This window comes from Zootermopsis nevadensis, unplaced genomic scaffold (assembly GCF_977971745.1).
Source record: "Zootermopsis nevadensis isolate Lab colony 2312 unplaced genomic scaffold, Znev_1.0 Znev_ptg000004l, whole genome shotgun sequence".
In the NCBI taxonomy this organism is placed as follows: domain Eukaryota; kingdom Metazoa; phylum Arthropoda; class Insecta; order Blattodea; family Termopsidae; genus Zootermopsis; species Zootermopsis nevadensis.
Window position 1 is genome coordinate 7,840,392 of NW_028259136.1, and position 283,996 is coordinate 8,124,387.

A 283,996-nucleotide genomic window follows, 5' to 3' on the forward strand; every position below is an offset into this window, starting at 1 on the left:
ACGTGGGAAATCGTCCAAAACGCGCACAAAACTAAGAATTTTTGAAAAATTTCAACTTTTAATTTTTTTCCGAATTTTCCGAAAATTTTTGGTTTTGTGCGCATTTCAGAAGTTTTGCAGCGTTTTAAGATTTTTCGAAAAATTTGAAATTTTTTCCTTCTAAATTTGACCTGTCCCATCCCAATCAGGGCTAGACTCCGCCGCACTGTCTACTTCACACAGTCTCAGCCGTACTCAGAATGAGAGGCAGCCGGTATCCGCTGTACACGGTGTGTGATTCACCAGGTCTGTGCTTGACTCCGTCTCTGGTTAACAAGGTCTCTGCGTCTCTCGTCATGCGCCTCACAGGTCTCTGCTTGATGCGGTGTGTGCATCAGCCTGTACATGCTTGACTCGGTGTCTGCCTCACCCGATCTCTGCTTCCCATTTTCTGTGACTCACCACGTCTTCGCCTCACTCTCTCTGTCTCACACTTCTCTGCTTGTTTAGGGCTGTGCCTCACCCGTCTCTGCTGAATTCAAAATTTTTGTCGAAAATTTCGAAAATTCTTAGTTTTCTTCGCGTTTCACGCCATTTGCAGCCATTTTTAATTTTTTTTAAATTTCGAATTTTTTTGAAAAAACTCAAAGGGGTACCCCTTTGAGAAATTTCAATTTTTTCGAAAAATTTCGAAAAACCGAAAAACGTGGGAAATCGTCCAAAACGCGCACAAAACTAAGAATTTTTGAAAAATTTCAACTTTTAATTTTTTTCCGAATTTTCCGAAAATTTTTGGTTTTGTGCGCATTTCAGAAGGTTTGCAGCGTTTTTTGATTTTTCGAAAAATTTGAAATTTTTTCCTTCTAAATTTGACCTGTCCCATCCCAATCAGGGCTAGACTCCGCCGCACTGTCTACTTCACACAGTCTCAGCCGTACTCAGAATGAGAGGCAGCCGGTATCCGCTGTACACGGTGTGTGATTCACCAGGTCTGTGCTTGACTCCGTCTCTGGTTAACAAGGTCTCTGCGTCTCTCGTCATGCGCCTCACAGGTCTCTGCTTGATGCGGTGTGTGCATCAGCCTGTACATGCTTGACTCGGTGTCTGCCTCACCCGATCTCTGCTTCCCATTTTCTGTGACTCACCACGTCTTCGCCTCACTCTCTCTGTCTCACACTTCTCTGCTTGTTTAGGGCTGTGCCTCACCCGTCTCTGCTGAATTCAAAATTTTTGTCGAAAATTTCGAAAATTCTTAGTTTTCTTCGCGTTTCACGCCATTTGCAGCCATTTTTAATTTTTTTTAAATTTCGAATTTTTTTGAAAAAACTCAAAGGGGTACCCCTTTGAGAAATTTCAATTTTTTCGAAAAATTTCGAAAAACCGAAAAACGTGGGAAATCGTCCAAAACGCGCACAAAACTAAGAATTTTTGAAAAATTTCAACTTTTAATTTTTTTCCGAATTTTCCGAAAATTTTTGGTTTTGTGCGCATTTCAGAAGGTTTGCAGCGTTTTAAGATTTTTCGAAAAATTTGAAATTTTTTCCTTCTAAATTTGACCTGTCCCATCCCAATCAGGGCTAGACTCCGCCGCACTGTCTACTTCACACAGTCTCAGCCGTACTCAGAATGAGAGGCAGCCGGTATCCGCTGTACACGGTGTGTGATTCACCAGGTCTGTGCTTGACTCCGTCTCTGGTTAACAAGGTCTCTGCGTCTCTCGTCATGCGCCTCACAGGTCTCTGCTTGATGCGGTGTGTGCATCAGCCTGTACATGCTTGACTCGGTGTCTGCCTCACCCGATCTCTGCTTCCCATTTTCTGTGACTCACCACGTCTTCGCCTCACTCTCTCTGTCTCACACTTCTCTGCTTGTTTAGGGCTGTGCCTCACCCGTCTCTGCTGAATTCAAAATTTTTGTCGAAAATTTCGAAAATTCTTAGTTTTCTTCGCGTTTCACGCCATTTGCAGCCATTTTTAATTTTTTTTAAATTTCGAATTTTTTTGAAAAAACTCAAAGGGGTACCCCTTTGAGAAATTTCAATTTTTTCGAAAAATTTCGAAAAACCGAAAAACGTGGGAAATCGTCCAAAACGCGCACAAAACTAAGAATTTTTGAAAAATTTCAACTTTTAATTTTTTTCCGAATTTTCCGAAAATTTTTGGTTTTGTGCGCATTTCAGAAGTTTTGCAGCGTTTTAAGATTTTTCGAAAAATTTGAAATTTTTTCCTTCTAAATTTGACCTGTCCCATCCCAATCAGGGCTAGACTCCGCCGCACTGTCTACTTCACACAGTCTCAGCCGTACTCAGAATGAGAGGCAGCCGGTATCCGCTGTACACGGTGTGTGATTCACCAGGTCTGTGCTTGACTCCGTCTCTGGTTAACAAGGTCTCTGCGTCTCTCGTCATGCGCCTCACAGGTCTCTGCTTGATGCGGTGTGTGCATCAGCCTGTACATGCTTGACTCGGTGTCTGCCTCACCCGATCTCTGCTTCCCATTTTCTGTGACTCACCACGTCTTCGCCTCACTCTCTCTGTCTCACACTTCTCTGCTTGTTTAGGGCTGTGCCTCACCCGTCTCTGCTGAATTCAAAATTTTTGTCGAAAATTTCGAAAATTCTTAGTTTTCTTCGCGTTTCACGCCATTTGCAGCCATTTTTAATTTTTTTTAAATTTCGAATTTTTTTGAAAAAACTCAAAGGGGTACCCCTTTGAGAAATTTCAATTTTTTCGAAAAATTTCGAAAAACCGAAAAACGTGGGAAATCGTCCAAAACGCGCACAAAACTAAGAATTTTTGAAAAATTTCAACTTTTAATTTTTTTCCGAATTTTCCGAAAATTTTTGGTTTTGTGCGCATTTCAGAAGGTTTGCAGCGTTTTAAGATTTTTCGAAAAATTTGAAATTTTTTCCTTCTAAATTTGACCTGTCCCATCCCAATCAGGGCTAGACTCCGCCGCACTGTCTACTTCACACAGTCTCAGCCGTACTCAGAATGAGAGGCAGCCGGTATCCGCTGTACACGGTGTGTGATTCACCAGGTCTGTGCTTGACTCCGTCTCTGGTTAACAAGGTCTCTGCGTCTCTCGTCATGCGCCTCACAGGTCTCTGCTTGATGCGGTGTGTGCATCAGCCTGTACATGCTTGACTCGGTGTCTGCCTCACCCGATCTCTGCTTCCCATTTTCTGTGACTCACCACGTCTTCGCCTCACTCTCTCTGTCTCACACTTCTCTGCTTGTTTAGGGCTGTGCCTCACCCGTCTCTGCTGAATTCAAAATTTTTGTCGAAAATTTCGAAAATTCTTAGTTTTCTTCGCGTTTCACGCCATTTGCAGCCATTTTTAATTTTTTTTAAATTTCGAATTTTTTTGAAAAAACTCAAAGGGGTACCCCTTTGAGAAATTTCAATTTTTTCGAAAAATTTCGAAAAACCGAAAAACGTGGGAAATCGTCCAAAACGCGCACAAAACTAAGAATTTTTGAAAAATTTCAACTTTTAATTTTTTTCCGAATTTTCCGAAAATTTTTGGTTTTGTGCGCATTTCAGAAGTTTTGCAGCGTTTTAAGATTTTTCGAAAAATTTGAAATTTTTTCCTTCTAAATTTGACCTGTCCCATCCCAATCAGGACTAGACTCCGCCGCACTGTCTACTTCACACAGTCTCAGCCGTACTCAGAATGAGAGGCAGCCGGTATCCGCTGTACACGGTGTGTGATTCACCAGGTCTGTGCTTGACTCCGTCTCTGGTTACCAAGGTCTCTGCGTCTCTCGTCATGCGCCTCACAGGTCTCTGCTTGATGCGGTGTGTGCATCAGCCTGTACATGCTTGACTCGGTGTCTGCCTCACCCGATCTCTGCTTCCCATTTTCTGTGACTCACCACGTCTTCGCCTCACTCTCTCTGTCTCACACTTCTCTGCTTGTTTAGGGCTGTGCCTCACCCGTCTCTGCTGAATTCAAAATTTTTGTCGAAAATTTCGAAAATTCTTAGTTTTCTTCGCGTTTCACGCCATTTGCAGCCATTTTTAATTTTTTTTAAATTTCGAATTTTTTTGAAAAAACTCAAAGGGGTACCCCTTTGAGAAATTTCAATTTTTTCGAAAAATTTCGAAAAACCGAAAAACGTGGGAAATCGTCCAAAACGCGCACAAAACTAAGAATTTTTGAAAAATTTCAACTTTTAATTTTTTTCCGAATTTTTCGAAAATTTTTGGTTTTGTGCGCATTTCAGAAGTTTTGCAGCGTTTTTTGATTTTTCGAAAAATTTGAAATTTTTTCCTTCTAAATTTGACCTGTCCCATCCCAATCAGGGCTAGACTCCGCCGCACTGTCTACTTCACACAGTCTCAGCCGTACTCAGAATGAGAGGCAGCCGGTATCCGCTGTACACGGTGTGTGATTCACCAGGTCTGTGCTTGACTCCGTCTCTGGTTAACAAGGTCTCTGCGTCTCTCGTCATGCGCCTCACAGGTCTCTGCTTGATGCGGTGTGTGCATCAGCCTGTACATGCTTGACTCGGTGTCTGCCTCACCCGATCTCTGCTTCCCATTTTCTGTGACTCACCACGTCTTCGCCTCACTCTCTCTGTCTCACACTTCTCTGCTTGTTTAGGGCTGTGCCTCACCCGTCTCTGCTGAATTCAAAATTTTTGTCGAAAATTTCGAAAATTCTTAGTTTTCTTCGCGTTTCACGCCATTTGCAGCCATTTTTAATTTTTTTTAAATTTCGAATTTTTTTGAAAAAACTCAAAGGGGTACCCCTTTGAGAAATTTCAATTTTTTCGAAAAATTTCGAAAAACCGAAAAACGTGGGAAATCGTCCAAAACGCGCACAAAACTAAGAATTTTTGAAAAATTTCAACTTTTAATTTTTTTCCGAATTTTCCGAAAATTTTTGGTTTTGTGCGCATTTCAGAAGTTTTGCAGCGTTTTAAGATTTTTCGAAAAATTTGAAATTTTTTCCTTCTAAATTTGACCTGTCCCATCCCAATCAGGGCTAGACTCCGCCGCACTGTCTACTTCACACAGTCTCAGCCGTACTCAGAATGAGAGGCAGCCGGTATCCGCTGTACACGGTGTGTGATTCACCAGGTCTGTGCTTGACTCCGTCTCTGGTTAACAAGGTCTCTGCGTCTCTCGTCATGCGCCTCACAGGTCTCTGCTTGATGCGGTGTGTGCATCAGCCTGTACATGCTTGACTCGGTGTCTGCCTCACCCGATCTCTGCTTCCCATTTTCTGTGACTCACCACGTCTTCGCCTCACTCTCTCTGTCTCACACTTCTCTGCTTGTTTAGGGCTGTGCCTCACCCGTCTCTGCTGAATTCAAAATTTTTGTCGAAAATTTCGAAAATTCTTAGTTTTCTTCGCGTTTCACGCCATTTGCAGCCATTTTTAATTTTTTTTAAATTTCGAATTTTTTTGAAAAAACTCAAAGGGGTACCCCTTTGAGAAATTTCAATTTTTTCGAAAAATTTCGAAAAACCGAAAAACGTGGGAAATCGTCCAAAACGCGCACAAAACTAAGAATTTTTGAAAAATTTCAACTTTTAATTTTTTTCCGAATTTTCCGAAAATTTTTGGTTTTGTGCGCATTTCAGAAGGTTTGCAGCGTTTTAAGATTTTTCGAAAAATTTGAAATTTTTTCCTTCTAAATTTGACCTGTCCCATCCCAATCAGGGCTAGACTCCGCCGCACTGTCTACTTCACACAGTCTCAGCCGTACTCAGAATGAGAGGCAGCCGGTATCCGCTGTACACGGTGTGTGATTCACCAGGTCTGTGCTTGACTCCGTCTCTGGTTAACAAGGTCTCTGCGTCTCTCGTCATGCGCCTCACAGGTCTCTGCTTGATGCGGTGTGTGCATCAGCCTGTACATGCTTGACTCGGTGTCTGCCTCACCCGATCTCTGCTTCCCATTTTCTGTGACTCACCACGTCTTCGCCTCACTCTCTCTGTCTCACACTTCTCTGCTTGTTTAGGGCTGTGCCTCACCCGTCTCTGCTGAATTCAAAATTTTTGTCGAAAATTTCGAAAATTCTTAGTTTTCTTCGCGTTTCACGCCATTTGCAGCCATTTTTAATTTTTTTTAAATTTCGAATTTTTTTGAAAAAACTCAAAGGGGTACCCCTTTGAGAAATTTCAATTTTTTCGAAAAATTTCGAAAAACCGAAAAACGTGGGAAATCGTCCAAAACGCGCACAAAACTAAGAATTTTTGAAAAATTTCAACTTTTAATTTTTTTCCGAATTTTCCGAAAATTTTTGGTTTTGTGCGCATTTCAGAAGTTTTGCAGCGTTTTAAGATTTTTCGAAAAATTGGAAATTTTTTCCTTCTAAATTTGACCTGTCCCATCCCAATCAGGACTAGACTCCGCCGCACTGTCTACTTCACACAGTCTCAGCCGTACTCAGAATGAGAGGCAGCCGGTATCCGCTGTACACGGTGTGTGATTCACCAGGTCTGTGCTTGACTCCGTCTCTGGTTAACAAGGTCTCTGCGTCTCTCGTCATGCGCCTCACAGGTCTCTGCTTGATGCGGTGTGTGCATCAGCCTGTACATGCTTGACTCGGTGTCTGCCTCACCCGATCTCTGCTTCCCATTTTCTGTGACTCACCACGTCTTCGCCTCACTCTCTCTGTCTCACACTTCTCTGCTTGTTTAGGGCTGTGCCTCACCCGTCTCTGCTGAATTCAAAATTTTTGTCGAAAATTTCGAAAATTCTTAGTTTTCTTCGCGTTTCACGCCATTTGCAGCCATTTTTAATTTTTTTTAAATTTCGAATTTTTTTGAAAAAACTCAAAGGGGTACCCCTTTGAGAAATTTCAATTTTTTCGAAAAATTTCGAAAAACCGAAAAACGTGGGAAATCGTCCAAAACGCGCACAAAACTAAAAATTTTTGAAAAATTTCAACTTTTAATTTTTTTCCGAATTTTTCGAAAATTTTTGGTTTTGTGCGCATTTCAGAAGTTTTGCAGCGTTTTTTGATTTTTCGAAAAATTTGAAATTTTTTCCTTCTAAATTTGACCTGTCCCATCCCAATCAGGACTAGACTCCGCCGCACTGTCTACTTCACACAGTCTCAGCCGTACTCAGAATGAGAGGCAGCCGGTATCCGCTGTACACGGTGTGTGATTCACCAGGTCTGTGCTTGACTCCGTCTCTGGTTAACAAGGTCTCTGCGTCTCTCGTCATGCGCCTCACAGGTCTCTGCTTGATGCGGTGTGTGCATCAGCCTGTACATGCTTGACTCGGTGTCTGCCTCACCCGATCTCTGCTTCCCATTTTCTGTGACTCACCACGTCTTCGCCTCACTCTCTCTGTCTCACACTTCTCTGCTTGTTTAGGGCTGTGCCTCACCCGGCTCTGCTGAATTCAAAATTTTTGTCGAAAATTTCGAAAATTCTTAGTTTTCTTCGCGTTTCACGCCATTTGCAGCCATTTTTAATTTTTTTAAATTTCGAATTTTTTTGAAAAAACTCAAAGGGGTACCCCTTTGAGAAATTTCAATTTTTTCGAAAAATTTCGAAAAACCGAAAAACGTGGGAAATCGTCCAAAACGCGCACAAAACTAAGAATTTTTGAAAAATTTCAACTTTTAATTTTTTTCCGAAAATTTTTGGTTTTGTGCGCATTTCAGAAGGTTTGCAGCGTTTTTTGATTTTTCGAAAAATTTGAAATTCTTTCCTTCTAAATTTGACCTGTCCCATCCCAATCAGGACTAGACTCCGCCGCACTGTCTACTTCACACAGTCTCAGCCGTACTCAGAATGAGAGGCAGCCGGTATCCGCTGTACACGGTGTGTGATTCACCAGGTCTGTGCTTGACTCCGTCTCTGGTTAACAAGGTCTCTGCGTCTCTCGTCATGCGCCTCACAGGTCTCTGCTTGATGCGGTGTGTGCATCAGCCTGTACATGCTTGACTCGGTGTCTGCCTCACCCGATCTCTGCTTCCCATTTTCTGTGACTCACCACGTCTTCGCCTCACTCTCTCTGTCTCACACTTCTCTGCTTGTTTAGGGCTGTGCCTCACCCGTCTCTGCTGAATTCAAAATTTTTGTCGAAAATTTCGAAAATTCTTAGTTTTCTTCGCGTTTCACGCCATTTGCAGCCATTTTTAATTTTTTTTAAATTTCGAATTTTTTTGAAAAAACTCAAAGGGGTACCCCTTTGAGAAATTTCAATTTTTTCGAAAAATTTCGAAAAACCGAAAAACGTGGGAAATCGTCCAAAACGCGCACAAAACTAAGAATTTTTGAAAAATTTCAACTTTTAATTTTTTTCCGAATTTTCCGAAAATTTTTGGTTTTGTGCGCATTTCAGAAGGTTTGCAGCGTTTTTTGATTTTTCGAAAAATTTGAAATTTTTTCCTTCTAAATTTGACCTGTCCCATCCCAATCAGGACTAGACTCCGCCGCACTGTCTACTTCACACAGTCTCAGCCGTACTCAGAATGAGAGGCAGCCGGTATCCGCTGTACACGGTGTGTGATTCACCAGGTCTGTGCTTGACTTCGTCTCTGGTTAACAAGGTCTCTGCGTCTCTCGTCATGCGCCTCACAGGTCTCTGCTTGATGCGGTGTGTGCATCAGCCTGTACATGCTTGACTCGGTGTCTGCCTCACCCGATCTCTGCTTCCCATTTTCTGTGACTCACCACGTCTTCGCCTCACTCTCTCTGTCTCACACTTCTCTGCTTGTTTAGGGCTGTGCCTCACCCGTCTCTGCTGAATTCAAAATTTTTGTCGAAAATTTCGAAAATTCTTAGTTTTCTTCGCGTTTCACGCCATTTGCAGCCATTTTTAATTTTTTTTAAATTTCGAATTTTTTTGAAAAAACTCAAAGGGGTACCCCTTTGAGAAATTTCAATTTTTTCGAAAAATTTCGAAAAACCGAAAAACGTGGGAAATCGTCCAAAACGCGCACAAAACTAAGAATTTTTGAAAAATTTCAACTTTTAATTTTTTTCCGAATTTTCCGAAAATTTTTGGTTTTGTGCGCATTTCAGAAGTTTTGCAGCGTTTTAAGATTTTTCGAAAAATTTGAAATTTTTTCCTTCTAAATTTGACCTGTCCCATCCCAATCAGGACTAGACTCCGCCGCACTGTCTACTTCACACAGTCTCAGCCGTACTCAGAATGAGAGGCAGCCGGTATCCGCTGTACACGGTGTGTGATTCACCAGGTCTGTGCTTGACTCCGTCTCTGGTTAACAAGGTCTCTGCGTCTCTCGTCATGCGCCTCACAGGTCTCTGCTTGATGCGGTGTGAGCATCAGCCTGTACATGCTTGACTCGGTGTCTGCCTCACCCGATCTCTGCTTCCCATTTTCTGTGACTCACCACGTCTTCGCCTCACTCTCTCTGTCTCACACTTCTCTGCTTGTTTAGGGCTGTGCCTCACCCGTCTCTGCTGAATTCAAAATTTTTGTCGAAAATTTCGAAAATTCTTAGTTTTCTTCGCGTTTCACGCCATTTGCAGCCATTTTTAATTTTTTTTAAATTTCGAATTTTTTTGAAAAAACTCAAAGGGGTACCCCTTTGAGAAATTTCAATTTTTTCGAAAAATTTCGAAAAACCGAAAAACGTGGGAAATCGTCCAAAACGCGCACAAAACTAAGAATTTTTGAAAAATTTCAACTTTTAATTTTTTTCCGAATTTTCCGAAAATTTTTGGTTTTGTGCGCATTTCAGAAGTTTTGCAGCGTTTTAAGATTTTTCGAAAAATTGGAAATTTTTTCCTTCTAAATTTGACCTGTCCCATCCCAATCAGGACTAGACTCCGCCGCACTGTCTACTTCACACAGTCTCAGCCGTACTCAGAATGAGAGGCAGCCGGTATCCGCTGTACACGGTGTGTGATTCACCAGGTCTGTGCTTGACTCCGTCTCTGGTTAACAAGGTCTCTGCGTCTCTCGTCATGCGCCTCACAGGTCTCTGCTTGATGCGGTGTGTGCATCAGCCTGTACATGCTTGACTCGGTGTCTGCCTCACCCGATCTCTGCTTCCCATTTTCTGTGACTCACCACGTCTTCGCCTCACTCTCTCTGTCTCACACTTCTCTGCTTGTTTAGGGCTGTGCCTCACCCGTCTCTGCTGAATTCAAAATTTTTGTCGAAAATTTCGAAAATTCTTAGTTTTCTTCGCGTTTCACGCCATTTGCAGCCATTTTTAATTTTTTTTAAATTTCGAATTTTTTTGAAAAAACTCAAAGGGGTACCCCTTTGAGAAATTTCAATTTTTTCGAAAAATTTCGAAAAACCGAAAAACGTGGGAAATCGTCCAAAACGCGCACAAAACTAAGAATTTTTGAAAAATTTCAACTTTTAATTTTTTTCCGAATTTTTCGAAAATTTTTGGTTTTGTGCGCATTTCAGAAGTTTTGCAGCGTTTTTTGATTTTTCGAAAAATTTGAAATTTTTTCCTTCTAAATTTGACCTGTCCCATCCCAATCAGGACTAGACTCCGCCGCACTGTCTACTTCACACAGTCTCAGCCGTACTCAGAATGAGAGGCAGCCGGTATCCGCTGTACACGGTGTGTGATTCACCAGGTCTGTGCTTGACTCCGTCTCTGGTTAACAAGGTCTCTGCGTCTCTCGTCATGCGCCTCACAGGTCTCTGCTTGATGCGGTGTGTGCATCAGCCTGTACATGCTTGACTCGGTGTCTGCCTCACCCGATCTCTGCTTCCCATTTTCTGTGACTCACCACGTCTTCGCCTCACTCTCTCTGTCTCACACTTCTCTGCTTGTTTAGGGCTGTGCCTCACCCGTCTCTGCTGAATTCAAAATTTTTGTCGAAAATTTCGAAAATTCTTAGTTTTCTTCGCGTTTCACGCCATTTGCAGCCATTTTTAATTTTTTTTAAATTTCGAATTTTTTTGAAAAAACTCAAAGGGGTACCCCTTTGAGAAATTTCAATTTTTTCGAAAAATTTCGAAAAACCGAAAAACGTGGGAAATCGTCCAAAACGCGCACAAAACTAAGAATTTTTGAAAAATTTCAACTTTTAATTTTTTTCCGAAAATTTTTGGTTTTGTGCGCATTTCAGAAGGTTTGCAGCGTTTTTTGATTTTTCGAAAAATTTGAAATTCTTTCCTTCTAAATTTGACCTGTCCCATCCCAATCAGGACTAGACTCCGCCGCACTGTCTACTTCACACAGTCTCAGCCGTACTCAGAATGAGAGGCAGCCGGTATCCGCTGTACACGGTGTGTGATTCACCAGGTCTGTGCTTGACTCCGTCTCTGGTTAACAAGGTCTCTGCGTCTCTCGTCATGCGCCTCACAGGTCTCTGCTTGATGCGGTGTGTGCATCAGCCTGTACATGCTTGACTCGGTGTCTGCCTCACCCGATCTCTGCTTCCCATTTTCTGTGACTCACCACGTCTTCGCCTCACTCTCTCTGTCTCACACTTCTCTGCTTGTTTAGGGCTGTGCCTCACCCGTCTCTGCTGAATTCAAAATTTTTGTCGAAAATTTCGAAAATTCTTAGTTTTCTTCGCGTTTCACGCCATTTGCAGCCATTTTTAATTTTTTTTAAATTTCGAATTTTTTTGAAAAAACTCAAAGGGGTACCCCTTTGAGAAATTTCAATTTTTTCGAAAAATTTCGAAAAACCGAAAAACGTGGGAAATCGTCCAAAACGCGCACAAAACTAAGAATTTTTGAAAAATTTCAACTTTTAATTTTTTTCCGAATTTTCCGAAAATTTTTGGTTTTGTGCGCATTTCAGAAGGTTTGCAGCGTTTTTTGATTTTTCGAAAAATTTGAAATTTTTTCCTTCTAAATTTGACCTGTCCCATCCCAATCAGGACTAGACTCCGCCGCACTGTCTACTTCACACAGTCTCAGCCGTACTCAGAATGAGAGGCAGCCGGTATCCGCTGTACACGGTGTGTGATTCACCAGGTCTGTGCTTGACTCCGTCTCTGGTTAACAAGGTCTCTGCGTCTCTCGTCATGCGCCTCACAGGTCTCTGCTTGATGCGGTGTGTGCATCAGCCTGTACATGCTTGACTCGGTGTCTGCCTCACCCGATCTCTGCTTCCCATTTTCTGTGACTCACCACGTCTTCGCCTCACTCTCTCTGTCTCACACTTCTCTGCTTGTTTAGGGCTGTGCCTCACCCGTCTCTGCTGAATTCAAAATTTTTGTCGAAAATTTCGAAAATTCTTAGTTTTCTTCGCGTTTCACGCCATTTGCAGCCATTTTTAATTTTTTTTAAATTTCGAATTTTTTTGAAAAAACTCAAAGGGGTACCCCTTTGAGAAATTTCAATTTTTTCGAAAAATTTCGAAAAACCGAAAAACGTGGGAAATCGTCCAAAACGCGCACAAAACTAAGAATTTTTGAAAAATTTCAACTTTTAATTTTTTTCCGAAAATTTTTGGTTTTGTGCGCATTTCAGAAGGTTTGCAGCGTTTTTTGATTTTTCGAAAAATTTGAAATTCTTTCCTTCTAAATTTGACCTGTCCCATCCCAATCAGGACTAGACTCCGCCGCACTGTCTACTTCACACAGTCTCAGCCGTACTCAGAATGAGAGGCAGCCGGTATCCGCTGTACACGGTGTGTGATTCACCAGGTCTGTGCTTGACTCCGTCTCTGGTTAACAAGGTCTCTGCGTCTCTCGTCATGCGCCTCACAGGTCTCTGCTTGATGCGGTGTGTGCATCAGCCTGTACATGCTTGACTCGGTGTCTGCCTCACCCGATCTCTGCTTCCCATTTTCTGTGACTCACCACGTCTTCGCCTCACTCTCTCTGTCTCACACTTCTCTGCTTGTTTAGGGCTGTGCCTCACCCGTCTCTGCTGAATTCAAAATTTTTGTCGAAAATTTCGAAAATTCTTAGTTTTCTTCGCGTTTCACGCCATTTGCAGCCATTTTTAATTTTTTTTAAATTTCGAATTTTTTTGAAAAAACTCAAAGGGGTACCCCTTTGAGAAATTTCAATTTTTTCGAAAAATTTCGAAAAACCGAAAAACGTGGGAAATCGTCCAAAACGCGCACAAAACTAAGAATTTTTGAAAAATTTCAACTTTTAATTTTTTTCCGAATTTTCCGAAAATTTTTGGTTTTGTGCGCATTTCAGAAGGTTTGCAGCGTTTTTTGATTTTTCGAAAAATTTGAAATTTTTTCCTTCTAAATTTGACCTGTCCCATCCCAATCAGGACTAGACTCCGCCGCACTGTCTACTTCACACAGTCTCAGCCGTACTCAGAATGAGAGGCAGCCGGTATCCGCTGTACACGGTGTGTGATTCACCAGGTCTGTGCTTGACTCCGTCTCTGGTTAACAAGGTCTCTGCGTCTCTCGTCATGCGCCTCACAGGTCTCTGCTTGATGCGGTGTGTGCATCAGCCTGTACATGCTTGACTCGGTGTCTGCCTCACCCGATCTCTGCTTCCCATTTTCTGTGACTCACCACGTCTTCGCCTCACTCTCTCTGTCTCACACTTCTCTGCTTGTTTAGGGCTGTGCCTCACCCGTCTCTGCTGAATTCAAAATTTTTGTCGAAAATTTCGAAAATTCTTAGTTTTCTTCGCGTTTCACGCCATTTGCAGCCATTTTTAATTTTTTTTAAATTTCGAATTTTTTTGAAAAAACTCAAAGGGGTACCCCTTTGAGAAATTTCAATTTTTTCGAAAAATTTCGAAAAACCGAAAAACGTGGGAAATCGTCCAAAACGCGCACAAAACTAAGAATTTTTGAAAAATTTCAACTTTTAATTTTTTTCCGAATTTTCCGAAAATTTTTGGTTTTGTGCGCATTTCAGAAGTTTTGCAGCGTTTTAAGATTTTTCGAAAAATTTGAAATTTTTTCCTTCTAAATTTGACCTGTCCCATCCCAATCAGGACTAGACTCCGCCGCACTGTCTACTTCACACAGTCTCAGCCGTACTCAGAATGAGAGGCAGCCGGTATCCGCTGTACACGGTGTGTGATTCACCAGGTCTGTGCTTGACTCCGTCTCTGGTTAACAAGGTCTCTGCGTCTCTCGTCATGCGCCTCACAGGTCTCTGCTTGATGCGGTGTGAGCATCAGCCTGTACATGCTTGACTCGGTGTCTGCCTCACCCGATCTCTGCTTCCCATTTTCTGTGACTCACCACGTCTTCGCCTCACTCTCTCTGTCTCACACTTCTCTGCTTGTTTAGGGCTGTGCCTCACCCGTCTCTGCTGAATTCAAAATTTTTGTCGAAAATTTCGAAAATTCTTAGTTTTCTTCGCGTTTCACGCCATTTGCAGCCATTTTTAATTTTTTTTAAATTTCGAATTTTTTTGAAAAAACTCAAAGGGGTACCCCTTGAGAAATTTCAATTTTTTCGAAAAATTTCGAAAAACCGAAAAACGTGGGAAATCGTCCAAAACGCGCACAAAACTATGAATTTTTGAAAAATTTCAACTTTTAATTTTTTTCCGAATTTTCCGAAAATTTTTGGTTTTGTGCGCATTTCAGAAGGTTTGCAGCGTTTTAAGATTTTTCGAAAAATTTGAAATTTTTTCCTTCTAAATTTGACCTGTCCCATCCCAATCAGGACTAGACTCCGCCGCACTGTCTACTTCACACAGTCTCAGCCGTACTCAGAATGAGAGGCAGCCGGTATCCGCTGTACACGGTGTGTGATTCACCAGGTCTGTGCTTGACTCCGTCTCTGGTTAACAAGGTCTCTGCGTCTCTCGTCATGCGCCTCACAGGTCTCTGCTTGATGCGGTGTGAGCATCAGCCTGTACATGCTTGACTCGGTGTCTGCCTCACCCGATCTCTGCTTCCCATTTTCTGTGACTCACCACGTCTTCGCCTCACTCTCTCTGTCTCACACTTCTCTGCTTGTTTAGGGCTGTGCCTCACCCGTCTCTGCTGAATTCAAAATTTTTGTCGAAAATTTCGAAAATTCTTAGTTTTCTTCGCGTTTCACGCCATTTGCAGCCATTTTTAATTTTTTTTAAATTTCGAATTTTTTTGAAAAAACTCAAAGGGGTACCCCTTTGAGAAATTTCAATTTTTTCGAAAAATTTCGAAAAACCGAAAAACGTGGGAAATCGTCCAAAACGCGCACAAAACTATGAATTTTTGAAAAATTTCAACTTTTAATTTTTTTCCGAATTTTCCGAAAATTTTTGGTTTTGTGCGCATTTCAGAAGGTTTGCAGCGTTTTAAGATTTTTCGAAAAATTTGAATTTTTTTCCTTCTAAATTTGACCTGTCCCATCCCAATCAGGACTAGACTCCGCCGCACTGTCTACTTCACACAGTCTCAGCCGTACTCAGAATGAGAGGCAGCCGGTATCCGCTGTACACGGTGTGTGATTCACCAGGTCTGTGCTTGACTCCGTCTCTGGTTAACAAGGTCTCTGCGTCTCTCGTCATGCGCCTCACAGGTCTCTGCTTGATGCGGTGTGTGCATCAGCCTGTACATGCTTGACTCGGTGTCTGCCTCACCCGATCTCTGCTTCCCATTTTCTGTGACTCACCACGTCTTCGACTCAATCTCTCTGTCTCACACTTCTCTGCTTGTTTATTGCTGTGCCTCACCCGTCTCTGCTGAATTCAAAATTTTTGTCGAAAATTTCGAAAATTCTTAGTTTTCTTCGCGTTTCACGCCATTTGCAGCCATTTTTAATTTTTTTTAAATTTCGAATTTTTTTGAAAAAACCCAAAGGGGTACCCCTTTTAGAAATTTCAATTTTTTCGAAAAATTTCGAAAAACCGAAAAACGTGGGAAATCGTCCAAAACGCGCACAAAACTAAGAATTTTTGAAAAATTTCAACTTTTAATTTTTTTCCGAATTTTCCGAAAATTTTTGGTTTTGTGCGCATTTCAGAAGGTTTGCAGCGTTTTTTGATTTTTCGAAAAATTTGAAATTTTTTCCTTCTAAATTTGACCTGTCCCATCCCAATCAGGACTAGACTCCGCCGCACTGTCTACTTCACACAGTCTCAGCCGTACTCAGAATGAGAGGCAGCCGGTATCCGCTGTACACGGTGTGTGATTCACCAGGTCTGTGCTTGACTCCGTCTCTGGTTAACAAGGTCTCTGCGTCTCTCGTCATGCGCCTCACAGGTCTCTGCTTGATGCGGTGTGTGCATCAGCCTGTACATGCTTGACTCGGTGTCTGCCTCACCCGATCTCTGCTTCCCATTTTCTGTGACTCACCACGTCTTCGCCTCACTCTCTCTGTCTCACACTTCTCTGCTTGTTTAGGGCTGTGCCTCACCCGTCTCTGCTGAATTCAAAATTTTTGTCGAAAATTTCGAAAATTCTTAGTTTTCTTCGCGTTTCACGCCATTTGCAGCCATTTTTAATTTTTTTTAAATTTCGAATTTTTTTGAAAAAACTCAAAGGGGTACCCCTTTGAGAAATTTCAATTTTTTCGAAAAATTTCGAAAAACCGAAAAACGTGGGAAATCGTCCAAAACGCGCACAAAACTAAGAATTTTTGAAAAATTTCAACTTTTAATTTTTTTCCGAATTTTCCGAAAATTTTTGGTTTTGTGCGCATTTCAGAAGGTTTGCAGCGTTTTTTGATTTTTCGAAAAATTTGAAATTTTTTCCTTCTAAATTTGACCTGTCCCATCCCAATCAGGACTAGACTCCGCCGCACTGTCTACTTCACACAGTCTCAGCCGTACTCAGAATGAGAGGCAGCCGGTATCCGCTGTACACGGTGTGTGATTCACCAGGTCTGTGCTTGACTCCGTCTCTGGTTAACAAGGTCTCTGCGTCTCTCGTCATGCGCCTCACAGGTCTCTGCTTGATGCGGTGTGTGCATCAGCCTGTACATGCTTGACTCGGTGTCTGCCTCACCCGATCTCTGCTTCCCATTTTCTGTGACTCACCACGTCTTCGCCTCACTCTCTCTGTCTCACACTTCTCTGCTTGTTTAGGGCTGTGCCTCACCCGTCTCTGCTGAATTCAAAATTTTTGTCGAAAATTTCGAAAATTCTTAGTTTTCTTCGCGTTTCACGCCATTTGCAGCCATTTTTAATTTTTTTAAAATTTCGATTTTTTTTTAAAAAACTCAAAGGGGTACCCCTTTGAGAAATTTCAATTTTTTCGAAAAATTTCGAAAAACCGAAAAACGTGGGAAATCGTCCAAAACGCGCACAAAACTAAGAATTTTTGAAAAATTTCAACTTTTAATTTTTTTCCGAATTTTCCGAAAATTTTTGGTTTTGTGCGCATTTCAGAAGGTTTGCAGCGTTTTTTGATTTTTCGAAAAATTTGAAATTTTTTCCTTCTAAATTTGACCTGTCCCATCCCAATCAGGACTAGACTCCGCCGCACTGTCTACTTCACACAGTCTCAGCCGTACTCAGAATGAGAGGCAGCCGGTATCCGCTGTACACGGTGTGTGATTCACCAGGTCTGTGCTTGACTCCGTCTCTGGTTAACAAGGTCTCTGCGTCTCTCGTCATGCGCCTCACAGGTCTCTGCTTGATGCGGTGTGTGCATCAGCCTGTACATGCTTGACTCGGTGTCTGCCTCACCCGATCTCTGCTTCCCATTTTCTGTGACTCACCACGTCTTCGCCTCACTCTCTCTGTCTCACACTTCTCTGCTTGTTTAGGGCTGTGCCTCACCCGTCTCTGCTGAATTCAAAATTTTTGTCGAAAATTTCGAAAATTCTTAGTTTTCTTCGCGTTTCACGCCATTTGCAGCCATTTTTAATTTTTTTTAAATTTCGAATTTTTTTGAAAAAACTCAACTTTGAGAAATTTCAATTTTTTCGAAAAATTTCGAAAAACCGAAAAACGTGGGAAATCGTCCAAAACGCGCACAAAACTAAGAATTTTTGAAAAATTTCAAATTTTAATTTTTTTCCGAATTTTCCGAAAATTTTTGGTTTTGTGCGCATTTCAGAAGGTTTGCAGCGTTTTTTGATTTTTCGAAAAATTTGAAATTTTTTCCTTCTAAATTTGACCTGTCCCATCCCAATCAGGACTAGACTCCGCCGCACTGTCTACTTCACACAGTCTCAGCCGTACTCAGAATGAGAGGCAGCCGGTATCCGCTGTACACGGTGTGTGATTCACCAGGTCTGTGCTTGACTCCGTCTCTGGTTAACAAGGTCTCTGCGTCTCTCGTCATGCGCCTCACAGGTCTGCTTGATGCGGTGTGTGCATCAGCCTGTACATGCTTGACTCGGTGTCTGCCTCACCCGATCTCTGCTTCCCATTTTCTGTGACTCACCACGTCTTCGACTCAATCTCTCTGTCTCACACTTCTCTGCTTGTTTATGGCTGTGCCTCACCCGTCTCTGCTGAATTCAAAATTTTTGTCGAAAATTTCGAAAATTCTTAGTTTTCTTCGCGTTTCACGCCATTTTTAATTTTTTTTAAATTTCGAAATTTTTTGAAAATTCTCAAAGGGCTACCCCTTTGAGAAATTTATTTTAGTTTTGGTGAGTATTCTGGACAATTTCTAGCATTTTTTAGAAATTTTTAAAAACCTTAATTTTTTTTCAATATTATACCCACCCAACCCCTGGCAGAACTGATCTCTTCCGGAACCAGTCTATGTCGCACCTTGACTCTGAATCACATTGTCTCTGCACGACCCGATCTCTGACGGGCCGTCTCTGCAAAGACATGGTTAGGCAGAGACCGAGTCGTATAGAGCCCGGGTTAGGCAGACACCATGCCGAGCACAGACCGGGGGAGGCACAGACCGAGTCGGGGTGAGCCAGAGACTGAGTCCAGCAGAGACCTAGTGAGGCAAAGACGTATTCAGGTGTAGACCAAGTCAGGCAGAGACCGAATGTGGGGAAAATTTTGAAAATATTTTTAAATTTTTCAAAATTTTCGAAAAATCAAAAAATGCTGCAAATTGCCTAAAAGTGCAACAATCCAACGGCTTCAGATTAAAAAAAGGTAGGAAATGTACACACAACACAAATCTGGCGCATTTACTGAAATCTGAACTCTGTGAATGGCTGATAATTTCCCAGCTAGGGATTCTCCACACACACAGAAAAAACACATGCAGGCATTTATGTAATTTATAATTAATGATCTCTGACCTTGAACTAAACTGGAATGTATCTTCAAAGTCCACAAAAATCCATGTGGTTGTTCTTGAGTTTTGTGTCTACAGATTGATGGTCAGTTTAATTCTAGCAGGTGCTCCACTACAATGTGAATGCACCTAACAAAGTTGAATGCAGTTTCTATTTATGGACATCACCTGCACACATAAATATTAGTCACATTTAAATTCCATGAAGCAGAGGCTGCAATAGGCATGTACTTCTATGACAAACAAAAACTGTCATATGCATTGAATGGTCAACCTAACCTCACACACACATAACTGAGCAAAAATTCAACAAACCAACAAAAGACAAACAATATTCTGTTATGAATCTTGGTTCTTGGCTTTGAGTCATCTTAATGCCAAGAACGAAGACTCCATTAATTATATCAGGATTTGATCACTGATCAGTTACACAGTTTCTACAACACTTAATATATTACAAAATAAATACTTCACATCTTTATTACATTAACATGAATAAAGAAGTAGCAGCTATGCATAAGGCTGTTTTCTGGTGTGTAGCACCATGCAGTCTGGTAGAACACTGGCAGCTAAAACCTCTGAAACAACAGTAAATATCTACCTGACTGCATAGCGCTACACACCAGAAAACAGCTGTATGCATATTTGTTGCTGTGAGAACCTTAAACTAATTAATTTATACAGCTATGAATATAAGGCATACAACAAGGAGGGAAGCCACAATTAGATATTCAAGATACTTAAAATTTCAATATTTGTAACATGTGGTGAATAAAATGACTTTAGAACAGTCAATTCCATGGACGAGGTGCAACTGAGGAAACTACTTAATATAATTTGCTTGTAGGCAATGTTAAAAGATATTCTGGCTACTAAGTAACCATTGCACCTACAATTTTCACTGTGGTGGGCAGTACTTTGTAGAGTTGTGTTCTAAAGTGTGTGCATATTTACGTATAAACAATTGAAAAGTTGATGGCTTAATAGATCCACTCCAAAGACAGAGCTGAATGTGTGTTATCATGAACACAAAGCTCCAAACACATGTATTACATACTGGAAATGATATATATATATATAATACTGAAGTCAAAGACATGAATATTCACAGGTACATTCTGTCACAGCATGAAAATTCGGCAAAAAAAAATTCTGATTTAAAACAATTAATTAAAAACAATATATTTCCAAACTTATTTCTTGTTTCATTGGCTTCCAATTTTAGACTTGGAAGTCCAGTCCTATAGAAAATTAGCCACGACCTATTTATATATGTTCATATACATAAAAAGGGCATGAATTGGACCTTTCACCACTAATCTGAGCCAAGATTAAGAATGTGTGGTGTTAAACCTCCACTCCTCATACATCTTCATGGCATGCTGCTTAATTAAGCACCACAGGCATCTTTCACAAACCACAAATATAAACTGGGATACTGGGAACGACCCGTTCTTCAAGTGCCTGAGCGCTGCGGGTCCCAAATTTTCGTTGGCTTGATCTATCGACATTTGGTAGGACTCCTTGGACGAGGGATCGGCCCGTCGCAAGGCCTCTACCAGCACACAGGACAGCACAACACAGAAAAACGTGGACAAACATCCATGGCTTCAGTGGGATTCGAACCCACAGTCCCAGCGACCGAGAGGCACAAGGCCCACGCCTCAGACCGCACGGCCACTGCGGACCCCATACAGATATAAACACTGTATGCAAATTTCATACAGATCCAAGAGTGCCTAAAGAACACAAATGTATTCATGCACCACATAATTATTTCCTGTCAATATGAGAGCAAGTCTACAACAGACACTGAAAACATTCGTAATACTGATAGGAGATTGAGACATAAATTTAAAAAAATACAGACATTTCAGAAATGACTACCTGACCATAACATTCAACCACTGAAAACTCAGGGCATTAATTGGAGGTGTCAAGGACGAAAACAGCCGCACTGGTAGTTTGCAGACACCATTACATGACTGCTTCTTGCAGCCAATCTGAGACAAGTGAAACAAAGCACCAGCAACGATTCTTACTTACCCTGACCAGATTAAAACATAATGGAGCACACACATTTCTTAATACTTACATTCAATCAGAAGTGGGTTTATGAACTAATCCACAGTGTCCTATTATTGAGCTTGACTTGCAATCATAGTGAGAGGACAAAGATTACTCCAGGAGTTTGACTTGTTCCAGGTCTATGACAATTTAAGTATGGGCCATGCAGGATATTTGACCCTCACGTAAAAATTCCAATTAGACCTGGCAATTTAGCATATGATCAATATTAAATATGAGTCTATTATGAGAAAGAATGAACTTTTAATTTGTTCAAAAGCACTGACATACGTAGTGATATTTAGTGTGATTTCTCTATAATTAAATACATAAAAAGCACAATTTAAACACACAGGTTTTGTAATCACACAGTAACATGATATTAATAAAAAGTCACATTTGTACATAATTTACTGATACACTGTTCTGTGACATGTGGACTGCCAAACTTATCTTTTAAAAAAGATTTTATGCACTGATTTTAAAGGAAGGAACAAACAAAATTTAGTATTTCCACAGATAAGTAGCGTACATAACCTGCAAAATTCAGACTCTATAATATTCTACATTACTAATAATAGAAACATAAGTCAATGTGCATGGAAAACCAGGGACCTGAAAATCTAACGCAAAGGAGCAAGTACCCTACAAAAACGTAAGAGATGTCACAGTTCATTGACAATCATGCACCTCATGGTATGATACAGTGGGGGCAGGAGATGCAAATAGTTGTGGACAAACATTTGGTTCAATATAAAATCTTGTTATTATACCCAATCATGATTCACTGCAAGAAATTCTAACTAAACTCTTAAGTTTCTTACTTTCAGACCAGTCCTTCCATACTGAAACTAGAACCTCAGGCCTTCCATAGGAACTTCACTGCATTTCTTCCGTATCACCATACCTCGGACTAGACTCAGACTAAGTAAACATGAACGCCCTGTTAAGTACAGGTTTGTACATTAGTATAATCTCATGCTGTTCTCTCCTTCATTCATCGTCCCAGTTTCCACTCCCATCATCTAATATTATAGTCCGTCTGTCCCATTCCTTCTGTTCTAATGCTGGAAACTCTGTCATATATTCTTTAGTAGCCCACAGAAACAGATCAAGCGTTCGCTCTGTGCACTCTGCAATAAACCGTACGAAAGGACGAACGTCTCCCTCATTCGCAATCTCTAGGTACTCATAATACTTCAATCTGTCCTGTTTGAGAATGATAACAGGTGGGAAACCAGCCTGCATCAGTATGGTGTTCATTAGCAACCGGGCGGTGCGTCCATTCCCATCTGTGAAAGGATGGATGTGCACAAGCTTGTAATGTGCCAAGGCTGCATATCTGATTGGATGTAGATGCATGACTCGCTCAGAATTCAGCCACTTCTCAAACTCTTCCATAAGGACTGTGATTTCAAGTGGGGCAGGTGGAATATGCCCACCGACATAAACCTGGGTGCGGCGGAACATTCCGCTCTCCAGTGGGTCTACAAAACCCATCACTCGCTTGTGGATCTCCAAGATGTCTTTTACAGAAACAGCCCCTAACCTGCAACAGGGGACATCTTGTTCAGATATCAAATGTATTAAGCAAGGCATAACAGTTGCAGAGTACTGACATTTGATAAACTTCCACTAGACTACATGGCACAACAACCCAGAAGACAGCCAAGACACCATGAAAACCTCAAATCCTAATTAAAAATTAAACTCATCTAAAAAAATACCTGGGAAGTGCCATAACACTGAATGAAAATTGTACAGAAGAGATAAAGAGCAGGATAGCACAGGGAAAAGCTGCATATGGAAAAGTGGAGGAAATTCTAACGGCGAGGAATAAGACTAAGGAAAAGATTTGCAAAATGCTTCGTATGGAGTGTTGTTTTATATGGTGCGGAAACATGGATGTTAAGAAAGAAGGAATAGGAGTATTTGGAGAGCTTCGAGATGTGGCTGTGGCGAAGAATGAAGAGGATAAAATGGACAGATAAGATCAGGAACGAAGAGATACTGAGGAGGGTTAAAGAAGAAAGAAATATATTGAAGACAATAAGAAAGAGGAAAGCTAGCTGGATAGGCCACATATTGAGAAGGAACTGCCTACAGAAAACAATTACAGAGGGAATGATCGATGGGACGAGAGGAAGAGGAAGGAGATTTGTAATGTTGACAGATCTGAAGAGAGGATAGAAATGCTTGGAAGGTGCAGTTCCGCTGATACCTGTCTGCGGACAGACACGCGATGATGAAAACCTTGCAGTGTACACAAACAATACTAAGTTCAATCTAAGTCAATTAAATAGTTCTGAAGGTAAAACAAGCAGAGACAACATCTGCATTATGCACTCACTGTATGATTTTTGTGCAAGGAATACATAACAGAAGCGTCAACTCAATTTACTTTATTTTTCTCACTATAAATCTTATCCCACAAACACTAGTAACATTTATGTGAGCAGACTTGTCAATTTAACTTGTCAGCTGGTAACAGATTACCTGTTCACAAGAGTAGCATTTATATACTTCATGGCAGCATCCAAACCCAGAATCTCATTATGCTCCATGATGCTCTTGCCTGCAACAGCCATCTGTGTCTCCACGATGGAGCGTGTCTGAGACAGCGTCATCGTGTTTCCCTCGATGCCGACAGTATGGTAGATGTGCTGGAAGGACACAAATTACAATCAATATCCAAAATAATTCTTACTGGTTTTCGTAACTAATGTCATTCCATTTTAAGTTAATATAATGTAACGGGTGTACAGAACTGACACGAACAAATCTAATTCACTTGATATCTGTAACCGCACACTTGCAAATGCTGAATTATTTTCAGGTCTCTGATTTCAGACACAAATTATGAAGACTTTCAAGTAGTTTTCACCTTTATGCATTGATCAGATTCCCTTTGTGCAAACAGAACAATAAAGTTATAAAATAAAATATATACATGACTGTACCCGCGCCATAGCCGCTCGGTCTGAGGCATCATGCTTCGGACCGGTGATACGCTGGTTCGCATCTCGGGGTAAGAAATTTCTCATGAGATTTTCGACCGGTGTATGGGACCTTTACCAACCCAGCATCGTGAAGAAATTGGGGAGCTACAATGGGTAGCGTAATCCAGTCATGAAAACTAGCAATAGTTGGGGGTTCGTCGTGCTGACCACACGTCACCCTATATCTGGTTGGATGATCGTTCACCTCTGATTAGGCATGTGGACGTGAGGCCAGCAGTCACGCTAGTCGGCTTTGGCTCTCAGAGGGCTGTTACACCAAGGATTATTATTATTATTATCCCATCTATTCACCACTTTATGGGGTATGTACTCCAATGTACCCGAGACAGACCTTGTCCCTAAGGTACATAGGGCAGCAGCTATTTCCGGGATACATTTTGTTTTTAATATCTATTACATGTATTATATAATTTTATTTTACGACAGCGTCTTTCGAATGATGTATTATTATTATTATTATTATTATTATTACCTGAAAATATGCCTCTTTCTTGGCTCGACGAAAAGATGAACTGGAGTCTGGAATATTTGACAGTGTGTCCCGTTTATCATCAATCCTGTGCAGGTTACTCCTGTCCATCTCTTCAACAATTTGTGCTGTCCTCCCACGGTTACTGAGGGCACCCAAATGATCAGGAGAGTACGTCAAGGCTTGAAAGTACAGCTGGTCTGCCGTAATGACATCATTTTGTCTTTCTTCGAGGAATTCTCCATAATGGTTGAGAATGTCAGGGTGTCTAGGAGCGAGAGCTACAGCATGCTGGAAAAGTTTCAATGCCTTGTCATGCTTCCCAGCCTTCTCCATCTCCAGAGCTGCATACAACGAACTCAAAGCCTCAGATTCTGAAACTGGTAAATGAACAAACATTAATATTAAACACATAATCAAAAAGTAAAGAAGCCCAAGTTCCTGCCCCATATTAAAGAAAATCTTGTTCCTCAGTCCATATGTGGCACATTAATTTCTTACTTTCTGCAGTGAATGTGATGTTTCATTTCTTAGGTGTGTCTTCACAACACACTGACCTGTTGCATTATTTATGTTGAAAATTTGTAACTAGAATAAAACCCAAATTTACTTTTGATCTAATTGTATGAAAACCTCAAATTCTGGAAACAGACATACATAATCACAGTATCACAAAGCTATTTAATTTCTTGGTTTATGTAATGACACTATGTTAACTGTTCTGATTAAGAGAGACCAATGGCAAGCTTAGTACGGTGACTTGGGAACATCGTCAAACAGGACTGCATGTCTCCTATACAAGATTCGAACTGATGAATATAAAGCATTAAGAATAACCATAACATTATGATTGAATCCTGAACACACAGTCTGTTCCATTTTGTTCTGGAAGTGAAATTTTAATTTCTTCAATTTATTCCTCATTTAGTACATGATGTACTAATTTAGAACTATAATACCCATTAATTCAGTGTCAGTCATTCAGATTTCACTCACTCATCTACGACATTCCACATTTATTCAATGATCAAGCTGAGGTTATGGCAACGTATAACAAAAATTGAGGTTAAGATAACCTAGAACTAGTTTTGCTCAGGGAAGTCGATGTTAAATGATAGAAATACTGTGTTGAACAGACAAACTGGGACACGATAATTATTTTATTTTAAGTAATACACCTTACCTGAATTCTTCTTCGGTTTTTCCGAAATGTCAGTCTTGCGCAATACCAAACCCAACGTTCCTTCATCTGGAACATGAAGCTGGCTGTCATCTGGCAAAGGTGAAAATGCTTTCTGTTGGGGCCTTGGAATTGAATACTGTTTCACATCACAGCACTGTGCCTTGAAATACTCCGACAGAAATGTAAATGATACTGCAAATACTACACCAGACAGGAATATGGCAGACAGTGTAAATCTGTTCATTTCGTCTTTAGAAGCCCATGTGTAACACAGAACATTAAATATTAAGCTTTTCGCGGCTCTTCCCCGTTCAATACACCAACCTGCACTCATCTTGTCAGTAAGTCAAAGAATTTGTATACCTGTCATAACACCTGCCTAATTGTAACAGCTTCCATATTGAAAACAAATGACAATTCACAGTTATGGAATTACTTGTTTCATACTCATTGGTAGATTCATAAACGTCACAGTTCACAGGAGTGGGTAACTTAACAAAATTAATTATCCTTCCCTTGTTTGAATTGTTCTACACACGAAAATGGAAAACGTAGTATGTGTATTTCTAGGAAAGAACAATGTAGGGTAAATTAGTATACCATACTTTTGTATACTGGTTTTACAGAACGAAATATAACTTCAGAACTAGTATAGGACCCGAGCAAAATCATTTCTCGGCGACTGCAGAACCGACGTATATGACAATGAACTTTCCCTTCGTAACGAGTATTTAGTTACGAATGTGTGTGTTCTGATTCATCTTTTCATACACACTTGTCATGGTGTTTATGCATAGGAACAAAGAAACTTAGATCATTATCTTCATGGCCGTCCCTTGATGGGAGCATGGCTCAGGGCGACGGGCCCTTGTGAACACAGTAATGAACATTAAGGTTACGTAAAATGTGGGAAATTTATTGACTAATTTATTGCGCTACAGGCTTCTAATTCTGCTCCATAAATATATTTCAATCTAAAATACTTAAGATCTACTCCTAATGATATTCATGTTATATAATCCAGTCTTTTGTTCTGAGATAAGCGAACCAAATTTCATGATCTGTTAATTATGTAAGATTTGAGGTTTTCACAGCGGTGAGTATGAAGATTGCTGTCTTCTGGGTTGTTGCGCTGTGTAGTCTGGTCGATGTTAACCAACGTTTCAGAGGTCATACTGCCTCCGTCATCAGGGCGATGAGTATGAAGATTTCTGTCTTCTGGATTGTTGCGCTGTGTAGTCTGGTCGATGTTAACCAACGTTTCAGAGGTCATACTGCCTCCGTCATCAGGTAAAATGTGGGAGACGACATATACGCTGTCTGCTTCAAACCTTAGTTGACCAAGCCTCAGACCTCTATCAGACGCTTGTACCTTCAGCTACCTTAGGTAACGTCGGCTTTCGACGTTGAACCGAGTCGCGCGCTGAAGCTGTAACAACATTTCGATCAAGACTGTAGTTTCCATCTTCAGGGTAAGTATTCAGTGACGAGAACGTTAAACTCAACCAACGGAAACCAAAGAGCAGGAAGTAATCTGCATTGCAGTGAAATCTCAGAGTACTTAAAAGTATTATACTGTCATGACTCGGTTTTCACAGCCTCGATTACACAAATGGGCGTCATATAACAAATCCTACCCCCACAGCCCCTAACCTACAGAGGTCTTTTTTCTTTTTTGTGAAATTTGACAAGAAATGATTTAAACCACTTTTATTTATGCACTTACAAAAAAACAGACATGACCAGTCAGTCGATCAATTAATTACTCAGTCTCTGAATTCAGTTAATTTGTCCACGCGTCCAGGTGTCATGCGCCGAGCATCCAGACTCAACCGCATGACAGATACCGAACATTAGTCTCCATATGACAGAAATTTACTAGAAAATTGAAACTAGCGTCTCCGAGGCTCTCGTTGCGAAACGTTTGGTTGCAAGCCCAACAGAAGACGCGACGTCTTCGTAGGATGCAAATTTTACAGCATACGACGCTCCGCGTGCTTATGGAAGCTACGAAACCGTAAGTGGCGACTTTCATAATCGGGACCACGCCGAAAGACTTTATATTTAGCGTGCGTGAGCCTCGAGGTGCCTTTGAAAATGATGTTTGAGAACGGAAGCTGACCAAAAAATGTAACTGAAGCGAACAGCAGACTGGTAACCTATGAGACATGGCTCCGGCAGGTTAGGTTAGGTTGGGTTGGATTAGGTTAGGTTAGGTTAGGTTGGGTTGGGTTGGATTGGGTTGGGTTGGGTTGGGTTGGGTTAGGTTAGGTTAGGTTAGGTTGGGTTGGGTTAGGTTAGGTTGTTGGTTTATAGGTTCGCGTCTTCGGTAAAATTTCGTCTTTCAAGATCGTCGCTACGCACGGCGTCGATTTTCTATCATCGTGGGGTATGCTTCATCTGGCGTGACGGCGGATGGCGTCGCGACGCTGGGCGTCGGTTTTCTAGTTTCGTCAGCAATGATATTTAAATTTATCTGCGGTAACGTTGGCGCCTTTATAGGGCGTCGAATTGTTCGGCGTCGCGACGCCAGGCGTCGGTTTTCTAAAGTCGCAACCAAATCGTTCGTGTCACATTCCTGGGTCTTGTCATGGTGTTGCGACTATAGGCGTCGCGACGCCGGGCGTCGGTTTTCTACTTTTGTCTTCAGTGATGTCTAAATACATCTGCGGTATCTTTTGCGTCATTATATGGTGTCGTGATGCTCGGCGTCGCGACGCCTAGCGTCGATGTTCGAACTTTGTCGAAACTTTTATTTCAAGTGCTTCACATTTCTTGCGTGGTGTAATGACGCATTTAAGTGCATGTCATTGGTCACAATGTTGTGAAATCGACGCCAGCATTCGCCACGCTGAGCGTCTCTATGCCAACATTTGCGATGACTCAGACGCGCCAAATTTACTGCAAACAAGTCTTCGCATGACTGTGGACGTGATACTATAACACCGAATCCTAGCGTCGACATATCTCTCGCGACGCCATGACAAGACACCAGAAATGTAACCAAAACGCATGAGAGGTAATTTGGACCGTTGTCACAATGTCGCCGCTTGTCTTCGCAACGCCTAAAATAGAGCCGTCTCGAAACGACGACAGATACCGAACATTAGTCTCCATATGACAGAAATTTACTAGAAAATTGAAACTAGCGTCTCCGAGGCTCTCGTTGCGAAACGTTTGGTTGCAAGCCCAACAGAAGACGCGACGTCTTCGTAGGATGCAAATTTTACAGCATACGACGCTCCGCGTGCTTATGGAAGCTACGAAACCGTAAGTGGCGACTTTCATAATCGGGACCACGCCGAAAGACTTTATATTTAGCGTGCGTGAGCCTCGAGGTGCCTTTGAAAATGATGTTTGAGAACGGAAGCTGACCAAAAAATGTAACTGAAGCGAACAGCAGACTGGTAACTTATAAGACATGGTTCCGGCAGGTTAGGTTAGGCTGGGATAAGTTAGGTTGGGTTGGGTTGGGTTGGGTTAGGTTAGGTTAGGTTGGGTTAGGTTAGGTTAAGTTAGGTTGGGTTGTGTTGGGTTAGGTTAGGTTAGGTTAGGTTTGGTTGGGTTAGGTTAGGTTAGGTTAGGTTAAGTTAGGTTAGGTTAGGTTAGGTTACGTTAGGTTAGGATAGGTTGGGTTGGGTTAGGATAGGTTAGGTTAGGTTGGGTTGGGTTAGGTTAGGTTAGGTTGTTGGTTTATAGGTTCGCGTCTTGGGTAAAATTTCGTCCCTCAAGATCGTCGTTACGCACGGCGTCGATTTTCTATCATCAATGCCAACGTTATACCAAGAGGGTATGCTTCATCTGGCGTGACGGCGGATGGCGTCGCGACGCTGGGCGTCGGTTTTCTAGTGTCGTCAGCAATGATATTTAAATTCATCTGCGGTAACTTTGGCGCCATTGTAGGGCGTCGCATTGTTCGGCGTCGCGACGCCAGGCGTCGGTTTTCTAAAGTCGCAACCAAAGTTATCAAAATCGTCGAGTCACATTCCTGGGTCTTGTCATGGGGTCGCGACGATAGGCGTCGCGACGCCGGGCGTCGGTTTTATACTTTTGTCTTCAGTGATGTCTAAATACATCTGCGGTATCTTTTGCGTCATTATATGGTGTCGTGATGCTCGGCGTCGCGACGCCTAGCGTCGATGTTCGAACTTTGTCGAAACTTTTATTTCAAGTGCTTCACATTTCTTGCGTGGTGTAATGACACATTTAAGTGCATGTCATTGGTCACAATGTTGTGAAATCGACGCCAGCATTCGCCACGCTGAGCGTCTCTATGCCAACCTTTGCGATAACTCAGATGCGCCAAATTTACCGCAAACAAGTCATCGCATGACAGTGGACGCGATACTATAATACCAACTCCTAGCTTCGACATATCTCTCGCGATGCCATGACAAGACACCAGAAATGTAACCAAAACGCATGAGAGGTAATTTGGACCGTTGTCACAATGTCGCCGCTTGTCTTCGCAACGCCTAAGGGCGGCCGCACACCAACTGCGTCAAGACAATCATCAAGACCTGAGACAAAAGACGCAGTTTTGCTTCATTCGTGATTCAGACTCGAGTCCGCACACCGAAGTAGCAAGTGTCTGCGTCTTATCACATCTTCTCCAGTTGATTCTTGGAACGGCTATAGCGTGAAACCTAATAAAACAGACAATATAATACGGGTAATCTGTGTCCTCCATAACTTCATCAGGTTAAAGGACGGCTTATTTAGCGAGCAGAGTCTAGGTGAAGATGATGGTGGCCATGACAAAGGCAGTTGTGAATCTATATTCCAGCCCTGCTGCAGAAGAGCAACTACTGAGGCCGTTGAAATGAGGAACCATTTGTGTTCTTACTTTTTGAAACCAAATGTGACTCTTCATTGGCAGAACAAGTACACTTTAACATAAATCTTTTCGTTTTATGTGTGAATGAGAGCAGACTTGTACGAAACGAGCTTAAGCTCAATGTGTATAATAGTTAATTCAGTCATTAGCTCGTTAAAATAAAATTAATCAGTGCATTTACTATCTATGTTTACTTCTTTTGAAACAGAATGCCAAGATTTATCAACCTCGTCCTTGTTTGAGCGGCCCGGGGTCGAATAATCGTATATTACCGGGAATTTCTCAACCATCTGCACTATCTTAATATTTGTTTGCTTTCACTCATGTCGATAACGTACACTGGTGCTTTTCCTTGAGTACTGATGTCTCAGTCCTGACGCACAGAAAAGGAACATGCCCGAGTCTTGCTGCACGTGTCTGCAGCATGAAGCTGACGTCAGCATCATGACTCAGACCGGTGTGCGGCGTTCATAATCTCATTCGTTTCAACTATGCTCCTTTCTTTGCGTCATGTCGCAGACATCGTGTCTTGACTGTTACATGCCTTGACGCATGCCGGTGTGCGTCCAACCTTAGTCACCCCTGCCATATACATGTTGCAAGCGTCGCTGTGTGTCGTGCGGGTTGCCTGGCACTCCGTTTCCAGATGTCCCGTGTGCTGCATGTCCTGGTACTCTCCCTCGTGGCTTCGCGGTGCGCCGCGACGCTCGGCGTCCTGCTGGCCTTGCAGACGCACTTTCACGCGGGCTGCGTTTACCTCCTGCAATCTCAGAACACAACAGGTAAGGAAACTTATTATTATTCTTATTACCATAGCGTTGTCGGGAAAGATCTTTCTTGCGTGGAACTGTAATACAATTTACTGCAGAATTTTCTTTGCAAATCGCAAGGAAATTGCACTATTTACATAAAAATTTCAAAAAATATCTTCATGGCGACTTCAGTACCAACACGAAGCAGACCCCCCTGACTTCAGATTACTAATAGTCTCTCAGCTGATCGAAAAGTGTCCGTATTTTATGAAACCGAAGGTTCATTATTCTTCACACACATCTGGCCATCCCTAATATTCTTCTAACACCCCCCTTTACCATTACTTTTTCCGTATACGCGCACATTTTAAAAAAAAAAATCCTTCAAATGAAATTTTCTGACAAAAGAACTGTGTTAATGTTAATTTATCCTGTGAGCGCTACATGATCAAGTCCACCTTAAATTTCCTGATTTAATTACTCTAACAATTTTTAGCGAAGAGTACGAATTATGAAGTTCTTCGTTACGTATTTTTTTTTCTACAGTCTGTTGCTGAGCCTACGCTAGTTTCTACAGGTTCGTATTTTATAAACACCCTGTCTTCATACGCCCTGAAATAACTCAATATGAATAACGATGTATTACTAATCACAGAAAATTATGTGTGGAAACAAAAAACTGCATTTTGTTCGACATTGAACGTAGCCAATAAAATACGAAACGCAGACAATCAATTTCCACGCCGGTTCAAATGTCCTACCACGTATTTAACAGCTTTCACTATCTTTCATCAAACACGGTTAAAAGCTGGGGCCATAAATTACGCATTCATAATATCGCTTATCATCCAGCGCAATAGGACAAGATTAATTGCAGGCACAAAACTGTTACGAAGCCAACTAAGAACTCAAAAGGCTTCCTTCACGCCCACTTCGACCAAATGGAATATTATATACATCGAGGCCTTCGGATTCTGAGTAATTTTTTTTTAAAAAAAGAAATTTCGATGGGATGAATATTTGGCGAAAGAACCACAAGATTATTTACGTGAAGTGACAACGTAAGAATATAGCAACACTCGTAAATATTATCCCACGTGTATCAAAATTCCTTAATAGCATTTCCATGGCAACCGTTATAACAACACACATATATACCGCGAGGTCCAAAGTCCCTTAAAGGAAAACGATGACCAATCAGCCAAGCAAACTACCAGCATTTGCTTGTTATATAGATAGATAAAGTTCTTAAAAACTTCTCAGCTTGTTCTTATTTCCTGTGTTTTTCTTCTGGGTCGGGACGCCACGTTGTCTTGCCACAAAATATCGGCACAAAGTTGGTAGAACAAAGACCCAAGGAACTATACTACGAGGCGCGTCCACAAAGTAAGTTTCCCACTCGTCCCACAGCTAGCAAACCTTATATTGCGCGAAGCGACTGTGCGTACGTGATAGAGCAATGACGTAGCATGGCGCATGCACTAACGGTACTTCCCGCGTTCTCACAGTAGCATCGTTGCAGCTGTTGAAGATGGAGGTTCTTATTCCAGCTCCCGCCGACTGTGAAGTGCGGTCAGTGATAACGCTAGGCCGCACAAGGCTCGACGGACAGCAAGTCTCCTGCAGGAGTTCAGCTGGGAGGTGTTTAATCATTCACCCTACAGCCTGGACCTCGCTCCCAGTGATTTCCATCTTTTCCTACACCTCAAGAAATTCCTGTCCGGTCAGCGTCAGCGTTTTGAGAATGACAGAGAGGCGGAGATGGTTGTCACACAGTGGTTCCAATCCCAGGCGGCAGACTTCTACGACACAGGTATTCAAAAGTTGGTCCCACGGTATGACAAATGTCTCAATTCCGGTGGCGAATATGTTGAAAAATAGCTGGACACTTGCTGTATCTGTTGCAATAAATATTCCCATGAAATTGTGTTTTGTTTCTGTAAACGGCCCCAGGGAAACTTACTTTGTGGACGAGCCTCGTACATTTGCAGTTGATGGACATTAAAGCTGTACCAGATCACAAATACCTCTGTAAAATGAACGCAAACCTTCCTAATCCTCTCCCACGAGGCAATAAAAATGAGATACATTTATAAATATTTGTGTATGTATTGCGTGCGACATGCAAAGTTCCCTTGCTTTGGAATATTGTCCTGTAGCACGAGAAGGTGAAAGCAACAGAATTGGTAATTGCATTTAACACACGCGTCTGCGAGATGTGAACAGCCCATTCTGTAGCTGTGGTTTACAGGGTGGCTGCCTCAACAACCACCATAACCCACAATGCCACGTGACACTTCCATTTAAATTTGCCCTCGACCCCTGTTCGTTTATAATTCTAATACTTGAACATTTTAAAATCAGTCAATGAAATATGGATATTCCAGCAGTCAGAACATAATCCCCTTGAAGCCGAAACTCGTCTTGGCGTTATTTAGAAATTCTGTCCGTACCGCAAAGAAAACGCAACACTTCACCATTACAACGATCAGCTGGTTAATGCTGTATAAGGATATAATCGATATTTACTCTGGGAATAATATGAAATCGATATATACACATCACGGCTAAAACTCAAGAATTATTTATTGTTAAAGCAGATGGTACATATAGTTACCACTACACTTTAAACTGTTAAACATAAGCTGACGTTTATTATACGCAAGACACTAAAACGCCTTCAACGTAATGATTAGGCTAAACGCAGCACAAGAGTGTCGGAGAAGTTGCCGCATCACCACGGCGAACTGTAAATTCCTATGAGTGTGAGCATGAACTACAACATACAAGTGGCGAAGGGGGGGGCGTGGGAGGTAAAGTGCCACAGAAACTGTTTCATAAAAAGAGTTAAAGACCACAATGGGATCTTTTTCATATCATGTACTACGCTTTCATCAGAAATTTGATGGAGTGTAATTTCAGCTTCGTAAATTCAGATAAAAAATAAATCATGTCCCATTGCGAGAAAATTGCATGGGTAAATGTAACAAAAACCCGACAGCTGTTTCTTCAATTCAGAATCGAACCCGGTACCTAAAAATACGGACATGTTAACAATTACTTGCTACGTAAAATCTATTTTGATCAGCGTATTTTGTTACGCTGGGGTCTCGGGTTCGATTCCCGGCGGTGCCCGAATTTATAACTTGTGTTGGGCAAGGCCGTGGTCTAGGCAACACGGAATTTTCCTCCGTGGCATCCCAACAATTACTCCATTCACACACAGAAGAAGGAAATGGCAAACCACTTCTGGATCATCTGCCAAGAACGTATATGAACAGGTCCCAGTCCGAGAAAAGGATGGAAGGATCCTGTTCATATGGACCTGTCGTCAGACAGAACACTAAATAAATAAAATATTAACAGCTTTTCTTCCAGATGTAGAACAGATGCGGATTTTGCAAAAATTAATGTCAACAAATGGCCGTCAAATAGCAGCGTATACCTTCTACGATCCAAATCAACTGAAGCCTCGAACCTGTTCCTTCAACAAGCCACTTCACGTGCTGCTATCTAGCGACAAGAGTACCAAATTAGCCCTAGCAGAGGTCAGTAAGAAATACTTTATTCGTACTAATAACACACCCAATTTACTACGTGGTAATTAATCCTTGCTAAGAAGGGAATATAGACTTATATATTAGGTCCGTGTGTTAAGTACGCATTCGTAAACTTTCTAAACAATTGATGGATTTTCATGCAATTTTTATCATCAAGATTGTGTTACAGGGGCAGTTTACAATTTCTGTCATCAATAATACCGAAATATGGTCCATACGAATTTTTGGGGACAACAACATTAGTGCCAGAACAATAGTTGTATAATCAAATCTAAAACTTCTTGACGATGGTGAAGAGTCAATTGAAAAAAAAAAATTTTTGAATATTATCCATCGTATAGTAGATATAAAACGTAAAAACGACGTTTCGGAGATGGGACTCTATCTCCGTCTTCAGGTTCCTACACAGTTGGGCCCACTTTCACTTTTTACTTTGTCCGGAGATAGGGATTAGCTCTATCTAGTGGGCCCAACTGAGTAGGAACCTGAAGACGCAGATAGAGAGTCCCATCTCCGAAACGTCGTTTTTACGTTTTATATTTACTAGACGATGGATAATATCCAAGAGGTCCGGAGATAGGGATTAGCTCTATCTAGTGGGCCCAACTGAGTAGGAACCTGAAGACGCAGATAGAGAGTCCCATCTCCGAAACGTCGTTTTTTACGTTTTATATTTACTAGACGATGGAAGGTCCGGAGATAGGGATTAGCTCTATCTAGTGGGCCCAACTGAGTAGGAACCTGAAGACGGAGATAGAGTCCCATCTCCGAAACGTCGTTTTTACGTTTTATATTTACTAGACGATGGATAATATCCAAAAAAAATTCAATAGTTGTATAATGTTGAACCCCATTTCACGTAATATTTATTGAATAATTAACGTTAGTGACATGAAATTTCATAAACACGTATTCTCTATTATACATTAGCATTGGTAACATGGCGTCGTGTGTAGATTTGATGTTGTATATCTTGTAAATTTAAATATGTGAAATGAGATATTGGTTGATATTACACAAAGAAATGGATTATTATTTGTAGTTCTTGATAGTCTGAGCATCTGAATGAAAGTTATCGTCATAAACGTCTTTCAAACTAATATTTTAATATTTTACGTCAAATCACAATTTTTAATAAGATGATAAAATATAAAATATTTATATATATATATATATATATATATATATATACTACCTTATGTCTTTCAAACTCTTAAAAGTCAACATGAAAAGTCATAGAAATTGTAACATAACTCAACGTAATAGTAATGATCATAATTTTTAGGTGCAATTATTTTTATTTTAAAGCTTAAATGTAAATAGCATGTCATTGCTACTGATTCTTTCATTGATGATTAAATACCTGGTAATTAATCGATTAAGTAATGGCTGGAATTCGACAATGATGACCATCTACAAACGACTGTTTATATTTTCAGCTGTCCTCAGAACGAGGCGTCATGGCGAAAGCTGTTTGGCTTTTGTTTCTTGATACGTTGCTCGAGCAATTCTTAGAAGACGTTTACATTCCCGTGGACTGTGAGTTTATAGTGGCTCAACGTAGCGGTGAAAATGCGGTAAGACTTACTGAAGTCTACAGAATGGCCAAGGAATTCCCCCTACATCGTCGCCATTTTGGAATTTGGAGCCAAGACAGATTGCACGTGATTACTGAAAGTTTGTTCCGCCGCAGATCCGATTTTCACGGCTTTACGATCACAGCTACATCTATGAACGTGAGTAGCAACCAAACACACAAAATTAAAAGAGGTATTTCAAATTTTATTCTGATACGTAATTTGTAAGGTTAGGGAAACATACACACCTTGCAGTTAAAAAATTAGAAAATTGGGTTAGGTTAGGTTTAAGACTGTGATTTTGAAACAGGGTTGAAATTTCCACATTCACTTTCAAAATAATCATGTCACAGATTATCGTATTTAATCAAAATTGTTTAAGCATAATAATAATAATACGTGAAACAAAGATAGTTTTTATCCCAAGGATAAATACGAAGGGACATACACACATGAAGAAAATATATGCCAGATCATTGTGTAAACTAAGAATTTGCGTGTCATAATACATCAAATTTATCGCAGAGTCCGCCACTGGTGATCTTGGACGAGGAGAAAATGAAAATGAGAGGGGGGCTGTTCGGATCCGTCTGGTTCAGTCTCGAGGAGCGCCTAAACTTTACGTGAGTGTCCACCCCCCATTGGTTTTCCACCTTCAAAAGATGTTTACTGAACAGCTGCACCCCCGCTGGGACACAACTAAAAATTTCTTTAATATAGCGAGGTTTCACTTGCCAGGAAGTCACTCCAAGTACCCAACCCAGCTGGAACAAAACTGAGTAAAAACACGTCAACGAGGTGAGATTTCACATTCTCGTGGCGACGAGTATAAATATTGCTCTCTCCCGCATTATTTAAACAGCCGTTGAAATTTAACGGGTAATGACGTATTTCATCTTTATTCCTTCCTTCATCCTTAAAAAATAACCAGCCGGTACTGCGACTGAGCGTAAAAGTGTTACAAGGAACGTGTGTCAGCAGGACGCGGTACGTGGTCCCCAGTTTGAGGTCTTGGGGAACGGTGTACGCGAACAACACGACTACAGGAGTCGTAGGCGTTCTTGCGGACGGTCAGGCTGAGGTCGGCGTCTTCAGCATGCTAATGACGTCACGACGGATGGACGTCATGGATTTCACTACGCCGATACTGAGCCCCAAGTAAGTAATCCATTTAACGGCCTAGTATCAGGAGTTGCCAGCAAACTTAAATGGCTACCCCCTGAACTCTTACGTGATGTTCTGTTTGAGAAACTTCTACATGCCCAGCCCATCTAGGTAACCCGTGTGACACTCGGTACATGTATGGAATAATTTATTTGTACTCTGACTACAAGCCACGGTGGTCCAGCGGATAGAACGCTGGGGTCTCGGGTTCGATTCCCGGCGGTGCCCGAATTTATAACTTGTGTTGGGCAAGGCCGTGGTCTAGGCAACACGGAGTTTTCCTCCGTGGCATCCCAACAATTACTCCATTCACACACAGAAGAAGGCAATGGCAAACCACTTCTGGATCATCTGCCAAGAACGTATATGAACAGGTCCCAGTCCGAGAAGAGAAAAGGATGGAAGGATCCTGTTCATATGGACCTGTCGTCAGACAGAACACTAAAAAAAACCTCTGACAATCTCATTTCCTCTGTATAAAGCACTCGTGCTACACCCTGTATATTCGCGTAGGTTCCACGTGTTCGTCCGCCAACCTGACGGCCTTCAGTTGGAGTGGGACACGTACCTGGCGCCTTTCAGCGTCAGACTGTGGCTCACCGTCGTCCTCCTGGTCCTGTTAATCGCCCTGCTCCTGCCAAATCTCTATAGCCTCGGACGACGTCACGGGATCGCTGAGGCGACCCAGGTGCCCTTCAAGTTCAAGGACTCTCTGTTCTACGTGTTCGGCGCGTTCTGCCAACAAGGTGAGTGCCTTTTTTTTGGGGGGGGGGGGTCAGACCGGTTGGTTTCCTACACGGCAGTTTCGAGTATTATATTGATAAAGCTCGAGACCAGTGAAACCCAATTCCTGTGTCATTATGCTCTCTTCAGGTATGGAGCCAAGCTGTCCGCAGCTGAGCGCTTGTCGAGTGCTGTACCTGACCACGTACTTGACAGCAGTGATCCTCCTGGCCGCCTACTCGGCCACCCTGATCTCCTTCCTCTCTGTGAAAAATGCCGAACTTCCATTCAGTACCCTCGAGGAGCTCCTTAAAGCCGGAACTCACAAGCTCGGATGTCTGGAGCAGTCCACAGTACTCAGCCACTTCATGGTAAGCACCTTGACGGCAATAAACTGACTGAATGACTGACGTGAGAGTCAAACCAAGTACCATACTGACAAACCGTATGAAAAAGGAACCAATTATTTAAAATACTATGTTACGATGTAACTGAGTGGAAAGCAAGGACTAATTATGACGATATTCTAGACGTTGCACCGTGTAGTCTTACAAAACTTAACCGACGTTTCAGAGACGCTTAATGCCTCCGTCATAAACGAGATGATATTTTCACTTGTGAATTCGAGGCACTTAACAATATAATATTAAAACTGGTGTTTGGCGCAGGACGCGAAGCTGCCGTTGTACCAGCAGATATACCAACGGTTCCTGCACCGGATTCACGGTACGCTGGTGCCTGACATCGGGGTCGGCCTCTACCGGGTGTGCAGCTCCAACTACGCGTTCATCGCCTTGTACACGGACGTGATACAACACCCGCCGTCAGAGAGCGGGTGTCAGCTAGCGACCCTCCCCGCAAGCTACTTCCAGTCCAGTCTGTCTTTGGGACTGACCCTCAACTGCCCCTACAAGGCCTTCCTCAACTACCAGTAAGACAGCCTCCAGCTTTTGTAAACCGGGCATTGAAACATGAGTTTGGCTGAACTGGCACTAGACTAGGACAACATTCAGCCATTAACTTACGCTATTTAATAAATGGACTATACCCAGCCACTTAACTGGATCGTCAAATTTGGGCTAATAAGTCATTCAATCTGCTGGTCAGCCAGCACAATAGTCATGCAGTCAGCGAGTCATTCAATTTGTTCTCACACTTATTTCTGTCGATCTGTAGGTGTCTGAGTTACCATACTGATGCCAATTTTAGATCACGGATGGGTCAAGGCCATGTATTGGTCACGACAAAATTAGCCCCAAGTGTTTGCCGAATAGAGGTATTAAAATGTCTCAAGGTCATTTTAATATCATTCACACAATATGTAATTTCCTTAAATTTGCAGTCATTCAATTTGCTAGTCCGTTAGTCATGCAGTCAGCCATTAAGGCTGACATCCTATCAGCAGTTAAATTTGTCATTCCTTTGGTCATGAAGTCAATCATTCACTGAATCTGTGTTTGTCAGTCATTCAATCGGCCAGCCTGTTACTCGTTCCGTCAACTATATGTCATGTCATGCCCACAGCCTTCTGACGCTGTATGACGACGGAGTTCTACACAGACTCAAGGACGGCCTGTTCGCGTCCCTGAACCTGCAGGAGGCTGAGCACAGGGCGATGGTGGGCGGCTGGCTCAGCGTGGAGATGCAGCATCTGCTGCCTATCCTCATGGCGCTGGGGACCGGCATGGTGCTTGGCGCCACCTGCCTCCTGCTGGAGCTCGGGTCAGGGCGCCGGAGTGTCGGCAAGTGGACTGTCTGACAGCTGCGATCAGCGTCATACAAAGAGGACTGGAATAAACTATGATGACGAGATAAACAGACGCAGAAGAAGTGATGCTACCAGCCGGAAGGCAGAACAGGGTTTGGCCGATCACTTCACTGTCCCACGTGACTCGAGACTACATTGCTTCAATGTTTATTTACCGACAATGCATCAAACACGGAGAATGATACAGGGTAGTATGTAGCACGACTAGAAAAATTGCAAAATGCCTGCAGAATTTTGGTCGAGGAACCAATAAATGTTTTCTTACGCACGTTTTGCTTTCTATATTTGGGATGTTTCACTTTAATTTATTTTGCGTTCTCTTCGTCAATAATTATGTCGCTTATTCAGTTTCTTGTAAATTAATTCTTTCAACCACATCATGAATCCCACTGCCGTAAGACGTCATAAACGTCGATCTTAACAACGAGCATGTACGAGCCATTCTTCTGGGGTTTTACTACCGAGGGGGGGGCGTTGAGGTCAAGATCCATTCATTTTAGACTTTGGAACTGCGTGGAAGAAAGGACTTGAAGATATCCGCTGAGAGACAGCCATATCCGGTCTTGATTGGAGGGGGGATAAAGTACCCGCCCTTCCGGGGGTTTCGAACTCCGATCGTCCAGCCCCATGGCCAGAGCGATTCAGATGGGTAGAACATGCAGACAGGTAAAGAAGTATCACACCCATTCCTATTTATAATTCAGAATTATCTCGCCGTGTAACAAATGCATATAAAGAAGTGTTATTAAAAAGTAAAGCCATAAACAAATAGTGAGGTTGATGAAAACAAGACAGCATCCCAGAGCCATTTATATTTACAGGACTCATCTTTACAAATACTTTATATTAATATTAATTTTATATTTAGTAATGACAAATATTATTTATAAAATTCTCCCTTCCTAAATGCAATAATAAAACACTTTCCTATTAGATTTTACAGCAATATTATTGCACAGTACACGATAAGTCATTTGTTAATAAACCCAAACCCTGAGAAACTCGCACTGTTCAGGATTAAAACTCCAGTGCCTCCTGCAACTGGCAATAAAAGAGGAGAATGATAACCCACGATCGTAACGACACATGAAAACAATCTGAACAAACGTTACGCTGTAATCATCAGTGTTACAGCGACTAAAGACAGGCAGACGTGAAAAATGCACAGAATTTTACTTGTTAAAACAGTCGCAGATAATTCGTTTAGAAAATATCTTAATTTTAAACTGAACTAAAGAAGAACACTAAGCTCTCTAACATTTAACAAGGAATATCATTCCAACTTTATTTTGTCTCGACATTGCGCGTGTCCGAACGATCGCCGTCTTATGATTCTCCTGTAGGTTCATTGGCACAAAATGAGTATTGCCTAAAACATTCTGATAAATAATCAGATGTTTTTCATACCAAAAACTTTATGCCTATAACTGTAAGTACAAATATTACAATAGAATAAAATATAAAAATAACAAATATACATTAATATCCTCTAACGTACAAATTGATGATACAGATCACCAAACTTTCATCGAAACCAATGGAAATGTATAGCAGTTTCTTTTTCGGGAATGAACTTAAATGTGTCAAAATAAACGAACCTTTTCTTGGCAAATACCTCAGAGTGTCCATCCTGCGAGACGAAGAAATTAATTTTCATACGACATCCACCCGTCCGTTCCCGCCATGCCCAGTAATGGATTAATGATGAAAGTGACGGTGCCACACACGGACAGACGGATAAAGTACAAGCTGCGTCACATGGACAATAAATGTTAATTGCAATAAATACTATGTAATAAGGGCTGCCAACAGTTAAAATGCCTATAAACACATATCCTTCATAAATTATAAGAGACGTATTTCTCCAATTTCTAAAAATACAATAATTTCAAGTCTAGTGTAATAAGGGAATGCAATTCAATATACAAATTTCCAAAATAAGAGAACACAAGGGGGGCATCGTAACTTATACCAGTGACCGAACATTTTTGAGATTATGCACGGAATCTTGTAAACAAGATGAACAGCTACCAATTGCCTGGTAACAAAAAACGTATACTGTAATCAATCAACGGTTGGCAACTCCGTACACAACACACAATTTAAGAATCCTGTTGATTTCTGGTGCACTCAAACACCCGAACGTGGCGACGTGGAAGACGGAAGGCGCCGCACTCTCATTCCACTCACGCTGACACTCGCATGTTCTTTAAAACTTAAGTGATAGTCCGTTGTCCTAGCTAACAGTTTGAGCAACATTCTGGAGCAAGACAGCCCCAGGGGTGAACACAATGGGTCGGTAACCCTTGTTATTTCGGGCGAATGGCTGAAGAGTTGAGAGGCTGGGTCGGCTCAGTGGCAACGCCTGCAACAATTACCACATGACGCCAAATGATGATCACGGTTGCACATTTCTCGTGGTTATGTTTTGTTTATAGGTAATTTAGAAGTATCTCGACAATTATATCAGAAGTACTTTATATTCATTTCAGTAACTACAAGAAGCTTAAGTCCTTCTTGAGAAGCAAATAATAACTCAGTCGAGAAATTCCATGCCATTATCGGAACGCAAATGTTCACTGCCACATCTACAAGAGCCCGCTATGGGTCTCTACCCTGAGCATCATGAATCCAGTTCACATCCTCCCAACCTGTTACTCTAAATTCATTTTAATAATATCTTCCAAACTATGCCCTGGTCTTCTTGTTTTTATAGCTACCCCAGAATATGTACACAGACACAAGCATGCACGCCCTTCTTTCAAGAAAAAAGTCAAATACTTTAATGCGGTAAGGACCATATTGTGAATTTCAGCTCCAAATATTTTTCTACCTGTACTGGCTGAGGTTGAGCCGTTCTGCCATCTTCGCATGATATTTCATCAGTTCCAGCAATCTCTTCCAGACTCGAATGAGTGCTCTGGCCACCGGAAACAGGACTAGCCAATCTGTGGGGAAACATCACTCTTCAAGAAAGGAGTTCAAACCGGTAGGTTCCGATCATCAAGTAAAATCATCATAATCAAAGAAGTTACATTAATTTATTTAATTCACTAACAGTCGACCCTTGTACTGAGGGGAAAACCCACAATAAGAAAAGTCACATTCTTTCTCACTTCTCACTTACACGGGTCTTTTCAAGGGAGTTAAACAAAGTGTTAAAAGTCTTGGAAACGTCCCGTTCATTTACATGCCCCTCGAAAGGTGTCAAAGCAATCAATACATTTCAAAGTGAAAGAATTTTAATTTTAGCTCTCGCAGAAAATGTCTTCACCACTCACATATCTTTGAATTTCTTTCATGCACACAAATAGAACAGCCATCTATACCACAACTTGCAGCGGAACGCTCGCCAAAACTGGTTCTGTGGAAGCAAGAGACGTTTTTGAGCCCAGTGAAAAGGCTTGTGTACACAGACACTTACGAAGACGACTCTTTTGGGATTTGCACAGCGCAACATCCCAAAAGACGGTCATCTTCATACTCACTGCCATTAGAACCTGCAATCTCACCTCAGAACTTGTAAATGTTCATAACATTTGCAAAAAGAGTGCAGATATATTTTACAAATGCTTCTCTGTTATTCTGCAAATCACAGCAGACCTGATGTTATTTATTGGAAATAAAAATCTACTGTTGCAAAAGTTATTCACATTACAGATTTCACACTGCCATGACCTCCCTTAATGCATTCCTTTAATGAAATTTGTACAAAGACGCATACAGATTAATATATAAGCCTCGCCACTTATGACCGAGATGGGTTGCATTACTCATGCACAGAAAACAATATTTCACATCATTGAACAAACCTGTGTATGTCGCAAGCCCATGTGTTGATGTTAATATTGTGATGACTAGATTAGGTTAGGCAGCTTCTGACACCACTGTTATACCCTGTGACAATACAAGGTTAGGTTATTTGGCCTGCGTATGTACAAATGAGGTTATGTTCACACCAACAAATTGTAAAACAAAAACAAAAAAGAACATATGCTGTTACGTAATGAACCACTGATAAAACCATGCAGTATTTAACGGAAAATATTAATGCTCTAACAAGACGGTTCTACGAAAACAGAGCATCCGCATTTAACATTTACGTCAGCAAATCATTTTCACATAAACAATATCAATGCCTATTAAACATTCTAATGTATAAACGTTGCGCCATCATTTTTATGAATGTCAAGGGAAAAAGTAAAACTGAATAATTCGTGTCACTAAAAACTCCATCATGCAGGATAATTCTTAAAAGTTTATACCCACTCACTTTGAAATTCTCCACTTTTAAGAAACCTAAAGGTTCATCACAATGTTCACAAAACCTGACAATTATCAGCCCTAACTGATGCTAGCAGAGATTCCATGCACAGTGTTTTTTTTAAAGGCAGGGGGCCAGTTCTTAATTATTATTTTAAAAGACTTCATCTTATATTCTCAAACACGATAGGCATACAGAGCTCAACTTTACCATTTTGTATTTATAAAATATAAATTCCTCTATAATGTGGCTGGTCAATTCTCAGTCCTCTTGGGCAACAAATGTAATATAAAGAATGTAAATGGATGTGTCGATGTTAACCAACGTTTCAGAGGTCATACTGCCTCCGTCATCAGGGCGATGACGGAGGCAGTATGGCCTCTGAAACGTTGGTTAACATCGATCAGACTACACAGCGCAAAACCCAGAAGACAGAAATCTTCATACTCACCGCTGTGAAAACCAAAAATTTTACATATATACATTATGGCTTACATTACTTCATATACAGTACAAGTACATGTGAAAAACAGGATCTTATCTTTCAAACATAAAATGCAAAAATTCGTTAAGTGAACACATGTGAAATGAAGCATTAGTGCGTGAATGAAGAATGTTCAACACACCTCAGGCACCTCTTACTTCATACCTGCTAAGATGCTGGTGTCGAGACGCTGGCCTCGCGGCAGGCTGGGAGAGCTCCGAGTCGGAACTAGCCAGGGAACGTCCCGGTCGAGCGCCGTGGGCAAAGTCCCTGCGGTAGTTGTCAGATGAGGAGGAGCAAGGAGTAGACACCTCTGTGTCGCCATGGTGATGAGGTGCCACGTACACCTGCGTGCTCTTTGGCATGTCATACACCACCTCTGGGTGATGCACAGTGTTGCGCTTTGAGTCTACATGTGGCATGAACAACTCAGACCCCGAGTCAACATACCTGACAGTCAAAAATGTCAGTTTTACCACACCAAACTATACATATTTCAAGTGGCATGACGATAAACATTTAACCAGCAGAATAATATGCTTCATAGTTTAGAGCAGTTACTTCCATAAGCTTTAAATGGCTTTTCTCAGTCTCTGCAGAAATATAATGGGGAAGAACTTTAAAGAACATCAATAACTTCCTTCCTACACCCATTAAAAATTTATCAATCATTATAATCCTTTTATTCAACACATAACTGCCATCAAACAAAGAAGTAATGATTCAGAACACAACCATTTTATGAAGACGCTGCTCCAAACCCACCTGCACTGCCGATAATCCCTGTATTCTCTGCTAGGCTGATGGAACTCTGAGAGCACCTGCGTGGAAGCAGCCTGTCTTGATGCCTTGCCTGCTCTTGAAGGTCCAGATGATGCCCCAGATGCTGGTGACGGCGTTGATGAAGGAGCTCCATCCGGATCGACTCTCATATCCCCCCAACCCGCTGGCAGTGAAGAGTACATGTTCTCATCCAGGCTAAAGAGGCGGAGTTGCTGGCGGATACTGGCTTTTTCACGTGCTCTCTTCCTCTGGAATTCTTCTTCCACTCTGCGCATTGCCTCTAACTCTCCCAAACGTTGTCTCTCCTTAAGTTCAGCCTCCCTGGAAAGCTTCTCGGCCAGTCTACGGCGCTCGATTTGTCTCACTGTGCTCTGGAAAGTGAAACGCTTGCCCTTGCTTTTCTTGTCGGGCAGAGGCGCTGTTGGCGGTACCTCCACTTCGTTATTTCGGTCAGGAGAAGGAGTCCGACCAAGCTGTCGCATCTCTGAAGCTGCAGATATATTGTCACATGACTTTGACAGTGGAACTGTCATCCTGAGGTTCCTAGCAGTCACACCCGCACTGTACGACCTCCCTCTGCCAAATGACATCAGCTCTTCAGGAGCAGTCTGGCACTGGCTTTCATACTCAGGAAGGTACATGACATGGCCTCCTGATGCAAGGTATGAGAAAGAGGGCCGAACGTCCTGGTCAGGAGATGAAGGGCTGCTAGTACGACCCCCCCAAGTGGTTTCTAGATGCAGAGAGTTGGGGACACTGCGGCTTAGAAGCCAGTTTTCATCAAGAGGCTCTCCCCTTGTGGGGCTCTCTGCAGTGATGCCACCCAGTGCTGACCCAAGGACTCCAGATACTGAGTGACGCAGCTTCTGAAGGCTGTTGAAGGAGGGTTGGACATCCCGCTGATCTCGCAGCTGAAAATTTAGCAACAGAACAGGAACAATACACTTAATCCAAAATAAGAGGTGCATTATATGTCTGTGAAAAATGTATGAAGAAATCCACCAATCATTATGAAATTCATTATGATGTCATATCACTGAAGGTTTCGAAGATACAGTATCCCAGAAACACCACAGCTTCCTTTAATTTCAAAACTGCCTGACTCCATCTTACATCGTACTGGAATGTCAGACAGAAGGAAGGTCCCTGTACATAAACACGCAAGAAACCGAGAGGGAACACTCAAGTTTAATTTATAATGTGATCAGTGAATGTCAACAAGTCAGGTATTGAACTGGAAACAATTTCCATGACTGTCAGGATGATGTCGGTGCTGGTCTTCAGCCATGTGGACTTTTGGATTGACACACTGCCTTCATCTTCAGAGCTTCAGCATGTTCCTCTAAAATGGTGGTATCTACCTACAAGTTCACACATTGCTACAACGCAGAATACCAACGCTGACATCATCACTGCTTTGAGAACCTCAAATTTTAATAATGGATTGAGTTCGAGGGAGGACATAAAATGGCGAAATAAAGATTAAATAAACACTAACACACCCCCTGATTACCTTGGGAGAAATAACATCAACACCATCAGCATACAGTGACAAACAGAGCCTGTCATCTCGGGGCAGAGACAGGGAGAAAACATGAGACCGTGGGGAGAACTTGGGTTGCACAACACCAGAGCTAGTGGCAGGGGGCACCTCCACCCCCCCATCGGAACTGGATTCATCTTCTTCCTCCAGGTCCTGCTGTGGAGTCCAAGCCATCACGAGGGGCCGTGCGGGCCCGGCCTGGGGCACTGGCTTCCTGCCTAATGGTACAGGTGCTTCAGAGGAGTCCTCATGGATGCCACCCGGACTTGCATCCCCAGAAATACCGGAGTCTCCGGACTTGTCGTGGCTACTTCGTGGAGCCTGCTGCTGCAAAACCTTAAATGTTAAAAGCAAACTTCACCCCTGTGTACAAACACACAGATATGAAGGCACACACATGCTTGGAGGGAAGAGTCAATGACTGCTCCATCCACACTGCCCTTTATATCAAAATGATTTGGTTGCCAACTCATAATACGTGCTTTTGTTCATATGTGGATGCTTTTTACTAACTTTTATTAGTGTATTACTGAATTAAACGCTTTATGCAATACTTACTTCGTCATTTCTTCACCCATGCATTGTTCATTTCTCCTCTTACTCTTACCTGCTGTGGGGGCAATGGAGCTACTGGGCGGGACAGCCTCTGAATACGCTCCTCCAACAAGATGGATCCTTCCTCTGTGTGGGCTGGCGATGCAGTGCCAAGCTGGTTGGCATCCAGTGCAGACAGCAGACGCCAAGCAGCCGTCGGGGAGAATCTGGGTATCTCGAGCTGTTTCTTTGGCAGTGTCGGCCTCAGCTGTAGCGCAATACCGCTGCTGGGCTCCTCTTCGGGCTCTTCGCTGGATAAACTGCAGGGCACAGGCGGCACCCGCAAGCTCGCCGCAAACCGGTCCACTGCCTCGTGCTCACCCTGCTCCATGCCGAAGTAAAATGTCTTAACGGGCACACCATGGCACCTTTCTTGCTGTGAGGTGGCCACTGGCGGAATGCTGAAAAATGGGTGCAATGAGAAATCTGTTCATCACTCACATGGAAAACAACTGACTGGTCATGAAACATTTTCTAGCAGAAAACAATTTAAGTTCGAGATTGGGGTTTGTTCCCTTGTAGGTTATCCAGCAATAATTTTAATTACTGCACATGTTATTTGTAGAAACATCCTGGGATTCGTCGGTTATTTTATGACATATCAATCGATTACAAAGGTTGTTCGCAAAATGCTAGACTATCAAGTGGATGCCTATTTAACAAAAAACTTTATCAAATACACAGGCCATTTGCAGAAAGAACCACTTGTCTTCTTGGGCGAATGGTTATTTAATGAAACTCGTCAATTTCGGAGCTTATTTGGCGCTGAATGAAATGAAAAGATGACAATGAATGACAAATGTGTTGGAGTCGCAGCAATAACGCACTGTTTCAATATACTTACCGCAGCAGTTACATGTAGTGACTGAAGAAACTCATGAAGAATAGTAGTCAGGATACCCAGTGTACTGCCTCAGAGTCCACAAATGGGTATGGGAGGTAAAACATGCAAATACGCAGATAACAACCTCTCAATATGCACACAGAGGGCACATTAACACACACAGCTGAGATATATATTTATTCCTTTGCTTCGCAAACTGTTTACAGGGAAAATGTTGTCCATTCCTAAGTACTCACATTTCCCAGTGCGCTCTATGGTTCTTCCTAGGTTCCTGTTTTTTGCGGGGTGGCAACCGAGGGGCAGCGTCCGCATTCCGACGCGGCAGGGGTGGCTCTGGCCGTATGAGGGACTCTCTGCTTGAGCATTCTCCTCTCACAGCAGCCTCTCCAACAGGTGCTTCCCGTAACGCTACCGCAGGTGGCCCTGAACGCAGCCTCCGTGTAGCTTGAAGCAATTCTGCCTGAATTTCACAGATGGTAAAAATATATGCGACGAAACTTGTCAGAATATTCCCTCAAGGTAGCAGTAAAGGAACCTGGAAAGATCAGGCACTTACCTGAAACTCAGGGGATGACAGGCTCCGCTGGATAGATGGAGGCAGCGATAGTGGCGAGGCAGCGGTGCTACCAACATGCTCTTGTTCAAGCATACGTCTATTAGCAGCATTGGCAGTCTTCTTTGTCTCAGCACGAGTCTTGAATAGTCTGGCACGCCTGGCAGGTGGATCAAGCGTGTCCCAATGGCATGAATCTGGTGAGGAGCTGTCTGGACCATGTGACTCTGGAGGTGGTGCCGGAGCCTTGTACTTCTTCCGGGACCTATCGCCAAGGGATGGCTTGTTAGTAAGAGACTGCAGAAGTAATAACGATTACCTTGAAACAGGTCATAAACGATTGCGTCCAAAACTTCAAAATCACTGATGACTCATGAAAAATACGGCCTCAGCTTATTCCATATGAAATAACCCCAACTAATAACACAGGATAATTCGTGTGCTTCAGTTGACATTACATAACCTCAACAGTTCACAGAGTATCGTTATCACAAACTCATTAGTGTGCCACATCAATCTATCTCACATCTTCAGAAACCAAAATCCACTCATTGCCCTGATCATGGAGGCAGCAAGGACCTCTAAATCGAAGGTATATTTCTACCGGTCTACACAACGCTACAGCCCAGAAGACACCCATCTTAGAAGCCATTACAGAATTTACTTTCAGATGAGATATCTCTAAAAACTCCCTACAACGTGCTGCCATCTATGAACGGTACCTGGAGATACGCTGCTTGGCGGGACTGTCGATATGGTTCGAGTGCGGGAACCTCAAGTCTGGTTCGCTCCCAAATCGTTTTCCCAGTATATCGCCGTTCCCGTTGGGATGTGACTGGCGAGGGTGCTGATGCGTAGACGTGCTACGCGTCCGGTACACACGTCCCGCGCCATCTTGTGTACTCTGTAACAACAACATGGCCGCGTTCACAAATCTGAATCCCCGAACAACCCTCGAGACAATATGCTGATCTGTAGAGACAACAAAATCGAGTGACAGTGCCGACTTCGCCTCGGTTAAACTTGAATTTCCCCACCAAATCTTCCCTCTGGCTTTCATTGCTGTTTATGTGAACCAAATACGAGTGCCAAAACTGCACCAAAGGCTACAGACCTCTTTCGCGGATATAAAACCTGTCAAATGCCATGCCAAGTGTCTCACTCCCGTGCACACGACTAAAAGAAATGGGAAGACGTCTTACATATATTACTTTCACGTTTATCTGAAACACGTTCGGCTCCAAAGGTGCAGTTTATATTTGAATGTCAATTGCACTTGGACTATTACGGAGTGACGAGATGACCTACATTGAACACTAATAGTAAACAGAAAGACACAGATCTTGAATGTCTCTGGCACAAATAAGTAAATACATGCCAAGACATTTATTTCGTAATTAAACAATCCACATCGTCTACGCGGCTGGCCTTGTAATCCTGGGGTCTCGGGTTCGAATTTATAACTTGTGTTGGGCAAGGCCGTGGTCTAGGCAACACGGAGTTTTCCTCCGTGGCATCCCAACAATTACTCCACTCACACACAGAAGAAGGCAATGGCAAACCACTTCTGGATCATCTGCCAAGAACGTATATGAACAGGTCCCAGTCCGAGAAAAGGATGGAAGGATCCTGTTCATATGGACCTGTCCTCAGACAGAACACTAAATAATAATAAGATGAGGTGGTCTAGCGGTTAGAACGCTGGCCTTGTAATCCTGGGGTCTCGGGTTCGATTCAAGGCGGTGCCCGAATTTATAACTTGTGTTGGGCAAGGCCGTGGTCTAGGCAACACGGAGTTTTCCTCCGTGACATCCCAACAATTACTCCATTCACACACAGAAGAAGGCAATGGCAAACCACTTCTGGACCATCTGCCAAGAACGTATATGAACAGGTCCCAGTCCGAGAAAAGGATGGAAGGATCCTGTTCATATGGACCTGTCGTCACACAGAACACTAAAATAAATAAAACAAAATGGCACGTGGCAGCCACACTCGCCTTCGGATAGCACAGAACCAGTGCGTACCTGACCATGTTTGCTGAAGGTTTCTCCGAGAGAAATGGTTTGACGCCGACCGCTGATTGTGCCACCGTTCTGGAGGATGGCTCCATTGTCAGTGACCCGGAGCCGTTGGCCCGGAATACGCTCCGGGAGGACCTTATTCTGGGGCGCCTTCACGCTCCGGACGGCCCGAGAGTCTCGCGGGTAAGAGTTGGTCCAGGACTGTTGGTTCTCAGCGCGCCTGTGAAGAGCCTGCGAGGTGGAATTGCCCATTCTACTGTCAGCCGGTCCAAGCCCCTCATACCTACGGAAACAAGGCACACAGATGTGTAATCTGCCCGATAACCGATGATTAAGGCAGCAAGCACCTCTGAAACGATAGTAAACTTCTACCAGAAAATGCGTCACAATTGATCCTTTCCGAGGTCAGTGGTACGAAAAATATTAATAACCACATCTGATACTTGGCGATTCAATCTTACGAATGCAATTCACGGCCGGACGAGCACAGCAGAGCTCAATACGGATTCTAGGATCTCATTCGAGTTGTCACAGAAAAGAATTGAAGCCACGATAAGTCTCAGAAACAAAACAAGTGCCAAGCGAGAAGCGACGATTCAACTCAACGCTCTCGAAACCTACATAAAAACAGTGCAATGAGGGCAATTTTCAGATTTTGCTTAGCAATAAACTGCCCTACTCGAGCTGCAGAATAAGGATCTCGTGACGAGGGTTAGACAACACAAAATCTGTTTTTATTGTGATCGACTGTGTAAAATTAAGGTGGGTGAAATAGACGGGGGCATTCAGAAAATTCGAGATTTCACGTTTTACTCCAAAGACATGGGGAACTTTGGACAACAAAATGGAAAACTGCTTCTGTGTGCAGACACGTAAGAAACTAACTCTGGGATTTGTAAGCAAGGCCTGTCATACTTCCCACATTTGTTAGTTATCCAGCTTGTAAAATTCCTGCAGGGATAACTGAATGCATTCCATTGTTTACCGGCTTTGTGCTCCTTCAAAAAAGAAAGCTCTCGCTTAATTATTCTGAGTGGTTTCGCTACGTGCGTAAAAACGGCTTACCTAAACCTGTATATCCCCTGCAGGCATCGGTTTTAGTTAGGACTCACGTATCGGATAAACTTCTGATCAAAACAAGTTCGTTTTATGACACACAACAATACCCAATTCAAGATTACACAATCGTTTCCATCATAATTTTTTCACCAAAAATTCCGTCATGACTTTACGCGTATTCACTGTGTCTTACAAACAACTTCCATTTTTAAAACGTCTTAAAAAACACAGCGAGACATAGGAAGACAATTAACATTTTCATCGACGTTATTAAACAGTAGGTTTAGATATCTTTTTAGCAACATATTTCCAATATGTTGGCTCATAAGTGCTCACCGCATTCCTAATACCAGAATGCGGATTAAGGAAACAAGAAACACTAGCGGTATTCCTCGCCACATGTGAAAGAGTTCAATTTCACTCGTTTCCTCACACGGGCCCGCCATTGTACTGAGAACAATGCGTGTAGAAAGTACACAGATAAGAGATGCAAACAAATGAACGCCGTCTCGCCGATCGCGTGACCTACTTCACATATCGGTCTCTTTCATTAACAACGACCAAAGATCATAGCCTTACGTCTGCGCGTGCGTTTGAAAAAGAGGCTTCATTTAAGAACAACTGCTTCACGCTTGTAAATAAACTACGATGTTTGGAGAGAACACTCTTCGAAGCTGACGTACACAGTGACACAAATGCTTTCAGATCGAAAAGAAAGGAATTACAAGCCTGAATAGGTCTTTAGGTAATATGAATATCAGAAAATTGTGTAATAACTATTTAGTATACCTGTGTTTAATTTATAACCTACGAGAGGTGATAACAAAAAATGGCGGATGAGGAAAGTCGTGAAGTGGACGCTGGGGGTTCTGCTATCTGGTGGCGAAAGTGGGAACTATCGAACAAGGCGCAAAGAACGTATGGGGCATATTACGTGTATTCCGGTACGGAACAAACTTTCCGAGCTAGTTTTATTTATTCAGGAGTCAACCATATTGTATTAGCAACTAAACAAACTGTTACGTCATTAAACATAATTAAATAAAATAACACATACGATAATGAACGGAGTTTACATAATTTCCGAGCTCTGTGAAAACTACTTCCGCATTTTATGAATATTATTTCCTCCTTCGTGTCTGAGAATCTCTTTAAACATAATTGTAAAAGAAAGTGAAGTGCGTACATTTGGGGAGAGCGTTTTATAAGGGAGCACGTAACTACTTTAGTCTAAGGTACATCGCAGTGCTGGGAACAATACAGCCTTCATGAAGAATCTTCAGCAAGAACTGCGTGTCTCGACCAAGATTACGTATACAGGAAAGAGAACATTGAACTGTAGAATGCACCACGCCCCACGCGGAAAAAATTGTAACCTATGGCATTAAACATGGTGTCCGTAAGGTATTCTTGTATATACCAGTGGCTCGATTAAAACGTGAAAAAAAATGTTCTCGAATGTCAATCAAATTAATAAAGACAGAAAATATTCATTTTTAATCCTTTACTTGGTAAAATGTTCAGCAAATATTTTGTTGTTTATTATCATAGCAACCTATAAATATGTTTCACGCTTAAAATGATTACCTTGAAGTGTCAAAAGGTGGCAGGACAGATCTATTTTCCCTCATATTGTCACAGACGAAGACTCACAGAGGAAAGAATATACAGTTTCAACTACATAGCATGGAAAGTCTAAAAGTAATTTCTTTCTAAATGTCTATCGTACCATTAGTTAATAAATTATATATTCGATAGATCGATAAATCGGTCATTGGTCAGATGGAGCCACGTGCTGCCATCTACTTCTATTAAGACTTCCGCCGAGCCGACGGCGAAACTACCCCCCCCCCCTTTTACCCCGAGAAAATTTTTAATCAAATATGAGGCTTATAATTGATACCAAAAATAACAATAAAATACTCTTCCCGTCATCATCAACATCTTGTTCTTAACCTATTTTCTTATTTTGACTTTCGTCTGCTTTATTTTGTTGAAACACTCGTAACATCATTAAAAACCATCATAAATGTCAAGACAGATGAGACTTGTTACATCGTCTTGGAAACCTGGCAACTGTAAATGAGGGCAGAACAAAACAAGCTTCAACAATCTTTCGTTTACGCAACTGTGACGTATGTAACCCCCTCTCTCTCTCTCTCTTTGCATTCCTGACAGAGAATGGCACTCCTTTTGGCAAAGGAGATAAAACAATGGCCTTCGGATGCCCTTCGAAAACCTCCTTTCGTCACGGCCCCTTAAATCATTGCAACTGGCGCTGCGAGCACTATCGATTACATTTAGTCGATTCCCTGAATACGTAGCGATTGTTTCCTTAAACATTAACGGACTGATTCTGGTAACCGAGATATGAATCTGAAACATGGAGGGAAAAATATTGCGTTCATGACCAGATGATGTGACGTAAAGCCTATGAGGACGCTGAATGTCTCTGGATAATAATGTTTCGGTAGCAAGGAAAATGGCCACGGTGGTCTAGCGGTTAGAACGCTGGCCTTGTAATCCTGGGGTCTCGGGTTCGATTTCCGGCGGTGCCCGAATTTATAACTTGTGTTGGGCAAGGCCGTGGTCTAGGCAACACGGAGTTTTCCTCCGTGGCATCCCAACAATTACTCCATTCACACACAGAAGAAGGCAATGGCAAACCACTTCTGAATCATCTGCCAAGAACGTATATGAACAGGTCCCAGTCCGAGAAAAGGATGGAAGGATCCTGTTCATATGGACCTGTCGTCAGACAGAACACTAAATAAATAAATAAATAGCAAGGAAAACCTCCAAAATGTATCCATTTTGATACAACATTCAACATACCTGAAAAGTGAGAAAATCTGCCTTCTTCAGTGCGTTCCAATATCAATAATCAGGACGCGGGCTCAGAGTCCAAACTTGGCATCGCTCTGACCTGAAACAGAAGACAATCGGTAAGGTTCCATAATGCAACAGTACACAGAATAGCTCTGAAATGTCACCGCCAAGCTTGGAAAACTGCAGAATTTTCCATTTTCCTCTAACTGCAAACATTAATTTACTCACAACGTATTTACCTGTGTATTTCTTTAATCAGGTATTTATAAAACCACATCTCCGTGGAGCAGTGTGTTCTAGAAGCTGACAGTTGTTCAGTCACCAATCGCTTTTTTTTAAAACGTTCATTACCGTGTTAACAACAGCCAGCCACCACTCCCGATGAAATCACTTTCCACACTCAAACACTCGTTCTTAATTTATTTATTTTTTACTAAGTTTCGTCTTCACACGCGTCCGCCTTTCATTCGTTCTTAATCAAGACCAGGTCACTTCCTTTCAAATCCTTTCCCGTTCATCATCCATCCTCCTTACCGACGCTACAAGCTGGCTTAACCAATACAGACGGAAAAACGATGTTAAATAAACACTTTTCAGAACTCAACTTTCTTGTAACTTCCTGATGTGCCAAATCTCTGAGCTAGGGGTTTCAACCTGAGGCCCGCGGATATATAATTCGTGCTGTTTACGTTTCTCGTGCGTGAACAAATCCCTCGTTCTTCCTTCGGGAACAGGGTCCAGTGTTTTAGCACCGCGAGGAATCAAACACTAACACACTAATGAGCAGAAGATGAGGCAGACGGAAGTTAAAACAATGCTTTTACCAATATGGCCGTGTTGCGTCACTTCTCATTACGTATAATTGTTTTGTGTTTCCTCTCTGTTATCATTCTGGCCACATATCATCAGAATATTATTACCAGCCACCCTGTTGAGCGGATAAGAGTCCTAAGTCACATCAAAACTGCGACGTATTAACCCTTTGAAAAGACAATCAAAACAATATTAACAATTCAGTTCCTACCTCAAAGAAAACGCTACACGTGTCCGTGAAAACGATAAGTTGGTAAATTCTATTCTGAGAATAATACGAAATAAAATGCAGTCACCGAATGTTAAACAGACGGAACACAGTCTTTAAAAGGTCACGAAAGTGCACTCAGAAAGATTAAGTAAATCACAGAGTCAGGCAGCAGACATGACAATATTAAAAAGTTATTTTGGTGCGTTATTAAACACGTAGCACAGTGTAACACAAGCGTGAGACAGAACACACAACATCGCTTTTAACTGGCCCTGCATTCTGCAGTAGAATCGAGGTAGATCCATCTTCTTTTTCTTTCCTTTTTTATTATTATTATTATTATTTAGTGTTCTGTCTGACGACAGGTCCATATGAACAGGATCCTTCCATCCTTTTCTCTTCTCGGACTGGGACCTGTTCATATACGTTCTTGGCAGATGATCCAGAAGTGGTTTGCCGTTGCCTTCTTCTGTGTGTGAATGGAGTAATTGTTGGGATGCCACGGAGGAAAACTCCGTGTTGCCTAGACCACGGCCTTGCCCAACACAAGTTATAAATTCGGGCACCGCCGGGAATCGACCCCGAGACCCCCAGGATTACAAGGCCAGCGTTCTAACCGCTAGTCCACCGTGGCTTATATCCATCTGTTATCGAATACTAAAGCTGATCCCCCATCCAAGGATCGAATCCTCGTCTGGCTAAGACTCAGGCCTACAGAGGAAAAACACGTGCTTAGACTCACACAAGGTCAATTGCAGAAAGCGGCAGCTTTGATTAAAATGCCCTAATTGTCGTGGCCTACTGTTACGTCACTTGATTCGATTCAGGTCGTAGAAGTGATTGCCAAAATGGCCGCACGTCCATTTGGCAGCAGGGTCCACAACAGTGGCTTATAACACTAGTGAAAGTGTTCCATGCTGCCGTGTTGTAATGTCTGATTATTATTCTGGGCGTAATATTACACGGCAAAGACGGGTATCAATTGTTTCCATGGAGATTTCACCTACTGTCGGCATCCTTCGTGTTGACCGCAACAGCGGCGTAAGTCCTGAAGTTGCGGTGTCCATGGGAAGACACATACTTTGACCCAAAGTCTCGTGGGGAGACAGCTGAGTCGAGCTGCAGTAACTGCTTATAATATAGACGGATGGAATGACATTTAACATTACTTTTCATTCTTGACATCATCGTCAGTTTCTGGCTTAGTTCCCAGGTACTAAAAATTCTGTGCGTGGCCCCCTCTGAAGGCAACATTTCACGAGTTTCAGTGGCGGATCTGGCATGTCCTGAGCTGAGTAACTGTCCTGTTAAAGATCTCTTTTCCATTCCCACTTAGAAATAGCAACTGTTAGCTTATCAACAAGAATTCTATGTCACAGTAGAGTGGTTGGCACTCGTGTTTCATACTCGAGAGGTCCTGCATTCAAATCTCGACCCAGATACCGGTTTCCCTCAGTTCGTCCCAAACAGAGGTGTTAAAAATTTTGCGATTCGCCATTCAGTTACTTTGGTTAGGATTACAGATCGATTCCTAGGCCGTGACCGATGGGTTATTGGTGTGGTAAAGGTATTGTAGATGTAATGTTATTCTGGTTTGGGTACAATATTACACTTGTATTAAGACTACAGTGGTAATAAGAAAGAATATCCAATGCAAATAATCTTTCGAAGTCCCCTACGATCAACCCACAAAACTCTCAAAATTTATATTCTGTTACTGAATCCGAGTAACTTCACTGCGCATTCAAATGACGCCGGCCACGTCAGAATAACATGACTGTATCTAAGCACGTTAAAATGAATTATGGATGAACTGAGTTAACAATGCTGATATAATTTGGTTGCAGACCAATCACTCGTCCAAAACTATGGCAGGTTAGTCATTATAACACGTGTAAGTGGAACGAGCCGCGCGGCGTAACACAAGATCTGACATAAATAAGGTCAGTGGGGCTGCTAGGAATGCCGCCAGGTATCTCTTCCATTCAGGACCACCATCTCGTACGACGTGGTGACAGTGGCGGATTTAGTGCCAAGCGCCGTCTAATACCCTAGTTTGAAGTGTAATGGATTCCGCCACAAGTCCTGATTTAAATATGACCCACAGACGTTAATAAGACGGAAAATATATAAATATGTTACATAAATAACAGAATCTCTATTAGACGCGGGTAACGTAGTTTGCTGGTGAAAACGTAAACACAAACAATTTTCGTCACCAGACAACAGGACAAAATCAATCTAGCGGTTAGAACGCTGGACTTGTAATCCTGGGGGTCTCGGGTTCGATTCCCGGCGGTGCCCGAATTTATAACTTGTGTTGGGCAAGGCCGTGGTCTAGGCAACACGGAGTTTTCCTCCGTGGCATCCCAACAATTACTCCATTCACACACAGAAGAAGGCAATGGCAAACCACTTCTGGATCATCTGCCAAGAACGTATATGAACAGGTCCCAGTCCGAGAAAAGGATGGAAGGATCCTGTTCATATGGACCTGTCGTCAGACAGAACACTAAATAAATAAAAGGCAGCTAATATATTTTTTAAATGCGGCGAAGTCAAAATATTTGGGGACTACTATAACAAAGCAGAATTGCATTCACGGGGAAATTAAGATTGGACCAAAGACAGGGAATGCTTGCTACCTAATAACGTAAAGATTAAAATACAAAAGGCTACTATTTTACCTGTGGTTTTATATCTGCGTAAAATTTGGCCTTCTACTTTGAGGCAGGAACACATCGAGGGCGTATGAGAATAGGGTGATGAGACTATTTGGACCTAAAAGGGATTAAATTATAGGAGGGTGGGATAAATCTGCATAATGAGGAGCTCCATAATTTGTGTTTCTTACCAAATATTATTAGGATGGCAAAGTCAGAGAGCATGAGAGGAGTGGGAAATGTAAAGCGAATGGGGGAGAATTGCGTACAAAATTTTTGGTTGAAAATCCTGAAGAAATGTTGTTAACTGGAAGATTTAGCCTCAAATGAAAGGATAATATTAAAACGGATAAACTAAATCAGAGTCCGTCGAATAACTTCCTGCACACCACATGTAATGGTTACGCCGCCATGCTTCGCTCCTCAGAACTCGTTTGTGTACACATGAAACACAAATTTTCGCTGACCGACTTCTCCGAGCAGATTAGAGCAGCGGTAACCCTTTTAAATTGCATTTTAGAGGTACTCATATCGATTCTTTGTCGGGATACTGGTCTCCTGACAGAATATTTCGTAGTTTTCCCCAAAGGCTAAGACATTCTTTATAATTGGCCACGACCAACTCCTCCAGTGCTCTTTTAATATGCCTACATACAATTCACTATAATTTTCCCATCTAATTTAATTTATGCGTAACCTCGTAAGCTGAAACACTGTCGCTGAATAACACAACAATCTAGCAGAATTAAATCCGCCACTGCCGTGGAAGAACGCGTCTTCAAAAGAAATCGGAGAGCAACTCCAGACAAACAGATTTCCCCTCACATCGCTTCAACTTATTTAGTGTAGGTCACGCAGAATTCGAGGAAGTTCGCCAAGGGACATCAATGCTTCTCGGTTTGTGTGGCTTCCAGTGTTGACTCAACGTAACATTCAACAGGGCCGTGTTTGTAGAAATCGGGTCCATCGTTCGAGGTCGGTCAACAGCTTCCCATTCATTCTCGTCGCTTTCAAATAAACCTGCTTTTGTTATTTCCCAAGACAGAGGGCGCTTGGATCAGCGGACTCTGAAGAAGGGCGCATGCGTAGTTTTTCGATTTACAATCCAACTAACTAACTAACTAACTAGATGGCTTACCGAACCCGAAGGTTCATCACCGAATTTATTATTATTATTATTTAGTGTTCTGTCTGACGACAGGTCCATATGAACAGGATCCTTCCATCCTTTTCTCGGACTGGGACCTGTTCATATACGTTCTTGGCAGATGATCCAGAAGTGGTTTGCCATTGCCTTCTTCTGTGTGTGAATGGAGTAATTGTTGGGATGCCACGGAGGAAAACTCCGTGTTGCCTAGACCACGGCCTTGCCCAACACAAGTTATGAATTCGGGCACCGCCGGGAATCGAACCCGAGACCCCCAGGATTACAAGGTCAGCGTTCTGACCGCTAGACCACCGAATTAACCAAAGATATCTACATTTTATATCTATCATCTTCTTTAACACTTCGAAACCCTAAACTAATCTAAACAATGAAACATTACACATCTCCACGCCTACAATCAAATTGGTTACAGGAGTTCGCTGAAGTAATCGTTGTTCATTATCAGAATCGCACGAAACACAAGGATACAAAATGCGGAATTGCTAATTGTCAAAGCAGATGGCAAACTGAACTTTGAGTTTAAGACAACTGTTTCCACTCCTAATCTGACCACGTGACAACAAAAATCAAAATACTGAGATAGTTTTGTCAATCTCCCTAATTTCATAAACACAATTTAAATATTATCCCCTCACTTGCTTTTTTCAAAATTCAGCTTTCCAACAATATTCTCGGCCAAAAATTTTCGAACATCTCTTGTCTTATCCACCTAAGGTACACGTGCCCCCAAGATTTATTTTAATATTGTCCTTTTATCTATGCCTTGATATTCTAAACGGTCTCTTCATTTCAGGCTTCCCAATCAAAATTCTGTACACATTTCTCATCTCCTCCATGCGCGCTACGTGCCCTACAATCTCACTATCCTCCCTCTGATCACCCTAATAATATCTGGAACTCCTAATTATGTAGTTTTCTCTACTGTCCTACCAGTTCATCCCACTTGTGCCCAAATATTCCCCTCAGCATCCAATTTTCAAACACCCTAAATCTGTATTCGTCCATTACCGTCAGACAAAGTTCCACAAAACAACAGGTACTGTTGTATATATCACACCAATCGAAACGAAAATCGAATATTTACCGTGTTGAAACGCACTGTATTATATTTAAAATAATTCTATGACAGACTTCATGTTTTGAAAATCTTTAAATTCTTTCTCTCCATATTTTTTTGGGCATAAAAAAGTCACTGGATAACGACTTAAACTTTGCTGGAAACAGGCTAATTGTGTCCCGCTGGCGACAAGGTGATTTCGAGGAATCGAGACTTTCGATGTTTCGACCTACATCGCTCGATCAACTTTCTTTCTGACCTACGCAGGCAGGCAGCAAACGATCCAATCAGCCTTCCGCCTGGGTCACTACACGACTCTCTCTCCAAACGATTCCAATCGACACCGCAACGCAGAGCCACAGTCGTCGCTTCAAATAAACTATTCTTTCTAGTTGGGTAATATTCAGTGTCCGTTTGCTCAAACACCTCTTGGATCTGCGCAAAGGGCAGTGAATTTGGCCACACCACATTACAACCAACGTCCTTGTAGCGGAATCCAAAGGTTCTACACCGCTATTACAGAAGCTTACGAAACAGATTAGAGCACTCGTTATATATCGATCGAGATTATCGTTACTATGTATTCTTGGTTCCCATCTTTCTCTGTACGAATAGCGGATTCAAACACGTCTCATTCTCGACACTGTACTGCAAGTCTACGTAGGAGTATCTACAGAACATCTCAATTCCGTATTATTATGTGTATACATTTTTGGGACATCTGGTATTATATATTTTTGGGATATTTACTAACTATCCAATAAGACTACAAATTTCTGAACAGCATTGCCATGGCAACGGCTACAACATTCACATTTATAAATATTATCCGATAAGGTCCTTTTGAAAGATCGAAGCTCGTCTAAATGATATTTAAGAATTCAGTCCGTACCGCAAAGAAAACATCACACTTCACCATTACAAAGACCAACGGGTATAAGGTGGCGGTCGCGACAAATTTCAAGGTCATATCCCAACATTTGTCTTTCTTCTATTTATTAATTATTCGTTTATTTAACGATGCTTTCAACAGCTAAAACTGTGTCGAATGAAGGCATTATTAATGGGTACTGAACGAGAAATAATGTAAAATGAAGCGGTCTTGGACGAATTTAAGGTGAAATCCTCGTATATGCATGAAAGGACTTAGAGAAACCACGAAGATTACCAGAATATCCGGTCAATTGAACAAAATTCGAACTCGGGATCTTCCGAATACAAAGAAGTGCTGACCACTCTTGAGTCGACGTTTTGTCAATCTCTCTGATGACACTACGAACAAGCACGAAAACCTTCAGTAGCTTGGCCGAGATTTGAACCCGGCACCGTCTGAATACAAATCCAGAATGTGAGGCTGCACCTTTATGCTCGGTGTATGTCCGTCTGTTTATTGCAAGATAAAATCCCGCACGCATCTCGATTCAGGTTTGCATCACGAGAACTGGCTTGGTGGAAGCGTGAAGGAATGCCGAAGGCCGTGTCCTAATGTTTTCACTGAAGCAAAAAGTTCACATTCCTGTACTCCACACCGGAGCTGCCTTTCAACGTGGCAAGGCTTATTAAACAGTGTTTTGAGATAAGAATGTGGACAGCGTAGTTTGAGACGAAAACAAAGTTTAGTTTTTGTCATCGTTAGTACGGGAGGGGAAGGGGATTGTGTTGTAAAATACAAGTCGTCTATTCTCGTAACCTCGCCGTTCTTTATACCTTGTATTTCTAAAAGCATAGAACCTAACCTAACTTAACTTAACCTAACCTTACTTAACCTAACTTAACCTAACCTAACTTAAGCTAACCGAACTTAACCCAACCTATCCTAACCCAACCTAACTTAACCTAACCTAACCCAACCTACCTAACCTAACTTAACATAACCTAACCTAACTTAACCTAACCTAACTTAACCTAACCTAACTTAACCTAACCCAACCTAACCTAACCGAACCTAACCTAACTTAACCTAACTTAATCTAACTTAACCTAACCTAACCTAACTTAACCTAACCTAACTTAACCTAACTTAACCTAACTTAACCTAACCTAACTTAACCTAACCTAACCTAACCTAACCTAACCTAACCTAACCGCGATCAAAAGTTTTTGGTATGTGAAAAGATTATCTCCTTCGTCATAACGGTTGCAAAGAGGTGTTAAGGAAATGGCGGTACAACAATGAGCCAAACACCATTCATCAATAAACAACAGAAAACGTCATGATTACACAACCTGTTGGTGCGTTATTGTAATAACAATGCAAGAAAACGCCAACAGATGGCAGAACGAGGAAGGGTGGGTTTATAACCGGCGGCATTCCCAATCCGAATCGCCCGGTTTTCCATTTCAGTCAGCTCATAAAATCTCAGAATTCTTTAGGCAAGTTTTGTCATTCTCTCCGTAACACTGGCTACAAAACAGTTGTATTACATGCCGAATCTAAAAATGGCTGAGAGAATTTCCAGAATGCGGAAACAGGTCTGTCGTCTCCCTCTCAACAAGTACGTCTCGGCCAGACTGCAGTTTTTGCTACAGACTGAACAGGCAGAGAGATCTAGGAGACCTACATCGCAACAGACTGTTGAGAATTACAATTCTCATTCTTAGTCTAGACCCTTCATTACAAAATGGCGCCTAAATCGGTTCTGTACACGTCCCGATTACGCGAATAATAACTCTCACAGAAATCCAATATGGAGTCCAAAAAACTTCCAAATGCGTCTCCAAATTTGCATACGTCCTTTGATTCACATTTTCAAACCTTGCTACAAAAGCAACTGTATTCCGTCAACATGACAAATGACACTTTGCGTTAATGGAATGCTCACAGCTTGTACAATAAGAAATGACAACCGTTGCCTCGGACACAGCAAAACTTAATTTACAACCAACGGTTCTGTTACATCATCGATTAAGTTTTATGAAAAAGAGAGAGAGAGAGACACTTCGATTTCAGGGGGGGGGGGGGGGGGAAGAGCATCTTATAGTTAGAAGGTCCCCAGGCAATGCCCGCTCGTCCTTCTGTTAAGGATAAAGTAAACATGTATCAGGCATGTGCTTAACAACGGGTCACGTGGTATTTTCAACAGTCCACATATATGAAAGAGAAGTTTTATGAAGCCCGTCTATATAATATTTAAGAATTCGGTCCGTACCGCGAAGAAAACACAAAACTTCACCATAAAAGAGACCGACTGGTTAACGCTGTTTAGGGAAATAATCATTGTTTGCATTGAGACTGAAACAAAACACATAAACACACAAAGTGGACAAAATGGAGAGTCACTGGATGTTAAAGCAGGCGGTACATATAGTTACCATTGACTTTTTAGAGACAAATCTGTAGTTAGACTGAGAAGGTAATTCACGAACTTGGAGTAAGCTAACACATCAACAATTTCTTTATGCCAAAAAAGAAATTGAGTCGGCCATAAAAATCGAATACTTTCACAACGTACAAAGTCCTTTCTGTTAAGTTTATATGCAACAAAGACATATAAATGAAGTGTCATTTGTTTCCACGTTACGAAATCATTACGTAAATTTTACGTCAATCGTAAAATGAAAACTAATTCTTCAAAACGGTTTGCAATAGTTCTGATTCACTGGTAAGCACAAATCGGTTCCACTTTTAATAAAAATTTGGTTGCAGAACGGTGGTGGGTCCAACTTGGTTACGAATGGGATGATACGTTTTTGAAACGCCATGTATTTCCGATTAAAATAGTGACTTCTATATCAATTTTGAAAAATTTCCGAAACAGACGAGAAGTTTCTAACCAATCCTGTCTTATCTATGTGAACTCACACCCAGCGTTTCAGAGAGGACCGCCCAGAAAACTTTTTCATCCACTGTCTGACCACTTAGTAAACTTTTACATCTTCGATAACTTCAGTCACATAATCGAATTCTGAGTCAACACAGAAAATTTGAAGTAGTTTAAGTTGCTCCCGTAGGAGCTTTCAAAAATTGCCTAAATCGACGATATTTCACGTCGATTTGGCGGGGTATTGGTATAAGTTTTCAACTAGCAATAATCGCACCTCGGAAAAACCTCATTGGTTACAATATTGCCACTGCGCAAAGCTAACTAACCACTCACAAAACGATCCCATAAGCACGCAACTACGCACATTTCCATCAGTCGATAGAAGTATTTTCCGATCAGAACAAATTTTACTGTGAGAAATACTGAAAAAGCTAATTTGTTTCCAATAAATCATTAAAACTACGATTGAATCAAGTGCATATTTAAATTTTTGTTACATTCCACAGTGAAATAATTATAAAAATATTCGTTCACTTTATATTTTAACCTTTACTGCCATCTGGTGGTGAAGAGATGAACAGTAGGTGAAAGATAGAATGGCGTGTCGGGACTTCAGGTAGACTCATCGTCACAGAAGCTTTGTAAATGAGTCGGAGTCTCTGAAGAACGGAACGTCTTTCAGAAGGGCGTGTGTACAAGGACCATCATCGTTAAATATGGCATCGCCCGAGCAAATGAAGGCGACGATGCTTTGTACAAACTAACTTCACGGAAATAAAACCTTTTATGGAAGCTGGAGGTTCATTATCGTGTTCACAAGAGGCCGCAACTAGTCCCTATCATAAGCAAGACGGAGCAATTTTAATATTATCCTCTAATATACAATTGGGTCTTCGAAGATTTTCTTCCAGGATGTCCAACCAAAATTATGCAGATTTTCCCACCCTCCAGTCATGTGATCCCTTTTTGGTACAAGGTGCATATTTTAAACCTTTAAAGTCAAGTGGTAATTATATGTACCACCCTCTTCAACAAACATGACTCTGCATTTTACCCGCGTTGTGTGCCGAACCGAATGTGTCGGCTTCTAAGTGTTAATCTGTATGTGTGAAATTATTAATATGACATGGGAGTTCTTTTGGACGCTGAGCCGTGCAGACAGAGTCACGGCCTGCTCGCCCTGAATCGCTTCACTGCCCCTTCCTCCTGCGGACTGGAACACGAGGAAACACTTCCCACACTTCTCAGAGTGAGCCGCCAAGGTCAACAGGTCACACAAGAATACGTCTTCAGAAGGACCATCCACATCTCACTCGCCTCTTTGTTCCACGCTCACCTGGACCGCAGAGGACTTTGCGTTCATCTCCTTGTGTCAAACGTTTGCGACCCGCGAAATATTTCTGTCGATCGGAATTGTAACTGGTAAAACTTCGGAACACTAAAAATGCACCCCTCGCCTACCTGGATGTTTGTTCTTGAGATCTTGACTGTAGCTTACAATTCTGAAGCACGAAGCTTATCTGGATTTTTTTTTTTAGTGTTCTGTCTGACGACAGGTCCATATGAACAGGATCCTTCCATCCTTTTCTCGGACTGGGACCTGTTCATATACGTTCTTGGCAGATGATCCAGAAGTGGTTTGCCATTGCCTTCTTCTGTGTGTGAATGGAGTAATTGTTGGGATGCCACGGAGGAAAACTCCGTGTTGCCTAGACCACGGCCTTGCCCAACACGAGTTATAAATTCGGGCACCGCCGGGAATCGAACCCGAGACCCCAGGATTACAAGACCAGCGTTCTAACCGCTAGACCACCGTGGCGGTTTATCTGGATAATAATTTACAAATTTCGTCCTTACCCGAAAGAAAACACGTCTACATGACAACGCAAATAATCACTGTTTATTCAGAGAACCATGGGAAACACATATTTACACTCAGTGGATAAAATTTGAAGTTATTTAACGTTAAAGAAATGTATCTGTGACTTGGTTAATACTGCAATGGCGTCATTTTTGTATGAAGGACCACAAAACATTTCTTTCAACACGTCGGGTGTCTCCAAACGTAGCTCGTTTTATTCTAACTGCAGCTTTACTTTTCATGGTTATTCACTTCACGGCCTCCTTAATCGTCTCCGCAGACCCGACAGGTGAAAACCTAACCTAAAACTTTCCAATGGTATAAAGAAACAAATTCATTTCATCAGTGGAGAGAAACATTTGAAAATTAAGAAATGAAGCGAACATTAACCAATAAAAAGTAGATTGTAACTGCATTGTTGCGTGATGTTGTAAGACGTATAAAACATTCTTTTGTTCTTTTTCTCCTCACGGCCTGTTGGATGGACGACTGCTTGTTTAACATATCAGAGAACTGAAAGTGTTTTTAAAATTAGCTCCTGGTGGGAAAGTGAGGCGCGCAGTGGGATGGCGTCAGGCGTCAGTCGTGTCGACCATGACAGAATTTCTTCGTTTCGGGGCCAATGAGTTTATGGTCGGAAGCTTTCTAGAGCTTCCACTTTTCACATATAACAACCTTCGTTCGTCAGAACTGTTAACAACGGAAGTACCTATATTGTTTCACATCAATGCAGGGGTACCAAAAAAGTAACTTCAACGATCATTCTAAACCTCTAAAATCAAATCGAAATGTTCAGTACCGTTAACACAAAATCCAGTCATTACACACAATCCTCAGTTCAATCCACCTCCAATTAAAAATTATCAATTATTTATTTTAATCCGTCTGATCACAATATATTTTTTATTTAAAATTTCTTATAATTTAGATAATAAAATATCATTCATGTTCCATATCGATTGATCGATTTACATTTCGGAACATTTACACAACATGTTTCGGTTTTTATAAAACCATCATCAGGTGTAAAATATATCTAAGAGCTTAAAACTCAATTATGATTTCTGTAGTTTTTTTGGTGATGTTTCATTACGTTTGTTTTTTCCATTTTTGGGCGAAGGTGTTGTTTTTCTTAAATGTTATTAGATGTACATATCGGCCAAAGATGTAGGAGTGAGTGTCCCGATATGTCATATTGACCCACACCTATTCACAATATGACGCAAATTACACTATCTTAAAAATTATCTTAATGTTATCATGCCATCTCCCTCTTGGTCTTCCAAAAGGCATCCTTCCAAGAGATATTCCAACCAAAATTCCGTTTCTCTTAATATGTTCTCATCACTTCTTTTACAAATTTATAAAAATTTACTGAGAATTTCGAAGCCATATCCATCAATCACGTATATGACACGTTTTGGAGTGTTTGTATTTAACGTACAAGTTTTGTTGTTTTGTAAACACGGCCCCTTACAAGTATTCTAACAAGACAAACCTACAACAATGACACGTTCATAGAGGCTACATAGGAGGTCATGGAATTCGGCCATTACCATCAGCCCACGCAGCCAGAGTGTCGTGTATATTGTTAAAATACGACAAGACACAATCTGACAGCGGAAAAATAAAGTTTGTTACAAACAGGCAAATACGCAAACAGAGGCAATTATTTAAAAAACGCGGCATAATATGAGAACTTTAATAACTCCACTTTTTACAGCCTATATTATATATCTGTGTAAATATCGTTATGTCAAGAGGTAACAAGAGTTTACACACGTGTTCAGTTTCAGAATAGAAGTTGTTTGTATTCTGACGAGGTTCGCGGAAATCCAACTCTTCAAAAGCTGAATTATTACGACTACGAATAACTCCTGCTTTTATCACCAAACATTAAACTCACATACAACTATTCAATGTTCCTTGATTTTATTCACGTTGGCGAGAAGTAAAAATTATATACTGAATGAACAAACAAGCATTACTAAGTCTTCCCTGTTGACTGTCATTAAACACACCGACAGAAAATTAAATGTACTCAACTTATAAAACTCTTTAAAACCGAGGCTCATATTACAATATTTAAGAATCCAGCCCGTACCGCCAAGAAAACACGACACTTCACCATTAAAAAGATCGACTGGTTAACCTCTGAAGCCGGAGCTCATCTAAATATTATTTAAGAATTCAGTCCGTACCGCAAAGAAAACACCACATTTCACCATTAAAAAGATCGACTGGTTAACCTCTGAAGCCGGAGCTCGTCTAAATAGTATTTAAGAATTCAGTCCGTACCGCCAAGAAAACACGACACTTCACCATTAAAAAGATCGACTGGTTAACCTCTGAAGCCGGAGCTCATCTAAATATTATTTAAGAATTCAGTCCGTACCGCAAAGAAAACACCACATTTCACCATTAAAAAGATCGACTGGTTAACCTCTGAAGCCGGAGCTCGTCTAAATATTATTTAAGAATTCAGTCCGTACCGCCAAGAAAACACGACAATTCACCATTAAAAAGATCGACTGGTTACCCTCTGAAGCCGGAGCTCATCTAAATATTATTTAAGAATTCAGTCCGTACCGCAAAGAAAACACCACACTTCACGATCACAAAGGCCAACTGGTTAACTCGTGGATGGGAAGATAATATTTACATCGGTGCCGGATGAATAAGAATGAATGGTGTGGATTGGATTCATCTGGCTCAGTATAAAGACTGGTGGTGGGCTCTTATGTGGGTTCCATAAAAGTCAGCAAATCTGACTATCTGAACGCACTGTTAGCTTCTGAAAGAAAAACTACGGTCCATGGAGTCAATAATTATCGTTCTGCATTTCGACGTCGACACCACAAGAGGCTTCTATGGTGCTATGGGTTTCTTTTTTCAGAGAAAAATAAAGAAAGTGGTGTAAGAGTGACCTGGAGGTCATAAGATCGAGTGACAACTTTCACTGCTACGCGTTCCCACAGCCATTAAGATAGAGCCACCTACCTGTACAACATCTCGTAAATTCTCAGAGAGGACTGGATGGGAAGGGAAACAAACCAGCGGATGAGACCTGAGGTTTTCACTGCGGTCTTCTGGGTTTAAACACTCTGTGGGCGTTTCGGATGAAAACACTGCCTCCATCTTCAGGACCCATTTCCCACTTTTCTTCACGATGCTTTCAGTACCTTCCATATCCTTTAATTCATTATTCATTAATTATACTGTCACTGTACGGTTCTATATATTTTTTTTTCCTGAACTAATGATAAGTTAAGTAAACATAAATCTTCTTGGCTTGGGTCACGCGTCACAGTCCGTTAGGGGGAGGCCAACCTTCTCTTGGCTAGCAGGTGTTTGACCCTTCCGTAACATGAAAGCCCCCCAGAAATGTTCAGGCAACTTTCCCATTCTACGAGGTGAGCGAGCCTGCTGCCTTGCTCCATGTGTTTGAACGTTCAATCAATCTTAACCGGTTCTTTTAAAACACGTCTCAGACCGCCGTTTTCAGATTCGGCGTTTCTGAAACCCAGGCCAGAGGTCAGGGGTCAGGGGCTGAAGGCACAGCGTGCATTAGCACTTCGAGGCTTCGTGATCCTTCGGAATCTCAGAAACAAGATCGTACAGCTTTCTGAACACGAATATGGTGTTCAGTTAGCGCCTGTGTGATTCAGTAATTTCAGGTACGAACAGTCATCAACTCTCCATTTTGTATTTATGTGTTTCGTATGATTCTCAGAATAAACGGCGATTATTTCCTTAAACAGCGTTAACCAGTTGATCTTCCTAATGGTGAAGTGCGGTGTTTTCTTCGCGGTACGGACTGATTTATTAAATACTACACAGACGAGTTTTCCTTGGTTTTCCTCTGTCTTCAAGCAAATGCTGAGATGGTTCCCAAGTTCCAAGTTGCCACTTCAAGCTTCTCATGCAGCCCTCCCGATTTAAATTAATCAAAATTTACCACCCCTTAACGCCGTCAAAATTTACCCCCCTCCCCTCAGTAGGAACTTCTAAATTATGTCCTAAACCTCCAAATTAATAGCCTCAGCTTTCGCTAATACAAAATTTCAAAATTCCGTCTTTTATGCCAATCATCACACTAACGCCTTCACTCTTACTTTATCCTTAACAGAAGGACGAGCGGGCATTGCCTGGGGACCTTCTAGCTATAAGATGCTCTTTCTCCCCCCCAGATATCGAAGTGTCTCTCACTTCTCCCCCCACCAATTTCCTCTTTCTCTCTCTCTCTCTTCAAAGGGTTAAGTAAACATCCTACCACCATTTACAATTCGTCCCATCAACTAATTATAAAAAAAGCCTCACATTCAATTATACTCGCGAGGTTTTAAAAAGTCTGGTCAGTTTCGGGAACGCACATAAATGCAGTGTACAAGCATCGAGGTCCTATACTCTGCCCCCTGAACTAAACTGTCACGTCACAAACAAAGATGGTCACGACATTAGTAAAAGTAGTTTTCACATATCAAGAAAAGCATCACTCCTACAACGGTGAAAAGAATTAAGGGTAAGGTTTTGCAGGAAACGTCTTAATTGTACGAAATGAACAATCACAAGACGCTTTCTCGGAGAGCTGGAAGGCAGAACATACGAGGCGCGTCCCAAAAGTAAGTTTCCCACTCGTCCCACAGCTAGCAAACCTTATATTGCGCGAAGCGACTGTGCGTACGTGATAGAGCAATGACGTAGCATGGCGCATGCACTAACGGCACCTCCCGCGTTCTCACAGTAGCATCGTTGCAGCTGTTGAAGATGGAGGTTCTTATTCCAGCTCCCGCCGACTGTGAAGTGCGGTCAGTGATAACGCTAGGCCGCACAAGGCTCGACGGACAGCAAGTCTCCTGCAGGAGTTCAGCTGGGAGGTGTTTAATCATTCACCCTACAGCCCGGACCTCGCTCCCAGTGATTTCCATCTTTTCCTACACCTCAAGAAATTCCTGTCCGGTCAGCGTCAGCGTTTTGAGAATGACAGAGGGGCGGAGATGGTTGTCACACAGTGGTTCCAATCCCAGGCGGCAGACTTCTACGACACAGGTATTCAAAAGTTGGTCCCACGGTATGACCAATGTCTCAATTCCGGTGGCGAATATGTTGAAAAATAGCTGGACACTTGCTGTATCTGTTGCAATAAATATTTCCATGAAATTGTGTTTTGTTTCTGTAAACGGCCCCAGGGAAACTTACTTTGAGGACGCGCCTCGTATATAAAATAGCATTCAAACCAATGCGAGCAAAAACTTGACGTTACATCGCGAGTAAATTAACATTTATATCACTTTTAAGCTGTTTTTGCAGCCAAAAGTCTCGTCAAATCTTGTTCTGGAAACAAATTATCCTGACTGAGGTCTCTCGTGATTGTACTCAGTCGAGCCATGCAACCGCCAGTATGTACCTTAAATTAAGACACGACGTCTTCCGTCCATATATTTTCCAATTCATCTTTCATTAGTCATCCTACTATCCGACGTTAATATAATAGAATTACTGATAGCGTCGTTAAAATATCCTCAAATAGAATAAAAGCCTGGCAACGCATCGGAACATTCTGTAGACTTCCTCCTTCACAGCATCGGAATTAATTACAACTTTAAAAACAAGAAAGATTCACGTTTGGTCACGCTTTGAAAATCTTCGTTACCTTTCGACACATTTGGTGATCCCTTGTCACGACGTGAACGTATGTCACGCTTGGGCAGGCGTGGTCACTAAGTCACGTTTCAACACGCTTACGTTATGTTACGTACGGCTCGGTTAATATTTGCTACTTTGCAATACGTTAGATGAAGTTACGACAGGTTAGGTTAGGATAGGTTCGGTTGGGTTAGGTTAAGTTAGGTTAGGTTGGGTTGGGTTGGGTTAGGTTAAGTTAGGTTGGGTTAGGTTGGGTTGGGTTAGGTTAGGTTTGGTTGGGTTTGGTTAGGTTGAGTTAGGTTGGGTTAGGTTAGGTTGGGTTAGGTTGGGTTAGGTTAAGTTAGGTTAGGTTGGGTTAGGTTAAGTTAGGTTGGGTTAGGTTAGGTTGGGTTAGGTTAGGTTGGGTTAGGTTAGGTTAGGTTTGGTTGGGTTTGGTTAGGTTGAGTTAGGTTGAGTTAGGTTAGGTTAGGTTGAGTTAGGTTGGGTTAGGTTGGGTTAGGTTAGGTTAGGTTTGTTTGGGTTAGGTAGGTAACGTTTTGAAAATATTCATCACGTTTGGCTAAATCTCGTCACGCCGTTACTGTACGTCACGCGTAGTCACTCTTTGTCACTAATATATTTATCATATATAATTAAAGATTATGGATTGGACAGCAGCAATGATGGTGATGAATCGAGTGATATCAGAAGGAGATTGTCTGTGAGGAGTAGAAGAGGACTAAAGAGTTTTGAAGAAGATAACATTTTCTAATACTCTCTGCAGTGTTAATTTTGTAGTGATGTGTAGTGTAGTGAAATCGACTTTCCTGTGTGATATTTTATTTGGAGTGTACTGTACGCGGCCTGCTGCCATCCCTTCCGTCAAACTTCTGGTAAGTGACTCGCTCCGAGGTTCCAATTCACAAAGTTCAGCGGCCTAAAACGCTGGAACGCAGGTTTACTTGCACACAGATGCGTGGCCTACCGTTACCATGCCAACACGAGTCTGATGCAATAATGGTACAAGAGACCACTACAGGCAACGTCATTTACCGGTTCCACTTCCGTCCACGGTTTGTCATAAAACGTTCTAGAATGTTTGCAGGTTGAGTTAGAAACAAAAGAGTGTTGGAAAATAACACCACTTATAAAAAAAATATCCACATATCATATAGCTTGAAGCCCGAAGCACGCTTAAGTAACTGACTATACAATTTTTCTATTATTATTAAAAACAAGGAATTTTCCACAGACTGGATGTGTGAGCTTATTGAGACAAAACAAGCAAAGCATACAGAATTTTGGTGGGATTATTTTTTAAGGCTATTTGCAAAACAAGACAGATCGGGCGGTAAGATTAAACTTGGAAAGATTTTGTGAACGAAATGGATGGAACTGACTCAGCATCATCGAGGAATTCTCACATCCATACAAAACAAAATCAAAACTATAATATTTTATACTCAAATCTTAACGATTTTTTTGACAGAAGACTGGATGATAAAATATTCTGAAATCTTCCCGAATTTAATATCCTGAAGCGTCTTCAATAAAACATTCAATTACGTTTTTACATGAACAACTAAATCTAATAACAATTTCTGTCAACTTAACGACATTAAATTAAATTAAAACATTCTGCAAATTTCGCATCACAAATTTACATTTCTATACCCAGGCTAAGAAGCATACTCAAAATCCTGAAAACCTTCTTAAAACTACTAAGCAGTTTCAGCCACCATCTTTAGAATTCTTACATTGTTTAGTATACTCTATGGCGGATGTAGTGAGAAAGCTGGTGTCCCCTAAGCCAATTTTACTCTGAAATGTTAACGCATCTGTGGTATAAAAGCGTTACAGAGTTTTCTCGCTATTAAAATAATTATCTCGAAAAACATCTGCCATTCAGGATAAGACAATGGAGTTACTTGCACTCAGCAGTTTCACCTCGTAATGTGCGGACAGAGATCGGCTGCATTCAAAGTCAAAAAAAAAAAAAAAAAAAAAAAATACAGCTATCCTCAAGAGGTATGGATTCTGCAGATCATCAATGAACAGACTGTTCCACCTCTGATATCAAATAATTATGAGGAGTTGTGGATTTCAAAAGTCCTGAAATCATCTCTCTATATCAGTGGTATTCAACCTTTTTTGTTCGCGTACCCCCAGATATAATTTCTTTTCGACTTTGTACCCCCAAAGTTGTTGGTGTATAATTCAAGTTATACGTAGTATATAATCTACATCTAAAATAAATTAAATAAATTACTTTACTGATTATTCAGTGTTTATCATAAAATAACATATATTTTTTTAAATTTCACGTATCCCCTAAGATGTCTTCGCGTACCCCCAGGGGTACGCTTACCTCAGGTTGAATACCACTGCTCTAGATCAGGGGTGCGTAAACCACGGTCCAAAAGTCACAAACACAATAATATTGTTGCATTTTAAATTGTCCAAGGAAACATCGAAGTTTCAGAACAAAATTTCATCCGTGTTAAACCATAAACACATCCACTTAGACATCGATCTGATCTATCTCCGTGATCTAACGCGGTCTGCTTCTCTGGACCACTGAATTACGTAATTATTAACCATTTGAAGCACGAAGCTCATATAAATAACACTTAAAAATGTATTTCTACTCCAAAACACAACCCGTCTCCATGACAACGCTCAGTTGGTTAACAACGTTTATTCTGAGAAGCACACGAAAACACATAAGTGCACTCTATGGGCAAATTGCAGTGTTACTGACTATTAAAGCAGATAGTTACCACTGGGTAATAAATGTTTTAATTTATAGCCATTCCAGGTCTCACAACATAAGGGTTTATGTGTCATAAGTTCTTACCAGAACTGCCTGTTAAATCGTAGGAATAGTCACATGGAAATCCAAGTAGGGAGAAATTCCTGTTGCCGCTGTCATTAACAGGTTGAAACACGTCTCAGCAGTGAACAGGGTGCACTAGTATCGTGCTGGAAAACTAACAGCCCGTTCCATAGATTTTGTTAACGATTCAATCAAATCTCTCGAAGAAGATAATTCACAGTTGTACATCGGAGTTCATCAACAGTGGAGCTGTGACGACTGAGTAAGCTCCTGGGTAATTTCGTGACAGGCCCAAAACGGGGTACGGGGCCTCCATGATAAGTAAGCGTGTTAGGCAGCCAACGACTGTGATAAGTTATTTTTTATTTTTAGTGTTCTGTCTGACGACAGGTCCATCCTTTTCTCGGACTGGGACCTGTTCATATACGTTCTTGGCAGATGATCCAGAAGTGGTTTGCCATTGCCTTCTTCTGTGTGTGAATGGAGTAATTGTTGGGATGCCACGGAGGAAAACTCCGTGTTGCCTAGACCACGGCCTTGCCCAACACAAGTTATAAATTCGGGCACCGCCGGGAATCGAACCCGAGACCCCAGGATTACAAGGCCAGCGTTCTAACCGCTAGACCACCTCATCTTATTATTATTTAGTGTTCTGTCTGACGACAGGTCCATATGAACAGGATCCTTCCATCCTCTTCTCGGACTGGGACCTGTTCATATACGTTCTTGGCAGATGATCCAGAAGTGGTTTGCCATTGCCTTCTTCTGTGTGTGAATGGAGTAATTGTTGGGATGCCACGGAGGAAAACTCCGTGTTGCCTAGACCACGGCCTTGCCCAACACAAGTTATAAATTCGGGCACCGCCGGGAATCGAACCCGAGACCCCAGGATTACAAGGCCAGCGTTCTAACCGCTAGACCACCTCATCTTATTATTATTTAGTGTTCTGTCTGACGACAGGTCCATATGAACAGGATCCTTCCATCCTCTTCTCGGACTGGGACCTGTTCATATACGTTCTTGGCAGATGATCCAGAAGTGGTTTGCCATTGCCTTCTTCTGTGTGTGAATGGAGTAATTGTTGGGATGCCACGGAGGAAAACTCCGTGTTGCCTAGACCACGGCCTTGCCCAACACAAGTTATAAATTCGGGCACCGCCGGGAATCGAACCCGAGACCCCAGGATTACAAGGCCAGCGTTCTAACCGCTAGACCACCGTAGCGGTTGTGATCAGTAAGGAAGGTAAATTTCATTTGAAGAAGCGGAGATACTTTCTTGTGTGGCTTTGGACAGCCGAAAAGGGGCTTAGAACCTCCAAAATGTGCCGCATTCGACGTTCATAAGAGTACACGGAACAGCCAGCGGTCTGACCCGTCAATATGACGTCCCTAAGCCAGGTCAAAGACAACATATTTACTAACGGACACGATAAGATAATCTCGGGAAGATTTACAAATTTGTAAATGATGACTAGGCATTCGAAGACCGGACTGGATACGAATGGGGCCTGGAATTTTCAACTCAGACAATCGACGGAGGTTTCCACAGCAACAGCCAGTCCGTCCAGCTTTCTCTGACACGGTTTCGGCGTTCCCCGCTCCCTTTTCGAGGCGCGTTCTCGATTTGGAAAACGATCAGTCGACAAGATTCAAAGTCGACAGTAGACTATGTCATTCAGGGCACTGACACGTATAAGACTGAGTTGAAACATCAATGACAACGAGACGAGCAGGGCACACAGCAGGAGACACCAGAAATGCATATAAAATTTTAACCGGAAAAGCTGTAAAGAAGGGAACACTTGCGAAATCTATGACGTAGATACACGAAAACGGATATTGGACAAGTAGTGTCTGAGAATGTGAACTGGATTTTTTACTGGTACGATTTAAGATCAAACTGCGTGGTTTTATGAAGACAGTAATCAATATTCTGGTTCATAAAAGACGGGGACTTTCTTAACCAGTTGAATGATTGTCAGATATTCATAGTAGGAATAAAAATATGAGAAAATCCAGTATCAACTTTTATTAGTTTTTTTCACTGATCTTAATTATACAAATCTAGGCCACAAAGGTCAGTGACTCTACGTCAGATAACTCGTGTGTAACACTGAAAGCGATAAAAGCTGGTGTCAGAAAGAAAGGGGTACGTTGCCACACAATTCAACAAAACCAAGTTCAAAATTTGAAATACTCCTACTGGAGACTTACTTAATTAACGCGGTACAAGTGGGGTTTGAGGTATTCTAGGGGTTGAGTACATAGATGACTGTTTTCGGAGCTTCCGTCTTCGAACTCGATATAAATTACCACAACGGATTCATTAACATCACAGTGTGCACATACGAACACACGTGGTATCGAAAATACTCGAACAACTAAAGTCGAGACCTGACAGAGTCGAAGTCATAAAACAAACACTCCGATGATTGTCTGGTCTGCACCTCCAGAAACATCCAGCCCCGGGATACTCGAGGACAAAATTAAACTTCTCCACATCACTACATTTTAATAATATTAAAATGAAAATTAATAACCCCCAACACTAAGTTCAATAACAATTCTCTGTGTAATTTTAAAGATGAAACATGTAGACAAATGAGCAGATGGGAGTGACGTTCCCATTATGTGTGCAAGGAACATGTAACAAATGTAAGAGACCTGCAGATTACAACCAACATATGGCAGGTGGCCTTGGAATCTGCTGTATCATGAACACTGGTCTTTCTCTATCTGCTGTAGATTCCTGAACTTTTTAATGAGCTTCGCAACATGCCTGTATTACTAAAGCACAGTTAAGTCACTTAAATAACCGTGTGTTAATCTAAAAATGTATTTACTGTTTTCATTTGAATTAAAATCGGAATGCTGAGGAAGAGTTGACAAATATTTACAATTTTCTCGCGGGCCAGAACTCCGCGCAGCGCGAAACTCGTTTGTTTCCAGTCACGACAATGCTCGATTCTTTTCCTGTCCAATTCCTGGCTTCAGGAAACAGTACACTGAAGTCCATAAGCTTTCTAAATAATTAAGATGTCGGAAAGAGACTTCCCTTTATTCTAAACCATATAATTTGGTGAGAATTTCAAGTGAATGGAGTAATGTTAACTTGCGTGAATTTTGCAAACTGTCAGCGCAAGATATAATCGTATGTAGACTAATCACCAGCGCACACAGACATCATAAATTGCGAAATGTTTACTTTCTGGGATTGAACTCGTGTGTAATACGAAGACAAATAATAAATAAACATATTAATGAATAAATAAATAAATAAATCAGCCAACTCGATAGCGAAATTAATATCAATGGCGTGTACATATTTAATAATTCTTTCTCAACTACATGGTCTATAAAATGTGGGTTAAAATGATGGGATCTCTAAAAGACAGAGAATCGAACTGATAACCTCCTGAATACTAAGCAGTGGTATGATAGTAATTGTACGAAATAATTAAGCTGCTCTGAAACCATTTCTTCTGTCACTCTGCCAGCACCGAATCAGTCCTTGTACTGTTCTCCAAAATGCAAATTTTGTCGATATTAAGCTTCTCGTACGTTGAGCCAGTTAAAATTCATGATAAAATGTCAGAGAAATTGTGATGGACACGCTCAACTTTCGCTGGCAAACTCCACACAGGAACACAAGACGGTTTCGTGTATACTTCCCTCAACCTTCCATCTGAATACTAACTAATCAGCCAAATAGCCCTCTGGCAATAACGAGAAGTTCCATCACCGTTAACAGCAGAACTTAATTAAAATTGTAGCCAAGAGCGGAACAGAGCATTCCAGTTATGGAGTAGCAAATTAAAGAAACTTTAAAAAAAAAACAGCATCGTAGAGATGAGTAAAATTGGGTTTACTCCTTTAAAGCAGGATTGTAATTATTGTGGCCAACCTGCTTAAGAAAATAAACTCTTCAGTTTGTATTTATGTATTTTGTATGATTCTCACTGTAAAAATCGATTACTTCATTAAACAGGGTTAACCTGTTGATCTTTTGAATGGCAGAGTTTTGTGTTTACTTTGCGGTACGAACTGGATTCTTAAATATTACTTAACTTTCAAAATCTATTTTTTTTATTTAGTGTTCTGTCTGACGACAGGTCCATATGAACAGGATCCTTCCATCCTTTTCTCGGACTGGGACCTGTTCATATACGTTCTTGGCAGATGATCCAGAAGTGGTTTGCCATTGCCTTCTTCTGTGTGTGAATGGAGTAATTGTTGGGATGCCACGGAGGAAAACTCCGTGTTGCCTAGACCACGGCCTTGCCCAACACAAGTTATAAATTCGGGCACCGCCGGGAATCGAACCCGAGACCCCAGGATTACAAGGCCAGCGTTCTAACCGCTAGACCACCGTGGCTGTTCAAAGTCTATTACTCGGTACTAATTATTCGAAACTGATAATGCATTAAGCGAAAGCAAAACTCAAACTTAAATTTCTTCAAGCCATGACTCGGTCTTCAGAGCCTTGTTTAAATTAAGAATCAAATAAAGACGCATACAACATTGATAAGGAATTAATATTCCCTCATTCACTTACAAAAGACGTCTAAGAAGCTAATAACTAGGCAAGATAATTATTTACAAGATCAAAATTCAAGACCCCACAACATGAATAGACCATGATCATCAGAGGATGGCAGATTAAGAAAGATAACTCGTAAGACACCCGCACTGTAATTTAACACGGCTCATTGTGACCGGTTTACTGTTATTTTTCTATACCAGCGTTGAAATCTCCGCACGAGTAATGCTTTGTGTCTACCCACTGCAGAACTCATTCACTAAGGACGGCGGAATTTTGAAATAACTTAGATGGAAGGATAAGATGGCTGTGTTCAGGGTTGTAGCGCCGTGTACTCTGGTAGAAGTTTCAGAGGTCCTTGCTGTCTCAGACCTCTCAGACGCTGGCAAATCTGCGGATTCACCTCCGTGAAAACCTCAAATCCCTCTTTGTTAGGAGGATAATTTCAAGATTAACCCCAGAGAAGCATCTGGAGGGTGTGTATTAAATTAATCTGGTTCAGAATCGGAACCAGTTGCGGCAATGAACCTTCGGCCTCCATAAAAGACGGTGAATATCTTAACGAGCTGAGCATACTTTAAGCTTCTCAAGAACGACTAAAACACAGCTCTTATCTGCCCCGTTATTTTGTTTCTGTCCAAATTTCAGATTAGGAAGAAAAAGAACAATCTTAAATATTATATTTCAAGCTCCTGCACTAATATACTACATTTTAATATTATCCTCTGTTATAGGTCGATTCCCGGCGGTGCCCGAATTTATAACTTGTGTTGGGCAAGGCCGTGGTCTAGGCAACACGGAGTTTTCCTCCGTGGCATCCCAACAATTACTCCATTCACACACAGAAGAAGGCAATGGCAAACCACTTCTGGATCATCTGCCAAGAACGTATATGAACAGGTCCCAGTCCGAGAAAAGGATGGAAGGATCCTGTTCATATGGACCTGTCGTCAGACAGAACACTAATAATAATAATAATAGGTCTCATATGGCTATGAGAAGGCAAAGTAGACCGCATGCAACAGGTACAACTCCTCGGGTGGCCTTCGGTGCGAATGAAAAAAGAATGTATCGCGGAAGGATACATGGCAAACACTCGTCAAGACGATGTGAAAAAGAAACTGGATATTTAGAGAGATCGGACCATGTTCTTACACGACACGTTGAATAACACCCGATCAACTGATACAAGTCATTATGAGCAAGGTTTTAGTGGGTCAGCTGATGAGAACAGGTTGAACAGTGTGTTTCAAAAGTATGTCGTACAAGGAAGAAAGTATCATTCGAACAATTCCTTGCATTGTTTTCACAAGGAGAAAACTGTTTCGTTGCTGTAGACAGACTCGTTTTAACAGACCCGACTAATTCCTTTCATTTTGCTACAACACAAGATGTTCTGCTATTACCAGAGAGGAAGGTGCTTTCAAAAAAGGTGTTCACCTACATTTCGATTAAGTGTACATCATCAGAAATGAGAATTTTTACCACAAATTATTCGTTTCCCGTTACCATTCCCAAGCGAAAATTCAAACTGTCAAGCCAGTAGTCACAACAGACATTTGACTCCTTTAAAGACCAGTGGTAACTATATGTACCACGTAATTCAACAGTAAATAACTCTTAATTTTGTACTTACACCCTTGACATCATTACTATTATTACAATTAATTCCTTAAACAGCGTTAACCAGTTGATCTTTGTAATGGTGAAGTGTGGTGTTTTCTTCGCGGTACGGACCGAATTCTTATATGTTATTTAGACGAGGTTCGGCTTCAGGGGTTAACCAGTTGATCTTTGTAATGGTGAAGAGTTGTGTTTTCTTCGCGGTACGGACCGCATTCTTAAATATTTGGACAATATTCGTCGTTAATGGGTTGAACTATGTGTAAGTTATCCTACTTCTTGGATTCTATAGGGTTCCTATTCAAACAATCGGTTGGCATCTTTAGATGGGAGATCAGCATCTCGGGTTGTTTGCAAGTAAGAACACTCACGACTCAATAATAAGAACATGTTTCGAATTCTCTACGTCCTAGGTTCATCGCTTCTCGCAGACCCCTTATTCAGATGTTCATGGCCAACTCCAGGCACATGCCGAGACATAACCTTAAAATAAGCCACACCCCGACCTACACCTTCTCCACGTTTACGTATAACTTGTATAGCTAACTCAGCATCGTTAAATTTACTACGAAACTAGCAAACAGTTTACTAGATATATAGACCCAGTGCACTTACTGCCTAATTTCTTTCACAAATCAAATAACTGTTTTGTATTTCGATAATTCTCTTACGGTCTTAAGGAGGAGACGTGTATATTGATAAGTAAACGCAGAGAAATGGTACTAATTGATTCTGAATGAGAAAACAAACATGCCCAGTTGTATGTACTTAAATGTAACGGTGCAACGTACACTGATATGAGCTTATTCCAGGCTTCCACCAGTAATTTCATTTGCCATTTTTTGGGGCACACCTCTGGTTCTGACGCAAAGAAAATTCGTATAAAAATTTTAATGTCTGTCGGAGGAAATAAGCGAAAAGAATACTTTCGAGAAATTTATGTTAAAAACGATTAGATTCGCATTATTCTTACAGAGTTTCATCGCGGTTTGGTTTGCTGAATAAAGCGGTAAGCATATTTACATTTTAGTGAAGTAATTTATAATATAAATTAAAGAATTACAATGCATACTTCGACCCCATGTAATTAACATTCACCTCTGGCGGGATCAGAATAATGTAATGCATCGTAATTTATTAGGAAGTCCTGAACAGAAGAGAACATTTTGACTAACTGGACTTGGATGGGAGGATAATTTTAAAATGTATCTTAAAAACGACAGATTAAGTCGGTGTAGATTGGATTTATCTGGCTAAGGATAAGGGCAGATGTCGGGCTTATATTAACACGGTAATAAATAATCTGGTTCCATAAAAGGCGGGGAATTTCTTTACTGTATGAGCCACTATTAGCTTCTGAAGAAGGACTTCTTTAAGCAGTTAGCTGGAAGACGTCTGTCATCAGGCGACGAGTAGGTGATCGTGTTTATCGCCCTGATAACAGCCATCTTCTGGAGGCAGCAAGGACCTCTGAACGTCGGTAAACATCTACCAGAGTTCTACAACCCAGAAGACAGAAATCTTCGTAGTCACCGCCGTGAAAACCTCACATCGTAATGAGTTAGTTAAGAAATCTACAGGATATTGAACGCAGGTCCTTATCCAAGCAATAAAGTCAATATGGTAATTTCCTTCTCGCTGACAAATGGAATATATTATTCAACTTTAAAATTAATCTGAAGGTAGCAAGTAACAGATAAACTTGATGGCTTTCAAAAAAAAAATCAAATTCTAGTGACGAGAAGCCGAAGTGTTCAAGCAACCTTCTACGGAAGAAGATCCAACTCCCTCCGTGACGCTTCGCTGTGGCCATAACAGCGTGACCACGCGGCCAGCAATGCAAACAACCACGGATATTAACCCCGCAAAAGTGGAACAACGAACTCTCCTTAGCATGTGCTAATTGTTTCGTTAAGACTTTATACCAAGACTCCTCAAGGCCCTTATTATTATTCTCTAAACCACAAACAATACGCAAAGCTTACGAGAGCGGGCGCAAATCGTGTGGGGGGGAGGGAAATATTTTTAAATAAAAATAATAAACATCCCTCGACCTCCCGCATGTGTACCAACTGTTGTGACATTACACCAGTGTCTGTCTTTGTACGTATCCTTGACAACTCAGCACTTTAAAATACCACAGACAATAATAAAATAAGCAAAACTATAGACTATCCTGTTTGGTGTGATATGAAACGGCCTTGCTCCTTGGCAAACGCACCGAGGACGTTTGAGAACAAAAAAGAATATCTTGGAAATGAGAAGTGCGTACAAAATAGTGGTCTGGAAACATGAGGGAAAGAGGTAACGTTGGAGATCGAGGTATTGACGGAAGGATGATATTAAAATGGATTTAAATAAAATATTTTTAAAGTCTGAAATGGATTCTACAGGCTCAGGCTACAGGGAGATTGTGTCGCCTTGTGAGAACGGTACATAGCATTCTGGTCCCACGAAAGAATGGAATTTGTTGACCAACCATGTGACTTATCAAGTTTTCTAGAAAGACCTTCAACCGTGTGGGGTTAGATAAATCGTGGAGATAAGTAGTAAACACTACTCAAAACAAGGGTTTATCAGGTTTTGGTAACACGACGTTTTTAAATCGGGGGAAAAAAAACAATTCGTGTGACCTGTAAAATGCATTAGCTGATTGTTACATATGGACACGCAAGCTTGTCAAGGCACGAAACTTGGTAGCACTGCACATCATTTTAAAATCACAAACAATAAATCAAAAAAAAAAATTTAAACATGGGGGTTGCGAAATGTAAATTTGCAAATGCACATTGGCTTTCCTTGAAAGCAGCTGTTACTTTAATCATCGTTTCGTGTAAGCAAACTTAGCTATTAGATTCGCCATTTTCGTTCGCATGCTGACAGATTCGTTCCATACCGTTAAACGAGGTACATATGACTTTCTTTTAAATTGTTCTAACAATTTTACAGCATTTGTAGCAAGAATCGATTTCTCTACTGTGTCCAAAAGTGGAGGTACACACACACACAGATGATTTTCAGGACTGACGATGGAGGCAGTATGCTCACACAGACAAAATACTACACGGCCCAACAACTCAGAATGTTTTCACTCTGCTACGAAAACCTCAAATTCTGTATATTTCTTCGGTAATAAAATTTATTTACTTCATCCTGTAAAGACCTCCTGAAGAATCTTGTCCACGTTATAAACCTGTTATGCTTCTAACAGAGCTCAACGCGAGCGAATTTGTTAAATTTTCGGGTACAACTTTGACGGAAAAGAAGTTCACATTACATTCAGCCAAATGCAGTAATGTATTTTAATACGAGAAATAACATTAACATAAATTTCAGACGTACATTCTGTGTGGATGTAAAGTCTCTCAGGATCGTGTCCAAGCGTGTTTTCATGAATCAGAACAATTAATAAACGCTGTCAGCTCTAAAAAAAAAGGTTGCCGAAATCAGATTATAACAAACAATGAAGAATAGCTAACTTTTTCAGATACAACGTCGTCAAATCAATAAATAAATAAATAATCAGAATTTTAGGTTATCACTGCGATGTAGATTACACGGCGCTACAATCCTAGAAGACAGCCATCTTAAACCAAAAAATACACAAACATAAACAATGGACCTGAATAAATCAGTTTCGACCCTCGATAGAGCCAGAAATTGTTATATTTGCCACTAAGTCCAGACCATCTCCATTAATTTGTCTTCTGTTCTGTATTTATGCAAAAAAAAGGGGCACCAATATGGCATACCATCGCGTACCAACAGAAGAAAAACATATTGGTTGCGCCTTGAACAGTATTTTGATGTTTGAATTAAGCCTCGTGCGGAAACAAAGGTCGCTGACATACCATTGTTTTTAAATGATCTGACTGTAGAGTCTTCTTACTAAGATTTCTTCAGCTTGATAAAAATTAGCCGGAGAGAAGACGTGAAACTCGTTCATATACGTGATAGGTACTAAGAGTCAAGTCTGTAGGCATAATTTGAAATGTACTCGGTTTCTGAACGTTAATAACATAAACACATTTAAAATAACAGCCTTGCGTTACAAATACGGGATTTCCTTTTCATGATTTCAACATATGAAAAACCGATATCTGACAGACTAGAGGTTGGAATAAATAAGACCCCGATAAGACATTTTCTGGCATATTAAAAATGTAAAAATTGTACATTCAACTTTAATCATTTGGTACGTCACTTTACTGGAAGTAACGGAAACCAGCATTAAGTTGTCACAAGTAACAGAAAGGATACGTGTAACAAACATTCCTGAGAGAAGAGACACAAGATTATCACTTCACTCCCCTATCGCGATATTAGGCCTGAGTTCAACAGACTATATAGAATTTAAAGTAATTAAGACATTAGATTCACTAACTAATTACCGACGTAAATAAATGCTTATTAACTCGTACTAAACACTGCTTGGTGATATTTCATAACCCTAATGACTTAGGCGGCAAGCATCTCTTAAAGGTCGGTAAATTTAACCAGATAAGGCGCAACATACAATCCAACCTTAAACCATGTTTTAATACGTCGCTTAGGAAATGTTTCTTTGCGTCATTCCATAACCCCATTAAAGTCAATCTGTGTACACGATCCTATCCAAGTTAAAATAGTTACAAAGAATGTTAAAAATATTCGGAACACCTGTTGCTTTTCACCCATGGCGGGTCTGGTTACAAACTGCTTTCTCGTACAAAATGATCATAATGCGACACTGTCAACAAAAATATTGTTACGTTTACATGTTTATTCACCTTTCATAAACCGTGATACCGAGTTGCTGAACTCTCGCAATACACCTGCCTAAACTGCATGCAGCGTCAGATGGTGTACGAAAATTCTTCCTTGCTAACTGTTCTTATACACAGACACACACACACATAGTATACTACTTGAATTGGACTCACCTACTGCAGATACCACGGATATTTGAAGGTTAATCCCATATAAAACATGTTACAGAATACACAAACTAATTTATCATTTGCTAATTGTACTATTTTTATTTAAAGCAGCTCACTTGACAGGCGTTCTTACACTGAACACAAACGCAACACACATAACCACAACGCTTGACAGCAGGATTCTGAATGACAAGGCCTCTGGCCCGTAGCTCCATAGAGAAAAGAACGGTAAACAGGTGAACTTCATGGCCACGGCGGAAATTTCAACATGGCTTACTGCAAGCAGGTCGGACATAGAGAATGCAGAAGATGAACGCCATTTTAATGCACGAACAACAATCTTTAACAGTCCTACTTAACCTATTATTTTATTAAGCTCCAGCATATTGTGAAAGAGTATTTTCTTTCTTAACACAATATCCAATGAAAAAAGCCCTGTGATTAAAAACGGTAACTTGTACAACAGCAGTCAAGTTCCACTTGCCATTATTAAAATTGTTAAAATCTTCCAGGCAAAGAACAAGTAAAAAAACAAAGTATCCAAATTCTCATTTTAAAAAATTATCACTAATCTACATATCCCATCTGCAAAAAATGAGTTGACTGTATCCTTAAATTTTCAATACTGTAGTATAACATGTCACAGTATCCTTGCATAATCCGACTTGTCAATATGCAAGGTTTCAAAGAATTATCTGAGCTTCAGTCTTACAACCACCTAACTCAATGGAGCAGCATGCCTCCTGAAAAACCTTCACCATTAGGGCAATGATCAAGGCAGTAAGCCCCTCTGATATGTCAGTACCAAACCTTCTATAGATTGCAATATCCCAGAAGGCAGCCACCTTCATATTCAACACTTGAGAACTTCAAATCTCAACCAATGTTTTTTTAAATTCCTCCACGGAAAAGACAAGGGCAAGACCTTAAAATTGGCAAAAAAAATTCCATATCCCTCATAAACCACCATTAGGTTTCTGCAACATTAAGGCTAGGAACAAAAGCTGAATTAAGTGCATTTTTAAGCAATTGGATCAGGAGGGCAAAAGCACGAACTGCATATGTGCACCAAGCGGAATATTTCAACTTGAGAGACAGGAAGGAGAGAATTACATTAAAAGGAGATTTGTAACTTTACTCATTAAATTTTATTAGGGTAATCAAATCAAGAAGTGAGATGGCTTGATATGTAGCATCCATCAGAAAAATGAGAAATGCATACAAAATTTTAAGACAATAAGATTTGGGCAGTGTTTGCTAAACTAAGTCAACTCAACCCAATTCATTTCTTATTATTATTATTTTTTTTATTTTTACCTATCAAAACGCACAGAACAGAATCTTTATTTAGAAGCTGATAACTGTTCAGCTAGTTAATAAATTACCTGCTTCCTACGAAACCAAAAGGTTCATTATCATGTTCACAACAGGCGACAACTGGACACTATTGATCACCACAACCATCCAATCCACATATTTACAGCCTATTGCTTTAAGATTCATTGTAATACTATTCCCCATCTTGGCACTGAATAACCATAGCCGTTGAATGTCCAACAAAATACTGAAACACAAATACCGTAAAACAGAACATTGTAATACCAACACTGCAACAACATACTGTAATACTGATATGTCATTACCAAACATACCAAATTTCATTTGTACGCATTCTGGTCCGTCAAAGTAAAGAGTTCCGTCACTGAAAGTGCAAAACAAAAGCTGGAAAAAAGAGGGAAATCGTGTTGTTGATAATATCGGTATCAATTCCCTCACTTCACTTCATCAACCAACTGGTCCACATTTTTATTATTTTAAATGTAATAATAATAGTAATAATAAATCACCACTTTGAACAGTTCAAAACATTGTCTTATTCATACTTCCATCATCCACTCTTATTTTTTTTAAATAAAATGAACAATATTGTGCAAGATACATGCCAACAACATAGCCAAGCCATTTCTGATACAATCAATTCATCAGTCAACCAAATGTCATTTTATGCTGCTAATATAAACACTGACCAACAAGTAATAACATGTTTCTCACTGGGGTGACAGTCGTTAAACAAGGCCGAATACATTTGCAAATGGCAGTTTCAGAGTTCACAGTTCCAGGGGTGCAAAAATCGTATATTCATTTACTTTAAACATACAGACACACCCTAATAAAAGCTGCAAGGTTCGCCATTTGCTTCACACAGCATTATTTACAGACCCTCCACATACGACCTTTTAACATGACATGCAGTCCAGCCACAAAAAAGGGGAAAATTAAGGCAAATATACCCTACATAGACGGCTGTCTTCTGGGTTGTAGAAGTTTGCCATTTCTGAGGTCCTTCCTGCTTCCACCATCGAGGCGACGAACAAATACGTGGGCAGCAAAAAAACTCCAAAACAATGGTAGACTTCTACCAGACTATATGGACCCTCAACCAAGAAGACAGCCATCTTTGTACTCACTATCATGAAAACTTCAAATCCTACACCCTTCATAATACAGGATATGAACAGATATTTCTTTTCTGTAGAGCTATACCTCCGCTCCTCCACTCGTCCGCATGGCATGGTTAAACACGAGGACTTTACTGTTACCATTTCACCTTGATTTTGGCGACTGTAAACCAGAACTAATTTTCACATATTTTTAGCAGGTTTCAAGCTTCTGGATTTCATCTGCTTTTATCACTGTGCCAGACTTGATAGCATGCAGATAATTTATTTCTTGATAAATGTCACAGATTAGTGGCTGACATGTTAGGTACCACAAAAAAAAAACCCATCATTTCAACAGAAAATTGAGAAAGGAAATTTAATGAAAGAAAGTTTCATAATTTTTTAGTGCTATGGGGAGCTGGTTTGTCTACACACGCGAGAACATTTCACAATATCATGATGATAAGTTTCTCAATTTATTAAACTCCACTAGGCCCGTTGTAACAAAAAGTACGATATTTTGCTCTAAGCACCATCCGCTTTAATGTTCAACACCCTGACAATTCACACAGTGTATCGTGCAATTGCCGATATTCCCCCGACAAAATTTTGAAGAAGTTAGTGGAGCTTAAATAAGAAATTAAACTGTTAAGGAAAACAGATGATGCCATGCAGTTAATACAAAAGCAGGAAACTTGGTTTCTGGCTGAAAGACCAGTGTTCAATTCATGGCAGGGGCCAGAAAATTTTCCTTGTCCACACCAGTTCTGGGACCCTCCTACCACCTGGCACTAGGGGCTTTTTTCCCCCAAGGAGCAGAGCAGCCAGAACATGAAGCTGACCACTCAGCTCTATCTATGACAAGGCTAAGAATGTATGGAGTTATATACCCACTGCCCCATACATCTTCATGGTGTGGTGCTTAGTTAAGCACAAACCTTAAGAATTTCTTGTCAAATGCGGTTATAAAAAGGTCATTTTGTAACCTACGAATACAAAGTCATAGGGGTAGGCGAGTTATTTGTTGTTTACACAAAACAATTTTTTGTACGTAAATAGCTTCATTATTATTCCAAGTTATCTTGGGCTCTACTTACATGATCTTTATTGTTTGGTACACCTAAATTTTTTTACTTCACTGTCAACAGAACTGCGTGGATCCCAGCCTATAACATCTACTTCTGACATAAAAGGATCACTTTTGGACTCGTGAACAAAAATGTCTTATACTTCATTATCATAAATATTACAGCTGCTTTTGTATTCCACAATAAAACAATAGTAAGCGTGGAACACCTGCAAAAAACCACGAAGTTAGGTATAATATGGAACACCACGATAAAGACAAAAAAGTAAAATAGAAATCCATACTTGTAGTACCTGTCAGTGAACTAGTGACCACTGATTCCACCTGCCAAGAAGCAGCGTAATTTTAAATCAGAGTTAATTTGGAGTAACAAGAGATGTGGTTATATACAGCGACTTTTTTTTTGATTACATGAGCATTACATAAAATATTTACAGAATTATTATAAAATACCGAAATTTTAAAATAGTTATTAACTTTGGTAAATAATTTAATGTTATATATGAAAAATTTAAAGCATAGCAGTTCAAAAAAAAAACTGTCCTGTTCTTCCAAATACTGGTATCTTCAGACAGGAAACGAAAATCACAATTGCTGGCCACCAGTGGCAACCATATAAATTTCAGCTGGTACCCAGGGGGTCGGCTTTTGGAGATGCGGACGCAGTTTCATTAACTGAGATTCGCTCACTACCACATGCTACTGATCAGATCAGTGGTGTCGGAATTTTCTTTCAGCTCATCAAAGTGGCCACCATTTTGAACTTTCTGAATGCAGGAATATCTTACAATTTGGGGCGGGGGGGGGGGGGGGGGGGATAATAATATTTATCTGGCTACCAGACTTTCAAGACACGCTGTCAGGTAATGTGTCAGCGAGATTCACAACTTCTCAGTTGCTTTTGCATTATTACATCATCATCGCACAAACCGTGGGCACGTACCACTGTTTTCACTCCGGTATTTAACTGAACATAAATCATGTTAAATGTGAATACACAATAAAAGTAAAGAATATCTACATTTTAATGCACGGTGAATCAACAACAGTCCAACAGTGTTAAAATATATAATTACTGCAAGAAATACTAAACATTCACAAGAAGACATGAGGCTTTCAGCAGCAGCAGCAGCAAAAGTTGGCTTCCACCTACATAACTATGCAATAAGATCAACTCAAGATTTCTACATGTTAAGGAACTACTCCCACCTGCTTCAAATTGTAGCGTGCCATTTAAGATCATATTTTATTTGAATGAATACTGTGCATTTGCCCAACATAATTTCATCTCAAAATGTAAACAGGAGTCAATTCCTTTAGTGCCCAATTAGTTTGCAACCGACTACCGCAAAGTACAACATATTCAGCCACTTCTTAACCAGAACTGGCCATAGATTCATCATTAATTTCATACGCAGTTTCCAAAGTTTGTTACAATTTTTGCACCCCTGTTCTCTGATATCTTATTTCAATAAAGCAGATCACATTATATTAAACATTACAACGAAATGGAGAGAGGAATGATAAAATGTTTAAATATAAATATTCTCAAAAGGGTGTGTGACGGTTTCAAAGTGTGTGTGAGATCCTCTAATTAAAATTAATAATACGGAGTCATGTACACACATTCCGAAACAACTAGGTTAGTCTGTGTTTCAATCTGCACTACAATATTAACATACTGGGTAACAAAAACAAAGGCTGGCCACAGCTGAAATTAACAAACACATCACATAAAAAAATATTGTTAAGGTTGAACAAAAACAAATTATACCAATTACTTATGTGGGTCAAGGATATGAGGTTAGTCAGCTAACAGTTTTTGCCTATAAACAGAAAGTAAGTCTGAGATTTTATTGCAAGCATTTGTACGCATAAGACCAAAAATTAAAAAAAAGGGGGGGGGGGGGGGGGGAAAGAAAAGCATCGTTAAATTACACTACAACAGCCGCGTTAACTTCTTATTCCATGAGCACAATATGTACTGCTCACTGTCTATGGAATCTACCTGCCACGTGGTGGAAATCAAAAGAAAATTAACTACCCTTCTTGCCTATACTTACGAAAATCTTTGTTCACAATTTTCACTGTATATTCAATTTTCAAATCTTTTGATTCTTGTTTGGCTCTTTCACAATTCCCTTCTATAACTTTATTACTACAAATCTGTACGAACTTTAAAAATAATTTTACAACAGACATAACAGAGCGGTGAGCATCGCTGTCCACCGGGAAATACGGAGGTCCCAACATATTCCCAATCCCATAAGGAATTTGTAATCCTGTTGGGTCCAACCACACTGTCACTTCACTTCACAGGCTTGCCACCAGACTGCATTGCATCACAACATACGCGTCTCTTGCAATTTCATGTGTATCGCGGGTGGCAAGCCACTGCTGGAAGGTTCATAACTTGTGATTGGACGTGAGCCAGGTCAGTCCCTCATATAGGCCATCGCCCGTTGTTGCACACGAAGGCTGGACATGCCAATTGCGGTCACGTATCCGTGTGAGCCCCAACTTCTCCTGGATCTCATGAGGCTTCATTGCTACCAACAGAACAATAAATCTGAGTCACAGATCCTGTATATGTCTTCAAGACTGCTACAAGTATTTATACAACCAACATGGGAGAGAAGCGGTGATGTCATCAACTGCAAAATTACATCTCGTATGACAACAGCGAAAATCATCTTTGATCTTAATAAAAAAAGTATACACATACTTACACTGAAAAGCTTCTGCTTTACAAAGCTACAAACAGTGAACATCTTGACATCCATGGAGTTGATCAAAACATCGGGAAAAAAATCACGTGGAATTTCAGATTCTCGCAATAGCAAGTAAGAAGTTGAAATTGTAGTCTCGTAGAAGTTGACCAACGTTTCAGAGGTGCTTACTGCCTCCATCATCGTCACCCTGATTGAGGCAGAAAGCGCCTCAGAAACATAAGTCAACTTCTACGGGACCATACAGCGCAACAACCCGCAAGACAGTCATCTTCATATTTTGCAGGCCCGAGAGTTTGAAATCTCGCCTAAAACATACGAACTCTCTCAAAGTTCATGGTCAAGTTCACACACTTCACTCACCATCAGGCAAGTCCTGCTTGTTGGCAAAAATGAGTATGATGGCGTCCCTCATCTCCCGGTCGTTGATTATCCTGTGAAGTTCTTGCCTTGCCTCATCAATACGATCCCTGTCTGCACAGTCCACAACAAAGATGAGGCCCTGCGTACCTGTATAATAGTGTCGCCACAGAGGCCGGATCTTGTCTTGTCCTCCTACATCCTGCAATAAAATCACATCATTAATTTTGTCACGTTAAAGTAAATTTTTTCTAAACAACTATAAACCTTATATTTATAGAATTTGGTACACATTTAGTTAAGGGCTTTCTGTATCTACTGAATCTTTCTCACAGCAATATACATGCAAACCAATTTTTTTATAATTATTTTCTAGAAGACTAATTCAACAAACTTGACAGAAAAATATTTAATAAATTCATGGCTACATCAGAGATGTAAAACAAGTCAGTTACTTCACAAACAGTATATTTATTGGTACAAATTTCAGAGTTCTGAGAAAAATGTCAACTGTAAACTTCTCAAGAAGGACTCTCCCTCATTGAGTTTGAGTTACGCTACAGACAATAACCCGTACCACAACATAATTCTCTAGCTACAAGGGACTTGCGACTTCTAAATGACATACCGTAGTAAAATAATAAAAATGTGTCATACTTACCCAAACATTAAATTTAACATTCTTATATGTAACTGTTTCTACATTAAACCCTACGGTTGGTATCGTTGTTACAGATTGACCTAATTTCAGTTTGTACAAAATTGCTGAGTAGTCTGTTAAGGGAAACAATACTCCAATGATAAAACATGTTTATTACTTTTTGTACTTTACTGGACTTGAAGCCATTTTATTTACATGTCAATGCATCGTCAAGCTGCAGATGGAGGAAAATGCCCTCAGATATAGGCAGTACTTGTAAACACATTGTGATTTTATTAAAGAAGCAATTAGGATATACTTGCCATTTTGATGTTCTTAAGAGCATTTGTTACAATAAAACACTAACCCCTACCTTCTTTGTTCGTAACTCTTACCTAATAGGTTTTCAACTGCAAGAATCATCCTTTTATGCGTGAGAAGCGCAAAAGTGTACGTGTCATAGTTCAGTTTTATCACATGTGGGAAATTCTGAGCAGAGTAAAATCTCCATCTCAGCTCTATGGAGCACAGCCCTTGACGAACTAATGGTGCGCTCAACTAGTCATGAAATTAACCACCTTCTATGAAACCTGAAGGCTCATTACCACATACACAAGAGTAGCCCCACTCTGAAGGACAATCCACTTTAATGTCAAAAAATTTCTCAAGCAGCAGGGTTTGATGTCAACAATTCAGATGTAGGATTCTGTACTATTTTCTACATCAATCTATATAATTTCCTTATTATCTTTGTTTGTTACTTATCTATTTATTAATGATTCATCAACTTCACAGCATTAAAAGTCACAATCATTATGAATAATGATCAGGCAAGTGTGTGACGAGAAATTCATGCGGACTTCTTTAAAACGTATTATCAGAACATCTGCGTTGGGAAACTGAAGAAAACAATGAAAATCATAATCAAAAACCTCCAAATTTGAAAAGAGGTCGGCAGAAGGAGGAAACAATAAAGAAAAACACCACCACCTCAAAGAAGGATATTCATTCACTGTACACAATCCTCTGCTATTAACTCTCGGCAGAGCAACAGAAGAAACTACCGTCTCTGTGACTGCAAGTAACATCATCAAACTGACAAAATTGTAAAGGATACTTGTTTTCCCTGCGGCATCCAGCCCCAACATGAGTATCCTCATCTCCTTATTACCGAAAATCTTCGACAGCAGCTTGCCCATCTCGACCCGGTCAACTGTGCAGGCCCTGCAACAAAGAAATCAAAACATTACCAATCAACTGCAAAGGTTAACAACACCAAGTGAAACAGACGTGTCGTGAACCGGAAATGCCCGAAACAGAACTGGTTACTCACAACACAAGTACGAACAGGCGCCATAACACCAACTCACTGTCACCACGGTTACAGACCAAAATACAGCTACAGTGTTATGCCATTATTCACATTTTGTTAACCTTAACTGTGTACGCAGTTTTCATTCTCACGCATAAAATAATGATTCTTACAGTTGAAGGTAATGAATCTTTGGGTTCCCAAAAAGGTGCAGAATTTCTAGACTAGGGAGCAACCATTAGCTTGTCAAGAAGGACTCTGATCCATGGAGTTAATTAACATTTGGCAAGAAGTAAAAATTATGAAGCTACTCATTATTTTCTCCATCCACCCATCAATTCATCCCTCTTACATCTAAATCTTCTCCTCAACACCCTGTTCTCAAACACACTCAATTAAGTTCTTCCCTTATGGCAAGAGACCAACACAACCTTCCTTAGCATACTGAAACCATCACCAGCTTAATCTAATCCATGCAGGGTAAAATCCAACTGATGGATGTTATTACGTTATTTGCCGTGAGGCAGAAACAGTTAATGGCCATGATCAAGTAATGGGAGAAAAGGGGAATTGCTAATGAGTCACAAATCTACGCGCCACTCTAATTACATTAAACACTGTGGTCTTGTCTCGCTGATTCCAGATTCGCTTTGGGCGGTAAATGACAGGGCTGAAAAGGTGGTATACATGTACGCCAATCAGAACTCAAATTAACATCCAAATGACAACCAAAAATGCCACGAATACTGTGTACCAATTCCCTTTGCAATGTTCAGATAATCTTCTTGATACATTTCATTTATATCACCTAATTGTAGCGTGACTAAAAATGGAAAATCAAGCTTCATAAATTAAAGGCATGGAGACATTTGGAGATAAAGGAGGTATAGCTCTTACTCATTCTTAGATCTCAGCATTAGTCAGTAATTTTCTTTAACAAAATCAGTCATTAGCAAAATACCCAACACTGTTTTAACTTAATTATAATCTTTCAATACCAGGTTTAACGTCTGTCGCCATGATTCACACACATCCCTTCAAATGCCCGTCAGTAAGAGCGGTCATATTTCTTCATTAAGCTGAACAGCTGTTTGCCACGATACTTACTGTAAAGTACTGATGCCACTAAGAAGACATGTTTTCTTACATCGGATATGTATTTTATATTACACAGGGCAAAATATTTTTACAAAAAATATGATGGACCAAACAAAACACATTGGCATGCCGTGTAACATCTCCATCTAGAGTGTTACCGCTACACTACTCTGTTTGGCAGTGAGTCTAACGCAACTGAAGGAAATGGTGGGCCTACGTCGGAGCAGACAGTAGACAATTTAGAAACAAATGCCCTAACATATACTCTACATACGTAACGACTAAAACTGAGACTCTTGGCAATTAGTCCAAATGCTACACAATTAGTCATTACAGTTGCAAAATACAGTCACATTCAAAACTGATGTCACATACAGTCTGCAACACAACGAACCTCCTCACTGGTAATGATCGTCGCACGGCTGAGCAGGCAGAAGGTGAGAGGCTTATCTCCCATTAATGAGTATCACAAATACAGTCATCCCCATAAAGTATAACACCCAAACCACCAGAAGCCGTGTTTCAAAATTTAAAAACAGGGGCTTAAACGTAAGTAAGATATCAACAAGGCTATTTAAATAATTCAAAAAAACAGCAGACACATGGAAACTTGCATTCTGGAGATAACCATTTCAATCTTGGACAAGTTATCAGCTGTTTTGGTGGCTTCAATATCTCACAGCGTTTAGATTAAATTGTATATCAGAACGACGAATTTCATTTCAAGCTTCCTGTATAGATATTTGGCAGATGCTTCCTGCATCGTTATGTGAAGATAATTGTGTTCTTGCAATGCAAAGATCCCACATCCAAAGCTTGCATCGAACAATTAAATACAATTCGGAAAACCTGTGCAATACAAGGGGCCATGGATTGAATTCAGAAGCGTCAATGGAGAGAGAGAGAAGTCCAAACTTACTGAATGACTGTACGTTTAATCTGAAAAAAAAAGCGATTACACGATTTATCTTATCTGTCACATATTCGATCTTCCAGCAAAACTACCAAGACTCAAATTCAAACCAATGACTGATGTTGAGATTTCTAACTTGAATTTTTATCTTAAAAATAATGAGATGAAAGTACTTCTTAGCCGTAACATTTCTACTGAGTTGTGTTCGGAAGTCAAATAAATGATTTACACGTTTCAAAATGTCCACGGTAAACGCCCCCATTATCGCAAAAAATGTCCTTATTGACAGTAAATTTTCAGGTGCACACGGCAAATCAGATAGCGTGGTTCCTTATCTGGATGGGGGGGGTTTATATCATGGATTTAACTAATTAAAAATCGTTAATTTAAAAGATCCGAGGTTTGCACAAGCAGAAAAGATTAATGTTGAGTATAAATATACATGTGCAGTAGAGTTAGTGAAAATTATTCATCTACCTTAAAAAATGTGTGAAAATAAAAATGTTTGATTTTGTTTATGAATGCTTGCAATTTACAATATTCCTTCGGGGTAGATCAAACAAAAAAGTGGAACATACAAATATTTAACAGTAAATTTTCTTTTAAATAAATGACAAGTATTTTCTAAATTTATTACTCACTCACTTTAAACAAGAACCAAACTTTTTATTAATCAGAAAAATAATGTCAGCAACAAATAACTATCAATGCCAATGTGGTATATAATACAGCAAAGATTTCATTCAGAAAATGTCTGTACTCTAAAGCAGTGGTATTCATCCTGGGGTACGCGAAGACATCTTAGGGGGTACGTGAAATTTAAAAAAAAATATATATTATTTTATGATAAACACTGAATAATCAGTAATGTAATTAATTTAATTTATTTTAGATGTAGATTATATACTACGTATAACTTGAATTATACACCAACAACTTTGGGGGGTACAAAGTTGAAGAGAAATTATATGTGGGGGTACGCGAAGACATCTTAGGGGGCACGTGAAATTTAAAATAATATATATTATTTTATGATAAACACTGAATAATCAGTAATGTAATTTATTTAATTTATTTTACATGTAGATTATATACTACGTATAACTTGAATTATACACCAACAACTTTGGGGGGTACAAAGTTGAAGAGAAATTATATCTGGGGGTACGCGAAGACATCTTAGGGGTTACGTGAAATTTTAAAAAAATATATATTATTTTATGATAAACACTGAATAATCAGTAATGTAATTTATTTAATTTATTTCAGATGTAGATTATATACTATGTATAACTTGAATTATACACCAACAACTTTGGGGGGTACAAAGTTGAAGAGAAATTATATCTGGGGGTACGCGAACAAAAAAAGGTTGAATACCACTGCTCCAAAGCCTTCTGTTGGACACACCAAACACCCTACAATAACAGACTATGTTAACCGATGAAGTAAACAACTCAACCCATTTCGTAACACTCAACTTACACGAAAATTTCACAGCAACTCAACTGATTGATAAGTTCCTAACCTTCATAGGATCCAAACCTTAAGCCGCCATGTTCAAAAGAGCTCATCAGAAAGCAGTTCAATCAACACCTTCACATCCTGTTTCTCAAAGACCCAATTTATTACGCCATCATTAGATCTCTAGAGTCGTCTTATACATCTCTTTGCACCGAAATAGAATCTGCATCTTTATTCGATCACGCGTGAAACACATCTCATCCATTTCATACTCTTCGACTCAATAACCTCCCTAATATCTGGTACACGGTACAAATTATGAAGCTTCCAATTAAATAAATCTCTCATTCCTCCTGCTATCTATCCGATGATCAAATATCTTCCAAGAAAACTTTGTTCTCTCTTGTGAAGTTCAAATGTCCCTAGAAGACCCTCCTCTGACTGAAACTTAAGACACGGCTTCTGGCTGTAAGAGGGCGGGGTAAAAGCTTCTGCGAAAGTCAACTGTGAGGGTCGCGTACTGACGTTACCCCCGACGTCATAACGAGAGACAGAATGGGTTCAATAACACTAGATTTCTCCATCACATCCCAAAGAGCTCCACGTGCCTTGCGATAAGAGACGGGCAACCACACTTAACCATTCAACTCACGAATCAACACCGGACGGTCAGGCACTCCTGTTTCATGTTCCGGGGGGTCCCGCATCACCGTCAGCGTTTTCTAAGTTGTTCCTACCTTCTGGCTTCACGAACAAAATGTGACGTGTATCTCCCGTCTCCGATAAGCGTGCTACATTCCCCCTATCATCTCACCCTCAAAGAAATATCCCGTGAAAAGTGTTACTCGATTTTCAGTTTCGTCTAACCCTTCGAGGTTCAGCACCTTCAATCAATCAAGATTACCTCTTTCATTTTAATACCAGGCCGGATGATCCAGAGTCCTGATAAATTTAAAGCGCAAAGCGGAAATCTCTAACGAGCCCTTTTCCCGGAAATAGTAGTACCACGAACATCGCCGCTTGCATTCTCTCTCGATGAACGAACAAGCGAGCTACCAGACGCATTTTATACGAAAATACGTGGAATCCCCGACAATTAATTTAACCACGAAAAACACCGCCAATATTCAACATCGATTACGATTAAACTTTGGCATAATTTCTTATTTATGCTTCAGAATGGTCGTCCCGTAGCGGTCTCTGCGTGGGAACACGACGACGAAACTCGCGTAGTCCACAAATGAGCAGAAGTGACTTTCATAGTTGCCTCCCACCCCAACTGTGGCAGAATCTTGAGAAAGCGAGAATGTCTTGACATGTTCTTCGTGAAATTTCGTCGGACGTCCTTCGACATCCCTCCCAATTCGTGTGTCTTCAAACCTAACCGACAACGTCCCTGAATAAACCACAAACAAACACGAACAGTCCTTTAATGGATTTTAATTATAAACTCCAAATACGACACGTCTATTACAAGTTTCATTTAGTGCAGTGCACTTAAGGTCCACACCAGGGCTGGAAACATTATTTTTAGTACATCTTGCAGCTTTAATACGAGAGTACACAGCGAACGCCACCAAAAGTGTTCTCCGAATCTGCCTTAGACTCGAACGACTTACACAGATGAGTAATCAAAACTCACATTTTAATGCCACCCCGAGGTTGCGTGTTGATGTTCAACATCAACACAATAACAATCCCACATATATACATCATAGAAATTCGTCATAACACAAACATCCTGTAGATTTAAGAGAACAGTTTTTTTTTGCGCGTCATGACCTCACGGATAACGGGCGTAGCGTTTAGGAAGAACCAACTACAGTTCTATCCGAAAACACGACCACAGCAAGGTCGCCCAAGAGGCAAATGTCGTCATTCTACGTTTGGCTGTTTCTATTGGGTACACAAAGCAAGAACCACGCGCGGTCTAATCAGGGACGCTCTGAGCGCCATGCTCACGAGGTCCAGACGTGTCCCAGTCGGGAGGTCCACTGTTCAAACCTGTAAATTGGATTCGTCTTTTTTTGGAAAACTCATGATAAAAGCCCGTTCCTTCATACCGCACTCATATCTGCCTTTCCTTTCCTTTCCTGGTCTAGCGGTTAGAACGCTGGCCTTGTAATCCTGGGGTCTCGGCTTCGATTCCCGGCGGTGCCCGAATTTATAACGTGTGTTGGGCAAGGCCGTGGTCTAGGCAACACGGAGTTTTTATCCGTGGCATCCCAACAATTACTCCATTCACACACAGAAGAAGGCAATGGCAAACCACTTCTGGATCATCTGCCAAGAACGTATATGAACAGGTCCCAGTCCGAGAAAAGGATGCAAGGATCCTGTTCATATGGACCTGTCGTCAGACAGAACACTAAATAATAATAATTATAACCCCCCCCCATTTCTCCACCTTTTACCACCCCTTTCAATTCAGAAAACTTAAAAAAAAAATATCAAACTGGGTTTTCATGTTTGCAGATTCCTCCGATCCGAGGATTGTACAAAGAAAAACACGTAATATAACTACAAAAATGATTTAAAGGCCCACTGGCAGGAAATAATCAAACTAATAAAATTTATAAACAATTAGGGGATGATAAAAATTACATTAAGGGAAACAAAACACGAGAGAGAAAGACAGAAAAATACACGACCGTCACCTTCCGCCTCTATTACGAGTAGTGCCAGCATCATCGGTAGAGTTCGCCGTGGTACGACGGCGTAAAACTTGGGGTAACCGCTCGTGCCTCTGCATTCGAGAGCGCCCAAATGATGTCGTCACCCCAACTCCGAGCCTTCTAATTCTAGCAGAAGTGACCTTGACCTAAATCCGCACGACATTTCAGCTCGCTGCAATCACACCGTTACACAACAGAAACATGGAGCACATTATAGTCTCGGATGACGGGACGAAGGACGTGGAAGGCCGTGGCAGGAGACACTGAAGAAAACCATGACAATAGCTGGTCTCTGAACCTGGGCCTCCTGAAAACGAAGAAATGCTAACCACTACCTACGTTCGGTACTAAGTGAATTACAAATCCATGTTGAACTTCACAGGGAAGGATTTCAGTCCACTTAACTGACCCCTTGAAGATTAAGAACGTTTAAATAATTCTTAAAGCTTCGATTCGTACCTCAAAGAGAACACGTCTCGATGACAACGATCACTTGGTTAACGCCGTTAATTCTGAGAACCATACGAAACCCAGACAAACGCAGTGTGGGCAAAATTCTAAAGCAGATGGTACATACAGTTACCACTGACCTTTAAAAGAGTTAAAATGAGCAGACGCTGGAAAGAATCTCGTATCTGCGGTAAAAAGAGATGCGATCATGAAGATGATAATTCTACAAGTGTACACATTTTACGTAAAAAATTATATATGAAATTTCTCAGCTGTATCAAACGTTCGCAATAGCAAAAATACAAAGTACGACCTGATCATGACACATTGATGACGAAACGTGTTGCCATATTAGCAGATATCAAAACCCAACTAATAACCAAGATCTAACTTTTTGTGTGTACGGTAATATTACAAATAAATCCACTGTACTACACAACGCCTGTATTTCGCCGTGCTTTGCCCGTTAAATAACGGTGCTCTTCAATGTCCGCCATTTGAAAAACGTCGACAAATACAGGTCTTGAGGCTGCTTGGGGTCAAACTCACCATCTCTCAACCATTCAACACAAAGGCGAATTTTGTGTCGGGGGGGGGGGGGGGGGGGGGAAAGCTGCATCCGGATGCAAATCGTCCGGATAAAAAATGTAATGACGACATTTCCTGTGAAGCCAGACGCTATGTCCACGTGGGATACCGTGACGTCACTAAAGTGATTCTCTCTCTCTCTCTCCAAGGACATGATGAGATGGCACGCATCCTTATCTGCCTAATCCCAATAAACAAGGCTCAGAGGAGACATTCAATAAAACTATTCATCAAAGACTAATTTAACGACGTGGTTTGGCCTCTGAGTCACAGAATTTCAACAAAAGAAAGAATTTCAAAATGTCCTCTCTGTACTTTCTGTAGGACGACACTAAAGTGGAGTACAAGATGGATGAGGCAGGCAGAACACACGACACACGTGCGAGAGTAAATTCCCAAACCCACGATTTTAGCCGCAAAAACCTGAAAAAAAAATTACAGCACTTGGAGTAAAGACGGAATACGTGGGTACCATCATCCTCTGTACTTATTAAGCACGTATTGGGTGGAGGTAAAACTCCACTCATTCCTGACCTGGTCAGCTACACACACACACACGCTGTCTGCTTTAAGCTGTGCACTATTTCAGCAGGAAAATAGTAATATTTAAATGGATGTTAAGTACCGTGTGACAATTTTGACTGGATTCAACCGGCTCATGACGGGGTCCAGTAGTGGATTCTTGTGGACGACAAAATGAACCTCTGGGCTCTTAATACTAGCCGCTGAGATAACCTGAAATCTCAACTGTTTTATTATTGGTTTTTTATATTTTTTATTTATTTAGTGTTCTGTCTGACGACAGGTCCATATGAACAGGATCCTTCCATCCTTTTCTCGGACTGGGACCTGTTCATATACGTTCTTGGCAAATGATCCAGAAGTGGTTTGCCATTGCCTTCTTCTGTGTGTGAATGGAGTAATTGAAACCGGGGAAGCCCCCGGAAGAAAACTCCGTGTTGCCTAGACCACGGCCTTGCCCAACACAAGTTATAAATTCGGGCACCGCCGGGAATCGAACCCGAGACCCCAGGATTACAAGGCCAGCGTCCTAACCGCTGGACCACCGTGGCTATATTATTGGTTTACGTAACACTAACTTCTGAAACTGTCCACGATTATCAACCACAGTATTATGATATGTAAACAGTGAAAGAAATTCCCGTGGTCTATTTTAAGGCAATGCTAAATACAACGATTTTTCGGAGTATAAAGTTCCGTTCAAATCCATTCGGTACTTTCCGTATCCATTTTATTACCTTCGTATGAGGTACACATACAAATGTTAAGTCATACACGGATTATCGCATTTCTCCTAGTGTAAGCATTAATTCCGCTGACTGAAAAATAAACAAAAACGCTCTTCGACGACGTCACACGTAAACAAGCCGACACTTCGCCTTCATGACGCCTGGCTGGCACTCCTTGGACATAGGCCTTTTGCCAAACGCAACTTTTCCCAAACCGAGCCAACATTTCACTTGCACAACGCTACTTCTACAGACACGTAAGTGCTTCAAAAATTACGCCAGGGTCCCCTTGGCCAAACGAGAGCCTGCGTAATCAGACAACAGTTAAGGGTTCGACTCCCGGCACTGTGTCCTGGGACCGGCTCTGGGGTACATCCGACGGATATACTCGGTTTATTTCCGAGGGCCTTCGAAATATTACATATTTCGCTACCGTGATAACATGAAATCTCAACATTTCATGAATTTAACCGATGTTGTACTATAAATAACCACATTTAAGCACCAGCAGGCGTATTTTTAGACTCTATCCGTTCTTTGTGGAAAAAAAAATTGCCACGTGATGACGGCGAGGGGTCGGGGGTCATCGGGGAAAATCAGATCCGCCCATTTAAATGTCACACAAACGAACTACTTCATGGAGACACGACTGGAGCGCCTCCTGTGACGACAATCTTGAAGGGGGGGGGGTCCATAATTGACAGATCGATCGCCTTACGTCAAGTCTCGCCTGTCTATAGCCCGAAATTAAACCTTAAATTTCCCCACCCCCAAGACGCGGAGGAGAGCCGATTGCACCAGCCGGACCATCTCCTCTCATCCATCACGCGAGCATGTGTCAAGATTCCGCAAAAATTTTACGAAACTCGTATGTAACATACGAACTTCATCACATACTTTCCATCGTATCAGACACGTTTCTTCTCTCTCGTCACGGGCAGACAGACAGACAGACAGACTCGCATTTATCTGCCAATTGCATACGTCACACTCAGATAATGCGAATCAAGATTTTACCTTCCTACACACACACACAAAATCTTCCACGTAAATTCTACAAAGAACAGTCTACGTCGAGAATCAAACTCCAAAATAAAAATTTCTGAACACCCCACAAAATAAATCTATACGAGTTACTCGATTAGGACAGCTGACCTCGTTCCCCTTCAGTCTGCTTGTCGAAAGGCGCGCCGCCTCTTGCAAACCAAGACAATCGTGACAGAAGGAAACCTCCTGTCAGCATAAAAGACCGTGTAACATAATCAGAGAGTTGAACGGTCGGATTTTACGTGGCACTAGAACAAACAAATGAGCTCTCCGGCAGAATTATCGACAGCAAATGCTTAATATGACTAATGCATCACGCGCATTTCCCCTAAAGATCAGCGGATTCCATTCAGTCCGTACCGCGAAGAAAACACCACACTTCACCATTACAAAGATCAACTGGTTAACCCCTGAAGCCGAAGCTCGTCTAAATAATATTTAAGATTCAGTCCGTACCGCGAAGAAAACACAGCGCCTCACCATTACGAATATCAACTGGTTAACGCTGATTAAGAAAATAATCGCTGATTACTATAAAAACCACACGAAACACAGATATAAAATGAAGTGTTTTATCGATTCTTAAAGAACACGGTGCATATGGTTATCACAGGGCTTGGAAGTGTTATCGAACATTACTTGGAGCATAATCCCTGTTCACTCTTCCACAAAATCTCCGACGTAACTACGAACACAGAAATATCGCCATGAAACAGTCTACCTTAACAATCTAAAAGTCGTTTGGCTCGTCAATAAATTCTCAAATTTTTAACCCCAAGGTTCATTACTATACTCACACTACGCCACATCAATCCAGTTAACATTCTCACACTATTTCTATATGATCAATTTTAATATTATCCTCTCATCTACGATTGCCCTCCCTTCAGGCTTTCCGACCAAAGCTTCGTGTGCATTTCTCATCCCTTCAATGAGCAAAATATGCCACGCCCACCTTATTCTACTTGGTTCGATTATTTTAATATCTACAGTACATATTATGGAGCTCGTCATTAAGTAAATATCTCCAGTCTCCCACCATTTCCTCCCTCTTAGGTCAAAAATCCCCCTCAACTCCCTTACGGTAAAATGAAGTGCCACGCCCACACAAAACAACAGGTAAACTTATAATTTTACGAATCAAGGCTTATAAATCCATGAAAAGGAGTCAAACTTCTGAAGTCTATACGAATAATTACGTGCTGAGCTTTAAAAGGTCAAGGAATTGCAAATGAATACAAAGATTCGCCGCGATCGTGCAGCAACTTCTCTTACTCGAGTGCATTGCGTGCAGTCTATACAAACTTCTGCAGGTAGTTCATTAAATCGAGATTCGAGCAGACCCCTTCATCGCACGCAGATTTGTGAACTATCGGCGACAACCAATGGGAAGTGAGGATGACTGTCAAGTGAACTGGGTCGGATTAAAGAGGAGGCGACAATGGCTGGTCTTTCTCAGTTAACTCTTCTTGGTACGGCAGTCACATGTAACCTGACCTGCCCGAAATCTTAGCCAGTCCTCAGAACGATTTGAAAACGGACGTATAATAATGTCCAACAAATGTAAACTACACAACGCGGTAACAACAATAAAGAATAATAAAAATCTTCCGCTTCAATATTTAAAACTTTCTATATAAGAAAAACATTATCGTTTCTTACCGTAAACCCCCCCCCCCTCCCGAATTTATGAGAAGATTTTTGATCGAATCGTAATTATATAACAAACGATCAAGCCACATACACGTACAATTTTCAACATATATATACTGCCTGAACGCTTTAAAGTCAGTGGTATATACCATCAGCTTTAACACTCATAACTCTATATTCTGTTCAGAGCCCTTCGTGTGTTTCGTACGATTCTCATAACACACCGCGGGTATAACCCCCCCCCCCAAAAAAAAAAACAGCATTTACCACCTGATCTTTGCGATAAGCACTAAATTCTTAAAAGTTATTTAGACCAGATTTGAGGTTGGCCCAGAAAAAGGGAGGTCAGAGCTGCAGGGTGGCTGCCCCTAACACTGACGAGCGTACAGCAACGCGAGCAGTACACAGTCACATCCTGTGTCAGTGTCCTGGACGTTTTCCGACGGACTGCTGACTTCAGCGATTTCTGAGTGGCGTTCAGCGCTTATTATATTTCAAAACGAGACTGATCCGAGATTTTTTTTTCCTGCAATGGCGTGGATAATCGCACTGAACAATAGGACAAATGCCTCAACAGGCAAGGCGATGATGTTGAAATACAGAACACGTCCTTTCATTACACTGTACAATCATAACGGTTCGATTAAAAGACTTTTCACAAAATAAAAATGGTTACCTCTTCTGACACTTCGTAGACAAAGTCTGTACAATGTCGGAAGGCCTGGAGGAAGGAGACAGTTCAGAAGATCTAGGCGTAGGTGTGAGGATAATATTAAAATGTATCGTAGGGAAATATGGTTTAGAGGCTTTGACTGGATTATCTTACTCAGGCTAGGGCTCTTGTTAACACGGTAATGAACCTTTGGGTTTCATAAAGTCAAGTAATTTATTTTGCAGCTGAGTAACTATTTTCTTCTTAAGGAAAAGTCCGCTGATTCCGTTCTGAATTGTATGTTCAAACGCCCACTTCCCGATGAGAGTGGGCGTTGTCTCTTTATTTTATTTAGTTAAATATACAGGGGAATAAACGTAGTATTAGCTTTGGGCAGCAAAATGTATGTTACGATCGGATGCTCACGAAGTTCAGATAAAAGATCTGTAGTAAAAACGTTTCTGTCGTACCATTCGATGTCGCCGGTGCGGTCTACATAATGTAACACGTGCTTGAACGCAGCGATGTAACTACACGTAACTCGGTGGCGACAGCCAGTGCCCGCGGTATTTCGTAAATCTTTGTGGCACCACTATAAATACAATCCCGTCAGAAACAAGCAACGCCTTCATTTCCGTCCGGCCGACAATTTCCTATCAACACCACATCTTCCCAGTCAAATTTACATCAAGAAACGGCTGTTCACAGAAGAACGGGCCGCATACTTATTATTTAACAACGCTTTTGTGGGCTATACAGCGTCAAATGACACGATGGTTTATGAATAATGAACATGATAAAATTTAAGGTACTGTCCTGCCATCTGCCTGGAGGAGCCTTGGGAAACAAAAATCGCCATATAGACGGTATACACCAAGATTTGAACACGGGTCCTCCCACATAGTGCTAACCTCTACATTGCAATATATCATTATATTGTCGTCAGGAATATGCACAGCAAAATTCTCATTGGTTTCCCTTCTTGTCATCATCTTCCAACAGACTTGCAGACTACCTGATTTTCTTCAGAAAAAATTTGAAAAACATTTTGTTAGCATGCAGTCCCACACTTGTATCTACTCTGTCTTGATTTAAAAAAAGTAGGCCTGACAACAACGTGATAGGTACACTAATTTATAACACAGCTTATCTTAAGCAAACAAATGAGCCACAAAATACAGGACGATATAAAATTCAGGTTACAGCATAGCCAAACTTATAAGCACTGAAACCAGAGAACACGTATGTTTTGTCATACTACCTTTCACAAAAATGCATTAATATAAATAGCGAAATAATTTAAAAACTTTATGATTTGAATGACTTAGAATATCAAACAGCATATTTAAAAACCACGTCTATGGAGAACACATAAATCAAAATTCATAAAACTTCTCACACTACCCAAATTAAAACTGTGTAAGACAATAGCAAAACCTGTTTCTCTACACATATCAGAAATAAGTACTTGTAATTAAAGATGAGTTAAGATACCAGATAATAAAGAAGACAGAATTTCAGATTGCAGAAATAGTGATAACATGTTGAAAGGATCGAGAAAAAAATCGCATTTACAGATTTTGAGTCATAACCCACAAGGAAAACAAAAATGCCACAGTGACACATTAAATATGATAGGAGCACAGTCAAGTCACAACTTACATGTTCTGCTCCAGGAACCTTGAACGTAATGACAGTTGCGCATAACAAATATCTGCACCTCATGATGTCACAAGAATCCCTTCTGTGCAATTCTTAACGCTTACAGAGGCCATGAGCAAAAACACGTAAATATAGATTGAATCTCACAAGTGAAATGTATGGTATCATGGGAATTTCGTTTATAGATCAACAAGCACCTTTATATTTCTGTCACGCTGCAAAGCTCAACATATTTTGTCACTTTGTACCACTTGCTGCATAAAAGAATGCCATCATAATATTACATCAAATTATATAGCTTAAAATTATAGAATTATTAATAAAGATGCTGTGGCCTAATTAAAAGTTCTATCCTGCCATTTATCTGCAGAGACTACAAAAAACCATGAAAAATCTCTGTCAGGTCTGTGAGCCAAGATTTGAACCTAAGACCTCATATTTGCAGATTGTTAAGAACAACATTTTGGAGGAAAACAGTGGTAATTTCTTGCTCCAAAATGTTCATAACCATCTACAAGATCATAATCCAAATATTCCACAACTTTACAACCTCAAATCAAAAAGGTTCCTGACCACTAACACAATATATAATTCAATCTGTAACATGGACATTAGTGATTATAACATGGCTCTCTTTCTCAAACCCTGCATAAAAATAAAAAAAAACTGATATTTGAACCATGTCAAGAGCTGTTCCTAAATTAATTTTAGTGATATAAAATTATATTACTTGTAAGATGACATTTTTCCAAAGACAACTTGAAATATACATGAGAACATACCTATTCGTTGAAAACAAGTCAAATCCATATTCGAAGAATCCACAAATCTACAATCCAATCAACTGACACATGTTCAAAGATAACAAATGTGACATCAAATGACTCTTCAGGTTATGTATGTCCTTTGTTATTATATTTGTAAAAGCAGGCACTTCTTATGACTCAATACGATCAAATCATATTATCTTAGAGACCAATAAATATTCAAAACTTCTTCCAATCCTCAAACACACGAATGACAACTTCAGCACTGACAACTCCAATGATATCGATGTTTTTAAACATCGATTATCACACATTTGCTCAGTTGTAAATTGAGCATTCTGAATAATCATCCGTGACTTTTGCAATGCATCTATGAGAACCTACATTTAAAGTTTGCATGCACGAACTTTCACAAATACTTGAGCAGCACCCACCTGGTCCTAACACTTTTAATCGCCCAGTAAACTTTGTGATTGGCGTCCGCGGATCACATTCATGGTTCACGTCGGTAGCAAAATATTACGAGTATGTATATAATAAATTAAAACGTCCCACCCTTGCATTATACTCGGAATATTCCAAGATACCGCTATTAGTCATTCACACATTCCCGATCATGGCGGTCACCTAACGGAAAATGAATCAATGGGAATAAGCACACGATACACTTTTCTCAGAAAACTTGTACAAATATAACAACGTTTCATGCAACGTACAGCAAGCATATTAATTACAAGGTAAAATATAAATTCTTACCTTTAAACATCTAAGGAATTCAAGAAAATTACATCCTAAACGCCCTCACACTACACACCATTCCTGCCATTCCTGCTGAATACATACCTGCCTCCAACAGGGAGAATTTTTAAATACCAGTTTCAAATATCACCGATAGATGCTGCTACTGCCAGCTTAACGTACGAGTGACACGTTGTCTCAATTATTGCTTTATTTTTTGATATTAGAAAAATAAATTTACCGGTATGTATCCATAAAACTTACTAATAAATATGAACTGGGTCAATGAATTCAAGAGTCTCTGTTTTATTAGAAGACGAGTACAACGAAGAAAATGCCTAATTCTATATCTAATATGGAGACAGGCGCAAGGAGTACAGTCGGTGCACAACACAATTGGCACACGACTAATAATGCGGAAACGGCATTTTTAAAGAGCAAATAACTTTGTCCTTGATGATGCCAATATATGATCACCATATAATTATCACATCATTCTTCTCTTAATAAGTCAAATGATCTCTGATTCTTACATGTAGAGGGGATTTTATTCATTGAACTTTATTAATATGATTTATTTGGTCATAACAGCCTGTAAAATTGTGACATGGCATGCAATCCCACTATTTCTGTAGAAAGACCACATTTGTCCTCAAGAAGGAAACAATAACATTGAAATTTATTACAGTGTTTGTGCATTTTATAGCATTGCTGCTGAAATGTACATTGCTTGATATCATTGCCTGAGAAGACCAGCTGTTCCAAAATATAAAGTTACAGAAGGATACCATCCTGGAAATATAAATGTTAATGTGAATAAATTACATCCATAGTCATGTGAGGTGAAGTTATATGAATTAAAAACATTTTTGCAACCAGGATCTGTGTTAAAACATTAAGGTCCACACAGTTTCTCCCAGTGTAGTGGAAATGATTATTTTTCACAGCTGAAAGGAGTAAAGCATGAAATGTGAATAGCAATATTGAAAATACTTTTTGCAATAGTTAATCCATGGAATGTATAACAACATAGCATACCTTTTTCCTATCTTGATTTTTGAGAACACAACCATCAATTATATCTTGAAATAATAAGGTATGAACTTTGTTGCATGAAATTAAATAATAAATGATAAACAAAATTGTAAAGTTTTGAATGAAAAAAAAACATAATTTGGGGTATTATTCATGGTCATATGCAAGTTTAAAACATTTAATATTTCTTTTTAAATTTTCCTTCCTGTTAACTTTTATGAGCCTCTGAAATTTAACACAACTTATGTTTGTAGCATGTGTAAGCCCAGTCCAGGAGTCAACTGTAATTAATTAATTCATAGCATGGTACAGACATACTGGTAATCTCTTTATTAACTTACAAGATGTGAAACATGCTTGTGCAATAGACTTTAATAAATAATCATTTAATAACTGATATTTAATCTCAAACTGTCCTGTAGAGGTTAATCTTTGCATTATCTCGTTTGTTGTAAAGTACTTCATTGCTAACCTTTAGGTGACTATGTTCTGTAATGGAATCTGACACATTTTGAGAACTGTCTTATCAACAGAGATTACTATTCTGATGTCTGTCATTACATAACATATATTACTAGGAGATGCTTTCACAAATACACAACTCATCTTTGAGTAAACAGTTGTGCCTGTGTGGAACGTGATATTTTATCAGAGGTAAACTTTTCAATCCATGACATATCTGTATTTAAGAATTTGTGTTTGAAAATAAAATAAATTAAATAAAAGTTTTGGAGAAAATTATATGATGCTTAATTTGAACATGCACTATTTGGAAATATGGTGCTAAGGATATGTTTAGATCCAAGAGAATTAAATTACTGAATACTGCAGAAAAAATTCACAAGGAGTTTCAGTCAGTGAGCTTGGCAGCTACTGTTGATAGGTAATTAAATCATATAGTATGAAACGGAATCACACATAAAACTAATTAAGGCTTCTTTTGTTTTATTTGTAGGGGAATCTTATTTCAAGAAAAGACTTTGGAGAACTAGTTAAAGATGATGATAATATATCAAGGAAGTCAAATATATTAATGTGAACTGGATCAGGGGAGTTTCTATTGGTTATTCTTGTAGTGGCAGTAATAAACAGGGTATTTTTTGAGCATTCAAACAAATAACATGTTCAGGGAAGTCCCTGTATAAAAGAAAATTAGTTGGTCAGTTCATTAGTCAGTTGCTTGGTTGATTAGCTTAAGAAAATTTATATATCTTATTCTCTTTTTTCTTCCACTTTATTCTCTTTCTTGTTCCTTATCTATCTTTTTCTCTTATGCTGTTGATTTGTTTATTTATTTGTTTCTTCCCCCCTTAGTACTCTGACTGACATAATCATGTGATCAGTGTGTTAAAGCATTGTAATAAATGGTAGTATTTTTTTCTAGATGGCTACTCGCTGGGGCATAGCTTCTGCAGGCAAAATAAGTCATGATTTTGTGACAGCACTGAACACCCTGCCATCTGAGGAACATCGTGTGATAGCTGTTGCTGCTCAACAGCTTGATCGTGCTAAGACGTTTGCAACCGAGCACAATATCCCAAATGCATATGGTTCATACGAAGAACTTGCAAAAGATCCTGATGTAGGTGAGTACAGTACAATGTTCTGAATTGCATATTTATATTTGGTATAGCTAGCCAATCAATAGGTACATTTAAGTACTACAGTTGTTTCTTAGTAATGTATTCCTTAATTACTTTGTTAGAAACCTCACAAATTTTTCAGCTTTTAAAAATGTACTGGATGTGACACAGAGGTGGTGTACATCGGGGCAATCAACACGCTGCACCTTGACATCGGCAAATTGATGTTGGACAATGGGAAGCACGTTCTCTGTGAGAAACCGCTCACAGTGAACCTCAAGCAAACCACGGAGCTCATCAATTATGCCAAGGAGAAGAAACTGTTCCTCATGGAGGCTATATGGTCACGTTGCTTTCCAGCTTACGAGGCTGTCAAGAAGGAACTTGAAGCTGGCACAATGGGGGAAGTGCTCCAGGTGATTGCCAACTTTGGCGTTGTCGTAGCAGACGTCGATAGGGTCAAGTATGTTTCACATATCCTTTGTCACTTTCATAGTCTTCATGAAAAGTTGTGAGTAGTGGCCCACACATTCCACAAGAAGTAAGTCTGTGAGAGTGGACTTTCCTGAATGTCTACAGGACAATTAAATCAATTTATCATTTCACATTCAAGCACTGTAAAATAACAGTACCCTCATATTCAGTGGATATCAGTGTCTTTTCCCCGAGTAAAGCAGCCACAGTATAAAGCTGACATTTACCTTCACCCATTGCTGTGGTCAGGATTTTATGGAACTTTACCTCCACTCCCCCATACATCTTCATGGCATGGTGTTTAGTCACAGAGATAGTTTTAATCTTTTATTCAAATGACCTTTGGACACTGTACATCTGGATTGGTTGTCATGGTCTATTGTCAGGACAATACCTTGGCTACTTCCTCCAAAATCCTTCCAAATTCATCATTAATAACCATCCTGCCTCATCTAATTTGACACTACATAAGTATCTAATTTCTTGTAGACTGAAGGAGTTAGGTGGAGGCACCATCCTGGATCTGGGTGTATATGTTCTTCAGCTTGCTCAGTTTGTATTCGGTCCATCGCCACCGGAGCGCGTCGTGGCACAAGGCGAATTAAACGAGAATGGTGTCGACACAAGTACAAGTATAACTCTAAAATACAAGGGAGGGAGGACTGCCACTCTCTGTACCCATGCGAGAGTCAAACTGCCAAATGAAGCATTCATTGTTGGAACAAAGGGCATCGTTAAGGTACGTGGAGTGTAACACCTTGAAGGACTTTGCTTCATCCCGACTCAAAAGTATCCTGAAATTATGCTTCCTAAATTGAACAGGGCGATAATGTCACTAGAGATCCCGGACTTTCAGCAGTAAAACCCCTATTTATAAACCGATGACGATCAGAAGTTGCAGGCACAATACTCAGTCCTTGTGAAGCTACATCCCATCGCATAACGGAAATCAGCACTGCCAAATAACCTCTGTACTTGATATAGTGTCACTGAGTACACCATGTACAAAATAAGCCAGCAATACATTTGAGCACTAAACTGAGGGAAATCATAAATAGGTTAAAATATCTTGGATATAATTGGAGTATAACCATAGATATTTCTGAACATCACAGTCAAGTGGTTAACACCCCTAATTCATATTCTGAAGGTCATGTTTTCGAATCTCAGTCTACAAACATGCTGTCCTGACTTCAGATTTTTCATGGATGCTGTGGTAACTCCTTTTACCGCTTCCATCCTTTGAATTTTCGTTTCATCATTCACACTCAGCCTAGATTTTACATGCAGGCCTATAACCTATAAAGCTGAAACAATGTTGTCACAATAACAAAGGAATAAGTCAACAACATTTGGTTATAACTGATGGCTGAACAGTGAAGCTGAAAAAGATTCAGTGATTTCACTTACATTTGAGTCATCAAACCAATGAACTAAAACTAGTAGTTTGATGTAATACCAAGATGTAAACCACACAGCACTTCAAATTGTTTCAGATACTCGAGCCGTTCTGGTGCCCAACAAGTATAACTACCCCAGAGAAGACAAAAGAATTCATCCTGCCAAATGCACCCAAGCCATTCAACTTTACCAACAGTGCTGGTCTCCGCTATGAGGCAACAGAAGTGCGACGCTGCCTCAAACAAGGTTTCTCACTTATCAATAAAATCCGCAGTGTTTTGCCCTTGTGCGCATCTGAAGCCAGAATCAGCTTTGAAATTATGTATCGACATTTTTTAGTCTGACAGAATGAAATGTCGAACAAGTCAGAATGTAAGACTTGAGGTTCTCACAGCGGTGAGTATGAAGATATCAGTCTTCTGGGTTATTGCGCTGTGTAGTCTGGTCGATCGCCCTGATGACGGAGGCAGTATATGACCTCTGAAACGTTGGTTAACATCGACCAGACTACACAGCGCAAAAACCCAGAAGACGGATATCTTCAAGTCAGAATGTAACCAAACAAAGTTTGTGTAACAGTAATGCACTGGATCTGTATTCTGCAGGATCCTGTTTCAAATTTCAGTGGGACTACCAGCTGTCCTGACAGACTGTTCCTAGTTTTCCTCAAATAACCCAAGAATAAATCGATCAGTATACCTGGTCAGTAATGATGATAATGCAATCGGATTTTCCCACACTTATCATTGTTTGTCAGGGAATAAAAAGGACTATCATCATTTCAAAGATGGATACATTGGTGGTATTTCTTTTCTCAAATGTTCTGCCGTGTCCAGAATACAACAACGTGTTAAATTTATTACTTTGTTCACAGGTCTGTTGGAAAGTCCAAAGGTGAGTCATGAGGAAAGCCTGATTCTGGCCCAACTTGAAGATGAGATCCGTAAGCAACTTGGTGTTAAATACGATCAGGACTAGCGGTGGAAAGCTATGCTGAAACGTCGGTAGAGAGTTTATGTTAATACAAAATAGATTTCATTTAAATTTAGTCACACTATAAGGAGGAAATGAAACATAAAGAGTTTTTACTGGTTAAAACTGTGTAATTAAAATTCTTATATCTATGTTCGTACTTGTATATATATATATGTGTGATATACGGGGAAACTACACGGCATTTGTTTACCACATTCACTCGTTACTGTAACCAATCTTATCACCGAAATGTAATTTCTATTTTGAGTGGCTGTAGAATGCAGCAAAGTTTCAAACCATGAATGGCAAGAAGAGTTGATGCATCGATGACTGTTTTAAAAGTCATCTAAATATTACCACAGGTTTGATTACTGTGTCTTATTCTGGCACTTTTTCCACTGAGTGCAGGTTAAATAATAAAATGTCCATAAATATCTTTGTTGTCCCACATTTTTTCATGTTGTACCTCAGTTCATATATTTCCTCAATCACAGTAAGCCATCTCAATCTGCATTTTTCATGCATTTTATCCCTATTTCACGGGCTATTCTTAGTGTTTAACCTATATAAATTATTTTAAAATGCCTAACACTGTGATATTTTCATACCTACCTAATGTGAGTGTCTCAAGTCTTCTGACTGCCTCATTCCTAATGGTTTCTTCCTTCTTCGGCGAAGATACTTCATACAGGTACCGTGTATGTACCACCAGAAGAAAAATCCTTTACCTTTTATTGCACCCAAAGGCACAGTCCTCACACTAGACCCTATCCTAAGCCACCTAAATCCAATCTATGCTCAAATTCTAATTAACCTTTATCTTGTACTGTGGCTGCCAGCCAGACTTTAGCTCCAGGATTAATGTTTTAGCAGTATGCAAGTGTTACACACAGTCAGCCAGATCAAGCATCACAACAATAAAGGTTAAGATCATTTTCCTAAGATAATGCCAAACAATTTGTTCAAGTTCAAAGTCCTCTGTAATGCCAATCAGGATAACAGGCCACTGGCCAAACCCACAAGCTGCATAATCACATCTTATCTCCTGTCCACAACTGGTTCTACATATTCACGATCAGCGTCTGTAATTGAAAGACATCAACCCCTATCAAAAAATGTGGATGTTATTAACCTCCATTTAACATGTCTGCAAACCAAATGTCATCATGACTCCTGATTCACACATGTGAGATCCCCCAAGTTCACATCTTGGCCCAAGGACCATGTGCTCACTTACTTTCTTAATAATTTTCCTCAGACCCTCCTGGCAAAAGCCAGGACAGTACCTAAAATAAGGCCTAATATACTTCTTTTCATGTACTCTCCAATTCAATTAAACCTTTAATATGATGATGTTAAAAGTGGCATTAAATACTACTACTTCTACTACTGAAATATATGATTCTAGGCAGTGAATTAATTTTCTAATTTGGCAAGTAAGATCGGGCATATTTCCAAACCCTGAAATTGTTAATGCTATATTTATTTTAATAAGGAAAGGAGGAAAAACGTGACTAGGTTCTTGGAGAAGGCACAAAAAAACCATTCCATTGTGTATATATGTAATGCTTCTTTTCACGGAATTCAACAACTGTTTACGCGTGTTCTCAACTAAACACAACAATAAAACACAAAATGTGAATATACATATGTGGGATTACACTACTACCATTCCAGTTCCCAAATTAATGTTAAATATTATCATTTCATATATCTTGACAAAATTGAGACTTCTCCAATAATTCCATAATATACACATTATTACAAAGAAATAGCTAATTTCAACACATAATTTCATGTAATAAGTTAAAAAGCAATAAACTATCAATATAAATGGCTATCTACAGTTATAACTTACCAGGTATTAACTAAAATATAAAGCTCAAAATTAGAAGTAGATGGGCCATTAATCACTATTTGAGTAAAGCTCTGCAAAATTATCATTAAAGTTTTAACAACTAACTCACTTTCAAAAAATTAAATAAATAAAAATTCTACTTTAAATTCTTAACTCCATTAATAAAGACACTGACAAGAAATATAATGTAACTTGTGTAGTGACATCAGGATGCCAACCCATCAACTGAAAATTTCCTCACAAAAGAGTAGACACATCTGTTTGTGAAAACATGCTAACCCAACTCACTCCCAGCTGTAAGAAACACATACAGCAAACTTCTGTTCAGTTTAATGTTAGTTAAACAAACAATGAAACCTAACAATTCCAGCAACAGAAACAAATGAACTAGCACAATATTATAAGATATTGTAGATGCGTCATATTGTGATTTATATAGTATTAATAGCACAATATTGCAAGCTAAGATGGTATCACTGAATTCCACTGATGTTAGTTTAAAAAGAAGCAAGAATTATAATTCACTATTTATACACTTAAAAATAAGGCAATTTTTAAAAATACATAACAGAAAAAAACTGCAAGCATTTACCCAAGTGGTCCAATTTGTTTTGGATCAATAACTTGCACACTACAGTATGATGTTTGGTACAAGCAAGAAAAAAATCCCAATCATCTTGGATGAGAACTAAACTTAAGTGTGCAAGGACTTTAGATGACAACGTACCTCACTCTAGTGTCTCATGACATTGACATACTAAAAATGGCTCGATGAATCTGTGTAAATAAACAGCATCATCTCCAATGTAGCTCTTCCAAATCCAGCGGAGGATATTGCATGAAACTGATTTACCGCACCCTGAACACCCACAATGACCAAATTACGGTCATTCATTTTGGGTTGGCAACAACCAATTAAATTAGTATCCTAACACAGGTCAGACAATTTCAGTGGGTTATATTATGTACATTAACTATATAAAAACCTAAATTTAATGACCAGTACATAAGGCCATTCTTGTACAAAGCTATTTTTGAAACCTGAAATGTACCATGTACATTAAATCTACGTTCAAAACGGCAGATCTAGGTTAAACTCCCTATAATGACTGTAGAAACAATAAACATAATCAAATCACTTCACAAGGTCAGAAAGAAAGTCAGTGGAATGCAGACTGTTTTAGAATAGAAAAATGCTACACTGAAGTCTGTTACATTAATAAAGCAAGATTTCTTTTGTATCCAGAATTACTGGCAAATATGAAAAAGGTTTCAGTTAGAGTCAAGAAGAGGAAATTTGCCAAACTGTTGAAAGACAATCCACTTGTATAAAATTTGAAGCTTTCAACATTACTCACTCCACACTAACATGGCTGATAACTAAAGTATTATCGAGTGCATGTTATCTTCTATAAAATGAAGTTACAAGAAACATCTTTCCGATGGTAAGAGACAGCATTTTGACAGTAATAGGTCCCAAAACATTTTATTTTGTTAACATATTAAGTATATTTTCAGCAGAACTACAGGAAAGAAAAAAAAACTGTACAGTTCAAATGCCTAACCCCCAAAAGTAACCTCTCATCCATCATAGTAATGAAGAATCACATGTAAGGTCACTGACTCTGGAAATGTCTTCATATCTATCACTATTATAACAATTAATATTGCTATATATCATATTAGAAAGTTCCTAGATTTATATAAAAAGATTTAGGAAACACACAACACATTCAGTATTCTACATAACGAAATATACAAGGTAATCTTGATCCCTCCATAAATGCACCATTTCAGTATGGCAATATCAACTTCAGCCTTTCACTGTCTGATCATTTCAAAGTAAAAATTATGGTGTAAGTCCCCTCATCACCACATTAACATTTTGATGTCACAAAAATGCCTGTGAGGGCATCCTAATGGCCATACTCACCCTCCATCAAAACTCTTAAGAAATGTTGCTAATAATCTGACATTATGTTAGGTCATATTAATTTAGCCTTTTAGTAGTTACTTTAGTTTTAAGTTGCACACATATCAACATTCTTCACAAACATGAAATGGCTTTGTGGAAGAATGGAAAATGAACTTTACTTCAACTCTAGAAACTCAAAACTTTCTCTTCAATGTTTCAACATGCCAAATTCAATATTTACGGAAAGTCAAAAGTTACCTGTATTATAATTTTTTCTTAAAACTGTTGTAAAAGATGTACAAAGTATGTCAGCATATTAATAGGTCTACAGATACTTCACATTACGTATTGTTACTTCAGTTCAACATTCTAATATCCATGCATATAAAATAATTATTCACAGATTTACTTTAAGCCACAAAGTTTTCATTCAAAATAAAACTGCTGTTGTTAAAGCTGGGCAACATAATACGAAGGCATCATGGAAATCGAAAATTATACCAAACTAATAAAATCAGATTTTAAATTGCAGTCACCAAATTATAGTATTTTCTGTTGGTACCTGTTTCTTGCCGCAAACATTACAAAGTTGACGAAATTCCGTTATGTTAACCACAAATATTAATTAGTAACTGTTTCTAGCTACGTCATAATCATGGGAACCTTACTTCTTCCAAAACGTTTAGTTAGCAATTTATTTTAGACTAGCAATAAGTACAGTTGGTATCAGAGACAAATTGAACAGCCTTCAAACTGAATAAACTAACTGTAACATGTATGAGCACATTATCTTATTATCATTAAACATAATGAGCCACTTCTGATGTCCAGATAGACTGTAATCTACTAAATGCAGGGCCTTTAGAATCACTGCCCTTACAAAGGAGTTACAGATGATCTCATGCAATAAAAAGCACCTTTTTTAGGTTCCCTCACCCTCACATCCGACTTGCATTAAAACAGCCTACATCGGCTATTCTTCTTCTTCTTCACTTGAAGAGCAGCTCTTGTTGCTGTTTCGAATACTTCGCGGACTCCTTCCTTACTCTTTGCTGAACACTCCAAGTATGCAAAAGCATTAATTTTTTCTGCCATTGCTCTACCTTCTGCTGGTTTCACAGGTTCCTGCTTCATTTTCCCCAATTCCTTGATGGTGTTGGGATCATTTCGCAAATCCTTCTTGTTTCCAACCAAAATTATTGGAACGTTGGGGCAAAAATGCTTAACTTCAGGCGTCCATTTTTCGGGAATGTTTTCCAAGGAATCTGGAGAGTCGATTGAGAAACACATTAGGATAACATCGGTGTCTGGGTAGGAGAGTGGCCGTAATCTATCGTAATCTTCTTGGCCTGCGGTGTCCCACAAAGCCAATTCAACCTGTTTTCCATCTACTTCTATGTCTGCCACATAGTTTTCGAAAACAGTAGGTACGTAAACTTCTGGAAACTGATCCTTGCTGAATACTATCAAAAGACACGTTTTACCACAAGCACCATCACCCACGATAACAAGCTTCTTCCTTATTGCAGCCATCGTTTTCCTACGCAAGTTAGTACTAAAACAAAAACAGAGCCTCTAAAAACTGCTTACGCACTATACACACTCAGCTTTCTTAAGCTACTTTTGGCCTTGACAATACACCCAACACTGAAATCATAAAATATCAAAGATATAATTTTAACTAATTCATTTCATTCAAAAGCAAGAACTCACGACACAAAGGTTTCTGTTAATTGTTGGCTGTTTCCAGTGTGTACTGAATGCTCAACACTGAATGTCCTACAAAATAACAGAAAATTCATATAATTCACGTTGGGAACAATGAAGATGATTAATTCATTATGTGGTAGTCCTTTCAAAGGTGAGCCACACCTACCGAATTACATCATTACCAAAGATATTTCTGTTCGGCCAGAGGACTTATGATTCACATACAGAACAATGCGGCATAGTGTTTTTTGATTACGGTGGTTGGTTGTACTGTGAGAATACGAAAAACGGTTTAATGTCAAGGGGGAAGGGCATAAATAAAATAATATTTGTGCAAGTTCTTCGTGTCGGTTTTTAGGTGACAAAACTGTGGAATGGCCCTTTTGCAAGCAAGTAAAGCTTTCATGCTTCTGGGCAGGTGTGTACCGTCAGTAAAACAAAATGCATCAAAAATTCAAGTTAAACGACTGGTATTAGATGAAAACTTACATATGGTAAGTTTAAATCAACATATATGTAATATATCCGAATCCATCTTAATAAGCTGTGGGCACCTTTAAGAATACAAAAATTCAGCCTCTTGCGCCGCTTTTCTGCCGAGCGTCAGGGATTTATTGAACTTTATTCTGAGACTCCTATTGGTGATGTGTGGTATATTGGTAGGAAAGTGTAGGGGGCATAATAAGATATGGCTGCGCGAAATTCGAATCGACCTGTTCGTAGTTTTTATTTGAAGATATTTGCCTTGATTAGACCATGACAAATCATGGTCTAATCAAGGCAAATATCTTCAAATGCTTACAACCCCCCACCAAAAAAACCGATTGGCTTATCAACACTGTACAGCTAACTAGTTTAAAAAAATAACAGTGACTTACATTTTGCCTCTTTTACTACTATCCATTGAAATTAACCTGTCTTAAAAAATTCTCTCTTTATTTCAGTACTTTGGAGAATTTGAGTACTATTATGCTCATGATCCTGGGAAAATCTGCAAAACTGGAGATGTGGTTTTGATACAACAGCTCCCAGAGAAAGTGACAAGGCTCATAACACATCAAGTTCTGGAAGTGGTATACCCATTAGGAGATGTGACAGATCCCATCACTGGCAAGAAAGTTGTAGTTGGTAAATACAGGTATGCGACACCTATCCAATACATCTGTTAATAAAACAATTTCATATTTGACATCTTTTTATATCATTTTTATTTTTAAATAAATGTGTTATGTTCAGAATTTTTTGTCTTAAACAACTTTATCTTTAATTCTGATAAAATAATATCATAATGATATGCAACTTCATAAACTGATGTCATTAATTGCATGTTTCAGGGATGAAATTGAAGAGGCCAACAAATTGTTTGGAGAGTCGGCAGGTAGATTCATGTATGATAAGGCCCCAAAGAGAGGCTGGCAAGAAGACAAGAAGGATTTTACAAACAGAGAAACTTATATCAAATACCATGTATTTGAAAATGATGACCAACCATATGCTGTGTGATTGTACTTATTACATGTAGAATAAATTTATGTTAATTTCACTAAGAAATACTTTCATTACATCTTGTGGGATACCAGCACATGGCCCCTGGTACAACTCAAAAGACCATATGCATTCAGTTAAAATCAGTGACAGATTTGTTTTGTTTCTGGGATTTAGATTTGATGTCATATTCAATATATTCTAAACACTGAGTTGCATCTTAAAGACTGCATACACGAATGTTGACCTTGGTCTTCTGGGTTGTAATGCCACGTGAAACTGTAGGTAGATTCCAATGTTTCAGAGTAACAGGATATCACTGTTGCCCTCATGCAAACGACCAATCCCAAGAACTATTATTCAGTTTATTTAATAATACATAAGAGTTAAAATTGTATAGCACTTAATGACAGAATGATTAAAGAAGTGCAGAATATATGGAAGGAAGTGGTCTTGGCCTAATTTAAGGTACTATCCTGGCATTTGCCTGGGGAGAGTGAGGGAAACCATGAAAAATCTCAGTCAGGATTGCTGGTCTACAGGCCAAGATTTAAATCCAGGACCTACAAAAACAAAGGTACACACTAGGCCAAGAGAGTCTGAGCCACACTACAGCGAAAAGGATACAGTACACTGACATTTAAATATATAAATTTTATTTATGTATACTGCTTAAAATGTACAATAATAATTCTATGGCAGGCAACAATACTTTTGTTTCAAATTAATATAACAGTCTTGAACCCTTTGGCTATGAAGCAATGTCTCAACATTCAATCATTTCTCTGGTATCAAAATGGAACCTAAAACACAAAACACATTTTTACAGATACATCAGCTATTATTCCTCAAAAATATCCATCATTAAACAAAGGTTGAGAAGTGTTGGACATGTAACATGCATATGAGAAACAAGAAATCACTATAGAATTTCAATCAACAACTTCAACAGACACAGGGATTTGAGGTGTTGTGTTAGTCTTCTGGGTTTAACAATGTGAACATGTAGCTACATACCAACATTTTAGTGCTACATGCTGCTTCCATCTTCAGAGTTATTGTTCTTAAGATTTTCATGAATAGAGTCTAATGTATATTTTGCATGGTCAAGGCCTAATTTAAGGTACTATTGAAACATCTACCTTCAAATGAGAAAAAGATTAAAGAACCTGTCAAAACAGTTGATCACTGAAACATGTGCTAACCACGTGGCTGCTAATTTTCTGAAATTACATGCATTTCAGATGTAATGATTATAATTCATAAATTGGTGTCTACCTACTTCATCTTAATCTCACCCAACTTATTACAGTGAATTCAAAACCCAGGTAAACAATAGCTGTGGATATAATAATGAAAAGTACTAGACTAGAAGGATTAATTATATGAAATACTGCAAATAATACCTATACTTACTTCTGAATAAAATTCCATATTGTTTCCAAAAGATGATGCAGGCAAATACCAAACAATTGGAAACATAGATCCATCTTGAAGATCTAAAAATCCTTTGGCACTTTGCAGAAACACATGCTGCATGTTGCAACTCTTACGTTTCCTTTGGCAATAATGGACGCCCTTGGTGTATCTAACGAGAACTGGAAGCACTCAAATGCTGCCATCTTAACTTTTGTAAAAAAGATACTGAATCTTCATTCTTGCTACTATTTTCAGTATTACCTCATTAATTCACGTACTAAAATTTGGACAGGCCGACTGGAATTGTTGAGATGAATTCATTCACATTTATTAACCTGTCTTGAAAAGACAAACTGACGTTAACCTCCTCATCATTAACATAGCTTGAAATGTTAATGGGACCTAGGTTGAAGGAAAATATGTTGCAACGTGAAGTGCACAATATACGAACCAACACTCAATACAGAACACATAAAGTTGGAGTCATGCTGTAAACCCCAACTAAAAATGATGGACCACTTGGTGCTTTTTTGAGCCACAAATTTTTACTCCATTACAAAAAACCACAGCAACCCTTCTTTTTCTTGTTATTCATCTGTAGGGCAGCCCTCGTTGCAGTTTCAAAAACCTCACGAATACCTTCCATGTTCTTTGCTGAACATTCTAAGAAACTATATGCCTCTATCTTATCTGCCATTGCTTTACCATCTACCGTATTCACTGGACTTTGCTTCATTTTACCCAATTCTGATATAATAATTGGATCATTTCTCAGATCCTTTTTATTACCGACTAAAATTATGGGTACATTAGGACAGAAATGTTTAACCTCTGGGGTCCACTTTCTATGAATATTATGAAGAGAATCTGGGGAGTCTATGGAAAAGCACATTATAATAACGTCAGTATCCGGATAAGACAAAGGCCGTAACCTGTCATAATCTTCTTGACCTGCAGTATCCCACAAAGCTAGCTCAACACGATTTCCATCCACTTCTATATCGGCAACAGTACTCTCAAATATTGTAGGAATATAAAAATCTGGAAATTTGTCCCTGCTAAAAACTGTCAGCAGACACGTTTTGCCACACGCACCATCGCCAACAATAACCAGTTTTTTCCGAATAGCAGACATTGTACGTTCACAGCCAGCGCCTTCCTTCTTCCTTGAAGTATACATTACTTCCCGTGTATTGATCGGTGCCAAGAAACCCACAGCCCCTATTTACAGGTCATCTTTGCTTGCTTTCGCTAGGCTCTTCAGCAGGAATGCCAAATTTACAGCAACAAATAGAGCAGAATTATGTTGCTAGATTATAACAATGGTTCAAGTGTTATTAAAATGTCACAAATTAATAAGTACGGTTTGAAAGTTAAGTTCAGAAGGAAACAATATAATCTGTTAACCAAAAGACAGGGAATTTCGGGTATAATTTATAAAACCTAACGATGGCTATCTTCTGGGTTCTTGCGCCGTGCAGCGTGGTAGAAGTTTACCAACGTTTAAGAGGTCCTTGCTACCTTCAACAACAGGCGATGCTAGATAAAGTTAAAATTTTTGGGGCAATTTATTCTCATAAAATTTTATACAGAGGTCCTCATCATGGTCGTTGCCCCTCTGGTGTAACTCATGGTGCAAATATCGTACAATTACTCAGGGTCAATGGCTTTTCGTCATTAATAATGCCATCAAAAGTAACAAAGTTGTTAATCTGCCTACACGAGTCAGGATTGTTAGTGAAAAGTTAACAGTCAATCCGCTGGTCAACAAATTCCCTGCTTGTATGAAGCCAGTATTGTCATTATTGTGTACACAATATCGTATCACTGCACTGGACTACATCCTGAGTTCATTTAACAGCCTACAGTCTAGTCTTGCAGTCAATTTTGAGATTCATGTTAATATCCTCCCATCTATGCCTTTGTCTCCCAAATCATTTTCCTAAAGATTCTTCAAATCAGTACTGCTTACACTTCTCATGCAAGCTTTATGAGTTGTCCATATAACCTCCCTTAACTTAATCCCCTAACATTATTTGAAGGTTGCTAATTATAAAGATTTCTCATCATGTACATTTCTTCTACCTTCCTCCCTATCACCCTAGTCCACATAAATCTCATCACATTGTTTTTATACACCCTGATTAAATGTTCTTCCTTCAAAGTAAGAAACCAAGTTTTACACCCATATAAATAACAAATCTATATAATTAAATTATTTTAATCATAGTATTAAAAGAAATATTACATCTGGCATATAATTACAATGAGATCTACTCAAAATATGGAACAGGGTTGACTTGTTGGAATATTTGATGAACAACACAATCAAACAAAATGTAAAAGAGCTATGTACAACATACTTCAGGAGAATGAATATACTGTCACTGTTTTTAATTCATCAACTCTGAGAAAAGTTTGTGTGTAAAATATGTTGCTACAACTTCACAAATATGTAAAGTCATAATAATCAAATGTTAGCAGTTTCACAAAGAAAGTACACTGTAACACTAAAACCACAAAACTATCTTTCTATTGCATAAGTCCACCTTTAGAGGAAAATTTATTCAACCAATGTACTTACATATCCTGATTCTAGTCTGTCTATCATAATTCGCTAAGTCTTGCAGGTACAATGATTTGTAAAGTTTGCATTAAAAGCAAAACGTAAGTTGGACTCAAATTCAGCAGTTGAATTAACCGTAAAGTTTGGTTTATGAATGTCACTTCAAAAAAGAACCATCAGATACCAATACGCAAAGTTGATTTCTTACAATGAACTTGAGCTCAAGATCTACATTCTGATCATGATTGATCATACATAACTCATACATTGCAGTGTTACTGACTGAATGCCTTGTGATGTGCCACGCATGTGTAATTTACATGTTCCTGCATCAGAAACAAATTATATTTCTAGTGAGAATATCTCTGCAATTTTTGAATACAGAAAAATTTGTCTAAAATGGAATATGCCTTTCTTAGAACACTTCTCTAGTACTGATATATGTGAAAAACTGAAATAAAAAAAATTTCGTCTTATAGATGGAAACTGTTTAGCGCAGTAATGGAAAAGCAAGGCTTTAACAGAAAACAATCTGCTGTAATCATTACCTGTTCAAATAATTTTGTCCCAGACTGAGAAGGAACAAGGTAAAGGCAAAGTTGTCCCTTGTGCTTAACTACAACATATTCTCCCAATACATGAATGGTATTATAAAACAGCCCTTTCAGCGCTGATGACCATGCTGTGGTGTAACCCCAGTGTATGTATCAGCAAGGACACTGATGAAAAAGATAAATTAAATAATAAAACAAAACTGTAATGGAGCAAAATCTACTGCCCAACACAGAAATTAAACCAAAAGGAAAGCAACACGTGGCAAGACCAAGAACACGGTAGATGGACGTGTAGAAGAGAGACAAAGCATGGGCAGAAGTGACGGACCAAACACTACAGCAGGAAAAAAATGTTTCATCTTGCCAGAGGACATAGGAGAGGAAGTATAAACTGACACAGGAATATTAAATACAAATTACTCAATCACTTGTGAACATTCATGGCATGATATAGATGAACTGTTATAACCGTAATATAACAAGGTATTTTCTAGTCTCAGAACATTTTACAGTAACATTATTTGATAGCAATGATTTCCAGAATTTGATTCATATTAATCACACATCCAACCTCCAATAATCTGCATTGCATTTCCATTCTAAAAACAGTGTCTGCAACTTCTAGTGGATAGTGTCCATGGCCCACTTTATATTTCTAAAATATTTTATTCTAGGACGCAGTCTGTTTGACCAATCAGAAAAGATCGCTTCTCAGGGGCTTGGTAAGAGGTTCAGTGAATGTGGTAGGTAGTGAAAAATAGGCAATAAATACATACAATTCAATGTACATAATTCATTATATACAAATAAATATCACACTTTCTTTGTTTAAACACAATAGGTTCAGGAAAATAAGGTGGGGAAGACCCACTGAGAAGCTTTGGTCTCCTTCTTTTAGATCTATATTGTCAAAGATCCATCTATGTCAAGTGCAGAAAAATGCCACCACCTATGACCAATCCTAGCATTATTACGAGTACCAAGTATTGCAACCGTAATGGATGTTCAGCTAACACATTTACTCAGCAAGAATGATAATTACACAAATAACATATCCGTGGTGCATGTTCAATCGCTGCGACCTTACTGAGTGACTAGGCCCCACTTAAGACAGTAAGATCAAATTTATGTAATTTTCACATGAGATTTAGTAAACATAGATGTTATTAGCTTAACCCACCACCTTACAAGATTGTCTCACAGCCTTGCCAACACTGGACTTACAATTTGTTTCCTTGATTCTCTAAAGAAAAAAAAAAATGTCAAGCTTTACAATACCGCAGAAAGTTACTGTCAAAAATATAACTGCTAACAGATCATAAACCAGTGACAATAACATTTCTCAGGATTTTTCTCCTCAAAACAGACAAAGTTCAATAGATTTGTTTTTGACGTTCCCGTCAACATTTCACTTTAACTCCCAATATCATACTGAACTTGTATCCATTTATTATTGACAAGTCGAAACAACGCATAATACAAAAAATAAAATATCAATATAAATTACCACCACACTTTAAATTTACAGCTCATGCATTGGCAATACTGTGTAAACCATCAAAAAGTGTATGTGACTTGGTGTTTTTATAGTAGCACAAGTTAGGTTGAGGTCTTCTGGATTGTCACACCATGTAGTCTTGAACAGCGCACTAACATTACAGAGGAATCAACTGCCTAGATCCTCAGAGAATAACAATGCAAAAGAACATGCCTCCTCTACCTTCAGAATAACCTGGTGCCTTCACATTCAGGACATAAGAGTTCTACCATGTACACGGAAGCAGGAGGCTCCGCCAAACCATTAGCAACAACATACAAGGCTACACATCGTCACAATCCCAGAAGACCGCAATCTACCGAAAAACCTACTGAGAGCATTTACCATCAAATATCTCGTAACAAGATATAAAACTACAAGTGAAAAGCACTGGGAGAACATTTTAATGATGTTCAACATCACACAGCATAACATTCACTGGCTTAATATACCTTTTTCCCTGCCATTTCCATCAGCTTTTCTATTTATCTGAAGAGCAGATACAACTTATGTTTGACATGTAGTATGAGATCAGATTTTATTCAATCTTGCTTCTTGCTGAGTCATACATGTTATATGAGCCATGTCGATAACCACTCAATTGTCTGACATCTCTCAAACATCAGGCACTCTGCAACCAAATAAAATCTGCATAAACATATATCATAATATAAGCCATCTGCGACTCAAAGTTGAGTAAATTCTCCATCCAGACAATACATCACTGTAATATTGTGAACAGCTACTTCCTGTTTTTATCGCTAGAGTCCGTATGGTAAGGGATTGCTTGGTCCATTTAAAACCATTTTATTTAATGATGCTGTCAGCAGCTCAGGCCATGCAGTGTTGAACGACGGTCATTAATGAGTAATAAACAGGAAAGGCTGTGGAAGGAAGTGGTCGCGACCTAATTTTAGGTAACATCCCAGCAGCTGAAGTCCAACTGGCAACAGAGGATTTAAATCATGTATAGTTGTATGATAAAGGTTAAAAAATAATTGTATTTTTTGTTAACAGTACATCAGGTACTCAGAGCTGGTGTCTCCCGAACAGACTTGAAGAGTTCTAGCCACAGCAGATGACGTGTACAAATATCAGATATGGCTCAGCTTGGAAGGTGGACACCAGAAACACATTTAACATACCTGTGGTAGAACGAAGGAACTCAGTTACCATCACCTGACAGAAACTCTCTTTCAAGCGCAGCACCCATCATGTTCCAGTCGCCATCATCAATCTCATCTGCGGGCTCATCACTACCACAACTATCATCATCTCCAAACTCAAGGTCACTCGGTAGCACCTCCCCACGACGAAACTTTGTACTGGGCATGTCGTCTTCCTCGTCATCCTCCTCGTTGTCGGATTCAGAGCCTGTCCCAGATGTCGGTCGCTTGCGCTTTGTTGGGCCTGACTCTCCCCATCCATGTGGATGTTCCCCTATTGAATCATGTTCCTTCATGAGATTTGAGGTTTTCTTGGCAGTGAAAATTTAGATTGTGGTGTTATGGGTGTGAACACCCTAAAGTCTTGTGAGTCATTACTAATATCTAGAAGGAATACACTGCCTACATCTACAGGGTACAGGGGCAACATGTTCCTCTGAAACATCAGTAACCACAGTAACATATCCAAAAGACAGTATATTAGACGAGTGAGCTCTCTACCAGCATGTACAAAATGTAAGTAACAAAAGAGAACAATTTATGATCCATCTGTCGTTTACAATGCTCACAGAAAACTATAAAACAACAAAGAAAATGCACAAGTAAAAGCATAATCACCAGGGAAACAGACATTCATAATTTCGTGGCAAAGAGCTCAGAAGTTAATACCGCATCTGAACATTACAATGTTAAATTCTCAGCATTACTTTTCACGTGCGTCAGATTCTCACCTGACAAAGTATCAGCAGAACTACTACTGGACTCATCAGCTGATTCTTGCACATTCCAGACTTGAATTTTCTGCACTTCATCCAGCTGAGCCACCGTCTTGTCCGGTTCTCCTTCGCTCTCTGACTCGTTGAAGATGTCTTCCACTTCTCGATCCATGTTGGCAATATCTTCAGAGGAGAAAGACATCAGAGGGTTGATGGTGTCCATGAACCTTCCACTGGGTGTGCGTCGTCTGACACCTGGCTGCTGGTGCGTGGGGATGTGCTCAGGACTGCCACAGTGAGGGGGCGGGTGTCTGTTTGCAGCTCCGCCTCGCAATAAAGGGAAAAGTCTGCAATATTCAGGTCAGAAATGAACTATGTGAGTCTATGTGGAGTACTAAACAGTATCCTGGATCAAACAAAAGGAACATTGCACCACAACAGAAAATAATAAACAACAAAACAGAGCTCTTCTTAAGTTAACAGAATTAATACTTCCTTACTTACAAAGATCCTTGTTTGAGTTTATTTTTAAGATTTTTGAGATACTATCAGAGATCATTTTTCCATTCTACTTGGATACACAAAACTGCATAAAACTGATATTTGTGAAAGTACATAATTTTTATTTGATTTGACCAAAACAGATATAATCTGCCGCATGTCATAGCATTAAATTCTCTCATCAGACTCCTTTATAAGATGTGTGCTGATGAAAACAATGACAGTACAGGAAGTGTTTTATAAATGTGGTTTCGTGTTACATTCTGAGAACGCATTTTGCTACATTCACATTTATTTTTGCATTTTTTACGGATTATCAGGGGTTTCAATTATCGAGGAAAATATATTTCCAAGCCAACCCAGATAATCAAGAGTCTACTTATTTCTTATTGTTGTAAATGGATTATTTCAAATATTACCTTTTTCCAGTAATTTGTGAATAAAATTTTTACTTTTGATCCTTTTATTTTCCCTATACCAAATGTACAATTTCTATTGAAAAAAAACAAAAACAAAATGTTCACTATATATTCAGTTCTTTACTCATTCGTTCATTTCTAGAGGGCAACGACATCCATTTTTGGGTCAGATCAATCTGAATGCAATTCACAAAAATATAAGGTAACTCACCGTTCATCAACTTTCTCCCACCGTTCCCCACAACACCACAACCAATCAGGTGTAACAATAATGGCATTACGCGCCACTCGACGAGCAGAGTTCACTTTCGCAGTCCCAGGCCTAACTGCAACCAAATGCGTAGTTTCTGGCGTCAAGTCTTGCATCACAAGAGCTCCCATCGATCGAGCCACGAGGTACGCCCTGCTCTTCTCAAGAGGAGTGTGCGTGGGAACGAGCCCACTAAACACAAGGCTGGTGCCTGATAGCACCTTACGTCGGACATATGGGATCACTGACTTGAGGTCTGGCACATCACCATTCATCTCGTCGTAGAGATCGTAAAAGGCTTTATGCACGGTCTTCAGAATCTCTTCCAGGTACATGAGGTAATCATCTCCATCTTCCACTTCTACCAAATCATCATCCCCTCCCCCCTTACCATCCCCACCACTCGCATCTGTCACCACTACACCGTTACCTTCCCCACAATTTTGAGCCTTCACCCCACTCTCCACAACCTGTTCATACTTCTCTGTCTCTTCTGAACCTATTTTTGCAACAACGCCAACTTCTTTGGTTTCACCTGCATCTTCGAGTGATGTAGGTTTGGTCTGAGAAGCATCCCCTTCATCTGACAACTCCAGACCACATGTCAAGTCACTTGAAACCAATGTGTCCCCCTCCTGACTATTAACAGCTACTTCACTGTCCCTACTTACATCGTCCTTTAACAAATCCCTCACGAACCTTGTCTCCTGCTCAGCGTCTCCACAGTTCTTCGTCTCTTTCTCCCCCTTCTTTGAGTCACTTTCTGTACTGGACTTAAACATATCTGTCTTCTTCTTGACACAACTGTTCGAGCTATCCCCAGACCCCAATCGACTGTCTTCACTTAGTTCACCCTCCTCCCTTTCACTTTCACCACCGTGTGTTCGACACATCCCATCGTATGCCTTTAGTTCACCATTTTCCTTTACCTCACTTTGTACTGAATTCTGCTCAATAGAGTCTGCAAATGTAACAAGATTTCATGAGCAACACAGCTTAAAATTTAAAAAATACAACAGCTAAGTATTAAATTATTAAAATTACTATAGTGAAATTCTCATTCAAACGACCAACTTCCACTTAATTGCCAGATTATGATGCTATCTGCACTTTATACATTATGTTTTAGTATTAATGTAGAGGCAAGAGACTTTTAAGTCTATTACAAACTTCGTGATAAAGAGATATCAATTCTTAAAATTTAAGGTTCCCTACAATTATGTCTGATGCGTTACCCAGCCCCCCTCCAAGAATCCCTAGAAACTATGCAATGTAAAACCCGGTACCGTAATTCGCTTTGACTTAATAAAAAAATAACAGTTCAATAGCCTGTCTCCACCACCCATCAATTGATTATAAACAGTACAAATTATTACGCTTGCACATCTTTCAACTCATATACTGCATTATCTGCAGTTTTATTTCAGTATCACGAGGAATATAAATATTCTAACCGTGGCCATGGTAGAAGCAGCAGGGAAGGCTGAGTGATTTGCGTGCACAATTTCACTGGCCTGCCCCATCATTTTGAACTCCAGGAACTACAAATTAAGGCTCTCATGGTGTATCACTAAAAAATCCATGAGAATGTTATACATTCCCAATTTAACTCACTTTATCAGTCATGTATCGTGCTTGTGGGACTGTAGCGTTCATCTACTGATCTACAGTTACTATTGTCCGTGAGCCACGAGAATAGACCCGACATCTTTGAGGGAGCTGGGGGTAGAATTCTGTGCTACTAGCGGATCGAAAAACACCTGCAGCTTATACAGGCCATACGTTGTGAGTTGATGTACTGACTGACTGATAGCATGATGTTCTTAGGTAAGGAATACATCACCAGCGCATGCGCAGAACCCACTTTCCTCCTGCCACACAAGCAACAGCTGACAAGACCACGTCTTCTCTCGTGGCTCGCAGAAAATACCTATCATAAGGTCCCAATCGGGAGATTACTGCAGTTTATTAAAGGTACAGAGTTACTGATGAAATAAATGGCAGGGACTTAGCAGACCTTCATTGGTCACGGTACAAGAACAGTGTCACGCCCACAACCTGTTGTTATACTCTATTCTAGTCACATGACCAAGACATTCTCTGCTGTCACAGACGAAATATCATCTGGACTGTATCACACTGGAGGAAGAAATCTTCAGCAGAATACAAAGGAGAACTGGTCACCTGATATTTTGGTGAAGTCAAACCCTTCCTTTTCATCATTCTCGCACTTGGCGAGACCAGGCGGAGCATTGATATCACCAGTATGCTGGAAGAAATGGTATGGCTTCACATGGACCAAGTTGGGAGCAAAGTTCCACACATCTTCTCTGTCATCGATGATACACACCAAATTATCCCCACAGGGGAAAAGGGCCCTGTCAAGAGCAGAGAAGAAACACTTAGACCCTGCACTGAATCTCTCTGAAGTTGAACGCAAAGCAAAGTTAAGAGCAAATAAAAATAACCTTTTGACAATATGCTAAAACAAAGATATATCTGTGAATTTCCTATCATTGTTGCCTTTCACGAGCACTTACTGCGGACACGCACCTACCACAGCATGTTCTGTGTAACTTACAATGCCTATGAAGACTGTGAAGTACAACAAATTACTTAATTTAAAATCACACCATGTAACAGAACACTGCCTGTCATTCTACTATTAGAGACACTGATTTCACTACTGTGTTCTACAAGTGGTTACATTTACATACGTAAGATTAGCAGTCTTCGAGTTTGAGTTGAAACATTCGTCTCGAGAGAGGATACGATGAGAGAAGAACTTGCCATCCGGATCTAGGAACATAGCAATCATGTGCGCGTAGTTACGAGCCCCAAACGTGCAGATATGGAGCTCATAATACTGGCTAATCTGGCTTAAGAAGTGCTGTGTGCCCGGCCGTAGCCGAGTGTGGTACCATGGAGATCCTGTACCATAGAGTTGGAAGTGATACACATCCTGCCAACATAACACAAGAAGCACTTAAAAACTGAGACTCATATCAGCAACATACTGTAAACTATCAAAACAAACAGGAGAGAATGTGGAAGATGTGTTTGTGCACAATTAGATCTGCACGAACAATCTTAACCACAACGTAAACCATTACCTTACCTTCAAGTTTGCTGGTATGTTGTCATTTGTTGTATGGATCAATGTTTGGTCAAGATCCACCAACAGCACAAGTTTCCTGTCTCTGAGTAAGCGTTCTTCATCTGCCTTCCCCAGAATCTGAGCTTGCTAAGTTAACAAAAAAAAAAAATACATATTAACTATGAAATTCAGCCACAATGAAACTTACTGGAAACCATTATTTTACATAAAACTTCTTGTATAGCTGATTTTCTCTGATAATGGTTTCACTAATTTAAATGCATATCAGGGAAAATGCACTGTGGTGTCCAACATTAGCTTTGGTATTCATTTTAAACTGAAAGCGCAAATGTGTGTACAAAGATACTATCCATTCCTCATAGCGCCATAACAATCCGGCGTCCGAGTACCCATGTTACCGTCAACATCTGAAACGTCAACAATAAGCTGGAGGGGTAGGGAAATATGATGAATAGTACAGAGGAGGAAGATGAGGGTAAGATGCAGGAAAATAAGAATCATGGAAAGGAAAGGAAAAATATGATGTCATATGCCTTTTATATCACATTTATAATATAACAGATTATCAGTGATTACTCTGTGGGCTCTTAAAAATGAATAACACATTTATTCTATTTACTTTTACAATAAATTATTTTTTTGTACCATTCCAGTTGTTTATTGGATGGTTTTGCCAGAATAGACTATTGCATGCTCGTCCAATGATGCAAAATCATGAGATTAGTAACTGACAGGCACTGTGGCTTTCTCCACAGAGCAGAAATCAGGGCCAGAACATATCAACGACTACAGTGGCCACATAAAGCCAGAACCAAGGCAAAGAAATGGTAGAGGAGAATTATTCTATCTCCTATACATATGTGAGGCAGTGCTAAGGGTTACCTCCTTGCTGACTTTCAGTTCTGGAATGCTGTGGACCATCGGGATAGATGCATTCCGCAGAGTATGGTCCTCTTTCCGAAGATCGGCACCACACTCGGCACACATGTCCTTCATCACTGTTGGATGTGTGCATTCTTCTAGCTGCAGGAGGACATCTCTGTGTAAACACAACGCATATATAATAAATAGTCATTGTAATTCTTAAAATATGTAAACTGCATGGCTAATTTTAAATCTTCCTCATTTATTGTAACATTTGTAAATGTTTTAACCAATTTTAATTCAATTTTGTGTGTCTCAACAATTATATTGGGGTATTTCCTAAAACAAATTTCTGATGTCATAGGTTATGTGATAGGGCCTTATTTTCAGTCAAAGTTACTCCACTTCTGAATCTCATTGAAGCTTTTACATCATAAAATAATAACGGTATTGTTAATTAAATCATAATTTATTGATTCGGACGGCTGTCTTCACATTTTCCTTCAGATAAGAAACAACTACCATTACAATGGTAAGCCACTACAAACATAAAAAACTGATAATCCTTGAGTGACGTAATGCGCACATAACCAACGCATCTCTGCTACGTACCCTGGATGCACAATTTCACCTTCCTTGGCAAGCAGCTTGCGCACTGTTCCCACTTGATTTGCCTTTAATTTCTTCTGTTCTTCTTCCCCGTTGTTGTGATTTATATCGTACAGCAATATTACACGTCCAACAGACACAACAGTTCCTTCCTTGACTTTCCACTTTAATATCTTTGCCGATTTTCCCGTAGGAAGAACAATTTCTACAGCTTTTGCGCCCATATTGACCGGAAGTGGACACATGGCTGCCAATATTTTCATATTCCTTAACCATAGAAATTTCCCCTTTACAACAAATTTTATAGTAAATAAGAAAGATCTGTGTTAGAAGCATATTATGAACGTATGTACTAATGTGGTTGCATTGTTTATATAAAATTAAAAAGCATGAATTTTGTTAAAGTTGCTAAGAAAAAAATCTTTAGTTAATGTGTGAAAAATGTCCCTTCTGACGGAGAATTGTTTTGTATTGGTTGTGCTGAAATGACTTCTAACAGGCTTGTTAACTGTTTTGTCATTGGGTTTCCACTGAGCAGTCGCACAAGTAACCAATCATGAATTTTGTTATGTTTGAAGGCATAAACGTTATTTGTTTTAAATGGTGTGTCGTTTTAACCAGTGTTATGTATTTTATTTGATTTAAAGTTATTAATGATTCTTTTGTATATTTTATACTGTGAATGGGTGTTCTTTAATGTTATGTTTATTTTCCACTACTGCTTTACATAACTGTGCTGGTTTGTTTGGAAAATGGCCAAGAATAGAGTAAGTCTAATAGGTTAGCTGCTGTTCTTTAAATTGCAGTATTCTAATACTCATCTCATAAATGTAACAAATATTTAAAAAGATTATATATGTTTATTGTACAAGCTTGTCATGTTATTTTCGCTGGTAAATATAATGTTTGGTTAAATTTATGCATGGACCCACAATCTAGCATTAGGCAAACAATCTAATACAAGTTACTTTGATTTTATAACTGTTCCCTCACGCTGTTTTTTCTTGTTGCACTTAAATAGCTTGTATTGTAAGTTTGTGTTTTCATATAGAGAAGAAGGCTAATTAATTTTCACCATTTTTAACAAATTTCTGTGATCTTGATCACTTGCAAATGAAAACAAGACTGTGCAGTATTTTACATTATTGATTTTTGTATATACTACAACAAACATTTTGGAAGTTTGTGTAGTCTGATTTATGTGTTTTATGGTACTTCTGCTTGGGGAAAACTTAACTTTCAGTTTGATATATTAAGATCCTGATTTCCATTCAATATACAAAATGTGCCTGTATAAATCCTTATTGTGACTGTTGGTCTAGGTTATGTGTTGTTTTTATATTTGTCCTGTTTTTCCTATGAAGGAAGATTTTAACATTATTTATTTGTTACCCCTCAAAGATATTGAGGTGGAAATACAACTAAACATTAGTACAACATACTGACTAAATCATAAAATAATGAGCTGACCACAGGAAGAAATCTCTCTGAGATAAATAAGAGTAAAAGAATATGAGGTGCATTACTCATGATATATGACCTTATATGTAATAAGATAAACATAATTTTTACAGATTTACAATCTGTTACCTATCACACACAATGTCATTAGTGTCTGATTAAATACCAGAGGTAAAATTTAAACTTTTACAATAACGTTTTGAAAGAGTTACCCTAACACTCCCTTCTTAAAGGTGGGTTAACACCATCAGTGATGAAGGAGAACGGTTAGTTGTATTTGGATTGTGATGTCGACGCCACATTCATCAACAAAACGTCAGCGACTGTCTGAAAAACTCCACACACCGAGATCAGTATTTGGAATCAGAAATAAAAAAAAGGAAGAAACAGAGCCAGGAAATGATTTACAAGTTCAGTATACAATTCAACCAGAGAGACTTTATTCTAATTTCCATGATAGCGATTCAGATGACGAAGATTACGATGGACTTGAAGGTATGTACAAATTAAGACGTAAGATTCAGGAATCTGTGTTTGGTATTTGTGAACGTAAGTGACAGTTGTGTGTTGGCTGTGGCAGCCAACAGCATGGGTGTTCAGTCATTTAGAATTGTGATGACCCACTAATGCTGCCAGGTGCACTTCAAGATAAATGGGACTTCCCATAGTTTAAGAACAAAATAGAAACTGTTAATCTGAGAAGTGACACAAATGCTTTTAATTCATACAGTACTTTCAGCAGAGCTGCTGGGCTTGTCATATTCTCTTCTTAGGTGTACAGTGTGTGTGACTGGCCTGAACTTGTAAAATTCTTGACAGGGACCAAGGTGAAAGTCTAAGACGTTTCTGTTAGTGACTAAGTCTGATGAGAGATGCAGTTATAATCCAACTTTGTAATTTTTCATGTTTTATAACATGTAAATGGAATGTGTACTTCTTTGTAGACCTCACTGGCAAAACATGGAAGGTCTTCAGGGTATCACCATTGCACAATTTTGAATATACGACTGTCCGAATGAAGCAGTACAGTCTGCGGCTGCGAGAAGGACTTACTACTTTACTAATGGATTCCACAAATGATGCCCATTATGATGTTAATTTCTCTGTGGCTGAAGGACTTGCTCAAACACAGAATGACAATGAAGCTGTAAAGGTTGGTACCACACATAGATGCTGTAGTAGTTTCAGTACGAACCTAGAATTTTATTAAACATTTGTGGCATAACATAATACTTCATGCAAAGTTCCTATTATTCTTGTCTGATTTTAACCAAAACTGGAGTTTCCCTGATGATGGAGGCAGCAAACACCTCTGAAATGTCGATAAAATTCCACCAGACTGCATGACACAACATCCCAAGAGACAGTCCACCTTCAAATTTTAATACAACTTACCAGTATTAAATTTTATTAAAATCTTTCGCTGTTCTCGAGTTGTTACGTGCAGACAGACAGGGCAAAGCTAACGGGCATATGTTTGCAACTTGTGATTGTTAACGTACCTAAAATACATTCCATGAAACACTGTCTTTATTCACTCACCTAGTCAAGAAAATTCCTACCTTTTATGGAACCTGAAGGTTCATTACTATGCAAAATATCAGATTCTTACATTGACAACTATGAAGATGGATATTGCCCCACATACTCTGGTAGGAATTGAAGGACATTTCAGAGGAGCTTGCTGCCTTCACCATTAGGGCAATGAGTTCTTGTTTGCATATGTATTTAGTTTTAGTGGGAAAGAAGTCTTTAGTTAATATTAAAACCAGTTATAATAGGAAAGTAGTATATTATTTTCTCCTTATTACTCTCATTGATTGTAGATAACGGTTAATATGAAGAAAAATAATGGGGAAAATGTACGAAGCAAACATTACATTGGCTTCCTGGTGTGTCGAGGTGCGTCAAAAGCATTAGGAGAAGAAGCAACAATTCATCTACCATTGCTACTGTGTAGTGGGACAGTGAGAACTACTAAATCAATTCATCACCTTCTTCGAAAGTTCTTTGACTGCTCCATTGATGCATATCAGATAACGCAGGAGGATCTGGCGTGGTTGTGTGCATTACAGGCAGATGAAAAGGACACGCGCAAGGGGGCTTCTCAAGTCGAAATGACGTTCTCATTCCCACAGTTGTCTGTAAGGAACAGGATTCAATTTAAAATTCCACTTACAAGTGTAAAATATTTGTGGAAAAGGTATGTACATTGCAGGGTGTGTTTTGCATTTGGAATGATATTAAATTGGGGTGTCTGAGAAAACATGTTTTAACCCCTGAATTAAAAAAACTCCCCCCCCCCCCCTCCACTGAAGGATAAATGTTGAAGATAATTTCACAACATATGTTTCTCCTGCATTTATTTAACTTTGTAATGAAGGAGTTGGTCATATAGTTCTTAAGAGAGCAAATTAACTATGCAGCTGACATGCATGTTTGTATCCAATGTCACTGAACCTACAAAATTATGTACTGAGCATTGGGTTGGTACTCCTGTTTCATATGCGCTAGGTTCCAGGTCAAATCTCAGCCCAGAGGTTTGATGACTGAGGAGAGTTTTCATGTTTATCCTCAGTCCCCTCCATGCAATTCCAGAAAAGTACCTTAAATTAGGTTATGATTACTTCCTTCTATATCCTTTCCAATTAATTAATCATTAATCCCATCATTTGACATTAGTCTGAGCTGCTAAGAGCACTGTTAACCTCTTTGAAGCCGGAGCTCATCCAAATAATATTTAAAAATCCTGTCTGTACTGCAAAGAAAACATGACACTTCACAATAAAGTTCGGCTGGTTAATGCTGTTTAAGGAAATAATTGCTGTTTGCTGAAGTAGGTGGGGGCATATATCGTTATAAACATATACAAACTTAGTCCAAATATGTGACTTATTTCTAGTTGTCATGACTGACTGAGTTGGCCCAATGAAAACACACTGGGGAGATGCCCGATTTGAAACCCAGCCGAGTACCAGTTATAGTGCCCGATATAAATATATATACAGTATTAAGTACGAGGCTCTTCATTTTATAATTTTCTCTTATTGATTCAACTTTCTGAGGTTCAAATATTCCATGCACTTCCTACATTTTAAAATAATTTAATAACAACCAACGAGTTTGGTTTCTCTTCATTTTTGTTTAAGTGAAATGTTTTTATATTACAGCATCCATGACTACAACTCAGAATATGCTTCGTTTGAAGAAGTGAGCAGGTTTTATGAAGCACTGCAACAACAATTGGCCCGTGTGTATGAGTTCAATATTGAGAAAGGGCAGCTCATGCGAATCAAAACTCCAACATTAACCATTAGTAATGAAACCAAACTAATGGCTAAGACAGGAAGGGTATTGAACTATGTGCTCAAGTTTCTCTACGAGGGATCAGCAGTGATCGACACCTGTGCCCCGACACTGAGTGTCGAGCCAGACTGACATAGCTGTTTTATATATTTTAGCAGCGCAAAGACAAGTTTTTCAGTCTGTATCAAAGCAAACTTGTTAAAGTGTCGAGACAACTTTGCAAGTTATCAAACGCGTTTGGTTGAGCGAGTCGTAAGAGTTCATAAATTTTAAATATCTGATGTAACAGTTAATTTTGCCAGTGTCTTACTATGGGACAGTATATTGGGACAGTGATATGTTAATAATATTTTGTCATACTGGCATAACATAATTTTTTAGAAATAATTATTTTTAATGGCTGGCTGGCACAACTTAACTGTAAATAGGTCTTATATAGTTACATTTTTTATAGTTATGGATAACTCGAGAGTTGTGTCAGGGGTTTTATATAAATAACATTTTAAGGACAAGGTGTCACGCATTCTTTCTACATGCAAAAGAATCTTTCATAAATGTGATCATCATATAAATGCTTTCTGTACATTGCGTGACATTTGTATGATGACCCCTTTTGTTACACATGAACTGCTTCCTCAGCATGGATGTACATGCACCTGAAGTTAAAATTTCCATGCCAATCTGTTGACCTTCCCTCCTAAAGAAGACCAACAACCAGACCGCTCCCCCCCCCCCCCCAAAAAAAAAAAAATCTGTGTTGTGTGAAGTGCAGTTCAAAGGTCAACTGCAGCTGTGTACACTGGATTCTTTTAAAGTAAAATAATGTGGCTTTAAGACTGTCTCAGAATATTTGTATCCTGGGGGTAAATACAGGAGATAATGCAATGTGAGCTGTAATTAATTTCCTTTGAAATGGAACTCTCCAAAATGTGAACATTCTTAATGACAGCTATAGACGAGACACTCATATAAAAGCATGATCATATGCGACACATGTACGTGATACTGGTGTTTACAGTTTTTCTTAAAGTCAGCTCCCATCAACAGTACCCTATCTAAGCACCTAATAGACATTCACATGTTCATGAAAGGAGATGACCAATTCATCAAACAAAATCCTGCCCCAACTCATATCCTTACATTGTATTTACCTATGATCCACTCCACAGTATCTACGTGTAGCGTACGGCATCTCATCAATCCGAGCAAACACCCCCCGGGACACCAACAACACGAAGTGAGTAGTGCAAATAAGATGAAGTTTTCATAGCAACTACAAGTGATTAAAGTGTTTGCAATATAATAAAAAATTCTTGTTCAACTATGATAATATTGTATGACCAGCACATTAATCCAGCTCAATAAACTCTCTGCTGAATTATAAATATGGCTACAGGAAAATACATTCCAGGAATATTACTTTTTGTGTCTGCCCTCTGAAACTCTGAGGTACAGGGAGAGAGAAGCTGTCAGTTGTGGACAGGTTTCATTTGAATACCCTCATAAAAGCAGAGTCCATTATTGTGCCAGAAAATCTCTCTTGGTCAGTATTTCCATTCACTTTAGTAGGTACGTCCTTTTTTTTACCACAACACACATACCACAGTCCTGGTGTTTAGAGCTGATATGTAATCAGTCCCTTTTACTCCATGTTATTCTACTATATTTTATAACAATATGCTCATCATATTTCCATGTGTCTGCACCCCCTCCCCCAAAATACATTGAAACAACAGATTAAACTTTTGAGTATGGAGGCTGTGTGAAATACACATTTCCATGTATAATGGCAGAAACAAATGAACCAGTTCGCCTCAACAAGTAACATTTGGCAGGCAAAACATACGAACGCATTTTATATGAAACAATTTTTTATTAACTTAGAAGTTACAAACAAAAAAATTAATATTGTGTTTTAGAATGAGTTTAATGTTTAACTGTAATCATACCACAATATTTTAAAATATATTTCTATTTGTTGCATGCTAACAGTTACAAACTTGAAGGTGCAAGCAAATCTATTATGTCGTAGCCCAAATCTGTACTAGTGGAAATTACGCAAAGAAACATGACTAGGTTGAATTATTATTCATTTATAGTGCCACTAGTTTCAATACATATCTTAAAACATTTAAAGGAACAAACATCACAAATTCCTGTAATGTTATCCAAGAACATTCTCTACGAAATGATCAGAACACTTCTTATAATATGTGCGCTGTCAATCTCCACACCTTGTTATTAAATTTTTATGAAACAGCCTCCCAATCCTTAAATAGTCCCTAGTATTACAACTGACTAAGGGAATACATAGTGAAAGGACTTTAATGTGGAGTCTTGCGAGTACCACACTGTGTCAAACTAGTAAACACTACTGATGGTTCAAATGACAAAAAAAGTAGTGCCAGAGGTTTTATGATATACTCATTATGAATGGTTAATATAACAATTGTGGTATGTGGTGATCCTGAAGAACCACCCAGGCATTTCAGCCCATAACTATGATTGGATCAATTGTGTGATATTCTATTTGTTGCTGGTAAGCCTGTGCTCCTTTTTCTACCAATGACACACTTTATACTTTGTTGTCATCAGTTCATCTACAGCTGAAAGGAGACAGACTCAGTGACTCATGTTGCTTCTTGTACAGCCTCATAAAGAGAACAGCTGCCTTCAAATTCTCAGCAAAATTCATGCCTCTTATAGGAACCTGCAGAATGACCACTATGTCATTCAGCTGTAGAACACATACTTACACAGACACATCAAGTGAAGAAGATATCTTTACTTTTAACTTGAAATTAAGTTGGCAGTTCAATAACCTTAAAATCAAAAATAATACATTTCCCTCTTTAAAAGAACCTGTAGTCTATATTTTTGTATTACCATCTTACACCAACAAAAGATCCTGTGATTCACATACAATTAAATAAAAATATATATGAAAGCATACTATACTAAAACATTAAATTAATAATTACAGTTTAAGAATATTTTAAGATTTCACTACAGATATTTACAAATGAGGGAAGGTGGTGGTTAGGGAGGCAGCCAGTAGGAGGCCAAATAACCGATCGTCACACTTGATTGGATTTGCGAATGTCTGTCCAGGCCAGTTAAATAAACTGCCATCAGAGAAATCTTTCTTAAATAAAAAAAAAACACCCTTGATAAAATTTTATACAAAGTAAATTTACCAAGCACTTCTTTAACCCCTTTGAACCCAAAATAAGTCGAAATTGGTTGCTCTTCGCTGGAACAGAAAAATTACTACTATAATAAAAGATCAAACAGCATCAGTTTGAGAACACTCATCTCTGCTGCAACAAAAATTATTACTCCCGCAAACAACGCGGTTCCATTCTTTCTTTTTTTTTAGAAAAATTGTATTTTTATAGTCTGAACCAACTGGATGAAGAGATGCATCTACATTCCTTTACTTTCTGAAGGTAAATAAACTGTGAAACGCTGTACAAAGCTGATATGTACGGGCATGAGCCTAGTTAATTAAGTATATGAAATAAGCCTGGAAATGTATGCATAGCATAACCGTAGCATTTTTGCCAGAATATGACTTCTGACACCAGATGTCTGGTCAGTGACCTCTGCAAGGGCAGTATGTCTGATCCCTGGCTGGGTGATGATGTAATTGCAGTGGATTACCCATGTGTGATTCCACAGTAAGCAAACATTAACAAAGTTAGTCAGGGGATTCCCTACCTAGTCATTCCACGAGCAGGCCTTCACGATATATGCCAATTATTATTCGATCTGAATTAAAACTGGCAGGTGTTCTCAGGTTTTAATAAAATATCATGAAAATCTGTTCTCAAGTTCTAATATACAGATGGACAAACATAGAATAGGTGCATTTTTGTAATGTCTAGTTGCATATATGTTTAAAAACTGTCACATGGGTCAACAATCCTCCTCTGAAACCTCTTGCAATCTATGGCACATATTTGGGGCTTCGAGTATGCCACTAATAGTTGCAGAACCTGGTATTTTAAAACTGGTTGAACTATACAAACATTTTTAAAAATTTTCTAAAAATGCTCCTCACATTTTGAAGACAGATCTGTTCATGTCTTCAGGTGAGGGAAGTGTCTCTGCACTGTGGGATCCGTTGCAATGAAGACAAGGACAGATCCAGACCTCGAAATACTGCTTAATTTTATAACATCAGGTGATGGACAGATCCAAAAAACAACAATCCACACTTTACTGAGGCCAGAGACCACAGATGATGGGGATGATGATAATAAATACCTTCCTTCCCCTCTCTGTCTAATACTGCCAGGCCCCCACAAGACTATGTCAGCCAGTCAAAAGTATTTGTTGCCAATTACACTTACCACCATCAACATTCCTGCTAACAGAATGGTTAAACTGCTGAAGAGGATTGTAGGGGAGTATTCTGGAGGGGGAAGCATATCTGATGGGAGATGTTGAGGAGGCTGAGCTATGAAACATCTTTCCACAGCTACTAGGTGGGGAATCCCCAGCGATGCCAACACCAAAGGTTACTGACCCCAGACAACTCTGACATCACTAGTGCCATTTGCAAAGATCAAATTCTGGCAAACATACCAGAACTGTTACACTATGAGCATGTTTTGTAACTAATTGTTTATTTAATGTTCCTGTGTCAACTACAAAATTTATAAAACATCCTTGAGAAATTATAGGGTGATTATGAAGAATACAAATGTTGGAGGAGGCAGTCATGGCATATTTTAGTAATATCTTGGGGACCCTTATAAAACCACAATCAGGAGAGACAGTCTCATAGCCACGATTCAATTTGGTGTAATCATTTATAACATCACTCAATTTAACTTAATATAAAAGAAAATTATGCCTCAAGAAATGTAGGATCATGCACATGCCTTCTTCAGAAATCCAGCAGAATGACATATTTCAGAAACTTTGCACTAAAGCACATACAAAGTGTTTATAATGAATGTTGTACAGAAAAAAGTTACAAATGATCACGGTAGTACTGCAGTTAAGATAAACATTACACAGAATGACACAGGAATGTAAAACCATACGACTTGTCACAAGTTTTACGACTCATACCACATTTTCATCTTTCTGCTCACGGAAACCACGTATGGCAGGCCGGTTTACAGGTATCGGCACAAACCACTCCACAGAAAAATGGTTTTGACTGTGAGAAAATAACACAAGTCTCAACAGTAACTGGCAACCACACTACATGATTACCCAGACGAACACATCTAAAGCATTATATTCTTTCCACAATATTTTATAATCATTTGCCTTTGCTCAAGTGTGAAAAATGATGTTACAATTAAATATACAAGAACATTATTTTTTCAGAATAAGATAAAACTGAACATACACATACTGGCATTTAGAACACACCATCTGATCAGATCTGACGTACGTTCCTACGATCCTCAAACACCCGACACTTTGTGTGCAGTGGTAATAACTTCAAAACCATTACACTGTCAGTATTCACAGCATTAATGAATGTCCCTTTCATACACAGGAAAGCGTACCCTCAGGGTGACTGAGCCACCTCTCTGTGTTCAGCAAATTTACAACTTCTCAGAATAGATCTCCAATACCAACAGATACCCTGCACTCAGGTTGCTTGTCAAATCAGGCAAACACACCTCCACAATGCTCACCAAACTTGGAGTGCTCAAAAAAAAAAAAAAAGAATCTGCTTTGCACAATTTGTAACTTGGTACAGGATGCATCTGTAATTATAACATCTTAAAATAAGATATACAAAAGACTTCAAGAATTTAAACTTGGTGCCTTCTGAAGTGGAAAATAACTGTACTACATACTTTACAAATGTTTCCAACACATGAATACCATTTAACAGGATTCCAGAAATATGTTTGCCCATTTGTCTCGGGACTGGGAACGCAGTATGTACTCGTAAGAAGTTTACTGATAAATAGCTACTACACTGAAGTAGTTCCATATATTTCTGGAATTCTGCCACGTAATATGGAACTGGATAATATATCACAAGTTTCATCAAGTGGTGACTGCTGTTCTAAGTCAGAGACAGGCCTATAATAAATACTACTTCAGAGCGCAACATAAATATACACACAAGTTGTCTATTAAAGCTAGAGCTCTGAGCATGTACGTACAGTTTGATCGTTTTGGGAACACTAGCCCTTAGTATCTGACTTAGATGATTACTGCAGTAAGATGTAACCATCCCTAAACTGACATTCAGTAATCATTTGCCTACATGAAAAATGTAACAGAATCCTACACTTCATATCAGTCATCTTGGTGTCTGAAAGAATGGGCAATCTCTTCTCAGTATTACCAATCAAAACATAAATTCTTTGGTTTACAAACAGTATCGGAAGGGTACATGTGTAATAATGGAGTAAAGAGGTGAGAATGTTGCACCTTGTAGTCTGGTAGATAATGACTGATGTTTCAGAGGTCCATGTTGGTCAAACTGCCCTGATGATGGTGGCAGTAAACATCTCTGAAACGTCAGTCAGCATCCACCAAACTACACAGTGCAACATCCAAGTAGAGAGGCATCTTCAATGGAGTGAGCATTTGATAAAGATGGGAAAAAAATTTTTTTCCAGGAAAAGTATAAAATTACTTTGCCAAAATTCAACCCAAGGACTGTTATTATTGTGAACAACGCCCAAACCACAGTGTCAGACTGGTTCAATATTAAAAAGTTGTCAGTGGAACCACGGTTCCGGAGAATTTGACGTAAATACGTCTATAAGGAAAGGAAGTTGCTTATTTAACTTAAATTGGTAAGGCTTCAGATGGGTCTGTGGTAGATGAATGTAATGTAAGGTAAGGTAACTATGTAGGTAACCATTGTTGTTTATTTGTTGATAAACAGATGACGTTTCCAAGGTAACATAACAATGAAGTTACACTTTTTCATTTCCCAGGTAACATAACAATGAAGTTTGACGTTTCCTAGGTAACATAACAATGAAGTTACACTTTTTCATTTCCCAGGTAACATAACAATGAAGTTTGACGTTTCCTAGGTAACATAACAATGAAGTTACACTTTTTCATTTCCCAGGTAACATAACAATGAAGTTTGACGTTTCCTAGGTAACATAACAATGAAGTTACACTTTTTCATTTCCCAGGTAACATAACAATGAAGTTTGACGTTTCCTAGGTAACATAACAATGAAGTTACACTTTTTCGTAACATTTTTGCCGAATGACACTGACCCTAAAATATAGACGTATTTATGTCAAAAAGTCTTGATTAAAGTAACATTAACGCTTTAGAGCCCATTGGTAACTATATACACCACCACCTTTGACAGTTTATAACTTTGCATTTTGCCCAGAGAATGTATTAATGGGTTTCATGTGGTTTTTAAAGTAAACATTTTTGTTGTTGTTATTATTATTAATGTATTTGTTAAAACTGAACTCATATTTGTGTTATTATAATTTCCTGTCCATTTCTATAAATCCTTTTTATCCAGTTAAAGTGACAAACAAACAACACTCAATATTCCTCATTATCATTAGCCGAATCTTCTGTAAGTCTGGAATTTTTCTCCGATTCACAAGGAAGCTTAAAAGGGGAATGCTCTCAGTGGATTCATGCTTCGCTGTGCCATTACATTGAAAAACACTGCAAAAAACTGAGTCTAGGTCACTATTAAGCAGTTCAGATGCCAAGATAACTGATTTGTACAACACATAAGCTATATACCTATATAAGCTACTGTCAATTTTATATCATACCATACAACGGTTGACACAAGAGCACATTACAACACGGTTCTTAATAAATGTCACTAATGCAGCAAGTGAACCTTACGCATAAGCTACCACATAACAGTGCTGCCTAAAATGTCAATACAAGACCCCTCAGTAAACGTGTGACATTTGTTAAACGTTGTTCATACGAACTTCTTGCTTTAGATCACTGAAATATGTTTAGCTTACATTCCTTTGGAGCTAAATTCTCAATCGCCAGCTTTCAGGATGTAGTATACAGTGACCCAAAAAGCAACCAACAGGTTAAGCAATGACGGAGCCAGGAAAGGCATTTGGACTAATGCTTGAAGAAGAAGAACAAGATGGAAAAAAAAAAAAAAAATTATAAAAACTTCTAAATGACTTATGAAAAATTTCCTAGAACTAAGTGCAATTAAATCTTCTGAAATTATCACAATTAAGGATTAACGTTAACACGCCGGCACATTTCTAAATGTTCCTTGCAATGAATATATAGAAAACACACACAAAACCAAATACTAGCATCATTACTTCAGATACTCATTTAATTACAACTATTTCAAATTTAAATATATTATGTTTTGAATATAATCATAGCTTCCTACAATATATATATATATATATATTTATAAATGTATGACAGTCCATCAAGTGAACGATCAGTTTTTACCTTAAGGTACAGTTTTACATCCAGATCTGATCCATCTTGGCATGAGAGGGGGAGGGCAGGCAAGGGGGAAGCGGTCGGACGACGGTCGGTCACCGAGGCCTCACTCAGAGCCCTGGGCAATAGGAGCAAGGGGCGAGGCGGGCCAGCTCCTAACAGCAGCCACCCCCCTGCATCGAGCCCTGGCTACCTGATGGAAGACTTGGGTTGGTGGGCGAATGTTGAGGACCAATCTTGATTCCATTTGCCTGGAAACATACAAAGATGCGAGACAACTGAAACCAAGTGCCAAAGGATGAAACAGCAGGTGGAAAAATTCAAAATCAAACACGCGGCCTCCAACTTAACCTTTAATCCCACATAACAGATACAAATATTTTATAATATAAGTTAAGAGAAATAAAATGTCTGCGTCATAAGACTTCATAGGAAATTATAATGACGAAGATAATCTTTATATGACGGGCCACACAGAGTAAGTACGTTCTTACGTCTTACTTAGAATTATACAAATATAAAAATTAATATTCTAAGGTTTACTGTGTTTTTGAGCCTGGCTCTGTCTCCACTGCATACTGTAATGCATGCAGTTGAGGAATATGATTTGTATGAGATATTATCTGAAATCAGTAAGGGTTTTAAAGCTGTCCTGCTACATGCCACGGAGGCGCCTCAGAGAACAGGTGATATGAGCTCCTACTCATCCTTGATCTCAGTCCTAGATGGGGATGAGTGGTCAGAGTCAGGCCCAGGCAATACTTTAACTCCTGGGAAAGTACCTACAGTATCCACTGGACAGAAGGCTGGGTTGGCCCCAGAGTGAGTCTGCACAAAGAAACTAAAAGAAAGATCCTTTGTCCCACCAGGGATCAAAGCCCAGTCTAGTCAGGCACTGATTGCGCTACTCTAGCTCCTCTAAACTCAGCTAACAGAATGTATTTCTCCAGCTTCCCAGTCTTGAGGCTTCTGAGCAATGTTCAACAAACCTCATTGTTAATGTCAAAAACTCCTTCCTGAATCTTCTCATAGATCTCTTTCGCCGTGTTGATAAACGCTTCCTCGACATTGGCAGCCGTCTTGGCCGATGTCTCCATAAAGATGAGGCCATGTTCACGAGCAAATGCTTCACCCTCTTCCTTCTTTACTTCCCTCCGTGACTCAAGATCACTGAGAGGAGAAAAAACACATTTATGACCTTTGATTCAAACTGAACACACGGAAATAAAAAAAAAATCCCTGAAGATACCAAGTGATTTCTTTTTAGGGGTAAAAGTTCACTACACCTCTTGTTTCCAATAAGCATGATGACCATGTTAGAATTGGAATGTTGTCGTGCATCTTCCAACCATGTTGTCAGATGATTGAATGTCTCCCTCCTCGTGATGTCATACACCAGCAGTGCCCCAGCTGCCCCTCGGTAGTATGACCGGGTAATGGACCTGAACGCTTCTTGGCCAGCCTGTGTCATTATGGATTGATTACTAGGATATAATTATATGGGTCCTTAAATTTGGTTTCCTTCATTAAGAATGACTACAACTGATGTTAGTACCATACAAGTAAAGGTAAAATTTGCCTGTGTCAACACATTACATCAGGAATCCACAACTTGTGGCCCACAGGCTATGTGTTTTGTGTGACCAACATCCTACTTTGGTAATAGTGTGTCCCGCGTGTAATAATTAATTGATATCAGAAAGAATTTGGCAGTACCTATCCTCCGGTAAGCAACTGTTCACGTTTATAAAGATTTACAAATCAAGAGCATACTTTAATGATGAGCAATCCATGCAAACTGCAGCAACAGAACTATATTTTCTAAGCTCAGGTACACTTAACGCTACTTCAGTACTTACTGTATCCCAAATTTGCAATTTAATCTGTTTTCCATCAATCGTGATCATACGAGCTCCAAATTCAACACCTGCAACAAAAAAGACATGTTAAACAACAAATTAAAGATTTGTTTTCACATTCATATACATAACAATAATTTTGCCACTTGTTTTCCATGTCTATTTTTGAAAGCACTGTGAAAGTAGATGCAGACAAGGAAGAACAAGAAGGCAGCTGTTTTCCAGGAAGTTGTAGTCCTGTAGGAATTGACTAACATTCCAGATATGCCCTTCTCCGAATGTTGTCAATGATGCTTCATACCTGTGCTCAGGCCTTTATGGGGAATTTATGACAGCCTACAATTTCTGAGAGAGCAACTGGATAGTTTAAATCATTCAAATTTTCTTTAATTTCTGCCCAAGCTCCTGATTTTTAACATGGCACATCTACATACTGAGGTCTGCAATATACATACCTATAGTCAAGTCATGAACAGGCTGAAATCTCTTATCTGTAAACTGCAGCAGTAGACAAGACTTTCCTACACCTGTAAAAGAATTATGATGTTAATGACTAATGTAATTACTGCTCCTGGTTCATAATATATAAATCAACACACAAGCAGTGGTGGTAAGAGTTTATTTTAAATGTCTCAGATCATGAAAATGTTAAACAGTGCCCATTTCAGGGCCACTTTGCCACTTTCTTCCCTTTAACATTCTTCCCGCTGTAGGATTGAGGTTATCATGAAGATTAGTAAGAAGATGGCTACATGCTTGGTTGTAGCACCGTGTAGCATTGTAGTAGTTAACCAACATTTCAGAGGTCCTTGCTGCCTTTATCAACAGGGCCTCCATCATCATCACCCTGATGATGGTAGCAGCAAATACCTCTGAAATGTTGCGAAATTTCTATCAGACGACACGGCGCTACAACCCTGCAGGCAGCCATATTCAGTCTTCCCTTTGTATGTACTTCTCCTATACAAAGTCCAGTGACTTTATATTCATCCTGGGGGTTTTCTCCCCCTCAGCCCCTCCAGGTTAATGCCGGGAATAGTACCTCATATTGGGCCACGACCGCTTCCTTCCACATCCTTTCCAATTTGCTATCATCCCCTCATTTGATGTCATACAGTCTGAGCTACTGAAAGAGTGTTGTTAAATAAACTACAAATAAATAAATTGATTTCAGTCTTTCGGGATATTATTCCAGACGCCACTGCCACTTAAATAAATGTCACAGGTCCAATCCTCCATGGTTACAGAGTTTTTAAGTTATTAGTATAAACATGTACCAATGAGGTTAGGTTCCACTTACTGGCTCTAGTCCAAACAGAAACTATTGCAAACAAAAACAAATGATGAAACAGTATATGTCCCCAGCTCCCTACCAAGAATTCAAACATATTGCACTGTTAGCAACTTGAGCAAGAAGAGTGTAATGGCAATATATACAGAAAATGACTCTTTAAATATGGCAAAATACAGAAGACGTAGGAGAGTCAACCTTTGGGATTAAATCTGGAGATTCCAAATACTCATACCTGAAAAAGTATTAACTTTGGTAACCCCAAAAGCACACATTCTAGTATTAAAGTCGTGTGTAGCACTGGGAGGATATGGTAGGATTCCTGAAGGGGCTAGCATGTCAACATGAAATCAAAGAGGTATTTGCATGGTCTAAATACTGACGAAAGTAACTAGTATTTGAGCTAGTATATGTTACGGGCGCAAAACACAAATTGTAAACACAATGAACCAATATTCAACGAGAAATGGTAAAATATAAAACAATGGGCACAGACTAGGAAAACCTACCAACAACAAAGGCCACCTTCAACAATTGTTAAAAATAAGTCAACAAAGCCGGCTCCAGGAAACTGACAACATCATTATGATGCACACACATTTAGTTTAAGAACCACTGCATAAATTTATCAAAACTCAAAATGAACAGTAAATCACTGATCTTGGAGTCTACACTACTGACTGGGAATATACGTATAAATCAGTGTCAGTTTCAGCCGCCTTCATACCGTTATACGTTAAATAATATTGTTCTAGGCTCTCATAAAGAAAGTTCTTTATTCTTATAAGGTATGCAACAAAATGAGTCATGATTTCTGCTGACAAATGTCGATGAGTATACACCCTACCTTCATTCAATAAGCACTGGATAGGCTACATTTGTTTTAATGTACAAATTACATTCTCACCTGTATCGCCTATGATTATGTACTTAAATAAATAGGCGTAAGACATCTTATCAACTTATATATTTACAATGACAAGAAACTTCAATATTTAACGAAAACCAGACAATTATACTGCTCTTGCGTCACAAAATAAATACGCAACTACCTACAACCACTGCCCATAATACCACTGGAGTAGAAACAAATGAAACGACTCAGCGCATGAGCTACTATAGGTCAACAAAAATACATTTCACTATGGTACGAAGGTATAGGTTCAAAAGAGTAAATAATACATAAGAAATAGAAGAGCATTCTTGTGGTTTAAGATTCGGATTTCGTTTCTGAGATAGCAATTACGGGGTTTCTCCGGAAATTTCTAAATATAAATTAATAATTTACTAAACTAAACCATAACATTGTGGAGGGAGTCCGAAAACGGTAGTTTTCGTGAAGTGGTGCATTTGACGACGTTATTAAAAATATCTATTGTCTTCAAAATGCAGATATGTATTATTTTATGCATTATTAACAGGATTCTAAATGATTGTCTTATTTGATAGTTCTAATAAAGAACTGTCTCAGTCTTGAAACTTTACTAATTTAATGTGATGTACAGAAAACCAGAAGATAAATTCCATGGCCATACAAGAAAACATGTGGCTCTTGGCTATTCTTTGATATGTTACCTCATAACTCGAGAGAGGCGCAGAATTCATCAAGTAAGCCCTATTTCATTAGAGGAACACGACTACCACACACTATTTTGAGTGAAAGGTAACATACAACATTTGTTAATACTCTACAAGTATTAACAAATGTTGTACATGTAAATGACATGTATGGGCAAAGTAAAAAGTCAAACAAAAATGTAGACAAATGCTCAACAAAAAATAACTAAAAGGAATACCAACAAAACAAGGTACTTTTCTTTAGCAGAATTATGAAACAGCTCCTAACTCTGCCAAAATGGGAAAGCAGTCATAAAACACTGCTTATAACAAGAGGAAAGAAAGAGTACTTGAACACAAATTATGGATTTAGATCTGTCTGTGTAGGTTGGATCACAATCACAAAAATAAAGCTCTGTTGCTGCCCAATGTTCTCAATTCTGAAGACACTGCTCAGTGTCTGTACTCTGCAGGTTATTTGAGCAGACTGACTACATGGCAACTATATGGGTGCTGGTATATCACATCATCAATAGTTCAGTTTTAGTCTTCTGCATTACAGAAATATTATTTGGTGTGTATATTATCAGTTACAAATTGTACCTCACAGAGGGCACTTTATTTTAACAGCATTTCTTAATTACTTCCAATGTTTCCTCTTAACGGCTATTATTAACAACGAAGTGTTCTTGGAAATTCAGTATGAAAACTCAAGATAATTTCACCATAAATAAACAATGATGAATATTGAAGAATAGTTTATGCACAAAAGTATTTTACCGTATGTACATGAAATGGCTCTAGTATCTTGCACTTCCTAATTAAATAATTGTTGAACTGCATGCAAAAGGTTCCAAGCATACAAAACTGAATACATAATATTCAAGATAAGAAAGCAAATGTAAATAATGAAATTAGAACTAGAAATGAATAATTTGCATTTCTTCTGAGGTTTACACACAAGAAAATGGGAGTCAGAACATACATTTTTCCTGGGTTCTAGTTGATAATTAAAAAACTAAGTATCCAATTTGATTCATTTACATTTTGTTGTATTCAAAAGTACTGAAGCAATAAAAAAATCATATGGGAACATCTTCATACCATATAACCTTATTAATTTAAAATCATGGGAGGAAAAGATTAATGACTACACTGAATTTAAAAAATCCTCTTGTTTTTTTACAAACTCAACAAATTTAGGATTTGAGGTTCTCACGGTGGTCAATATGAAGATGGCTGTCTTCTGGGTTGTAGCACCATGCAGTCTAATACTAGTTTATAAATGTTTTAGAGGCACCAAGGACCTATGATGCATTGGCAGACTTCTACCAGATTATATGGCGCTTCAAACTAGAAGACAGCCATCTTCATGAATTTTACTTTACATATTTCTTCTTTGCTACTTAAGTCTCAAATGTAGCTGACACAGATTGTATGATTAACCTAACCTTAAATGTAAATGTTACTGTAAAAGCAATGCAGGTGAATGTAGATACATTACAAACAACCTTCAAGAACTTCAATTTCCTAATTACAAATTTCATTACACTTCATACATCTACCGAGACTGGTTCAAGTCAAAACATGTGTAGAAGAAACCATAGAAGAACAAATATCTTTATTTTCTCCAAAAATAATTTTATTCTAATCAAGACACACAGAGTCAAATTAATAAGGCTTTACAGTAATGGAAACCCTGTATTTATTAATATTGTAATATCAACGAAGACAGAATAACAATTTACAAGGTACAAAATATCTGCAGAACCAAGCCATCATCTTAACTATTTTTCAGTATGGAACTCAACCCAACCTAACTTACATGTATGACTTGAAATACACTTTAAGGTATTTGTTTCCAGAACACACACAGTTATGAGCCATTAACCCCAGATCCAATACCCTAAGTTCAAAACATAAGTGGTTTCCTGTGGTCACATTTAGTTTAACAGAACCTATAGTGATTTTGAAGAATACATAAATTTGCATCACACTGGCCACAATACAAAAAATTATTGAACATGCTGCAGTGAATTCCTGACCTAGTTTCTGCATAAAGTGTCACAACAAAAAAACACTGCTGTTGATAAAAAGCAAGTGAATGTCTCAACTGCCCACAAAAAATACATAAAAATTAGTTAACTTTATTGCTATATTCTCAACATTTAAGAATCAAACAAATACAGGACAAAAGATAATATATATAAAGGTCACGCTCAAAATAACTTTCCCATTTCTTAAAAAGAAGACACAAATGGGACAATAACTGTCCTTTGATAAGGTCAACAATCCCACAGTTTTGATGCATTTCAATAGGCAGGATGACGGTACACAGAGTGAAACTGTTCAGCACGATGAAAAAATAGACAAGGGACTGAATTTTGTAGCGTAACACACAACGGCAATACAGTCCCAACAATAAAACCAGATGGGCCCACCAGTGCTTCTGCTCATCTTATCCTGCGCAGATATTTTCAAGCTGTTCTTCACTGCATCTGCCACTGGATGTCCCTTCTAGAAATAAGCAGTGCTGACATGTGCGAAGACATTACATTTATAAATTAAAGTGTTGAATCTTGCTGGACACAAACTACGGCTGTGGCTCAGCAGATTCTACGTACTGGTTTGCCAACGAGCTTAGCATTTTCTGGACAATTAGTTCTGCGCCTTTTCTCTGTTCACATAAAAGGAAATTTATGGCTTAACTCTGTTACAAAGACGTAAATATCATTTGAAAGTGAAACAAAGTGCATTTTCAATTATACCCTGTCATCAAGTAGCAAAAATGATGTGATTACTGTAAAGTAGTGGTTTGAAATCATCTGCTCCCTTGATGACAGACTACTGTAAATGTGAACTCATATACAAATTCATAATGTCACTTAACACATGACTGTGCATACGTGACAGCCTACAGCAATATATATATATATATATATATATATATCTTTCCAATACAAACCTCTCATAATGCATACCTTACTTATAATAAGCTTACCAGATTTTCTGCTCATTTTCCTTTTGTTCACTTAGCAAATAACACCAACACCTGACAAATTACATTATCAACACTGCAACATTTTATTTGTTTAATAAACGTTTTCACACTGAAAATGCATATTCAAGATTTCACTGCAGTCTGTCCAATAATTATTAGATCAGTGCCAAATGAAAGCTTAAGAGTGACAAAGAATTCTCAACACAGATTTCAGTTTTTAATACAGAATTAGGTTACAAGTCTTGAGCACTGTCAAAATAAACATAAAACTCTGCTTCATTGTTTTTTGGTGTATATTAAATCACAAGTAGGAAAAAGTAAGTATTAGTAAAAGACCCAGAAAAATACAGGACCATCTTAAGTTTGTCCTGTGAGCATGTCAGCAGTAGGTCCCTTGATCAATAAATGGCCACTCTTCTTTTACCTTATCAGGCCCCATTCTACATATTTATGTCAGAGTTATTATATTGCTTACCCTGCTTTCTTCCCTGCGCTCATGTTCCAGGGCATAATATCCGCAATCTTGACTCGATTACAGGCATCCATCACATGGAAGAGAAAAAGGTCGAACGTATCAACTGACAGCTACAATTCTGGTACATACCACGTATTGAGATCCAAGTGACCGAAATTAATTATGCAAACACAATGAAGAGTACATACTTTACGGAAGATTTATTAAGACTTGCTATTATTTTTGCAGATGACCATATTATCTGAACAGAACTTCAGAAAGAGTAAAGGCACAAGAACATAAATGGAAACTTCCTATTGACAAAAGCATGTTAACTGATCCAAAAACTGGGTGAATACGGAAAAAATTATAAAACCAAGAGAGAAAATATAAACGACGAAATAGGCCTGGAATCTCCCACTTAGCTTCGATGTTGATGTGCAAAGATATGGATGGAGGGGCAGTTATAAGACAGCTTGCTACAAGGGGGCAACTAACGCTGCTGTTGTAGGTGCAGCAACTCAGGCGCATTTCTCAGTTCCTCATAGCCCGGAGATTCTCGCCTTATCACCAGTGTGATGCCTGAACTGTATGCTGCTGGAATAGTCACATGTTGTGTCACTACCCAACCCTGCGTTTGCACACATGTGCATGTAGATTCCCGTATAATGTTCACCACCTGACCTGCAAAGTACAGATTTCATTATGTTATTACTCTTGTTGCTAAGCACAGTACAACTGGCTGAGAGATAATTATGTTCATAAAGATTTAATAACATCTGACACATCTGTGCACAAGGTAAGAAAGCTTCAAATCATATACAGTCCAACCTTTAATGCTCTCATCAACTGTTAGTATATTTTCCAACATACCAAGCACATTCATTTTCTTCCAACGATGGTCGGGATGTGACATTAGAGGCAGCAAATTGGTGTGGCAATTCCACCTCGCGAGAACATCACTGCGGCGCACCATCAGTACCGAAGGGCTGCAAAGCTGAGGCCAGAGGGCTGCTTCACTCACGCATTCCACAGGGTTTGTAAGATAGACCCCTCGAGGACCAACACCAAAGACCATCTGGTGATGCCAAGCATCAGGCACTGGGTTTCCTGGTGCAATGCCATTCTGAAGATTCAGTGTTGCAATGGGAACTGCACCTACAATAATCTTCAGCGTCTTCAAACCAATCACTTTTGTGCATTTTAAAAATACTAGATGTATCCACACAATTGCGGGCTCATGCAACATTATTTAAAATTGAAGACTGAGTAAATTTTCACCAGTGTGAAATATGCTGCTTTAATTTATTTTTAGGTGTTTCAAAGTATGAATATAAAAATCTGACACCAACTTTCTGAGCACAGAATGGATTCAGTTTTCTTAATTTACTTTCTAGCATCATATTGTTCATTACAAAATAAAAAATGTACTTTTTATACATATAAAAAATGGACATACGTAAACATTTTCCTCTTTATGACATGATTTAGAAAAACAAAATCCTCACACAGGCATGTAAAGAAATGGACATAAACAGAACAATCTCAGAAGAGGCAGGCATTTCAAATGAAGACGTCCAAAGGACGGTGCAGTCAAGAAAGCTGACCTAGCAATCAATATTAATAACAGTATGAGAAATATGTGAAATAAGGCAGAAGACGAAAAACATGATGATGGAGAAAAGTGGAGGCTTTTCATCCAACCACTTATTGTGAACGTACCTTTCTTCATCCAGTATGAAAGCCAGCGTGTCAGAGAGATGACACAGTCAGGGTGCATGCTGAAGAACCGGCCATACAGAGAACCTTCAGAGGCACGCTCAAGGCCACGAATAATATCCACATGAGACGCACCAGCAACAGATCTAGAGAACAGGTACTCGGGTAGAGGAGCTGACTCAGCTCTTAACCGAGTATTCACGCCCTCCTTTACTCGATCCAGACAGAACGGGATGTTGCATGCTAACTGCAATCAACAAGATTAAGTCACAGAGGTTAAGAATGAAATGTGCCAGTTTAAGGCCTTAATTCCTTGACTGAAGCTTAAATATGCATTATACATAAATGTATGGGTGGTGAAGGTATAGTTCCACATATTCTCAACCTTTGTACTAAATGGGGGTGACCGGTATGCTTCATTCATCGGCTCTTTACTGCAAGGAAGATTCCCTGGTAGCCACTAAAAAGGAGTTGGGTAAGCCCCAAGGCAAGTTTGGAAAAATCATAACCACTGCTGAGAATTAAATGTTCATCACCCAGCAGATGCAATAAAATGGTAGAAAGAGTATTAGGGGCTGTTACTCCAAATCAAGTCTTTGGTTTCTGTTTTCTCACATTGGATATAATGTGGTTACATTTCATCTACAAAACAGGCAGTGACAAATTTCATACTTTGATAATTAAGAAATACAAAACAATTATACCAGAACGTTAACAACGGCTGTGGCCCCACAAGCTGACGTGGAGATTTGGGTCACCTGCTTCACACAGGCTTCCTGCTCTGACCAGATCATGGTCCTCTCCAGGGAACACTGCGCCTGCTCTGGACCATCATCAAGCCGCCCCTCCTGGAACCACAATGTGCATACAATATAGTCTGGTTCCCCAAATAGATCCAATAACATATTTAGTTTCTGTTAAGGATTATGTCACTCAGGTATTTTATATGTTAAAATCAATTAGGAGAATGCAAACCTTATTTCAGCATAGAGAGTCTAGCACTCACCGTATTGGATTCGTCTCCATCGGACAAGGACGCCTGCTTGTCAAGGACCAGTCTCTTGGCCATAATGCAGTGGTACAGAGCCGAGTGCAGGGTGTGCTTCCGGGTGTCCACCAGTGTCCCCTCATTCAGCACCCTAGCATTGCTAGAATTCCACATCATCAGTGTCTCTCCCCATGTCTCATTCTCCAGATCACTAGCCTCGCCTGGTGAACAGAGATCACCACTAGTACAGTGATGACCCCACGAGTCACGACGCGGCCAGAACCCAGCAGAGCGCTGGACAATCGTGGACGAGCTCCCTGCCACAACATTTACCCATGGTTGTTGTTGCGGGGGTGATGACTGAGCCACAGGCTGCTCTTCCGGGGAGCTACAGGCACTGACCACGGAGGCAGATATATTCCTGTGGTCATCGTGTGAAGTGACACCGACATCATTATGACCACGGCTATCTGCCTGACAGTCCATCTCAAGCTTCGGCTCAGGAGCATGTCCAGGGTACACTTCTGTCACCTCCTCATCCCTAATTTCACAGCAGTCTGAATCTTCTTCGGAGTCCTGCTCACACGAAGGGCCTGGATCAAAATCCATCTCCAGAAAATCCATCTCTGGTGATGAACTCCCACCATTTCCATCACCATTCCCAACCTCAACATCACCATCTTCCCTCCTAGGACCCTCTCCCTGTTCCCCACCCCGTGTTAACACATCCAGTGTAAAGAAAGAACTTGGAAGATCAGCCAGCTGGTCTCCCTTGTAGGTGTAAATACAACACTCATCAGATGAAAGACCATCTTCACCCTCATTGCCAGTATCACTGGAACTATCGTCTGTTTCATCCCACCTTCTGGTAACACTGTGCTGCAGTTCTGGATGGTAACAGCTGTTAGATTTGGTCAAGTGATCTAAATTATTGCTCCTATTAGAGCAGTTTCTCACTTTTAATGGGCACTTATCCACTGCTGCATGATAATTCACATTGTTATGTATGCCATTTGTATTTTCCACACCATTTGCACAATTCATGTTTATCCCATTGTGAAGCTTATTTATTCCTGAGCTTGAAGCATTAGTATCATCTAATTGTAATTCCAAATTCTCTATTGGTAACACATTGTTATTCACTTTTGCTGAATCATCTGCCAGATGGGGCCTGATACCATTGGGAATATTACACACTAAATTCCTCACTTTTGGTCGTGCACCACCAACAGCCAAGCTACAGTGTTTTCCACAGTCACTGTGCTTGGGGCTGTTATTTAAGCCCTCTCTACTCTGCCCCACTTTACTGGGACTAGACTCCCCATTCATACCATCATCTGCATTCATGTCTCATGAATGAAGTCTGCAATAACATTATGAGAACGATACTCACAAGAAGTAGATTTGGTTCCTAACTATAACTCGGGTATTCTAGAGTAGTCCTATATACTTCATCTCAAATCCTTCTTCTTCAGATTCCAATTAAGACTATGAACTGGGTGAATGGCGAAGAATGTACGTACCAGTTACTTTGTTTTAGTGTATTTCGAACTGTCTTATATACGCGCTCTACTTCAGAAATTCTATCAACCTTGTCACATTCTCACGCAAACACTAAATCACATTTTCGATACATTTATTTTATAAATCTGAAAAACCCAATGTCACGCCTCTTATCCCACTACCAAGACCGGAGGGATTAGATGCAAGTTCTGATGTTCTTTGGTACTACGCAAAGAGTACCGACACCACAGATAATATAAGCAAACGACAGCAACACGTGAATTCTTATTGATATCCTTACATTTTAAAACTAGTGAAAGTTATTAGGCTGCTTGTTTACCATAAAACGAGTATCTTATTTCCTCTCTTATTAATTAAATTTAAAATTTTCTATTGATTATTTTATCTTGATTCTCCACGCATCATTATGCATTGAGAATGCTGCCAACTACGCAGATTGCGTTTTAAACTACGGTTCTTCGTTTATTCTGTTAAATTAAAAAAATATATGAACTTGGCTAGAGTTCAATTAAATGTTGTGACTCTTCATGACAAAGAAAAATTGCAGGTTTCATTGACTGGCACTCTTCCTTTCCCATACTATAACATAGCTGAAGTAGACAAAATTGTGCCAGGTTCACATTAAGGTTATTTTAACAATGTTGTAAATGCAAAGACCATTTTTCTTAGAATATGAAATGGCTATAATGTATGAATAGGAAACGATGTGGATATGGTCTACAATTCTCTGGTTACTAAGAATCCATTCACTTATACATAATAAACATCCATTACACACCACCTAACTAGCATGCACATCTATTAACACAATAAAAGTATGTGAACAAACAGCACCCTGAAACAAATTTATAGTCTTCTCTTGGCATGATGGTTTCTGTCCAAGATCTGATATGATAGGTCGGATGAAGCTCTAGTACACGACCAAACTCAGGAGCAGTTGTGTTAAGGATCACATGGACTCTGGGTGTAAGGAAGTGGACTGGATTCAACAGCTGGCTACAGCTCAGCGGTGGGCTTTGCTGAACATGGAAATAAAGCTTTTACTTTTTCATTAACTAAAAAAAAACTATACACTTCAAAAGAAAATCCTTGCACCACAAAGTACTTTAGTTATTTTCTGTATTTATATTATACAATACAATATTTTTGGCATTCCTTTTACGTGCGAATGCCCCAACCTCATTTTCACACGGTTCTTTCTGATGGTATCAATTACATTGGTTCAAGCATCAACAGTGGACTGCTGAAACAGTCTTAAGGTAGCTATGGCTGGAATATCTGAATACATTTCCCATCATTTATTCCTCCACAATGCTGGATGCCTGTCTGATTCACTATGAGCAGAGATGTATATTCTGTGTGAATTTCTCATCAACGGATAATTTCTTCAACAGAAAATGGTTACAGACAGTGATTTGTTGTACTTGTAAACAGACAGCATATAAAGTATACCAGGAGAATCTGGCAAACTCAAGACCCTTAACATAAATACTCATATTATCATATATGGCAACACAAGAACATTATTTGGCAACTTGCCTTTTGTACACATACTTCCTTCAGTGTAATGTGGACATTATGCCACTTCTGTATTAAGGCTAAAAACACGAGATCGGGGTGGAAAAATACCAAGTGTCGCTCTTCCACGGTAGTGACGAAACCTGCGCAATGGTCGGCGTGCAACAAAGTGACTCCTCCATCGAGCATGAATGTCTGTTGCTATTGCAATGCTGTCACCTGAGAAATAAATATAAACACTACAACCACACCAATACGTGCTTTTCAGTTTAAAGCCAATGCTATCAATCAACAATTTCACAAAAACCATTACCTTACCTTCCTTTTCACATGTGAATTTAAGCCAACCATGACGGTGTACAGAGAGATAATGAAAGAATGTAGGGAGCAGAGAAACAGAGAAATAAAGAGTTTGTGATGTCTCGTTACCTTGTGGGCTTGTTGGGAATACTGTAGTATCAAGAGTGAAGGGTTCCTCCACTTCTTTGAAAATCTGCTCAGCAGTATGAGATTGATTGAATGGAATACCAGTAGCTAGAGAATTGTTGAGAGCACTCAGAAAGAGACTCCAACGAGGGAGGAAGTAATGGGACACCACACCTGAACAGCAAATTCAACATCATGAAAAGAACATTAGATATTACAGGTAAGTAAAACATCAGCAAAATTCCTTTAGGCACTGTAGTTACCGGTAAATGGACAATGGAAGGAGCAAACATATGAAGTGGTCCAAAATGTTCACAGATGCCTAACACTAACCAAGATACCAACCACAGCAAGCAACAGCTTAATTTACCTACAATAATTCCCATAAGATTTTCAATAATCAATTAACAAAATATAATGATAACACAAGGATAAAAATACTCATGACTGACAACAGTAAGAAGCTAAATGTTTTTTAGAAAGGTCTCAGGTTTAAAACTAGCCCTGATCAAGTAAGATCCTCTCTGTTGACCAACATCTTACAGCATCAAAGATGGAGGCAGTATGATCCCTAAAACATTGGCACCTACTCTAAGCCCTCACAGCATTACAACTGAGGAGACCAACAATAACATCATCGCTGTAAGGACCTCAAATGTCATTCTACCACTAGGTACAGTGGATTCTGGCTGGAAGAGGTTAAAATATTTACAAAACCATAACTGAAGGCATTATCCATAATAATGATGTACCTGCCCACTGTTTATTGGCGTAGTCAACAATCTCACCATGAGGTCCCCATAATGTGATCTGGTTACGAGCGTTGTACTCATACAATTGCTTCTCCTAAAAAAGATCATGATACAATACAAAATTTATCATTCCGCAACATTTGTTTATGATTTTTCAAATATACACTTACATTACTAGTTTTCATATGCATTTGTTGCTGATGTTCATTTGTTACTTATATAAATCTGATGTTTTAATATCACACAACAGATACAAAACTGCACACAATAAAATATTCTGCCTTACATTTATTTAAAGATTCAATAAATTGAAAAGTGTTTCAAATATAAGCGTTAGATCTCAATGAAATCTGTACTTTATGTTATGTATGTAATGAAATGTCAACTGCTAGGTGTCAATGTTGAACTGCGTATGTGGTTACAACATATTTTAATGTACCTTGGAGCATTTTCCTTAGAAACTGTGGGAAACAAAACTCCCTGGGTCAAGATGTGAACCAGCAACTTCTGAATGCAAAGGGATGCTAAGAATCTGTTACCTCAAAGCACTAATAAAGTACACTGAGCAATAAACAAAATTGACTGCAAAAACAAGTCACCAGACAATACACACATTGCGACATAATAATGGACTTACCGATGCGGTGGTGCCAAGAGCTTTAGCGGCTTCCAGCCAATGTCCCAAGAGAAAATCTTTGTTTGAACCTAGCAACACATCCAGATCATTCAACAGGTTTTGAAACAGCTGAGTATTCTGCCTGTAACAAGACACAACCTCAAAACTATTTGGGACTAAATTAACTAGAAAAGGGATGTGATTTATAAAACATGGCATCGATATTACTTCAGTACTTATCTTTGAAATGAACACTTTTTTTGTTAACAGCAAAAAATATGGCAACCCAGCAAATTCAATATAATAAAAATTTATAATAAAGGAAATTATCCTCAGAGAAGGGGTATTAAACTGTATCACAATAAATTTGTATATTACTGAGCGGACTGAGGTGTGGGCTTTGTGCCGCTTGATAACTGGGACCATGAGTTCGAATCCCACTCAAGCCATGGATGTTTGTCCGCGTTTTTCTGTGTCGTGCTGTCCTGTGTACAGGTAGAGGCCTTGCGACGGGCCGATCAATCGTCCAAGGAGTCCTACCATCTGTCTAATAGATCAAAGCCAACAAAAGTTGAGACTTGCAGTGCTCAGGCACTTGAAGAACTGGTCGTTCCCAGTATCCAGTATTACAAGCCCCACAATAAATAGGATAATAGTTGTTGCAAGCTATTTTCAGAACTTCATGCAGTGTTTAAGTCTTTTATTTTGAAAAGACAGACCCAATACCATGGGCGGACATTTCCTTCCTCATGCTTGTATAATCTGAGCATACCGGAAGTTTGTCAAGTTGCCCTTCCTGAAAGCAGATACGATGATGTTGTGGAGGTCTCCGCCTAACACCTGCAAGGCCTGTCTCGTTACATCAACCAGGTCATGTCTATAGTTGGCAGCACTGTGAAACTGAGATGAAGCACTCAGCAGCTCATCCCAAGCAACGGCCAGTTCTGTAGTGTTGTACCACACCTGATGGGGAACACATCTTCTATTAGATTTACATCCTACAAGATTAACGCAGGAATACAAGCATCTATATGTTAGCAGTTCTCATATAGAAAGAAACACCAGTATTACCCACTGACGAAGCTCAAGGCTCGGCCGACGACAGATCACGTACTTCCCTCGTACTTTTCTCAATCCAGTGAAATTGTACACGCCAGACTGCAGACATAATATCATTTGTATCTGAATATGACTGTACTATATACATTTGGAAAAAATTGTACTTCAATTAAAAATCAGAAAACATTACTTAATAAGTTTACTTTCACATAATCACTATTAAATTAAAAACTACATCTATATCTGTGTCCAAGCATGATGTCATGAAATCATAAAGATAATATGGAGGTACAACTCCATGCATTTTTAACTTTCACAATGTATGAGTGTGAATGGTCGCTTTGCACTTCCCAGGAAAAACCACCCAGTACACATTAAGCAGGAGACTTGGTGGGTCCCAAAGATAGGACAGGCATTGTGAACAGAAAAATCCTGACATCTAATGGAAATGATCCAGCCCACAGTCAGTCTTTTCTTTGTATGCAACATTTCTTTTAGTGTTAAACAGTTGCAGACCTGACAAGAATGAAAAACTTCAAAGTCACAACCGACAGCATTCTGGTATTCGAAATATAGTTTAAAATATGAACATATCTAAACCACTAAATCGTTTGACCATTAACTTATAATTTCTGCTAATTTCTGTATACAAACAAATGACTTTACAGGAAAGTATGCATCACAAGGTCTTCCCAGACTTTCTTGCTGGTTATACTATTTAATATACAAAGCAGAAAGCTACCTTCAACAGCTGCCATGCCTTGTTTACATGATCATCTGCTGTACCGTATCGTCTCCTGACGTAGGCTGAGAACCTGAAACAGACACAATTATTCTGAAATAAACAATCACAAAAAGTTCATTTGTATTCCAAGAAAAAAACAAATCCTTAAACACAGAGGGCAGTGACCATGAACTAAAGGTAACACCAGCGTTTGGGAGACATAAGTGTGAAATCCTGTGGATTACTTTGGTGAGAAAATGGCAACTTGTAAGACCAGAAAGTAGATTAGAAAATGACAATAAGAAGACAGGAAAACAGACATACAGGTTTAGAGATGGATTGAACTGGGCAAAGATCATGTACAATAGCAGAATTAAATGTTGGGTATTAGAACCTTCAGGCCATTTTACTGAATAGATACAAACACAAACTATATTGTCCAGAGGAGTTCTATGAGCAGAGGCTTACCATTCTGTGAGGTTCGCAGGCTCTGCCCTCCATGCCATCTCATTCATCAGGTCATACACCACATAGTTCTGATTGATGCCTTCAGGTGTCAGACCAGTGCCTATCATTGTGCCATTCTCCAAACTTCGGCCATCAAACACACCCTGGGAGAAAGAATATTAACGGAAGTCAAACCCCTGTCATAATTTTGTCCAAGAGCAAAATAACAACAACAGGAACATCAGAAAAAACAATAACAATGTTTAAAGCCCACGTTATTCTCACTTAAATGTGGTCCAACAGATGTTCCAAAAACCCAAAGGCAGACATCAGCAGGCAACAGAGATGAGACTTTTAAAAAGTACAGGACAAACAAATGCGAAGAGAATAATACATTAAACAAATAAAGATGCCTTGAAAAGTAAATTAAAAATAAAAGAAGAAAACAATACAAAGAATCTTATAAATGCAAAAGTAAAAGGAACATTAACGCTGATATTTTGTCACCAAGTTTTTTTTTTTTTTGTAACAGTATTCAACACAAAATTCTATCTAAATTCTGGACAGATATCAGAACATAAATATTTATCAGATACCCCGCAAGCCCTTACTGTACACTTGTAGATAATTTTAGCTCTGTGCGGACAATATCTACTTCTTCTTCCTGGGACTTAAACCTATTCTTCCATTCCCTGTTCCCATACTCTGCCAAATTTCGTCTGCTTCATAAATCCCTTTAATCACCGTACTTTTGGCGACAAAACCACAAACAACCATTTCAGAAGCAACAATATTTACCATGTTAATATTTTCTACTGATCCGTACAGACCAAGGGTACCACCAAAATTATGCAGCATGCACCAGATAAAAGGCTGTCCATAGTATGAGTGTAGTCTCTTGTACTGTGGGTACAATTCTGATTGCAGATCGAGGATGATCATCCGGCCCTGCAAGCACAGATTGTACTGAGATAATTATTCATTTGTGTAACAACGTTTTATTTTCTGTACTGGTTAAGTAGTGCTGATAGTAGGATGATCTGGGACTGAAGTATTGGAAAAGACAAAATGACCATGGCCTATTTTAAGTCATTCACAAAAATTTTCCTGAAAGCAACTAAGGAAAAACTACAATGAAACCTCAGCCATGATAGCCTGTCTTCATATCAAGTTTTGAACCCAGATCATCCCAGATATTACTGAACTGCAAAATTTGGTACCACATGTATGGGGAACAGCACCATTCACTCCTAACCTTCACCACAATGTGTAATCAGAAAGTAAAGTAAGCATTCTTCCTGAAGCAACCCACATAATCTTGAATAAGAAAAATTCATCATAAAATGACTTTCATCCCAATTACATTCGCATGTAACTAACTAACTAACTAAACCAACTAGCTGGCTTACCGAACACAAAGGTTCATCACCGAATTAACCAAAGCCTTCCACCGGACCCTGTCCTGGGCCAGCAAAATCCAGTCTCCCTCGACTCCTACCTCCCATAGATCCTGCCTGAGATTATCCTCCCATCTACGTCTAGGTCTCTCCAGAGGTCTCTTCCCCTCAGGCTTCCCAAATAGTGGACCCAACCAAACAGATAGCTTACCGAACTCGAAGATTCATCACTGAATTAACCAAAGCCTTCCACCGGACCCTGTCCTGGGCCAACAAAATCCAGTTTCCTTCGACTCCTATCTCCCATAGATCCCGCCTGAGATTATCCTCCCATCTACATCTAGGTCTCCCCAGCGGTCTCTTCCCCTCAGGCTACCCGGAGCACACTTCTTGTCCCATCCATGCGATTACATTCGCATGTAACAAGATAAAAATATCTGTCTGGTCCTTAATCTGATTAGTCCCATAACAAATGATCAGATGATGTACTCACAATCGGGACGGCTGAGATGAATGCCTTAACCTTGTCTGTTGTCCAAAAGATCACGTCATGAACGAACACCCAGTTCTGCTTCAGCCTTCAACAAACAGTCGTGAACCACTTATCAACTTCCACAAAAATGTCCGTGTCTCGTACAATCAAACTAAACATGTTTATTGCCAGAACACTTTTACATACACAACACCATATCCAGCAGCTTGGGGATCTGCTACTCTAGGGTTTAGGGGCCTTCTGTATCAGACTTATCGCTAGATTCTAACAGCACACACTATGCAAAACTGCATGCAAGAATGACTGTGATAATTTCAAAAGATGAAGAAGGAAGTAGTCACAGCCTATTTTAACCTTTCAGCGTCGAATGCTGCACAGTGAATGTTACACTGCTGCCATCTAATGTAGCACAGAAACATCCAGTGCATGCACACAAGAATACCCCTTTACGCGTCAGTCATGTAAATAGGCTTTAATTTATTTATACATATACTATTTACATAGCAATCAAGATGGCAGTCCAGACAACTGTTTGGCATTTGTATCAACTAGACCTATTGAATTTTTCTGAATAAATTAAAATTTGTCAATTTTAAATTGTGTCGACTAATAAAATGGATGCACTACCAGCAATTTGGGGCCTCAGATTTAAATATCCATGCAAAGAATTGGTGAAGTAACGACACAACATTTGCTTGGAGAGACTGAAGAAAAGTATAAAAATGAGGTCAGATGGTCCGTGAACTGTATTTTGAACTGGGGATTTCCTGAAAATGAAACAACGCCACGAAACTTCACTGACAGACAACTAGATACTAGATGCATCCTTCCTTGTAAAGATTTACTTACCACACTGCACTGGGGTCCACATCAGTCATAGCTGAGAAGACAGCACTGCTAACCGCAGAGAGGTACGTCACATTCGAAGTGTGCGGTGTCATTTCATTGAAAGTGTCACAGCTGTAAACATGATTTGTACCAAACTCTGCAACCAGCTGTAATCAGAACAGGTAAACAATCAGACAACAAACTCTGTGTTACTGAATGATTCACGGACACTTGACAGTAATACACACGATGAAGACAGTACCGTGCAGCAGCCAACAGATCTAAAACCCATGACAAAATGTGAACTATGAGTGTACCTGCTCCTGAGAACAATCCCTTCCTTATGCTAAGTCACACTTTCTCCCCGCTGCTGTCAAATCATGACTGAGTGATTTGTATGGAGGATAACACATTAACATGTTGAACAAATTTGTTCACGGTGGGAAAATAAAACAAATTTGCAAAAGTGTGAACTGTAAAACTATCATAAGATCCAATATAAGTACAACGTGGCCACCCTATTAACCTGGCGATACCGACATTTATTTACTAGAGAAGGTGGGGGAGTGACTCCCTAATCCATGAAAACAAACACAGCGCTCTAATCCATACCATGATTATTGCTCCTATATCATATGCATTTATGGAATACAAAAGTATATCACACTGCATAAGACTGGAGGCTTTCAACTCGTTCGTCCGAAGAAAAAAGAATAAAGTATTAATTCTGCACTCACTTCTGATATAAACATGTTGCCAACTGTCTTAAACATAGGGTCAGTGGGCTCAAGAAGGTAGGGACTGAAACACAAAACATACAGACGTAAGAACAGACAGATCTTCACCAGCAACACGATGGTCTATCAATTAAACCCTGCTTAAGAACGTATCTTCCCTGACCTACTTAACAACTTAAACATTTAAAATATACGAGTGTACAGTTTTAACCATTCTTTAAATCATATTTCAATATTATTCTGTCCTAAAAACCAAGAGGGAATCTTGAAACTGGGTACAGAGGAGTATAAAACATATTTGATGATCCATATTGTAATCTCACATGTACAGAATATAATATTCAAGAAACCTGACTTACTCCTCAGAATATTAAACTGAATCACTCACTGGACCCCAGCAAACTAAAAACTATGCAAACAAACAAATTAATAAATACATACCAGCAGTATTCATCAGAGAAATGGTTCCAGTCTGCCATGAGGGTCAACGAAGTGTTCGGGTACACACTATAACATTGAATAAAACCACTGTATAATAATAAAACACTAAACTTCCACTCAGAATTTTCCTGGATTGTTTTCAAATAACAGTAAAAATCACATACCCGCAAACAAAGAAAGAAGACAGCAGAGAATGAATAAGTAAGAAAACAGTAAGAAATACAGTTTATGTTAAGCAGCTAAAAGAAACAATGAAAAAGGCTATTCATGTTGTTCGGCATGTACTGGGTGGCACAAATACATGAACTGACTAAAGATATTGCAAAACTGAATGGCCCTACAGATTTGACAAAACTCTTGTAAACTGTCCAGAACATATCTAAGTGTGTGTGCACAAAACATTTATCCAGACAGGTTGCCTCAATAAATGGACAAATATTTTCCATCTTTAATGTTAAGAACAGATATTAATTTAATAACAGGTTTTACCTTCATCAATGTTGGACAATGCCACAGTTTATGAGACAAAAGAAGGTAGTTTCCATCAGCCAATCAACTAGTGGTGTTGTTGCCTCTCACACACATTTAACACAAATATAAAAATACCTATTTTTAATTCGTTTTTTTAATATCACTTTTGCTCCGCCTGGCACATGGACAGAACATGGAAGTATACCATACAGGAGAACAGGAAATGAAACCTAGAGGAGGAAGAGACCCACACAAATTTGAGACGAAGGGTATTCAGAACATGCTGAAAATAAACAGCATGAATAGGGTAAATATCCAAGAAAAAGAATAGAAAAGGCAAAAGCTCTTTGTAACATCTCCGAACCATTCAACAGAAGAAGATAATATAAGGAAATAGAAATAAATTAGTTAGTACTGTAATGAAATTTAGAAGAAACTAACTAGCAAACTAATTAAAATATAAGATATGATTGTGAGTTACCGTTTAAATGCTTGCGGCACATGACCAGCAAATGCGGGAAGAACAGGTACGATTCCCAACTCTCTCATGCGCGCCAGAATCCTGTGCTGCAGAGCCAATGACTGACTGTGCCATGAGTTGGGGAGCGGACCACCAAAACCTCGCATATTACCCATCCGCAACCTGCAGAAGACATAACCAGTGAATGGTTTATTTATATAGTTCCCATTGATCTGAATGGTAGTCCTCTGGGATGTGATGCCTTGCGGATATGTAGGTGGGTACAAAGGTTTCAGAGGAACATACTGCCTGCATCTTCAAAGCCAAAGCCCCGAGGCATCTCCCATGAAAGCAACTTCTTGTCCAACAAATCAGCTATCAATTTCCATTAAATACTACGGAATAAGTTATATAAATAACAGTTTTGCTGACAAACAAATGCAAAACAGATTTAAGACAACATAATACCAACAGTGTAACACCCAGACTAAAAATGAAACTCATTAGATTATCCTCACCATGCGAGGAATGCAGGGCCACTCAAGTGCCTGCTGATGTCTGTCTGTGTGAGGTTCAGCTTCAGGTACACACGCTGCCAGATTGCCTCCTGCCCAGTGAATGCCAAGGCCAGATTTATTCCATTGAGGGCCATCCAGTCAATCTCCCTCTCCCAACGCGGCCAGCCCCACCACACAAAGCTGTAGCTCGTGGTGCACACATTCTGATAATATCGGAACCTGGTCAGCACCAAACTCTTACTTGTAAAATTTTAGGTTTTTCACTGTGATGAGGATGTTGATGTACTTTTGGGTTCTGGTGTTCTGTGGACTGGTTGGTAGACATGCCAGAACCCCAGAACCCAAAATAACACAATCAGGAAACTCTTACATGTCAGCAGAACTATGAATCATTATACGTTGAGTGTGCAAACTATTTAAAACAATTAACTAAAAAACACTTTCTACTCATTTGCATACAGAAACTCTGCCATAACTGAATATTAATTCATAAATGCATATATTCATTGTTTGTTTAACAAAGCTGTCAGTAACTTAGACTTACAGAGTTGAACAATACAATTAATAAATATAAACTGCAAAGAATATGGAAGGATGGTCAAGATACTACACTGCCATTTGCCCGGAGGGACTGAGGGAAAACCTCAATCAGCACAGCGGCAAGATATAACCTAGAACCTTCCAGTTACGAAGCACACGTGCCAGCCACTTAATTAAAACGTTCAATAAGTGAACAAACCTATGTAAATCTAACGATTAATTAATATGCTAATTAAATACCAACCAGTAGTTAAGTTTGTAAGGAACAGAGGTATCGTTAAAAATCAAAGAAACACAGCCCACTCTTTATTTGAGTGACACCATTTTTGGCAAACACGTAACATAATAAAGTACTATTTACTTGGAAGAAATTGAACACAGCCTCAAATAGGCAGTACTAATCACCTATCAGCTGATGTGACGGTAATGTTCACAGGTGGTAATTTCTCAGGAAGAGACAGCTGGTCAGAATCCCACGAAACGTGACAGAAGCAGTAGTACTTCAGATAGTGATGGAAACCCCAGACTGCAGCAACGCCACTTGTTCCCACAAGGTTCACCCTGTCTTGACCATTTTCTTTCAAAACCTGCAACCCATATCAAAACTCTCAGTAATCCAGACTGCGATGCCATGTCCTATAGTCATTAAAGACTTTAAATTTACCCTCCGCATATCATGGCTTACACGTAATTGAGCTGGCTGTGGATTTCCTGACATACCATGAACTCCAGTTAGTCAGCCAGATGCCCCACAGTACAAGGGTTTAAATACCCTTTTATAATACAACAGATGTTAAAAATGTTCTGATCACTGATTCTTGTGACTTCTATATAAAACAATAATTAATCAACTTGTTTGGTTTGGTCTCACATTATGCTACCTTAAAAGTGTCCTTCCCAACAGGTCCCAACCTGGGATCTACTGTCACTTGGAACAGTTCAGCTTTATCTGGTATAAGGCGCTTGATGACTCCAGTCGCAGCTTGTGCCTGAATCTGAGGACTTGCCTGTGCCTTCAGGTGTCCAAGAGTAGAATGGAAACCTGTGCAAGTTTTAGCATCTATCCGTATAACAGGCAAGTTTTGGTTAGTTGACAATCACTTTGTGGTATAAATATGGACAGACGTACATATTTACAGAAATGCAATATTTTTATTAGGTATGCTCAATAATTCACTCTCCACTTCAGTAGGTCCTGGGTTCAAAACAAGGGTCAGAGATCGAATATCTGAGCTGAAGTTTTTCGTGGGTAACCCCCCACCACCACCACCACCACCACCGCCAAAGGGGAAATCATAGGATTTTAAACTAAATATAGCGTATGTAGAGAAAGGAAAACATGGTGTTTCCAGAACGTAAATAATGACTCTCACTTACCATCGCCAAAAATGCACACAAAACAACACAGCAACACGAAAGTTAATAATACTGATGTCTTGAAAACCTGCATGGTATAAGTACTACTTTACACTATAAATGCATTAATCATTCGGGTCTATAGCAGTTGTCTGCAATCAATAAAGTACACAATCATAATGTTGCAGACTGAAAAATAGGGAAAACAAAATTAAATGAGGTGAGGAATTCTACTAAAATGTTGCTTCATGGACAATAATTTCCCATTTTGACGTTCACCCTATCTTGGAAAATAGCGCAACACATGATTATTATGGTATATTTAAATGATTAGTAACATTACGGCATTAAAACCATAAACTCTTTTACTACTGCAGGTCCACCAACGGTAATGAAATAAAACATGAAACCAGTCGAGAATCAGATATTTGATATAGTGGAGGGGTTTTTCAACTTTTTGACCCGGGTTTTTCGTCGTCATTTCATATATTCCAAATATTTACATATCCAAACAAGACAACTTATGATGGCCCCATCCTATTAAAACGAATATGGGTCCACAATCAGATAACTGTAGTACTTTCCTGTTACATTTTCGTAAAATTCATACTTATTTTTTCGTGGTGTAGGGGTTTGCTCCCTCTAGAATTACCAAACAAGAACATTATTTTTTGGGTTTTAAACCATATCATATGTAATAACACGTCAAACTTTTTCATGTAGGAAAAGGAGATTGAAACTCTGGTACTAACTACACGGGCATGGGCAGTCAATCATTTTACCACAAAGTTTAAATCAGTGTTAATCATTACCATAATGGCGAGTCTTCTGAGGTGTTGTCCCATGCAGTCTCATAGAAATTCAGAAATGCTTACTGCCACCATCAGTATGAAGAAGCAAGCACTTCTGAAATGTTGGTCAATTTCCAGGATACACAGCACACCATCCCAGAAGTCTTCTTCATATTCATTACCGCCAGACCTCACAAGTGTATTCTTAACAAGGTCAGTACAACCAATCGCAGACACCAGAACAATCTTAGGTTCTTCAACTTCAAGGTTTTCTCCACCCAAATCAAGGTCTATCATAGCTACTTCCAAACCAAGAAAATACTTGAGAATTAAAACCATACAACAGCAAACTCAAAAAATACTTCACAAGTTATAAGCCTTCCTTCAGCAGCAGTGCTTATCAGAACCAGTCGAATCAACCTCAAATATATTAGTAATTTATAAACGAATTTTCATCACCTTTGCATGTTTAACATCTGCAAACCAAAATCCTAATTTTAATCACCTTGACAACATTTAAAGTAGAATGCTCTTAATTCTTCTTCCATCTTTTACATCCAAAAAATCTCGGGAAGTTACACTTTATGCATCCTCCCTTCAGAGACAAGGCAGAATACCCACCTTATGCATTTTATAACAAAGTTCTGAAAGAAAAACAATGTGAGATTGTAAGATTTGAGGTTTTCACAGCATTGAGTATGAAGATTTCTGTCTTCTGGGTTGTTGCGCTGTGTACTCCGGTCGATGCTAACAGTTTCAGAGGTCATCCGGCCCTGATGACGGAGGCAGTACCTCTGAAACGTTGGTTAACATCGACCAGACTACACAGCACAACCACCCAGAAGACAAATCTTCAATGTGAGATTGATAAAAACCATGCAACATTAACTCGTAACATTGGATAATAAAACATTACTCCAATAGAAAAATATGATGTGGATACATCTTTACGCAACCAAGTATTTCCATGAAATTTCTGGTAGTAAGGAAAAAAATGCACACAAATCTCACACTGTTTCAAACAGATGTCTCCTCATCAAAACATTCAATTAACAGGAAGGATATAGGGGAAAAATAAAACACTGTAATCTGTCTGAAGTTTTTATTCTGTAACCCCTTATATGATGCAGTACTTCTTCAAATAAAGCCAGTGGCGTAGACAATCAAACAATGAAGCAGGCATGTTGGGTGCATACAGTATAACATTCTCCTCTCATTTTTCATATCATGTACATGGATGAATCAGAGCCTTCACAGGCCACATTAAAATGCAAATTTGCCCCCTTCCCTTCCAGCTTCTCTCAAAGCACACACCATCCAGTGTTCAGTCATGGGTAGATTTCAAATGTAATGATATATAATTTTTTTTGTAACTGATTAAATACTTTGTACACCGCACCTAACTTCATGAACATTTACAATTTATCCAAATATTGAGTAAGATCTGGAAGACCTTCCTTCAGTCCCTTCCTTTTGCGGGTTTCCTACAAAACAAAAGAAACTGCAATTAATTCTAAGCACAAGTTAAACAGAACAGTCCACATCCACAATTATTCGTAATTACACATAGCTTCCTCAGTTGGCCGTTCTTGTTCATCAATTATTCAGAACAGGTCTGTGAACACGAACAATCATCATCAGAAGCACAAACAAAAAATGACTGAAAAAGTACATATTACGCAAACCAAAAAAAAAACACATTTCCAGCTTAATAAATGATGTACGATTTAGTGAAGTGGTGTGATGCCAAACACATCAAATTCTTAGATAAACTTTCACACGAGTAAATTCTTTTTTGATATAACGACCGTTTGTTTTGTGTAAAACAATCAGGACAGAAGAAATTTGCTATGGCAGAGCAACAAGTGATGAACGGTTTAAAAGTCACAGAAGTGTGTCTATACTCTACACTGACGTGGAGTACAAAGAAGGAAACGCAAACATTAAAATATACAGCAACAAGAAATGTTCAAATTTACACCTAACACTCGCTTGTCGATCATCGGGGTTGTATCCCTTTGTGGTCTTGCAGGTAGCTTACCAATGTTTTGGCAGAATTTTGACACAATCCACGCGGCCTCCACCGCCAAAAGAACCTCAATCGAAAACAACTTTCCCTTATTTTCGCTCACGAGCTCACTTTCGAGTTTACTCGTTACTCAATCCCCATTCCGCCTGCTTTCTCGTTGCAATAGTTTAGCACATTGCAATAAGCTTACCTGTACAACAATATAGGGCTTTGTGCTGGCATCCAGTGGGTCACCAGGCAAGACCTGCCAGTGGTCGAACACACACTGTGGGAATGCTTGTCCACCTGTATTGCTACGCAGATCTGCTGTGAAGCCTATGAAAAAAGGGTAGCACAAGAGTGAGTTTTCTCCTACATGAAAACGACGACGGTTTGTTACACCAAAGTACACACTATAACTGAAAAATTATGTGGTTACTTCATTATATACCGCAAGGTTTATGGTTACATTGATTTTAATGTATATACAAATGTTCATCAAACTTTAAGTAATGTTCGGGCCAAAGTAGTGCGCACAATCTATATTCAAAAAATAACATGACACTTACCAAATGATTCATTCACAGGCAAGAAAGCCTTAACTACGAACATGGGTGTTCCTGCCACCTGCATTTCTTCAAACACGTGTCCTCTTCGTCGGTTCAACACGCCATAGATACCACCAACAGCGACTTCTGGACACTAACAAGCAAAGGACAGGAAAATTTCCTGTTTTAATACTGTTCACAAAATCTTGAAATTTAACAGCAGCGAGCCAACAGCAATTATGATCATAAAGAAAACACTAGATTAACATCTCAAAATCCAAGAATCTCACGTTTTTGAAGACCTAGATGTCTTTTTTTTATAAAGGGGAAATGGTTAAGAGCCTCCTCTATCAAAACATCAAAATTTTATCTCATTTCAATGCAGCAATTCTTAGTACAAACTGAATTCCACCCACCTGAATCTCACACAAATAAACTGGTTCCATGAGTCGGGGCTGGGCTGTGAGGATACAAGCATACAAGCAGCGTCGAGTTGTAGGAATGATCTGACCGCCACCTCTGTGGATGGCATCTGTGTGCAGCGTCACATCATAAATGTTGAAGCGTACGCCACGCATGTTCTCCTCTGCCAGAACCCCCTATAACATCAACACAGTTAAACCCAAAAACATACCCAAATGCTATTAAATATCTTTATACAATTTTTAAAGTGCTTCCTCACACCATGTTTAAAATCAGTACTGTGTCACATTTAAATACAAAGAGAAAATGGTAGAAGCTCCATACCATTTATCGACATTAAACGTCAAGGTCACGATTTTCAACGCAACATTCAGCAAAAAAATTTGGAATGACATTAATGGAATGGAGTTATATATCAATTAAAAATTAACCACATTTGGTTTTCAACATTTCCATTTTAATGACCCACCAAACATTTACAATAAACATTCAACGCAGATAACAACTAATTACCTCTTTGGTTGCCCACTGGAACCCAGCCACAACCGAGTCCTTGATTTCATTCAGGTACTGGACACCCTTCGTGCAGTCAAGGAGAAGGTTCGGACCTGTACCGTCAGGACCAAAGGCCCAGATCTTACGGGCTTCTGTGACGTCATATTCGTATTTTTCACCCAGGTAGCGAGCCCGTGCCTTGAACTCATCACGTGGGTTCACCTCTCCCTGTTTCAACACACAACCAAGTTAAAAGCTCAGTACGACGACTTCAAAATAAAGAACTTTACACTTGAGATAGACTTGCAAAAAGTACTTACCCCATCAATATCTTCAGCTAGACCATCAGGCATGGGCTGTGCCTTCATAAAGAGACGGTTGTGTTTGTTGGGCGACTTTGAGAGACACATTTGGTCAGACTCTTCAGATACCGTCTCACGATACGATACAACAGGATCAGATTTCTTGAGAGGAATGCAAGCATGGTCTTCTTCCAAATCCTAGAACAGGGTTCATAAGAACATCAGCAATATATATATATATATACTCAAATTTAGACCACCAATTCAAAAAAACCTGCAGCCTTTCAAATCAACAGCAAAATTCAGTTTCATAATCAGAAGCTGCGAACCATATGTAAACCAAACAAATTATGTGGCCAAAGGTTTGTACTCCTGCTACATACCCGAGAAGTCACGGTTAAAATATCTGCCCAGAAAAGTTTTTAAATGATTCCCCTTACTCTGTTCAGTCAAATGCTGTAGTAGTATCTAAATTAGGCCATGAGACTCCTTCCAATTCATTAATTATTCATCTTATTGCCTGACGCTACGCGGTTCAAGCCGACAGCAGGGTTAAATATACCAAAAATAAAACCTCACGCGAAGAGCAGAAAGAGGCATCTGATTAAACCAGACTCCGGGAAATACATTCAAATAACATTTAACACAAAAGACTGATAACAGCCGAAGTTTAAAGCATTAGAAAATTTCAACAAAGGTGAAACAAAATTTAAATTAATGCAGAGCTTCTTCAGTTGGGCTTTCAATCTTTCATAAATATTCAGAACAGGTCTGTGAATAAAAGAACATCATCATCAGAAGCTCAATAAATATGAAAGTATACTGTACTCAAGTCATCAATACGATCAGGAGGAACGCAAGAGCAATACAAACCTTCAAACCCCTTTCAACAAAAATAATTAAACAACCTTCGCATCCAACATTAACCAGCTTCAATAACTTTTTAGCAAAATTTAAGGAAATTTTACAAAATCCTAAAAATTTAGTGCTACGTTGTATAAGTAAACAAATTATTGAACACAATATCAGCGAAGCTGCAGAGAATATACGACCTAGAAACAGACTTTACAGATTCAACACAACTGCACCAATACTGTACTCGCCTTCAGACAAATCTCCAAATGCAATTCACCAGCACCAGCGATGATGTGTTCGCCAGACTCCTCAATGATGCACTGAACCATAGGATCAGATTTTGCCAGACGTTTCAGACCTATAAATGAATAACGTATCAGTATACTACTCTATAACCCGCAACAGTGCGGAATTGAACGTGACGAAACTTGTGCCCATCACTTTCGGCACACCGAAAGACATTTTGCTGGCCTCTGGTGCTTCCTAGATGGACATTTTATTTACCCAAATTTAAATACTGGCACTTAACCACTCCACATGCCAAAGCGGAAAGTGTGGCGATTTGGGGTTAAACTTCAGAAACAAAAGTTTTAACTATGCATATTTCATGTAACAGTAACACAAGGTTTAACAAGGAATAGCCAAATGATATCACATCACAAATTAAAAGTTCACAGATGATTTAACAACTTTAAAATCTGAAAATCGACTAATGAAGATTAAAAAATCAAATCCAACGTAAAAAAATACCTTCTACAAGTTTCGGCAGATCGGCAGGGTTCTTGGGCTCCACGGCAACTCGAACGACAGGGGACACACTGAACTTCATTACACGCATATTGTGGGCATCCTTGAACGTTGTGATGGTACCAGTTTTCACCAAAAACTGATCCACACCGACCAATCCACAGATGTTACCTGGAGAATACAAATTGCACAGGACTCTTGCAAGACAATTTACATAGCAATTTCACTCAATCCTGCAAAACTGACCCAAACACTAAGTTGAAAGCAACAAAAAGTATAATTGTATCCATTACTTTCGGCACACCACAAAACATCGAGTTAGGCGGTGCTTCCTAGCTGGATATTTATTTACCCAAAATATAAGCACTGGCACTTGCGATCTCCATAAAAGGAGATGAAGCGTGGCGTTTTGGGAAACCTATCGCTTTCAAAGATGTACATGAGGCTTACCACTAGGGACATCCTCAATGGCCTCGACGTAACGCCCCATCATCAGAATAGTTCGCTGGATGGCCTTTTCGTATAGATCCTCTTTCTTGCCTGGGACATAATTTGGGCCCATGATACGGGCCTTCATTCCTGTTGCAACCTACAAAAAATATGCGAAAGGCATTCAAAGATTTGATACAATAAATTCTATTTTTACTTGGTACTTCACAAAAAACAGAATTAAGAAACATTTAAAATTGACATTAATTAGGTTGAAATGGATTCTAATCAGGTACTGCGAGGGCTTAGCACTCCTTGGAACTTCTCTTTCCAAGTATTCCAATTTTCGCTCTTACGGAACCGGACAGTATTTCAGTGCTCATCCTGTACAATATGAGCAACAAATGACAAAATTCATTCCAATTCCACAACAGGCCATTCACAATATAATGCGTACAAATTATTTTCTTGTATGTTCCCCTATTCAGGTTGCACATTGCGGTACCATGGCAACCAAAACCAAAGAACAAATTACTCTCCCATAGGTAAAGTGCAATGTCTCCATCAAACAGGCAACATTCCAAAAACCCATGGCAAAACCAAAAAACTTCACTCGGCGCCTGCCAGAATAAATAAGGCGAGATACCGAGTACACAAATCACTTCATAGCCCTTCCATATATTAGATGCGACCAATTAGATGAATGCACTTCAAAATGCCACTCAAAACAAATTTCTCACCTTTCCAGAGAAGACGCGACCAAAAGCATAGAATCGTCCCTTGTCGGAAGTAGGCACCATCTTAGAGATATACATCATTAGTGGAGCATTGGGGTCGCAATTCTAGAAGAAAGCATAGAATACGTTTCGTTAAAATGACTGACGAGGAGAAACCATCGAGAATACTCAGGCTGCATGGGAGAATATTAAAATATTAGAAGGGTGTAGAAGCCTTGCGACGGGCTCATCCCACGTCCGAGGAGTCCTACAGAATGTCCATAGATCAAGCCAACTTAAAAAAAGGGTTGGGGACCTGTAACAGGGTACCGGAAAAAGTATAAACATCTGGCTTTGGATAGGTGGCAGGCTCTTGCGAGTATAGTAACGAACATTACATGAGTTTCGTAAGAGGTAGGTAATATCACCAGTTGATCTGATAAGATTAAAAATGCATATTCACCGTGAGCAGACTCGTTCAGCCACACAGTTTCGTCTGTAACATGGATGGTTTCAAGAAATACCACACCACACGGCTTCAATTAATTTTTTCAGTAAAAAAAATTGACACATGAAGAGAATTCTTTAAAACAATAGCCATGTGGTGTTGACGTGCACACGCAAACAGAATAAAGTGAAAAGGTTCAATTTTCTACAGACCTTAACGCCAATAGCCGCCTCATCATCGAGTGGTCCTTCGTACAACATCTCCATACGGTACTTCTGCGCTACGACGGGCGACGGTAAGTGAATGGCAATCATCTGAAGTAAAGCTTCACCAGCCGGCAGCCATGATCTCATCACAACCTACAGCGAAAATGACATTAAGAACCGGCGAACAGACCAATCATTTCAACACGCAGAAACAAATTTCATCTTCGCATTTCAATACCAAGACTGCGCTCTCATCACCTTAAGAAGTGCCTTTCCGTCCTTGTCCTTGTCCTCGGCTTTAAGCTCGATGTTCAGCTTCAGCATCAGATTAGCAGCTTCCTCCTTTTTGTAGTTCATTATGCTATCGAACACCTACGACAAAACAATGCGTCAATCAAACAAGCCACGCCTGCTTGGTATCTGGTCTAAATCTCGACCCACGGACCAGTTATCATCGTGGAACGCGGTCTTCCTTCATTACTCCAGCCAAGCAGCGGAAAATCACCGAAAAATAAACCACTAATCTTCCTTCCACATCATTCAAAATCACTCCGCCATTTGAAAAAGCACCAATAAGGAATACAAGAATCAAGATGTAAAGCCGTCCCACTACGCGGCATGCAGGTCGTATGGAGGGAGTGGAGGTATAGCTCCTACTCATTCTTGACCTTGGCACGAGATGGGAGTGAGCCGGCCACGCTTTACCCCCGGGAAAGGACCCCGGTACCCATTGGATACGAGGATGGGTGGGCCCCAGAGCTGGTCTGGACGCAGAGGCCCCGTCGTCCGGCCCGTAGCCAGTCACTATACTGACTGAACTATCCCGACTCCCAGATTCGGAATGCGAAAAAAACAAAAAATACTTACCTTGTAAATAGGATCCAAGACATACATACAGAAGGATCTTTTGTTATCGTCTTCCTTCTGCTTTGACCATTTCTTGGTCTTGGCATTGAAAAAGTTTTCTCCCCAAAGCCTGAAAAATTAATATCGCCACTTTTTAAAGTACAGTCAATAAAAATCAGAATAAGGAAATGTACGCGATTAAATATTTGCCGGGTGTCAGAAGTTCGTCTTCCACGCAACCAGTGCTCCGTAAATATTCATCCACTCTTTATCCAGGCGCTGGTTTCAGCTAACCAATGTCATCTGTTTTCATGTACGTTAACTACGACCTCCAATTTGAAAATAATGTTAGCATCTACACTTTAAAGCAAGTGATCTCACCTCTTCATAAGCTTTACAACGTCAATCTTAAACTTCTCAGCGTACATCTCGGCAAACTGCTTGAGGGTAAAAGCCCAGCCATGCAGACCAGAGCCAAAACCCACACTACCCTTGCTCGGGTCCACCTGTGAACATGAAAATCCAAACATTAGCTCAAAATTTAAAGTTTAAAGTTTAATTAGCTCAAAAGTCTATACAGAGCAATGAAAACAAAACGTTTGTCTGTCGAGGGTGATTAAATGTTATAATAATAATAAACGCCACACCAAAATCTAAATAAAATACAGTAAACTTGGAAGCAGTCACATTCTTCTAGAAAGGAACTCCTTCAAATAAAAGAATTACCGAAACGCATGTCAAAATCTACTTTTTTCTCCATCTACAGGCAATTAATTAAAACAACCACAGAACACGCCAGAACCGCGCAAACATCGTGTCACTTACCCTCACTTCTCCCATGGGCCCAGAATCGTCGCTGTAAGTGGCAATGATCACGTTGACATTCTCGACGATACGCTGGAAGGTCTGGTACAGTTCCTCGGCCTCAAGCTGCAACTCCAGCAGTGCTCGGTCCATCTTGTTCATGAACAGTACCGGCTTGATTCGCTCGGCGATGGCCTGCCGCAGCACAGTTTCGGTCTGAACGCACACACCTGGCAAACATCCGGTCGTTAGCCGAGCACGACACGAAAGCAAGACGAAACCTCAACCCTTTTTACTACGATCCTCATGAGAGTGCCAGGTTCAAGATACCACTTTGCTTAATCCTGCATGTTCAGCCTAGAAATGAACCTGGGTCCCCAAAATGAGGTAACATTTACATTCTTTACCCACCCACCATTTATTTTACTCCTTGTAATTAACTTTTAAAACTTTCTACGATAAGAAAATGAGAACTGAATATAATTACAGACATACACAGAGATTTCTATCGAGGGAAAATTGACGTAAATTATCTTATCAACTATTAATTTCCCTTTTCAGCCACTCCATAATTAAATGATCATAAATATGTTGCATCTACATCTTTACTACCGCCACTGGACATAAAGATAGAGGTCCCGCAGTAGCATATCGATGAATTTGCATTTGCTCTCCTTCCATTTGCACTGCCGCCACCGTCCAAGTCTGCGACAAGGCGAACCCTGCCTACAAACTACAGTACGACCCTTTGTGTGCTGGAAGGGACTTTCAGTATGTCAATGCCTCGGTTCTACGCCGACATGACATTTAATCGCCCATATGTCAACCCTCGATGAACATTACTTGAAGGAGCGTCACAGAACGCATCTCACCTGATACACAATCTACCACAACGAGAGCTCCATCAGTAACACGCAAGGCAGCCGTCACTTCACTAGAGAAATCCACGTGTCCAGGAGAGTCAATCAAATTAATCAAAAATCCCTTCTCTCCCTTGTCACGCTGATCGGGGTTCGTGATAAACACCAGATCCTTGTCATCCAGTTCGAAATACATGGAGATGGCCCTAAAAGCAGTAAATTACATCACTGCATTAATGTTAACCCCAGAGAAAATCACAGATCACTAATGCAAAGTTGTATATTTATTACAGACTGCATTCTGATACTGGGAACGACCCTTTTCGTTGGCTCGATCTATAGACATTCGGTAGGATCCCTCGGACGAGGGATTGGCCCGTCGCAAGGCCTCTACCTGTACACAGGACAGCACAACACAGAAAAACGCGGACAAACTTCCATGGCTTGAGTGGGGTTCGAACCCACGGTCCCAGCGACAAATGGCACAAGGCCAACGCCTCAGACCGCTTGGCCACTGCGGACCCCATGCATTCTTATATCTGTTTTAAAATTGCAATTAAATTAACTTTTACTTTCTGAGAGCTTAAGGTGTCATTACATATGAAACACTACATCTGTTGTAATGTTGGTATGTCGGTCCAAAGGTGCCATTTCTCATGAACCAGTCTCTACAGTTCATTTTCAATCAAAAACATGCTACAGTGCCTCAAATTTTTTCTGTGGCAAAATCACACGCACTCACAATGAAAACACAGGGAAGTATTCAAAATAGTTAATAACAATTCTGAATTAATTATGGTATGACCAGCAGAAATTATATTCCATTTACATCCCAATATGCTGTATGTCGCTGACAAAAATAATGTGTAATGTTCCAGGCTTGACATATACCACGCAACAAAGACAAGAAAAATGCCAATGCAAAAAATGTACTTCAGAAAAACCAGTCATTAGCAGTTTTCACAATTATCACGTTACCATGCACACCTTAGATATTGGCACATGTTACAATTTACATCTTCACTACCGCCACTGGACATAAAGATAGAGGTCCCGCAGTAGCATATCGATGAATTTGCATTTGCTCTCCTTCCATTTGCACTGCCACCACCGTCCAAGTCTGCGACAAGGTGAACCCTGCCTACAAACTACAGTATGACCCTTTTTGTGCTGGAAGAATTTGTTCAAAAATTACTACTACATCGGATGAGACTTTACTCACGTGGACTTGATAGTGATGCACCGTTCCTGCTCATCTTTTCGTGTATCTGTAAAGCGAGTTTCACCGGCCTTAGCACTGGCAATAATACCAGCCTTGGATACCAGGGAGTCGGTCAGTGTAGACTTTCCATGATCAACGTGAGCGATCACAGACATATTGCGTATGTTTCTCTTCTTGTCCATCATAACACGGATCTCATCTACAGTAAAGTTCACCTGGAAGTATGCCACAGGTAAACATATAACCTTATTTACTGCAACTTCATACCTACTGGTTAAGGTAACAGTGTATGTAGAATGAACACATGGTAATTATTTTTGAAAATGGATGCACCATTAACATGTGGTGACAACTTTTTTGAAAACAGTTTTTAATTTGTAGGTACAAATTACTTCACTAAGAAACAATTTTTGAAACGACCACCAACACTAACTTAGGCAATTGCTGCTGGGTAAAGTAAATTGTGAGATGTTATGAAACCTACCTATCAGCACACAAATTACTTCAACCGGATACAATTATTGAAAATGAAACGAATACACAAGGTCAAGCGTAAATTTTCCAACTCCTACAATTGTGCTAATCATTTTCAAGGTGCATTTGATCAGATTAAAACACCTGGAGTTCAAGATGTAGCACGAATCGCTAAAAGTAATTTATTTTTAATTAGCGAATTTGCTTCCTGACCATATAACGTTATATCCCATGCGGCACAGCATGGAAGCAGACTTTAGGAATGGGTGTGAAAATTGTTTTTATGAAGGCCCGCAAGTTCAAAATATTCGTAAGCAATAATAACGCTCTCTTCGTAAGCAGAAACAAAAACAAGGGTCCTTTAACACTGCACATAAGCGAAGCTCATTGACATTTCGAAGCTTGCAATCTGTTGTGCAACCTGTTCATTTAACCAATGGAACATAAAAATGAAGACACAATAATGAGAACCGACTTCCTACAATGGGGAATTAAAAACCACACTTCACATATAATTACATATAATTGTATTCTATCGCTTACCATTTTGGATGTTCGACGATTTCCTTAGCTATGTCACAAATCGATGCGCCAACAATGGCGGACTCCCTGCGAAAGAACGAATGCCACGAATTGAAGACAGTCAAAGAACATAAACTCTACGTCGTGGAGAGCGGAAGAGCACAGGTACCACAGATAATACAATCCTATAGATATTCTGTGTTCACTCCAAATAAGTTTTAGCTTTAAAGTGATCCCTTCATGAAGAGATTTTCTACATTACTCTATATCGAAACCAAAACATTATTATTAAAGTAAATGGTGATTATTTCCTACTGCATGAGCCAATTGGTCTCTGTAATTAATACGTTTTCTTTGAGGTTAGGACTGACTGTTCCGTTTTCATTTCTCTATGCATCTCTGCTTCCCGTTGTGTATTTCCCTTCCACTCTCACCAATTACCGACTACACTCCTCCGGCTACAAAGGGTTAAGGATGTTTTTTGAGCGCTACTTTCACATTGTATCTTCTAAACAGGATTTCTTATAATTCTGACATCCTTACCAATGTCTACAAAGCCAACCGATTTGTACTCTTGATCGTTGTTCTGAATTTTCTCCCTGCCTGTGGGTAGTTTCTTTGTTCCTTTTTCTTTGAAATTGTTTTGTTCGCTTTTAATTTTAAAAAAAGTTGACAGTGGAACCACGGTTCCGGAGAATCTGACGTAAATACGTCTGACGTCTTTGTATTTAAATTATCATCATAGTATTACGCAACACACAAACGCAGCAGTAGCCTGAAGTGCGTTACGCCTTTATTTGTATAATAAAATGTTTGTAGAACCTAAACCATTTGTGATATGTAAAACCTGAAAACAGATACGGAAAGCTCAATATGTAATACGTATTTCGTCCGCAATATGTCCAGATCCATCTCTTACGGTTTTCGAGAGGCGGGCGCTTAACGTGATGAACAATAATAATAAATAGGAATCGCTTACCTCAAACTTTATTCAATTGTAAGAGATCACGATGTCCACCCGCAATGACCTTAATAAAAACTAAAATGGAGAGAGTGGAGGGCAGTATCACAGATTTCTTAATAATTCCTGTAAAAGATAAGTACCTGTGATATTCTAAAACGATTTTACCAGCACAATATTATCGTCTACGACGCACTTCTTCAACAACCGATTCACAGCTCAGCTCTTTCCGCAATAAGGAAAGCGGATTGTTTATGGCAATAATGAAACACAACAATGCCGAGTAAACAGATGACGTAACAATTAGTTTCTTAGGTAACATAACCATTGTTGTCGGTCCATATTTACACATTGTTGATATGGATCTTACACATCTTCGTAACGCTGTTTTTGAGGAATGACCCTTCAATATAGGCGTATTTACGTCAAAAAAAATGCAAAATGTGACTGGAGACTGTGGTCAAATTTTATATTACCTCTGACACAAAATTATATTCCTTCTATGTCCAATATGTACTTCAATAGTGATGCGCATGTGCAGTGAGTCATGGATAATAGTGTGCAAGGAACATAATAGAACAGTTGAGTGGGGAAAACAAAATCCTGTGAGTCGAGCTCTGGGTCTGGATGCTTAAACGTACTTTAAGTTTTGATAACTGCATTTTGCCACAGAGTGTATTTATAGATTTCTGTAGTTCTCAGAATAAATGGTGATATTTTTTTTTCTTAAACGTCTTTAACCAACTGATCACTGTCATTTGTGGTACTGTCAAATCCTTAAATACTATTTAGATGAGCTTTGGGCTTCAAGGCATTAAGAGATCGACAATCTCAATATAAATTAATCCCAAAATGTTTAGTACACACACATTTATCCTGTAAAATGGATTTGTAATTAATTTTTTATTAAATTAAATCTTTTACAATTGGGATGCACCTTCATGTCAGTCAAACAAGGTACCTTCCACACCAATCTTCAAGAGTCTTATACAAGCCTGGGAACAGTCAGTATGTTGCATTGAAAGGAACGGATGCAGCTGAAACGGTTAATCCAGGTTTCTTATCACAAATTTGTATTTCAAGGACTTCAGAGGTTTACAGATATAGCTTATCAGTAACATTATTTCAGTCAGCTGATTAAATAACTAAATGACTAATTTGTTTTTCCCCAAGAAGAGGTTTAAATTGAATTTAAATTTTTAACCACTTGAAGGGGAGGGCAAATGACCCGGGAGACGAGCAAGATTTAAACTATTGCATGAACATAAACCTGGTCAGGATTTTCTAAAGTTTCAGTAATGACTTCTTGGCCTGATAGGATTTAGGATTCTCAATTCTACGAAACTGAATAATCTGTTCTTAATCCCTTCCATGCCACATACGAGATAAACAATTCATTTGGCTTTTGCGAAGGAATGTGAGTAAACGACACCAGTCCTGCCATCTGTCAACAGTTATACCTAACTAATCGTTCAACATTGGGAAATTGGACCGTGGAAACATAACAGAAGATTTCCGTATTCAAAATTGGAATAACGAAAAGTTTAATTTCGTTGAAATAAACAAAAAGTGGGGTTAAAATTGTCACTACAGATAAGAATTACAACCATATTTCAACATTATTTATTCATCTTCAACAAGTCTGAACCATCAAAACAGAATGTATTTACGTATTTAATTCGAGGAATGAACTAAAAAATTTTTTTTTTTAATCTTCATCTGACAAATCATCAGACATTTTTTCCTCCTTTTCAAAATGCACTCTTTGTTTAATTTTTCGATGTCTAAGGCATTCTTGTGACTCATTTCGTTCCACACGCGACAGCAATGAACAAGGAGGCCTATGCTCAAGTTCTTAATCAGAATTTTCGCCGCGCCATTCGAGAGAAACGCCCGGAACTTCCGGAAGGAACATCCTCCGTATTCACCGGAACTAGCACCTTGGTGATTTTTTCCTTGTTTCCACGTCTCAAAAAAATTCTTAATGGGGGGGAGCATTTTGAGTTCGATGAAGGATTCCAAAAAGCCACAACGGGTTCCAGGAAGCTTACGAGGCATCTATAAGACGATCGAAAAAGTGCATTTTGAAAACGAAAAAGATGTCTCATGATTTGTCAGATGAAGATTAAAAAAAAAAATTTTTAGTTCATTCCGCGAATTCAATGTTCAACCCTTCGGACAGAAATAAAAATGGCTGATATTGTGGTCAGTTCAGCGAAACAAATGCTCGTGTCTACTTCTTCGGTCCCTTGCAGCCTCGTTCGTGCACCGCTACACGATCCGGGTTAAATGTCCTGCCACAGCCCTGACTGCAGGGAACAAGCGTCTTCAGGTGCTCCTGCCAGTTGACATCCATTGCCTCCTGGGAGGTGATGTTTCCTGTTGCTGTAACAAACATGTGTATATAGACGGCATTATCCACTGCACAGAAAACATAAAAAGAAGGAAAGAGAGAGATATATAAATAGTGAAAGAAGGGTGTAAGTACACTCACGTGTCTGAGGCTTGACGGGCTCCGCGCGGCGCTGGCGAGCCGGGAGCTGCTCATTCTCCTTCCGCCACCTTTCCAGGCACTGCGGCTCGTGGATCCCTACGGATCGAGTTCCGAACATCTTGCCGCAGATGTAACAAAAGACGGCGGGAGGGAACCTCGCACCTCCGCCGCCATCCCCAGGCTCGTCCTGCAAACGCGACGTTTCGAAACGTCTCAACCCTTTTCCACAAGTAACGTTTTATTGCCGTCACTTTAATGAAGACAATTATAAATAAGTATGAGATGATAATGTTGCGTCATATTGTGATAATTATAATTGTTTAATTTTAACCGTCTAATCACAATAAAATATTTTATTAAATATTAAAATATTATTACAATTAACATTTAATGTATTAAAATATATATTTTAATATATTTTAAATATTAAATGTTAATTGTAATAACTACAATTATAAATAAGTATGAGATGATAATGTTGCGTCATATTGTGATGATTATAATTGTTTAATTTTAACCGTCTAATCACAATAAAATATTTTATTAAATATTAAAATATTATTATTATTACAATTAACATTTAATATATTAAAATATATATTTTAATATATTTTAAATATTAAATGTTAATTGTAATAACGACAATTATAAATAAGTATGAGATGATAATGTTGCGTCATATTGTGATGATTATAACTGTTTAATTTTAACCGTCTAATCGCAATAAAATATTTTATTAAATATTAAAGTATTAAAATATTATTATTACAATTAACATTTAATATATTAAAATATATATTTTAAATATTAAATGTTAATTGTAATAATAATATTTTAATATTTAATAAAATATTTTATTGTGATTAGACGGTTAAAATTAAACAATAAATAAGTATATATATAAAAAAACTCGACTTAACATTAACACCGAGTTCGATAAAATTCAAGATTTGTATTCACATCTTTTTTTCGAAGAGAAATTTCCTTAAAAATAAAGAAAACATTTAAGAATTATCAGTCGGCGTATAGGTTCGACTCGTTACGGCTCGGTTTATGAGACGGGACGTTTAAAGCAGATATTCATCGGCCACAGAGAATTCCAAATCGGTGGTGTTCGCTCCATTGTTTTTCAGGATAAAATTGCTCATACTGTACACAAAAAGTAAAAATATTATTTTTGGACCAAAACTTGACAGTGGAACATTTTTCTATACAAGCACCACACCTTATGGGGCAAAGCTCCACTCGGTCTTGGACATGATATTGAGCTTCTGAACTGGCCGACCGTTTTAATAGTAAAAATACATTTTCAGAGCCGGTTCACACGACGTGACCTTGAAGGAATCGAACCCCCAACTGAGTCAGCAAATTTATCCTGTAAACTGTTCAATGCGCTCTCTACTTCTGTCTGCCCCTGATCTAGGCCATTCAGTTGATTCACGTGGCTAATGCATATTTGATGTGGCGAAACACTTCACTGGCTATTAGGGACATGCGCTCTAAGGGTCCTTTTTAAATCAAAGAGAGAGATGTTACGGGACTGGGCAGAAGATAACTGGCTCTGAGGGTTCCCAGCCAGTGTCCACTCGTCCTTCTGGTAAATGCAAACTATAAAAGTGAAAGTGTCGGGAGATGTGTGCAAACAGCACGTCTTATAAACCAGGTGGTACATATAGTTACCACTGGGTTTTAAATGGTTAATTAGAACACTGAATTAAAAATCTAAAGCAGTTTCTTCTCCTGTAAAGTGATTTTTAGATACTTAAAACGTCTCTTCTGTGGCACGGGAGAAATTATGTCGAATGGTAATTCATTTTTAAGACTCGCAAGAAAACGTAGCCGGTGCGTGCGAACTTGTGGCACTCGAGCGGAGGCTTTTCTGTGACTTACACGAGATATATCGTTTATAGCACCTGAACTGTCGAAACACGTTCTTCACGAAGTGACACTTTTACCTGCTGATTGCTGCGTTTAGTGACTTTGCCCGGTGGAGGACGACAGCTTCGCTGATGAACTTCCAGTCTGTCCGGGTTGAAAGTACGACCACAGTTCTCGCAAGGTACGAGATGCGCCTGAAAACAAAACGGGAGAACACGGCACCATATCAACTGACAAGGCTAGTGACAAAACAGAGTACACGGAATACACAGGCGTGGAGTACGAATGCATCATCTCTTAAATGACTTGACGGATTTCAATTAAATTTCGTAACAGGTGTCGACACGCGAGAATCATGGGGACGAGGTTTCAATTAACGTGGTGTGTTCAGAAACTGAATGTGTCTTAAAAATGGCAGTCGTCTGCGATGTTGCGATGTGTAGTCTTAGAAATTTAACGACGTCCTGATATTGGAGGTATTACCTCTGAAACGTCGGCCAATTTCTGTCATCTTCACACTCGTCACCGCGAAAACCTGAAATCTCATTTGTTTAAATAAATATGATCGTTGGTAAAAGCCACAGATAAAATAATGCACACAGAATTTAAAGATTAAATCTGTTTGAAAACAGCGTAAAAATTACTTTCGGGCTCTGCCATAGGATCGTTACTTGGCAATGACTTACATCAAACGTGTCACAGTGTCACCAATCTGGTGTGATGACACGGACAACAGAGCTCGGTCTACGTACAGAAACACGCGAACCGCCGCGATCGATAGGCAACTCATCTGACACATATGTGTAACGCGGCAGCCTAATAGAAGTTCTGCAGGCATTTCGATCGCACTAGACTTGAGACCTGGATTGTGATGTACGGGAAATGAGCTTAAAATCTTGTCCACTGTCTCATCTCGTGTATTTATCGAGAGATGAGGTTTCCAAGCCGGTGAAAATGTCGACTGTGGCCTTGTAAGTGGTTACCAAAATTTCGGCGGAACTTATCGCTTCCATCTTCAGGAGTTCAACCCCCCCCCTAGACCTGGTCGTCTACTTCATTTACGAATTTATCGCTCGTCACGAAGGAAAGCAGACAGAATTACCTGTGTTATTAAACGAGCCATTTCGTAAGAACTAAATATCTTATTTTTTTTAAAAAAAAAGTGTTACTCAGTATTTTAACACTTAATTAGAAACCGCTATGCATATATGGACGTACCATTTCGAAAATCTGTGGTAAAATTCTCAGGTATGTCTGAGTAGTACCACGAGCATAAGAATAAACCTGACGACCTCGGATACGCGGTTACGCAGAGGGCGTTCATAATGACCGATGATTTCACCGGCAGACGTGGGATCCCTTGCCCACATACACACGCGTTGACCTCAGTCAAAGAACAACTCAGCGGGTGACACCGCACATTATATACAGTATCTGAGATATTTTCAAACGCACACGCGACGTTTCGGGAGCTGGTCCCACTTCCGTCTTAAGGTGACCGGTTGTCACTCGTTTTCTTCTTGAAATTTATTGAAATTGTCGAAAAAGACAGGGTCATGGCAATGACCGAAAATAGTTCATATGTCCCAGCCAGGCTTCGAGCCTCGGACCCGTACCGCATTACGTTTCCTTGGACCCTTGTCGCTCAGCGTGTGCGTTAATGTCACGTGTAGGCCGTATCGAGGCCAAATAAGGAGACGTCATTCTGCTTTATGACGTCACACGTGACAGACAGGACTTGAAATCATGTTCCTAATATACGCTACGAGCGAAACGAGGAGAGACCATCACCAAGTTGCATTGGCTAGGAATTTATCGCCTTCCTCTTACCCACGTTCAACAACACAAAACACGGGCATTGAAAGTCGTGGTTAGCACTCCAGCTTCAAAATTTCTACCCGGAGACCGGGGTCTCCTGACAGGACACGATTTGACATTTACGCGGCGGTGAGTCCGAAGACGGCCGTCTTCTGAGTTGTGGCGCCGTGTAGTCTGGTAGAAGTTTACCGGACGTTTCGGAGGTTACTGCTGCCTCCATCATCAGGGCTGTGATGGATTCAGAAAGGACATCTGAATCGTTTGTAAACTTTTACCAAAATACAACCATCTTTATCATGACAAAAGTTGTTTCCGTAGTTCTTCCTCAGTCCCTCCAGGTAACTACCACGATACTACCTTAAATTAGGGTAAACCGCTTTCTTCCACATCCTTTCTAATTCATTAAACATCCTAATATTCGACGCTTTAAAACCCCGCTTTTACCGGGAGATGGGCAGCGTAGTTATAATTCCCTGGCCTTGCTAGACCGGGAGGGCAGAGCGGTCCGTCCACGTACCTGTGATGCCTCCCAAGCGAAGGCGTTCCACTGTTCGACTGTGAGGGGGTTGACGGGTTTCTGGGGGACAGCCCGCTGCAGGTGAGACGGAAGCTTCGAATTTTCTCTCTCCCACCTCTGGAACAAGAAGGCATTTATCATGACACATACGACATATATCGGCAACATCTCGTACGTGGGGCGATGTCCATCTCTCGACGTCAAATCAAGAACCTTCGTATTAAGCAGACACAAAACAATGAAGTGACACCTTGCAATTTATGTTGCGATGCGGTTGAGATTATGTCTCTGTGGAACGGCCCCTTTGTCCATCCCCCAGATGATACATGAGTGAACATGGAGAAGGGGTGAAATGATAGTGACGGAGGAAAACCGAAGGACTAGGAGACAAACCTGTCCCAGCGCCACTTCGTCGGCCACAAATCGCACGTGGACTGCCCCGGGTGCGAACCCAGACCTCAGAGGTAAGAAGCCGAACGGCTAACCGCCTGAGCTACAGCACCGCCGTTACTCAGGCTGCAAAAGAGACCCGTGGAAAACGAGACCGGTTACAGACGACGGTCTTCGACGTTTCGGAGGAACACAATGCCTTCGTCCACAGCCTAAAAATAAGCTAGAAATGGTTTCTGAGTCTTCTATTGAGTACGAGCACAAGGGTTAAAATTCTGCCTCATTTCAGCAACGCTTATACAGACGGCTGGATTATAAACAGATTTTTATAGTTATATGTTCGTACAATAAAAGAATCGACCTATAACCTTCTTTTATTCTGTCTACAAGCTGCATGTCTCAGAGATAATAAATACTCGCTGTTCGCCGCCCACAGTGATCAATTCTGCTCTGCTCTCAGCGCCAGGCACAATTATTTCCATTTCGTAACACCTAACCATCCCTGCGTGGGGGATCGGACAGGTAAGATCGAAGCTTAAAGAAAACCTATCGCCCGATAGCCTGAAACGAGTTGATACTGCGAACTGTCGACCAGAAACCCACAACAATCTCCATTTCAACTTCGTAATATTTCAAATCGATGTCAGTGTGTTGGCAGTAAGCTTGAAGCTGACTTCACGGAGCACAGTTCTTCTTCATAAGCTAGCAGTCGCTCAGCTGGCCAGATAATTTCGACAAATTTCATGAAAGTTCAGAGGAAGAACTTGTTAATGATCCAGATAAGACTTGAATTGTCTCAAAACCGTATGAAATGTGTTCCTTCTTTTTCGACGTAAATACGTCTATAAGGAAGGGTCATTCGGCAAAAATGTGTTACGAAAAAGTGTAACTTCATTGTTATGTTACCTAGGAAACGTCATCTGTTTACTCGGAATTGTTGTTACCTAGGAAACATTTCATTACATTACATTCAGCTACCACAGACCCATCTTAAGTGTAACTAATTCAAGTTGATTAAGCAATGTCTTAATCAAACTTTACTCAATTGTAAAGCATATATAAAGGAAATATTTAGAATAAAGCCAATATATAAAATTCCTTTCCGTATAGACGTATTTACGTCAAATTCTCCGGAACCGTGGTTCCACTATCACTTTTTTTTTGGGGGGGGGTCTGTAAGGCGTATGATATCAAATTTTGATAGGAAACCTTAAGTTAAAAATAAACTTAGAAGCTCTTCACATGGACGGGAGGATAATATTAAAATGTATATTGAAAATAGGGCGTGAAAGTGTGAACTCGATTCACCTGGCTCAGAATAAATATCAGTGGCTAACTGCTCTAACCATGGTAACGAACCTTCTGTTTCTAATAAATTCGGCGACATTTTGACTCAGCTGAGCAACCATTAGCTTCTCAATAAGGATTAAAACCAATGACATTACTTAGTGCATTTAATTACATAGGATATTTTTTTTATCATCTCGTCTTTTATCTCTCTCTCTCTCTCTCTCTTATTCTTTAATTAGTTTTCATTTTGTGTATTTTCATTCAGTGTCTCTCTCGGCCTATATAACTTCTTATTATTATATTATAATACGCCAGTTTGTCGGGTCAACAAAACCTCGCCCCGACACAAAACGTTAATTCAATTTACTAGCAAATAATTCCTCGGCTCTATTGGCCGTGTCACAGAGTCGCCTGGAACGGAAATTAATTTTCTTTTGTTGGCAGTAAAAATACATAACATTTCTCGCAAAAGAAATGTCATAGGCAGTCAGCACCTTCTTTGTACCTGAAATATTCTGACCCCATTTAGAAGAGGCGTATCGAATACAAAAAACTCACATCGACGAATAACAGAAAAGGCATCGTATTTTACAATCCCAGTTCATTTTTTAACTTACAGTGACAGATAACACAGTTTGAGGATCAAACGAGTTGGAATCTAATTTCGTGCATGACGAGAGCGTCAGCTCTCTCTTTGATGTCAGAATTCAAAGGTCCCAACCGCAGAGACGAAGTGTCTTTAGATAGTTTCTGCACACCCAATGCAGAACCCCCCACTACTCTAGTCATACTTCCCCCTATGCGCAACGTGGTCACAAGAAATAAATCGCACAGTACACGATGATTATGCTACTGATTAAAAAAAGTCCGAAATTTGATCTTGAAAGTACTTCCACAGCCCCTGACCTAACATTACACTTCACAGCTTTTACCCATCGAACCACCGTACATTATGGTGAAACAGATATCGCCTCAGGAACATCGACTCTGTCGTCAGTCAGACCGAACCTCATGCATTATTAATCTGACAGTGCCGTGGAAATTTCTACGGTTTAAGAAACCGACGACCCCTTACAGTATCGACCACCACCGTGTCTCAGAAATACGTCAGAAATCGGTACTTCGATTCCATTTAATCTTTCCCGTGATACTCACGAGATATACGGAAATATATTAAAATAAAAATAAAAATCCAGCCTAAAAGGGGTTAAAAATTACAGATCAATAATTTAACCCTTTAAAGCCCAGTGGTAACTATACGTACCACCCATTTCAATAATCAATAACCCTTCTGTTTGTATTTATGTGTTTCGTATGATTCTCACCGTAAACAGCGATTATTTCCTTAAACAGCGTTAACCAGTCGATCTTCGTAATGGTGAAGCGTGGTGTTTTCTTCGCGGTACGGACTGAATTCTTAAATATTATTTAGACGAGTTTCGACGTCCAAGGGTTCTGTTGACTAGTATTTCGTGTATACAGCGCACTAAATCTAAATTATACTTCTATTAATTCCCCCGTTTACTTAATTGCACAATAATCAATCAACTTTCTTGGTAGTAGAGTCCAAAGGTCCAAAACCCTTAACACAAAATCCCGTCACTTGGCACGACAATGAACCCATTCCCTTACGATCGACCTTAACTTTATCGATTCGTTCGTATATCGATCTGCTCTAAAAAAGGTCGAAATGCGATAATCGAGCCGTAGTGAAATGTAGAGCGCCCGTGTGTCATTGTTTCTGGCCGCTGAATCCAGGTACGCGGTGTCACCGGTCGATACTTAAACTCCACAGCAAATGCACGCTAGTGGCTGACCGGATAACCGACTTCCAGAACACGTCGCTGATTTTATACGAGGCCGTGTTCGGTTCATCCTTCTGACATCCATTTCGCATTTTTCTTATCGTCTCTTTGGAAACCGTATATTTGGATGTTCCAAACGGTCTGGCCTGTCTGTCGGTACAGCGGTAGGCCACCTGCCTCCTTATTAGAATCTCTTGTGGTCTGTTTATGTCTTAACCCAGTAAATAAACATGAACAAGGACCTATACATCCTCATATGCTACACTCAATTCCAATACCTTTCGATTCTTTCAGACCTTTCCAGTGACGTATTCTAAATTGAAAATTAAAATTAAAATAAAAACGTATTTTTATACCAGTCACGTCCGATCCATCCCATCTCTCACTGGTTATTCTGGTATCATTTCACGAAGACCTGGTTACTACTGCAACATGCTTGACTCTTATGTTAGCTTTGACCCAATTATGGATAGAAACCGGAAATACGGTAAACAGGGGAAGCAAGTTTTGGAGTCACGTGTTTCCGGTCTGTACAGGAAATGCCATTGTCATAATGCAGCGCACATCCATCGCCTCGCGGTGTGTCAAAAGGAACACTAACCAAAACTAGCACAGTCCAAGGTTGCCTGAAAGGAAGTAGCAACTTCTGTTGGTGTTTTCCTGACTGAGGATTTCCGTGGTTGTCCTCGGTCTTTCCGACGGGCAAACTACCTCAAAACATCCCTTATAGAACATTGCCTACATACAGTTCTTGGACATATTTTCATCTCAAGTTACAAACTTGAAGCCAGAAGTTCATTGGAATAGTTACAAATTCAGTCCGTACCGCAAAGAAAACACAATGTGTCTCTACGACAAAGATCAGCTGGTTAATGCCGTTAGGGAAACAAAAAGCTATTTTGTTGTTAAGAAACTCGGTGGGAAAAATACAGAATTACTAAACGCTTGAAGCAGGTGGTTCGTATAGTTACCACTGTGCATTAATGGGTTCGGTGTACCCTAGTGGCTCTGTTACGCGCTTGTGCAGGAGATACGAACCACGGATCACTCACCTGCAAGCAGTGAGGCTCGTGCAGAGGAAACGAAGCTGTTCCGAATTCCCGCCCGCACAGATAACACAGGACTGTGCGGGGTCCCGGCCTCACGGGGGGTCTGTCGTCCGGAACGAGGTGCCCCCCGCCTCTTCCGGTGTTCATCGGCGACTTTCGGCCCGCAGGCTGCATCTCCGCCGTCTTGGCGTCTGGCCTCGCGCCGAGTGAGACCGTGATCGGCGCTGGTTTCCCGGCCGCAGTTTTTGTCAAGTCACTCCTCCTTCGTATCGATTTCCCACTTCGGTAATTCATAGGCACTGGCTTACTCACAGAGCTCTTGCTGACAACTGACTTCGACGCGTCGTCGCGATGATTGTTGTTGTTGTTGTTGTTGTTGTTATTCGACGGGTCGTCCTGGTGATGACTGTTGTTATTGTTGTCATCGTGCTGGCGCCTCGCTGCCGATCTCAGTCTGTGGCTGGTGGGTGGCGGGTGACTGTGAAATCGTTCCGGTTGCTCCGGGCGACCACACGTCCTGCAAGGTTCCGGAACTTCGTCGCTAGGTTTAGGACCTCCGAAGGCTTCGAGGACATTCTCCCCGTTCTTCCTCACGACGACGGGCCGCTTACACGTCCGACGACTTTGTTTCTCAATCTTATCTTCGCTCACGTTACTGCTGTTCCTGCTACCAACATGAGGAACGCGTTTTTCTCGAGGCACATTTTTCACAACCGATCCTCTGGAAGGACTGTTGGTAGTACTGCTGACAATACTCACAGGAGAAACGCGCTTATCTGTTGGTGCCGGATTGCCGTTGGAGCAACTGGCTGGAGAAAGGAGTTTTTCTTTTTGTGCTGGGTTAATGAAAGTTCGTCTCGGACTGTTGGCATCACTGCTGACACTATCAATCGGGGACACGCCTTTGTCTCGGCGACCTTGCTTAACACGCGTCCCTCTAGAAGGGCTCCTGCTGACTGTAGTAGCATTCGACACTTTCCTGATCACGTGAGAGGAGGAGGATTCAGATACGCTAGTTGCTTCGTCATCGCAACTCTCGTCTGTCTTGCGATGGTTTACTTTGTATTTATTCTTCAGTTGTTTTGTTCTGTCTTTATCATCCACTGATATTCTTGGTGTATTCCATTTTCGAGTTTTACCCCCGTGACGACTTTCTCTGTTGTAAGTTGAATTTCTCTTAGCGTCCCTCGATGTTTGGATGTTGTCCAGAGGCGCTATGCACAGGTTGGATATCGAAAGGAGACCCTTTCTTGTAAGGGACATATCAATTTTACCTAACAAAGTCACGTCTAGGATCCGTGGCCTTTCCAGCGTAGCCGTCTGAGGACGGATAATTCTCGCAACGTCAATATCACCCGAACCTGAATCTGACATTTTCATTTTTGGCCAAGTGGCAGAACTTGCGTCAACGGTTTTCGGAACAAGATGAATTCCTAGCGACATTTGGATCTCGTTCAGGGATTCTGAAGAAAGTCGATAGTCTGTATCGTTATTTGGCTGTGAACTGTGGACAAAAATGCGAAGGACTGAGTGAGGAGACTTAGAATTCTTGTTCCACTTCATCCGAGATAAATATCTAACTCCTATTGTTGAAGTTGATTCACAAACAACGTACACTTCAAATACAAAAAAAAAACTTTTGTCATAAAACCCAATTAACACACAACAATATACAAATTTAGACTTGCACTATGAAAAGATAAACATTAATTGTACTTTATCACTTCAATTGTCGATAACACTGTACAGTTATTCTTTAATTTCTGCCGTTACAAAATATCGACATTCATTTCTTCATGACCAAACACAGACCCTTCCCCGACGGCGAACTCTAGCGGTCTGCCGGCCATACAGCTGACAACTGACTGCCGCTTAGCGTGCTTCTCATTACCTGGGCAACGTGCGTGACGTAATTTATACGTCACCATTATGAAAGTTTTTTCTTGTTCCCTCGTTATACCACAATGCCTTTGCAACACAAAAGTTACATAGTTCTGTACAAACACAATATCCAGACTGAAGGTCAAGGTAAATCGATGCATATATCTTTTATTGGATCATTTCTTTGTATGACATGAACTTTCCATTTGATTTTATTCTATGAAAGCTACATCCAATTACCTCCCGCGGTGTATAATGTATTTATAAAACTACAAACACACTCATCCCCCCCCCCCGTTACCAACAATGTTGTTAGTTTATTCCGCGTATTAAATCGATTTTTATTACGGATGATTTGGGTTTATTGTCGGTAGCTAGATCATGATCTATTTCAGTGTGTCCTGTATATGCCCTTTGCTCTGAAACCCTATTCCAGCGCGAATTACCTTCATTATAGGCATGTTTTCTAGATCTTTATTAAATTAAGTGGTTTATAAGCTTTACTTATCCAGTCAAGTTTGTCCTACATCACTCTATTCAGAAATGAAGTGTTAATATATCACCTCCATCATTGTTTAAGTTTTACAAAGATATTTCTCCGAGATAACCGAAAATTCAGTCATGCTTCATAATAACTTATATAGTTCCAATTTAAGAAACGTCGCTGTCCAGAGACTGGCTGTGTTTTCCTCAGTCCCTCCGGGAAAATGTCAGGTGCTACACGGCGCAACAGAGCAAAAATACTCTTTATATGGCTGTGGGAATCTGAAATCTTGTTTTTGAGTTATCATATTTTATCTCCAGGCAGTTTCTTGCACAGACTGGCACCAAAATACACGACTCGATTTTCCTATTGTTGAATATTCCACCGTCCTCCCAGGTTGAATAATACATCCCCAGTGACACTACGAGCCTGTAATAGGTCTCATTGAAGGCGAGTGAATATGTAATTAGCCAACCTTGACTGCATCGGATGTAGGCGCCCTCATAAAAGTTAATAGAGGCTTGCATTACGTGATTAGATTCATTATCAAGTGGAGAAGTTATTTAGTATCAAACGTTAAGGGACGATTATTATACGTGACGAGCTTTTAAGACTGTGATATTGATTAATCTAAGATTGATGACGAATGTTTCATTTGCGAAGATTAGTTTATATTGCGTCAAATGGGAATGGAAGATATTCATGAACGATGTGTAAATAAGGATTTTGAATGAGATGGTTGCAAACCTACTACAAGACTAACCCAGCATGCCCGTAACAGACTGAGGAAAACCACAAAAATACCCTTACGGGTAATCTGTAGCTTGACGAGATTCAAACCGAGTACCCCTCACTGCCAGTCTAGAACACTACGATACACTGGTCTACTTGGAAAAGGTAAGCAGTCGTTGTCTATCAGTCTCCTACTCCACTTACAACCCGACCCCTGCTAAATACGAAACTATAGTAGACTGACCTGTACATCAAGACGGTAGCAGCATCGGCCATGATTTCTGAAATCGCTGAGTCGCGTACAAACATATAATATTCCTTGTTGTTGTTTTCACATATTCCGAGCAAAAAGGAGAGACATAACATTGTTTCTAATGCCAATAATGGCGGGCGAAAATAATCAGAGCACTTGAACAGATTTTGTACCTTTCAAAAATTATTAAGCATTTTATTATACTATCCACTTTCATCACTATCTTAATTCGAAAGTCAGTTAACTGAACAACGTCAACTGTTTCAGTGGCTGTAGCCACAGAATACCAATAATAAGAACACAGTTAATAAAGAAACTTGAACAGACATCATACGATGAAGAAATTCACATTCAGTCCAGTAGATGGCAGCATAAGGCTGACAAGATACTTTTGATCACTGTGCTTGCCTCTCAACGATCGAATTCTTTTAACAAAATGAATAATACATGCATGTAATGAATTGTACTGCACATTTACGTAAGTTTAAAAATTATTTTCATATTAACTAATGAAGTAAATTTAGTTATTTAAGAAAAGAACTTTACCATAAGCATTGGGATATTTCTAATAGAAGTATTGGTAATGCATGGGACTTGCTTCCTGTTTACGATTGGTTGAATTTAAAGTTTAAAAAAGCAGTGGCAAACTCGGATTAACACGAAGATTCTGGAGGTTAACGTTTTAAGTGTGTTCTATTGTGCTCTGATTGATTTTATTATACAAAATTTGTCAAACGTAATGTCGCAAAAAGATATTTATTACTCTTACAAGTACTTTGATGACGAATACGAATATAGGTAAGAGGTTTCTACTTCTTTTTTTTCTTACAGCTGTGTTACCGACTGACTGTTACTTGTTTTAAGCCTAAACCCTAACCTAATATTTGTTAGATTATAAAGTGTATTCTTTTCGAAAAATTAAAAATAGCTGATGTATTTATAATTACTAAACATTATTATGTAGTCATGCTATTTAATTTGCTTCTAGACATGTTGTGTTACCTAAAGAGTTACTAAAACTGGTCCCGAAAACTCATTTAATGTCGGAAACCGAGTGGCGTGGTATCGGAGTTCAGCAGAGTCAAGGTTGGATTCATTATATGATCCATAAACCAGGTGAGAAGATTCAATATAGCTTACATTCACATAACAACATTTTTGTGCTTTTCAGACGCTTGATCTTATGCCCCCCTTATTTACTGCAAATTGTATGACAAGCACATCAGGTGTGGTTGGATCAAAACATTTTTGCCCTGTTTATTTAAGATAATTTTCCAGTATCTGAGTGGAGGCCTGTCATTGGACATGATCCTGAGATAGTTCTGCCTTACAACATATTTAAAATATCCATCATAATGCTATCCTTTCCCTTCAAACTGACTGCTTTGAAAGAGGTATATGATTGTATTGTAAAGATTATATACGGCATTGGGCCACAAAGTTAAGTTTGCACATCTCCTATTAAAAACCTTTACAGTGAGAGATTTTTTCAGACTTTTAAATAAAACACTGATTTCTTTTCTAGAACCACATATCTTGCTGTTCAGAAGGAAGATCACAAATCCACCACCAAAAGATGCCTACTGATACATATATTTTAAACTTAATTGTAAATATGTTCATAGGAAACTAAAGGTGTGGGATAGGTTCATTTTAAAAAGTTACAGACAATTTGTCTAATATTTATATTCTGTAAAACTCTTCAGGGATAGTTCTGTATTACCTAGGAAAGTACTTGTCTGGTTCACTGCACATGGACAAGGTATAAAGCAGGGAACTTTTTAAAATATTTGTGTAATGACAAGTTGATGTTCCTTTAGTTTTAATTCTCATGATAGTTCTGTGATGTTTTATAAAATGTGAAAGTTACACGTAGGGGTGGAAATTCTATCTTCCGTTCAACAGTGCAGACACATTCCAAACATTTCACCACTTTTCCTTGTCTTTGGGTCATTCATTTATCCTCCTTTACCTTATTATTTTCACAGTATCCTCCTCCCATGTCTTCATCTCCATTTGCATCATCTTCTTTGCTTTTTTGTCTCTCTTTCTCCAGCATCTTTACATTTTCCATCCTGTACCTTAAACTTTCAGTATGTTCTCATCATCATTATCTTCCTTTCTGGATATATTCTTAACTGTACCAGCTGTAAATTATCTGTTTTCCTTTTAGTCTATCTAAAATGGTTCCTGTTGCTTGTGTCTGTTAAGTCCAGATATCAGAAAAGAACCGTGTAATTCCTCGACATTGTATTTCAGTCTTTTTGAATCCCATCAATGGTCCACACTGAGGCAGGATTTTTTAGCCCAAGACGATGAATAGTTTATGACAGCTCAGTTGATAAATTTTGATGATAAGTTCCTTATACAAGCGTTAAACCCAAAAACCAGGTTTCGTAACATGAGTATTCTCTCCAATGTCACGTAACTTCAATGAACTGTTATAACGTTGACTGACATATCTTTGGCGCTGGATCTTAACTTTCTGTCAAAATAATTTTCCACTCCTACAAAACCCGATTCATGTTGGGTGTTCATGGTAAATATTTTCACTGAACTTTAAGATAATAAACATTTTCATTTGCTCAACTTGTAAAAACACTGTTTAGCATAAATATAAAAGCGAGAGTTAATTTTTGCATAAAAACACTTTCCCTTGTACTAGATATTCAACATCTCTTAGCACACAATTTTACAAACTTAATTTTTTTTTATAGAATTAGTATTGCAGATCAATTTATTTTAGAGACAATTTTGATTTTAGTAGTTGCATTAATGAATTTAATTAACAGTGTGAATACAGAAATTTTCATGCTAATCAATCTGTCAGCTTGTCCAAATTTCAGCCAAAGAGAACGTTAATATTGTCTTCAGCCGGGAAGATGATAAAGTTGATATATTTTGCCTCAGTCTATGGTTAAAAGTATTGCAAATTCCTACCTACAAATGAGGCTGGAATTAACGTACATTACGTAATTCCCCAGAAAGACTATTTTTATGAATTCAAACGTGATTAACGAGATACGGACAGAGAGGTCAGTGACGAGCATTTGATAAGTGAGTGCTTTGTTCAGAGATGTAACTAGAGAAGCAGAGAAAATTCCTACAAAGAATAAATTGATCTGTGATTAAACAAAATGTAAGATAACTGTTTGAGAGATGTTTACAAGGCGTTCATGCGATGGGACATATTTTTTCAAGAACATCTTGTGCATTTTATATGTTACTTTCAACCAGTGTTCTTTGCTTCTGTTTCGCATTGATGTTATGTATCCACTTCTTGTCCTATCAGTATCACGGCTTGATGTATTCTTTTACAATGAAATAAGATTAGTGTACAATAAAGTCTGTTTTACGTAACTAATATCTTGCATGTACCACACCTCGGATAATGTTAGATCTGGCACGTAAAATTAAGATAAGGAGTCAGCAAATAGTTGTGCCAGTCTGTCAGTACATTACGTGAGGAACAAATAGGTAAGTCGTAGCTATTGAAAGGGGTTATAACTTGACGATCTAGAACATAAAGATTTACATTATAAAATACTGAGACTGTTGTAAAGGATTTATAGAACTAAAACTTACAGGTAATTTGATGTCACATTCTAAACGCAAACAAAACATTACAAAACTAAAGATAAACAATATGATTCAATGAAAAGGTCTGTCTAATCAGTGATTTTTAGTTAAGAAGAGACAGTTACCATAACGAGTTTGTAATTATTGCAGTCCTCAATTCCTGTACATATTTGTTACAGAAATTCTTTGCTATTTACGAGTAACAGCCTCGCTGTTCACCACTACTATGCTTGGGGGTGTGGGGGCCTGCTCAAGTCGATAAATACTTCTGACCGCAGTCGTGGTGGCAGCTCCCAGTAGATTGCCTCTGGCACGTGGTCTGTAAAAAAAAAACATTAAAGAAATTTTAAGTCTCTGATGATGGTTACGAAACAACTCGTGAAAAGATTTGTCCGCAGGTCCGTTTCCAAAACGAACTGGAATTGTCTCATATGGCAAAATAGTAGTACCCGATTATGGAAATCAGTTGTTCAGTACTTTCAAATGTTTCTAACTAATTATCAGTATGTTAATTTCTACGCATTTCTCATATCTCCCATGTGTACTTATGTCCTGACAATCATCCTTGAGTTAATTATGCTGTCGGTATTAGGCGAAGAATACAGATTACAAAACTCCTCACCATTACACCTGTATACCAGGTCCGACCAGATAATCATCTCTTGAGAGAAACAGAATACCCCAAGTCGTCCTCCTCTCAGAGTCGAGTCATAAATATTTCCCGAGTCGGCCACCATGCTCTCGCCCTCAAATATCCTGAGTCGGATCAGTCCAATCTTCGGTCGATGGAGCAGAAGCCACCGGTACGCCACCTTCTCTTTCCAGCCTACATTTCTTGGGTCCTTCCATAACAGTTTCACCTGGTCCAACATACAAATGTACAATGCAGCACGTTTTATGCTTATAAATGAAAATTTATAATTATGATTGTATATCTGTTGGCAGCACCTGAAAGATTAAGCAAATATTACGAAACAAATTTTTTTTCACTACCCTAAAACTTTTTGGAAATTAGGAGAAAAATTTGAAGATGGCTGTCATCTAGGTTGTCGTACCAAGAGGTCTGGCAAAAGTTTACTTACGTTTCAGAGGTGCTTGCTGCCTAAAAGAAATCTACGTGAGCCTCTGCTTTTTACCACGGCAACAAATCTTCCCCATACTTACGGATGCTTAACCCTTTGAAGCTGAAATTCGTCTATATGATTTTTAATAATTCAGCTGGTACCGCAAAGAAAACACAGTACTTTATCATTACAAAGATCAACTGGTTAATGCTATTTAAGGAAATAATCATACATACAAAATTAAGAGTTAGTGACTGTCGAAGGTTACCGCTAAGCTTTCAATCTTAATCAGTAGTCTTTGAGGCATTAGGTACAATAAAGCCTCTGTACTGTTGCTTACCTGGTTCTCAGTGTCACCTGTATGCCACAGTGAGTTACGAAGCATCTGTCCAGGACCAGTGTTTGAATGAACGAGTTTCAACTGAATGCCTGGTTCTGCCACGGCTCGGAATGGGGTCGCCTGCCAGTATGTCTGTGTGTTCTTCTTCCACATGACAGTGTAAAACTTGTGATTGTCCTGATAACTAAGACAAAACAAAGTATCCGTAACTCACCATGTCACATCACAACAACTTTTCGCTTTGTGGCAATCAATATGGTGGTGTATGCAGTGCCTCACCTGAATATAAACCCAACATAATCATCATCTATTTCTGTATCGACAAAGAACGTTCCTTCAAAGTCCACTCCTCCAAACTCAGCATATCCTGTAACAAAATGAATACTGCCTACAGAAGTGTTTCTCAGTGTTTCCTAAAGTGCGGAACACTAAAATACAGAACATTAAATGTTAAAATAATTTATGTAGTTAATTACGAATTATGGTCCACAGAAAAACAGCCTAACAAGTAACAAGGAAGTCACATCACAGTCCTTGCCAAAACTTGGAAGCTGGATCTAAGATGTGGCAGCTCAAGTTCATGTAGCAATGCTACAGTGCACACGAGAGGGAGGAATTTCAGTACTGCCTAAACGTCTGTCATGTTATGCATACACTGAGAACACTTAAACAAAACTTTATGTGCTTCTCTACATGTACCAACTTATATGATTCTTTAAATTGCTCTTGTGCATTAGATAAATACAGTTGACTGTAATTATCTTAATCATTTTTAAACACCCAGTACATACCAACTGCAAGTCCTGGGTCGCTGTTCATTGTCTGAACAATCTCGGCTCCCTTGTTGTATATAACCCAGTTGGGATCAATCTGCGAGTCTCCTTCAGGGTCCAGAACAACAGTCTGGTATGTTCTAACAAACACGCACACAAAATTGATTACTTATAAGATTCGATGCCATAGCTCGGCTGTTAGACGCTGGTAGCGGAGCTGATTGATTAGGTACTGGTTTACATAATTAAACTTTATAAAATGATTAGGCTACATAACATCAAATGGTCGAATGATTTATGGCTGTACGCCATGTCGATATTTGATCGTGGGACCTCACAAATATGAACGAGTGTTAACCACTCGTATGTGACACGTTCACTGCAGAGGTCTGAGTTCAACTTCAGGGTAACTCATATTGGGATTTGTGCATTCGTTTCTCAATGAACTTATGTCCAATGCAGACTTAAGACCTATTTTTCCCCCCCGAGATCAATTAACTTCCTATCTACAATTTCATCTAGAACGATAACATTATAAACAACTACTGTTTCTAATGCACGTTCCTTCTCGACTGACCAACAACACGAACCTGAAGTCTGTAGAGAAGATCTGAGAATTGTTGGGACAGTTGTCCAAGTAATTGGGAACTGTGTCATTATCGAAGTCATACCGGCAGGCATCACCTATCCCATTATCTGAAATAAGTTATTCACACTGTTTTTTCAACCATTCCAACATGACGGTGCACTACCTCAAGACACTAAATCAAGCGTTAACTGTAAAACAGTGCGTATGCACATACAACCAAATTTATTTTATTCATGATAGTTCATTAACGTGTAATATTCGCTGCATTTCACGGAAGGAAAACAGATAAAGACATTTTAAAAATAATAGATGATAAGAATTATTTTAACATTGGAGTCTCAGCTACTGACAGCATTGTTAAATAAACAATGAGACCAAATGATTATCTTGAAATAGTGCAGCAGGTGACAAATATGAATAATTATTAAAAAGAATTAAATTCCAAAATGTTAGAAAAGTGAGAATAAATAAGCAAAAATGGGACACAATAAAACTTAATAATATATTAAACAACAAATATCAACGCCAATGTCAAGATCACATTCGTAAGACGGCACAACACAACGAGATGACAAAATCGGGCTGACGAAGATATTGCTGGTATTATGCATCACACTTGTGAACTATTGTTAAATGTGAATTCAAAATATTTCATGACATTCCGGCTTTACTTCAGAAACACTGCGTTACACTCGCTGATACCCTGAATAACATTTGTGACTCAGAACCACATGCCAAAGGTCATAACTGATTATGGTCTTGTGTGTTTTGATGCTGTATAATCTTGTATATGGTTACCAACCTTTCGGAGGACCGTATCACCTCCATCTACTGGATACCCTGAAGATCACAAACCATATATTTACTGCCGTGGAAAAAGACCTAAAACCTGACCGCAGGTATCGGATCTCTGATGGAATGTAGACAGTCATAAGTCTATCATACAAAGTTTAATAGAAAACAGTCGTGTACTCTGAATGCTATTACCGTAGACAAGCAGATGCAATGAAACTGACACAGGTTTTTCAAAACACGCCTCAAAGTCTCACAAGCATCAAAATTGAAAAACTCCCAATTTATGCCATGACACTCACTGTTAGAGTCCTCCTGGTGTGGGTTGTATACGAGGGGACAGTTGTCCAATTCGTTCGTGATTCCATCGTTGTCCTTGTCCTTGTCACACTCGTCTCCTCGCCCATCACCGTCTGTGTCCAGCTGGTCACTATTGGCAATGTTAGGACAGTTGTCTTTACCATCTTGCACACCATCACTGCAAAAGAAGAACCACAATTTTAGCGCCATAAAACAATCCAGTCTTCGGTAAAGTCAGATCATCAAGAACCTTCCAGTAAATCAGTAACATTTCAATATGGACTTAATGTATTATGAAAGAAAAATTAGGAACGAACGTATGATGCCTAATTTTTCTTTAGTTTTTAAATTCATAAGGATATGGCAGGAGGAATTATAAATTTCACATTCCTACATTCGACCGTTCATTAGTTGCTGCCGTCAAATAGAAAGTTGTGCGTAAGTATAAATTTAACGCGACTGTCATGTTTCTTTATTTTACGTTCGACAAAAGGATGACCAAAGGTACAGTCCGTCTGAACAAGACTAGGAGGATTACATGAGGATACTACATTACACTATATTTTTCAGAAATGCCATCTTAAAAAAAATTCACAGGTCCACCAGCACAGAGAACTACTTTCTGTTTCACGGTGGTTAACCAACTCACCTGTCCCTGTCAATGTTACTGTCACACGCGTCTCCTACAAGATCGTTGTCAGAATCGACCTGGTTTGGATTGGGGATGCGGGGACAGTTGTCACACATGTCTCCAAGGCCATCTCCGTCAGAATCTCGCTGATCTGGATTCTTCTTCTTGGGGCAGTTGTCCAAATGATTAGGAATTCCTGCGCAGCAAGACGTTGTTTTACTGACCTGACGAGCCTCTTTTTCCGATTCAGCGCTGCTAACTTATATCAGGAACTGCTACCAATAAACTCCGATGATCACATTGAGAGCGGGTACAATTAAAAAATGCTCGTTACAGTCAGTTCAGAATAATTTACCTTCCTTTGTCCTACATATACACTGAGGATTACATAGTTATAAATCTATAAATGTATGTATCTTATCTATCAGCGTAAAAGACGAAGTAAGAGAAGAAAGGAGAAAACTGCACCACAAGAAGCTTCATAATTTATACCAATCATTCAGTATTTTTTAAGTGATAACATCAAAACAGGCAGATGTTACGTAACCGTGAATTGATCTAAAACAGAAGTTAAGGAAACTGGTTCTATGACTGAACTGGATTGAACTAGTTCAGGGTGAGGCATGATGGTGGGATTTTCATGATGAGAATACTAGACGCAAAAGAAGAAATTGAAAGATTCAACACCTGTCCACTGCTGAAGAAGAAAAGTAGAAAGGCTCCGTACGACGGCGTTAGTTACGTACCATCATCATCCATGTCGTTGTCACAAGCGTCTCCCACGCCATCCTTATCGACATCTTCCTGGTCAAAGTTGGGGATGGTCGGACAGTTGTCACAGGCGTCTCCCTGCCTATCGGCTCCATCCTGGTCTGTATCTGATTGGTCAGGGTTTGCGACCAAGGGGCAGTTGTCCTTTCGAAAAATATACAAATATATTTTGGGGTGAATGCAAAACAAGTGACTGGCCCATGTCAAGGCCACCTACCTGCATCACCAACACCCAACGATCCTGTGACAAAGCTGTCTCCATGAGCTTATATTTGTAGAAGCATGACATATTAAACTGTACGCACTCTCAGAGGAGAGCTAATTATTCACATTTTCTACATAATAATTCCCATCATACAAACAGCAATTCCTTCGTTGAAGCCTGCAAGCAGCTGGACAGTTCACAAATAAGAGAAGCGCAGTGCAAATAAGAAGAGGACAACCTTATATTAACAGCAAAGTCTACTGCACATTACTTACAGGACTGTTGGATATTCCGTCGTTGTCGGCATCTGGGTCACAGATGTCTCCGACGCCATCCCTGTCGGCATCCTCCTGACCCGAGTTTGGTATCCCGACACAATTGTCCTGGAATCGACACAAAGCACAACTTCATTATAATCAACCTCTCTTCTCACCATTTCAATTGCTATCAACAAAGGTACAAGAAGATGGCGTACACAAGGAATCAGAGATGTTTCAGTGTGCGGATGGAGAAAATCAATATGGCTGCATCTCTTGATTAACTGCAACATACAAAGTAGGGGATTTATAAACTGAGTAGTCTCTCTCCTCAAAGCCACGCCAATTTATGAACCTAAACGACAAAATCGTAATCATGCCATTTGAGGTTAGGATAACACAAATCATCTCGCAGTAGGCGGCGCTGCCATCAACACAATAAAAAATTGTCAGTGGAACCACGGTTCCGGAGAATTACACGTAAATACGTCTTTACGGAAAGGAAGTTTATATATTGGATTTATTCTAAATATTTCCTTTATACATGCTTTACAATTGAGTAAAGTTTGATTAAGACATTGCTTATTCAACTTGAATTAGTTACGCTTAAGATGGGTCTGTGGTAGCTGAATGTAATGTAATGTAAGGTAATGTAATGAAATGTTTCCTAGGTAACAACAATTCTGAGTAAACAAATGACGTTTCCAAGGTAACATAACAATGCAGTTACACTTTTTCCTTTCACTTTTTCGTTCCACTTTTTGCCGAATGACACTGACCCTAAAATATAGACGTATTTACGTCAAAATAAATCAATTATGACAGGAATGAATCCCACCAACCTTCCAAACTATTAAAGACTGAGATGTATAAAACGATAATTTAGCAACAGTATGGGTGTGAAACATGGTATTTTACCTGGAGGGAATAACATAAATGGTTCTTTGCCCTTACCTTCCTGCACTTGGCGTCAGCGCAACCCAAGTCATAGTCCGGCCAGCTGTCCAAGTCCCGATCGGGCCCACAAACCTGGCCGTCTCCTGCCCAGCCAATCTTACACTGTACAGACAGACACAAAACAAACACCTGTTAAAAATCATGGGAAGTATGCAGTTTCCAGATGTGTTTGTTCTGATTTTGTTTCTATATTCAGCTTCACGTTCATCACAGCAGATACAAATCTAGCTATGCATCACGGCTGACACGCAGTCCAGGTGGCCGTGCATTTAACATTTAAAACGCGTGGTAAATGTAATGTTTTACAGAATGTCTGTGGAATGTACTCGAAATTTCCGAACCTTACCTCACAGGAATAGCGTGGACCCTTGAGGACGCAGTGGGCGTTGCTATCACAGCGTGTACCATCGGGACAGAGCCCTGGGGAGTCGTGACATCCCATCGACTGGTTCCCGATATAACCCGTCTGGCACTCCCCACACAAATAGGAGCCCTGCAGATAAACACTTCTGTTGGAACATACAAATTACATGGACGGCTGGTATGCGGGTTATTTAATAAAGTTGCGTAAACTGCACAGATTATTAAGTGTCTAATTACATGCGAGGATGATAATGCATATTGAAACAAATGGGGAGCAGTTATAATCCATTCGAGAGTACTATTCCGGAAGGACTGTCTGAAATTATGAAACACAACATGACGGTCAGGGTTACAACTGAGGCTTCTACTGGGAACCTCCAGAAACACTACAAGTGAGTAAAATTCCACATGAATTGGATCAATCGCAGGAGTGATTAATGAATCGTATAACCTACAACACGACATATTTAAATTTTAAAACAGGACAATACAGTCTCAGAATATGACAGGCAAAGAAGAAAAGAAATTGTATGTTTACTTCACTTGTACACTTGACCTCCCTGACACAGGCATATTTCAGAGCCTGATGTACGTAACTTTTAACATATTTAAATGTAGGAGGGCAAACCTCAACATTATTGCAGATGGAGTTCTGGGCACAGCCTCCGTTTCTGCCATCATTACACTCGTCAATATCGTAACACTGCTGCCTCTTACGGTACGCCTCCTCCAGACCGATCCCTTCCACTCCGACACTGCCTGTGTATCCAGGGGGGCACGGGTCACAACGGAACCCAGGGTTCAGGTTCGTGCATCTAACCCGTGGGTCACATGGTTCTGCTAGATCACACTGCAAAGTAAAAAATATTGGTTTCATTAATAGCCACAAGTGCTCTGGTCAGTTCCTACACTATTTTACTTCTACTGACAGAAAACTGATGTATAGATTAAAGAAGTTCACAAGGCATTACCGCAACCACAATCTATCTAAGAAACACGAAGACTGCTGAAAGCAAAAATAGCTTGTGAAAAGAAATTTACTTTTAAGTCAAGAGTAAGATTTAACCTAAGCAACTTACCTGAGGATATAAAATTTAAATATACAGCTTCCCAACTGAACTATTTAAATATTACAAGTTTCAAGGTTCCTGACCTACGGAAAGAAATGAGTGAATAAGAATGGAAAAATGATCACACCAACAGCCACATAACATGTTCTGACATCGTGAATTTTGTACAGCTTGTTCGTAAAACATCGGGAAACTGAAAGCACCATTAGGAGAGGTTTGAACCTCCACAGAAACCAGAGGGTCAAGCAATACGGCACACATAAACTTTAAAACATGCAACGAAGGTCTGGCAATGAACCCAGAGTTGATCCCACTCTATATTTCAAACCAATCACTGCAAGACAAACCTAATTCACTGACCGAAAGTAACAAAACTGTACTTCGAAGACTAGTCCGATTAAGGTATGAACCGGCCTTTCATATAATGGAAGAAATGTTGGATATCACAATGGTTATACATATATTTCATTATATTATAGAGACGTATTTACGTCAGATTCTCTGGAACTGTGGTTCCACTGTCAACTTTTTAAATTTCCTTCAGTGCATTCTGTTAGAGGTACGTTTATTCGAACATAATTCTTCATTAAGATAGTCTTCTAGTGAATAGTAACATCCCTTGATAAGAAAGTCCTTCAATTCCTTCTTAAACTGATTGTTATTTCCTATTTGTTTTAATATAGTAGGCAGTTTGTTATAGAAGAAACAACCTGCTATTGACAGTTTACTATTATAAAGTTCTAACTTATGTACATATTTATGATAGTCATTATTAATTCTTGTGTTATATGTACGTAATTGTTTACAGTGCAGACACTTTTCTTTTGCATATAAAATGGTTTCTTGAATGTATGAGTATACTGTTAATATCTTTAAATGCCTAAAACTATCTCTGCATGATTCAATTGGTTTTAAACCTGCTATGTACCTTACTGCCCTTTTTTGAAGAGTAAAAATTCGTCAAGTGTTCTCTTTATAGTATTTATACAAATCTTTGTCTCATTTCTAGCAATGTCATTGGCACCTCCCATAATTACCACATAGTCCTGAGTGCCTAATGATGAACAATCTCTTAAACAATTCTTCAATACACCTTTTATCTTAGCACTAGGCCTCACTTCACCATACACTGAGACATCAACACAGTTTTTACAGAGCGACGTAAATATCACTGTAGAACATCAGTTTATTTTTCTTTCTCAAAGCATTTACCTTTGGGCAAGTGAATGCTTTCCTTTATTGCGTGTCATTTAGTGCACTAAATTTGTTCCTCTTTGCAACTAGCAACGGTTGGGTAGCCTGTTTCCTTCTTACCTCACTTCCTTTAGCGTCATAACGCCAGTTAATTTCGTTTACTTGAAAACGCGTGTCTTGTGTTATTTCATTCTGTAGAACAGATATTATTTCACGCAAAGACGATATTTCCTCGAACTTACGAAGAACATCGCTATTAAAGTGCTGTGTGGTTGAGTTCTCATTTACCAAGTCATCGTGTGATGAGCAAAAAAACAAAACAGAACAATTCATTATTAGGTATCTTTTCCTCACATACGTTGCAACATTTATTAAAATGATACCATTTATCGCAATTGTCACAAAATATTCCATTTCTAACTACTTTTTTACGCGTGCCACACGTATTATCTATTAAAATGTTACAGCATAATGCATACATGCACCCACTTTCTGCCATGTTTACTAATTCGGTTATTTCAACGCCCGGAACCAAACCTCATCTTCCAGGAAATGCTGTCCTGGGTGCAGCAGATTCTACATTTAATAAATGAAATATCCAAGGACTGTGGCGAAGCTAATTTTTTCGCCATTGCGATATTAGTCATCATCATCCTCGTTATATTGGTACGTACAAGGTCGCTCTGTCTAACTGACTGTGGCCTTATATTATTGTTCGTACTGTTAATACCACATTTCACCGCATTTTCCCAACAGCAGACAGAGTACAAGTGGAAATGTCATTTTGCCTTTGTTCCAGATTAATTTACGACACATCAGACAGCAGTTCCAGACGATGGTGGACATATTAACAGGAGGTGTGCCTCCATTGCAAACTAGGAAACCATTAGGCGAAACAGACTCACATCAATACATTTAGGATAAAATCAAAGACCAAGAATGGGAAATCAAGGCAATGAAGAAAGAGAAAGAAGGGGAGATAAAGGCAAAGAAGAAGAAGCAGAGGAAATGAAGGAAGAAGGGGGAAAAAAAAGACGATGAAGAAATCAAGGCAAAGAGGAAAAAGCAGCTCCTGTACCACGGAATGAAGAGGAGGTAAGTGTAGAGTTCTTAAAGCAGGAGTGTACATACTTTTGAATGTGCAAGCTGCTGCACTTTCCGAGTAAAACTTAAACTTGGCGCCCAATTATATAAATAAATTATATCGTTAGCAATATATTTCAACTGGTTGAATAAATTAACATTTACGCAGATATCTTCAAATAGATGAGTGATATTTTCTTGAGGACTAGGGTATGAAGAAATTCATTACCGTAATTAAATTTCTGTATGTCATATGAACAGTTTATAACTAGCGACCATTAATTTGATATCTGATGATGCTTCTGTTCCATCAAGTCACGAATGTCCGCTCTGATACTAGAGGAGGAATCCGTTTATTCACTTTGCAAATGTCTGTCCTTAACTTTGATCTGAAATGCTTAATTTTTTTAAATAAATTGTCACATGGGAACTTCCAAAATAAAGCCCTTGCACATACGTCTGCAGAGACGAGGGGCATTTTCATTTTTAGGAAGGTAGAGTTAGTAACATTTCAGAAGAGATACACTCAGAAATGTTCATTCGGTAACTTCTCTGCTTTGCAATCATTGAAAAAGATGTTTCCTTCCTTCTACTCCCCTTGAACCTAGATCTGAACTCTTCTCTGAAAGTGCCAACAGTAGGTGCATTGAAATACAAAGATTTAGCTCCCTCACTTAAATTTGAAGGGTGCAAATTGGATTCGCTCCGAGATAAGCCCATTGTAAAGAAAATCAGTGCTGTGAACACTGAATTGGATTTAGATCTCTCCTCCAATATCATAATTTTGTGACACGTAAGTGTAAATGTTATCATTCTGGTCCTAGGATCACAACAACGAGCTCGAGGTGGACGATGACCCCGAGGTGGATGACGAGCTCGAGGTGAACGATGAGCTCAAGGGAGACCATGTGAAATGTCTCATCAAATCGCTGAAGGCCGGGATTAAAGAAGAACGTGCAATGAACGATATCTTCGTAAGTCGGAAGCCTGTACCAGCTAGAAGGTCACATAAATGAAACAAAATACTATAATTGGATGTTAAACTTCACTTTGACCCAATGTGGCCAGTGCAATCAAAGCTTTGTACACTCCTGCTTTAAGAACTCTACACTTACCTCCTCTTCATTCCGTGGTACAGGAGCTGCTTTTTCCTCTTTGCCTTGATTTCTTCGTCGTCTTTTTTTTTTTTCCCTTCTTCCTTCATTTCCTCTGCTTCTTCTTCTTTGCCTTTATCTCCCCTTCTTTCTCTTTCTTCATTGCCTTGATTTCCCATTCTTGGTCTTTGATTTTGTCCTAAATGTATTGATGTGAGTCTGTTTCGCCTAATGGTTTCCTAGTTTGCAATGGAGGCACACCTCCTGTTAATATGTCCACCATCGTCTGGAACTGCTGTCTGATGTGTCGTAAATTAATCTGGAACAAAGGCAAAATGACATTTCCACTTGTACTCTGTCTGCTGTTGGGAAAATGCGGTGAAATGTGGTATTAACAGTACGAACAATAATATAAGACCACAGTCAGTTAGACAGAGCGACCTTGTACGTACCAATATAACGAGGATGATGATGACTAATATCGCAATGGCGAAAAAATTAGCTTCTCCCAAGTCCTTCGATATGTCGTTTATTAAATGGAGAACCTGCTGCACCCAGGACAGCATTTCCTGGAAGATGAGGTTTGGTTGCGGGCGTTGAAATAACCGAATTAGTAAACATGGCAGAAAGTGGGTGCATGTATGCATTATGCTGTAACATTTTAATAGATAATACGTGTGGCACGCGTAAAAAAGTAGTTAGAAATGGAATATTTTGTGACAATTGCGATAAATGGTATCATTTTAATAAATGTTGCAACGTATGTGAGGAAAAGATACCTAATAATGAATTGTTCTGTTTTGTTTTTTTGCTCATCACACGATGACTTGGTAAATGAGAACTCAACCACCTAGCACTTTAATAGCGATGTTCTTCGTAAGTTGTTCGAGGAAATATCGTCTTTGCGTGAAATAATATCTGTTCTGCAGAATGAAATAACACAAGACACGCGTTTTCAAGTAAACGAAATTAACTGGCGTTATGACGCTAAAGGAAGTGAGGTAAGAAGGAAACAGGCTACCCAACCGTTGCTAGTTGCAAAGAGGAACAAATTTAGTGCACTAAATGACACGCAATAAAGGAAAGCATTCACTTGCCCAAAGGTAAATGCTTTGAGAAAGAAAAATAAACTGATGTTCTACAGTGATGTCTACGTCGCTCTGAAAAAACAATGTGAGGCCTAGTGCTAAGATAAAAGGTGTATTGAAGAATTGTTTAAGAGATTGTTCATCATTAGGCACTCAGGACTATGTGGTAATTATGGGAGGTGCCAATGACATTGCTAGAAATGAGACAAAGATTTGTATAAATACTATAAAGAGAACACTTGACGAATTTTTACTCTTCAAAAAAAGGGCAGTAAGGTACATAGCAGGTTTAAAACCAATTGAATCATGCAGAGATAGTTTTAGGCATTAATGTATATCGTTATGTTGATACATATATTCATTGTGTACATTTATATGTTTTTATATGAATATTAATTACAAGTAAGTAATTAAAATGTAATTCGTAGAAGAAATATACAATTTGAAAGCATTTGTAAGTCATTATTCTTCCTACATTAATTTTTGCCTCGGACGTTTGGAACAAATCATAAACAGGGTATCAGGGTATACATTTCAGAAATCTACAAGGCGCCGCCAACTACGCAGTCTATCAAAGAGGCAGAAAGACTGCAAAGAATGTGGAAAACTTGTGAAAATGATTTTATTTGTAAGAACAAAGTGATATTGTAATATTTTAGAAAGTGGGTTGACTTGCTGGCCAGTACAAATACTATGTTAAATCGTCAAACTGTCTGGTCCATGACGGACAGAACTCTGCTCTCTGTATCTGATAACAGGTGCTGTCCTTGCTCAGACAGTATTATCTTACTGTTCAAGGGGTTTGATACATTCTTTTTGTCTATTGCAATATTAAGCAGATTGTTTAAGCTTGTCTCTCGAGTGTTAGCAGTCTCCACCACTGTCCACGAGTTGAAACTCCCAGCGCTCGCTCGAACAGGAAATCATCACTCCAGTATCCAGTGTGCGGTGTCAACATCTACGACATGACACTGCAGTATTCCGAAACGAGCGGTGGGGATACCACACTCGAGACTGAGGAAACACACGAAAAACTTCAGCCAGGAAAGTTGACATTAAAAGCGAGTGTCTCCTAAATACATGTCTAAGATTGTTACCTCCGTTTGTCTGCGCATTTAAAGGAAATTTCCTTGCATTTAGTTGGAAGATACATGAGAAAAACCACGAAAATCATTTAGGACTGCCAATCCATTGCGTCCTAAGATCATTTCTCTGCTGGTAAAATGAACCTGCAGCCACTGTATGGTACATCTGCCTGTTTAAATTCCATCATCTCGACACTGTACACAAAAGATCGCTCTTATCTCACTGGAAAAGATCAGCGAAAGATTTTTTTGCCATCTCGAAAAATTTAAAGCTGACTGTTCATGGTGCTTCAACACAAATTATACATTCCCATGCACAAATACAGACAGAATATGGTTTATTTAACCATTACTGACGGCGCATCATGGCTTACACGTAGTAGAGCTTGCCAAGCATTCCAACAGCTTGCTGCTAAACCTAACCTAACCAAACCTACCCTAACCTAACCTAACCGTGGACTTATAATCAAGATGGCAGACTCAGAGTACAGGGAATTAAATCCACTTCTCCCACATACAAAATGTTAAATAAAACCAGCAATGAAGGAGAAATATATACCTTCCTTGAGAACCTATTAGCAAAAACAGATATACTAACCTCATCTAAGTCATGACAACTTGTTCCATTTCCTGTGGACCCTGGAGGGCAAGCACCACAGCGAAAGTGTGGGGGATCCTCCATTGGGCCACATTGCACACCTGCACATAAACACCATCCATCCTCAGAATGTCAACTCTTAATAGTGCACGGTCCCTTCCCTTCGAGCTTTCCAACTGGAATTTTATATGTATTTCCCATCATGCATACAACATGCCCTGCCGATCTCATCCTCATGATGATATTTGCTGAAGAGTACAAATAATGGAGCCCAAAATTACGCATTTTTCTCCAACAACCTGTCACTTCACCTTTCTTAGCTTCTGTGTATCCCAAGCTGTTAAAATAATTCAGGAATCAATCAATAAAATTTCAGTACCCTACATTTTAGGTCATGATGTTATGAAAAGAACTGCCATTGGTGGCGGGGAAGATACTGCGCGAGTCTTCGATTCCTCCGCTTACTGCAGAATTATTACCCAACGGCTTACATCAGCCAGCCCAAGGAACTTGTCACAACCGAAGGTTATCACTAGCATCTGGACGACAGGAAGGAAACATAAGAGAGAGATCTGATGGGGGTCAGCACATGGGACCCCTTTCTGCAGCAGGAGGACAAAAACAAATATTCACACAGACATATGATAATGCCATAATCCACAAAATTTGGTCCCAGTATCCAAAGAGTGCAGTGGGACTCTCATACAACCGGCTTTGATTCACTTCCCTCCAAATCTTTCACAGACGAAAGTCTTCTAACCTCACATTTATCCATGTAATAATTTCTCTTACTTACCAGGTGCACACGGGTTACTTTCGCAGCCACCGCGAGGTTTACACCTTTGACCGTCGCCAACGTACCCACTGGGGCAAGGACCACACTGGAAGCCTTCCACAGTGTCATAACATCTCACACCTGTAAGAAGCGGATCAGTGGCTTACAATGGTAGCAAAGACTGGAATCAGGAATATCAAAAGAACCTAACCTAAGATTACTTCTTGAATTAAAGTCAAAACACGGATCTCTTGAAGATCTGTACGATGTGCCTTACATTACAGCGCAACTTGCTGTCAATCAGATTAACAAATATCCCACATCTCTCTTGTGGCACTTTTAGCAATTATACAGAATATGCAGCATTGAAAGAGGAAGATAATTATAATTTTAAATTGGGATAAATATTATTTAAGGTTTTCATAACTGTGATTATGATGACTGCAGTCGTCTGGATTGCAGAGTGGATTAGGATGGGTTAGCTTATGTTACATCAGGTTATGTTAGGTTATGTTAAGTTAGGTTAGGTTAGGTTGGGTGATATATAGTCAAACAGCTAGTAACCACACACTATACAGCGTCCCAACCCAGATAATGCTATCAGCACTGACCTACATTAACCTCTTATGACCTGTTAATGCAAAAGAAAATTCAGAATCAATCAGGCGTTCAGTAAGTCACTGTATAACTTTAACGCTGATCAAGCCATTTCCTCGGAAGCTTTTAAACACTCACCAGAATAGCACGGCCTATCATGACAAGTGAGACCAGGCTTGCAATGACGGCCATCGCCGACATAACCCCTTGGACACTGTCCGCATCGGGGACCATCAGCCGTGTCCTGGCACTCACTCCCGGGGAAGCAAGGTGAAGGGTTACTCTGACATGTCACCTTCAGTGGGGCTGTGAAAACATTACAAGTGACACACGATAGTTCTGTGAAGATTAATTACACTTAGCTTACGTTGGATGCTGCGTCTGTTTGCTGTCACAGGCCACAAGGAGGGGCAGGGAAAAGTGAGGTTAGAATACAACTTTGATGTTAAAAGAGTTTTTATTCAGTTCCATTCAAACTACTGCTACCGATATTGACGTCTCTCTCTTGAACACCTCTGGTGTCATACCCCCTTGATCAATATTGACACAGCAGCTTCAAGATTCAGCCTTCGGAAATATTTTCACATTGACAATGACACGTAAAAAACTGTCAGTATAGAAACAGCGAATTCCTCACGTTGTGTATAATGTATCTCAAAAACTAACAAGAATAACTGTAGTGGGATATAACACCTGACAAATGACAGTAAAGGTCCTGAATGATTTGATTCAGTTTCTTACCTGGCGCACACAGCTCGCATTGTTCCAGAAGCTCGCGGAGATTGTGAATCTCAGAACGCTGAAACATTTTCAAAGTAAATGTGATATGATGGTCAATACAGCAGAAGACGTACATACAGATTTTAGGCTGTCCCACTATACACCACGTAAGCGCACTTTACCCCCGGGAAAGGACCCCCGGTACACATCGGATACGAGGATGGGTGGGCCCCAGAGCTGGTCTGGATGCAGAGGCTAGTTGCATCCTGTAGTCTGTCATTTCTCAGATTCTTCATGCCTCCACAATCAGGGTATAATCCTCATAGACCTTAAAACATCGCCCTGGAGCACTTCTAAAATGTTTCTACCCGACAACATCGCACGACATCCCAGAAGACAGACATCGTCATACTCATCACCACAAGAAATTGAAACCTCAATCTAAAAAACTGGACGTGACTCACCTGACTTCCGACCTCTTCCTTGAGCTTCTTCAGGGCGAGAATAAGATCATTTAATGTTTTAATCACCAGATTATCTGTAAAAGAGGACCCAGAACATCAATCTTGGTTTTAATTCTGAAATCCACGAAGATGTGACATCACAAATTACCAACTCCAATTCCGATTAATGTTATTAAATTTTAATATTGTAAGAACTGTTTGATTGACCTGAAAGGGTTAACTTCTAATCCAATGCACAAAACTCACCTCTTTCATCGCAATCATGAATAACCGGAATATCACCTGAAAATGGATAATGAACAAAACTCAATCCTGTAATTTTCCAGACACCAGTACAACAATGAGGTCTTTATGGACCTGCCATCTATAATGTCTCTGATAACTTTAGAAGAAATAATAAGTTACATAAAGTTAGGTTAGGTTGGGTTGTTGTAAAGGTTGGTAACGCTACCTATTCCTCACGATTGTGAAGGAAGAGACACGAAAGATAATACGCAATTTATCACCCTCATAAATATGTCACCATTTTATAGCCATTAAACGTGTTTCAGTATATCTTTATTACATGCCACTGAATCAACTGTACACACCTCGTCGAATTTCATTGATTTCGTTCGTCGTGACCGCTGGCTCAATAGCTTGCATCTGCTGCAATTGCTCTAAAGGGCAATTATTGCGATTCAAAACACTGCTCAGACTTCCGGAATCCACTTCCAGCACGTAGCGCCGTTCTCGGAACTGTGGATAAACAAGATTCCTTAAAAGTTATGTAGCTCGTAATAATGACGCAATATTTTTTTTTTTAAAGTTTCATGGGGGTCTGCGCATGCTAAAGGTAATAGCTTTCCCCCATTCTTACATCGTTGTGTACGTAATTTGACAATGCCTGTGATGGACAGTTCAAATGCAATCCAAAATAATGTTAACAATTCTAGTTTCCTGTCTGTCCCGACTCATTTATGTTAAATCCTACTGGTACGCTTATATTGTTTACCTTAAATTACGTAAAATAACCTCTTCAGTTGATACAGAACTGTACACTTGCCTCAAAACCAAATAACCTTCTGCTTAACTAATTCATTCATTCTGTCACGATTTGGTCGCAGTGTACTTTCAGTTGATCGTCTGCAGGGGACTGTGCAGGGCGGGTCTGCAACCATCGCGTGGGTTTCTACGACCTCCTGATGGCGCCATATATGGCCTCCTGCATCCGCCAACACAACATTTCTCCGAAACTTCCTTCTTGCTCTCTCAGTTCCAGATATTGAATTAAGAAGGCAAATAGAAGTGGGTGAAACATCTGTCAAGGTGGCCTTGCCTTCCGCCGTCAACTCGATCATAGTTGGTAATGATGCATGCAGGATGTGGCAATCCACGCACACGAAACTTCTCGCATTTGATTGACAAATGAATCAGAATTGGAGTGACGCAAACTTTTTCATTTTTGCGATTTCCCGCAAACTTCCTGCTAAATTTCAAGTCTGGTACGAGAAATTATATTTGGATTCCGCAAGTAAATCAAACAATTAGCAGTCCCACTCATCACCCCGATGATGGAGGCAGCAAGGACCTCCGAAACGTAATTAAACCTCTACCAGATTACATGGCGTTACAACCCAGAAGACAGCCATATTCATGTAAATTTACTGTTGCATTTAGCAAAGTTTTTTTTTTGTATCATCTGATGTTTATATTCCGTCTGCAGTTGGTGCAACGTCGTTAAATAAGTGAGACACGGGACCAGTTCGTAGCACGGCTGACAAATTCACAGAACCTGTTTTTTTCTCCTTCCAGATAATCTGAGAATAAACAACGTGACGAAACCCATTAAGTTGTTCATCTGTTGTTGACATCCTACCAGAAACATGGCGTCACCGCGCACCACGTCAGCAAACCGATCACAGTTTCTACTTTTTTTTTTTTGCGAGTATGCCCGAGGGTGTAACAAACGCCAAGTCTGTTCCGGCATCTTTATAACGTCTTTGAATCTGGGCCACTTCGTCTTCTGTTGTGTTTCATATCTCAGCGTCCTACAAATACACAATTACATTTCGCGGGCGTTGCCCCACGCGAACACTGCGACAGGAAAACTCGTAAATCAAGACAACAATCGAATACGCGGTGAGTCTCTGAAAATTCAGTATCGGCAGTTTTTGTAACTCATTGTTGAAGCTGTTTGCTACAACTTAACTTAGGCACGTTTCTGTTCCCGCATCGAACTACGAACTACTAATATCATTGTCCAGAGAAACTCAATGAAGAAACAAAATGCAAAGACGGAATTACTGAACCCAAGTTGAGGCAAATGAGACAATTTATTTTTTATTTTCGCGACACTTGCAGATGTCTTGAGCGGTTTAAGGGGCACTCCCAGGGCAGGTCACGGTGTCAATCCCCCAGACAATGCCTTCATTTGCTATTTTTAGAAATTTCGAATGGCTCCGTGGTCTTGCAGCACGCTGGAGTCGCAAAGCTTCGACTCTTTGCTGTTTATTTCGAAGCCTCGTAAGAAATTATAATATCACGGCGGTGCAATGAATCGGGAGGAAGTGATCGTGGTCTATTTTATGCAAAAATAAAAAAAATTGTTCATACGACAAACTCACCACTTGAATACGAGGGTTGGCCATTTTGTGGAACATGTCACGCATGGCTCGGGGTGTGGCCACCATTCCCTGCGACACACAATCAACGTACAGCGTGACGTGAGCCCCAGGCTGCTTCTGGTTTACGGCCAGCACGAGAGAGCGCAGTAGCGTAACCTCGGAAAGGGTGTCCACTGTATAGTGCTGAGCCCTAGTGCGTCCATCCTCCACGGTTTCCACAATCACTGCAACAATTGACAGTCAACAACAGCTCAAAAAAAAACCTGAGGATAGTTTTCATTCCAACAGTTCTTCGACAAGCATTCACTTTTCAGCCAAAAACAGCCCCTTTTATTGTCGGTAACAATCGACTTAATAATCGACATTTCATTCTAATAATCGATCATTTTAGGAATCGATAAAAGTCCATTCTGACAATCGATAATACTCGCTTTACAATATTCGACCTAAAATCGATGTTTTATATAAACGATAATGCTTTATCGATCGATAAACAACCACAGTCGATAAATTAAAACGAGTGAATAAGAATTTGCAACAGTTCTCGATATGGAAAGTCACCATGGAATTTATTTCATGAATTAAACTGAGCAGGAAGAACTCTTTCACTTCTATACTTGCTTCAAGGGCTCAGCCCTGACCACTGACTCCCAGTTTTCATCGGCAGAAGGTGTCAACAATAAATTGCTAGATTAAATCGAATGATTTATCGCGATTCCTCGTTACAAAGTTCTTGTCCCCTACAAACATTCAATTGCTTGTGCAGTCTCTGGGACACTGCTTATTTCATACAGTAGATGAGATGTCACAAGTTCATCTGTCGGGGCTAACAGAATACAATGCTCGTAAATGCTACATACTGACGGGTTTAACTGGCTCAGGATGCTTTAAAATACAGGGGATGAGGCGTTAAGCCTTTAAGTTCTGTCACCAGACAATTCCGTCCTCTGAGAATTGGTGTCTGCCTCATTTTGAAATCGAGAATGATGCAAACAATTATGATACAACGGTTCATTTCGCTGAATGAAAAAAAAACCAAGGCTACTCAAACACAAAGGTCAATTAATTGAAGGGCGAACAGACGTACATCACAGACTCATCTCGTTTATCACAACTAGAAAGCGAAATCAACGCCATAAAACGATGTCGTCATCCTGAAACGAACAGAAATGTCACGCGGCAGGAATCTTGTTGTGACGTCACAATGGCTTGTTCGAGAGTTGGACGCGGCTTGCCTAATGCCCGTCTCCTGCTAGCAGATTCCCTGATTGTTTGCAGGCCTGTCGCCCGTTTGCCTCGTTCAAAATACTGAAGTGGGTTATCCTTGTATTTAATTTTATATTTTACATTGTCAACTGTTCTTATAATTATTCCTGCCATTCCACGCGTCTGGAAACAATGACGGAATGCGAAATGACAGATGACATTTGAAACTATTCACAATTAAGGACTGCAGAGAAGTTTTCTCCAGCACGAAGGACGCCGATTTATAAACACCGAATTTGGGGGGGGCCGAGTGCTTAGCTTTCCTGTCGCTCCATTCGGGAGATTCTGGGTTCATATCTCAGCTCGGAGACCGGCTATGTTCATTGATGCTTTCGTGGTTTTATTCGGTTCATCCAGGCAAATGCGAAGACAACAACACCCTTCTCAACTTAGTTCAAAATCATTATCCTCCTTCTTGTTAGACGATTTAGAACCTCAACAAATGACACAGCATTGTTAACAATGGAATAAATAAACTTAACAAAACAGCCAAATTCACTTTTTCAAACACAAACTGCTATTTTGTAATTTGGTATTGTCCTGCGCCAGAGAATGTATTGTAATTGTTGTTTATTGTTTTATTTTATTTATATTCCATTATCAGTTAAAACTTCAGAATTTTCCTTTCAATTTGCCATTAAGATGGCGGTGTGATTATCCACACATCCATAACAATCTCGATGGTATCTGTTACTCACAAATGCAACGGGAAACAAAAGAAGGCTGCATAATGGACAAGGTTGCCATATTTGCTTCAAGAATGTAGGAACAGTATTACGAGTTCGGAAAAAAAAGACAAATGAAAGAGGGAAACGTATTCCATTTATCACCATATTTGTCTTTCAAGACATTGGATCGACTTGGAGCAGTACCTAGAATATGTGGCCTGTACGTGGCTTGCCTGCGAGATGAATTATTGACAGGAGTGCAGTGCACGTTCATAAACTGCAACAATCTCGGCTGACAATCGATACTCTCAACTAAACAAAATGTTCTTACGAAATAACTCAATTTGACATAGGAAATGATTTTTAGACCGATTCAGGCATAAAATTGGTTAATCCATGAGGATAAGAAGAATAAATTCCCTGTAATTATGCTATTTTAAACCTTGATATTTCCCAATGGCTTTATTTTACTCACAACAGGTGGCTCTGTTTTCTCTTTCGATCTGTTCACGCGAGCTGCAATGCGGCCAGTGCGCAGTCCGTCAGTCAACTTTCAGGTTTCACATTTCCGTTACCTAGATACCGATAGAGTAGGCCATGTCAACAAGGAACAAATTACTGTCGATTCCGTAACATTCAAGTAAAGCTGAACCTGATATGAATTAACGATTCCGAACTTCTAATTTATGGTCAGAGTAGGCAAAAGGCGAATTCAAACAAAAGACTCACGACACAGAAATCGTTAAACAATGGACCTTCTTCGCTTTTAACAGCAGGATCTGTGACCGTATTGACACAGCTGGCCATGACAAGTATTTTAAGAAATACTGCATGTTCAAAACGACAACACTCAAGTGAAATGGGTCGTGATGACTCATATTTCGTTATTTTAAGAACACCGTATCAACTGCTGAGTTTTTGAAATAACCAAAGAACGATGACAAGGCATAACGTGTCCTCAGGATGCAGACAAAGGAGGTCGCCCCAGAACACGGGGGATTCCCTCGAATATACTGAATTAATAACCGTGGACAGCCGACAAGGGGCGGTACTCCAAAAAATGTAGCATCTACCAAAGATTTCAAGTAAAGATGATACTTGGGAGACCTTGAGGCTGATAGAAGCAGCCTCTGTCCGTATTTTGTAAATAAATAAGTTTTTTTTACGTAAATTCTTCTAATAGAGTTAGTTTCGTCAGGAATTGTCCTCTGGCAGTGCCGTTGGACATCCGCGTTCTGGTACTTGGCAGAATTACTTGTCACCATGGCTTACCACGCTTGGATCTTCTGTCGAGCATAAGTACGAACTTCTGCTGGGAACCCGGGAAGTCCACCGCAAACAATGTCTCCACACTTCCTCGCAGCCTGCGACGTGGTTTCACGTGTTTCAAGCTCAACACGAAATTGTCGTTCTTGATGACCTCTTCTACCTGGCGACTGGCGTCTGAAATACAAACAATCGGCGTCTTACAACAATGTCAACGTCGGCTGGTATGTAAAAAACAATAGTTGTCGCCATTTTGTGCAATTCATAATGCATTCAATCTCATCCACCTATCTGCTGGACTGAAAAACAAACAGCTGTTGTAATAATGATCCAACCTCTGCGTTCCTACTGTATTTGATCAGCTCCATCTACCAACTAGTCTGCAAAACACCAACAATTAACTTTCTAACGACGCCTCCAAAACCATTTCAAATTTTGAAAGTCCCTTTTGAAAATAAATGAACTGGAATATGGACTTCTGGCTTGTGACGCCGTGTAGTTTTGTAGGTGGTTACTAAAGTTTCGGAAGAATGTACTGCCTCAGTCGTCAGGGTTAAACCATAAAAATTACTTTAACCACCACACCATCGCAGTCAACTGTTAATATCATAGCCTCCTATGAACATCAATTTGCAACAATCCTCCATTTATAAATAAATTGGCGACCAAAATAGGCCTGTCCGATGGATTAATTCGTCACTCAAAATACAATCTCGAAGGAGCGGCAAGGTGAGACTGTGAGGTGGGATGAAGTGAGAGGAGATGGCCGATACGCCCCTGTTTTATGAACACCTTGAACCTGAGTGAACTTGGCAGAGAGCGCTCCATACCTGCAATTTATTATTATTTATTGTTCTGTCTGACGACAGGTCCATATGAACAGGATCCTTCCATCCTTTTCTCGGACTGGGACCTGTTCATATACGTTCTTGGCAGATGATCCAGAAGTGGTTTGCCATTGCCTTCTTCTGTGTGTGAATGGAGTAATTGTTGGGATGCCACGGAGGAAAACTCCGTGTTGCCTAGACCACGGCCTTGCCCAACACAAGTTATAAATTCGGGCACCGCCGGGAATCGAACCCGAAACCCCAGGATTACAAGGCCAGCGTTCTAACCGCTAGACCACCTCATCTTATTATTATTTAGTGTTCTGTCTGACGACAGGTCCATATGAACAGGATCCTTCCATCCTTTTCTCGGACTGGGACCTGTTCATATACGTTCTTGGCAGATGATCCAGAAGTGGTTTGCCATTGCCTTCTTCTGTGTGTGAATGGAGTAATTATTGGGATGCCACGGAGGAAAACTCCGTGTTGCCTAGACCACGGCCTTGCCCAACACAAGTTATAAATTCGGTCACCGCCGGCAATCGAACCCGAGACGCCAGGATTACAAGGCCAGCGTTCTAACCGCCAGACCACCGTGGCGGTCTCTACCTGAAACACCGTCAATAAACGAGGCACGATTACGGAGACAATTGTTTCTCAGTGCATACGCCATTACAACGTCAACTAACAATAAAACTGACTAAATAAATACGCGTAAGCGCCACGCATTCTACATTCCGCACTTCGGCTGTCCATCGTGAAAGACGAATTTGGAGATGAAGTCATCTGCCAGTCGCAATGATGAATCATCACCCCCCACCCCACGAATTTCAATAACCATGGAGACAGAACGAAAAGCTTATTTCAAAGACTTCAGAAGAGAAAATGAAACAATCCTCCTCAAGACGCTATCATTCACACGGTAGTTGAAGAATTTCCCAGCTTCGATGTCGTGTTCGCAAGAGCTCGAAGCCAATTCAATTCAGTTCCTAGACTAACGTCACATTTTCTGAAAGTCCTCACACGAAGCCTCAAATCTCCTGTTGCCCCTTCCATTACGATTTTCAAAAAAAAAATTGTTGAAGGCATTTCTCATCTCCCGCAGTCGTGCTACATGACTAGACCATCACATCCTTGATCTCACATAACTTTTATCCCCATCTGGACCATGAACATTTAGAATATCATCAAACCTTTTTTCGTTTCTAATTGCAAAATCCAGTGCAAAATTTGGTAGCAATTTTTTTTATCCGCTTAAACGAAATCAGAAGAACGGCCCCTTGTCGGCTGTCCGCTACAGATTATCCAATATAATTAAAAGATTAATATAAAGATAACAACTATATTTTTGATTCTGCGTTGTCTATCTCCCTGCTGCAAATTAGCAAGACTGATTTCAAAACCCACGCATGCAGATAATCCTTAATCCAGCCCACCTTAATCACGCAACACCATCTTGTATTTATTTACAACTGTGAGCATTTGAAACGCTGAGAATGGCAATGCCTGATCTGTTTATAAACAGTCTCGTAATATTTCGCACGCATGGGTTTAAGAGTTACTCGTGTTTTCAATGTCCACAGATGAATATTAACCACAAAGAATGTAAAAATCTAACTAAAATAAAACTGGAGGTGTACCAATGACCTCAGAACGAGGTCAGGTGTGACCTTCCCACACATCTCTCGACCCACACAAACCTGACTGAGTACCAAACCCAGTAACCAGATTGTTCGTGCGTCACATTGGAGGCGTCTTGTTTTGCCCAAGAACAACTGACGGTCTCAAAGCGATAGAACTGAGTTCCGGAATTGAATCTGACTAATGTTTAGCGTAAGATAACACGGCCAATGTGTTCGCCGCCAGTCGGTCTATCTGACTGACGACAGGTCCATATGAACAGGATCCTTCCATCCTTTTCTCTTCTCGGACTGGGACCTGTTCATATACGTTCTTGGCAGATGATCCAGAAGTGGTTTGCCATTGACTTCTTCTGTGTGTGAATGGAGTAATTGTTGGGATGCCACGGAGAAACCGGGGAAGCCCCCGGAGGAAAACTCCGTGTTGCCTAGACCACGGCCTTGCCCAACACAAGTTATAAATTCGGGCACCGCCGGGAATCGAACCCGAGACCCCAGGATTACAAGGCCAGCGTTCTAACCGCTAGACCACCTCATCTTATTATTATTTAGTGTTCTGTCTGTCGACAGGTCCATATGAACAGGATCCTTCCATCCTTTTCTCGGACTGGGACCTGTTCATATACGTTCTTGGCCGATGATCCAGAAGTGGTTTGCCATTGACTTCTTCTGTGTGTGAATGGAGTAATTGTTGGGATGCCACGGAGAAACCGGGGAAGCCCCCGGAGGAAAACTCCGTGTTGCCTAGACCACGGCCTTGCCCAACACAAGTTATAAATTCGGGCACCGCCGGGAATCGAACCCGAGACCCCAGGATTACAAGGCCAGCGTTCTAACCGCTAGACCACCTCATCTTATTATTATTTAGTGTTCTGTCTGTCGACAGGTCCATATGAACAGGATCCTTCCATCCTTTTCTCGGACTGGGACCTGTTCATATACGTTCTTGGCCGATGATCCAGAAGTGGTTTGCCATTGACTTCTTCTGTGTGTGAATGGAGTAATTGTTGGGATGCCACGGAGAAACCGGGGAAGCCCCCGGAGGAAAACTCCGTGTTGCCTAGACCACGGCCTTGCCCAACACAAGTTATAAATTCGGGCACCGCCGGGAATCGAACCCGAGACCCCAGGATTACAAGGCCAGCGTTCTAACCGCTAGACCACCTCATCTTATTATTATTTAGTGTTCTGTCTGTCGACAGGTCCATATGAACAGGATCCTTCCATCCTTTTCTCGGACTGGGACCTGTTCATATACGTTCTTGGCCGATGATCCAGAAGTGGTTTGCCATTGCCTTCTTCTGTGTGTGAATGGAGTAATTGTTGGGATGCCACGGAGGAAAACTCCGTGTTGCCTAGACCACGGCCTTGCCCAACACAAGTTATAAATTCGGGCACCGCCGGGAATCGAACCCGAGACCCCAGCGTTCTAACCGCTAGACCACCGTGGCGTGTAGTTTGTGTTAAATGGAATCTGATGTATTTAGATTTCTTACTAACAGAACACGTTCAATTTTCGTCTAAATTTGGACAAGACTGACTAGTATTTTCAACTCCACAGCAACGAACGAGTGGCTTGAAGACGAGAAAACCAACTTCTATAAACCTCAGGGTCAATGAGACAATGTTTTTACATCAAAAGCGATGGTCCTCTTTAAAAGACAAACTTGCGAGAGGACAGCGAGGCTTGCAATGTGACGTCAGAGGATAATTGCGGTTAATTTTCATTTAAATGAAAACGACGTATCTCTTCCGAGCACCCGGTCTGATAAGAACTGCTGGCGACACGAATGTGACGACTATAATTCAGATTGGTTAGAAATCTTTTGCAAGAAAGTCAGTAATGAAACAGACGGAAATAAATCAAAACTCAATTAACGATGAAGACGATATTTGGATCCAAGGAAGATGGAGGCGTACATAAATTAATTAATCCACCACACGAATAAGCGAAGTAGTGAATCAGATGTATTCTCATTTTCTATCAGGAAAAGTATTTGACTTCTCAGCTTCGAAAAATCAGAGGAAAACGATTAAAAATAATATAAATGAAAGAGACTGGTTGTCTGTCTGTATTACGCACTATGACCGCTGATTTATGCTAACCTTGAAACAGCTACAGAGGGTGATCTTTAGCAGTGGCTGAAACATGGCGGGTGCTTAATGTTAATTTTTTTTAAGCGTAAGAATTTGAAGAATACAGAAAGAAAGTTTATACTTTCTAATTCATTTTTGTAAAATTGTTATAATCATAACGTCACATTAATAAGTTTTCATCCTCTCCTGGCCGATATACCAACAAATCTGTGCAAAATCTTGAGGTGGGAAGGGAAATTCCTCAATTCGGTTTCGTATACAATGACACAGATTTTTTTTAAGAAGTACGTTTTAATAACGTTGCTTTAATATTAGTGAAATTAACGTACAATTTTGAATCCCCGATGATACACCAACTCCGAAGATAAAACTCGATATCTTTCCACCGCGTTAGTCGTAACTTTCGATCAACAACGAGAAGTTGGCGCCACTTTCCTCGGTCGCATTTGTAACACACAAGGTTCGAATATCGGCTTAATTATCTTGAATTAAATTTCAAAAGTTTTTCTTCTCCCTCTGTAGCAAAATTTCTGAAAAGGCTTTCAGATCCACGTCTACCGACTACTCATCATCCGAGAGGTGTGCTTTTTTCACTTGAAACAAAGTAATCAACACCACTGATACAAAAACCCTCCATCTAATTGGAACCTAAGCCCATTACATTTTCCTCCCAGTCCTACAACCTACCGCCCTGATGATGGAAGCAGTGAACATCTCTGAAACGTCAGCCAGTCTCTACAAGACTACAAAGCCAAGCATCGCATAATACAGTCGTTTTATTTGTGTAAAATCTATCTTTCAACGTTGTTCGTCGTGTGATTATCTAAAATGTTCATTCACTTCATCAAAGGTTAAGTCGAAATATCTGCCCGCTTTCAAACACGCGTAAGTCATCGTTAAATAATCTTACTTTACCTTGGTCCATTGACACGGCAGCGACGCCGAGAGCCAAGAAAGGCAGCACGGCCAATTGGATCCTCATGCTGTCCGATCGGTCACTACCGCTGCGCGCACAGTCTGACCCGCTATGGTGCGAGCGCCACTTCACGGCCTCCTTAAGTACGCACTGGCCGCGTGTAGGACGGGGCCACTCGTCCCACGGATCGAAATCAGGAGCAGCGTTTCGATAAAGGCGGTTTCAAATCTCCACATTTGCTTTCAACAATTCCGCATATTTCAAAAACAATTACGCTGGCAATGTAAAAGACCCATCGAAATTCAATAAGGGCTTAATTCTTTCGTGTCACATCTTAATGAACCATTCTTTTAATTTGTTATCGTTCCCTCTCATTTAAACAGCGCACAAATGGCATGAAGATACGAAACTGTACATTTTTTAAAATCAACAACGCCTACACTACAGGCAAACCATACACCATGACTGTTAAATGGTCTGCCTACAAACCAGGAGATTTTGACGCCGCCACTGATACTTATTCTTCGTACTCCTAAAATGAAAACGAGGTCTTACTTCTAACAACACAGCAACTAGGAGCAATACTAAGGGAGTAACTGAAGCCACTTATGGTAATAACACCGTCATTTATGTGCTGCCATCTGGTTGCTGTTTCAACAACTACTACAAGTTCCATTTTCAGTTCCATGGCACGGCTGCATGAACATTAAATTCCAAGATAATTTTCAGTCAAGAGAATATTTTCTAAGACTGTCGTAACCTTGTGATTACCATTCTACGTACTTATTCATCCTTCTTCTTCTTCCTTAAAGCTTATATAAAGAAATAATAATTTTCAAGGAAACCTGCGTTACGGAACAGAACGCAAATCCAAGTTTGAAATCACCCGGGCTTGAACTCATGAATGACGAAGCATTTTACTCGAAATGTCGATCTTCAACCTGTAACACGAATTTTAATAAATAAGACGCTATTCAAAACAGCACAAAAGTTCACTTTTATAAGTACATGGGTTCGTAACTCATTTTAATAAGGGATAATAAAGATTAGCGTAAAGCTCACACAATCAGTTTATTTATTGTCACAAATCACACATACACTAAACAAATCTTGATCCAACACGGCTACCGTCGGTAGCGGTAGCGCTTGAAGTGGAACCACAGCTGAAAGATGTTGTTGTGGAACTGACATCGAAAGCCTCGCTTGTAGGAGTACTCCCACTCTCGATTCACGATCTTAAATGCTATGTCTTCATACGGAGGACCAGCGTGGAAACGAAGGTTTGCAAAATCCCTGTTGTCCGTGCAAGGGGTCTGCAGACAAATGGAGATACAGGAAGGTAATGGATAACCTTTGTATTTCTGATGTTTTCTGTCAAGACGACATTAATAGCTGAAATATTAAATTCAAATTCAGCCACACCAAACGACTGCTGACCACAATGGAGTAAACGAGGAATTGAACGCACACAGCGATTACAATGTAAATGTAGATGGCTGCGTTTTTAATGACGAGTGAGTTGCCGGCAGAGATTATGCTATTTCCAAAAAGTTCTATTTACTTGCAAAAGACTACGTGAAGGAAACGGCCACGTTACAGAGTGGCCAATGTCATCGAGGACCGTGGAAACTTACCAGGAAATACTCGGGGGTGGTGTTCTTGTCGATAAGATCCGGGTAAAATATGTTGAATTTGTAGCCTTGCACAATCTTCGGGGGAGGGTTGTCCATATCGTAGTGGGTCTGATTATACTTGTTCCATTCGAACCCAGTGTGTACCCTGCAACACACACACAGTTCGTGTCAATCTGACGTCAGGCACGTAGACTTTGGAAGAGGCAGAATTGCTGCCGATACAGACCCGCAGAACTGTTCTTTATGTTGGCGTCTCTCGACTACACAGCTTAATATATGCAAGTTCACACAAAAAGCCCACTGCTCTTTCATTGGTCGGCAAATGAGGAACGGTTGGGAAATGCTGCTTCAGAAGACTTACCGATTGAAGTATCGAGGCTTGCGAGGGCGGTACTTGTCTGACCACAAGTACACTTGACTATCCAGAGCTGTTTCAACGGAGAATTCTGCCTCGTCTGCCGTCATGCCCTTCCTAGCTTCTCGCTGCAGCGCTTGCTCCTCTGCGGTTATCACGCTCTGCTCACCAGAAACAAAAAGGATGTAACAATCGACGTAACGTTACATTACAAAAACAATATCTGCAATAATGCCGCACTGAGGCACAGTTTAATACACTGTAATGACAGTGCTGCAAACACAATCTGATTTACACAACAAACAATATACATAATAATAATAATCTGTGGCGTAACAGCTCCAGACAGCCTAAGCCGACTAGCTTGACCGCTGGCCTCACGTTCACATGCCTAAGCAGAGGTGAACGATCATCCAACCAGATATAGGGTGACGTGTGGTCAGCACGACGAACCCCCAGCCATTGCTAGTTTTCCTGACTGGATTACGCTACTCATTGTAGCTCCCCAATTTCCTCACGATGTTAGGTTGGCACCAGTCCCATACACCGATCAAAAATCTCATGAGAAATTTCTTTCCCCGAGACTCGAACCAGCGCGCATTCCGTATCACTGGTCCGAAGCACGATGCCTCAGGAGATTATCAATGCTTCAGAAGAACATACCACCTTCATCTTCACTTTGAAGGTGAAGGAGGAGGCAGTACGTTCGTCTGAAACACCGGTAACCATCTACAACGCTGAACAGTGTCTCAACCCAGTAGACCAACGCTCACCATCTTCTTCGCTATCGGCTAAACAGGCCGTGGCAACAAATTGTCGTTGGTGGTAGCAAATCAAACAGATTTTACTTGCCTCAACACGACTGCCCGTGCCTTGCACCTGTATCCTGGCAAACTCCAGTCTCTGGAGGTCATCTTCCTCGTTAATCACAAAGGTTCCAGGGTCGAGATGCGACTGACTCGTGTACGCAGGGCTGTATCCTCCAGACTCATAGTCGGCGAAGCTCTCGGACAGCATGGCGTCTGCCACCTCGTTTCCTCGCATGACCTCATCCCTAAAAATTGATGTTTACCAGATTTAGAACGTTCTTCTGTTTGCTGCTCTCATTAACAGAAATACCACACACATAAAAAGTCTCAGGATCAACATACGAGATCCTGTAACAATATTTGACTAAATCCACACAACCCAAATAAGAATCGTCGACGAAATCACCTTCAGTTCCGTCACGAGAGTTCTTCGGCTTACCCTTCATCCTCCTCGCTCTCTGACGATTCATGAACGCTGACTGCTTCACTCTGAGAGTCTTGTTCTGTCTTAACTGTGGTTTCCACCCCTTCGCCCGTCTCCTCCTCCGCGCCGGTTACAGCCACCCCCTGCTGCGCCTTGAGCATCTCCAGCTTTTGTCGCAAGTTGTCCTGGTGCCTGTCCCGCAGTCTTGCTCTTGCCATGTGAGCTGTAAAAAACGCGGTTCCCGATACAGTCGACAACTTGCCGTAAACAAACCAGATAACCGTCAATGGTCGTGAACCAAATTAAAGACTTAAATGAATGTTAATATCAGCAACATGCTGCTAGAGGTCACCTCTCTCACCAATGAACCTATTCACCTCCTATCACCAATAATACCAACATGCAAACTTATAACGTGGAAGTGAAACTGATAATTATGCAAGAGTACTAGCCCAAAATTCTGTATTTGTGGGGTAAATGACATTTGAAAAGTATGCGACTTTCGTCAAGATTTTTTTTCCCCATAAAATGAAGAACAACATTATGGAAGCCATGCAAAATCTATACCAAGACCATTATTATGGCAAGAACTCGTGAAACAACGTAGAAAGTAAAATTCATATGGACACATGATATAAAAATAGCTACCAATTAAAAAATAAAACTCAGCTTAAATGTTCACAATTAAAATTTGATGACAGCGTAAAATTTATATATTTATACTGACAGGAGGAATCATCTCCTGAGAACTTATTTTCCAGCTAAATCCAAAAAGTTTGAAAGCTAAAATAAGGCTGATAAAAAATATATGGAATAAAAAAAATGTTTTTGTTTAAATTCAGGTGGGCCATCTCATTCAAACTGACAACGCAAGGCTCTGTCTATGATCACGGAACTACAACTCTAACGCGCCACTAAACCAAACCTAACCTTTCAGCTGCGACAGAAGAGACTCCCAGTAACCAATATCCACACCCTCCGGCTTCCCGCCGATCTTCGTCTCGATCTGCAGCTGCAGTGCCTCCAACTGCGCAGCAGTTTTCCCTTTGAACACCGAGGCAACTTCCTTTGCCACAGACTGATGGATCCCTTCACGTCTGCCAACAGCTGATAACAAATTAATGACCTCAATTATGCAATTACGTTGCTGTTCTTGGTTTTGGAACCAATAAGGCTTGTAGATGGACATCAATGTCTTGGAGAAAGTATGTTTTTCTGCAATGTTTTGGAATCTACCTACAAATCCACTTGGTGCCAAAACCCAAGACGTCACCTCCATCATCCTCGTCGCAGCAAAAACCTAAAAACTTGACAAGTTATTATCTCAGTTTATAAATTTAACATTCTGACGCCACGAGAAGATGATTATGTATGGCAAGTGGATAGAAATTTGGAAAGCAATGCTTGCGGCCTAATGAAGAGTGGCATCCGCCTGGAGGGACAGAGGAAAACCACAAAAAACCTTGGTCATGAGACCAGTAACGCAGCTGAACTTTGAATCACGCGCCTCTCAAATACAAGCGTACAGCATTACTGCTACGCCAACTTGCATATGGATCACTAAAGGCATAAATACTGGCACGGTAAATCCGAACTCCTCAGAAAAAATGGTAACGAAGTGTAAATTATCGAATACAAATCCCACAAGAACGTCGATGGCATTAACAAAGATTTCCAAAATAATAATAACTGTGTAACTAAGCCACGTTCAAGACACGGCCGAGCCATTACTTTTACCCCAGAACCATACCAGGCCATTTCAAAACTACCCCAAAGCTGAACGGTCTAGCTAGAAAAACTCAGTCTTCAAAACCTCTTAACAATGACCGACGACGCACGAGACGGCACAAATATGAAGTTGTGCAATACATTACCTGCTTCATACGCACTCTGTTTCTCCAATTTACGCAGCTTGTGCAACTCGTCCTCCACGATGACAGTGATGTCATTCCAGTAATCCAAATTCTTGCCCCGTTCCAGCTCTTTGTACACCTGGAAGCCAAGAAATACAAGATTACTGTCCCCTGGGACGCCGCAACACGTCGTCTGGCAGAAACCGATCACCGGTGCTTACTGCGTCCATCACCTGGGCAATGACGACGATGGAAGCAGTAAGCACCTCTGAAACATCGGTCAGTTTCGAAGAGACCACACGGAGCGACACCCGAGAAGACGTCCGTCTTTGACCGATTCTTTGGTTTTATATAAATACTCTTTCAGCCGCAGGGCTTACGTGGTGCTGAAAGACGGGACGACAGGTGTGAGTGAAGCGGTAGGAGATAAGAACTAGGAAGGAGACAGTAATCCATCACACTGCCGAGAGAACAAAATAATTAAGACTGACCTTGATGTCCTCAATCAGGTCTTCCAAGTCTTTGATGGTGAGTCCGTTGAGGTACGTGTATGGCTCATGCATCTCCACTGCATCCACTTCCTCCTCTGCACTGATGTACTTCGCAAGCAGGTCAATAGGTTTCGCTGCACACACACGATCAACATGATACAGTTTTTTCAAATAAAATTGCTCAAGCCTTAAATATATTAACAGACACAGAGTGATAAAGTATATTTTCTCAGCTCGTCAAACCATTTTCCGACTCTTACAGAACCAAAAGGTTCGTTACCATGCCCACAAGAGCCCACAACTGCCCCCTATCCTGAGTCGGTCTAATTAGGTTCTATCCTTCCTCAGATTATATTTCTATAAGATCCATTTTAATATTATCCTCCCATCCATGCAATAAAGAAACAGATAAATCATAACTGCAAAACATCCAAGTAAATGGCGAGCGGTTTTCACACCTCGTCCGTCCTGGATGCGGATACGGGAGCGCAGTCTGGCCTGCTCCAGGTGGAATTGGTCCTCCTGCCGCTCCCACTCCTGGAACTGCGCCGCCTCCTTGCTGCGCTGCATCAGCGACATCTCATCCTCACGCTGCTGCCGCTCCAGCTCACGCTCCTGTCTGCGTTTCTTGACCTGAACCAAATCAGTTCAAGTACAGTCATGACTGACAAATAATCACGAGACGCTGCATATTCCGAGTGCTCGGTTTTCCTCAGCCATTCCTTGCAAATACTGAGACACGACGGCTTCGACTCAAAGCCCTTGCTCTAATACCATAGACTGTGAAAGCAGCGCTAAGACTTTGATACATAAAAGCTGCATCAGACAAACAAAAGTCACTGCGTCATTGGTTTTATGGATTGTAATACCACGGACACTTGTATATAGACAGTAACGTTCAGTCCTGAGTCTATGTACAGTCACGCCTCGTCTTATTGCGCTTTGCAGATATTGCGTTTCTTATAAATTGAAGGTTTGTGGCAACCCTGCGTCGAGCGAGTCTATCGGCGCCATTTTTCCAACAGCGTGAGCTCACCCCGTGTCTCTATGTCACATTTTGGTAATCCTTGAAATGTTCTCGCATAGTTTTTTAGACATAATGCTATTGCACACTTAATAGACTACAGCAGTGGTCCCCAACGCGGTGCCCGCGTTCTTACGGAAAGAGGTTATACTGAATAATGAAGGCCGTTCAACCACGAACATCATAAAATCAAAGCGCAGATCTTGACTTACTGACGCCCATCTTGACGACTGTTTGCGAGCAGCGACATCATCCTACACTCCCAAATTTGAAAAACTGGCCGATGAAATGCAGCGCCAAACATCACGCTAACTCCGAATTTCAAACGGCATCTTTAAATACGATGGGTGAAGTAATCAACAGCACGCACCTTCTCCAATTCCCTGCGATTCTCTTCTTGCTTCTGCCGATTTCGAACTTCCAGCTCCTCTCTGCTGACGCCTGTCAGTCCTTCCTTGTCCAGTTTCTTAGACCACACAAATGTCGCCAGCAGGTTACCATCCCCAAAGGGATTGTCCGTGTTGGTATAGTGCAGGTAATCGTTGTCCCAGCCCATTCGTTCTTTTCTTTTGCGTTCCTTAGCCTCCTTCTTCTGCAGTCTTCGCAACCGTTTCTCTTCTGGCGTTTCCGTGGCCTTGAGCAATTCCTTTTGCCGTCGACGTTCCTCCGCGTGACGGATTCTCTCTTCTTTCAGTCTCTGCAGCAATTTCACTGAATTAGCAGATGAGTCAGAGTCAGAGTCCGAAGAACTGGATGGACTGTTACTTCTAGATGACCTAAAACAGTAATCAACAAGATGACTTCTATTTTATATCCATAACATTATATAAACTGCACGTCACATAATACACTGATCATTGGGTTGCTTAACAATGTTTTCTAAAATTTTATGGTTTCCTATTCTCGACAGAAAAATAATACGATTACGACTGAATATTGCAGCCTAGCTGTTATCACTCCTGCTTCACATTCTGGAGGTCTTAGGTGTAAATCTCAGCACAGAGACCAGCATTCATGACTGTCGTTTATCATAGTTTCCTCAATCCACACCCCCTAGGAAAATTCTAGGATAGTACCTTAAATTAGGCCATCGCCACTTCCTTATATACAAGGCTAAAATTTCTGATGGAATTGTTTAAATAATACATAAATGCTTTGTTTGTGCCTCAGCTAGAGGTAATTATGGTCTAAATCAAGTTGATTTCAATCTACAGGCCTACACATTCATTCCAATGACCAGCATGGTACATATCAGGTAAAGAGTCAACTAAAGAGTGAAACACATATCACTACACTAACAAACACAAGTTGTATTTTAAAATGTGCTGTTACAAAATCTGAATAATTGAAATGTGTTTACTACCTTTTCCTGTACTTATATTTGGATTTATATGGTGAATGTTCACGGCTACTTTTCTTCTTTGACTTCTTACTTAACCTCTTCCTTGGTGGAGACTTACTACTTCTGCTCTTCCTACTAGATTTATTATCACTGTCAGACGGAATGGATGAACCAAAGACACTTTCATTTCTTTCACTTTTGTGGTTCTTTGACAGAGTTCCATATTTGTCATAAGAACTGCCAGCCCCCTTCCTCGGAGGAGTTCTAAGAAGGAAAATATTCATACAGTATTGCATAAAACAAATGTAAAATTAACAAAACCACTATAACATCGCTCTCTACAAAACGTTACACATAATCAAACAATCAAAAAATATATCTATAACATTCACTCGGCTAATTTCCCATAGGGATATGGATAAAATAACTTACCGGCTTCTATTACGATCCATATATTACAACATGTACACAGGTATTAAATTATATTTGTTTTATAATTACAGCCACACAAATACATTATAATTACGTAGTTAACAACAACTTGCTTCTTCCTTAACCATCAATAGACAAATGGCAACCATGACAGACAGCAGAGGTTAGAAAAGTAGAATTCACAGACAATAATATTATGGCTGTAGATAGTGCTGCTCCATTACGGCCATAATTGTAAACTGTTCGAATTCTCCGCCGTGGTAACCTAAAATCCTACATAAACTGTTCAGATGAAATAATAGAAATTCCGGTATGAAATCATGCCCGAGTCTTGTGTAAAGAAATATAGAATAATAAATATCTGCCATGTTAATTGGAAAAAAAACTAGCCGATGTATGTTATGAAGCTTTCACAGCGACCGAGTATAACGAATTATTCTCGGGCTACGAGCCGTGCACAGATGCCAATTTTTTGATTTTACATAAATTTAGCATAAGTAGGATCTGAAGTACGAACAGCGGTGATAAATGAGGCAGGAAAGATCTCTGAAATGTCGTTAAACTTCTCCTGGGCCAACAAAATCCAGTCTCCTTCAACTCCTATCTCCCATAGATCCCGCCTGACATTATCCTCCCATCTACGTCTAGGTCTCCCCAGCGGTCTCTTCCCCTCAGGCTTCCGAAATAGTGGACCCAACCAACCAGATGGCTTAGGGAACCCGAAGGTTCATTACCGAACTAACCAAAGCCCTCCACCGGACCCTGTCCTGGGCCAACAAAATCCAGTCTCCTTCAACTCCTATCTCCCATAGATCCCGCCTGACATTATCCTCCCATCTACGTCTAGGTCTCCCCAGAGGCCTCTTCCCCTCAGGCTTCCCAAATAGTGGACCCAACCAACCAGATGACTTACGGATCTCGAAGGTTCATCACCGAATTAACCAAAGACCTCCACGGGACCCTGTCCTGGGCCAACAAAATCCAGTCTCCTTCAACTCTTATCTCCCATAGATCTCGCCTGAGATTATCCTCCCATCTACGTCTAGGTCTCCCCAGTGGTCTCTTCCCCTCAGGCTTCCCAACCAAAACCCGGTGCACACCGCTTGTCCCATCCATGCGCGCTACATGCCCAGCCCATCTCATTTATAAAAGACCGATATGAATGTAATTTAAATCCATGCAAATAAAACCTATTTCGAAGATAAAACACGCAAACACGACTTCATAATTATGAGTTCACGTTATAAACTTTATGTAATAAAAAAAAAATTAAACTTCCTTATCTAATAATTAGATCAACTGCGGGCAACTTCAGAACCCCTAAACTGCTATGTTTTTACGCGAGACATAAACATGTTTACATCAAACTGGTTTGATATTTATGAATTCCATATTGAGAGAAGCCGTCAAAGGACAATGGACGCCCTGGCTGACACAGAGCCTTTTAGATGTCCAACTGTCCGCCACTCTTGTACTGAAACGTGAATCAAAGAGGTTAGAACACGTCATATGAAGATATTGAACCATGAAGTGTGATGGTTGACTCTCCTGCTTTCCATTTGGGAGTCACATCGTTAAAATCTCATCTCTGAAACTGTCTAACCTCATCGGTTACTGTGACAATTCCCTAAAATGAGCCACGACCACTTCATTTCACGTCTTTTCATTAAAGTCCGCATGTTTATAAGACCGGGATCCGATTCCAGAGAGGAACAGAATTATTCTCTTGCACGACAAAATATGTTGCAATTGACATAAGCCCATTTTATCAGGAAGACGCAATAACGGCTTGACAGCAAGTCATATCGGAGGAGGGAAATCATGCCAACAAATTGTGGTACCCTTGGTGACTCGTTGCTAAGCAACTCTCAATTATTTGCGAGACATCTGGTTACAATTGAAGGAATCGAAATTCATGTCGGGAATCCTGTAATTGCCTTCTTGTAGCAGCCTTCAACTCGAGAACACAAAAACACTTGTTATAACACTTCTTTTACCATTTATATGCACGCGCAAGGGGTAGGACTCCTGGACACGTTACATATCTGCACGTGTTTGCACGTTAAGGACAGCAAACTATACGGATTAATAGTAGTAATAGTAATGACGTGTAGATTTCAGCATTGAATATGGAAGCAGCATGTTCCTATCTATCTATCTATCTATCTATCTATCTATCTATCTCTATCCATCTATCTATCTATCTATCTATCTATACATCTATCTATCTATCTATCTATCTATACATCTATCTATCTATCTATCTATCTATCTATCTATCTATCTATCTATCTATCTATACATATATCTATACATCTATCTATCTATCTATCTATCTATCTATCTATCTATCTATCTATCTATCTATACATCTATCTATCTATCTATCTATCTATCTATCTATACATCTATCTATCTATCTATCTATCTATCTATACATCTATCTATCTATCTATCTATCTATCTATCTATCTATCTATCTATGTATCTATCTATCTCTATCTATACATACATATATCTATCTATCTATCTATCTATCTCTATCCATCTATCTATCTATCTATCTATCTATCTATCTATACATCTATCTATCTATCTATCTATCTATCTATCTATCTATACATCTATCTATCTATCTATCTATCTATCTATCTATCTATCTATCTATCTATACATATATCTATACATCTATCTATCTATCTATCTATCTATCTATCTATCTATCTATCTATCTATACATCTATCTATCTATCTATCTATCTATCTATACATCTATCTATCTATCTATCTATCTATCTATCTATACATCTATCTATCTATCTATCTATCTATCTATCTATCTATCTATCTATCTATCTATCTATCTATCTATCTATCTATCTATCTCTATCTATACATACATATATCTATCTATCTATCTATCTATCTCTATCCATCTATCTATCTATCTATCTATCTATCTATCTATCTATACATCTATCTATCTATCTATCTATCTATCTATACATCTATCTATCTATCTATCTATCTATCTATCTATACATATATCTATACATCTATCTATCTATCTATCTATCTATCTATCTATCTATCTATCTATACATCTATCTATCTATCTATCTATCTATCTATCTATCTATACATATATCTATACATCTATCTATCTATCTATCTATCTATCTATCTATCTATCTATCTATACATCTATCTATCTATCTATCTATCTATCTATACATCTATCTATCTATCTATCTATCTATCTATCTGTAAGTCCACACGGTGTTCCATCCCATATGACTAACGTAAAAATGTTCGTACTATGTTCGTAGAAGATTTTGTATGTCTATACGGCAAATCACACTGTTTTTCTCCTAAATCATGAGAGCCAATCATTTTAAAAAGGAACACGCCTGCGGGTGACGTAACAATCCACTACATTTTCTGTTATTATAATCGACCTATAGGAAGTAAATTAAAATCATCTGTGTCCATAATTAACGTAAATGCAATATGATAGACGTCAAACTACATAAAACTGTGGATCTGCAGTTGAAATGCACGTGCTCTATCGTGCACATTAGAGATAAGAAATTAAATGTTTTCCTGTTCTATCTATTCAACTCAGAAAAAAAAACTTTCCGATCTTAAAAACCGTATTTAAGAACTAAAGCAACTATCTGGTAGCTGAAAACCCTTTCTCGCATTTAAAAGCTTATTGAGAAGACGAAAGCTCATCCAAATAACATTTAAACATCCAGTCCTTCCAGCAAAGCATACACACCTCCATGACAACGATCAATTCGTTAATCCCGTTTAAAGAATAAACCGCATTTTGCAGTTAGAATCAAACAGAACACAAAAAAAACACTTACTGGGAAAACATTAAGAATTTTTAAACTTTAAAATTTAAAGGCAGAGATGCAGAATTACAGAGAACAAACTGGTTGTGTACAAATCACAACATTCCTTATACGCCTCTACAAACACATACAGTTGATACAGCACCATTAAATAACGCAGGATACAATGAAACGTGGTACATGGACTCTGACCCAATCCATGTGACCTCAGCGTGCATCAATCTGACATCAGCGCCCTCATTAATTGACAGAAAACAAGTTATCTGATAGACGTTGCTCGTAACTCACAACCGGAGACTTTAACATGTAAGGAACCACAGATAACTCCACGGAGTACAGCACTCTTCAGAAGCTAAGAACGCTGGCCTTGTAATCCTGGGGTTTCGGGTTCGATTCCCGGCGGTGCCCGAATTTATAACTTGTGTTGGGCAAGGCCGTGGTCTAGGCAACACGGAGTTTTCCTCCGTGGCATCCCAACAATTACTCCATTCACACACAGAAGAAGGCAATGGCAAACCACTTCTGGATCATCTGCCAAGAACGTATATGAACAGGTCCCAGTCCGAGAAAAGGATGGAAGGATCCTGTTCATATGGACCTGTCGTCAGACAGAACACTAAATAATAATAAGATGAGGTGGTCCAGCGGTTAGAACGCTGGGGTCTCGGGTTCGATTCCCGGCAGTGCCAGAATTTATAACTTGTGTTGGGCAAGGCCGTGGTCTAGGGAACACGGAGTTTTCCTCCGTGGCATCCCAACAATTACTCCATTCACACACAGAAGAAGGCAATGGCAAACCACTTCTGGATCATCTGCCAAGAACGTATATGAACAGGTCCCAGTCCGAGAAGAGAAAAGGATGGAAGGATCCTGTTCATATGGACCTGTCGTCAGACAGAACACTAAATAAAAATAAATTTACGAAGACACCGCACCGGTCCCTGTCTTGAGCCAGATGAATCCAATCAGATTAATTTTAATGTTATCCTCCCATCCACGCACAGTGGTCCACTTTCGTCAGGCTTGCCAACTAAAATGTGATCTCTTGCATCGGGTTCGATTCTCGGCAGGGTGGCATTTTGCTGTTCGCTACTGTGTGGAGTTAACATCAACTCCTCCATACGTCAGTAATGCGTGGTACTTGATTAAGCCCCTCGTATAACTTTCCTTTACGCTGTCTTCAGTTATCTAGTCAGTCAATCGATTGCTGAAATGTTGCCCACAGTGCGGCGGGGTCACTTTGTGAAATGGTTCCACTCGCCAACCAAAGCTCATGACGTTTGTATTCTGTTTCGGATGACGTGGCACCGGAAGTGCCTTAAAGCCCGGTTCCGGTACAGACTGCCCGCAGACAGCGTGGACACGAAATCCAATATGACGTAAGACATTTCTTTACGGATTTCATCGAGATATCAAAAGCGACAGGCTGTACTGCTGGTAGGGACATCTAGAGCATTTCCCTGTCACCACGTCCAGACATTCTAGGGACACATCGACTGTACCAGAATTCCTTAAAATAGTTGAGGTTTACGTAGACGCCAGCCAATCGCTTCGGTAAGAATATGAGGTTGAGTCTGACTGAATTTTTTTTTTGGGGGGGTTATTTAACGACGTCGTCTCAACCACGGAGGTTAGATTAACAGGATACGGACTCGTAAGGAGTTGATCGTGGATTGCAAAAACGGAAGATAGAAAAATAAATAAATCACGTAAGGATGTCAGCTGAGAGGTTCGATCCCCGGACCAGCCGCGTGCAATTCTGGAAGATTCACACCAGATCCAACGAACCAGCCCTCCAACTGTTCTTAAAGACAGAAGACACTAAAGAGGCTGTTGGTACATTTGACATACCCCGTTCTTCCTCTACGCACAGTGTCTCATAATCCGACTAATTACTACGACCAATATGGATTTCGTCTGTGCTGTGGATGTTGAAACCAGGATCTGACCTCTTGATATAACGAGCGTCTCTCTCAGATGACCAGAATGCCCCCTGTATCTCCGCCAGATTCATTCTACATCTCAAACAGCTGCCGACCTGCAGCAAAATCGATTCAGGAAATAACAGCAAAACAAATGAATAACGTTACAACAATGGCGAGAGACATTTCCGGAGCATCGTGGGACGGCGTTGGAGTTTGTGATTGTTGTGAAAAGAAAACTGCTTGATTGTCGTATCCGTGCAGGCTTACAGTGAGAAACGAAATCGATTTGAAAATTTAACATTCAAATTTTTTTTTTTCTCTTAGTACGAAGTTCGAATTTTAAAAATCCTCGTGAAAGATATTTCATTGTTACCAACTTCTTTGTCGATTATTTTTTCTGCTAAAAATAATTATAACAATTTTTCTGTCTGGTCTTCAGGACAATTTAAACGTTGTACTCAATTAAAAATCAAAATTATAATCATAAATTGAGTTTTAAGGTAAGTCTAGTAATTATTACAATAATCCATTGTTTAATTCGAAGCGACAAACGTTTTGTTTGGAATTCAAGTAAAAACGAAAGGCTTAATAACATGTATTCAAAACACTTTATTACCGGAAAACGTAACAAAATGGAAAATTATCCATTCAAATGATAAGTTTCGTAATTAAATACCCAGCCAAAACGAAGAGTTTACTGTAACGAATCCAACAAGTTTTGGCTTCACTGTTTTACCCATTAAAACAGTATCCAAATGTTTATGACAACAACAATTACAGTGTAATGAAGGCATCCAGTTATGTTCTGAAGAAACATTTCCCTCCAGGAGAATTCTACGAAAATTTCCAGCCCGGAATTTTGGAAACGAACTGCTTTGTATCTGCCCCGAAGTAATAACAAACGAAATTAGATTTGCAGTCAATGTTTTCCGACCGGACGACGACTGAAAATCCTTTAAACAACTCGACAAGCAGGACTGTGTTGACGGTAACATCACAGCGTTCGAACGCCAATATTTACGGTTGATGTTTTCATAACGGATAGTAGCGGAAATCAAAGATTTGTTTTTGTGTGTGTGGATGAAGAAGGTGGCGGAGTGGATCAAGGCTTACTGGAACAGCTAACACCAGTCGTATAGGACGCCACTTCATGGACGGTCACTTCCGGAGCCAATTGTCCAAGACACGACGCTGTGACGTCACAACAAGACGGAATCAGTAACAGCGACGTCTGTCTGGACAAACTTCCTTCTTACAGTCTGACGGTGAGTGTAATATTTTGTGTGAACTGTAGATAAAGCTCTAGTCATTCTTAATTTCGAAAATTTAACAGAGGGGGGACAGACACCTTTAAGCTCCGGCCGCTTTGAACCCGGGGACGCGATCAACATTTGTTTTTGACACAGCGTCGGCTCGGGGGGTGGGGGGGGGGACAGCTTCACTGCGAACAGAACACGATCGACTGATCGATTAATTGTTGGGTTAAAATCGACTCAAGGACACAGATTAACTACGACGATTCCCTATTTTGATAGTTTGACTAAAATTCTTTGCCTATGCAGTCAATATTATGATGGAACAGAGAAGTGCACGTACATTTTTTTGTAGGGAGACCCCCCCCATGGCAATAGCACACTTTTATAAACCCATGCGTAGATGAGAGGATGATAACATTAGTATGCATTTCATGAGACGTGGCGAATGAGAATGAGAATTTTATTGGAGGTATTCGGCATAGCAGAATGCGATACAATTTCTTGTCTTGATAACCAGAAAAATAAGTCAAGGTCGCAGTAAGCGCCTGTTCCATGCAAATCTGCGACACATTTTTGACATGTGGGGTCGGAATTGAAAGATTTTTACAGCACATATACACAGAAAGGAAGGAAATAAATCTATGTATTGTACTTAGGACTGTGTTTCTGAACTCACAAGTGCGCATTCATTGAACACGGGTTCAAGAGAACATTCCATCTTATCGGGAGACGCTGACTTCGAAGTCAGGCTAGAAGTTAAATTATTATGAACAGTATTTCCCGCGTCCATTAGCCAAGATTGCTTTAAACATGTCACGACCACTTTGTTCTTATTCTCCTTCTTGTTCTCCATAATTTCTGATACATTTACCATAATCATCGTAGCAATCAATCACCACAACTTAAAAAAGAGATGTTAAATAAGTTGACCTTTGCTTAGTTTAGAGTGGAAATCTTGCCAGACCTCAGTTCCGTACGGCTTCTAGGCCTGCCTGTTTCGATCAATTCTTCGCTAACCTTTCGTCAACAAAACTCTGATGATCGAGGTCTTACTTTCGCGGCAGACCGCTCAGCTCATAAACCTGGACCCCAGACAGATGGCAGAGTTAAAAATACTATAAATATTTTTGCTGTGGGTTTGTACGCGTCTCCGTACCTACAGGAAGAACACAAATCAGTAACACCTACGCCTACAGGATGCAACATAACAAGTGATGATGCTCCGTATAGTCTGGTAGAGGCTTATCAACCACTCATAGCCCTGATGATGGAGGCAGCAAGGACCTCTGAAACGTAGGTAAACTTCTACCATACTACGCGTCCCAACAACCCTGAAGACCGCCAACTTAGTCGCCGCGGAAACCAGAAACTTTATAGCGGAATAGGCCTTATGACGACGGATGAAGTCCAATGTAAAGACAATATGAAGACTTGGACATACCAGAAAGGATTATTATTTACTTAATTAACTTTATTCTACATAAATTTACGAGCCTGAGAGGAGAACCACGAAATACACAGAGAATAGTCTTTGTTTGTTTGTGTTAGAGATCTAGCTGTCGCCAGTTGACCGTATCTAAACCTAGAAAGCAACATCTTGTATCTCTTATTATCACTTGTTATTGTAAACAGCACACAATTTTTTTTTTTTATATAAGAATGACAAACTTATTCATCATTGTATCGTTTCAAGTTGCCTCGCAAATAGCTTGAGGAAACAATGCGAAATGTTCGTTTCTCGAATCAGTTTAGGGCAACGCAGGGCCCAGCCAGTTAACACTTTAAATTCCAGTGGTAACTATACGTACCATCTGCTGAAACAATCAGCAAATCTGCATTTTGTGTTAATGTGTTTCGTACCATTCACAGATTAAACAGCGATTATTTCCTTAAACAGCGTTAACCACTTCATCTTTGTAATGGTGAAGAGTTGTGTTTTCTTCGCGGTACGGGCTAGATTCTTAAATATTATATGAGCTTTCGGCTTCAGGGGTTAACCAGTCGATCTTCGTAATGGTGAAGTGTGGTGTTTTCTTCACGGTACGGGCTGGATTCTTATATATCATTTGGACGAGGTCCGATCTTCGAAGGGTGAACCTGCCGCGGTGGCATACCCGCAACGCTCTGGACCGTTCCAAGGCACATAAACCGACTGACACATTTTGCAATGAATGTGAAATAAAGCCGCATTCTTTTGTTCTGAGGGGCCTTGTGTTTAAACCTGGCATGAGTTTATTTTACCGCACGCCTTCTTCGCAAAGTGTTCAACAACTTTCTCTCGCTGATTACATTACTCGTTTCGCGGCAAGGGCAAATCATCCCGTCTCTCCTTCCAGGTGAATGCTGGGTAATCATGAACGCCTCCTTCCCGATCCGTTTCATATTGACCATAAAATGAGTCATTAATCTCACTGGACTCCAAATATTCGATATCGGCTCGCGGTTCTCGCCCGAGTCTGGCTATTGCAAGAGCGGGATTTCGCTGTTTTCCTCTACACATTCTTGTAGCTGATAGTTGTTTATCGTGGAGACCTTGGTCCTTGCCTTGCTTGATTATTGTTTCACTTAATGCTACATAATTGACTGTGTTATTTATTAAATATCGAATTGGCTAATTGTGAATTACACGTAAATTCGAAGATGACAATAAAATAGAATAGATTTAGAGATGTGAGAATGTTATTGGACAGTAGAAGAGAACATGTCCACTAGAGATATTTTATTACAACTGTGCACCTCAATAACCCGGTTTTAAGCAGACACACTCAAAATCTTGCACACGGAACTGAACTTAATAAATTATAAATTCGAAATGAATTTCAATTAAAACGTCGTGGCTTACTTCAAATATAATACTACGATAAAATTAATATTTTATATTGATATTCTGATGGAGGGACTGAGGATAACCACGAAAACTCTTTGTAAGGTTAGAGAGTCAAAGCCGGGCCTTCCGAAATACGAAGGGCGGAGATTTTTTTGCGTCGGGCAGCCAGTTTCGAACCGAGTACCTCCAGCGGAGCGAGATTTGGACGGTCCTGGTTCGTGTTGTTGCCCAAGATGGCGCCTAGTTACGTAAAACAAACAGATGATGTGAAAATGCGTAAGATCAAGTCTCATCAGTCCCATGGCTGCGATCTCCTTATCGCAGTCGCTGTCCTGAACTGCCTAATCCGAGAAATGCACCGACCTCAGAATCAAGGATTCTGAATTTGAGGTGGTCGGAAGGGGGTGTGGAAAGGGGGGGGGGGTTTCAATGTAAAAAAAAAACAGATTTCTCTCGCCTGTCGTCTGTAATTCAATGGTCAATACACATTATAAAACCACGACAAATCCTGCTTTGACATTTATTTCAAAGAATCATTTTAGTCCGTTTGATGTCTGGAAAGATACTCTTACCGATTTATCAGCACGAAACGTCGCATATATAAACAGCCGAGAATCGAATTTCGCTTAATTAATTGCACAAATCTAATTAGTAACATCTGTGATAGCCCCTCTTGGAAGAGGTTTTGTAAACAAGCGCTGAAAAGGATCTCGCAGTGTCAAATCAGTGGAACATGGCCTCTCGGATTCTTAACCTCTTCAACCGCTGCACGGTCACAGAGCTGGTCCTTCACGCTGGCCGGGCGTGGCCAGACAGATGACTGTCGAGATTATATAACCATTGCTGATAACAGGAGTTACGCTGTCCGCACACACGGAAGCCAATACTTGTAAATTAAGAATTAGTTAGGTTATGTGAAATACAAACCTTACAGGGGCAATGTATATGGACCAAGGTAGATGGAAGATTCATTGACTTTTCTTAAAAACATGGTAATCTTTTGCACTTATTCCTAAGTTACAAATTTAGTGTGTGGGCTGGATTCAACAGTCCCAGCATGCGGACGAGTGGTTGGGTGTTGTGAAAACGGTAATGAAAATTAAGATTCTATAAAAGGCAAGACATTCCTTGAACAGTTAAAATAACACCAGTTTTACAAAAAAAAAATTAAAAAAATAAACTGTGCACCGTGGTGTTTCGTTACATGTTACGCACGAGTTATCTCGGTCTTAAGTATTGTTCAATCTGGTCTGCATTTATTTATTGCCTGAGAACATTTGTCAAAGAAACGTGTCCCGCCATTTTGTAACAGCCAGCAACAGAATTTATGTGTTGCCGTGGAAACATTACGTAAATTAAAGGAAATCAGAAGTTTCTTTACGTTTTATCAAATATTTACGTACTTTGCATGTGAAGATTGTCCGCCATTTTGTTTTGTGTCTTATGATTGGGCTGCAAGGTTCACGGGGCATGATCGGTTCGGTCATCAGCAGACACACACGTGGGACTTCAAACTGACGAAGAAAAACATTAAACCATGAAGGAGTTCATCATCTGAGCAGTCGTTACAAACTGTCGCCTTTATGAAAGCAGCCTACCGTTATTCGAAGCAATTTCTGCTGCCAGATGTAACCAATGGACGATTATGATACCTGGGAGACCCTTTGAAACACGTAGTTCGTCTAAATCAGTGGTATTCAACCTGGGGGTACGCGAAGACATCTTAGCGGGTACGTGAAATTTAAAAAAAAATATTATTTTATGATAAACACTGAATAATCAGTAATTTATTTTAGATGTAGATTATATACTATGTATAACTTGAATTATACACCAACAACTTTGGGGGGTACAAAATTGAAGAGAAATTATATCTGGGGGTACGCGAAGACATCTTAGGGGGTACGTGAAATTTAAAAAAATATATTATTTTATGATAAACACTGAATAATCAATAATTTATTTTAGATGTAGATTATATACTATGTATAACTTGAATTATACACCAACAACTTTGGGGGGTACAAAATTGAAGAGAAATTATATCTGGGGGTACGCGAAGACATCTTAGGGGGTACGTGAAATTTAAAAAAATATATTATTTTATGATAAACACTGAATAATCAGTAATTTATTTTAGATGTAGATTATATACTATGTATAACTTGAATTATACACCAACAACTTTGGGGGGTACAAAATTGAAGAGAAATTATATCTGGGGGTACGCGAAGACATCTTAGGGGGTACGTGAAATTTAAAAAATATATTATTTTATGATAAACACTGAATAATCAATAATTTATTTTAGATGTAGATTATATACTATGTATAACTTGAATTATACACCAACAACTTTGGGGGGTACAAAATTGAAGAGAAATTATATCTGGGGGTACGCGAAGACATCTTAGGGGGTACGTGAAATTTAAAAAAATATATTATTTTATGATAAACACTGAATAATCAGTAATTTATTTTAGATGTAGATTATATACTATGTATAACTTGAATTATACACCAACAACTTTGGGGGGTACAAAGTTGAAGAGAGATTATATCTGGGGGTTCGAGAACAAAAAAGGTTGAATACCACTGGTATAAATAACATTCAAAGAGTCAGTTCTTGCCGGAAAGAAAACACACTGTTATCTGGGGGGAAAAATCTTTGTTTGCAATGAAAGTCACACAAATACACAAACGAACTGTGAGCAAAATAAAGGACAAATGCGAAACTTTGTTCCTGCCATGAGATGTCATTCATTACGGTGCTTTTATGTGATTGACAGGTCTACATAGAGGCGTACCGTTTAAAAAAGAACCGTTACAACAATGACGCACGATATGGCAGTCACAGTTTGCGCATTGTAGGACTGTTTCGCGTCATCTGGCCAATACAACGAGTTTTTTTTTTAAAACATCGACAATTGATCCTTGTGTGTTGATAAATGGATAAACACATTTAGATAACTGAGCTTTTAAAAGCACCAAATGCACCCAGTCTATAAATTTCAGTGCTTTTGAACGAGATATCTCGTGCATGGCATGGGAATTGTTAAAAAATTCCATTTGAAGCCGGGTGTTATCAGCGGTGTGTGACGTAACATATCGTGTTACTGTCGACAATAATAGAGCAGTGTGTCACTAATTGGACAGCTGTTCAGATAACACGGAGACAGATTGAGGGCGTCTGAGAACGGAATCTTCGGACTTGAAAGAGAGTGCCTGAGAAATGGTGAACATTACGTAATGAAAAGCTTCAAAACTTGCAAGCTTCACTCAATAAAGCTGGGGTAATTCAGGCAACACGTATGAGATCAGAAGTGCGCATGGCGGAAACGGTAATTCAGACAGAATAGATATTTGTTTCGAAACCCCCTGGAAAGCGGACAACTTGACAGAAAGGTTATCGAAAATTAAGACTGTCGGAGAAACAGTGGGGGCTGAAAATCGATTCTTGAAAAGATCCTCACCATACGTTACACTCGCAGAATACTTTCCGTTCTGTTTACCCATTAAAACCCGAAACTCGCCTAAATAACATTTAAGAATCCAGTCCGTACCGCGAAGAAAACACCTCGCTTCACCATTACGGAGATCGACTGGTTAACGCTGTTTAAGGAAATTATCGCTGTTTATTCTGAGAATTGTACTAAGCCAATTAACACAAAATGCAGATTTGCTGATTGTTTCAGCAGATGGTACGTATAGTTACCACTGATTTTAAAGGGTTAAACGCAGTCGACGCCATATCGAAAAGTGTTTCGCATAAAAACCACGCCTTCTTAAAGCCCAACGTTAACCATATGTACCAAAATACTTTTAACAATTAACAAATCTGCATTTTGCCGGAAGTTTGAGTTTGTTATGACTGTTACGGTACGAAGCGACATCAATCTCTGCCTACGGAATTTAATGCAAACACCCCCTCCCCCTCCCCGGAAGCAAATTTAACCAAAATCCGTCGAAAGCAGCAGTTCTGGGTGCGAAACCCGGTTTCTCACCTTCCTGAAGCTTGTGTCGTAAAAACGAAACCCAGCGACTCCACGTTCGGTTCCCGTGCGATGTTCTTGCCGTGCGCATGCGTGATCAGAACGCCTCAGGTCCAGCGGCGCAACAAGTGGTCGCTTAGTCGCCCCGACGTCCGCGTCCCGACGCCACCCGGTCCGAGACAGCAGCGTCACGGTGAGTGGTAACCACAGAGCGCTCAATGAATTTAAATTACAGCCAGATAAGATATACGACATGTCGAGAAGGGCAGATAAATAATCGATCCCTGCATTAATCTCGATTTCATTCTTGGTTGATAACAAAGTGTTACGATAGGGTTAGTTCGCAGACGTTTCGAAGAAATTTATTGTATACTTCTTCAAGGCGAAATTATTAAACAGCCGTTTAGCATCGGTTTTCAGAAAAAAACTATAAATTCGTCGATTCTTGTAAAATCTGACCGTGAAACTCGATATTTGGTTGTACGAACGAACGTAGTTGGAAGAGATATAGAAAATATTTGAACCTAAAATAAGACAAGGTTAGAAAAAAAAAACATATAATGAAGATCTTCGCAATGTTTGCTCCGAATATGATATTAGATACGAAACAACATCGCTCTACAAACCGCAATGAAATTTCTCGTAAAAAAAATAAAAAATAAAACGTCTTCAGGTCACAGTGTTACATGTTATGTTCCCTGAGAGCAGTCAAATTAACTCGTTTCGTGTTTTCCCCCCTTCCGTTTGTATTTTATCTCATTTCTCTCCATAACTCGTGTTAATTGACGGCAACTTAAGTGACGTCCGGTAGCGTCATTATTACGTCACGTATTGTCGGCTCCACCGATAGGAGGGAGGCTGCAATATCATGACGAAATGTAACAATTTCAAGATATCCGTCCCGTCTTCGGCCACGCCGAATTTCGAAGCCGAATGCCCCGAACTTAGTTCCTTCCAAACTCTACGAATGAGAAAATAATAAATATTTTAGTCTGGTAGAAGCTTACCGGCGTTTCGGAGGTGTGTACTGCCTCCATTATCCGGGCGAAATATTACCAATCTGAATTTGATTGTAAAATGCACCCGGTTCCGTATCATGACCGGAGAGTAAAGATAAACTTAATTCTGTCGTCAAGCATTTCGACTTGAAGGCGTGTAGGTTTAGCTCCACGCATTCTTCACCTTCTTACTATATGGAGATAGTCATATCAATTAAGTGATCAGTGGTTTGGTCCAACGCCTGCCGGAAACCGAACCTCGGTCGCCCAGCCCGTATAAAATCACGTCTCGCCTCCCCGACAACCCTCTTCGACATACTTTAGGGCTTTCTTCAGGTTTTGGCGTAAGGTCAGGACACTTTATGGGGCCGTCCATGTTTGACTGTCGCGTGTTTAATCACGTTATTACAACAGTCACTTTAGAACACTGCCGTAATAATTCAGAATTATGTCCCATAAGGATCAAAAATATCGGTTAGAACGCTGGACTTGTAATCCTGGGGTCTCGGGTTCGATTCCCGGCGGTGCCCGAATTTATAACTTGTGTTGGGCAAGGCCGTGGTCTAGGCAACACGGAGTTTTCCTCCGTGGCATCCCAACAATTACTCCATTCACACACAGAAGAAGGCAATGGCAAACCACTTCTGGATCATCTGCCAAGAACGTATATGAACAGGTCCCAGTCCGAGAAAAGGATGGAAGGATCCTGTTCATATGGACCTGTCGTCAGACAGAACACTAAATAATAATAAGATGAGGTGGTCTAGCGGTTAGAACGCTGGGGTCTCGGGTTCGATTCCCGGCGGTGCCCGAATTTATAACTTGTGTTGGACAAGGCCGTGGTCTAGGCAACACGGAGTTTTCCTCCGTGGCATCCCAACAATTACTCCATTCACACATAGAAGAAGGCAATGGCAAACCACTTCTGGATCATCTGCCAAGAACGTATATGAACAGGTCCCAGTCCGAGAAGAGAAAAAAATGGAAGGATCCTGTTCATATGGACCTGTCGTCAGACAGAACACTAAATAATAATAAGGATCAAAATCCCTTAACAGCACTGGGTATTAGCATTGTCGACTTTGCAGACCTGCTTAATCAAAATATATTGTCAAGAATCTGCCGCGTGGACGACAAAGAACGACATTGAGAAGGACATTCATAAAATAGGTCGTCGGGAGAAAAGGCGGTGAAGATGTTTCGGAGGAAAATATTGCCTCCATCTTCAGGGCTGAGGCAGGTCAATAAGTTTCTCCGAAACAATGGTATCTGCCTACGAGTTTACACGATGTCACATCCCGGAACACCGACGTGATGATTTCGTTTCGTTGTAGCCATGACGATGCCGACAGCAGAGTCCACGGCGATGACGGACGGACTGACAGACGACATGAAGTTTAACGACGGCCACCGGATGTCCATCTTCACGTACAGCATCCTGATGGCGGTGTCGGCGGTGGCCAATGTCACCGTCCTGGTCAACATCCTGAGAAGGCGACGAGCCCTCCGCTTCCGGAATAACTACATGTTCATGCACCTCGCAATCGCGGACCTGCTGGTAAGTGCGGACCACGAGTACAGTAACTCCTTTCGATATTTACACGCCCGATAATCCGAAACGTATGGTTGCATATCTCAGGTAAGGTTATCCCTGAACCCAACATCTTTACCCGGACCAGAACCCAGGATATTTTCCGGGTTTGCGATCTGTGTTACTATAAACTCCTTGTCGAAACGAATAAATTTCCTTTGGAGGTATTTTTCTCTCATATTTAGTACCCGAGCTATACGAAACTCCCTCACCGGGAAACGAACTCAGAACACCTATAAACAATCTTTACCCTGTTACGTTCTCTTCTTGGTTTTCAAAGAAACAAACACGCCAAGTTTGGTTTAGATCGGTTCATCCGTTATCGAGGTATAAGTGAAAAACTTCCCGATAGTTGAAGAAATTTAGGCGCGTGCTTATTAAAACCACATTTAAACAAAGGATCATTTAATAATGAAATAAAGACGTCCTTGTTCTTAAAATCGCACATTAAAAGCGATGCAATGTCAGTCTGGTCACCGGATTTGGGCAAGAGTCCAGCTTCACGTTCCGGCCGCTTTACCACCGAGGAGAAAACCCCCGGTTGTCCAGTTCGTACCCAGACAAGCGGAAATACAAGAGAGATCAATCCTTCACGTCACGGCTGTACGATGACCCCCGATGCTGAGAAAATCGATACATTTTTCTGAACACCATTCCAAGTATTTAACACTCGACAAATACGAACCAGAATTAAATTCTTCGAAACACGCTTCAAACATCTTTTTTTTTTTAAAAAAAAAACTTAATTCTGCTGACCTAAAAATAATTAAAAATTAAATTTCGTCGAAATCTGTTTTTTTTTTGTATTTCAGGTCACGTTCCTGATGATGCCGCTGGAGATCGGGTGGAACGCCACTGTGTCCTGGAAGGCAGGGGACGCTGTCTGCAGAATCATGTCCTTCTTCAGGACGTTCGGACTTTACCTCTCCAGTTTCGTCATCGTCTCCATCAGTCTGGACAGGTATTCAATGACCACTCAATTCTTAAACATTTTTAAGCGCGGTGGTAACTATATATACCACCTGCTATATGGTTCTCGCCGTAAACAGCGTTAAACAGCTGATCGTTGTCATGGAGACGCTAATTTTTCTTGCGTACTTGTGTTGGGCAAGGCCGTGGTCTAGGCAACACGGAGTTTTCCTCAGTGGCATCCCAACAATTACTCCATTCACACACAGAAGAAGGCAATGGCAAACCACTTCTGGATCATCTGCCAAGAACGTATATGAACAGGTCCCAGTCCGAGAAAAGGATGGAAGGATCCTGTTCATATGGACCTGTCGTCAGACAGAACACTAAATAATAATAAGATGAGGTGGTCTAGCGGTTAGAACGCTGGCCTTGTAATCCTGGGGTCTCGGGTTCGATTCCCGGCGGTGCCCGAATTTATAACTTGTGTTGGGCAAGGCCGTGGTCTAGGCAACACGGAGTTTTCCTCCGTGGCATCCCAACAATTACTCCATTCACACACAGAAGAAGGCAATGGCAAACCACTTCTGGATCATCTGCCAAGAACGTATATGAACAGGTCCCAGTCCGAGAAAAGGATGGAAGGATCCTGTTCATATGGACCTGTCGTCAGACAGAACACTAAATAATAATAAGATGAGGTGGTCTAGCGGTTAGAACGCTGGCCTTGTAATCCTGGGGTCTCGGGTTCGATTCCCGGCGGTGCCCGAATTTATAACTTGTGTTGGGCAAGGCCGTGGTCTAGGCAACACGGAGTTTTCCTCCGTGGCATCCCAACAATTACTCCATTCACACACAGAAGAAGGCAATGGCAAACCACTTCTGGATCATCTGCCAAGAACGTATATGAACAGGTCCCAGTCCGAGAAAAGGATGGAAGGATCCTGTTCATATGGACCTGTCGTCAGACAGAACACTAAATAAATGCTTGTAGGCCCAGATAAATGGATTGTGGTTTGCTGAGTTGTGACGCCCTGTTGTCTTGTAAGAGAAGTTTCGTTTGAAAATATCGCCTTCATCTTCAGGGTACAAGGCGCTTTCTTAGTCTAAATCGTTCATAACCACTTTATAAAGACTGCAGGTTCTCATCGCCGTGTTAACCCCCGGATATCTAGTGTTTCTGTCCTCGCTGACGGGCGTCTCTTTGTCATGTGCAGGTGTTTCGCCATCCTGAGGCCAATGTCTAACGTCGTGAATGTGGCACACCGAGGCAACATGATGCTAACTGTCGCCTGGTCTCTCGCCACACTCTGCAGCATTCCACAGGTATCGTACCAACCTATGAAAAATGTTAGTTTGGGGGTAATTATTCGTTGGTCACAATTTTATGAAAATCGCATGGAATTAAAACACAGCGAAGTTATAAAAAAAGTGTTAATCGTCTCAAACATATATTAGTCTCCTATAAATTATACTCTTAACTTCAAAATTCGATTATTAAAACCTATAAAACTTCGTAAGGACACAGTATATGCAACCTTAATGACAAGAGTGCCTATAATTTATTTATAATATTTTTTTTGGTCCTTCCTACTGCAAGGAGTAACGTATACAAAAAAAAATTGTCAGAAATCTTCAAGGAAAGAGACCACGTGGAAGAACAAAGTGTAGATGGAATGATGTTAAAATTGATCCCACATAAATATCTTTTGACGTAAATACGTCTATATTTTAGGGTCAGCGTCATTCCGCAAAAAAGTGTAACGAAAAATGTGTAAGATGGTTACCTAGGAAACATCTGTTTACTCGGAATTGTTGTTACCTATAAAACATTTCATTACATTACATTCATCTACCACAGAGCCATCTTAAGCGTAACTAATTCAAGTTAAATAAGCAAAATCTTAATAAAACTTATCTCAATTGTAAAACATTTATAAAGGAAATATTTAGAATAAAGCCAATATATAAACTTCCTTTCCGTATAGACGTATTTACGTCAAATTCTCTGGAACCGTGGTTCCACTGACAAACTTTTTAGGGTGTGGACTGAATTCAAGTGGGTTCTTCTGAACACGTTAACACATATAAAAGGTGGTTAAATATTTGACCACCTGAGCTACTATTAAGTTTTTAATGAAGATGGCTCTCTCCTGGGCTGCTGTGTCGCTAAATCTTGGTAAATGACCGACGTTTCGTACGTGCTTTCAGCTCTCATAAACAGGGCACACGTCTCGTTAAAAAAATTCGTCGGAGGGGTAAGTTTTTTCGAACACAAAATTCGCATTTTTCGACAGTCTTTGGACAGTCACAGAAGAAATTGTTACGCTGTACGTGTCCTTAACTTGTCCTTTATGCCTTTCTTACATTCTTCTCTCTCTCCTTGTGCCTGTCATTACTGCAGAGTGACACGTGACAAATCTGTTCCCCTGCCCTGAGTTTTATCGCGATATCAACTTGTCGTTAACGTAGTTGGAGATCTGCTTCATCTGATAACAGGTCCATAACGACGTCACCGCGCGCCTAGTAGTGCCTGGGGGAGATCGTCGTCCTTTTATCCCTCAACAGCAACCTGGAGACAATTGGCTTGGCGTGGATCGCGTGCCAAACCCCTCCCCAGCCACACAACGAGTGTGTCTGCCTTTTAAAGTATCCATCCACCGACAAACCTACCCACCCGCACTACAATTTTCTTTTAAATTTAAACCGTTTGAAACCGAATCTCATCTAAATAAAATTTAAAAATTCAGCCCGTACCTGAAAGAGAACAACGCGTCTCTAAGACGACGATCAGCTGTTTAAGGAAATAACAGCTGTAAATTCTCAGAATTGTACGAAACACATTTATCACTGAGTGGGCAGAAAGCTGAATTGTTGATTGTTAAATCAGGTGGTACATATATTTACCACACACACACACGCACGCACCGTTCCCTCTGGCATTGTGATTGTCGTTCCCGCATTTCCTTACGTATTACAGTCGTGGAACAAATAGCAAAATGTGTGTGTGTGATTAATACGTCTGGGCACCGATTGATTACTTAACGTGCTGATACGGACCACGCCCATTTAATCCGCGATTAAAACAAATGATAATCAGAAAACCTATCATTTGACAAACCTACCACTCGCATAATTAATTATTTATTTTCACACAGCGGTATTCAACCTTTTTTGTTCGCGTACCCCCAGATATAATTTCTCTTCAATTTTGTACCCCCAAAGTTGTTGGTGTATAATTCAAGTTATACGTAGTATATAATCTACATCTAAAATAAATTAAATAAATCACACTACTGATTATTCAGTGTTTATCATAAAATAATATTTATTTTTAAATTTCACGTACCCCCTAAGATGTCTTCGCGTACCCCCGGGGGTACGCGTAGCCCAAGTTGAATACCACTGGTTTAGTCCACTGGACAGAATATATATGGACAAACTAGTCACCAATCTTCTGGGTTATGACACTAATGTATCGGACAAATGTGTTATCTCCATCTTCGGGGTTGAATATAAAGACGGCATCTGCCGATCAGTCTACACGGCGCAAACAATCATCATCATCATCATCATCAGAAATAAAATGGGTTTGAAAACTAAATGACAAGAAAAATACTTGACCATGAAGAATTAAATAGCGGATGGTAAACTTCATGACTTAAGCCATTATTACAAATTGCAGTACCAGGTAGTGCACATATAAAAAGTAGTTCCCATTGGGCTTTTAAGGGCTACGCATTTAGTCCCTAATTCACGATATCAATCAGTCGGTTAACTCTGTTTGAGCGGTGGGGGGGGGGGGCCGCCATTTTCTGCTGATCAAACGAAACCCACGCATACGAAGCGCAGATTTAATGACTGTTGCAGAATACGGACAACTTAATTTGTTTCAGGTGGTGATATTTCACGTGGAGCGCCACCCAAACGTCACGTGGTACGAGCAATGCGTCGCGTTCAACATGTTCCCCACGAAGTTACACGAACTCACGTATCGTGTCCTCGGCATGGTCATGATGTACGGGTTGCCACTGGCCGTCATCATCATCTCTTACGCGTGCATCATCGCTGAGATATTCCGGCGCTACCAACTGTCCCCGGACGGTACGTCGCATTTAGTGTTGACAATAACAGTGTCGTTTGCCTCGTTTTTGCGTGTTATACAAGCTCTGGCTTGACCCGAGAGACGCCTTGAGGGCTCGTCCGTCCGTCTGTCTTCCGCAACAGTAGGACCTGGTGACGCCTCAGTGCGGTCTGCATTTAACACACCATTCTCAAATAGGTAACCATATTCAAGTTCACGTGGTATCACAGGCCACAAGATCATTATGAAGGGCATGTTTACAGCCGCGAGGAACTTAGATCTCAATCGGTAACAGTCGATAAAGAGTCGTCGAATTTATGTTGCAGACAGCTTCCGACGGTCGAGCCTCGTGTTCCTGAACAGGGCCAGGAACAGGACCTTGAAGATGGCGATCATAATTTTCGTGGTGTTCTTCATCTGCTGGACACCTTATTACGTCATGTGCCTGTGGTAAGTCGCTGGTCACTGTGTACCACTTATTTTTCTGCCGAGTGTATGTATTGCTTTATCAGCAGCACGATTCTAAACGGTATTACGCCATGCGTTGGAACCTCCGTACGTCTGATCGACAACTCTTGGCACATACCAGCCCGACGTTACGTAGCGCACAGTGTTTTCCGTAAGAACAAACTATGTACTTTGACATTTTGCTCACAGTGTGTTATGCATTGAATTTGGATTACGCATTATACAGGGTGTTTAAAAATGATTCAGACAGTTACAGTTGGCTGTAAAAATTCACCACTGCAGTTACAACAATCAAATTACTTGGTGCATGTAGAGAAACACTTCAAGTTTCTTGCTATTGGAACCGGAGTCACAGAAACTGCAGTCTAGGTAGCTTTGCCTCCGTTCCAGGTACTGGATTGATGAGGCATCTGCTGAGACAGTGGACCAACGGGTGCAGAAGGGCCTCTTCCTCTTTGCCTGTACCAACTCATGCATGAACCCCATCGTGTATGGCTACTTTAACTTTCGGTCGGGGCGAGGCAGTGGGTACGCGGCCCCCGGAGGGCGAACAGGTCAGCAGGTGAGGTACATATACAGCACCACCACCACCAAGAACCGCCACAACAGCCTAGCAGGTTTGCACTGGCATTGGTGTCGTGGACTTCCTATTCCTGCCATATGTTATCGTCTCCAGCATGCTCTGCCTTCTGAGATTTCAGGTTTTCAGGTTATTGCACTGTGTAGTCTCGCATAAACTGACTGACATTTGATGTATAAAGTGAAGCTTTCGCGGCAACTGAAGTTGATGAAAGACTACTAGACTACACAGCGCAACATCCCAGAAGAAAGCCATCTTCCCGCTGTACTTTGTCCTACCCTCCACCTTCTACACTCCTTCCTCTCTTAGTATTCTACCTCCTTTATTTCTTCATTGATGCTTTACTTTTCTATCCTACTCCACAACTTCCTCTTGCACATTTCCTCTTTCATCAGCTTGTTGTTTACTTACGATAAGTGATCCCGAACAAACTACAAAAAAACTTGAGAGAATATGCCCTGGAAAAAAGAATTGTGGGAAAAATTCACAATGCTTGCTGCATTGATGGTGAATATTCACATTCCATAACAACTGGCAATCTGATGACTAGTTGCTAAAGAAAGAGACTACACCACAGAGTTAGGTTTGGTTAGGTTAGGTTAGGTTAGGCTAGGTTAGGTTAGGTTAGGTTTGGTTTAATTTATGTTGAACTGAATAATAAAACACTGCAATGAAGTGCAAATAATTTCCTTATAGATTTATTCTCTTACTGGTTTTCGTCCTCCACAGGCTCTGATGTTCTTTTATTGCAAATAAATCTACTGTTTCAAAAAACCAATCACACTGCACAGCCAGACATAATTAATGCTGTTATTTCATTAAATACTCATAATATGGATAAATATCTCTAATACAAGTGGCAGATATTCTCATTAAACTAATTTTTTGTGTAATTTGTCAATTTCAGGAACTGCCTTTGAGAAAATCTTTGAAATGTGATTTGAATTTTAGGTTTAGTAGGGTTTAATATTAATATTGCAACAACTCAATAAATATGAATGTCAATTACTATTGCTAGTGTAAACCCACAATGCCAAATTTAATCAAAAGCAATTGAGTTGTTTCAGATACGAAACACGCAGACTGAAAGAACCTGTACAAAACAACCCAGAACAAGCGTTTCCAAATTCTAATATAAAATGCCTGTAACAGTTGCAGCATCAGAACATCGTTGCACTGAGCGCAAGCACAACAGGTGCAAACAGCAGGCGGGGGAGCAACTCCAGCAGCATCTGTCGGAACAACAGCAACCAGAACATGTGGAAGAACAGTCACCGGCCAGCCCACATGCCTCGCATAAACAGCAAGGAAACGGATCATCCTGCCACCCAGACAACCTCAAGCAACATGACAGACAAGCCGAAGACCCAGCAAACAACAAACAACAAAGAGGAGGAGCATGAACAGCCGCGTCCCACCTCAGAAACTAACAACTGCAGCTCCAGGACTTCGCCGACTGTCGAACGTGCAAACGACACTACTTTGACGACTGTTGTCTGCAGATGATTTGAAATATGTGTAAACAGCTTGAGATACTGATAATATTTTCTCCCCGCTCCATGAACATTAAGTGGAGGCATATTCCCCATATCTGGGAAAATGAAGTTCCTGCTACATTACTTGCTCTTATATTTATTATAGATGATAAGACAAGAACAATGCAGTTCACTCTATTCTAATATTTTAGGATCAGCGGAGTACATCTGGAACGAGCAAGCAAACAAAACACGACCTTCAATTGACTACAATCACGGAACAGTTGACATATTTGTAGGTTATATACTGAGCTATTTCAAATGCATTGAATGACAAAAGCAAGATGTTTGGTTATAATGGCAAAGAGACAGGTTCTGCCATTGCTGGGAATAAAAGACAGGACATCCAATACAAAGCCAGTCACCTTGACTGAGATACCGTAGCTCGTGGGTTTCAAGAGTCGAGAGAATATTCGACCTTCATCATCCCACTTCTGACATCAATGTAACGTGGGGTCGGTTTAGCGACCCTGATTTATTCACGACAAATTAAATCAGTTACAGAGGTCTGCGCATACAGTCAACTCTCCACAACAACAACACACTTCGTGTCTCTGTTCTCTGCACGAACATTGCTTATCGCTTGCCACCAATGTCCGCAACAGCATATCGCTTGCAACTCACTTCTACATCCTGACTCTCCTCAACACTCTCTCCAACACTCATTAAACAGACACAACAATTATAAACGAATACAACAATTCCAAAAGCAACAATGTCTATAAATAGACACAACAATGTCGAATACAACAATGTCTATAAAGGAATACAACAATGCCAAACCCAATAATCTTAATAAACAGACAACAATGCCAGACGCGACAATGTCAATAAACAGACAACTAAACTGTTTATTGACATTGTTATGCTGCTCTCACGCCAAAACATCACAATATGGTAATGGGGAAACAGCCACTATAATACAGGGTTGAACTGACTGGACTTTGATCCCAGGTTTAGTGTTACGCTAACATAATACGCAGCCAGGCGTGGTTAGCTGGATCGTGCGTAAACTGCAGCGTATGAATGATATAGATCAGCTAATGAATTCTGAAACTGTGGAACACAGATTGTTTTCAGGTGTTCCATTTGATTATGCTGAATCCTTAAAATGTCCTGATTAAAAAGAAATTGTTATATTTAGACATTCTGTATTCTGGGAAACAGTACAAGGTTTAATAAATCTTGTGTAGTCAAATTTCCTGTCTTGAAAAGTTTGATTCAATTTTGTTCAATTCTACTATCCATTTTATTAAAGTTTTAAAGTATAAGAAGTTGATATGTTTCTGTGGTATAGGTCTTATATTATACGAGAACAAAAATAACTATTTCAGTGTTAATTGTTTGTATAAAATGTTGACAAACAAGTCTAGTCTAGGTCTAGGAATACCAATGATATTTGGAAAGACTTGTAAGAGAGCGATACAGGCACCAAAAATTGCTTAATGTTCTTTCTTTAAATACTGATATCTGTTTACTATTTCCTGTTCGCTAGGCTACAGAAATGCACTTGCAGATGGCGACAAAAACATTTTTAGCCTCAGCCCAAATCTATTACAAGTGAAGTCAACAAATTATGTTCTGGTTGAGATTTGAAGATCTCAAGGTGGCACGTGTGACGATAGTTGTCTTCTGTGATGTTTCACCATCTAGTCTGGTAGATACTGACATTTGAGAGGCACTTACTGCCTCCATTAAAAGGGCAATGAGTAAGCAGTGTACGGGGGCAGTATCCCAAAAGACACTTATCCTCAAAACTGTTTTGCCCCTGCTACTGAAATCGAGACATTGTATAAAAATGTTATACAATTTACCAAAATAAATATATTTGTACAAATCATAATGTGAGGTTAGAGGCAAGTGAATTTTGTTAAGTACCTGTCAGTTTAGTTTCTTTCTGGATCATTGTTTATTGCAGTGATGTGTTACTTATGTTATTGTTAGCAACTCAACCAATATATTTTCTCTGTGGAATGAACCCTTCATTTTTATGAACACAGAGTTCCGCTCTATGAAAGAGCATGTCGTGTTATGGGTGGATTTTGTTGTTGTCGTCGTTGAAAAATATAAAAATTGTTCTAACATCAATTTATGGTTTTGAGATATTCAACTACAAAGGAAAGACACAAACAGTTTTGTTTTGGATTGAGTTTTGAATGGGGGCAATATATTTATGTCTGCAAATATGAAATATAACATTGGTGTATGACAACTGGGTCAAACCTAACCTAAACGATATTTTCCTTCATTAAAACTGAAGACATTCATTATTCTTGTAATGTAAATGTTGTCTGTGAACTTTAGTCTTAAGAGCAGAATTGAAAACGCATCTATGTGTAAAATTTTATCTATTTTTCTATGTAGTATAAATATTATATTGTATATTAATTTTATGTCATCACTGTTGTAAAGCTGTTATTGACAATATTTTATATGATATTTCACCGCTTGCTTCTATTTGCTTTCTGTGATATAATTCCATCACCACATCTTTCATGTGCAACCTGAAACTTTGTGGCATCTAAGAGAAGGGCAGAGAAGTCATTAATAACAGTTCTCTTAACAGGACAGGCAACCTTGAGAACAACTAATGACATTCAAGATGGCAGTGACCCAATGACAAGAAGTATCAGATAACTTCATGGCTACAACATGTTATTCTGAAGATACTTACTATGGAACATTTTTCTTATATTAATCTTTCAAATATAAAGATAACTTTGTCATTTATTTATATACACAACATTTATTCACGTATGACTGTTTTACGCATTTGATGTTCAGTCATAAAACATTAGATCACCCATTGCTCTACTGTAATGTGTAAGAGAAAACTGAAGACTTTTGTTTCCTTACATTTCTTTTACAGGAAAATTCAAGTTTCATTCGTAATGTTGCTTAGTACAGTGTTAATGGATTTCCAAATAAAATCTTAAATTAATGTATAAAAATCTAAAAATTCTTTTCCCTCTCACTGTCTCTCATAGAAATTTCATCCAGGCTGTGAACTTTCTCAGCAAGGAGTTGATGGTAGCCATAACACAGGAGAAAACCAAACTTAACCAGACAGAAACTGAACATATTTAGCCATTATGAAAGTTATGAAGTTATATTCAACCATACAAAACAAAATGGTCACTAGTAGATGAGCTTTCAGATGTGTCACCAGGAAACATCTCACTGTTGTTGTATGTTTGCAATAACTTCCTGTTGTCATCCTTTGTTCTCACTCATATTACTTTCCTGTGATGGTTCCTAGAGGATTTCTGATCCTCTTGACTCATGGCATGAGACCATGAATAATAGCTAATATTTAAGAAGTTTAATGTTCTTCAACTACCCAGTGAATTCTCGCTCTCACTATTATCATTTGTAGTGGATAACATGGAAAAATTTCAAACAAATACAGATATCCGCAACATAAGAACAAGATACAGATACAACCTTCATGTGCTGATATCTAACATCAGTAAATATCAAAAAGGTTTTTACGACACTGGAATTAAGTTACTCAATAATCTTCCACCTACTATAAAAAGTTTAAACCATGCTATAAAAATATTTAAGCCAGCGTTAAAAGAGTATCTCCTATCTTATTCCTACTCAGTAGAAGAATTTATAAATACATGTAAGTAATAATGGTGATGGTTCTCATCATAATTATTTTGTTGTAATACTGTAGTTCCAAAAATCCTTCAATAGCTGTTATAACTATGTATTTATGTTTGTAATAGAAACAAGTAGTGTATTTGTGCTATGACCTGTTCTACATCTTTGGATTAGGCCTATGAAGGATCTATGGAATGTAAATAAATTCTATTCTATTCTAAGGGGACAAATGATCTAATTATAACAAAACATATTCCCATGGAAATGCCACATAAAATTACAAACCTACAATTCAATATAAAATACTTTGTTGATATCATGAAGATTCATTGGTAAAAAAGTGGCTACCAGGATTTTGTATTGACATATCTATTGCCTACATATTCAGTGTTCAGCCTTAAAATAGATAACCAATAAATTATTCAATATTTGACTGTCCAACACTAGTTCTATCTGAGAAGGAACCTTCCTTCTTTGTGGCCTCATGATGGTAACAGATCCAGTTTTTGAAATGTATAAGTTTAAAAATAATTATGACAATGGATAATAATAATAATAATAAATAATTATGGTTACAACATACCATCATCCAATACATGCCCATTGCAATTCTAGACTGAAGCATAACAACATACATGCATATTCTAATAAAAATTTAAGCGAAGTTGAATAGTAACTAACCCTATTACCGACTGAACTATGTTATCGGCCTCGGGGCAGTTATTTATAGATGAATAATAGATGACAAAAGAATAAACACAGTGCATCGAGTTACTCATCGGCACATCTGCCATCCAAGCTGCAGTTCGCATCGGTCAGCGTTCAACAGATTTTTACGATTTATTCACAGTATGATAGTTTGAAATATGTAGGAAAGTTGGGCTAGTGATGTGGTCCGCAAGTAATTTGACGTGACAAGCTGAGCTAGTTTCGTTTTCTTATATACAACTATGGTATTTGGTATCGAAGCCTCTTTATGTTTGGTATTTCAGGGGGCGTATCCTTATTTTTAGGTTAGGGTTACTTGCGTTGTTTTCTTTACGAGTCGTCAGATACATCTGTACTTTATTGTAAATTTTCCCTAGACTCAAGCATATACAATACAAATGCGTTTCAATAACAGAGAACTTAATCATATTAGTCTGGGTGATGCAGAATTGGAAGGCAGGCTCAATCATCGCCGCCCACCTAGTGGCAATTTCAGCCAAAAAGGTAAATAATATGGACTTAACATTTTAATTTCACATAAATAAATGTCTTCATTGCTAGGGTATTGAAATTTGCAGTTGTTTGGTCAGCACACTTGATCTTTTCATTGCTCTTATCCAAATAGAAAATTTATAGTGCTTTTTCCTGCTGATTCAGGCTTCAAGGAGAGATGGTTTAAACTGAAGTCAAATCTACTCTTCTACTTCCGCATCAGTGAAATTGGAAAAATAGATGAACGACAGGTATGGGCATTCATAGTGGGATTAATATTCCCTTAAAATTTGATAAAATTATATATGCATATTGTTACACTTCATTGTATTTATGGAGTTTAAGTTCAGTTTATAAGTAAATTTTAGGTGTTTAATTTTGGTACACATGAATTGTCTGTTTAGTGGGCAGGTCAGTCTAAATCCCTGGCATCTGCCCAGTCGATCCATCTGTGTAGGAAGCTAATAGTGCACTCAGCTAATTGAGAAATTCTGCACCTTCAGTGCATCTGGAAAATTCATTATCATGTTCACAAGAGCTCGATAGTGTGTTTTTAGCCCCCACCCAACCCCCAAGCTGGAGGATAACACCCTCTGAACTGTCCTTGACTGCATATTTAATATATACACACCTACCCTCCTTATCTGGAGGCCTTCTCCTCCCTCCACAACCTGAGGACACGCCATACAATGGTGACATGGTACACACTTGAATTGTTTAATTTCAGACATATGAGATGGAAGTATCAAGCCCTTTGAGTATGTATAGTTCATGAGTTATCATTCCGCTCTATATATATAAAAGTGTAAGGTTATCACAAATTAACAACTAATGAAACTCGTTATAAAAATGAAGAATTTAGTTACAGAAACTTTGTACTCTTTCAGCCAGCTGGAGTATTTATACTGGAAAATTCCAATATCCAGTATGAAGTTTGTACAGGTGTCCCCTTTGCATTCTCAATGACATTTCGCGATGAGCCAGATCGAAAGCACGTGTTTTCTGGGCGATCAGAGGATTACGTCAATCAGTGGGTCACTGCTATGAAACAGGCCACGTATGTGAATCCAACACGAAGAATACTTGACATAAAGTACGCAGGCCTCTGTGTTAAATTACTGTAATATGTCCCTCTTCATTTTCAGGTATGGACACTGGAGATCTCAACTAGTTATTTTACAAACCAAAATCAATGCCAAAACTGGGAAGGTAAGAGTTGGTTTTATTTTATGTCTTTCTCACATTGAGACCCAAATACTTGCAACAGAAACGAGGAAAATTTGGATGTGTGGGTGTAGTTTTTACGGTGGTTCAGAAGAAGCCTACTTGGGAGTGTAAGTTGTTTAAATATAAATCAAGTGTTCCCATGATAGGGTAAAGCGTAGTCTAAGGAACTGCCTAAGTAAAGAAGAAATTCATGATTTCTGGATACCACTTGAAAAGGAGCTATACTTATTTTGCAGTGTTGTTTATCAGACATGGTGCAATATCTCGGAATACTGCAATCTTCAAAATTTATGCTTGTTACTGTTGTTTCAGGCTACACGTGGTGATCAAATTAGCATAATGGCAAATTAGTTTACATGAAGCATTTCCTCCCGCAGGATCCACTGTTGATGTATCCACACAACCGAGGAACTGTGCGAGACTTCCAGTCACACGGAAACAAGTCGATTGGGGCTCGTTCATCAAGTTTCCAGTGCCACTTGGAGCAGAAAGTAGAAATTGTCGAAGAAGAGACTGAAACGTTTCAGAGTAATCTCAAGAGAATAGAAGAAAATTTATGTCAAGGTCATTTGCAGCAAGAGGGAAAAAATGTTCCTCTGCCTCCGGAAAGGAACCTCATAGAACTGTGAGACTATCATCGATATTTTCCTCGTCAATTATGAGTCTCAAGTTCCGATTGGAAGCACAGATCAGTTGGATTCCTTCTGTATTAAAAATAAACAAGATGATAATGACTGTAAATCTGAATCGTATTAATCATGTAATTATACATTGAACAGAATTTTTCACAACCAAGGAAACCTAATGCATCGGTGACCCAAATAAATATAGGCCATAATTCATAACAAACTCAATGGAACTGTATTTTCCTCAAGAAGCTGATGGCTATTCATGTAATCAGGAAATTCCGCTATTAAATAACTGCTGTTATAATTGCTGTATAAACACATTTTTTAGTGCCACATACAAGCCTGTCTTTGTCACTTGACATTTACTTCCTGAGAAGTGGTCTAGCGGTCAGAACACTAGCCTTGTAATCCTGGGGTCCCTGGTTCAATTCCCGGTGGTGCTCAAATTTATAACTTGTGTTGGTCAAGGCCGTGGTCTAGGCATCACGGAGTTTTCCTCCGGGGGCTTCCCCGGTTTCTCCGTGGCATCCCAACAATTACTCCATTCACACACAGAAGAAGGCAATGGCAAACCACTTCTGGATCATCTGCCAAGAACGTATATGAACAGGTCCCAGTCCGAGAAAAGGATGGAAGGATCCTGTTCATATGGACCTGTCGTCAGACAGAACACTACAAAAAAAAAAGTATGTATTAGAAAAAACACACAGTTGACGCAAATGAAGGGAATGATCCAACTTAAATGAACCACAATACTGCATAATAAGTAATAAATGATTCCAACTTGCCTCACCATACACAATGAAGAATTTTAACGGAAGAAGACATCTGGAGTTACTTCAATTGATTTCAAAATGAAATAGTCGCATTTGGTTTCTTGCATCCCCATTTAAAAATGAAGCTGGTTACAACTAGGATTTGGAACTTCTATTCATGTATGGGCCCTGTAAACCCTTATTTGTATTAAGTATGGACTCTGTTTCTGGACGTCAAACAGGCAGAATAAGAATTTGATAATACTCTCATGCTTCTTGTAAGCATGAGAGTATTTCGAACAGCTGAGAAAAACGAAAACAGATATTACACTTTTTCAGGAAACCCTTTACATTCAATATCGTTTGTTCATACACATAAATCACGATTATAAAAAAAATTGGAGAAGTTTAATCTTCATACACTCCGAAAACAGATGTACGAAGATAATTTGGCTGATGCGAAGTAACATGTTTTCGAGAAACTGATAGTCACTCAGCTGGTCGTGAAATTTCCCGACCTCTCTGGATGACTCACTGCAGCAAATCACATCTCGAGAATCAATCAATCCAAACGGTTATATAATCATCGCCATGCGTGCTACACGAAGCACCCATCTCACTTCAAACATTTCATATCCCACTTAAACAAACTGCAGGTTTCTTCAACTCCTTGTTGAAACCGGTGTATTTTAGGCCTGAAAGCTAAATGTTTCCGTATATTGCAGAGTAGCAAGTTTGCTTCAGAATAAACTTTCTACGGTACAACAGAAACAACGCAGGATCCTGAAAACTTGTAGGCTATAGTAAAACTTCTACAATATATTTCTTAAAGTACGATATTTAATGGGGGCTTAATTTTGACGTAAATACGTCTATATTGAAGGGTCATTCGGCAAATGAGCGTAACGAAGATGTGTAAGATCCATATCAACAATGTGTAAATATGGACCGACAACAATGGTTATGTTACCTAAGAAACCAATTGTTACGTCATCTGTTTACTAGGCATTGTTGTGGTACATTATTGCAGTCAACAACAATGGTCAGCTTTTACATGAATTCCTACGTGCATTGTTGTAGTACCTAAGAAACCAATTGTTACGTCATCTGTTTACTCGGCATTGTTGTTGTATTTTATTATCGCCGTCAACAATCCGCTTTCGTCATTGCTGAAAGAGCTGAGCTGTGAGTTGTTTGTGGAACAAGTGCATCCTAGAGCAGATAATTTCGTGCTGGTAAAATCGTTTTAGAAAATCACAGGTACTTATCTTATATAACAATTATTACATTACATTACATTTAATTATATTTAGAGACGTATTTACGTCAGATTCTTCGGAACCGTGGTTCCACTGTCAACCTTTGAAATTTCCTTCAGTGCGTTCTCTTAGAGGTACGTTTATTCGAGCATAATTGTGTACTAGACATGACGTCATAAGTGTTACAATTTCCAACAATTTCAAGCGTCTATGCAGAAATCGGAGATACACCAAGCAACAGAATAGAATTTATTTACATTACGTTGCTACTGAGAAGCTGATAGTCACTCAGCAGGTCATGAAACTTCCTACTCCTTGTGGATGACAAAGATTCACTACAGTCAATCATATTCTAAGCCAGAAAGATCCCTCCCTTGCACTTAACAAAAATCAACGCCACGCGTGCTAATCGGAGCACCCATCTCACCTCAGACATTTCATATCAAACTGTAAGATGTTCGTCATTTAGTTTTGTTTCAACTCCTTGTTGATCCTATTGTCACAAAATATTCCATCTCCAACTACGTTTTTACACTTGCCACAATTATTATCTATTAAAATGTTACACTCAATATCTGCCGTTATTCCTAACCTTCCAGGAGAAAATACCTTGCTGGATAAAAGAGATTATCGGTCAAGAAAGCATGGCGGAAGTAATCTACAGCTACTCCACAAATGCCGTACTCTGGATCCTGCTCATGTATTTTATCATCATCCTCGTTATATTGGTACGTACAAGGTCACTCTGTCTGACTGAATGTGGCCTTATATTATTATTCGTACTGTTAATACCACATTTTTCTAACAGCAGAGAGAGTTATTATTATTATTATTATTTAGTGTTCTGTCTGACGACAGGTCCATATGAACAGGATCCTTCCATCCTTTTCTCGGACTGGGACCTGTTCATATACGTTCTTGGCCGATGATCCAGAAGTGGTTTGCCATTGCCTTCTTCTGTGTGTGAATGGAGTAATTGTTGGGATGCCACGGAGGAAAACTCCGTGTTGCCTAGACCACGGCCTTGTCCAACACAAGTTATAAATTCGGGCACCGCCGGGAATCGAACCCGGGACCCCCAGGATTACAAGGCCAGCGTTCTAACCGATATAATGTATTCTCTAACTTTTTCGTGTAATAGGGACTAAATACCAAATTTTGTCAAAATCAGTCCACTCACAACTCAACCAGATGTAGAGAGAAACATCTGATCCAAGGAATGATGAAACTATTGAAAAAGATGTTTCCTTCTTTCTACCCCCCTTGAACCTAGATCTGAACTCTTCTCTGAAAGTGCCAAGTGCATTGAAATAAAAAAGATTTAGCTCCCTCACTTAAATTTGAAGGGTGCAAATTGGATTCGCTCCGAGATAAGCCCATTGTAAAGAAACACTGAATTGGATTTGGATCTCTCCTCCAATATCATAATTTTGTGACACGTAAGTGTAAATGTTATCATTCTGGTCCTAGGCTTACAACGATGATCCCAAGGTGGTCGATGACTCCAAGGTGGTTAATGACCCTAGGGTAGACGATGACCTCGAGGTGGTTGATGACCCTAGGGTAGACGATGACCCCGAGGTGGACGATGACCCTAGGGTAGACGATGACCCCGAGGTGAACGATGACCCTAGGGTAGACGATGACTCCGAGGTGGATGATGACCTCGAGGTGGATGATGACTCCGAGGTGGATGATGACCCTAGGGTAGACGATGACCCCGAGGTGTATGATGACCCCGAGGTGGATGATGACCCCGAGGTGGACGGTGACCCTGAGGTGGATGACGAGCTCGAGGTGGTTGATGACCCTAGGGTAGACGATGACCCCGAGGTGGAAGATGACCTCGAGGTGGTTGATGACCCTAGGGTAGACGATGACCCCGAGGTGGATGATGACCTCGAGGTGGTTGATGACCCTAGGGTAGACGATGACCCCGAGGTGGATGATGACCTCGAGGTGAACGTTGAGCTCAAGGGAGACAAAGTGGAACGTCTCATCGAATATCTGAATGCCGGGATTAATGAAGAACGTGCAATATACAATATCTTGGTAAGTCGGAAGCCTGTACCGGCTAGAAGGTTTCCACTACCACATACGTGTCTTAAAGCCATGAACACACCAGATGATGATCACATGTGGCATTTTTTCTTCATAATTAATGGAACAGGGGATTTCCAAGTATGATTTTATGAATTCTGTCACTACATGTCCATTTAACCTGGAAATAGGGTCCTGTAGTCTGGTAAAAGTTACTAATTCCTTGCTGTCTCTACCTGCAAGGTGACTGATGAAGGACGCAGCAAGTTCCTTTGATCAGTTGGTCAATTCTGAATAGTTTGTTTCACAAGTCAAACTGAACGACCTAGGTTTGTTGTGTCAATCTTAGGTTAGACTGAACACTATTGTCGTAGGTTTCAATGCCTTCCAAGGCATGCGCGTCTACGTGCATGTTACTTCAGCAGCAAACAGATTCCTTATTCATCGCCATAATTCTCGCAATATCTTCTTCTCTCCAGGCGCTGCAGCCCGGAGTGGGCTTTGGCCTCCCTAATTCTCCCAATGTGTTGACAGGTTATTCATTCATCCAGACAAGTTAGTCTTAAGACTTATGGAAAGAGGTTACAAAGTATAAAATTATTTTCAGTAGTGCACTTAAACAGCTTTGAAGTCTGACATTTGAGAACTTGATTGGAAAGTGCCTGCACATTTCCAAATTTGTTAAAAGCAAACAATAACTAACTGTACATAGGACTAATCAAATCCATTTCTGCGAGTGGCAGTGACTGTTTGGGGAATATCAATGTATTCCCATAACCATGTGGGGGAATCCTCTGTTATTACATGATCACCTAAGCAACACCTCCCCTATGAAAAAGATCCCTCCCGCTTGCACTGAAAGCTGCCATCTGAGATGCCATATCCAAATCTGACATTCCTTAGAGCATCAGAATTTTTGTTCTGTGCATATCTTTCCTAATATCTTGGTACCTTGAAGCAGAAAATAACTCGTCATGTTCTATATATCATGCAAAATACCTCCTTCCCTAAGAGTGCGGATTATATTTAACATTTTTTACTATTCCAGGACAGGACGTTTTCTATACAGCAGCAGGTAATTAACGGACAACGGGTAATCGCAAGATATCTCCTAAGATTGATGGAAAATGCTAGCCGGAGGAACATGAATGACAGATCTACTTCCATGTCTGAAGTGTATGACTCCGTACATGGAGGAAATGATGAAGAGGAAACTGGATATTATGTGTGAGATCAGGACACAGATGAAACAGAGTCCGAAGTTGCTGAAGAAAATGAGGTGAGAGACAGTAAACAACAACAGACAAGGAACAGTTTCCAAGTTAAGAACAAGGCACAACCAAAATTATATTCCTTAACTGGCATTGGGGTGGGTTTCCCTCCACGTTGTTCCCTTCTTTCCCAAATCAATAGCAACGCATGACTACTCCAGACTCAATCATGTGTCATCGGGGACCGTGGCGAAAGGGCCCGTTATATGTCGCAAATGCACAGAGAAATAGTCTCACCCGTATTTCCCGATTATTGTGTACCAATGTAATCAGCGATATCTTGTCTGCTGAACCGTTGCCATGACAAAGTAACTCCTCACCGGATTGCATGAAACACGTTGATAGACTGAATGCAGACCATTGCTGTCAGACGACTCGGCTGTTACTGATGCCATTACCAAATTTCACATTCTGTGCAAATGCACAGAAAATAACTGCTATTTGTAATCTGTATGTTTGGTGAAGTGGTTCCATCCACAACAGTGCTGGAATACATTTGAAACAGTTTACTGTTCTAGGCTGATTCCGACATGCCTTCAGATATTCAGAGGACGAAGAGGATTATGCACGTTCTTACGAATCCCCCACATCATTAATGACGTATGACGAAGCAGAGCGAGAGAAGGAATCATCACACTTCCAGTGATGCTTCTGATTTGTAATATGTTGTTGTTTCTTGGCTATACATCTCATTCGTGGGTTTTTGCCGCCTCCGTTTCGGAGGTTTCCTGGTCTTGAAGCGTGCACGTGTAAGTAGTGAGTGACCAGCCCACTGACTCTTCACAATTTCTACTAAATCCTGATTTAACTGCCAGGGCAATTATTTGTAATATAGCAGACATTATTTCTGTCTGCGCAAACATTTATCTTACTTTAAAAGTGTCTTTCTTCTTCTTCTTCTTTCTCATCTCCCTTTTTGCCTTTATAGCGTCAGGGTTGATTCCTCAGTCCACCTCTTCCATTCCTTCTTATCCCTTGCTAAGAATTTCATCTGCGTTAAACTTTTCCCCTTTGTATGTCCTATTTCTCTAATAGTATCCAAGTAGCTCTTTCTAGATCTTCCTCTTGTTCTGGTACCCTCAACTCTAGCTTCCAAAAACTGTTTCGTCTGCCATTCGAACAACATGTCCAAACCATTTCAGTTGTTTTTCTTCCAATTTTGTTTTAAATTATTTAGTTCCAACCTCTTCTCTAATTTTGGTGTTCCTTAATCTATCCCTGCACATTTTCCCTATTGATTTTCTGAGACATTTCATTTCCACCGCTGTAACTTTAGATGAATATTTATTTAAGTTTCGCCAGCTCTCGCTGCCGTATAATAGTGTTGGTTCTATAACTAATTGGTAGAATTGTTTCTTGGCTTTTATATTCAATTCTTTCTTTCCAAATATTGTATTGTTTAATTGGTAATAAGCATTATTTGCCTCCTTTACCCTATTTAGGATCTCATTATCAGTTTTCCATCTTCAGTATTCGTAATTTCTCATTTCCACATTATATTTCCATGTCTCTTTCATCCTGTTCATAACTTTACTTTTAGTACTATTTATTCTTAGGCCTCTTAATTCCAATTCTTCTCTCCATTCAGTTATCGCACCTTGCAATTTCACTTGGTTGTCCGCTATTAGCACGATGTCATCTGCATATATTAGTGATTGTGTCAATATACTCCTCATTTTCCAATTACCTACTTTCGTTCTTGCTATTCTTCTTTTACGTATTTTGAGTATCTCATCCATCACTAGTATAAATAATAGACGGCTAAGGCGATATTTTCCAAATTTCCGATCTTCTTATATTGTCGAATGCAGATTTTAGATCTATGAATGCCAAGTATAGTTCTTTTCCTTGTTCTATAAATTTATCACATATATTTCATATTGAAAATATATGATCTTGTGTGTGTCTTTTGGGGTCTAAAAGCCATTTGCTCTTCTTGCAATTCCTCTCAATCTGATTACCAAGATCCTAGTGTATATTTGAAGTATTACCGAGGATAGGCATATTGGTCTATAATTTTCGCATTCACTTGAATTTCCCTTTTTTTAAATAGGTATTATTACATTTTTCTCCCAGTCCTCGGGTATTTTGTTTTCTCTCCATATTTGTGAGATTAACTTATATATCTTATCAGTAAGATGTTCTCCTCCATATTTTATATATTTGGGTGCTATATTATCCCATCCTGGTGCTTTCCAATTTTTGAGTCCTTTTATTGTATCTACAACTTCATCTTTTGTTATTTCTCCAGAATGATTTCTAGAATTTCCTCTTGGGGCTTGGTCTTTCTCCTCTCCTTTAAATTTGTTCTCGTAATATTCTTTCCGTATGTCCAAAATGTCTCCAGTTTCGGATACTAATTTCTGATCTTTGTTTTTAATGTTTCGGATTTCTTTTCCAAATTTGCCTCTCATTCGTTTCACAACCTTCCACAATCTATGATTACTTTCCCTATAGTTTTCCTGTAAGTCATTCCCAAAGTCTTCCCATGGTCTTGTTTTAGCTTCTCTTACCATCCTTTTGACTTCATTTCTGTTTTCTATATATTGCTGATGGTCATCATCTAATTTTGTATGAATATATTTCTTCCATGCTTGTTTCTTCCTTTTAACACATTCCTTAACTTCTTCCGTCCACCATCTTGTGCGTTTTGTTCCTGTATTTATTTTCTTTCTTCCACATACTTCTTCCCCCACTTGCAGTATACTGCATTTTATCATCTCCCAGCGTTTTTCTGGTTTCCATTCTTCTTTGTCTTCTAATTCTTCTTCAGTTGGTTCGTTCATCTTTTCAAACATCTTATTTTTTTATTCTTCTTGTTTATTAGTTTTTCCAAGTTCCTCTTTCCATATTTTCTCGTATCTTTTGCCCCTGCATTTCCTTGAAGTCTCTCTGAAACATGTATCCCCTATAACTACTCTATGGTCCATATTTAGTTCTACACCTCGAATTACCTTTATATCATTAAATATATATCTTAATTCCTTTCCAAATACTTCTAGCTTCTCTCCCTTGACCCTCAGATGTTCTTATGGATATAGAAAGTATTCCCAATAATCAAGTTGTTGTGTACACAGAACTCTGTAAGTCTTTTTCCATTTTAATTTCTTGTCTTTTCTCCATTATATTTGCCTATAACTCCGTGTCCAGTTCTTACAACATTTCCTACCCGGCTATTTAGGTCACCCATTATCAGAATTTTTCTTCTGCTCTCTGCTGTATTATTTGCAACTCTTTGGAGGTCATTGTAGAATTGCTGTTTTTCTATTATATCTGCGTCTTCGGTTGGTGCACATACGTGTACTACAGATACTTGTTCCTGCAATTCTAGATCCATTCTCATAATTCCAGAGTTTATTGGGTACCAGTTGCTGACCTTCTTATCTACCTCGTCATCCACTATAATCCCCACTCCCTCCTTTGCACGTCTTCCCATTTCCACTCCAGAGAACCTAAGTGTGATATAAGATAAATGTTTGCGCAGACAGAAATAATGTCTGCTATATTACAAATAGTTGCCCTGGCAGTTAAATCAGGATTTAGTAGAAATTGTGAAGAGTCAGTGGGCTGGTCACTCACTACTCACACGTGTACGCTTCAAGACCAAGAAACTTCCGAAAGGGAGGCGGCAAATACCCACGAATAAGATGTAGAGCCAAGAAACAACATATTACAAATCAGAAGCATCACTGGAAGTGTGATGATTCCTTCTCTCGCTCTGCTTCGTCCTACGTCATTAATGATGTGGGGGATTCGTAAGAATGTGCATAATCCTCTTCGTCCTCTGAATATCTGAAGGCATGTCGGAATCAGCCTAGAACAGTAAACTGTTTCAAATGTATTCCAGCACTGTTGTGGATGGAACCACTTCACCAAACATACAGATTACAAATAGCAGTTATTTTCTGTGCATTTGCACAGAATGTGAAATTTGGTAATGGCATCAGTAACAGCCGAGTCGTCTGACAGCAATGGTCTGCATTCAGTCTATCAACGTGTTTCATGCAATCCGGTGAGGAGTTACTTTGTCATGGCAACGGTTCAGCAGACAAGATATCGCTGATTACATTGGTACACAATAATCGGGAAATACGGGTGAGACTATTTCTCTGTGCATTTGCGACATATAACGGGCTATTTCTCCACGGTCCCCGATGACACATGATTGAGTCTGGAGTAGTCATGCGTTGCTATTGATTTGGGAAAGAAGGGAACAACGTGGAGTACATTTCACATGTTTTCAGCTAATATTAAATGTCTCTTTAAATTATAATTATTGTGATGTTTCCAGGTAAGGAATATAATTTTGGTTGTGCCTTGTTCTTAACTTGGAAACTGTTCCTTGTCTGTTGCTATTTACTGTCTCTCAACTCATTTTCTTCAGCAATTCATTATACAGGTAGCACTCGATTTGCGCCGATTCAGAATAACGCTGATTTTGAAACCAGCAAGTCAAAAAGTGAAAAAAATACATTTTACTATTATTTATAACGTTTTACAATGTGTCTCGTACTGATTCTTATAATAAATCGTAATTCTTACATTGCTGATTTTCAATAAATATTATAAATATAATTATGAATTGGATTGAATTGAATCTCTGGAATTACATATGTATCGTTTACGCGAATTTGCTCCAATGAGATCGATGAATCGGTAAAAGCTGTTTGTGAAATGCAAAATTTTGCATAACAGCAGAGATGAATGTACACATCAATCACATGAGAGAATCGCAGTCAATTGCGGGGACAAACGAATTACCGATTGTAAGTGTATAAAATATATTTTTTAAACTCCCTTTATTTTATTTACATTATTTCAGAGCTTTAAATGGAATGCCATTTAATTACTCGTGAATGTTTAAAAGAGTTTCAATTTACGCCGGTTCGTCCAGGAACGCATCCCCGGCGTAAATCGAGGGCTGCCTGTTTACCTACCTAAGTGTGTTTTGGAGCAGTATCGGCAAACCACTTGCTAAATGTCTCTGTTCTTATATGTATGTACGAGGGTCGCTCATTAAGTAATGCCCCACATTTTTTTTCTCAGCCAATAATGAAGATAGAAAAGTGTACTTTTACATGCTTGAGATTTGATGTTTCCCGCGTTCGTGTACGGAGTTTCAAATGATTCCAACCGATAGCGGAGCTGTAGTGAACTGTTAAAATGGCGTCTGTGAACGACTCTCGTTACAAGCAACGAGCTGTAATTGAATTCTTTGTTGCTGAAAAAGAAACGGTGGTGAACATTCATAAACGTTTGTGTGCTGTGTATGGAAGCTGTGCAGTCGATAGGAGCACCGTTGGTCGCTGGGCTAAGAGAGTTAAAGCTTCAGGAAGTGAAGAAACCGAGCTCCGTGATCTGCCGCGCTCTGGGCGTCCTGCCACAGCCACCACTCCAGACATGTTAAACCGCGCGGATGCCATTATTCGTGAGGATCGGCGCATCACAACTCGACAATTGGCCCAACAGCTTTCAGTCAGTAATGGAAGTGTA

General features: G+C 39.8%; 20 protein-coding genes, 2 long non-coding RNA genes, 1 other non-coding gene and 1 pseudogene across 46 annotated transcripts; 10 read left to right on the top strand and 14 right to left on the bottom strand.

Annotated features, from left to right (window-relative positions):
- Nucleotides 1-18,952: 18,952 nt before the first annotated feature.
- Nucleotides 18,953-26,146, bottom strand: Fic (FIC domain protein adenylyltransferase). The gene is made up of 4 exons (XM_022076478.2): nt 25,723-26,146; nt 24,543-24,919; nt 23,547-23,713; nt 18,953-22,599 (listed from the first exon to the last, which is right to left on the bottom strand). The coding sequence occupies exons 1-4, from the start codon at nt 26,054-26,056 to the stop codon at nt 22,044-22,046; spliced, it is 1,434 nt and encodes a 477-aa protein (XP_021932170.1). The 5' UTR covers nt 26,057-26,146; the 3' UTR covers nt 18,953-22,043.
- Nucleotides 26,147-31,205: 5,059 nt separating this feature from the next.
- Nucleotides 31,206-40,371, top strand: LOC110838822 (putative glutamate receptor). The gene is made up of 9 exons (XM_022082434.2): nt 31,206-31,341; nt 34,690-34,859; nt 36,311-36,607; nt 36,974-37,071; nt 37,430-37,606; nt 38,126-38,358; nt 38,486-38,706; nt 39,004-39,266; nt 39,860-40,371. Exons 1-9 carry the CDS (start codon nt 31,206-31,208, stop codon nt 40,092-40,094), a joined length of 1,830 nt encoding a protein of 609 aa, XP_021938126.2. The 3' UTR covers nt 40,095-40,371.
- A 529-nt stretch (nt 40,372-40,900) lies between these two features.
- LOC110838821 (uncharacterized) lies at nt 40,901-87,790 on the bottom strand. 4 transcript variants are annotated; one of them, XR_002546245.2, is made up of 13 exons: nt 86,165-87,790; nt 55,087-55,177; nt 51,196-51,475; nt 49,891-50,072; nt 49,172-49,433; nt 48,852-49,075; nt 47,785-48,172; nt 47,148-47,513; nt 45,617-46,545; nt 45,017-45,301; nt 43,916-44,000; nt 42,937-43,051; nt 42,447-42,468 (listed from the first exon to the last, which is right to left on the bottom strand). XR_002546245.2 is itself a non-coding variant. In XM_022082429.2 (12 exons), exons 3-12 carry the CDS (start codon nt 51,442-51,444, stop codon nt 42,340-42,342), a joined length of 3,129 nt encoding a protein of 1,042 aa, XP_021938121.1. In that variant the 5' UTR covers nt 51,445-51,475; nt 55,087-55,177; nt 86,165-87,790; the 3' UTR covers nt 40,901-42,339. The 4 variants fall into 4 exon arrangements, 3 of the variants coding, with proteins under 3 accessions (XP_021938121.1, XP_021938122.1, XP_021938124.1); XM_022082429.2 differs by lacking the exon at nt 43,916-44,000 and having other exon boundaries at nt 40,901-42,468; XM_022082430.2 differs by lacking the exons at nt 43,916-44,000; nt 86,165-87,790 and adding an exon at nt 55,320-55,865 and having other exon boundaries at nt 40,901-42,468.
- LOC147874833 (U4 spliceosomal RNA) lies at nt 64,935-65,075 on the bottom strand. The gene has a single exon (XR_015533700.1). It is a non-coding gene; the product is annotated as a U4 spliceosomal RNA (small nuclear RNA).
- Nucleotides 87,791-87,937: 147 nt separating the features above from the next.
- On the bottom strand, nt 87,938-109,795 carry Arf6 (ADP-ribosylation factor 6). Of its 3 annotated transcripts, none has more exons than XM_022082438.2 (5): nt 109,706-109,795; nt 94,536-94,642; nt 93,440-93,543; nt 92,782-92,980; nt 87,938-92,238 (listed from the first exon to the last, which is right to left on the bottom strand). In XM_022082438.2, exons 2-5 carry the CDS (start codon nt 94,615-94,617, stop codon nt 92,096-92,098), a joined length of 528 nt encoding a protein of 175 aa, XP_021938130.1. In that variant the 5' UTR covers nt 94,618-94,642; nt 109,706-109,795; the 3' UTR covers nt 87,938-92,095. The 3 variants fall into 3 exon arrangements, with proteins under 3 accessions (XP_021938130.1, XP_021938131.1, XP_021938129.1); XM_022082439.2 differs by lacking the exon at nt 109,706-109,795 and adding an exon at nt 108,965-109,161; XM_022082437.2 differs by lacking the exon at nt 109,706-109,795 and adding an exon at nt 95,838-96,160.
- A 20-nt stretch (nt 109,796-109,815) lies between these two features.
- On the top strand, nt 109,816-115,591 carry LOC110838823 (trans-1,2-dihydrobenzene-1,2-diol dehydrogenase). Of its 3 annotated transcripts, none has more exons than XM_022082435.2 (6): nt 109,816-109,930; nt 112,107-112,308; nt 112,477-112,768; nt 113,269-113,518; nt 114,276-114,426; nt 115,055-115,591. In XM_022082435.2, the coding sequence occupies exons 2-6, from the start codon at nt 112,107-112,109 to the stop codon at nt 115,156-115,158; spliced, it is 999 nt and encodes a 332-aa protein (XP_021938127.1). In that variant the 5' UTR covers nt 109,816-109,930; the 3' UTR covers nt 115,159-115,591. The 3 variants fall into 3 exon arrangements, with proteins under 3 accessions (XP_021938127.1, XP_087199200.1, XP_087199199.1); XM_087343074.1 differs by lacking the exon at nt 109,816-109,930 and adding an exon at nt 110,510-110,529; XM_087343073.1 differs by lacking the exon at nt 109,816-109,930 and adding an exon at nt 111,275-111,376.
- A 1,109-nt stretch (nt 115,592-116,700) lies between these two features.
- Nucleotides 116,701-120,769, bottom strand: LOC110838820 (ras-like GTP-binding protein Rho1). Its single transcript, XM_022082428.2, has one exon. It carries the CDS (start codon nt 120,459-120,461, stop codon nt 119,883-119,885), a length of 579 nt encoding a protein of 192 aa, XP_021938120.2. The 5' UTR covers nt 120,462-120,769; the 3' UTR covers nt 116,701-119,882.
- Nucleotides 120,770-120,815: 46 nt separating this feature from the next.
- mRpS17 (mitochondrial ribosomal protein S17) lies at nt 120,816-122,181 on the top strand. Its single transcript, XM_022082427.2, has 3 exons — nt 120,816-121,132; nt 121,583-121,776; nt 121,973-122,181. Exons 1-3 carry the CDS (start codon nt 121,013-121,015, stop codon nt 122,139-122,141), a joined length of 483 nt encoding a protein of 160 aa, XP_021938119.1. The 5' UTR covers nt 120,816-121,012; the 3' UTR covers nt 122,142-122,181.
- A 576-nt stretch (nt 122,182-122,757) lies between these two features.
- On the bottom strand, nt 122,758-124,800 carry LOC147874834 (ras-like GTP-binding protein RHO pseudogene; annotated as a pseudogene). Its single transcript, XR_015533682.1, has 2 exons — nt 123,540-124,800; nt 122,758-122,926 (listed from the first exon to the last, which is right to left on the bottom strand). The product of XR_015533682.1 is annotated as a ras-like GTP-binding protein RHO pseudogene (transcript).
- A 947-nt stretch (nt 124,801-125,747) lies between these two features.
- Nucleotides 125,748-136,094, bottom strand: Fcp1 (RNA polymerase II subunit A C-terminal domain phosphatase Fcp1). Of its 2 annotated transcripts, none has more exons than XM_022082441.2 (9): nt 135,846-136,094; nt 135,252-135,408; nt 134,370-134,495; nt 133,969-134,213; nt 133,436-133,629; nt 131,213-132,212; nt 130,097-130,428; nt 129,345-129,639; nt 125,748-128,830 (listed from the first exon to the last, which is right to left on the bottom strand). In XM_022082441.2, exons 1-8 carry the CDS (start codon nt 136,085-136,087, stop codon nt 129,365-129,367), a joined length of 2,571 nt encoding a protein of 856 aa, XP_021938133.2. In that variant the 5' UTR covers nt 136,088-136,094; the 3' UTR covers nt 125,748-128,830; nt 129,345-129,364. The 2 variants fall into 2 exon arrangements, with proteins under 2 accessions (XP_021938133.2, XP_021938136.2); XM_022082444.2 differs by having other exon boundaries at nt 125,748-129,142.
- Nucleotides 136,095-136,387: 293 nt separating this feature from the next.
- LOC110838829 (centromere protein L) lies at nt 136,388-142,012 on the top strand. Its single transcript, XM_022082450.2, has 5 exons — nt 136,388-136,609; nt 137,537-137,798; nt 138,248-138,456; nt 139,130-139,506; nt 140,474-142,012. The coding sequence occupies exons 2-5, from the start codon at nt 137,591-137,593 to the stop codon at nt 140,739-140,741; spliced, it is 1,062 nt and encodes a 353-aa protein (XP_021938142.1). The 5' UTR covers nt 136,388-136,609; nt 137,537-137,590; the 3' UTR covers nt 140,742-142,012.
- Nucleotides 142,013-142,511: 499 nt separating this feature from the next.
- LOC147874835 (uncharacterized) lies at nt 142,512-148,731 on the top strand. The gene is made up of 2 exons (XR_015533683.1): nt 142,512-147,538; nt 147,781-148,731. It is a non-coding gene; the product is annotated as an uncharacterized LOC147874835 (long non-coding RNA).
- Nucleotides 145,538-153,260, bottom strand: Rab2 (RAS oncogene family member Rab2). The gene is made up of 6 exons (XM_022082452.2): nt 153,083-153,260; nt 151,340-151,411; nt 150,885-150,952; nt 150,312-150,487; nt 150,015-150,195; nt 145,538-149,276 (listed from the first exon to the last, which is right to left on the bottom strand). Exons 1-6 carry the CDS (start codon nt 153,126-153,128, stop codon nt 149,181-149,183), a joined length of 639 nt encoding a protein of 212 aa, XP_021938144.1. The 5' UTR covers nt 153,129-153,260; the 3' UTR covers nt 145,538-149,180.
- Nucleotides 153,261-154,268: 1,008 nt separating this feature from the next.
- On the bottom strand, nt 154,269-161,620 carry LOC110838828 (uncharacterized). Its single transcript, XM_022082449.2, has 5 exons — nt 159,913-161,620; nt 159,611-159,754; nt 158,910-159,153; nt 158,061-158,345; nt 154,269-157,871 (listed from the first exon to the last, which is right to left on the bottom strand). The coding sequence occupies exons 1-5, from the start codon at nt 161,239-161,241 to the stop codon at nt 157,681-157,683; spliced, it is 2,193 nt and encodes a 730-aa protein (XP_021938141.1). The 5' UTR covers nt 161,242-161,620; the 3' UTR covers nt 154,269-157,680.
- Nucleotides 161,621-162,520: 900 nt separating this feature from the next.
- Nucleotides 162,521-175,253, bottom strand: Naglu (N-acetyl-alpha-glucosaminidase). 5 transcript variants are annotated; one of them, XM_022082446.2, is made up of 18 exons: nt 175,014-175,253; nt 173,727-173,887; nt 173,251-173,432; nt 172,306-172,524; nt 171,809-171,970; nt 170,857-170,922; nt 170,416-170,479; nt 169,700-169,845; nt 168,851-168,935; nt 167,759-167,908; nt 166,982-167,124; nt 166,532-166,604; nt 165,802-165,888; nt 165,503-165,693; nt 164,752-164,872; nt 164,115-164,208; nt 163,366-163,536; nt 162,521-163,155 (listed from the first exon to the last, which is right to left on the bottom strand). In XM_022082446.2, the coding sequence occupies exons 1-18, from the start codon at nt 175,054-175,056 to the stop codon at nt 162,995-162,997; spliced, it is 2,319 nt and encodes a 772-aa protein (XP_021938138.2). In that variant the 5' UTR covers nt 175,057-175,253; the 3' UTR covers nt 162,521-162,994. The 5 variants fall into 5 exon arrangements, with proteins under 5 accessions (XP_021938138.2, XP_021938137.2, XP_021938139.2 ...); XM_022082445.2 differs by lacking the exon at nt 175,014-175,253 and adding an exon at nt 174,223-174,577; XM_022082447.2 differs by lacking the exon at nt 173,727-173,887 and having other exon boundaries at nt 175,014-175,250.
- An 827-nt stretch (nt 175,254-176,080) lies between these two features.
- eEF2 (eukaryotic translation elongation factor 2) lies at nt 176,081-187,062 on the bottom strand. 2 transcript variants are annotated; one of them, XM_022082420.2, is made up of 18 exons: nt 186,919-187,062; nt 185,902-186,116; nt 184,692-184,885; nt 183,841-184,049; nt 183,397-183,521; nt 183,037-183,145; nt 182,428-182,541; nt 182,176-182,322; nt 181,540-181,641; nt 180,821-180,959; nt 180,374-180,541; nt 179,872-179,981; nt 178,787-178,966; nt 178,485-178,694; nt 177,965-178,147; nt 177,570-177,702; nt 177,212-177,336; nt 176,081-176,476 (listed from the first exon to the last, which is right to left on the bottom strand). In XM_022082420.2, exons 1-18 carry the CDS (start codon nt 186,919-186,921, stop codon nt 176,408-176,410), a joined length of 2,535 nt encoding a protein of 844 aa, XP_021938112.2. In that variant the 5' UTR covers nt 186,922-187,062; the 3' UTR covers nt 176,081-176,407. The 2 variants fall into 2 exon arrangements, with proteins under 2 accessions (XP_021938112.2, XP_087199201.1); XM_087343075.1 differs by lacking the exon at nt 186,919-187,062.
- A 2,403-nt stretch (nt 187,063-189,465) lies between these two features.
- On the bottom strand, nt 189,466-202,722 carry LOC110838834 (uncharacterized). Of its 3 annotated transcripts, none has more exons than XM_022082455.2 (6): nt 202,441-202,722; nt 199,103-200,603; nt 194,566-194,682; nt 192,308-192,424; nt 190,353-190,539; nt 189,466-190,243 (listed from the first exon to the last, which is right to left on the bottom strand). In XM_022082455.2, exons 1-6 carry the CDS (start codon nt 202,560-202,562, stop codon nt 190,092-190,094), a joined length of 2,196 nt encoding a protein of 731 aa, XP_021938147.2. In that variant the 5' UTR covers nt 202,563-202,722; the 3' UTR covers nt 189,466-190,091. The 3 variants fall into 3 exon arrangements, with proteins under 3 accessions (XP_021938147.2, XP_021938148.2, XP_021938149.2); XM_022082456.2 differs by having other exon boundaries at nt 199,103-201,067; XM_022082457.2 differs by having other exon boundaries at nt 202,623-202,700.
- A 332-nt stretch (nt 202,723-203,054) lies between these two features.
- On the top strand, nt 203,055-205,809 carry Cks30A (Cyclin-dependent kinase subunit 30A). Its single transcript, XM_087343078.1, has 3 exons — nt 203,055-203,247; nt 203,438-203,565; nt 203,975-205,809. Exons 1-3 carry the CDS (start codon nt 203,189-203,191, stop codon nt 204,034-204,036), a joined length of 249 nt encoding a protein of 82 aa, XP_087199204.1. The 5' UTR covers nt 203,055-203,188; the 3' UTR covers nt 204,037-205,809.
- A 191-nt stretch (nt 205,810-206,000) lies between these two features.
- Nucleotides 206,001-234,591, bottom strand: Tsp (Thrombospondin). The gene is made up of 23 exons (XM_022082453.2): nt 234,124-234,591; nt 228,651-228,821; nt 225,445-225,668; nt 223,429-223,576; nt 223,085-223,120; nt 222,839-222,912; nt 222,396-222,453; nt 221,793-221,960; nt 221,079-221,198; nt 220,283-220,383; nt 213,699-213,920; nt 213,054-213,200; nt 212,705-212,809; nt 211,769-211,876; nt 211,264-211,432; nt 210,536-210,713; nt 209,889-210,064; nt 208,796-208,901; nt 208,224-208,345; nt 207,712-207,799; nt 207,433-207,616; nt 206,651-206,888; nt 206,001-206,347 (listed from the first exon to the last, which is right to left on the bottom strand). The coding sequence occupies exons 1-23, from the start codon at nt 234,188-234,190 to the stop codon at nt 206,253-206,255; spliced, it is 3,105 nt and encodes a 1,034-aa protein (XP_021938145.2). The 5' UTR covers nt 234,191-234,591; the 3' UTR covers nt 206,001-206,252.
- LOC110838836 (uncharacterized) lies at nt 215,057-219,050 on the top strand. Its single transcript, XR_015533684.1, has 3 exons — nt 215,057-216,000; nt 216,134-216,429; nt 217,242-219,050. It is a non-coding gene; the product is annotated as an uncharacterized LOC110838836 (long non-coding RNA).
- A 139-nt stretch (nt 234,592-234,730) lies between the features above and the next one.
- cactin (cactin, spliceosome C complex subunit) lies at nt 234,731-242,651 on the bottom strand. Of its 2 annotated transcripts, XM_022082458.2 has the most exons (13): nt 242,489-242,651; nt 242,078-242,320; nt 241,085-241,490; nt 240,149-240,323; nt 239,691-239,824; nt 239,221-239,338; nt 238,277-238,453; nt 237,362-237,569; nt 236,966-237,167; nt 236,120-236,274; nt 235,759-235,903; nt 235,223-235,437; nt 234,731-235,065 (listed from the first exon to the last, which is right to left on the bottom strand). In XM_022082458.2, the coding sequence occupies exons 1-12, from the start codon at nt 242,506-242,508 to the stop codon at nt 235,249-235,251; spliced, it is 2,172 nt and encodes a 723-aa protein (XP_021938150.2). In that variant the 5' UTR covers nt 242,509-242,651; the 3' UTR covers nt 234,731-235,065; nt 235,223-235,248. The 2 variants fall into 2 exon arrangements, with proteins under 2 accessions (XP_021938150.2, XP_087199203.1); XM_087343077.1 differs by lacking the exon at nt 234,731-235,065 and having other exon boundaries at nt 235,177-235,437.
- Nucleotides 242,652-248,350: 5,699 nt separating this feature from the next.
- On the top strand, nt 248,351-270,351 carry LOC110838818 (Adipokinetic hormone receptor). 5 transcript variants are annotated; one of them, XM_022082422.2, is made up of 10 exons: nt 248,351-248,773; nt 249,054-249,538; nt 253,816-254,086; nt 258,681-258,904; nt 259,750-259,898; nt 261,064-261,172; nt 263,743-263,950; nt 264,257-264,380; nt 264,789-264,960; nt 266,131-269,454. In XM_022082422.2, the coding sequence occupies exons 3-10, from the start codon at nt 254,002-254,004 to the stop codon at nt 266,482-266,484; spliced, it is 1,425 nt and encodes a 474-aa protein (XP_021938114.1). In that variant the 5' UTR covers nt 248,351-248,773; nt 249,054-249,538; nt 253,816-254,001; the 3' UTR covers nt 266,485-269,454. The 5 variants fall into 5 exon arrangements, with proteins under 5 accessions (XP_021938114.1, XP_021938118.1, XP_021938115.2 ...); XM_022082426.2 differs by lacking the exon at nt 253,816-254,086 and having other exon boundaries at nt 248,352-249,538; XM_022082423.2 differs by lacking the exons at nt 248,351-248,773; nt 249,054-249,538; nt 253,816-254,086 and adding an exon at nt 256,524-256,541 and having other exon boundaries at nt 264,789-265,015; nt 266,131-270,351.
- Nucleotides 270,352-270,882: 531 nt separating this feature from the next.
- LOC110838825 (pleckstrin homology domain-containing family J member 1) lies at nt 270,883-273,482 on the top strand. Of its 2 annotated transcripts, none has more exons than XM_087343089.1 (5): nt 270,883-271,334; nt 271,488-271,573; nt 272,210-272,379; nt 272,468-272,531; nt 272,862-273,000. In XM_087343089.1, exons 1-5 carry the CDS (start codon nt 271,229-271,231, stop codon nt 272,898-272,900), a joined length of 465 nt encoding a protein of 154 aa, XP_087199215.1. In that variant the 5' UTR covers nt 270,883-271,228; the 3' UTR covers nt 272,901-273,000. The 2 variants fall into 2 exon arrangements, with proteins under 2 accessions (XP_087199215.1, XP_021938132.1); XM_022082440.2 differs by having other exon boundaries at nt 270,884-271,334; nt 272,927-273,482.
- Nucleotides 273,483-273,591: 109 nt separating this feature from the next.
- Nucleotides 273,592-278,674, top strand: LOC147874837 (uncharacterized). 2 transcript variants are annotated; one of them, XM_087343088.1, is made up of 4 exons: nt 273,592-275,193; nt 275,792-275,920; nt 276,663-277,244; nt 278,281-278,674. In XM_087343088.1, exons 2-4 carry the CDS (start codon nt 275,837-275,839, stop codon nt 278,461-278,463), a joined length of 849 nt encoding a protein of 282 aa, XP_087199214.1. In that variant the 5' UTR covers nt 273,592-275,193; nt 275,792-275,836; the 3' UTR covers nt 278,464-278,674. The 2 variants fall into 2 exon arrangements, with proteins under 2 accessions (XP_087199214.1, XP_087199213.1); XM_087343087.1 differs by having other exon boundaries at nt 273,592-275,920.
- Nucleotides 278,675-283,996: the final 5,322 nt, after the last annotated feature.

What these genes read in the sequence shown, in the direction of transcription:
- Fic (XM_022076478.2), bottom strand. Translation starts at nt 26,056, where the DNA reads ATGAGTGCAGGTTGGTGTATTGAACGGGGAAGAGCCGCGAAAAGCTTA. An exon ending in AAAACCGAAGAAGAATTCAG is followed by an intron (nt 24,920 to 25,722) that starts GTAAGGTGTATT and finishes TTCATTTACCAG; the next exon opens with TTTCAGAATCTGAGGCTTTG. An exon ending in AGAAAGAGGCATATTTTCAG is followed by an intron (nt 23,714 to 24,542) that starts GTAATAATAATA and finishes GTGTCCTTCCAG; the next exon opens with CACATCTACCATACTGTCGG.
- LOC110838822 (XM_022082434.2), top strand. Translation starts at nt 31,206, where the DNA reads ATGTCCCGTGTGCTGCATGTCCTGGTACTCTCCCTCGTGGCTTCGCGG. An exon ending in ACGCCGATACTGAGCCCCAA is followed by an intron (nt 37,607 to 38,125) that starts GTAAGTAATCCA and finishes ATATTCGCGTAG; the next exon opens with GTTCCACGTGTTCGTCCGCC. An exon ending in CAGTACTCAGCCACTTCATG is followed by an intron (nt 38,707 to 39,003) that starts GTAAGCACCTTG and finishes TGTTTGGCGCAG; the next exon opens with GACGCGAAGCTGCCGTTGTA.
- LOC110838821 (XM_022082432.2), bottom strand. Translation starts at nt 51,444, where the DNA reads ATGGGCAATTCCACCTCGCAGGCTCTTCACAGGCGCGCTGAGAACCAA. An exon ending in CCTTCAGCAAACATGGTCAG is followed by an intron (nt 50,073 to 51,195) that starts GTACGCACTGGT and finishes TTGTTGTTACAG; the next exon opens with AGTACACAAGATGGCGCGGG. An exon ending in CATAGAGCGCACTGGGAAAT is followed by an intron (nt 48,173 to 48,851) that starts GTGAGTACTTAG and finishes CCCATTTTTCAG; the next exon opens with CATTCCGCCAGTGGCCACCT.
- Arf6 (XM_022082438.2), bottom strand. Translation starts at nt 94,617, where the DNA reads ATGGGCAAGCTGCTGTCGAAGATTTTCGGTAATAAGGAGATGAGGATA. An exon ending in ATGTTAAATTTAATGTTTGG is followed by an intron (nt 92,981 to 93,439) that starts GTAAGTATGACA and finishes ATTTTATTGCAG; the next exon opens with GATGTAGGAGGACAAGACAA. An exon ending in CAAGCAGGACTTGCCTGATG is followed by an intron (nt 92,239 to 92,781) that starts GTGAGTGAAGTG and finishes TTCTGTTGGTAG; the next exon opens with CAATGAAGCCTCATGAGATC.
- LOC110838823 (XM_022082435.2), top strand. Translation starts at nt 112,107, where the DNA reads ATGGCTACTCGCTGGGGCATAGCTTCTGCAGGCAAAATAAGTCATGAT. An exon ending in TGCAAAAGATCCTGATGTAG is followed by an intron (nt 112,309 to 112,476) that starts GTGAGTACAGTA and finishes GATGTGACACAG; the next exon opens with AGGTGGTGTACATCGGGGCA. An exon ending in GCGACGCTGCCTCAAACAAG is followed by an intron (nt 114,427 to 115,054) that starts GTTTCTCACTTA and finishes CTTTGTTCACAG; the next exon opens with GTCTGTTGGAAAGTCCAAAG.
- LOC110838820 (XM_022082428.2), bottom strand. Translation starts at nt 120,461, where the DNA reads ATGGCTGCAATAAGGAAGAAGCTTGTTATCGTGGGTGATGGTGCTTGT.
- mRpS17 (XM_022082427.2), top strand. Translation starts at nt 121,013, where the DNA reads ATGGCCCTTTTGCAAGCAAGTAAAGCTTTCATGCTTCTGGGCAGGTGT. An exon ending in TAGATGAAAACTTACATATG is followed by an intron (nt 121,133 to 121,582) that starts GTAAGTTTAAAT and finishes TCTTTATTTCAG; the next exon opens with TACTTTGGAGAATTTGAGTA. An exon ending in GTTGTAGTTGGTAAATACAG is followed by an intron (nt 121,777 to 121,972) that starts GTATGCGACACC and finishes TGCATGTTTCAG; the next exon opens with GGATGAAATTGAAGAGGCCA.
- Fcp1 (XM_022082441.2), bottom strand. Translation starts at nt 136,087, where the DNA reads ATGTGTCCACTTCCGGTCAATATGGGCGCAAAAGCTGTAGAAATTGTT. An exon ending in TGGGAGAAAGTTGATGAACG is followed by an intron (nt 130,429 to 131,212) that starts GTGAGTTACCTT and finishes TGAATATTGCAG; the next exon opens with ACTTTTCCCTTTATTGCGAG. An exon ending in TTCTGCTGATACTTTGTCAG is followed by an intron (nt 129,640 to 130,096) that starts GTGAGAATCTGA and finishes ATGATTCAATAG; the next exon opens with GGGAACATCCACATGGATGG.
- LOC110838829 (XM_022082450.2), top strand. Translation starts at nt 137,591, where the DNA reads ATGTCGACGCCACATTCATCAACAAAACGTCAGCGACTGTCTGAAAAA. An exon ending in AGATTACGATGGACTTGAAG is followed by an intron (nt 137,799 to 138,247) that starts GTATGTACAAAT and finishes ACTTCTTTGTAG; the next exon opens with ACCTCACTGGCAAAACATGG. An exon ending in ATGACAATGAAGCTGTAAAG is followed by an intron (nt 138,457 to 139,129) that starts GTTGGTACCACA and finishes CATTGATTGTAG; the next exon opens with ATAACGGTTAATATGAAGAA.
- Rab2 (XM_022082452.2), bottom strand. Translation starts at nt 153,128, where the DNA reads ATGTCTTACGCCTATTTATTTAAGTACATAATCATAGGCGATACAG. An exon ending in AATTGCAAATTTGGGATACA is followed by an intron (nt 150,488 to 150,884) that starts GTAAGTACTGAA and finishes ATAATGACACAG; the next exon opens with GCTGGCCAAGAAGCGTTCAG. An exon ending in TTTTTGACATTAACAATGAG is followed by an intron (nt 149,277 to 150,014) that starts GTTTGTTGAACA and finishes GTATGTTTCCAG; the next exon opens with GCAAATGGAATCAAGATTGG.
- LOC110838828 (XM_022082449.2), bottom strand. Translation starts at nt 161,241, where the DNA reads ATGAATGCAGATGATGGTATGAATGGGGAGTCTAGTCCCAGTAAAGTG. An exon ending in ATGGAGACGAATCCAATACG is followed by an intron (nt 159,755 to 159,912) that starts GTGAGTGCTAGA and finishes TTGTGGTTCCAG; the next exon opens with GAGGGGCGGCTTGATGATGG. An exon ending in TTCATACTGGATGAAGAAAG is followed by an intron (nt 158,346 to 158,909) that starts GTACGTTCACAA and finishes AGATTATTGTAG; the next exon opens with GTGCAGTTCCCATTGCAACA.
- Naglu (XM_022082445.2), bottom strand. Translation starts at nt 174,295, where the DNA reads ATGCAGGTTTTCAAGACATCAGTATTATTAACTTTCGTGTTGCTGTGT. An exon ending in CAGTAGAAAATATTAACATG is followed by an intron (nt 167,125 to 167,758) that starts GTAAATATTGTT and finishes TCTTTCTCCCAG; the next exon opens with GGTGTGTTTGATGGCCGAAG. An exon ending in ATTCCCAACAAGCCCACAAG is followed by an intron (nt 163,156 to 163,365) that starts GTAACGAGACAT and finishes TTTATTTCTCAG; the next exon opens with GTGACAGCATTGCAATAGCA.
- eEF2 (XM_022082420.2), bottom strand. An exon ending in ACGGAAAGGCACTTCTTAAG is followed by an intron (nt 182,323 to 182,427) that starts GTGATGAGAGCG and finishes TTTTCGCTGTAG; the next exon opens with GTTGTGATGAGATCATGGCT. An exon ending in AGCCCTATATTGTTGTACAG is followed by an intron (nt 176,477 to 177,211) that starts GTAAGCTTATTG and finishes TTTGTTTTGTAG; the next exon opens with GAAACCCGCAAAAGGAAGGG.
- LOC110838834 (XM_022082455.2), bottom strand. Translation starts at nt 202,562, where the DNA reads ATGTTATGTCTCTCCTTTTTGCTCGGAATATGTGAAAACAACAACAAG. An exon ending in ACGAGCCTCACTGCTTGCAG is followed by an intron (nt 194,683 to 199,102) that starts GTGAGTGATCCG and finishes TTCTTGTTCCAG; the next exon opens with AGGTGGGAGAGAGAAAATTC. An exon ending in GCCCGTCAAGCCTCAGACAC is followed by an intron (nt 190,244 to 190,352) that starts GTGAGTGTACTT and finishes TGTTTGTTACAG; the next exon opens with CAACAGGAAACATCACCTCC.
- Cks30A (XM_087343078.1), top strand. Translation starts at nt 203,189, where the DNA reads ATGTCGCAAAAAGATATTTATTACTCTTACAAGTACTTTGATGACGAA. An exon ending in GATGACGAATACGAATATAG is followed by an intron (nt 203,248 to 203,437) that starts GTAAGAGGTTTC and finishes ATTTGCTTCTAG; the next exon opens with ACATGTTGTGTTACCTAAAG. An exon ending in TTATATGATCCATAAACCAG is followed by an intron (nt 203,566 to 203,974) that starts GTGAGAAGATTC and finishes TTTCTTTTCTAG; the next exon opens with AACCACATATCTTGCTGTTC.
- Tsp (XM_022082453.2), bottom strand. Translation starts at nt 234,190, where the DNA reads ATGAGGATCCAATTGGCCGTGCTGCCTTTCTTGGCTCTCGGCGTCGCT. An exon ending in TGCCGTGTCAATGGACCAAG is followed by an intron (nt 228,822 to 234,123) that starts GTAAAGTAAGAT and finishes TTTGTATTTCAG; the next exon opens with ACGCCAGTCGCCAGGTAGAA. An exon ending in TATGTTGGGTTTATATTCAG is followed by an intron (nt 207,617 to 207,711) that starts GTGAGGCACTGC and finishes GTTTTGTCTTAG; the next exon opens with TTATCAGGACAATCACAAGT.
- cactin (XM_022082458.2), bottom strand. Translation starts at nt 242,508, where the DNA reads ATGGATCGTAATAGAAGCCG. An exon ending in ACCTGATTGAGGACATCAAG is followed by an intron (nt 239,339 to 239,690) that starts GTCAGTCTTAAT and finishes CTTGGCTTCCAG; the next exon opens with GTGTACAAAGAGCTGGAACG. An exon ending in GCACGGGCAGTCGTGTTGAG is followed by an intron (nt 236,275 to 236,965) that starts GCAAGTAAAATC and finishes TCTGGTGAGCAG; the next exon opens with AGCGTGATAACCGCAGAGGA.
- LOC110838818 (XM_022082422.2), top strand. Translation starts at nt 254,002, where the DNA reads ATGATACCTGGGAGACCCTTTGAAACACGTAGTTCGTCTAAATCAGTG. An exon ending in TCGCAATCGCGGACCTGCTG is followed by an intron (nt 258,905 to 259,749) that starts GTAAGTGCGGAC and finishes TTTGTATTTCAG; the next exon opens with GTCACGTTCCTGATGATGCC. An exon ending in GAGGGCGAACAGGTCAGCAG is followed by an intron (nt 264,961 to 266,130) that starts GTGAGGTACATA and finishes TGCCTGTAACAG; the next exon opens with TTGCAGCATCAGAACATCGT.
- LOC110838825 (XM_022082440.2), top strand. Translation starts at nt 271,229, where the DNA reads ATGCGTTTCAATAACAGAGAACTTAATCATATTAGTCTGGGTGATGCA. An exon ending in GAAAAATAGATGAACGACAG is followed by an intron (nt 271,574 to 272,209) that starts GTATGGGCATTC and finishes GTACTCTTTCAG; the next exon opens with CCAGCTGGAGTATTTATACT. An exon ending in ACTGCTATGAAACAGGCCAC is followed by an intron (nt 272,380 to 272,467) that starts GTATGTGAATCC and finishes CTTCATTTTCAG; the next exon opens with GTATGGACACTGGAGATCTC.
- LOC147874837 (XM_087343087.1), top strand. Translation starts at nt 275,837, where the DNA reads ATGGCGGAAGTAATCTACAGCTACTCCACAAATGCCGTACTCTGGATC. An exon ending in TCATCATCCTCGTTATATTG is followed by an intron (nt 275,921 to 276,662) that starts GTACGTACAAGG and finishes TTCTGGTCCTAG; the next exon opens with GCTTACAACGATGATCCCAA. An exon ending in GTGCAATATACAATATCTTG is followed by an intron (nt 277,245 to 278,280) that starts GTAAGTCGGAAG and finishes TTACTATTCCAG; the next exon opens with GACAGGACGTTTTCTATACA.